This window comes from Plodia interpunctella, chromosome 25, assembly GCF_027563975.2.
Source record: "Plodia interpunctella isolate USDA-ARS_2022_Savannah chromosome 25, ilPloInte3.2, whole genome shotgun sequence".
NCBI classification, from domain to species: Eukaryota; Metazoa; Arthropoda; class Insecta; order Lepidoptera; family Pyralidae; genus Plodia; species Plodia interpunctella.
In genome coordinates this window covers 2,776,224-3,029,553 of record NC_071318.1, presented here as the reverse complement: position 1 = coordinate 3,029,553, position 253,330 = coordinate 2,776,224, and the positions used below count along the sequence as shown (strand labels likewise).

General features: G+C 34.9%; 8 protein-coding genes and 3 long non-coding RNA genes across 21 annotated transcripts; 7 read left to right on the top strand and 4 right to left on the bottom strand.

Annotated features, from left to right (window-relative positions):
* Positions 1 to 37,184: 37,184 nt before the first annotated feature.
* Positions 37,185 to 85,600, top strand: tup (tailup). 2 transcript variants are annotated; one of them, XM_053764140.2, is made up of 9 exons: positions 37,185 to 37,698; positions 71,559 to 71,748; positions 76,038 to 76,168; positions 77,431 to 77,498; positions 77,960 to 78,062; positions 81,705 to 81,822; positions 82,694 to 82,856; positions 83,328 to 83,528; positions 84,099 to 85,600. In XM_053764140.2, exons 1-9 carry the CDS (start codon positions 37,593 to 37,595, stop codon positions 84,207 to 84,209), a joined length of 1,191 nt encoding a protein of 396 aa, XP_053620115.1. In that variant the 5' UTR covers positions 37,185 to 37,592; the 3' UTR covers positions 84,210 to 85,600. The 2 variants fall into 2 exon arrangements, with proteins under 2 accessions (XP_053620115.1, XP_053620114.1); XM_053764139.2 differs by having other exon boundaries at positions 82,694 to 82,859.
* Positions 85,601 to 86,130: 530 nt separating this feature from the next.
* Positions 86,131 to 104,710, top strand: LOC128680774 (endoplasmic reticulum metallopeptidase 1-like). 6 transcript variants are annotated; one of them, XM_053764173.2, is made up of 20 exons: positions 86,131 to 86,332; positions 90,294 to 90,365; positions 90,845 to 90,898; positions 92,039 to 92,155; positions 92,652 to 92,832; positions 93,328 to 93,489; positions 93,718 to 93,845; positions 94,132 to 94,230; positions 95,378 to 95,522; positions 96,368 to 96,519; positions 96,923 to 97,067; positions 97,674 to 97,794; positions 98,266 to 98,368; positions 99,048 to 99,240; positions 99,532 to 99,713; positions 100,538 to 100,632; positions 101,221 to 101,484; positions 102,037 to 102,152; positions 103,071 to 103,252; positions 103,581 to 104,710. In XM_053764173.2, the coding sequence occupies exons 1-20, from the start codon at positions 86,279 to 86,281 to the stop codon at positions 103,746 to 103,748; spliced, it is 2,733 nt and encodes a 910-aa protein (XP_053620148.1). In that variant the 5' UTR covers positions 86,131 to 86,278; the 3' UTR covers positions 103,749 to 104,710. The 6 variants fall into 6 exon arrangements, with proteins under 6 accessions (XP_053620148.1, XP_053620150.1, XP_053620149.1 ...); XM_053764174.2 differs by lacking the exon at positions 86,131 to 86,332 and adding an exon at positions 88,801 to 88,970; XM_053764175.2 differs by lacking the exon at positions 90,845 to 90,898.
* Positions 104,711 to 105,410: 700 nt separating this feature from the next.
* On the top strand, positions 105,411 to 112,135 carry Mon1 (Monensin sensitivity 1). Its single transcript, XM_053764380.1, has 7 exons — positions 105,411 to 105,783; positions 106,518 to 106,675; positions 107,114 to 107,314; positions 107,709 to 107,869; positions 108,499 to 108,757; positions 109,064 to 109,538; positions 109,962 to 112,135. The coding sequence occupies exons 1-7, from the start codon at positions 105,505 to 105,507 to the stop codon at positions 110,100 to 110,102; spliced, it is 1,674 nt and encodes a 557-aa protein (XP_053620355.1). The 5' UTR covers positions 105,411 to 105,504; the 3' UTR covers positions 110,103 to 112,135.
* A 338-nt stretch (positions 112,136 to 112,473) lies between these two features.
* Prp38 (pre-mRNA processing factor 38) lies at positions 112,474 to 113,798 on the bottom strand. Its single transcript, XM_053764382.2, has 2 exons — positions 113,104 to 113,798; positions 112,474 to 112,731 (listed from the first exon to the last, which is right to left on the bottom strand). The coding sequence occupies exons 1-2, from the start codon at positions 113,763 to 113,765 to the stop codon at positions 112,500 to 112,502; spliced, it is 894 nt and encodes a 297-aa protein (XP_053620357.1). The 5' UTR covers positions 113,766 to 113,798; the 3' UTR covers positions 112,474 to 112,499.
* Positions 113,799 to 113,942: 144 nt separating this feature from the next.
* On the top strand, positions 113,943 to 138,580 carry glu (gluon). Of its 2 annotated transcripts, XM_053764376.2 has the most exons (24): positions 113,943 to 114,725; positions 115,004 to 115,195; positions 119,812 to 119,988; positions 127,005 to 127,109; positions 127,618 to 127,805; positions 128,062 to 128,202; positions 128,569 to 128,737; positions 129,055 to 129,167; positions 129,394 to 129,606; positions 129,933 to 130,055; positions 130,457 to 130,574; positions 130,995 to 131,197; positions 131,783 to 131,967; positions 132,206 to 132,332; positions 132,662 to 132,803; positions 133,232 to 133,360; positions 134,043 to 134,200; positions 134,508 to 134,646; positions 135,119 to 135,298; positions 135,792 to 135,974; positions 136,375 to 136,504; positions 136,895 to 137,012; positions 137,527 to 137,710; positions 137,993 to 138,580. In XM_053764376.2, the coding sequence occupies exons 1-24, from the start codon at positions 114,426 to 114,428 to the stop codon at positions 138,149 to 138,151; spliced, it is 3,876 nt and encodes a 1,291-aa protein (XP_053620351.1). In that variant the 5' UTR covers positions 113,943 to 114,425; the 3' UTR covers positions 138,152 to 138,580. The 2 variants fall into 2 exon arrangements, with proteins under 2 accessions (XP_053620351.1, XP_053620352.1); XM_053764377.2 differs by lacking the exons at positions 113,943 to 114,725; positions 115,004 to 115,195 and adding an exon at positions 119,211 to 119,293.
* Positions 115,190 to 118,021, bottom strand: LOC128680902 (uncharacterized). The gene is made up of 3 exons (XR_010370242.1): positions 117,878 to 118,021; positions 116,441 to 117,533; positions 115,190 to 116,158 (listed from the first exon to the last, which is right to left on the bottom strand). It is a non-coding gene; the product is annotated as an uncharacterized LOC128680902 (long non-coding RNA).
* Positions 138,581 to 139,537: 957 nt separating the features above from the next.
* Positions 139,538 to 145,666, bottom strand: LOC128680898 (uncharacterized). Its single transcript, XM_053764378.1, has 5 exons — positions 145,531 to 145,666; positions 143,212 to 144,641; positions 142,905 to 143,109; positions 142,243 to 142,418; positions 139,538 to 140,520 (listed from the first exon to the last, which is right to left on the bottom strand). Exons 1-5 carry the CDS (start codon positions 145,664 to 145,666, stop codon positions 139,654 to 139,656), a joined length of 2,814 nt encoding a protein of 937 aa, XP_053620353.1. The 3' UTR covers positions 139,538 to 139,653.
* Positions 145,145 to 147,132, top strand: LOC128680904 (uncharacterized). Its single transcript, XR_008405911.1, has 3 exons — positions 145,145 to 145,241; positions 146,251 to 146,410; positions 147,020 to 147,132. It is a non-coding gene; the product is annotated as an uncharacterized LOC128680904 (long non-coding RNA).
* Positions 147,133 to 147,474: 342 nt separating this feature from the next.
* Positions 147,475 to 154,806, bottom strand: Gint3 (GDI interacting protein 3). The gene is made up of 9 exons (XM_053764381.2): positions 154,665 to 154,806; positions 154,146 to 154,478; positions 153,616 to 153,749; positions 152,594 to 152,735; positions 152,139 to 152,233; positions 151,603 to 151,756; positions 150,754 to 150,911; positions 149,757 to 149,886; positions 147,475 to 149,310 (listed from the first exon to the last, which is right to left on the bottom strand). Exons 2-9 carry the CDS (start codon positions 154,395 to 154,397, stop codon positions 149,035 to 149,037), a joined length of 1,341 nt encoding a protein of 446 aa, XP_053620356.1. The 5' UTR covers positions 154,398 to 154,478; positions 154,665 to 154,806; the 3' UTR covers positions 147,475 to 149,034.
* On the top strand, positions 152,939 to 153,784 carry LOC128680903 (uncharacterized). The gene is made up of 2 exons (XR_008405910.1): positions 152,939 to 153,171; positions 153,590 to 153,784. It is a non-coding gene; the product is annotated as an uncharacterized LOC128680903 (long non-coding RNA).
* A 4,213-nt stretch (positions 154,807 to 159,019) lies between the features above and the next one.
* LOC128680776 (uncharacterized) lies at positions 159,020 to 234,763 on the top strand. Of its 4 annotated transcripts, none has more exons than XM_053764181.2 (11): positions 159,020 to 159,144; positions 192,881 to 192,948; positions 202,730 to 203,379; positions 206,036 to 206,193; positions 207,092 to 207,235; positions 208,232 to 208,421; positions 215,766 to 215,889; positions 228,354 to 228,465; positions 229,451 to 229,553; positions 232,246 to 232,432; positions 233,083 to 233,970. In XM_053764181.2, exons 2-11 carry the CDS (start codon positions 192,891 to 192,893, stop codon positions 233,823 to 233,825), a joined length of 2,469 nt encoding a protein of 822 aa, XP_053620156.1. In that variant the 5' UTR covers positions 159,020 to 159,144; positions 192,881 to 192,890; the 3' UTR covers positions 233,826 to 233,970. The 4 variants fall into 4 exon arrangements, with proteins under 4 accessions (XP_053620156.1, XP_053620154.1, XP_053620157.1 ...); XM_053764179.2 differs by lacking the exon at positions 159,020 to 159,144 and adding an exon at positions 165,222 to 165,606 and having other exon boundaries at positions 233,083 to 234,763; XM_053764182.2 differs by lacking the exon at positions 159,020 to 159,144 and adding an exon at positions 170,132 to 170,171.
* Positions 234,764 to 253,330: the final 18,567 nt, after the last annotated feature.

Below are 253,330 nucleotides of genomic sequence, written 5' to 3'. Positions count from 1 at the left end.
ACAAGGAATCCCGTGGTCTCACCAGTCCAGTGGTCCGATTGGTAGGACCGCGCCACATGTCATTAGCACTCAAAGAAAGAAGTTATTAGCTAAAAATAAATCTTGGTCTTTGTCTATATTAAATATTTTTTAGAAATGAATACCTAATTAACATTTTTCTAATCAGGCAGGTACTGAGGCAACTAGTGTAGTGAGTACCAATATTGTGTGCAAGTTTCCCCTAACCCAGGCGTCTTTAGCACGTCGACACGCGTCGATAAGATATCATATCTATACTATAACCATATCTAACACGTGTCTAACGCGTGCCTGTGTTCGTCTGTCATTAAACAATTAAGTTCGTGGAGTGCTTTCAATGTGAAATACGATTTTACGAAATGTGTCATTTGTATGAAATCTGTGCGGTAGAATAGAATATGGTACAGATACTAACTACTGTATACATCGACGAAGTGTACCTACACGTTGTGCCATGAATAGGGAGAAGTGGAGAAATATCACAAAAGCCGCAACAAGCATAACGGATGATCCATAACCAGGACCACTCCGTCAGGATTTTACGACTGAGAAGAAGACTACTGTATAAAGTACCTATATAAAGTTACTGTTAATTTTTTCAAAGATAAATATAATGGCCGCGTAGTTGCTAAAATTAATTATCAAATTAAATATTCGTTTTCCAAAGAATGACTCTCTTACATTAGGCAGAAGTAGATAAATTATGCAGAAAATGATCAGAAGTTACGAAATCAAAAGCGCAACAATATAATTAGCCGTGATCAAAGATAGGCAGAATGATTTTATTACTGAATCATCTAATTATGTAGATGTTATCGCCACATATGGCGTGGACTGTCAAGATCGGGGGTAGATATCACGCCTGAATTTGTAGACCCTTGGAGAGCAAAAAAAAAATACTGAGTGAATTTGAGTACGAATCTTTTTTGGAAAAGAATGTGGTGTGTTTGATGTTGACTGCATTACTTATTTTGCTAGTTCTTAAATATTTTACTAATGATACAATACAATTACCAATTATTGTACTTTGAGATATTTTACCGAAAACCAGCCAAATACCCTATTGTAACTTAATTAATCGCGGAAATTCAACTCCAATTTTTTGTATTTAAAGTTTAGTTGTGTATATTTAAAGATGATTTTTTTTCTTTTGAAGATGGATTACCCGCGAAAATATTGATATTTCACACTACCTATGTTGTATTCAAGTTTTGAAAATGTTCAATGTTATTTGGTTCAACTCTGGTGTTCAGAAGTGTTCAAAAAATCAACATTTCATACATCACACTCACTTGACTCCCAATTTATGTGGTACTTAACTATAAATGCAAGTAGTTTGGCGCATTAAAAATAATAATGATGAAATAATATTTACTTAAAAAAATTTACGTGTAAAAGTGCCCGTGTAGGTCTAGGTCAAAGACTATTTACGTCTACTACGTTATATATTAACCTCAAATTCTGGTTTTTAAACAATGTTTTTATTATGTTCCATGCCATTCCATCTGACTTATAAAAAAGCATGACACATAGTTTGACTCTGTAATGTAAGGCCCCACAGTCCGGTAATAAACGCTAGTTAGTGAGGGCCGGCGGTCGCGCCGCGCCTCCCGGTAATCTGGATATAATTGCTGTGACGTCAACACCAGGTGCCATCCCTGATAGTGGACACACGGTCGGGAAGAATGTATTAAGTATTTACGTATTTAGTCAATAGTCTGCTAGAAATTATTTTATATTAGTATGTAAATAAATGAATTGTTATTAAAAATTGGCTGCATTGGCTCACAAGCAATAATTAATGTTGTTGCAATACCTTACAGGTCGACACGACGAAGTAGAAGTTATAATGCGAAGTTGATATTACTGTTAGGTACTCGTATACTAGCGTAAAGGGTCAAATATGAGTGGGTGAAAATATTAAGTACTTTAAGATACGGATAATACCTTGTATGGACAAAAAGTACACGCTTGAAGTCAAGATTGATTGATAGGTATACGGTAAGGCCAATGGTGTCACGATGAATACCGAAGATCGTGCCAAGCAAAAGAAAAATTAGGAAAGCGAACCCTTTTCCCTTAGGAAAAACCGCGAATGAACCGTGAGCTGTCTTATGAGAGAGAACAGCGCAATTTAAGAGTTGTTTTTTATGCGAGCTCAAAATTTGTAGTAAGCCGTGTGTCACATTTATTAGGGGTAGACGATGATCATGCGAGTAGCTACAGGGTGACCCGATACCCGACACCGCCAGCCGAATGTCGTCTGTCTGTTTGTGCAGATGATAGTCCGTAAACACGACGCAGGCACTGCAAATATTGGCGTTTTAGGTTACATAAATATAATCCGCATGTAATTTAACTAGGTTTCAAATTTAAATTCTGGTCCAAAGAAATTGTCGACTTACTAATGATGAAAATAATATCAAAATCCGTTGATATATTCAAGTTACAAACTCGTATATGGTACCCTTTCGATTTGTAGGGATTGATTTTTTCTGCTTCGATGCTGATACTTTTCTTAGGTAGGGTATGTTATTGTCTACTTACAGTTTTATCAGATTTCATTCCAGTTATTTAAAGGCATTTGACAAAACATTTAAGACTTAATTCTGTGATAGTTATAGCTTGCCAGTATTCGCTGGAACAACACAACTTTATGCGTTACTCCTTCATCAGTTTTCACCAAGAGGAAACACCTACACCCGAATACCAATAGAAAATTGTTTCATTCGGAAGATCAGCCTTCGGAATTGTTAAGTAGTAAGTATTCCACGAATAATCATGAAACATACATATTAAAAAAAAAAACACATTCTGTATAAACCAAAAAAGGCGCCCTGCAAACAAATCAATGGTCCATCTGGTAATTACTGGGGGTGTGGGTGCGTCCGTGCGTCCAGTGCTCGTAAACCACGTGACTAGCTCATTGACTTGCGTTTTGGAGTAATGAACCTTTGATCAACGTGTCACGGTCTTTGTGGCGTGTCGTGTGCTAGTACTTTCTAGGGTTTCGAAGATATTCAATCATTCGTATGCTCCAATGAACAAGAGTCTTTTGAATGTAAATACTAAATACTTACTTATTTTCCTTTGGCTCGGAGAACCAAAAGTGGATCTTGGCAACGAATTAGCGCCATAGTTTTCTGTTCTGTGCTATGGTTTGCCAGTTCACACAGCCCCCAATTGACGCTTATCTGAATCACAGAATTTCTCCAGCCTTATATTTTTTCGCAGTAGGTTGATTAAACGCCACGATTCTCTTTCATTATCTCCAAATGACCTAGCCAGCGCAGTCGCTGTGACTTTCTCACCACCTCCTCTGTTTCTTAGTTCTTCCGGTCTCTCCGGCTACCGTCAGTTACTACTAGGGCCCAGAATTTTCCGCAAGATTTTCCGCTTCGCTACCAAAAGTTGGTTCTCTTTAAGTGTGAGCGACCAGGCCTCACAGCCATAATGACAATATAGGCCTTATGACTATTTTATAAATAAGCGGCTTTGTTTTTCTACTAGAGCTTACTCGTAGTTCTGATTTTGCTTCTTTTGATTTCATTGTGATTAAAACATCTCAAGCGACCGAGATCTCCTCAGCAGGAACTCTGCCACATCGCAAAAGAGTGCATAAGACGCTTCTCTGGTGGATTCACAACCCCACCAACACCTGACACATGATCTAAGCCTGACACGCTGAGAATGTGACTGGATACAAGTCCCTGAGTGCCCCTATTTTTACACTATCTGTGTAACACTCGGTCTATGTGTCTACATTTGGCCTTACAATTATAAACAATGTTGAGTCTAGTGCTCCAGGTCTACTGGTAAGAAATAATACTAAGTAGACCGTTCGACGAATTATATAATTTACTATCTTACAATATCTTATCTACTACAAGTTTATTTGTTAGACAAATTAAAAAAACCCCGACTTTTAATATTCATTTCGCTAGAACTTTTGAACGACTGAACCGATTTTGATCAAACATTTCTAAGAACCACCATATAAAAATTAGCTATCAAATAAAAAAACCGCATTCAAATCGGTTCACTCGTTGATGAGCTACGGTGCCACGTACACAGACAGACAAACTCACTAGCGGAGAAAACTTATAACACCCCTCTTTTTGCGTCGGGGGTTAAAAAAATTTAATGCTAAAACTATGGTGGCCGCGCGCTACTTAGCTGGCGAACTTAGCTACTCACGTGTTATATAACTTACATTAAGCGCGAAATATGTTCACTTAGCATGCGTCTCTATGACGTCTTGAGAAATGTTAGGGCAAAGTTTGCTGAAAAATTTTCCAAAGAAAATATTGCAAATAATAGGCACTTAGTTTGACAAATTGAAAGAATTTCCACAAGGAAAATATCTAATTACAACCTAATATGTTCTAAATTTGACAATATGGATATGAAATTACTGAAAAATAAATGATTTATTATTATTATTGTTATTAGTGATAAGTCTGTTCTAACGGTCATTTGTAGGTAACACTGAGTAAAAATATGGGAGTGAATAGTTGAATAGTTAGTACCTAAACATCATAAATTGTCAAGAAAGTCGTTGTGTTTTTTTCATTCCACTTAAAAACCACCTCCCTCAGCCATGAGAAATACGATTGCAAAGATGGAGTACAACTCTATCTATGTAGGATCATGAGATCATCTTCCTTACAATTTCCCATCATTTGGGGTCGGCGCAATGTCTTTTCTCTCCATAAAGTTCTATTTGCTGTCATACATACGTCCACTCCTAACTCCTTCATATCCTCCCTCACATCCTATCTCCTCTCCCTGTCATCTGAGCGTATAATCGGTTCTTTAATCATTAGATATTTTAAACAAAACCTGAATCCGATATAGATTAAAAAATGTAAGGAAAATGCTAGTAATAGACAGTAAAATATGATTGCACATAGGAATACAGACTAAAAGTAATATTTTTACGACAATCGTGTATTCGGCGGCGAGCAGCATGCGGCGCCGATCCCAGCCAAGGGGAAGCCATCATCGTCAATCAGAAACTACATAAATATGCTTTTACTCTCCTCCCTCGCACGCGGGTAAGTAGGTACCTAAGTACCCCGCGTCGAGGGACATGTGTCCGCATGAAATTTTTAGACTACGAGATTAGAGAGAAAATATTTTTCATTTCGGCTCGGTGTGTGATTTGAATTAATTTCACTGATGAAAGTGTTTTATTTCGAAATCCGTGTCAAATCATTCTGCATTGTGAGATATAATATAAATAAAAATCATAATTTGATGATAAAAAGTTCCTGTGAAGGTCTGAATATAGGTACAATACAATACAAAAATTGTTTCATGTCGGCTTGATATATCCTTGACGACATCAAGCCACTTTACAAAAATAACTCAGATTTGACTTGGAGACTGTTATACTCTCGACAATCATCAAAATAGCCCTCGCAATCAGCTAATTGACACCCAATCCTCAGACAAAACATTGTTAATTAATATTAGTGTACCTCGAGGCGGCAACTTTATCATTTTATACAGAAAGGGTTGGATTGGACTAAAAACGACCCTTCCTGTTTAATTCCGATTATTTTATTTTACAACAATATCTTTGAACATTATACATAAACAATTTTAGAAATTGTAAGCTAAGTATCTAATATATTTATATGTAAAATACAAAGATATTGATTTCTATATAAAATTAAATTTGATTGATTGATTTGATTTTGATTTCTAAATAATATTATAAAAAGAAAACCCTCCTGTCACGCCCGGTAGTTTTCGAGTTTATCGCGTTCATTCGAACGCGATAAACTCGAAAACTACGTAGTAGGATATCCTACTAATATTATAAATGTGAAAGTTTGTGAATGTGTGTATGTTTGATACTTTTTCACGCAAAATCTTCGAGAACCGTTTCTCGGTGCACCATCAAGTGCTTCACAATAATTCATTGTCATCCAAACTAAACGTGTGTACAAAATTTCAGCTCATTCGGTTGAAGATATCTGTTTCAAAATTGAGTTACAAGATTCCACCTGAACATGATATACCTACCTACATGCATACATTGCAACTTAAAGAAAAGTTTTTTAAAAGTCTTCTGTACTTTGTGTATAAAAAAGTAATAAATTGTTTATTACTCGTAACTCAATCAAGCGAAGTATAGAACAATAAATAACCCTCCATCTAGGTCAGAGATCAAACTGACCCCAATACGTTATGGTGACATGATCGATTGTTTTTTTAATAATGAGGATGGATCTAATATAGTAATGCACGTCAGCTGTCATTACTATACCTGTCAGGTATAGAGGGGTCAGGAATTTGGTCATAGTTATAGATAGATACACCTAATGCGTGCGTATATAATTATATATATATTTCAAACTAAATTAGGTTTTATGTACATGATAGTCGATGGTACTGAACAACTTTTCGTATGGAAGCAACTTTGAAATCGCGAAAAAACAATTTTGCTGATCCATAAATTTTCTACAAGTTAGGTATTTCATTTTGTATAGAACAGCTGATTTTTTTATCGCGATTTTGGAGTTACATCTTTACTGAAAGTTGTTCAGAATCATGGACTGAGCATGTAGACAATATTGCCAATGTATTAAAATCCACCCTAAGTGTATGTATATGTATGTACCACATTTTATTCAATAAAAATATTCATTTATGTACCTATATCAAAAATAATGACTTACAACAGGTTTACTTAAACGCGTAATTAAGGTAATATTAGTAGTATTTTATTGAAAATGTATTTGCTTATTGACCGAGAGAGGTTTGCTTAATAAATTTAAAGTTTTTAAAAAATACACTAAGCCTTAGTTAACTGACTGTACTACGACTGTAGTATAACTATAAACAGAACCAATCTTCTTTTTGGTCAAGTTGACCATTCTAATTGCAATTCATTTATTTTGTGTCATTGTCTTATAATGTGTTTGCAAGTGTGTACCAACTTAACGAACAAAAGTAGTAGGAGAAACTTTATATTATGGTTACAATGAATGTTTCCAGCAAAATTTTGTAATTTTCAATATCATGCATAATCACGACGACCCCTATTCTCAAACCAATCGACATTGTCTCGCAATAATGTCGAATGCACTCGACAATGTGTGTAGCGTGGCGGAATGTCGCGGGAGTAATTTGTGATGACAGCTCCTCGATTGGTATTGCCAGTATTTTGTATTAAGTTTTATTTATAATCTGTGGTATTGTGAGTCCACGAGCGTGGGAGATTGGTAGATTCTTCAGTCTCAGTAATTACTATGATTGCCATTTTGATTTTGTGTCTCGCTCGTTCCCGTCATTGTAGAAAATAATTGTATTTATTTTTTCTAAATTAGTGATTATATACCTACTTATACTTTTAAAACCGTTAGTGGTTAAGCTGACCAAATGTCTCGATTATAAATCACAAGATAGCTAACTACAGAGGCTTTTTGTCCGTTCCATCTTATGCAATAATTTTAGAACTATTTGCCATGTGAGACAAAAAATAAGATGTTTTTAAACTGCAAGACTAATTCCGCTAAAAGTACTCATTTGCGGTAAGTGATTGTCATATTAGAATGGCAGTCACATGGTTATCAATGCTTCTCTGGGCATCTATTGCCACCAGCCCAGGGGTCGCCAGTCAAGCGTGAGCGGTCTTATTGATTGCTGCGACTTTGCGACTTCGAGAAGATATATGAATTTATTTCTATTTAGTAACCAGTTGCACAATTTTTTTTTGAAGTAACTGTGATGAAAATAAATAAATTTGTCTTCATCACAGTTTGTAGGTTTGCAAGCCAGTGATGTGTAGGGGGGTTAATAAAGTTTTAAATTGAGCAGCGGCCTTGTTAGAACGAATTAATTTTATAGAGCGGTGAGATTTTTTTTGTTTGTCAGTAGTCTAAAGACTATTACTTAATAGTCTTATTTATATATCTACAAATACTTATTTGTATGTAAAATGTTATTTTTTACTTGATCGACTTAAAGATGGTTTGTATTAATATCATTTATTTTTATTTGTATGTAGTTTATCTTCGCATATTATGTTGTCGCCTTTTTGAGAAATTACTACGTAATTAAAAAAAAATACGTGAAATAGTGCCTGTGAAGGTCTAATTTGCTTCGTGACGAACACGCAATCAAAAAGCCTATGTTAGGCTTTATCCGGACGCAAGGCAATCCAAATTATGTTGCAAACCAGCTATAGATGGGTATCTATAGCTGGTCGGGCCAATGGGGGCCCATTGCACTTATTGAAGAAGCTTTTTTCCATTTAGACATTTTTGAATATATAAATAAATAGATAAAATTTTTTTCGCGATGGCTTCTTTTTTGCGTTAATTGACAAATCCATCAATATTTTTATTCATCACCCACCATCGAACGGGGGTGGGCAGTCAAGCGTGAGTCGCGCAATCTGGTGACCTCGATGGGGCAACACTTAGCGGGACAGATGATTGTTTTTTTTGGTATATTGTTTTTTTGGTCTCTCTCTCATTCCGCATGTTCCCGCTTTCGTTCGGAGCTGTGGCGCCGTTGAAGATTCGGCTGAGATTTTACAACCGACCGCCTGAGTGACGTCAACTCCTCCCTCCTTGTGAATGCTATTATTACTTATAAGCTGTCTAGGCTAAGTGTGTCTGGTTACCTTGTACGACATCCACGGGAGGATATGGAGTGGTCGTATTCTCGGGCCACTTATTGCTAAAGTTTTACAGAAATAATTGTAACAGTTTCGATCTGTTTTCAACTAGGTATAAAACATGTTTATTGTATGCAACAATGTAGGTAGTGCTTTACGAAGTACGTTTATACACCCAAATAAGTGTTACATAATCCTTATCCTTACATATTAGGTATGAAACAAAGTTCTCTACTCTGTATATCTTGTTTGCGATAAACTCAAAAACTACTGAACGGATTTTCACGCGGTTTTCACTAATAGATAGAGTGGTTCCTGAGTAACGTTTATAATTTCATATTATTTTTAATATAATTTAAAAATATATTTTTACCCGAGCGAAGCAGGGACGGGCCTGATGAAACGACGAAAGAATGTAGAAATACTATATGAAGTATGATAACACCCAAATTAGTGTTACATAATTAATTATGTAACAGATTTATGTGTTACACTTATGAATGTATTTTTGAGTCTCTGGTTGGGACATTCTCGGTCAATACGTGTGTCGTAGTTATTGCTTCCCGTTTTTGCGAAGCCAATAATATGATGCCTTACGCTAATAGCCATAGATAGATATGATTACCACCTCATTACACTCAAATACAGCATATCAATAAACGTCGCGTGCGTCCGCCAGATGGCGTATTGCCGACAACTGTTGCGATCCGCGATTAGATGCGTGGCTCGTTACCTGATGGTGATTGGGGAATATTTTTATGTTTTTCAATTATTGATTGTGTTTAATTAGCTTTTGGAGGTATTGCGATACTCGGGCAGCCTCATATGAAGCTATGGGGTCGCCTACTTTTGGGAAGACATGATTATATTTGTTCACGTTGTCACATGCCATCGACACGCAAATAAGTAGATTGATACTATGACAATAGAGTTTGAACATCAAGAATCTGATATTTCGATAATGAACAACAGAACAAAATTAATTTTGGAAAGTTCCGATTTTAGTGGCCGCGTCTTTATTTAATGAATGTTTGCATTCTATTTGATATTGCCAGAATAAATTGGATAAATCAAGATAGGTGCCTAAACTTACACATAATTTACTGAATAGTTAGATATGTACCTACATGGCTTTGTAACTTTTGATTTTAGAATCCTGGCATTAGGATGTAATGGTAATAGGAGACATTGCAACTACGGCGCCAGTTGCGCGCTACAATTCCCAAATTGACAACCGTTGCGGCGGCCTAATACATTTTCGTATTATGTCGATGATTTATTCACTCATTCCGAATTCACATAATCAGTTATATCTACAATCCGCCCACGTAAGCCAGTGCCGAACCCAGCATCAAACGCTCCCTCTGGCTGCCGTACTTACCGCTATACTATAGGTACCTCAACGCCATGCTTTTAATCCTCTTAATGGAATAGGGGTGCAGCATAGAGAAACCATGGAGCTGATAAAAGTACAAGAAATAATAACTAACAACTCGCTTTTGTCCGCGTACATTATGCACCAAAACTTTCCATTCAAAAATATACATAATTTTCTTAAATTGACACATTTGAATAATTTTGGACGTCAATAAGTACTGTGTATTACTTACATGTTGTAAATAGAGGAAATATTTTATTTAATTGTAGAAAATAGCATGACATAAGTCCAATATTTCGGGTATACCTAAGTACAAGACAGTTCACGGCGAACTAACAGACACTGCGGACGACTTTTTATAATTCCTATGTAATTATGAATTTACCTATAAGTTTCAAAAATGACGTTTGGTTATCAGATCTCAAGTTGGGTGCAGTCGATGCCATTTTTTGTAATAGAAAGCACCTCTACAGATTTCGCTGCGCCTGCCAAGTGCGTCCCTTGTTTTCGTTTCGGAGCTTAGACAAGATTCTCAACGGCACGATACAGCCAGGGAGAGTGATTTTTTTTTTAACTTTTTTGTCACCCGCTCGGAAAATATTATTATTTTTCAAAATTCTTCTTAAGAACACAAATTACGTCACCATCGTACGCCATTTTGTAACTTTTGTTCTGTCTGAGTCGATGTTATTGATTTGTGCAGGATTTGGGTTTTTTCTTGGTGATATTTTTCTAGAATAACAAATGAATAATGAATTAGGAAAACAAGCCACTTCCGCTAATTTTGTTGATGTTTTAGAGGTACTTAACTATTTTAAAAAATAAGTAACTATTAAAACCGCAATAAAATTATTATTATTAATAGTACTCAGGTTTTTGCTATAAGTAAATAGGTTTACGTTGTGTTTTGGAATATACTTTATCATAGAAATGAAACCGCTGAAAATCGTTAGAATATTTATTTTAATTTATTTGGTTGTTTAAAAAACTACTGGCGTTAAAGTATCTTCTTGGAACGTCCGTTATTTGCAATTCGATCAGGCGCTGCAGTCAAATCCATTATTGTGTTATCCTTGTGACAGTCCTTTCGCACTTTGGTTATATTACGCTCACTCCTATGCTTTACCCGCAATGATTTCTAGCATAATTCATATGCTTTCCTTCTAATACGAAGAGCAAGTGGTCTTCCAACTCCACTTAAATCTATAGATATTTTGTAAAAAAATCTTTCTCTGTATTAACAGCGGCGTAAGTTCGTTTTCTTTCCTGTAACCGCTTGCAAATGTGGTGCCTCTCCACAAACCATGGCTCAATTACTGTCATGCCCTGTGTCCTACCACCTGCACACCGCGGGACCTGTATGACGTCACAGATAATACCGTATCCATGGCGTCGTATTGGTCCAGTCAAATTTAGTCGAGTCGACACGCTAAGAAGAAGACTGCCTAACTCAATTCGATGATACATAGCAGAAATGTTAGCGAGTATATAACCGGGATGACGTGAGTGAGGATGATAGAGAGCATGAAACTTTAGTCCCAAAGTGCAGCTGAAATCACGTAAAAATTTAGTTTACTATTTGTAGTAAAATCTCCGCAGCAATTTATTGATATTTTCTACTATCAAATTCATTATGACACATTCGACCTCCAGTACCTTTGCCAATAGAATGGTAATACCTCCGAAACTGGAGTGTTTGACACTTCTCTCCGGAAGCAATATCGTGGAGCTTCGGCTCATATCCGCCAGGGGCGCCAGAGAGCGCCGCTTTGCATATTATGACGTTCCAATGTTTGTTTTGCCATCTGGCTACGGTTTCGACTCCGTTTGATGAATTGAATGATGGAGTAGTAGAGGTGGTCGAGTTTCCGTGTATAGAAAAATTTTGGCAAAATGCAACATTCCATCTTTGCTATAGTCCAGTGCATGCTTAACTATGCAATAAATAGATACTCAATAATTAAAATTATTGAAATAAAATGACTAAATCTATCTAGCGAAACTTGTCCTTTGAGTCTCGCTACTCTTGGTAAATTATTATGGTTATTATGAATATACAGATATTATAAATGCGAAATATGCGATACACTTTCACGGTTTTTATTTATTTAAATTATTTATTCAGTACAATCTACAATATTCAACAACATGATAAAACCGCACCACAAAAACCTCGCAGGGTTTATCCGGGCATCGGCGAGTCGCTGTTATTATATTTAGGCAGGTAAAGAGTTTTCAACTTATTCTTAAATGTTTTACTATTCAGTATGTACAGAGTCTGTAGTTCGACAGGTAGGTTATTTAACAACTTTGGTATTAAGTAATTATTAGTTCTTGTTCCATACAGGTTATTGCATCTAGGTAGAATATATTTGTTCAAATAAGACACTGCTCTCAAATAAGTTGGTCTTACATTTTCTTTTATACAATCGGTTAAACCGCTGGACCGATTTTGCTAAAATTTGGTCTTGATATACTTATGACCTAAGGTCAAACATAAACTACCGCGAGCGAAACTGCGGCCAACAACTAGTAAATAAACCTATCATCTACTTCACCCATATCAGACCATCTGCACGCCAGTTCCCGCTCCCACAGATGAAAGCGGCGCCAGTTCCGTCCACTTGAGATGCGCATGCGCAAGATCCGTATATTTTTAGCTACTGGTTGCCGGCGCCTTTGACTGCATTAAGTGGCTTTACTATGTTTAGTGTGGGAGATAGCAAGCGAGTAATGGAAGGTGTACCGCAATAAAATCGAAGATATTGTACGGTCACAGATCACTCATTTAGGATTCCAATAAGAGGAGTATATAATAAAAACTAGTTAGACAATTAAAAAACTAGTTAGCAAAATCGGTGCAGAGTTTTAATCGTGAAAGCGTGTCAGACAAACTTTCGCATTTGTAATATAAGTATGTATGGAAGTAAGTATACTTTTTACACATGATGGGTCGAGGATGTAAAATAAATTGTCAGTAATAACTTTGTCAAGATTGCCCAGGGCAGAGATGGTTGGCGTGGACGGAGGAAGGGTTATACTCCCAGCTGTGGGTCACGGTGGGCTTATTATACTGAAATGCTCTTAGCGTCCGCCTCATGTGTGGTTGTCGGTTCCACACTATTCGCGAACAGTTAGCCAAACTATGGCGAATTCGGTATACATTGCAGATATTTTATTGCGGTAAATAAATCACTTACAAATTACACAATGCGTCGTCATCTGTAATATGCGGGTTCAACCAATTATATATTGTTAATAGGTGCCTTAATTAAAACTACATACAAATAAAATTCAAATTGCATACTTACTTTGCGGTCATAAATAAATTAAATTTTTCAACACCTCATAAGAATCTCATCATGCATTTCATATGAAATCGGAAAGGTTAATATTGTTAAGCTGTTCGTTTGCTAGTCTCCATCCCCATATGGGGAATAAACGCGTTAATATGTAATGTATGTAAAATACCCTATGTATTATTCATGATTATATTCTAGCGTGTACCAAATTTCATAACAATCCGTCCAGTAGATTTTGCGTGAAAGAGTAACGAACATACATACACACATATATACTCACAAAATTTCGCATTTATAATATTAGTACGATTATTACAACATAGGAACAACATTAAAATTCAAAAAACATTAAAATTCAAAGCTCGTTCTACCATAAAAGCATAAAAGCTGCGTCACTGAAAGTAGGGCAATCTGACCATAAAACCAAAGATAGACTCCACTAATTTCGAAAAATTAGATATAATTTTTAAGAAACTGCTTATTAACTTCCGAAAATACTGCCACGGTATTATAAACATTATTACATTACAGAAATGACCGGATTGCCTTATCACAAAATGTGTATCATCATGTAAGAGTAGAAATATTATGACGCGGCCTCTTTCCCATAAAAAGGGATATGGAAAAAAATGCTATTTATCAAATCATCTACGTGTGTAAGGCTGTTATTACACAGAAAGGTTCCGTAGGGCGGCCACGCCTATTTCTTTAATGTCGGCATCGCGACTTCTGATTGGCTGAGAAGGCGACGCGTGCGCAGCGAAGGAATGACAGTATAAAATCATTTTTTGTGATTTATTCCACTTAACACTGTTGTGATTTGATCGGAGTTAGAATTTTATTATTATACGATATATTATTTTGCTATTCTGTTTTAGCGTTCGGTACCAAAAGCAATCGCAGACTCTCTCTGCACCTAAGGGAAGGCAAGTGTATAATAGAAATTTAAATAAAAAAACCTCCTTTTTCGGGCGTCTTTCGAAAATAAATTTTCATGAAATGCGATAGGTGCTACTGCAACACCTCATGAGTCCTGTAGGACCTCGCTACCCGTATACCAATATTCACCAATATTCGTCCAGAAGGTTTTGCTTCATATATTGACAATCATCCAAACTTTATTTTTTAAAATATTACCTTAATAGTAAGTAGACAGCATTCCTAAGTTATAAACTAATTTCATATCCAAAACTTTTTATAACAATTATAAAGGTTTTTGGATTCATTTCGTAGGTGTCAAAGGGAACACACCAGCTATACACGGCGATATAAATATGCGTACTCAGGTTATAACAGGCAATAATATCTCCCAGATTTACGGTAAGTAGATCCATCGACACCGGCCATTACGGCCACTTCTCGCTAATGCCGATCAAGGACGTTCAACTCTGAGCTTGAAATAAATAGCGTGTTATTTCAGATTTTTATAGCATAGTGGGCATATGAGTATGTGGGTTGCCTGATGGTAAGCAAACACCGCAGACCATGGATACAATCGCCGATGCGTTGCTGACTTTTTGAGAAAGCGATACTCTTCTTTTGAAAGCCCCAATGTCGAAATTATTAGGTAACACCGCTGAGGGAAGTTTATTCCATAGTTTAGTACAGTGGAGGAAGAGTCACGTGAGAAATAGTTGAGCGACAACATTTAAAATGATAATTGTCATATATTAAAGCGAAAATAATAGTTTTGGTTTGTGACGTGAGTGTCCTTACAAAAGCGAAATAAGCTAAAAAAAAAGATTTTAACGAAGGTCATGCCTGGGTTAAAGTTTATATAATGGAAAATCTCTTGTTAGAATTGTATTCTATTTTTCGATAAGAGTTTATTCATTTCTTATATAGTGCTTTGTTTCATCTAGCAGTAATACGGTTGGTACAACTTTTGAATAGCAATAAGTACATAGTTCCGTTGTGTCTTCAAGAAAGTTTAAGTCAAAGAGAAAGACAAAAATACTTGTGGTAATAATTATGCAACTAAGGCTCCCAATCTTTTCTATCTGTCCATGTCATAATAGACATAATTTATCTATTATATCATAAACAAAGTTTTAAAAGTAGCCGCCGAAATCAAACGATAACGATTCTTATCATTTCAATAAATTTTTTAACACCACTATTTCAAATATACCGACTAACAACATCCACAGCGCAATTATAATTCTTATTAAAATTAAAATAAAGAACGTATTTTCTCAAATAGCCCTCGATAAAGAAATTTCGGTTTGTAATCATTATAAAAGCTTTTTATCAAATGTCAAATCTGACGTTTCGTTGGCAACCATTGTGGCGACTCAGCGGCCAATGGCGGCTCTCGCTTTGATATTAGAATTTTTTATTTTTCTGATCTGGCTCCTATTGTTTTCGGCCAGTATCTTTATTATCTATTTTTACCGTGTTTTAAAATACGAACAATAGTGAAATCCCAAGTCATTGGTGGATTCTTTGTTTTTCTCGTGGCAACTTCTCGTTATATGCAAATGCGTGTTTTGTTCGCTGTCATGCTATGATTTATTCTTATTTTTAGCTCAAGGAAATGTTAAAGTGTAAGGTTTTACAAGATTTTACGACAATTTGCGTAGTTTTGTCGAGTTGTCTGGTTATACCCATGGATTATATTTTGTACAAGAAAAACTATGTTTACCTGCAATACTTAGTTTCATATAGGTACATCAATGTATTTACAAATTTCTTTTTAAAATGCAGCTAATTTCATCATTTATAACATATTGATTAGTCATTATGACGAAATTTTTCATTGCTTAAATTAATTCCTGTCCACACAGGAGACCAACTGATATTAATTTATAGTAACCAATTGATTTGCTGTTGACTGTACCCAGTCAACAGCAAGTCATGTTGCCCTGCGTGAACTTCTATGGCGCGGTAATAGCGGCGAGTTTGCAATGGATTTGGGTAGGTTGATGTGATGTTGAAGTAACTAAGTATAGATCGATATTTATTACAATTTAGAAGATTCCCCTTATTGTTAAAAATATTAAAACTCATTTTAGATAAAATATTATATACGTTATGGAACCATCTTGGTTTTAAAATATTTGACATTGAAATAATGTTCGTTTAGTTACGGGAAGAACATGACATTCAAAAACTAAAACTACAATATTTCATTCCACATCTCCATAAATTACGTTCAATTTTCGCCCCGAAAAAGCTTTTAGGTCGCCCCAAAAAATTGCCCGTCAAAATATTGCCGGGCATCAAAAACGATGATTCTCCGTTTTAAAACGCCTTCCGATCTTTTGACACAAAATAAATAAAGAATAGATATGACACACTTGTTTTTAGAGTTCCGTATACAAGGGTAAAGTGGAGCCGTATTAAATTAGTAAGTAAAAATACTTTATTGTAACAAAACAAGATACAATTTTGAAAAAGACAACCGGAATGATTTAAAATTGTACCTATATATGATATTGCTAGAGCAATCTCATTCAAAGATATAAATATGGTATATGGTGGTACTACTGAGAATTATTATATACTAGCCGCGCCCCGGGGCTTCGACGCTCACTGGGGAACTTCGGGATAAAAATACCCTATGTGTTATTCTAGGTGATATTCTACCCGTGTACCAATGTACTTTCATAACAATCGGTCCAATAAATTTTGCTTAAAAGTGTAATAAACATACATACATACACACACTTCCTTACAAACTTTCGCATTTATATTATTAGTAGGATTATTATTAATATGCCTCTGCTGTCTGTCGCTCCATCAAGAGGGCTCCATCTCTCGAATGACAAATAGGTAGACACTTTAAATTTTCATATAATTTTCAAAGAGTTTTATTATTTAAAATATTTCGTTAACCCTGTGGGGTTTTGACATTCAATTGGATTTTTAAACTACACGTAAAAGGAAGCCTAAAAATATTTACTGTCAATATCACTTACCTATACTTAATTAGTAGTGTAGAAGAGTAGATTCTTCTGAACGCTCTATATTGTATGCTGTTAGCTCACAATCACAATGATCGAAATTTGGGGGCATTTTCTGTAATGGCTAATTCTGTCATTAGACGGACGAACAGACAGATTGTGTTAAAAGCTTTACTGTCGATGTATGACGTGCTATGTAATCCACGAAAAAAGGAGGTTCTCAAATTATAGTTTTTTAATGTAAGATACGTCGAGGAGATTTTTTTATAATAACATCGAAGTACAGAGCTATATGACAACAACAGGAAAAGGATGGCCAAGGACAGAGATGGTTGGCGTGGACGGACGGAGGCCTACATCCAGCGGTGGGTCACGGAGGGCTGCAGATGACGATGATGATAGTAACTACTGGTGCACATTATACGGTAGCTACATTACAGACAAATCACAGCATATTTGGATGATAATTAGAGTAGGTATCCTGAGAAATCTACAGCAGCAAAACATTTGGGATCTCAAACTGACCGATAAGGTAAACGGACTTTGTAAATTAATAAATCTTGGAACTTTCTTTGGTAAGTCGAAAATTCATGTCATTTTTTAATATTATAAATATGGAAGTTGCATATTGAACGAGTGTTAGTTATCGGATTTTATGGATAACTCTGGTAAACCTAACACCCTGCTGGTGTGAAGGGTAGTAAGTCATTGTATAAACGTTATAACATAATAATATCAGTATCAATAAAATTCATAGCCAACTTTTTTCTTATTATTTTTAAAATATTCATCCAGTTATGATGCCCGTAAGAATGTGTTACATCCTGTAGATTATCTATGGTTACTATCAAAATAGAATCACATCTAAGACAACAACCCGTAAGACATAGTGAAAACTGACTGAACAGAACAATTAAAATGAGATACATTCTTTTATAATTTTTCGATTTCTTTTATAATTTTACTAGCCGGCCGTCCCGACTTCGCTCGTTTTAAACATAATAAATTATACAACTAAACCTCCCTCAGGAATCACACTCACATATCTATTGGTGAAAACCGCATGAAAATCCGTGCAGTCGTTTTTGAGTTTATCGCGAACAGATAGACAGACGCGGCAGAGGACTTTGTTTTATAATACTTATGTAAGGATTTGTAATACCACATCGAAAATAATTTAAAACATTATTAAGAAACAGCTCGCAATCCGCTGAGTTGCTGTGTCGAATCGCGGACGGGGCGCGACGTGGGAACGTCCCCGTGGCGCACGCGACACGTGTCCGGGACGTGCTCGTGAAGCGAGGTAATGAACTCGTCCGACTTACATCATTTTCATCAACTCTGTGGGAATATGCCGGGATTCGACACGGGTGGAGTTGCTGTAACTATAACCATGTCGAAACACCTACAAATGCTTAATTACCGTATATAAGGGTTCCATTTTAACCTTTTAAGATGTGTTCATGATTGCGGGCCCAAAAACATGAGATCTTAATAATGGCTGGTTTACACGTATTACGTTCTTAAGTTGACAATAGGTACGTAATTCTTAACTTGATGATTTTACACGCATTGGGATAACTTAAGGTGATACATAACTGCACACTAGCGCCACCATTGATAAAATAATGAGCGCCACCATCACATTTTTACCAATTTCTTTTGTTTATTAGCGAACTCTAAAAAATCCTCTTTCCAAATTATTGTACACTAAATAAAGGAATTTATTGCAAAGTATTATAGTTTTCCATTATACAATGTAGTCACACAAGATTTTTTGATTTTCGCAAATAAACAAAAGAAATTTTTAAAAATATGATGGTGGTACATAGGGTCTGAACCTTAGGCTGATTGCTGAATAGAAAGACGCTGGATGCATTGCTGCTTTCAATCGGTCATTGTGGAAGTCTTTGGGAAAGGCATATGTCCAGCAGTGGACTTCTTGTGGCTGAGTTGATAATGAGCCCGTAAGCTGCAACCCAGGGCCAGAGGATCAGGGGGCGCTGAAATCGTACATTCGCATGCAATATTGATCTTAATCTAGCATCATCATCCACGCATATGTAACTAAATAAATGAAAAAAATATTGGAATCCCTCATTTAAGGCCGCATCATGGTGAATAGCCTAGAGCGGTTAGAATTCTTGCCAAGTCGCTGCAGACTCAATACTTCATTTAGTTAACAACTTATTACAAGAAGTCCAAATTTGTATTTAATCTCTGCAATCCATAATTACAAATGCACCCACAAATTATGTTTGCAATTGCATGTCCCCACGGTCGCCTGTCTGTCCGTCCGCATGTTTGCTTACTGTAAGCCACAATAAGCTGTATCGATGGAGATAATAACTTGTAATAGTATTAAATGTGCTAAGTTGGATTATGGCTGCAAGCAAATAATACATATTTATAGGTTATTTATAAGAATAACAGAGCAAAATTCTCAACCGACACGGTATTTTCATTTCGTATTTGAGAAAAGTAAAATAGGACTAGGTAGCTTTTCTAAATTGTTTAAAAACCATATTTTTTATGACGGACATGAAACCTCTTCTTTTAAAAATTTAAAATTTGGAAAACACATCGACACAGGTCCGCTTTTTTAATAATACTGATTGGTACAATGCACTAACTTAGAACAAATTATGCTAAATTCTTCAAGGCCAGTTCTAAAACTCAGTTCTATTTTTAAATTACCTTCCCGACTGAATATGGGTGGTCTTTCGCACCTTCCATCCGCTTTTCAGACCAAACATACACTATATTTTCTGAATATGAGAGATGAATAATATTTTTTGCTTGTTTTTAACCATTGGGCCTTATACGTGGTCAGTTCCATAAGCTCCCGTAGTAAGTAAATAACCTAAGAATTCATCACAACTTAGCATGTAGGTTACGAAACAACTTCAACGTAATTAAGGCTCTTTGACCTCATGGATCTTTACGTTAATTATTTACGTTTTTTGTATGCTGCCAGATCTTCAGGTTAGACTATGAAGGATTTGGCAAGATAGGTAGTTAATGTACTTACTCAAGACTTAACTTTCAAATTCACTGACCATTACGTTGACCTTAAGTTGCGCATAATAGCCCATTGTCTTCTAATAGTTAAGAGTGTTTGCGTGTTCAGCTAAAACTACCGGGCATTGTGGGTAATTTAGATCTCACGGGTCATATCCTGTGTAAGGACATGTCAGAGGAGGTTGTAAGGAAGCCATTGTTTCATTTTTTAAAGAAAACGCTTTCTTGTTTTCGCTCCGGACGCAAAAAAATGTAAATACCGTGGCCGTTTAAAATGTGACGATTTAAAAATGCTAAAAATGGACCATATAACTTAGTATAAGTAGGTTTTAGGTTCAGAGTAAGTTCGTGTTGTAATGTATGGCTTAATCTACTGTAGTTGCATACTATATATACCCTAAGATTGCCAGGTGGCCTTAGGGATAAGGGAAGGGCGCAAAAGAGATATGGCGATATAACAAGGGTGGTGTCCTGCGGGGATAAGACTGTCACTGCTCAATACATGTTTTTGGAAGAAGGAAAGAGAGGTCTCATACTAGAAAAAACAATATGATGAAGGCTTTTGTTAGCTCGAATCTATTCCAGAAATTCAGGAAGATCATCCAATCTATGTTCCAGAACTATATCCACGGTAGAGACCGCACCACGATAGATGTCCCGCGATGTGTGGAATAATAATAGTTCTGCCATGTAGTTGTGGTTACTTGAGTTAACGTCTGTCGCTGCGTTTAGTCAGCAGAGTAAGCTGGTTTGCCGCGGACTCTAATAACGCGTTTATAGGTCAAATTCAAAATCCTTTATTCAACTTAGTACACACTAAGAGTACATAGTCTACAAGTAAAACACAGGAAGAAGCAGCGTAAAAAATTTCACCGAAACCTTTTGTTAAAATATTACATCAAAATACGATGACAGTATTACTACTGGAAATATACAAATATTCGAAATAAAACATTTTGAATTTTGAAAATGAAAAACAAAACAATGGCGTCCATTTGGGCACACGCGCTTTCCACGCGGCCGCCACGTGACAAGATGGCCGACTTTTGACAGCCATTAAAATGTTTTGTGTTGATTAGATTAACGGTTATTCCTTCGGAAGTCACTGGGCGCGGTCGGAAATTAATATCGCGTTTTTTCTCGACCAATTTGACATACAATATTGCTTGCTAATGTTTCCGTTTTGCGGTTGGTTCGTATAAAAATTAGACATATTGTTATGTTAAATTGTTTGCGTTTCGCTAAGTGCTGGCAATGGTGGAATAAATCTTTTTATTGACGGTTTATTATTTATGTATTTTTATAACACATGTTGTTTAAAGATATAAATATGAAGATACAAATATAAGATTTTAAGTGTAAGATTTTATTCGTGATTGTGAAGCATGTACGTAATCGTATTGGCAACTAGTTAATACTTTCTTGTGGAAATGTCCGGCAATAATACAATTGCATTTTTCGAAATACTTTATTTAGTTAAATTTTACCCGAGTAAAAGTTGTCTAAATATTTATAAAAATGTATATTCTTCCATCTACCACAACAATCACAAGAATAAATATGATTTTCGTAACAGATTATTTAAAAAATAGAAATATTTATTTCCACTTACAAATTAGATTAGATTGTACCTACACGTCAGTATAGTGTATTGACACAAAAAATACAACAATTCACACGAAAAACAAATCAGAGAAATGGGAATGAACAATGAGGAAGCGACCTGCGATGCACCCTTGCGGCACCCCGCATTACCGCGACTTTAATCAAAAAACACTGGGTGTGAAAACCAAACACTAGGGCGGCCAGCTTTCCCATACCGATAATGATGCAACAGCACAATTTTAACAAAAAACACACATTTTGTATGCACTTCGTTAGTGCCGGCCCTAGGAAGGGCTTTAGAACAGGGCGAGTTAACATGATGCCCTCACACGTAAAGTTTTTATTTTTCCCAATATTTCAACATAAGTTTACTTAAAGGTATCATTGAAATGATTGAATGATTGAAATATATATATGTTACAAGACATTCAACAATATACTGTTTAATTTTCCCATAATTCTAATTCACCCATATTAAATTTACACAGAATTTTACATATCTTTTCAGTTGATAAAAATCGTTAAGCTCAGAGAAAGTAAAGTGAATGATAACAACTAATAGATTTACATATAAGTTTCAACCCAAATCAAGCTTCACAATGTATGCACTTAGGCGCCCCTTGAAGTCCGTCGCCCCGTCAGTGATCATTTCGCCATAGGGCCAGCCCCACACATGCGCAGTTCGATGACAATCTCGGAACCAGGAATTACGTGCGCAGTAATTATGGTTAGGGAAACTTTGATTTCATTTTATTGATGTGACTTTTGTGATTAGATTTATTTGTTTTTAGTTGGGGTGGACAGATGGAAATCATAATAATTGTATGTTCGCTGTGATTTTAATTTTGACCAGCTGCATTTGTTGCTTTTAACGTTATTTTTATGTGTCACACACATAGATGGTGCCGGTTGATGAGAAGATGAGTTTGCGCCGGACTGTTTGGAGAGAAACTGGATAAATACTGGATGTAAACCCATCTATGGTCGCACTAGTCAAAGTTCTTCCATTCCTACATTCCTTAAAAAATCTAATCACACTTCTTAATTTATCAGAAGTTCTGAAATCAAATTTAAAATTAAACTGTTTGGTTTTCGAACGAATGTTTCGATTTTTAACATAATTACGGGTTGAATTTGAATTGATTCGTTGTTTAAAATTGTTCTTCTATTTCCGTTGGCTATAGCACTGCGGCACATCATTATTAATTTAGTAAAGTGTTGGAAGATGGTGAATGCAACAAAGCGATCAATGGGCCGTGCTAAGCTACCGCGCATATGTCCATCGTGGAGCCCGGGCCGTATGCCGCGCTCAACGCTATTTTATACTTTGATGTAATAGGTAGGTAGTACAAATTATAATGTATTAATATTTGTGATGTTATTTTACGTCTTTCCTAATTGATTTAATTATTTTTGATTTAGTGAAATCAATTTGGAAAATCGCAGTAAAAATAGAAAAATGTTTTTAAACATGTAAAATTATAAAATAAATTACATCCGAGTCATTTAAATCTCAAGTTTTGCGGTGTTACCACCCCGAATACAACAAGAAACGCATGTAGATGAAGGAGAGAGACAGTATACGTGCAAGTAATAATTTAAAATAACAATAAAACATATCAAGTTCACATGGTCGCGGTAACGTGCGTGGCGCTCCCCTATTGGTAGAGGGATGACTGACACGTCAAAGAGAATGTTTTCCAAGTATGAATATTAATTATTGAATAACCCACTCACTTCATTATTATATTACGATATTTTAATATTATAATTCGCCAATATGGCCCTTTGTTGTGCACTTCGCTATACACTTATTATTACAATATTGTGTAATTCGAATATTAATATTTAAACATTGGTTCTCTTATAAAACAATTTAAACAAAATATTTGCATCGCATATTTTTTACAGTATATTTTATTAAGGATAAAGAAGGGAACTTTGATATATTGTATCTTAAAAAGCCTGCTGTAATTATTATATAATATGTAATGGCAACAATATAATTTACAAGATAAATAAAAAAAAAGAAATAATTTTTTTTTTACATAAAGGTCTTTTTTAAATGTGCATTTTGCATCAGTGCAAATAAAAGACTTTATCAAATTATAATAAATAAATAAGTAAGCACAGATGAAGGCAGGCACATAAAATAAAAAAAAAAACTGGTTCTTAGAGTTTTAATTTTTATCCACCATTTCACGCGGTTTAGGTTTAGAACCTGTATTATCTTAGGTATTATATTTTACCCATAAATCAACAAAAAAGAAAAACAAAACATGACTAATAAAAAACATATTTTACGTTTCCATTAAACTTTACCCATACTTTATTTGGCGTTACTGGTTTGGCTACGAGAATTTACATAACCTTATTTCTAATCAAATTCGTGTTAAACTTTCCTTAGATAGATTCATGAATCTTTTGTATTTAAATATAATTGACGTCAATCAAATTAAAGATAAGAGCATCAAAATGTTCCCAAACGCCATCTGAACTGAATTTATGAATGAATATAAATTATCGTAAAAAATGCATTCTCATCGCATATGCGTCGTTGGTAAAAAGCGGAGTTTTGCATCAAATTTTATTGATATTAATGGTGGTTTGACAGTCATCGTTTTTTTAAACCAGGTCAATAAAGCATGGTTCGGAGGGGAGCATTTGTAATGATTTTTAATCAAATTACTATGTAACAATATATGTAGTGCACAGCTCAGGTACGTAGAGTTTATGAGTCTTTTTTTCTCTCGTGGGATTCAAGTTCGCGTGTTCGCGTGTGATGCCGCGAAGCCCGGGGTTAGCATCAAAATTAGGCCTGAAATTTTGAATATTGTTATTTTACAACTGATCGCTTGCCTGACGTTAACCCTCCTTGAGAGTGCTCTTGTTGCCGAGTTGCGAAAATAGAATGTTTAGATTAACAGCGGGCTTATTGATGGAATTGATAACTACTCTAAAATGGAGACAGGTAGCCCATAGCCAATGAGAAGAATCTCTAGTTATTGCCTCCTTTCCTTTGATTGTCTTTTACAATCTGAGCGGGAAGAGAAGCAGCAGGCCCATTCTATGTTTTTCTAGAAAACACGGCAACAAATATAAATATGATAGAAATTATCAAACTTTCTCGAATGTGTAGTAAACCTTTGGACAACCCATTTTAGGATAAAACCTCAAAAACTCAGTCTAAAAGTAAAAACCTCTTGAGTAAATCAGTCTAATAATAAAACGGACGGACATACAGACGGACATTCCTTGCTGGCGGCCGACGTCGGGCGCCTCGTTATCGCGGATATAAATTTCGTTGGCTTGAGGACACGGGGACACGGGGCCTGAGGGACAGGCGGTGACCAATACTGGTTGGTCAGTGAGGTGAAAAAATATAGCCGTGACATAGACTAACAAGAAATTTAAAATAAAGAATATAATTTTTGCCACAAGCTTTTGTCGTCAGAGATCTTGTTGCATTCAACGCGTAAATAAATCATGTCCGTGTAGTAACGTAATGTACCGTTGAGGGGTTCCCTAGTTGGTCATCGATCCTGACACCATCCAGACCATGCTATAATACTGTATTGTCATGGAAACTGAAGCGACGTGGATAATCTCAAATTATGAATTATATGAATGAAGTGAAATTTAACTTAAAAGATTTCATTAAAAACGTCAGGATAAGTGTAAATTAAAAAAAATAGACTCGTTTCCGTTCGTATGCGTTCGGACGGAATCGTGCTCGTAGCCGATACGGTTTTTGTTATGTGAAGAATTGTTATTCAAATAAATATTTCTTTAATATACATTTATTATTTTCTCTATCATGCTTGTTTTTAAGTATTTTCTGTCCTTCATATCGAGTGAGTCATTGCTAACTGATGTCATTAACGTTTAAGTAAACACATATGATGGTGACTATGCTTAGTCGTAGTCGATAGTTATGCAAATCTGGAAGTAAACACATATCTGCGTTATTGTACAGCTATTCTTTTGGAACCCTAACATTGCGCGAGGTCCGATACGCACTTGACCAGTTATTGTGTTGACCAGAAACGCATCTAATGAAGTAAATTATATGCGTCGTTGTTTTAAACAATATCGCATATTTTTATGATCTTGTAAGATGATCAAGAGACTCAACTAGCTATAACAGATACTTACTCCCAGATATTTTCCCCATACAACCATCAAATAAAATTTATTTTAATATTTGACAACAGTTTTATCTGAGACATAAAAGTCGAAAATATAGACCGTAGTTCTCGACGACCAAAGGAGTCCTGTTCGGACGCAAATAACTCAAAAAGGACTTAATTACAACGGATTAAAGTTTAAAATCGAATGGAAGGTGACGTATCTATTTGATAAGGGCGAGCGCACACGGGCCTTTGATAGATGATAATGGCCGGTGCACACGATAATAAGCTGGAACGTTTTGTAAACATGCTGATATCGAGAGTGCTTTTTGTTTGGTACTTATCTGTACCGACTGCGTACTCATCGGTAATATACATGTTACTGGGAGTATGTTTAGCTTTTTATAGACATGATCTCGTGAAAACATTTATTTTTCCCTACAAACTGTATAATAACATTTCTATTTCTAAATTAAATATAGGATTTTGAAGTAATCTAAGAAATTAATTACCATAAAATCGTAGATAGTTTTAATTAATTTGAAGCTTCAATGCTTCTAATTTCTATTTAATAATGTCATGTGAAAATTAAGAAATAAGGATTATGAATAGAAAATCTAATACAGTAAAATCTTAATTTGATTTCAGAACATAATTTCTTGCTTTTTTCTTTTTCTAAATGGCCAGATGTTTTCGTCTCAAATATCAATTTATCATTACGATACTAGTTCACTCCATAAAAATAAATTATTAAATCAAATTGATGTTTAATATATTAACTAAGAACGATTTTTGATCCGAAATTGTGTCATACAAATATGACACAATTTCGGTGTGGAGAGCTGGAGAGTGTCATAGGCTTGTCACGGACGGAGCCTTTATTTTATTGAAAATAATTCCTATACGTCAAAAAGATTCACATATAATTAAAGGGGTAATTTCACGAGCGTTTCGAACTCCGCCGTGGGCTCTCATTAGTGTTCATTAAATTGTACCATAAACAGTAATCAATTTAATTATTCTATTTCATAAATAAGTAAAGTACTGGTACAATGTTAATTTTATAAATGTTTAATTTAAAAAAAATTATTCCTTATCAAAAAAAATATTGGACACGAATGAAACGCTACACGCCGCTTTCAAACGCTCGTGAAATCCACCCTTAATAGGTTCTTGTTTACAAGTAAGTTACTCCGGTTATTCCCCAATCGTCGGGTGATGTAAAAGCATCGCAATAGGTGAATTACTTATCGCTAAAACTACCGGGAAAATTATCTGCAAAGCAAACAAACCCGGTTAGTCCACCATATGTGATATGATACGTTAATGTAGTGCTTTTAAGCTTTCGAGTGGCTTTGTGTTATCTGTGGGCTGTGGACAAATAACGCGCGCTTTAACGGTATGGAGAGATAAGTTGATTGAACTGAATTATTGTCCATCATAAAACATATGATTGGATTACCATAATTTTCCGTATGGATCACTTCGTCCATTATTGCTGTTAATAGCATGAAAATCTGTCGAAAATAGCGTGAAAAGTTGTTCTTGACACTTTCTTGACACAGATGTAGCGGCAAAATAGAATAATAAAATTAAATTGACAACACTCAACACACTAAGCAGCACACAGCAAAAGCACAGCTAAATCTTCAATTTTTACGCGAGCGCTTCGGGGCGTAACAGCTCCGAATGTAATCGGAACACGCGAGAATGAGAGGGACACGTATTGGTTTTACCAAGTATAAATCCTACGCCAGCTCCACATATCGTCGGACAGTTCGCCAACCTGAACTGATTCGGTATACATTGCTGGTTTTTCATTGCGTCAAATAAAAGCATTCATACTGACTACGCAATGTTCGGCTTGTGTCCGAGTTCGGCGACAGTGTGAAGCTGGCATTAGTATTCGCATAAATTCATAGCGCGAGTTTATATCAAGCTTTTAACGCATGAATATTGCGTAGTTCGTATGAATGTTTTTATTTAACGCAATGAACAACCAGCAATGTATGGCGAATCTGCCATGTTCGGCGAACGGGTCCGTGATAGTGTGGCACATAATGAATAGATTACTTCACGATTACTTATTATAGTCTAAACAGTTCACTGTGCATTTGTGTGTCTGTTGGGAGATATCTCGATCACTCGAGACTCGGACCCGCATGAAACAAACACGCCTCTGTTTCAAACATGTATTCACAGTGTGGGAAATTGGGAATTTTGTTTAAGCTGTGCGATAAATCAAAATAAGCTATATGGTGGTCGAGTGGTTAAGAACACCAGCAATTCATACTTCCACACCAATCCCATCCCACTAAAGGCGAAAGTTTGTGAGTATGTTTGTTACTTCTTCACGCTTACACGGCTGGGTCAATTTTTATAAAATTGAGATATCTGATAAACCTTGGATTGGTGTGATATGGTGTACACATAGTTTTATTTTCGGGATAAAAATCCCGAAAATACGCGATTCTCTTAGAATTTTGCCAAACAGACTGATAGTTTAAGGCGCTTTATTAAGGAGAAGGTGCTACAAGCGCATAAAAACAAATACATATAAAAAAAAATACGCAGGTGACACCGCGGCGTACAGCTAGTGTTATACAAGCATATATACCTGTTCCCAATAGCAACAAAGTGACCGTCGGCACAAAAAATGCAGGCTTTCAACACAGACACGGAGCCGCCTTGAAATCTGAAAGGACCTTTCACAGATCCAATGTTTCTTCACAATATCCAGTATTGCGTAATAATCCTCGTATAAAGGATCATAAACTATACTTACGTAAGTGCGGCGAGTGCGATCCGCATAAGAATTCAAAACGCGTAAGGTCCTAAAAGGAGCAGTCTCCAAGAAGAGCGACGAATCGTGATGTTATAGGATTAATTCTGATTCGGAATGCTCGGGGTGCGCACTGTACCTACGGAATACTGACGGTAAAACCATATCTTCTCGATTGTGTATTGTATCTTTATTTTTAAAAGTTCCACAATGAACTTACGTAATTATTAATTTACCAGCTAATTAAAAAATATATATAATGATAGACTATAAATAGATATTAATTAAAGTTTTATGATTAAAAACGCTAGCAGGAATGTGTACAGTGCGTAAAAAAGTCATGGAGCTGATGAAGCAGACAACCCAGCAGCATTACGTCTCTCGCTTGTCCGAGTTGACACATCATGTTGACAGCTCGGAGGTGGGTACTTGACAACGTGTAATCAGGATGTTTGATGGAAACGCGCTTTTTTTATAATTGTACCAAGCGCTTGCTAATTACGTGCTTTTTTTAACCGGCTTATGTATTTGTCTCATGCATAAGAAAATCACAAATTGGTGGAGCTGATGGTGAATACGATTAATGGCTTATAGCAGTGGTTATATGCTTTTATGCGAATATTAGAAGATGCATAGACAATCTAATTTGAAAAATTGTTTTTTGTTTAAAAGGTTAATTGCATAATTACCAGGTCAAGATCAGATCATGTGATCCCGGAGAAATTGTGGGTACTCCTCGAATTTTACAAGTACACTAAAAGTGATCTGGAAATATGTTATAGAGACTTGAGTAATTGCTTTCGAAAAGCAGAATTTAGTGAGGGTTGTAGCTAATAATAATGAGGAGGAATGATCTAAGCGCAGTTGCAATTTGTTGTCATCATATAATCATATCTAAACACAGAAAAGGATGATATAAAATAAGAACGCTTTACAAAAAAGTTAAACTGACTTCGATATTTCTAACACTCAAAACCGTAAATTAAATTCAATAAACGAATTGAGTATTATATAAATAATGAGAAAAATAAGTAAAGTTTGAATTAATAAATTTTAGTATTCTATAAAAGGTATTGCTCGCTTAACTTTTATAATCTAACCCCATATATATTGAAAAATAAAGCATACTTCGTCAAGCTGATTCAACCTCCTTACATAAAGTAAAGGTATACCTAGAGCAAGCATGATGTTCAGTTCAATAACATTGATTTCAACCATCAACAGATTTTTACAACAGCAACATCCACCCCTATAGTCTTTATCTGAAAATTCCCCAAAGGCCGCTCGAGTCTGGGCCATAATAAAACAAAAAGGGCCGACGCACTCTGTGGTTGATGGGATTACGTTGATCCGAGCCGTGGCGCGTTGCAGCAAAAAATGTTAGTTAGCCTTTTAAATCCCAAACAGTATTCAGTTACTAACAATATTATATTACGCTTCATGCCACTGACTTAGTGCATTATTTACACGGATATAGAAATGTTGGTGCGTCCCTGGAGCGACAAAAAGTAGTGTTTTTCTCAGCCATAAAGCTTCGGAGCCCAGGGTTTTCTACCACCTTGGATTTGAGAGTATTTTTCTGTACTCTGAAGATATGATAAAAATTTGCCGGAGTATCTATTTTTATTACTTTGTGCCACTGGATGAACCAGGCCAAACATTTCAAAGTACTTAGGTACAATGGTTTTTACTTACGTTTGCCAATATCATTTCCCTTTCTATAATTAAAAATACTTAGACTTATAATTTATCTTGATTTGACGGTGTCTGTAATGTTGGTAGGTATTCATCTCTTCAGCTTCACTTCAAAACAGAGCGACAACTAAAATAAAGGTTGATACTACAGAAGAAAGTGAAATCCATTCCATGTTCAAAACTATTTATTATCAAATAGCTGAGCTCCGCGGCTTCGCTCGCGTTGGAATTTCGGGATAAATAGCACCGTATATGTTATTCCAGGTTATATTCTATCCATATAGCAAATTTTATAACAATACGTCCAGTAAATTTTGCATGTAAGTGTAACAAATTTAAATACACACATCACAAACATCCACGCATCCTCACAAACTTTCGCATTTATAATATTACTAGGACAAATATTTTCGCTACTTTTATAGAATATTTAACCATAATTGAACCCAAATTTTCGAAGCTCTCTCAATCTTTTAAAAATCCCTAAAATAGAGATGAAAGATTATATTTTTTCACTATCACGGATACAAAATGACACACGGGCGCCAACCAATGTGTTAAACGCGCTCTATATTTTGACAAAGGAGGTTTTGATATAAGCCCTTTTTTCTTTTTTCTAAAGTGACAAAGCTCTTCTTTGTCGGCTTTCTGTAACGCGTAATGTTTCGAGAAAAAATGTGGATGCGCTTTTGTAGAAATGGGATTTGTATGAGCCGCGGTAGTTGTCCTGATGTCGGGTGAATGAGATCTTTATTTCATCTAACATGGAAAAAAAAACTCACTTTTTTTCTCTGATTAAGGCATGATTATTATAATACCTATTATAGATAGACAAGATAAGGAAATGTTCCTTGCCAATGCTTTTCTTTTCAATTGATTCTAATTAAATACAGTTAATTATAAATTTAATAAGAATTTAAAAAAGCAAAACGTGAAAAAAAAAGAATAAGCCAAAACTATTTAAGTTACTGAATTGTAAGATATATTTTATTTATTTTCCATACAATAAAGTTTTATTTTATATTAAAATTAAATGAATTAAATGAACTGTACATATCATGTATTCTACTTAATTCTAAATTTTAATCAATAGCTAATTTTGTGTCAATAAAAAAATTGGTATCAATTCTACAATTCTATTTATTCAAGAACTAATAAGGAAATAGTTGGTAATGAAGTCTGTACTGATAACAGTAGATAGAAAAATATTACTCCAATCGGCAAGTGCATTGTACATATTAGTAACACTTCATAAACACATATTCCTTTAAAAGGGTAGAAAATGAAACTAATTACCACTCAATATGATTGCGTTCCCTTTGTTCCTACTAGCTTACACTCTACGCCTACGAATAAACTTACGAAAGTAATTTTAAGCACTTAAGGGCAATTTTTATTCAAAAACTCCTGAGGTTGCGGATAAATATAAATAATTTATTCACAAACACACACAACAACAAACACCTTATATGCTGTAATATTATGTTGTAACAATAACTTTATATGCTTTCCATCAGTTTGGGTATATGATCATTCATGCCAGCTAGCATACTCCGTTAGTCCAATAAGTTGTAGCTACTGTTAGTTATACGGTCAACAGAATCGAAAAACAAATCAAATCTGTTACTGCCCACAATAGTATAGTATACTTTGATTGATGATGACATGTGTATCAACTGTGGTAAATGCTATATGGCATGTGCAGATTCTGGATACCAGGCTATAGAATTCGACCCTAAAATACACATCCCGCACATAACAGACGACTGCACTGGATGTACATTATGTTTGTCTGTCCTATCATCGATTGTATTTCCATGGTGCCAAAGCAGATACCCCACGTAGTCAAAAGAGGGCTTCGTTATAACGTGCTGCCTGTATCCCCATTAGACCAGGTGTTCTGAATAAAATAAAATGTCTAAAAAGCAATATAAAAATATATTAACATACAAATATATTATTGTTCAGTTAAAAAAATAGCTTTTTGTATTAAATATAATGTCGGCTACACGCTATCGCCGACTTCACACAGAAGCCGAAGCGAATGATTGAACATTGCGTAAGTAGTATGTATATAAAAGGCAAACTCACATAAAAAGCAACTTAGTGTATAATAATAATTGCCTTTTATGTGAGTAAATTTATGTTCAAGTGGTCAAAACAATTATTTCTACCCTCCTTACTAGTGAGCACTGTATGACGGCCGGGCAGCAATCCTCGTCCGAAGGCGTTTTCAACATGTAGTATAAGCAACATAGTCTACTCACATAAAAGGCAACTTACTGTGAATATGTTTTCTTATAGGATCACTCACTCACTACGATGCAATACTTGTAAATGTTTGTTTTCGTTTGGGGATTGTTTTCTTTCAAAATTATTAATTAATGTGAGTAAGAATAAGTTACTACACCAAGGTCTCACTGTAATCTTTTATTTTTGAATAAATGTTTTTTTTTAAATGTATAGTCGGCATAACATATTTAAAAGGGAGCGTATTTTTTGGTGCCAAAAGGAACCTACCGACGTCTCAGTTAGTCGCTCTAATTTCGTTAGCCCCTGCTCATACAATTAACATGCACTGGGCAACTTCTGGCTATGTCTAGTTCTACTTGGAGTCGTGACTTGTATGGAGATCTGTTTCGGCGTGGAAAGTTGAAAATAACCACTACTCACGTTCGAGTTATTTATAGGAGTGACAAATATGGACTTGTTTAATGGTCAGTTTTCAAAAAATATGTCGCAACGTCACTGGTCGTAACAAAAATCTGCTGCATGTGTCCGATAATGTTGTATATAGTGTAAACTTTTTTTATTAAATAGATAATATACCTATATTAATAAGATTAAATTAAACTTATTATTAATAATAGTTACTACTAGATAATTTTAACTAGTTTCTTTTTTATCTAATGAAATAAAAATTATTAGAGTTAAAATTTTCATAAGTATATTTTATAATATATTCACACTTTGTTATTAATAAAAAAGATAAAGCATATTTAAGCTACCTATAGGTAGTATGTTTTGTCTCGTTCTGTCAATGCCAATTTTATAAAGTGCCATATTGACCAAAATATTGTACGAGTATGGCATATCTATTTTTATGAATTTGGAGAAATGGTGAAAGAAATTTTTTTTTTTCCTGATGGTGAAATAATTTTTGAAATCGGTTCCGTTGTTTCGGAGATTACCCGCCTCAAACAAACTCACACAGTCACAAACTCACAAAGGCTAATGGTATACTTAGATTAGTTTAAAATCATTGTGGCCAGTAACATAACAGCTTCGCTGATTTCATTCTATTTTCAAAATATTTACAGTTATTAAGAAAAAATATGACCGTGACGATAAGAAAGGGGGTTTATTCTATGAGAAAAGAATCTCCTTTCCGAAGATGAGTCACCGCCGCCCACCCCCACTGTCCGAAATTAATTAGCCGCAATCAATATACGTCACTTCCGGCGGCCAGCGTCCGGCGCACCCCGCTTCCGTTTCCGCTCGCAAAACTGACGATTAATTTTTCTTTTGGGCGGAAAATTTGTGGACTGTCGTGCTGTCTAGGTGAGAAATATATAACTTGCATCGACTTTCCAAACGAGTCAGGGATAAATTAAGAAATTATATTAAACTAGCTGTTGCCCGCAGTTTAACCGGCCTTTGTTTAACCCTGGGTCATTAACTATATCTATTTTAAATTACATCAAAATCGGCCCAGCCGGCGTGACAGACGGACTGTCGCATTTATAATATTAGTTTGGATTAATGAGTATAAAATACGATAATGTTAAAGATTGATAATCGCGTCTCAATAATTTTTCAATTGTAGAGGTTTTTACTAATAAAAAGTGTATTACTATTAAAATAATATTGAGATAGGAATATAAGTATATACAGAATTGTGGAGCCTTAATAATTTACTTCCTGTAGAAATTTCGAGACAAATTGTAGTCATGTATTTATATATATATATATATTTTACTATTTTTACTATATAATTATATATTTCACTTATGTTAATTAAGGAAACAGTCTATTTTTTTGTTTTGTTTACTTATAATCTAGTCACGACAAACTATATTCAATTCTATTCAAAATTTCATTAAAGTCGACCAATAGTCACGCTAATATATATTTTTATTTTATTTCAGTTCGTTGAGGCGAATTTCACCTGCGCTCTGGAAGTACTCATAGACTAAGCTATACCTAAGTGTTTTCCTGACATCAATAAGAACATGAAGGAAGAAAGAAAGAAAAATTATATCTGCCTTTATATATATTAAATGCTTAATTTTCTCGCATCTCATAAACTTGCGTTTCATTCTCCTCAATAGGATTTAAAATAAAGTGATTTTAGTAATATGCATTCTTCCTGTGTATCTATTAATATCCTCTCATATTAAAATAGACCACTTAACGAAGCTATTTCCATTGGGCGACCGTGGCGCCACGCACTGCGGCGTATCTGTAATCGTGTCAATTTTATAGGGCCCCTGGACCAATAGAGGCCCAAAGTCCTGGGCCTCTATTGGTCCAGTAAAGTAAAGTAATTAAAAGTAATACAAGTTTTGTACAATTTCGTTCAAAATATTTAGAAAAAAAATACAACAGTAACAGTACAATAAATAAATGTACAACACTCAACGACCCACACTAAGCTTGTAACGCAAGTCCGATGTCACAAACTCAGCAATGGACATAGCACACTCAGAACCGCATATAAATATTTGTGATAATAATTGCAAATTTTAGCCCACGCTGGGAATCGAACTCATGATTTTCCGGACGGGCGTGGTAACCACTACGCCATGCACGGATGTTGTGAAGAAGGAAAAATAGTTGGCGGGAGTGGGATTTGGGACCTGCGTCTATATTTATATATTACTACTCTTGTTCTACTTTTGTTTGATGAAAAGTAACAATTTGCATGGTATAATTAAGTAGATAAGTACATATTCAGGCTATTTCAACTAGTTTATTTTCTAGACCGACCCCAATCAATCGTTTTTGTTATTTTATGTTTGTAAGCCTCACTTGGGGCCCCAACACATTTTGGTACAGGGCTCGTGGTACGCTGCGCCACCGCCACGCACGTGGTTCCATTTTTTGTGGTCGTAAAAACTGGAGACCAATTAACTGGCAGTTTAAAATGTCACTTTAAGGGGTAGGAAGGACATATTTTTTACTAGTACTTACCTAGGTATAAAAAATACCTACATTTGACCTGTCTCGCCTAGGCTTGTCACGTGGTACAGGTAGCTAGATATGTCAAATTTGGTAAATGTCTTTTCTACTAATATTATAAATATGAGAAAATCTGTCTATCTTTATGTCTGTCTGTCACAATTTCGCGGCTAATCAGCTGGGCCGATTTTGGTAAAGATTTAGGTATATATACACTGACCAGAGGTCAAACATAGAGCCCATGCTCAAAACTCCCATCGATTTCTGCGATTGATTAGAAAAAAGTTCTTTTGTTTAATAATAAACTCTTTTTTAAAACATATTATGTTTTTAAAAAGAATTTAATATATTCCAAATCCAAAAAGAAACCTACTTGAGTAATAAGTCAATTGTAGAAAAAATAAATATAATTATAATAAAAATAATTAGGTTTAGGAATTATTTGCTAACTACTTATCTACCTACCCACTTACATAAAAGGTGCAAATAAAAGTCCTACTTATCACCACCAGCTATCCTTTAAAATCATTAACGCCCTTTTTAATAATAAGGGAGAATGCAGAAAACATCTTGATCAACATCTACCAAGATAAGTTTATCTATGGATGTTTTTTCCTGTTTTATCTGCGACACTAATGACGCTGGCGCGAACATTTGGCGCCAAAAGTTTTTGTCGCCTAGCACCTCACACGTCGACGGTTTTTAGCAAAATTAATGACCCCCTAACTCATTTTTACGGGCGTAAAATTTAGGTTTAATTAGTTAATGACTAACAAAACTATGTGAGAAATATGAAATAAATTCCGATACACCGATGAAGAACATAAAACAAAATCTTCTTCAACTCATAACGAATTTTCCGTGCAAACCATGTCAAGTTCACGTCAAATAAATCGATTTCTTATTTTACTTACCTACCTATTAATTTACAAAACATCTTTGTCTCAAACACACTTATTTTAAATATATTTTTACTATTAGCCCTGCCAATGCATGTCACAAAATTTTACAAAAACAAGAAAAAAAATTTAGGGTCCCTTAATATACTGATATTTTTTGGTTTTAAAAATCATGTTGGGAACACAAATATTTTTAACAATAAAAATTTGATTGAAACAATTTGTCAAAATATGACATATTGATTACTACGTTATAGAGCCAAACAACCGCACAAAGATTAACAAAAATCAAATGGCAATGAATAATAAACCGAAACCGAAAGATTAACATGACCAGATTAAAAATAAAGGCAGAAAAAACAGCTCATGGACCAAAAACCATAAATCATGCTCATTATGTTCGAACCGGATTATTTTTTACCGAAGAAAATGTTCAAAAAAGCATCAAAAGGCTATAGGGGGTCGCCATTTTGAGAGGGTTCCGTCCATTAGGGCGGGAAAATGGGAAGCTGTTAGCCAATAGCGAGGCCTGTTTTAAAAAGGCGTTTTGAATGCAACCAATCAGAGGAGAGGCCGGTCCACTCATGCGCTTTTGCGTCGATCCATAGAATTATAGCTATAATACGGCAGTGTGGGCTTGGCCGCTGACGCGAGAACACGCATGTGTCACGCGATAGACATTTTTTTGTACAAAACATGTCGAAGTGCCTAAGGACAGAATTTAGTGGAATCTTTTTAATAGTCTAAATGAAACTTATGGTGTATTATTTTTGTGATAAACCTATAGTGTTACTGAAACATACTCTTTATAAGTGTTTCCATAGGTAATGTCAGTTGAATGTAGCTAACCTGTGGACATTGTGATAAATCAATATTTAGTAGCTACATTTTATTTAATATTATTTACATTTTATGTAATAAAAATAATATTTCAAGCCTAATGAAAAAAATACGTTTTTTACCTTTTGAGAAAATTTCAAGTAGATAGACAGTTTAGTAACTACGTTATAAGGTGATCATCTGTGAAGAAATACATCAGTGATGGTGATGGCTAGTGGCGGTGGTGGTGGGCTGGTGCAGTCCCCACCCGACATGATGCATCACCACAACATCATGGATACTTCGTCACACGTGGAAATGATGCCCAGTAAGTAAAAAAAATCAAATTGGATAACGCTGTCGAAGGGTTAACATTAGATAATTACTTTAGAGTAGGTAAGCAGTGAAATTAAAATCTTATATTTAATTATTTTCAAAAATTAGGTACACAGTATAATGTTTTTTATTCTATATAAGTTATACCAGACATGGTGTAACCATCGTGACAATATATTTGATATTTTGGTTGCAATATAGTGTAATGCAATAGCAGTCAGACTGATTATATAATTATAATAAACGCTAACTATAATTATAACGTAGGTACTCGCTCTTTCCATAAAAATAAATGAAGAAGTTGTTACGCATAATACGCACATTCGACTTTATCAACAAATAATGCATGTACAGTTTTATTTACTTACACAGCATATATATAGTTATTATTATCATCTACTAAGGGACATGAAGACTTAACAGCTGATAGGCAACAATAGCATTCCCAAAGGGTTGACATCAGGCGGTCGGCCGATTGTAAAATCATATCCAAGTCTTCAAAATTTAATGATATTTTTTTTACGCTACTTAAGCTTAACCTGGGCGTCACAGCTCCGAATTAATATAATGTATAGGTATAGGTACTTAGATACCTAATATTTAATTATATAATATTTAAGCATTAATTACTTTTAATTATATGTAAGTAAAGTAGGAGATAAAAAATACCCTATGTGTTAGCCCAAGATATAACCTACCTCAATAACTACCGAATTTCCCAAAAATTTGCCGTCTGAGCCTGAAGAAGTAACAAACATACTCACAAACTTACCTACGCCTTTATATTATAACTTAGTGGGATGGGATGAAATTCGTGGAGTTACATTCAGTTACCAAGGAATAAATCCAATAGTATTCCTTCAACTAATCACATCGTTGAAAAGCCAATAAATAGCAAAGGAAAGGGGAGTTGATTGATTTATAATGGGGGTCCCGGCGACCCATGGGCATTATTTTTGCTAACGCAAGCGAGACCCACCATTAGAGGGTTACGACGGAGATTTATACGCTTCTAAAAGGCTGGAGTAATTTGCGTTGTATTATTGTGTTCTTCAAACTTACTTCACATTAATAGTTTTTATAAAGAAAAAAAATGCTATATAACGTTGCAGCAATTTTCCTAGACACTTTTTCTCTGAGGGACAAATTGCCGGGATTGACATTTTTATAAATATAACAAATATTATATCTAGATACATATTTTTTGTTATTTTATTTATTTCCATATTTAAATTTTTCATTTTAGAGATGAATTAAAAAAATAATAGGTAACTAAAAATTATTATTTTTTATTAAATTATTATTCGTTTTTTATTGTTTTAAAAGGCTTCTGGGATTTAAAAATAAATTATAATGCTCCAAATATATAATTAATTATGTATTTAATTTGCAAAGAGATTTTTTTTAATCCAACTCAAATTCTAGTTCGTCTGAAATCCGACTTGTCCTTATTTTTCATATTCATAAATATAATATTCATAAGTTTATATGGGGGATTTACTAAGTTCTACTAGTTTTTATTTATATATTATATTATTTATATAGTATTATAAAACGTAAATTGTATATGCCATTGTTGTTCTATTTTCTATAATTATTTATATTACTCAAAAATGAAAATAAATATTTAATTCGGAATAAATAATTCTGAGTTAGAAAAGGAAATCGAAAAATTTGATACAATGGTGTCCTGAGACAACTCTAGCCGTTGATTTATGCGAGTTACGAATCCAACTAATATTATACATGCGAAATTTTGTGAAGATGTATGTGTGTATGTATGTTTGTTACTCTTTTACTTACCGCTTCTTTTTTTCTTATTCTAATTTCTTACTGGAGAAATAGTTTGGTAATTAATCTTGATTACCTTGAGATCATTTTTAACAAAATTCTATATAATTTACTTTAATAGTATAGATATTACTTTTGTGACTGTTAGTGCCTTTAAAATAATGATTAGAGTATTGTTAGTGTAAGCGTAGCATTCAGTGTCTCATTGTTGGCACATTTTGTGTAACCATTATAATATAGTGACATGTGGTAAGCGGTGTTACGAGCACTTTTATAAGTTAATATAAGATTTATCATAGTACTACTGTGTTTTTGATTGCTTACCCCAATAAACAGAAAGAAGAAGAAGATATTCATCGATTCGGATCAAATAATAAAAAAATTGATTGAGTAGTTTCAATACATGACTCGCCCTCTATAAACTTACACTTCCTTTATGAATATTTGTGAAGATTTATTATCTCTCAGTTCAAACCAGTCATTTTCTGTAAAAGCTTAACAGACTTCTTCACAAATCCTAAGACTTAATATCAAAAACAAACGGGCAATATTTAGCAGTAAGTTGCCACTTTCATTTACCGACCATTTAGCGTGGCTGGGGTATATTTTATTGCGAGATTTGCAGGCAACGCCGGCGGGCGCACTAAGTGGACAAGTAAATAATGTACTGCACAGATCTCTGCACATTTCTTGAGTTTGCGCAGGATGTCGATTCTGCTAACACTAAAGAATAATCGTGTCTCAATAGTGCTTAATAGTTGCCCATGTTTACAGTGACGAAAACAACTAAAGTTTTGAAAAAATATTGAGATACTGAATTAGCCCCAAAGTAAGTGGACAAAACCCAGGTCAATCTGAAAAATATCTAGTTCGGTCATGTCTCATCAAAATTTTCTAAGGCCTTATGTCGCTCTCTTCAGACTTATTCATTTTCCATTTTGTCCTGAATGGGGTTCGAACCTCGGACCTCCAGTGGGGCAGTCTACAAGCCACTGGGCTACAGACCTGCATACGCATAGCTTAAACTGCAATTACTACTATATAGTTTATAGGTGTAGAAAACTGAGAGGTATGCAAGTTGCTTGGCGAGCGCATTGGGGAGAGAGAGGATGTCCAATTTCTGAAGGGAACGAGAAAAACTGAATTTGTTTGCGTGTGTAGACGCGAACAAACTTGTAAAGTAGGAAATACCATTCGTAATTTATCGTCCAGTCAATAATCTAAATGATTTTTTGGGATGGAACTGTTAATAACTGAGTTTAGCATTTGTCCTCATCACCTCAGCCATAAACCGAACGTGGGTAGATGAAGATAATTTACATCCCGTTGTAAACAGTTGTAATGCCCGGTCATAGAGGTGCCGACCGCACCATTCTCCATTGTATGCCTGTATGCGATATCTACATGCTTTTCGACCGACATTTTGTGGCAACATAAAAAAAGTTTCAAAATTTTCCTTTGGTTTCTTGTAAAGTACTTACTTACTCGTAAAAAAAAATCGGTCAGGTGCGAGTTGAATTCTATCTCAGATATATATATATATATTGTTGTGGTTTTCAAATTTATTCTTCAAAATGTGCCCCGCGTTGTGTCTGTCTGTATGAACGCGATGAACTCAAAAATTTCCGGTCAGATGTTTTTTTGTACGATTTTCACCATTTTCATCAGATTCCTCAAGACGATTTAGGTGTATAGTTTATCATGGTCTACCCGAGAGAACGAGAGGAGTCGCTAGTTTTTAATAAATAAAAAAAATGGTTCCGTCACAAAAACCAATGGACACCGTACAGAATTAGCCGCTAGGTGTGAGCTACCGAATCGACCGCCATAAAGCGACGGTGGTCTAGCCAGGTACCAGGTATTGGTATTTGTCTGCGGTATTTATTGCTCCGCCAGTTAGGACACGTACGCGAGCCGATAATCCTTTCCGGATTTTAGGGGAACGAGGGAAAATGGTCATTTTTTTCTTCAAATCGGACAGACTGTATAGTGATGATTTTATGGGAATAATAAGATTGAGGTAGCACAAAGTTACCTTGTGTTATGCAGTACTAACAATAATAATATAACATACTCAGTTTATAGATACAATACAAATTTGTATCAATCTGTTAATTTGCGTGTTTGCGGTTACATCCGGGGCTGCGACGTCGCGAAACCCGAGGTCAGTTTTAAACATATGTGATTTCACAACCGTCTGCCTGTCTGAAACCAACAATCAATTGGAAAGGCTATTGTGGCCTAGCCTAACAAGGCTATGTATCCCTTAGTCGCCTAGTACGACATCCATGGGGGGAGATTATGGACCCACACACAATATTTAATTTAACATTCATAAATAAAGATACCAAATCCATGTAAATCTTAAAAAAAAATTACTATGAAGAAGAAAGGATATAGACCACTAGCTGCGCCCCGGGGCCTTGTTCCCGTGGGAATTTCAGAATAAAAAGTACCCAATGTGTTATTCCAGGTTATATTCTACTCTACCACAATAATCCGTCCGATTTTGCGTGAAAGAGTAACATACAGACACACATAGTACATCCTCACAAAATGTCGCATTGATAATATTAGTAGGATCAGTATAGGATGATAGGATCTATTCTGACTTCACTTTGGATCTCAACCAATCATATATTTTTGTAGACTTGTTTAAATCTGCAAAAGATTAGTTACTTTCAAAGCATGTCGTGTCACCAAGGTGTGTGTGTGTGTGTCACTTGGTGACATAAACACAGAATGGACTGTGTGTATGTCTGTATGCCAAATGATTCTCACTTCGATAACCCCAATCTCACGGAAGTCAACTTGGAATATAAATATTTGCGTGATAAACTTTGATTTGGTCGCGAGTGTGGGCGGAGTGATACCTGTTTTAACCGAAACGGTAGGCGTCTGCTGCATACTGAAAATGATTAAGCTATTTGGCCACATCGATCATAATATCCTATTTTTTGTTTGGGAATAGAGATAAGAGGAATATATTCTCTATCTATATGAGATATCATCGTCGCTTGTTCCCAGTTTTATTGACGGCTGTGATGTTTCGAAGCCCGTGGTCCGCGGATAGTCCGCGCCTGTATCATTGGACTATATTAATTAGAATAATTTTTCATCAATAAGTATATATAAAACTCAACTAGACAGACAACGTACAGCCGAAACTACTGGGCGTAGGAAGCTGAAATTTATATATTCTGAAGTATGTAGGTTCCTAGGAAAGTGTAGGGGAGCACTAAGAAGAGATTTCCTGAAATTCTCACGGAAAACGGATTTTTACTCACATACGAAGTTGTGGGTTGTTACAATTATTTTTTGGATCCTAGCAATGAAGAATTAACATTGGAACTCCTATATTTTATGAAATCGCCAGTTATCGCAGACAAAGTATCAGAATTGTTTGAACACGTGAAATGAGACGCATAATATCAATGTTCACTCATATTTTACATCCAATAATCAAACGAACAAACAAATTAACTTAACGACCCATTAAAACAAATTTCTCCTAAATATTTACCCGCTTCAGTTCATCTTCAGAACATGTGTTTAGGCGATAACCACTATCAAACACACACACGGTAGTAAAATATAAAGCTGATGCAAATACTTTTATCTATGTACATTTTGTACTTGAATTAAATGGGGTTCAATCGAGTTTCAGCTTTAAAGTTTACTAGATTAGATCGTGTTTCGGATTTACATATGAATAAGTTTTATTTGTATGCAAATAACATAGATTAGGAATTAGGGTAGGGGTTAGACATGCTGGTTTCTGATAGCCCATGGTTTGTGCCGTTTATTTATGTACTAACTTTACATCTGTCAAATGTTTACTTCTGTTGAATATGTGCCAAGTTCTCCTAGAACATATGCGTATCTTCAAAAAGTTTTTGAAATTATTTACACAGTGATATATTTAATATCTATTCATATTTTCGAGTGTGTTATTGCTAACACCTAGTGTCAGATTTTATCCGTGTCGCCTAAAGGCATATGCCATGACTTTTACGACCGCCTACTGATGTAAACGTGACAAGAAATCGCATACAAACTAGTGAACTTAAACTGTTTCCTTCACCGGAAACAAGTGGTGGTATATGAAAAGTACTATAGCTTTTCCGTATGTAAAAGTACCTAACAAACATTTTTCGTATCATCATTCATATAATCATCTAATCAGTCGAATTATTTTCACATCCCAGCCAACATTCGAATAGGCACATTAAGAAGAAAATTACTTCTTCACGCTCTATATATATTCAACAAATCTTTTAATTTTGCATGGCACAAAGAAATAGGAACACGTTTCCAGTGGGAACATGACGCGAGTGAAGCCGCTAGTTTTATAAACACCAATGTCAATGCCACATACTAGAACCTCTATCCGACCTGCCTTGTACATTAATTCTATTGCATTTGGCATAAAATACTCGTATACTCCCAACTACCTGCTTACTTAGTGTGAAGCATTTCTAATTAACACAGTAATTAAAACCGAACACTGACGTTAATATGACCGGTGAGAAATGCCAGACGCATGTGAACATAGCAGCGAGAGAAGACAGGTGAAATCATTATAGAGACGTCAATATTACAGAGTGGTACACGACGTTTATCCTTTGTTCAATTGCCTTAATTATGTTCGTTAAGTTTAAGTATGTCAGAAACGTTATCGTTTGAAAGTATGTAATATGTTTTTTACGAGGTTGGTCAAAATTAGTTTTGACTGAAACAGTCAAAAGAAGAGGTGAAAGACGCCAAGTTTGCTGAGAAGAAAATCTTAACAAATATTATTTTCACCCTAACAAGTACCTATATATGATTGTGATTGATTTCCTAGCAGTCAGTAGTATTTTTTACCAAGGGTCAAAAGTACTTTGAAGCACAAATTTACAGTCGAAACCACTATTGGCTAAAGATTTAGAGTCAAAACTATTTTTGGCCAACCTCTTCAGTCGAAAGTAGTTTTGACCATGGACTTAGTAGGCGTCTTGGCGCAAAATGTCCTTTTCTCACAATGTCCTTTTCTCAAAATATCCTTGTGTGTTTTTGATGATAATTTAGATAAGCAACTGATTAAAACTGTTTTTTTTATTAAAAGAATATTTATAAGGACGTTGTCGACAAACGGCGTAAAGGAATACATATAACAATCTTCTTATCTTTTACTAGCTGCGGCCTGGGCTTCGCTCCCGTAGGAATTTCGGGATAAAAAGTACCTTACGTGTTATTCTAGATTATATTCTACCTTTGTACCAAATTACATAACAATCGGTCCAGTGGATTTTTCGTGAAAGAGTAACATATACATCCTCACAAACTTTCGCATTTATAATATTTGTAGGATAAGAACATTATGCAATCTATAACATTCATTGAGTTTAACATTAAGCTTCATATTTATATAAACCTTTTAAACATTTTATCATTAGAATATCTAAACAGATTTGATGCACTTCGAAACTACTTTGGATAATGCTGTAGTTTACATTTAGTTTGAATATTGTTGGCTTTAGATATTTTAGCGCTTTAGATATTTTTTCTTAATGTTAAGACATAAGGCCACGTTTGGACGGACGCGTTTCCAACGCGCGTTAAAAATGCGTAGGAGTATTACGTATGAGCATTCGTGTGTCTGTTCACACGACAATGCCTTTTATCGTGTCTATGTAACGCGTATTAGCGCATTGAGCGATAGTTTAATGTCGAATGTTAAAATTGCAGACGTTATAGGGAGCTTTTGCGCCCGTGCAAACGAGGTATATGACTAGATATTTATGTATCATGTTTCCACCTCCGTCTAGATTTAATATATTACTTAATGTTTATTAATTACTAGCTTTTGCCCGCGGCTTCGCCCGCATGAGTTATTCTGCCAACGCGGAACACAAATTTTCACCTCACCTGGGGGTTTATTAAAAGAAATCTACCCTATGTTTCAACGGGTGCCTTTAAGTATATTTATATCAAATTTCATCACAATCGGTCCAGCGGTTAAGCCGTGAAAGTGGAACAGACAGACAGACTTTGGCATTTATCATATTAGTATGTTTATAAAATTATAGCCAGAGAACTTACAAATGGTTGAAAATTATAAAATCATGAACAATAATATCAATAAAACGCAGATAATATGACTGGTGGTGGTGTAATGGTTAGACGCCCGCCTGTGGATCGAAATATCCCAGGTTCGAATCCTACTTGATGAGTTGAATGAGTTGATGAGGGAATGAGTTTGTATACCAATCTGACTCATGTATAGTAGTTTTCATCGACCACCACTTGCTTCCGGTGAAGGAAACATCATGAGGAAATCTGCGCACTGGTTGATTCTTATTAACTTGTTTGTGAAATGGAGAAGGCAATGGCAAACCACTCCATTAATAATGCCACAAAAGTTGTTGTATGTGTTTCATTCCACGTAATGACCACGACCCTAAGCCATGAGGAATACGACTATGAAGAGATGACTATTATGACAAATCAAAGACTTGATGTCTTATCAATACGTATTTTATGGTAAAGTTAAAATCGATTTACATTTTAGATAAGTATCTACTTTTATCATAACTATTTAGATGTAAGTGCTGAGTGTGGCCCTCAAAATATGATAATGTAATATTATAAAATAGTAGCTGTTGCCCGCGGCTTCACCCGAGTAAATTTCCCACGGGAACAGTTATTTTTTCGGTATGAAAGGAATGTCCTTCTCCGTACTTTAAATTACATGTATGCAAAATTTTGTTGTAAAAAAGATTGGTTTAGTAGATAGAGCGAGAATAGGTAACAAACTTACTTTCGCATTTATAATATTGGTTAGGATTTGTTTTTATTTATTTATTTCGTAGTAATTTCACAGGTAGATGAATTAATCTCGCATTTTTACTAATTATGATTTAAAACCCAGTTTTGATATCGCTGAATTGTATGACAGTCAACTACCTAGTTACCTAGTTACTCTGCAAATCTATGTACCTACCTATTCAATATTTAATTTAAAAACCTACTAATATTATAAAATTTTGTGAGGAATATGTGTACGTTTGTTACTCTTGCATACAAAATCTGCTGGACGATTTGTTATGAAATTTGGTACACGGATAAAATGTAGCCTAGAATGACAAACAGGGTACTTTTTATCCCGAAATTCCCACGGGAGCGGAGTCCCGGGGCGCAGCTGGTAATATATAATAAATTGAATAGAATTTGTTTCATACCTATTTACACCTATCTACAAATAAAATTAGTATCTATTTATCTAAACAACTGATCTCAAAATATTGCTTCGAATTTGTTAGGTACTTTAAGTAAAACACACTACACATTTGTTAGAATTATGTATAAGCATTCAGTTTTGACATAGATACTCGGTATTTATGTAAAGCTAATGCTGTAAAATGTAGATTTTGATTCTCAGAAATATATAACTATAAGAAACACGTTTGCTATAACCAAACTCGATAGCAAAGGTCATCTGAAGCAATAGGCACCTACTAATTTCCATTATTATTTTAAATCGTATTTCTGACATGGACCAACACTGTTTGAGTTTTTTAGGCATTTTTTCTCAGCATTGAATTTTATGAATACAATTCAATGTTTACTGTACCTAATATGAACCTAAATGTAAATGAAGGACGTAAAACCTTAATTTTCCGGCCCTAAACCTTTAATTACGAGGTATTTCCTTAGGATCGGCGCCCGCGCCGCGGAAGGAGATCGCCAGATAACCTCAAAGGCGCCGACTGACCGTGTAGCAGATTACGCATCGGATTTATCCAGATTTATCATGATCGAAACTGGATCGAACTGGATTATTTTCGATGTGTGTTTCCGGATTTTTGTTTAATTATAAAAAAATGTTACCCGGGAGAAATATTTTTTTTATTTTTTTCATTATATAGAACTTTTTTCGATTATTATAGGAGCCTACTTGTTAATTAAGACAGATACACTATGAAATAAATAAGTAAACATCAAAATTGATTGCGCTTTTAGACAATCAGTCACCTGCCACATCAAAAAAAAAATTGCCTAATTACTTAGGATGCAATGTGTTCTTCTGTGTTTAAAGCCATGATATCTTAATTAGCACCCATAATTATCGTAAACATTACTAAAAACGATCACTAAGAATCAATTATTTTATAATCGGAAACATAAAATTTTCCTCTGTGAACGTATAGAACGATTTATAGACCTTGTGTGTTTCATTCCACGTGGAATACGATTTTGAAGAGATAAACCTCAAAGTACAATCTACGAGTACATGCAAGTAACCTGTTGACCTTTCTTTTAAAATATATTTCTTTCTTCAGTAAATTGAGTTTAATGTTCTAACGTAGGTACTTGTATTGAAACTTTTTTTGACCTGAGAAATCAAATCGGAGTCGACCGGTTTAAAAATCCTTCTTATCGGGCGCGTAAATTCTGTCAATTACAGCTCTGGACGGCGGGAATTTTGCCTCGAAAAAAAAAAGAAAATAAAGAAAAAATCCTTCCTTGGCCCGCCTCGCTGCCACTGGCGCCGGGCAGAGATAAGACAGTTTTTTTTATTGCTTTTGTTTTTTTCTCCATGGACGTTATAGGAGTTTTGTGGGGGACAGTGGATGACACTGATTACGGGTATAATAATAGCGGTCAACCCGTTCTATATTTTGCTTAGTTTTTTTTATAGCCGATTTATTTCCTACCTACAGTAAATAAATAAATAAATAAATAAATATATTAGGACAAATTACACAGATTGAGCTAGCCCCAAAGTAAGTTCTAGACTTGTGTTATGGGATACTAACTCAACGATACTATATTTTATAATATATACATATATAGATAAACATCCAAGACCCGGGCCAATCAGAAAAAGATCATTTTCCATCATGACCCGACCGGGGATCGAACCCGGGACCTCTCGGTTCAGAGGCAAGCACTTTACCACTGCGCCACTGAGGTCGTCTACAGTAAGCACGTTACCTACAGTAAGCAAGGCACATTTGATTTATGATAGTAAAATCGCCTTCTGAATGCATATTTTTATGATCAATTTTGACACAACATTGTTTCACATTTTCATAACTATTTGAAACCTTTAAATTAAAAAAAAATATAGTAAATTTAATATCGCTATTGTTTATTTATGTATTTGAAGCGGTGGCGGTGTAATGGTTAAAACGCCCGCCTGTGTATCGAAAGGTCCTCCCAGGTTCGAAGCCTTCTCGTGCCACATGAGTTTATATTACTTTGTATACCAATCTGACTCATGTATAGTAGTTTTCATCGGCTACCACGTGCTTCCGGTGAAGGAAAACATCGTGACAAAACCTGGACACTGGTTGATTATTGTAACTTGTGTGTTAAATGGAGCAGGCAGAATAGCAAACCACTCCATGCCACTCATTGCCAAGAAATTTGTTCTGTGTGTTTCATTTCACATAATGACGACGACCCTCAGCCATGAGGAAATACGACTTTTGAAGTATATTTATTAAGTACCTATGTAAATAGTAGATAGATACATATAATTAGATCCTATAAGTACCAAATAGTATAAGAGTGTATAGAAAAAGCACATAAATTTACTCAAATTTTTTGAACAGCAACCATCTAAATGACCAACACTCAAAATATTTTCAAACTGCACCCGACAGATTCGCCACAAGCGACGCCATTTGACAGCTGTCAAATTAGATTGACGTCTCTGTCCGTGCCATTTTTTGCCCGCCTTTTTCGGCCACTGACAATGCTTTTTTTTAATATAAAATGTGTGTTTTGAGGTGACGAATCGTCGAAATATTTGTATTATCTTTGTTAAGTTGTGATAAGCGTGGCGCCTACATTCCATAGGCTAAAGATGACTGTATCGTTTCGCGTGTTTTTTTATTATTTAAAATCTACCACGATATTTTATATGTATATATTTAAATTGTTCATTGGCGGCCAAAAGTTAGTTACACATACTTTGCACAGAGCATATTTTGTAACAAGACGACGACATTTTATATTTCTTCTATAAAAGTTTATTTAAATACAGTCGTTCAGTTTAAATAAGTATGCAATTATTTAATTATGAATTTGAAGAACTTCCATAATGTATATATTTTTAAATCCTAGAATAAATAATAATTGAGGCAATATCTTGAACTTTCAAAGAAACCACTTGGTAGATACTAAGTATGAAGAAGCGCGTTGAAGTCTTATATAAAGATAGGTTTTATATAACCAAAAATAGTTTTAAAACTTATATAACTGTAGGAAAGTTGTCCAATCAATAAGTACCCTAAAGGCCGCATGCGTGCACCGTGCTGCATACTCATTTGGTGTGCAGAACACGAGGCAGATTATTCACTTGAAGATATGGACGTGTTTCATTTTGTAAAATATAATTATGTTATTATTAACCTGCATTGCAATAATTGAAATACCAGAATTTTTGATAATTTTAAAATACCAACACTATGTTTTCTATGATCGTGGCAAACGTAGGTATTGCTTACTTTTTATGTGAGGTTTGTATCAACACAAATAAAAACCAGCAAACCAGCGATTCCTCACAATAATGGTCGATAGCGTATATAGCTGCTGATATAATAAATCAAAAGGAGTAGGTGCAGGTTTCAAAACGATGTTTCACTTGAGAAGCAAGGGAAGTCACCTTACACCCAGCATCGCGCACACATGTAGCCTTTTTTGTCCTTAGGCCCTTAAAATGAGTGTAAATTTTAAAACAATGGAAAGTGAATGTTGTCATCCGAAATTTGACTATTCCTTTGAATTTATGGTTTTTGTCCAAAGTTCTCATAGGTTTTAAGTAGTAAGAAATAGGGGTGATTTTTACTTAATTTTGAGGAAAAAAATTAGGCGCCGGCTTGATCTGTCGCCAAGGCAGTCTCGTCGACGATATCCGGTGAACAGAAAAAAAAATGTTTTTGTTTTTTTTTCGGACCCGTGGGTCAGTGACCATGGCGTTAAAATATTGTCGCCTGTAATTTATTTAAATGATTTATAGTGAACTTGTTGACGGCTGAAGGTTTTTGTGGTTCGGAAGTCGAGAGTGGGTTGCGATGGTTGGTTTGGGAGTAAGTAGCTAACAATATGTATTCGGTACGGGGATTGCAATCCCTTGAGGGAAAATTTTAATTTTTTAATCTGCATGAATGTCCAACTAGAAGAGGACGACATACGTAGGCAAGTAAAAATTGTACAAAAATTGCGATAGCTAGATTAGCTAGTGAATAGATTTCGATAAAAATTCATATATAATTATGACCCTATTTTGAGTACCAGCAGAAGTTATATAATGGCGCTTTTGGTTCCTACCCTAGATTATTACATCTCCATATCCAGTACCGTGCCTGTCGTAAGAGGCGATTAAGGAACACAGAAGAAGAGAAACGATAGCATTCAGAATTATTTTAGACCACAGCGTAATCTTCGAATTTTAATTATTTATTTATTATAAATAAATTAAAATTATATAAATAATTATATATTATTATTATAAATAAATAATTAAAATTCGAAGATTCCGCTGTGGTCTAAAATAATTCTGAATGCTGTCGTTATGCCTGCCTATTATTCAATAGACAAGCAGTCTTTGTAGCTGTTGCTTCTATATCGGCAGCGTTGAAAGTTCTATAGTCTCACTTTATGAAGTCACTTCACTTATATCAATTAGGTATATTTTTTCGGGTATCGAGGCTTTACAGCCGCGAATGTATCGAATGTAACGCTCAGATGAGAGAGAGTAAAAAAGTAACACAATGAGGCTCCACGACGCAAACTAGAAGCCGTCGTTCATAACCATCGACTGGGTCAAAGGCCAGCTCCATTCATTCTTAAGCGCGGCGTCTGTCGGTCCTTTAGAACTGTGTTGTCATCGCTTTGTCGCTTCCAACAAGAGAACACAACGAATATTTTTTTTAAATCTGACCAGATTTTGCCATTAAACTGAGCGGTAAAGTGGTTGTGTAATAACTACAGTGCTCCTGTGGGAGTTTCTGGATATTCGTTTGTGTAAAAATTACCTAATTTTGATTTAAATATTTCACCTTCGCTTGACGAGACACAAAAGAAGTTTCATTGTTATAAATTCTAAAGCAGTCGTAAGTTTCGCATCATATATAGAACGTCAAAGAGTAGATCATTGAGAGATCAAGAAAACATAATATATACACGGATTTGTTTTGAGTGTTGACAGATATAAGATTGTCAAAACTTCTAATTTATAAATAATAATAAATAAATGAAAAAATAAAATGTAACTGTAATATTGTGACTGATTAATATAGTACCGCGGAGTGGGGAGCGCCGGCCCTCACTGGCAGCGCAGCCGTGCGACCGTGCGGAGCGGAGGTTCCCCGTCTCTGACATTTAAATCTGAATTATGTGGTATTATTTCATAATCCCTTATCCTTAGTAATAAGTAACTTGGTGGGACACCACAGTAACTATTTCTATTAGTGCAGTCTGCAAATCAGTAAGTAAATATGGAGCAAAGGGTTCCACATAACATTTAATTTCTATTCATAACAATTAATTTATCATTTACCCCGTGAAAATAATTGAAAAAGAAAAACAAGTAGGTACAACACTACTTTTATATAATTTGATGGTAAATAGTGATTTTGTAATATTAACTGTGATCTTAATTGATCTTGATTATATCAATCACCTGAGCTGCGTGGAATATGAAATCTCATATTCAATCGAAATGCTATGGCATCGGAAATCATTACAATATTGAACTGACTCGTAAAATGACTGACTGAATGAGGTTTTAGTTGTGCCTGCAAAGTTTTACCCAAAAGCCACATGAAAAATGAAAGAAGCAAAACCACGAATATATTTTCAGCGATGTGTAATGAAAACCCGTGAGAAAGTCTGTCCGTCCGCCAGTCACGTGCCGTCGTCGTGTGAAGGCATTTGTGAGAATAAACATAAATATATAAATATTGTTCTAATATCGGATTAATGGAGTTTTGTTTGGACACGGTGGATTGCCGCGACGATAGTGCTTTCACAATATGTAGAGATTGATGCGACATCGCTCTGCTTGTTCTATAGGGCTGTCACTTTATTTTTTAACACTTGTATAGTCAACAGTACATTTGGCAATGTCATTCCCGCCAGGCCCTGGCACAAGGGGCAAACCCAAGAAGTGCTGGCTTGATGTAATTAAGGATGATATGCGTGTCAATGGTCTGACAATTAAGGATGCCGACGACCGTACCAGGTGGAGACGACAAAGTAAGAAAGCGGAGCACAGGCTTCGACGCTCAACAGCTGCGGAATAAACCCGAAAAACTCTCAGATAAGAGAGAGTCAACGGCACATCAACCTACCCACCTTACCCTAGTAATTTAAAGGCTAGGTATTGCAATACAGATTGGGGGCTTAAAAACACTATGAATCCATCTCAGCTTTGGTCTTCCTCTATTCCTTCCCTTTACTTCCACTTTGAAAGCCCTTGTAGGGACGTGATTCTCATCCCTTTTAAAAATGAAACTGTATATTGTTTGTAATCCTTTGTAGTTTTTGACACGAATAACTTTGGCTTTTTTAATGTGTTATCAAGTATCGTCAAACGCACACATAATATTGGGCTGCCCAACTTTCCTTCCACCCGTCAAACGAGTCTCCACTTGGTCATAAATGAATTTAAATAAACTCAAAAGCACGCGACCAGTCGCAATGAATTTAAATGAGCTTTGTTTTTTAAATGTTTAGTGTTCTGTATAATATAGAACGAAACTGGCTGTATGTCAACCAAGAACGTGTACCTATTAAGAACAACTTCTTAAATCAAATATATACTAAGCTAGTACTATATATACCTAAAGGGCTTTTTTCGTTGTGTAATATAAAATATATAAATGCTTTTCACACGATAATCAAATGTCACTTCAGTTGATCAATTTCCAATTTATTAAATAACATTAGTATTTATTTGTTCTCATTAATGTATAATTAAAACAATTTTTGACACTAACCTTTGTGACGTCACTTGTGGCCACTCTCATACAAACCCCATATATATTTTTTGTTTTAGATACATGGTAAAATGTATTTGATCTGGAAGACGTTATTGTATACAAAGAAAAACTAATCAAAAATGTTTCTAAGTTAAATTCTGGTATAAAAAGAAGTCAGATCTTTTTGCTAACATTATATTTATACATAATTACATCTATGTAACTAGCGACTCGTTACAGAGTATGTAATTCTAATAAAAAATAACTTTTATATAGGTACGACAGTGACGACCGCATTGAAATCTGTGGCATGGTTTAGAAGTCTCGACAAGGGCGAAGAGAAACATTAATTTGTACACGTTTATAGAAAAAAAAGTTAAAGCGCGCGGGTTAAAGTTAACGTCAAAGCTGACTTGTGAAATCCACTCTTAAATAATAATGCAACTAGAAAACAATTGTCTCCTGTGAATACAGGTCGATCATTTCAAAATCTTATCTCCGACCCTTACTCGGACCCAGGGCTCAGACGCTAAACAGCTGAGGTAAAAACCGGGTAAACGGTCAGACGAAAGAGAATCTTATTCTCCGGAGTTCGATGAAGATTTTACTTACGATGTTGATCTTACTCAATACATTGTGTTAATGTCGTTTCACACCACTCCCAGCAACTTAGCACGCGTCTAGACGTGTTGTGGTAGCACTAGCCAACTAGCATGGGCATAAAACGATAAAACCTTTATTCAAATCAGTAATTTTTTGTGCCCCTGTGCCCACAACCAGAACGTACGGTAGCCGGGACATGTCAGAATTATAGTTTTAATAAGTATTTTGTTTTTTATGAAATGCTCCGGGTCTTCGGTATACACCGCTTTGAAGTTTTATATATATATTTTAAAATATATTTGAGTGTTATAAGGTCGCGTTTATAATGAATAATTATCAGATTTTTTTTATCTAGATCTTCTTCCTATACCCCGTTATTCATAATAAAGTTAAAATATGTTAAAGCAACAATATGTTTGTGGAAGTTAGACTGAAGCCTGTACTCCCAAGAACTTTCTGATCCAAAGTAAATGTATATATATAAAAGGGATAACAATCCCTTTCATCGGTAGCCAAACCTCTCCTTGCAGACTTTAAGGTATAACTATACGTTGAGTTCAAGAAAGAGAGGTCGGGCTACCGATGAGAGAGATAGCAATACACGTACATTTTGAAGCAAGTTCAAAAATTATGGGTGTACTGACTCCAGTCTTACAAAGCTTCATGGTCGCGGCCGTAAGCCGTGTCCAGAATAAGCCGACGTGTGACTGACTGCTACTGGACTGCCTCGCTGACATATCATGCTACTGGCTAACCAGGTACTTAATGCCAGCCCCTTTGGCAAACAGGGAGTCGATGTTGCAGTTTTGCAGTTAAACTGCGGATACTAGATAACCAGGTCCTTAATGAATTAATGAATGTTTAACAACAAATAACAAGGATTTAAAATTCCAGCCAGAACGCTCAGTTTTTTTTTATTACATGTCACTTTAAACTGTGGCACTGATATATCGTGCTTCTGGATAAAATTGGTTGTGATGTCAGCCTCCTTTGACAAACAAGGACTCGACAAGAAAATACACTCGATAAAAATAAAAACTCTTACAAAAGTTTTTGAAAATAATAATGAGATGAAAAATTCTGAAATCGAGCGGGAATTGAATCTTACAAATGCTGACCAGAGGTTTGTCTTAACACCTTTAAATTTATTTAATTACCGTTTCATTTTAATTGTAACCCACTTTGATAAAGACGCTACATGCAATGATTGAATAAAGAATGACCGTGTGTTAATAGACTTAAACATACGTATATACACTATACATCAAGAAAATATTTCACTATAGTTTCAGTATAATCTAGACAATAAAATCAATTAAAATTCAAGGTATATTAAAGTTTATTTGGACAATAGTAGTGTTATTGTGTCTACAATGAATTCAAATTATATAAACTCGTGTGATAGGTATGTAGTATACAATATATATATATATATAGTAATAATAGTTGTTGAGATTATATGTTTATACGTCCTGCCTCCCCCCTCCCCCACGACGCTGTTCGCGTTTTTCTCCATAAAAAGTAAGTAATTCACTATACTATTGAAAGATCTAGTCTGTCTTATGTTTTTTTTTAATAAATAACTATGTTACTTTTTTGTACAAAAATACAATAATCTTGTTCATAAATCTTATATTTTTACTTGAGTTAATAATTTTTCTCCGCCCACACTCTGCCACGTTGTTTAGCAAAATCCAAAGATTACTCATCATTTTTTCTCATCACGCTTTCGTAATCCGTTTGACAGCTGATATTTTACCTTATTCGAGATCCAAGATGGCGCTCGATGCGTGATATAGACGTCAAATCAGTACAGAAAAGGCGTTTATCTTGATCTCAGCCGGTGGGGCCACGAAACCAGCTACATTTTTTAAGACGCTCTTACTGACTGTAGGGACCCTATTAACGGGACTGTTCCATAGTGATCGCTACATTGACACGCTACATTTTATTGTTGGCACAGATCTTATGGTATTCAATGTGATTTTTGAGCTTTGAGCGATGATTGAGCGATTAAAAAAACTATGGCCGTAAAGTAGTAAATCGTTGAGGAGTTCCCACGTCTTTGGCTATTCCTGGGTGCACCATCTGGTCATGTCATCATAGTCTTTATTATCCACAAGTCTTTATTAATGAGCTAGCCTTAGGTAGTTTTAAAACGGCATCTGTCGAATCCTTACCGTAAACTTGTGATTACAAATATCCAAATACCTTACAGTAAACTTGTTATTACTGCCATCCTTCCGTTCGATAGCCTCTGATTTCGTGGCCCCAATCCGGTAGCATTCTTAGCTCTAATCACAGATGGATTGATAAAATATTTAAATGACTGTACACTTTTATTTTACAAGTTGGTTCTCACGCGCCTCTCGCCAAGGATGTTTAAAGTTCAACCCTTCAAGTAGGTATATATGTATTGTATGTGTCAAAATGTTCTATCACTTTATCTAAAAGTCGTACACGGTCGTTTTTTCATTTTAAGAAGCTGAAAAGAGTCCGTTCATAGGTATTTCCTAAAATTAGTACTATATAATATAGAACTTATTTTTTAATGTCTTAGTGCTACACTAACAATGTTTTTATATCTGTGTACACTAAGCGGGAAATTAGCTAGAACTTGTTTGCTTGAAATCTAAGTACCTATTCTCGTTGGCAGATTTAGACATGGATTCTTATCTAAAATCTTTATGGTAGTTAGTCTTTAAAATACAACATTTTGGGCTGGTTTTAAAATCAAAAGTGAAAAGACCTGGCACCATCACTATCTTCTTATTAAAAAATAAACATCGCGCATTTCGAAAATTAAAAATCCACTTTTATCTCACAAAACCGAATCCCACTCTTACGGATCGCTTTGACGCGCACCGCCAAAGATTGTGGTTTGTACACAAAAACCCGTCTTTTTTGTTTAATAATAAAAAATCACGTTTTTTGGACGTTCGGTGGCTAAGTGGCTGGTTTCCTGGCGTAAGGAATTGGGTTATTGAGCATATGATTAGCGGGAACACTTTCGGATACAGATACCAAACATACAAGGAAATCCGTATAAATAAGTTTTATCTTAGTGTAATGATGCAGAACAAAATTTATATGATTAAGTACCGGAAAACAGTCGTGTTTCTGATTTCATAACAATCGTTTTATGAGGCCGCATATTATTATTTTTTGAACGCCATAAAATAGAAGCAAAAGAGAAAATTTGTCTTTGTCGCTCGAGAACCGCCGTCTGTAGCTAATGTAATACCATGGATTTAATAAGTACTTCACGGAGTACCTACTAATTCCCTAACCCTCGATCCGTAAGCATACATAAAATAGTTCTGCCTCGACGTCAACATCGAAAGTCGATTATTACTACCCAAGGGCGTCGAAATTGCAAAAGAAAAATTTTGAAGCTAATCCTGCACCCGACGCCCATGTGGTTGCAATCGCTTTTTCGATTGCAAACGATTGCACCATGATGATGAAATTATAAGAAAGGGAAAAGGGGGAAATTGTTGTCTTTGACTATTTTTTCTGCAGAGGAACGTCTTTTCCCCAAAAGTTAATAAGACATCCAAGGACGTCGTAAGCAGAGTGAATACATAATTAACTATTACCACGTCGGCGCCACGAACGACCAATTTCCCAACCTGTTAACAGTCCACAAACAGCCATACCCCGACTCCACAATACCTATTTTCAAAGTGATATTTGTATTTTCATATTTGTCCAAACTATTACCCTTCAGAGCCCTTTGGGCACACCGCAGTAGTACCTGCTAATTTTAACCATCCTTTTCAAATAAAGGTAAAATCAACAAGTCTCCCCGCACGGGTCAGAATCGCGTGCGTGTTTAAGAAAAATCTCTTTTGAAAACATATTTTTTTTAATTTATCGATATGGCATTCTCAACCTTGAGGACAGTGTAAAGTTGAGTTAATATGTTTGGACACTTATTAGAGTTCAGATTTCAATATTTAATTCTTCAACGTTCAGTTCGAGCGTTAATTTTATATACCTTGTTGTCAGCGGAGAGGAAAAATATGTGGGTCAAACGGCAGTTCCATTCAAATCGCCAAAATCGCATTGTTCAAATATTTGGAAAGGGTATGTTACCTTTACTATTATAGAACTATATGTATTCTATAGAATTTGCCAATAAAAAATAAACAAGTTTGATATTTAGATACTCTTATTAAAAAATATACATAATGTAAGTTATAAAAAGTTACGTGTATTTAAATTTAAACCGGTATTGATTTTCATACCCAAATGTAAGTACAATATATATCGGTGTATTTTTAATTGTCCCACTGCTGGGCACAGACCTTCCATTTTGTCTTCAATTATTCTACAATTTACCGCCAACTGCCAACCGCTCTGAAACTTTTCTAGACCGTCCCGACTCCCGCCATTTTGTTTGTACTGACGCCTGCGCCCTTCGCGAACCCTTGTGGTGATACGTACCCAGCTCATCTATCCGATAGATAGATAGATAAATTGTTTATTAAACTGTTACAGACACAAAATAACAGAATAAAAAGAACAGTAGATCCTTGAAAGCACAATACGAACATTCGTGTACTGCAGTAGTTAAATTGGTCATAACACAACAATACTTCTTGCAAATCTGCTGGCGTGCGGCAAACATGTTGAACCCAGCCACTTTAGACCTGTTATCTTGACGCCCACGTTTCTAATCCAGACACGGTACGTAACGTAGTATAATTTTTTAATCACAATAAACTAATCCCATATCATAAGAAACTGATCACTATGTATTTAAACTGGTGTAGTCGAATTGCCATCACCATCATCATCGAGAAAATGTATGGATTAGTGTGCCATATTCACTTTAAATAAATAAATATATTAGGTCAAATTACACAGATTGAGGTAGCGCCAAAGTAAGTTCTAGACTTGTGTTATGGGATACTAATTCAACGATACTATATTTTATAATATATACATATATAGATATACATCCAAGACCCGGGCCAATCATAAAAAGATCATTTTCCATCATGACGGGATCAAACCCGGGACCTCTCGGTTCAGAGGCAAGCACTTTATCACTGCGCCACCGAGGTCGTCATTGAAAGTATCGAAGTTTATATGTGGCAAAAAATTAGGTATCGAAATAACAATGAGTAGTGTTATCGGCTCATACAAAACACAATATGGCTGAAACACCACAGATTATATAACATGTCCGAATTCCGAATCGAAGCTTCTCTTGAATTAGATTAGTTGAACCGGTCTATTAGTGATTTAGCAAAGAGCGACCGCGTCGGTGTAATGTCATACAACTGGCAACTACCACGCAGCCTCCAGCGAGATAGCGGCGTCTTTGACGCTTTGTTGATCCGAACACTGCGCGTAGGGCTGACACGAATCTGTTTTCAATTTGGTTTCATTTACTTCATGTTATACTTTTTATCTCTTGTGTAATAACTACTAAACGAAAAAAAAAACTTAAATAAATATAATGTTTTACCTGAAAATAAAACAGTTATTATATGCGTAACCTTATTCGAAACCTATAGAGTGAGATAGCATTACTTCCGATGACGTCATCAGCCCCCAATATGCTCCTTCTACCCCCTCCGCCCCACTACCGGCGGCTCTAATGAGAGTGGAGGGGATCTTTGCTTGCTGCCAGCGCAGTGTTGGCTCGTCACATTGCATCTCACTTGAGTCCTGTGAAATTAATGAGGCCAGCAGGCAGAAATAGAAATATAGGTTTCGAATAAGGTTACGCATATAATAACTGTTTTATTTTCAGGTAAAACATTATATTATATGCTTTGAACCGTTATTCGAAACCTATAGAGTGAGATGTGTTTGTTATCGCCTGGTGGCAAGCAATATTTTGATATTATTATAAGGATGCCAATGTGTGAAATGAAAAATAAGGGTTACATAATCACAATTGTGTTATTATTAATGTAACTAATCAATTTAGTTGACATTTTCATAATTTGAACAATTAATTGTAAAAATACAAAAAGAAAAATAAATAAATCCATAAGCTTGTGGGAAATAGGTCGATTCATAGTGTATCAAACGTGTGTGCAAGGTTGTTATAATCATTTTGCTGAGAACGAATTTCAGCAGAATAATATCTAGCAAAAGTGTTAGCAGAACGCCAGTTTCCTTTTGCCATAACTTCATCGATAGAGCATTGCTGCAGCCAGTTGAGAGATGCGGCAGCGCTGCGCGTGCTGCCCGCGCTGGCGGCGACGCCGGCCGCCCGCAGCAGCGAGCGCACCCAGCCGCCCAGCACGGTGCGGGATGCGGGTCGCACTTTACCACACGCCGATATGAACAATTCCGACAAATTGTTATTTTTTCTGCGTTGTGCCGAAACCTCTATTAACTGTTTTATCCAAAATACGGGACATATTGATTTGTCATGACCCTCAAAAAATTTCCATGATGATTGTCTATGGAGATAGCTGTCCGTCTTGGAACCAAATCTTGGGTGCAAGAGTATATGGTCCTTCCTATCTTCGTAGTGATCTATATCGATGTGAAGAAGTGTTAGGTCGTGCACTCGGCGGCTAGAGGCGAGAAGTAAAATAAGTGCTGTGCGTCTCGAAACTTCGTACAAAGTAAGTTCTGTTGGCTTGTTTCCTAACAACCATTCGACTACCAACCTAGGGTCCCATACAAAAGGTTTCTTGAAAGAAGACCTTGCATTAGCTATGGATATAGCTTTAAGCATGCGCTTCACTACGGGATTATCGGTAAGTGAAGTTGCGTCTGGATTAGTTAATGTCGCTATAGTCGACTTATATACTAAAATAGTCTTATAAGAAAGGCCTTGTTGAAGATGGAGGTAAGCTAGGTATCTGGCTAACTGGGATCCAGTAGGATTCAAGTGATCAATACTTTTAGAAAGACACCAAACTTGCCATTTAGACCACACTGAAGAATAAACTCGTTTTGTGGATGGCCTCCAACTAGAGTCTAGTAACTCCTTTTCTTCCTTTGACCAATTTATCAATAAATGGTCCCACCCTTCACTAACCATACTTCGAGACACATTTGATCTACCTGTGCTGGTGGCATTTGGGTCTGTACATCCAACAACTTCTCCCTCAGTTGGGTTAACGTCCAAGGAGCTGCTATTGCTCTCCTCTTCAGGTCTGGGCGCCAAAACACTTTGTGCCAGCGAGGGACTACCAGGAGGAAAATGCCCTTCGCCTGATTGAGGTGCGCAAGAACTCGCGGCACCAAGTGTGGTGGTGGGAAAATCCAAGCTCTGTGATAGTACCAAAGCCTGCTGAAGGCATCGTGGTATTCGGCTTTCATGTCCTTGCAATCTCGTGACACGTAACGTGGGACGACGTGAGCGTTCTTGGACGCAAAAAGATCGATCTGTGGTATTCCAAAACGACGGAAAATTTGCCGACAGGCTTTTATCGATAAGGTCCACTCTGCATGGCCTTTCTGGCGAGATAGCGAGTCTGCCTCCTCGTTGTATGGGCCCGGTATGTAGTTTGGTATCACATGAATATCGTTCTGGTCTAAGAGCTGAAAAAGTAACTCCGTCATCTGAAAAAGGGCCTTTGAACGTAATCCACCTTCTTTCCTTATGTAACTCACTACACTCTTGTTGTCGGATTGAACCAACACCGACGTCCCTCTTAGACGAGCCTGGAACTTTAGAATGGATTGAATAATAGCCCACATCTCCTTGAGATTGCTGTGCCAAGCTCTCTGACTGAGCTGCCAACGGCCGCCGCTCATTCGAGTGCCGTCTAGCACGGCACCCCAGCCTTTGCCTGATGCATCTGTAGTTATGAAATGTGTTACAGGCTCTGGGTGTATGGACGTGCTTGCCGAAAGCATTGTCGACCACCATCTTAGCTCCACCAAAGGCGATGGGCCAAGAGCGTATTTTGTGTATGGCTGGTCTTTCGGGAGAAGAGAACAGGCCATTTGAATTGGTCGGCACCGAAGTCGACCTCTTGGAATGATAAATGACGCGAAGTTTAGCATTCCTAGCAAACTCTGAGCTTCTTTTAAACTCCATTCTTTCGTTTTCAGAATACGATGTAGCTTCATACTCACTTTGCGCTGCTTTTCGAGAGGTAGTAGCTTCATGTTCGCTTGAAGATTCCACTGGACTCCTAAATACTCTATTATTTGAGTCGGAGCCAAAATGGATTTTTCGAAATTGATATTCCAACCCAAAGACGATAGAGTCTGAACGGCTTCCGCAGCCTGATCTATCAGAATCTGTTTGTTCTGATTGACTATAAGGTAGTCGTCCAGGTATACGATTACTCTCAGGCCTTTGCTTCGTAGCAGTTGTGCTACCCAGTTGGAGACAGTCGCAAATATCATTGGAGCTGACGAAAGACCGAAGGGCAGACTCGTTAGTTGTAAGAGTTCTGGATTGTTCGAATGTTCGGGCTTGTACAGTACTCTCAGAAACGGCTGATGAGATCGAGCCACAGGTATATGAAAATAGCGGTCGGGCGCATTATGTCCAATTCTCAAAATGTCCAGGGGCCTCAAAATGTCCAATTATCACAATGTCCAAGTCTCAAATTGTCCAATTAGCAATTGGTCCAATTCGCATGTTGTCCAAATCTCAAATTGTCCAATTAGCATTTGGTCCAATTCGCACATTGACCAATTCAAATATCAGTCAATATAATTTAATTTTTTACTTTTTTACTATAGATATTTTATTACAAGTAGTAATATGTGTACAAAAATGGCTTGTTACAAACCGCTTGGAGATAAAGGCTTTTTTTCTCCTTTGCCTGTGTTGAGATAGGTTTCTGTTTCGTTTATTTTTTCCTTTTGTGATATGTTTTTATAAACAGTAACATTGTGAATTACCTACGATAGTATTTATATTAATAAATACTTATTTTAATTATTATGATTACTACTATTTTAAATAAATTTACTGTAGCTAAATGCCGTCTAATTTTCTATAACTAAACGCAGGCATTTTTATATTTTATTTGAGGGTATTTATAAAAATCGCTGACAGAAAAATGCAAGTTAGGGTAGGCACTTAATTAATTATCTTAAAGTCACGTTTGTAGAACACGTAATACTTTACATATAGTTAAACAAGGAAATAGATTATTATTGTTTGTTTATTTTAAAATACTTAGGTACCTACTTAGAAGTGCCTAGTGTGGATATGTTTAAAGCAAGTAACAATGAACCAAGAGTTTGAATTTATTGAAAATCAGAAGGGAAAGTTGAGTTTGATTCGCAATGATGGCCACCGGTATAATCTGAATTGGACAAATACTAATAATACGACATTGTGGCGGTGCATTAATCGTAAAATATGTTCTGCTTCAATTACACTGGATCAAGACAAAAAAGTGATTTTACGTGAATCGTGCCATGTTTGTGTACCAAGCAAAACTTCAAATCAAGTTTTGAAGGGAAAAGCAGACTTGAAAAGGGCAGTTTGTGAAAATTTAGGTCAGTTACGAAAAATAGTTGAAGAAAATGAATCATTGACGAAGGCTAGAACACAGCAAACTGAAGATGATGATTATACAGTACCTCAATTTCAATCAATAAAAGATACATTTTATAGGGCCCGACGAAGATATTTAAATATTGATTCACTTAGTCATAGCGATACAAGCACTGTCACTATCCCAGAGGCTTTGGCAAGAGATTTCTTAATTTGTGAAGATGGGGAACAAGAGAAGATTTTTATTTTTGCTACAAAAACGGCCCGAAAATTTGTAAAAAGACATAGGTCATTCTATGCTGATGGTACGTTTAGAGTATGTCCTAAGCCGTTTTACCAAATGTATGTTATGCATATTGATTGTAATTCAAACAGCAAGTCGACGAACATTGTCCCTGTAATATTTTCACTACTACCAAATAAAAAAGAAAAGACTTATAGGCGATTATTTACCCTCATAAAACAAAAATTTAACATCGAAATAACAAAGTTCAAGTGCGATTATGAAATCGCTCAAATCAATGCAATTTCGTCCGTTTTCCCATCAGTTTCAATCAGTGGATGTTATCATCATTATAATGAGGCAATTTGGCGATTTAAAAAAAAAAAACAATTTGTCAAAACTAGAAATGGACGAAATATTTCAAGAATGGTTGCGATAATCCCCTTAATACCTGCGAATCTGATTCCTGCTGCATGGAGATATATTTTAGATAAATATTCGACTTGCGAAGAAATGAAGCAGTTTCGTATATATTTTGAGAAACAGTGGTATCCGCAATTACCACCAACCGTTCTCAGCTGTGCAAATCAGAGACATCGCACCACAAATGCTCTTGAAGGTTGGCACCGGCGCATCAACGGACGTATTTTGAAAAATCCGAATTTATATCATTTTCTTTTTAAGCTGTTAAAAGAAGCCAAGTATTGTGATAATCGCCTTCAGGATTCTTTATTCAAAACGGAAAGAAATAGAAGAAAATTAAGAGACATTACATTTGATAAAAAGTACAAAAAATATTTAATCGAACTGCAAGAAGGTAAACTTAGTCTTAAAAGTTTTTTTACAAAGATTATATTTCTTCGTCTTACGCTGTTTAAGCATTGATGTTAAAATTATGCACCCACCTACGTTAAAAGTATCACAGTACGTAATATTTGATGATGATGATTGATGTGATGATAATTTTTGTTCCTATTTAATAGCGATATTATTATTATTTCTAGATAAGTCGGCCTAACTTATGTTGATTTCAATTGTATAAAAAACTTAAATACTTATTTACATTATATATATAATATGTAAGTTTGTATGTAAATACTTATTTACATTATATATATATAATATATATGCAAGTATGTATATATACATACAAATTAAAACACTACCTACATTACTGTATTATATTATTTTTCTATGCATTTTATTGAACTTAATACCGATTATGATGAACCAGAACCAGCGTCAAATTGTTTATACAGATGTGTATTTTTTCTAATAAAAGTGTTGATTATAAATTATTTATTCTTTTCACTCTCCAGTTTGGTGTTTATCGCCCTTATATATAATATTATTGACCTGTCCAGGTCCACAGTGCCTTGGAAGTCGCAAGGGATCGCAATGCCTGGAAAACCATTATCTCAGATAAAGTGATCCGTGGAGGAGGTCACGACCCTCAGCACTGAGGAGAGCGAAGCATGGAGGGATATAATATTGACCACCTCCTAATTTCCTGGACCAATCGCGAATTGGACTAATTGCGAACTGGACCAAATGCGAACTGGACCACATGCGAACTGGACCAAATGCGAACTGGACCAATTGCGAACTGGACAATTGGACATTACGCGAATTGGACATAATGCGCCCAACCGGAAAATAGGCCTGTTTCAGGTCGATTTTTATGGCCCAGTCTCCCCTTTGAAGGAAATCTGGTACCTTCTGAACGTTGATTAATCTGAATTTGAAGTCTGTCAGATGTTGATTTAGGTTCTTCAAATTGAATATCGGGCGATCGCTGGAATCCGACTTCTTTACTAAAAACATTGGACAAACAAAACTCGGAGACGGCGGTGCTAGTATTAGAATTTTTTGGTTTTTTAAATCTGTAATTTGTTTTGTCATTGAGTGACTTGTGGGTGTTAAGTATTTCCCTAGCTGATCGGGCTTGAGGAGCCCGGGTTTTTGATAAAATGGGAGTCTGTAGCCGGAAATTGTTTTCATTACGTGATGAGGTGCTCCTAATTTTTTCCAAATATTTAAATAACTTATTAAACAACCGCCGTAAAACGAGTCTTGTTTGTTGTCATTTACGAAAGGACTTGTTATTGGTTTTGAGGGTAGAACGGCCCGATTTTTTATTTTCCTGTTTTGACTGCGTTCTCGTGTTGTCATTACGATTAACCGCGAATCTACTGTGATTCTTATTACCAGAAGATGGCCCAGGAGAGGTGTAACGCTCATCCTCCTTTTTAAAGTGTGCTGACCTCCGCGGTCGCTTGTTTTGGGCCTGCACGTTATTTCTCAGGGACATAATTGGCTCATCCGCTGGGCGTTTTCTAATGAGAAATAATTTATTTGTACCGCCAGCTTTTGTTAAAAATGCACTCATAACGTCTGGGTTAAATAAACAACTGTTTGTAGGAGGGATTTTTCGTAAATCTTCCTTAATGTATCGGTCTTTAATACCTGATAATATGCTATCTCGTCGTTTTTGGATAGTATCTGCTCGTCTTCCGCAAACGAGTTGAAGAATATCCTCAGATAGCTTTATGTAATCAGACTTACTGGAAAAAACTTCATTAAGTTTCTCGAAAAGGGAATCCGGAGTAAGAGTACAGTCTGGTTTGTGAGACCAATCCACTATTTGCTGTAAATTACTTTTGAAAACTTCATTCTGCTGAATAACAGCATGAGTTAAAGCACCAAATGAGCGGTCAAGTGACTTGAGCCAAGATGAGTTCGGATCATAAAATCGTAATTCAGTATTTACATCTAAATCGTAAAAACCAGGTGTGGCAAGATATTTCTTCTCGGTTTCGATATACCGCACTCGGTCCCATTCATTTGTGTCGAAATGATGTAAATTAGATAAAGTGGAAAGTCTAGCTTGAGATGTGTTGACAACTGTGGCTTCTTTAAGATTAGTCTTAAGGCTACAGTCCAGTGATCCTATTTTTTTAGGTTTATTAACTAACGGCTCATTTAAAGTTACCAATCTTTTTAAATTTTGTGAAGGGTGCAGAGAAAGTATGTCGGAATCATACTCGCAATTCAGTTCTTGCCTATTCAAGTATTTTAAAATGTCACCGACCTGATTGGATAAAGAATCCAATTTGTTATCATCCCTGGACCGTACTCTCGACCGTCGTTGACGCGAAGACCGCTTTCTATGCCGCCGGGGACGCTCGGAGCTCGAAGACGACGATGAAGAAGAAGACGACGATGCGGAGCTGCTGCTGCTGGAACTACGCGCTCGCCTTGTGCGGCGCTTGAGTGCGGGCCTAGTAGCCTGCTGAGGAGACTTGACGGAGCGCCGCCTCCGCGGGCGGTGTCGCTCGACGGGTCTAGAAACCCGTTCGCCAGTGTTTCCGGCGAGGACCGGGCTATTTTCACGAACATCAAGCTCCTCGGGCAATGAATCACGCACAGGAGATTCTCCCATGGTGTATTCCATGCCAAGAGTAGTTCTTCCGCAGAACGCTCAAAAAATATTCCCTTCTGCAGAGAAAATGCACTGCCTTTTTTTTTTTTTTCGAACAATAACTTTGTTTAAATGGGGGTGTGCACTTGACGAAAGTCAATGCCAATGTGACGAGCCAACACTGCGCTGGCAGCAAGCAAAGATCCCCTCCACTCTCATTAGAGCCGCCGGTAGTGGGGCGGAGGGGGTAGAAGGAGCATATTGGGGGCTGATGACGTCATCGGAAGTAATGCTATCTCACTCTATAGGTTTCGAATAACGGTTCAAAGCATATAATATTAAGTTTTCTGTTTACTATTTACTAAAAATATGAATTTCAGGACATTTGCAATTTGGGTTTGTCCAGCATTGACAAACCCTTGAATTGAAAAAGAAATGAACATGAATCGAATTATTTATTATTTAATTTAGAGTTAAATATTATTAAAAAATAACACTAATATTAAAAAAAATTAAGATGAATGTCAGAATTGCTGGCGAGAAAATTATGTCATGTTATTTTTTTTTGAACATAAACAAAAATTAAAACTCTTAGCCAAATGAGATAGAACATTACCATACAACCTGTCCGGTCCATTTCACATAAAGCGGTAGATTGACGTAACATATATTATGTTCTGTCCCGCTTATTCTTGTGTAAGGTACGTGTTGTATTCACTTACAAGTTTTTCGTTCTCTACAAGCGACACGAATTTTGTCTTCTCACGGACTCTGTCAATGTTTCTGAATAACTGTCATCTCTCAACTACAGTAGGCCTTACCATGCCCTTACCCAATAGACATCTTATAAATACTTATCAAATTATTTATTTGTCCTCGTGCGTGCCAACCCTACAGGACGACATGGCACGGCGGCGCTGCCTCATTATTGACACAATAAATTCTAACTCACGCATTTTAAAGCCACACACACACTCAACATCACGCGTGGTTCTGTTAACATTGACACACATACATATAGCTGATTCTATCAATACATGTAGTCTCGTTTATTCGTAGTAGGTATTTTGTGGTCGTCTATCATACTGCGAATGTTTAAGTTTTATTTTTTTAACTAATGCACCACACACCGTAAACAGCAAAAACAATGTACCTAATGTAATAGAACATGTTAAAAGTAAAAAAATATTTTTTTATGATTGTATAATTGGTCGTTTCCACATCTACCTACTTAGTTTATAATATATTTTTTGTTAATATTTAAACAATAGGTAGGTACGTATATCTCTTTCCAAAGCGACATTGGACCATCTCGTTGGAAAGCATACGAGATATTTTCAAGATTTTTTGTTCTCTTATGAGGTGGAAAATGGTAATATTTTGTATTATTAAAGTTTAAACATTTAGTGTTTTGTACAACGCTAGACAATATTGATTCATTTAATTTACATTTATTCCACAAATTTGAGAATGAATGACTTTTTCCTCCGTTTCCTTTTATAATTCGAATAAAAATGTAAGTCGTAAGAATACCGAGATATTTTTGAAATTTTAATTACATGTGTTTTAAAATCGCCAAATAAAAGGAAACTAAAGTAATCCGTCACACTGGGTGGCCTTAATTAATTACTCGGCGCTAAACAATAAAGTTTTTGCGCTGATTTTCGCGGAAATACTTATAACATTTTATTGCAAAAGTTCTCAGATTGTGAGTGCATTCGTCGTGCATTGTTGCATTCACAGTTACAAAAATTTGCATTCATTTGATACGCCACGAAACTCGGATGAGATATATTTTTTAATCTCGGAATTCGTAATGCGGCTTTTCTATTGGTTAGCGATTCGTCACTTCCGGTAACTCAATTTTCAATTAATGTACACTGTACAGCCATTTTTAACCGACTTCAAAAAATAGGAGGTTCTCAATTCGTCATGATATTTTGTTTATTTTTCTTTTTTTACTTTGTGTTATTTGATCATATTTACTCTATAACTCTTGGAAAAGTAACATTGTTCTTAATATACTTAGGCCATAAGCCAGCAACGTAATTTGATGACCAATTTCCACTCAGACAGGCAATACTGTTGCTATGTATCAATTAGTGTTTACATATACAAATACTATGTTTCGATACAACACAATCATGCTTCAGATTGTATGATAGTCACGAAATATTGTGAAACTTATTCGTTGTTGCTGCGATTTCGTTGGTAGGTTGATTTATTTGAGGTTTTAAGTAATAAAATTACTTTTAAAAAAAGAGTTTATAATTTATTGATTAGTAAAAACACAATAAAATATACCTACACCTAAACCATCCTCGGGAATCACGCTATCTATTATTGAAAACCGCGTGAAAATCGGTGCAGTATTTGAGTTCACATTTTCAGAACAGACAGACAGTAAACAGACGCGACAAAGGATTTGCTTATACATACTTATACTTACTTGTAGACGAATCCGCCCGGATATAATGACTATAAAATGATAAGTCATTTCGATACGCGTATGCGCACCAGACTTTGAGATTACTAGATATGACTCATGTTGTAAGGTCGTAGACCTTCATTTGTTTATTTATTTTTAACATATATATAATATAATTATCAAAGGACATCTGCTTATCCTTAAACGATTGAAAAAAGCCAAATAATTAATTTAAATGCGAAAACGAAAGAGCCGACTCTATCGTGCCACAGAATTTATAATTAACACACAATTTATAGTGTACCCGAGACTTCGTCAGCGTAGAATAGTCGCTTCTGGCAGGGGTCTTTAACTACATTCTTACCAAATTCATCAAAATCGGTCCAGCAGTTTAGCCGTGAAAACGGAACAAACAGACACTTTCACATATATATACATCTATTACATAAATAAATAAGTATACCTAGGTATACCTATCTGTTTATCTCTCCGCTCTCGATAAAGTGGACTTGCCCAAATGGGGGCTAAGTTGCTGAGATCTTTGTTTTTTATTTTGATTATCTGTCCGGGCAGGGTTGTCAATTTTTATGACTTCCTATTGTAATCGTGCGGAGTAATGTGAAATTAAATTCAGAAATTTGAAACTCAAAATCAAACTCATTTTTGGTCGCTGTGCTCGTATAGGTAGTAAATAAAACTGTTTACAATAATAGGACGGCACTATTACTTTCTCGAAGAAATTTCTATCTAAAGTGGTAACTTTGTACTCAGTTTCCTATTTGTACGTTTTATATTTACACGTTACGAGTACATTGTTAGGTATATTGTATAAATAAATAAATATTATTATTTATGCTTAAATATGTGTCGACAATATGTTAATTAACCAATACCAGTAAACAGTTTTTTATACACAACAATACCTATAGTGGCCATTCAGGAAATTTCCGTAACATTAATTATTATGCGTTTAAATAACTAACAATACACACAGTGCGTAACCTCCGCAGTACCCACATAGAGGGTTTAATCGAATTCCATACATAAAGTTATTAAAAAATCTTACAATCTGAATACACATAGAACTGCACAGTACGAGTAACAGAGATAGTGTTTGCAACAAGGATGGATATAAACCTCTCAGCACCGCTACAACAGGGCGCGGCGTTAGACCACGCCCACCGAAATATTATCGATTTCGGAACAATAATTTATTCATAATTTCTTTATTATTGCCAGCCATAGATCTTTTTGTAAACACAGGGAATTAATTTGAATATCGAATTTACCTAAAAAAACCTGACAAAGATTTTTTATTTGTAGTACTGTATTTCACGGCGGGGATCCTTGGATCTGGAACTTGCAAACATAAATTAATTATAATAAGATTAATTATTATATGTATGTTTATGTTATATACATTTATTATGGTATGAAACATTTAATTAAAAACATGTATAACAAAATTAATTCAAAAAAATATTCATCTTCAGAAAAGTTGCATCAAGTTTACATATACCTAACAGGTTAGCTAATTAGTTATTTAGATACCTTATGTAAATATTATTTTAAACTGATTTATTCCGATATCATTCTTAATGTTCTTCAAATTCATAGTTCATTCAGAGCTAATTCAAAAGAAGCAATAAAAGGTACGCCAACGGTTTACGGTAAGCCATTATAATCACAACATAAAAATCCATGCAATTTGACATGTGGTCGACACTACAAATACAAACATTGTTCCAGCAATAGAGCTATATTTTTTTTACATTTACTTTTTTAGTGTGGTTAAGCACTAAAAAGGTTAAAACATAGGTACTCTAAGCTAAAATATGTTTTCACTATCGCATTTTTAATTTTAGAAATTAACAGAAAGAGACAAAACATATTTCAGCTTAGAGTAGGTACCTACGTTTTAACTTTTTTATTAATAAGTAGCTATCATATATTTTCTTTTTTCAGAAAAACTCCGGCTATCTCTGTGCGTGGGGTGCGGCGGCCAGATCCACGACCAGTACATCCTGAGGGTGGCCCCGGACCTGGAGTGGCACGCCGCCTGCCTCAAGTGCCAGGAGTGCCGCCAGTTCCTCGACGAGTCCTGCACCTGCTTCGTCAGGGACGGCAAGACGTACTGCAAGAGAGATTATACTAGGTAAACAATTTATATGGGAAGATATGATCGTATGGAAAATGTCTAATACTCATTACCTAGTTATTGTACAGAAATAGCTTACCATATTTCAGGTAGGTTAGTTCAGTGTAAACTCAACACCGATATTAGCTTATTTAAAAAATATTTTTCTGGTACTTACCTAAATTATGATCCTAAAAATGGCGATTCAGCTAGGCTAACATGATAATAAGTTACGGATATGTTTAAAATTAACACAGACTAATTTCGAACCGATTGCAATTCGCTTCAAAGCAAAAACGAAAGGCAAACAGTCAAACACGTCATTTTATAACCTAAGCCCTATATGAAACGAAATTCATAACTAACGTCAATCACCATCGCGAACGGCGCCACTTTTTATACACACAGACCAAAGATGAATTCACTAAAATAACTTGCATCTGTTTACCTTTTCACCCTTCCATCTCTCGCCGCCAAAATATAGAATTACGGATCGACAAACAACATTACGTCGACTATAACCTCAATAGAAGATAAATATAACTTCTATTCCTTAGCTTTAAGCACGATATTCGAGTAAATTTCCCGTAAAATTCGATTTCCAAACTTAGATATTGTCTTTGTCGCTCTACTCTGATGTTCCGTAGAGAAAACAAACTGAGTTTGACTGAGCATTATGTATTTCGGCGCCAAAACAAACTGTCACTTTGACAGCGCGGCGGGCGGCGGGAACACGATATGTCTATGGTATGTTTGTTCCCGTTTACGCAGCCCGGATAAGCGGGTTTTCGATTACATTTTTTGTAATGTATGATTTTAAATGTTCTGCTCTGTGTCAATATTGTCGGTTTCTTTATATACCTATTGAGAAATGCCGATAGAAGACATATTTTTTTGAGAATTTTTCATATATTTCCTCAAAAAACATGTTACATTTTACTTACTAATACTTATATGATAATTCTTAAATTAAGTACCTAGTAGTTAGTTACTCTACTAAAAGTTGCAATACAATTATTTAACGTAAGTAGGTACAATATAAAATTTTTAATTTTTCTTATCTATAACCCAAAATGTCGGCCGGAGGGAAAGTCTTGGTTACGCTACATTCCGGAGTGGGCCGGGATAGCAAGTGCAACAGAACTATTTCGCGTCGCCAGAAATTGAGACGAGTAGGTATGCAAGATTGACAGCCAACCTTCGCTAGTCAGTTGGTGAGGTAGGTACCATAAGAAAGAGAACCCAAAATAAAGGGTTACTAAGATAACTTACCTCTATCGAAATAAAATCACCTTTATCTAACCCTTTGTAAGCGGATACGGGCGGAAGCGCGTGTTTACGTGGTATCGAGTGACGATTTTATATAAACATCCGAATAACTGCTTTTCATTTTTATTTTAGAAAACTACATTCCTCTTTTTCATACTGGCGATGATGAATGCTGCAAGATAGCGTGTCAGAAATACCTGTCTAATGCATTTAATTTATGCGTATTTTTATGTATAAGGCCAATTAGCTAATTTTATTTGATTTTCGAACACTTTTGGTCTAGCTAGGCCACAGACAAAGTTTATTTTCAATCTTTTATTTTTTCCTCTTCGATAATTACCACAGATAATATAGCGATTACGCATAGAAAACAATCACGTGATATATATTTGATCTTTTGTGTTACCTAGTATTTATTTAGAGTGGGTTGCACCGTCAACTTTGACGTTAGCTTTAACCTGCGCAGAAAAACGCAAACTGGCATATTTTGCCTAAACGTCAGAGGCGCACAATGAAGTCAAAGTCGAAGTCGAAGTCATTAGTTCGAAAATCCAATAAAATAGGCTATTTATTTCAAATTCGAATTCAGTCTAATCCAAGCCGAAATGCGTACAATCACAATCACTTCACAAGTCGCCAAAGAGGAAGTCCATGCAGAAGAAATTGAAATATATATTTACCTGATATTTCATCCCTTATTATCTAATAAGTGCATCATCAACATTAACCAACACTTACGAAACACTTCACACTTATTACGAAGTTTAGGTATTGCGTGAATAAGAAAAAATCGAAATATTTGAATTACAGGTATAAAAGATTTGTATTTTTGTTTGTAATGGATAAAGTTAAAAATTGATTTTGATGAAATTTGACACCGATATAGACGAAACCTTTTAGAGTGACATAGGCAACTTTTTATTATGTTTTTACCCGAGCGAAGCCTTGACGTCTGTCAAGGCTTCGCTCGGGTCTAGTTCTATAATATCAGAATGTTACAAAATACCTATATACATTCCTACTATGTTCATAGGTAGGTATTTATGTAATAACCTGTACAATTATTACGGGTGGCAGCCCTACCCAAGATACCCCCAGTAGCCAGTGCTAGCAGTATAACGCGAGACTTATGTCGGTATCGGGTGTCGCTAATTGCAGATGTTCACAGGTTCGATGCCAGATTTACCCGCTGCTAGTGGTCGTTTGTTTTGCTTGGCTTTTTAGTAATTAGCAGTGTAAAAATAGAAAGGCCAAAGATCCGTCAATATTCTGACAGGTTTGTGAATTTTAAATATCGAATGGAGATGGCAATAAACCATTGCTTTAAAAATGCTAAGAGTCTTTAAAAAAAGTCCTGTCTATCTGTATGAACGCGATAAACTCTAAAACTACGGACTACGGACGGATTTTTGTACGGGTTTCACAAATAGATAGTGAGATTCCTGAGGAAGGTTTAGGTGTATTATTCATTATGGTGTTTTACCCGAGCGAAGCCAGGATGGGCCGTCTGACACCAGTGTTAGTTGCGAACAACAACACATTTAATGAACATATAAACTTCTCCTTTTCTGGAAGTGGGATAAAAAGTATAGAACACAATCGAAAATAACGCACTTTCGATCGGAAAACTCGACAGTAAAACGCTGCACGAGCCCCACCCTAGTTTTCCATAACCCTACCACTGCATACCTATCTATAGTCTATGCATACCTATAGTCTATGCTTTTAGCGATATTGCTAGGGGGCGCTTCATTCGCTAAGTGCCGGTCAATAACCGGGGCTCAAAATGTGCTTAGAGGTTTGTCGTGAACACCCCCGTTTTCGCCGGGTGCGGAAGGAGGGTGTTATGTTTTTTTTTTGAGAATTTCGAGATGTTTATTAGTTTTTTGAGTGGTGTGGCTCATAAAGTAAAAACTGAATTGAAATGATCACTTTGAATAGTTTTATGCACAATCATGCGGGCTTCACACTCAGATGTGCTCCGTGCTCCGTGTCTAAACGCGAATACATGCACATTGCGTAGTTTGTATGACTGCTTTTACCGCAATGAGAACCAGCAATGTATGCCGAACACACTTACCTAAGTAGTTCGACGAATTAGTCCGAGGCAGTATGGTTTTTTACTCTGATTATTCACGAATCATTAATCGAATACCTAAGTAACTCTAATAAGACATAGGTAATACTCCACTAATCCGATTTTATTGTGAAGGATTTGTTGAAACTTATTATTTTAAATCAATATTTCTGTTTAAAACAAAGGCCAAGGCCTCATTCGTTTAATTTTGCATAGAATTTCATATCAGCATTGCACATTGTAAACTGATAAGCAGATTGTAATCATATATGAAACAAACAAATAACTCAGACGCGTATCATATCACAAAATCTCATATAGAAAGTCACAGTTACATATGGATTATATTATAAGGGTGAGTTGCACCAGTTTGACTTTGACTTCATTGTGCGCCTCTGACGTTTAGGCAAAATATGCCAGTTTGCGTTTTTCTGCGCAGGTTAAAGCTAACGTCAAAGTTGACGGTGCAACCCACTCTAAATAAATACTAGGTAACACAAAAGATCAAATATATATCACGTGATTGTTTTCTATGCGTAATCGCTATATTATCTGTGGTAATTATCGAAGAGGAAAAAAAATATGCATCGCGCCCTAGAACAAGACCACTCCATTTCCTCTCATAAAAGTCGACAAAGGTTTGCGTCTAGAGGGATGCGAGGGATACAAACCCAATACAGCTGGAGCTTTTTAGACAACTGGAGCTTTCCCAATGAGTGTTTGTGTCAGGCGGGCGGCCAATCATGAAATCAGAATCTACAAAATTTCAAGGGAATTTTAAAGCGGGTCCTGAAAGACAGGGCGTCTCTGACGCGAATGATGGACGCACAACAAAATAGAAAGGAACTACATAATAAAAAATATGAAATTAGGTACTTTAAAATTGATCCAATTATATTTGCCGGTGTGGTGTTGAATTTTGATACGAAAATAACATATAAAAATATCTTATTGTTCTCAGGTTATTCGGCACTAAATGTGACAAATGTGGCGCGTCCTTCAGCAAAAACGACTTCGTGATGAGAGCCAAGACGAAAATCTACCACATCGACTGTTTTCGGTGTTGTGCCTGCGCAAGACAACTCATACCAGGTATTTTTTCACAAAAATCTATATAAAATCAATCCCCCTTTGAATCAACATTAAATGGGGAGAAAAATGAAAATTCATTTGATTTTTTTAGAACCAAGAAACCGGGAAAATAGACCGATCGTTCCGGAGGGGATAAATGCATACCTATATACCTATTCGAAATTCAAATCCCTAACCATACAGGCCATAGATGCCTGTTAAGTCATTGATTTTTTGTTTTTAAAAGGTAGCATTCAACTAGTGTTTAAGCACTGCATAGGGAAGTCTAAATGTCAATAAAATGAAAAGCTATAAATAAAATTATTATTATTTTGTACTGTCTGGTCTGTACAAAATATTTACTCTGGTATTTCCGGACAGGCGCGGATACAGCCCACCTGTGCATTTTCCATACAACAACAGACAACAAAGGAAATGTTCTTGCCACATACACTAATTACTGTTTTCTAAACGTTAAAATGATTAATTGATTTTATTTTCGTACAGGAAATTTATTTTACTTGGATCTTTGATTATAGTAAATGTTTAAAGTACCATTCGATCTGGTAAATAGCTACAGAATTGACTACGCATTTGTGCGTGAAGTTATGAATTTCTTCTTTTCTAGTGCTATTTTATACCTAAATTTTAGGTACATTTTATTTCCTTTTTTGGTAAAATTTTTAGATCGATGACTTTTGCTTATTTGTTTTTTAATTGTTGCATTCTCTGCAAATTGATGGGTGTGTGCAAATTATAAAAACAAGAATACTAATCATCAATCATCGATCTGAGCAACAAACACTTGATAAAACTTGGCTTTTCGTGTAATGACCGTAATCAATTACAATAGATAAGATTTCGCATACGATGCAACAAAAAGTTATGGTATAAGTGCTGCAATCCTGGTTCGTTTATTTTTCTGAAAATTTTAAAATTTCTGTACAACTTCAGAAATAAGTATCTTGAAAATTGACATCTTTATAGACAATACTCGCTTTAACAGTACGTACACTACCAACACCGTAAGCTACATACCGCTACAAATTCATCGCTATTACCGCGGCATAAAGATCGATGCAGAGTAACTCCTTTTGCGGTCGACTATACTACAGTATAGCCAAATTTTGACATAAGTATGTAATTTTTAAGTTTAAACTGCTCTCCATAAAAGCAACTAATACTTCTTATTAATAAGGTCTATGGTTTAGGTAAATTCTTATCAAACGACCGTATACTTAACTATCAATTTTGATTACTAAAGGTTAAAATTTCTTTCTCAGGTGATGAATTTGCGTTGAGAGAAGGCGGAGCGTTATACTGTAGAGAAGATCACGATGTTTTAGAAAAGGTAAATTGTTTTTATTCTTACATTTTTTTATTAGCTTCGACTTTCACGGAATCTTTTTAATTTTATCTGCATAAACCATCATCACAATTATTATTGTTAAATTAACGAACGAAACTGGCCGCCACGTTTCTTTGTTTAAATATAATTATTTTATTGGACAAATCGAGTTAGTGAATAAGACAATTATAATAGCAACTTGATTTTCATACAAACTTCCACCAACCCCAATAATATTGTCATTGAGGGGTTGATTTTAGAAAAAAGTAGCATAGCGTTTGTACAGAGATCTTTAATTACATGTAAATACGTATACCAAATTTCGTCAAAATCCGTCCGCAGATTTTTTGCCGTGAAAGCGGACTGAACAGAGACACTTTCGTATTTACAATATTAGTACTTAAAGATAATATTATTAATATAATACTCTTATTAGAATAAATAAAAGTTGTTATTGTTTCCAGACCGCGAATACAAGTGGGAGCAGCGGGAACGCCGAGAGCAATAACAACACAACACTAAGCAATAACAACTCGCATCATCCACATGAACTTGGTTCTATGTCTGGTAAGTTCTTCTTTATTTATTTATGTACACAACATAACAATGTAATGAATTATACAGGATATGGCTAAAAAGGAAGTAACAGAGCGGTTAACATCAAACAGGGAGAAGTGGAGGAGACTGACATGCTGTACCGACCACACATAAAGGGGGATAAGGGTAGGCTGATGATGTTGATGACAACATAACAATGGAAATATAAAACTTACAAATAGGAAACTAAGTATAAAGGTACTACTTACTTCTTTCTATAGAAACTCCTTCCAGTAGATCCACGAAATAAAAATGAAAAAAAGGTTCTTTTTACTATTCTTCTTACAATTACTTATTATCACCTCTACCCTTACGGGATATTATTACAGACCCGAGAATTGCGAAACTCAAAAACCAATTTTAGCTTTAGATATGTAATTGAGATTAATTATCGTATGAATATAGGATCCAGTTTATAGCCCTTTTCCTTGATTGACTTTTACAATTTAAGCGAGAGGAGAAGCACATTATATGTTTCTTTTTGGCTCTTGGCGCATATGGTTTAATTGCTTTTTCGTAAGTGAAAATTGATGTGACTATTCCGGAACTTACATCGGATGAGAATTTTGGGACAAAAAGTATCCTGTGTGAGGTATATTATTCCAGAAATTAAACTGCACGAAGGACGATAGTACGCATCGTGCTACTAAATCATTTATTCTGCCCCTAGGTATAATTTCAACAAAATCTGCTCAATGGCCGTCAGCAATTGCCAAACCACGTAAAGACTGTGCTCGCCGCTCGCTCGTATGTCTCGAGTGTCCAAACACCCGGATGGCAGTTTGTGATGAAGTCAACGAAGTGGCTCGGTTTTGGCAAGAAAATATTTAGTGTCCAATAGAGCGTTCGTAGATCCATCGACACGCAAATACAAATTTAAAACGATGATGATCTCAACTATATTATAAATGCGAAAGTGTGTTTGTTACTGGACCGATATTAAATTTGGTATACGGGTAGAAAATAACCTGGGATAACAGATAGGGTACCTTTTATCCCGAAATTCCCACGGGAGCGAAAATTATAACCTGACTGTTGCCAAGGCTATGAGGACTTATTAATTAAAATGATATTTATTTACTTGAGCATATAGTTACATATAAGTACTATGAATTTATATTAACAAAATATATACATTATCCGCTTCGGACCTTTCCCGTTTTCAGTATATTATCAACATAAGGACTAGTACACATTGATATTTTAAAGTAGAGATCGATTAGATCTACCCTCAACTTAAAACTTGTGCAAAATATTAAATACTGGTCCCGGCTTCGCTCGGGTAAAAACATAATAAATTATATCCCTAAATTTTCCTAAGGAATCCAATAGATATCTATCTATTGGCGAAAACCGCAGCGAACAGACAGTCAGACGCGGTAGAGGACTTTGTTTCATAATATGTAGGATAATCTTAAAAGTGTAACAAATCCCGAGTGATCCTGTTATGAAATTTATTGTTTCTTTAAAATGTTTTTTTTTTCAAGAGACATAAGATTACATGACTTAGCTTTCGACTGTATTTATCTATAGGTACCAACTTATACACTAAACTTCTAAATATCGTATATTTTAATGATACAAGCTGGATGTAGCAAGCACGCGTGTACAAGAGTTTTTTTGTTTACCGTACCTACGCATCTACTAATTTTATCTCAAAAAATTCACGCAGTGAAGTCGATATGGCCTTTAATATAAAGGTGGTTAATCACATTCCAAAAAAAGTACACTTTTTTGAAAGTGTTAAGCCGTAGACAGAGAAATATAGTCATGGTTAGAAAAATGTGACACAAAAATATGTACTTAATATGGACATACAACATACAATGTGAACTCGCGCTAAAGTAGGTCGCGGCAAAATCAAACGCCGCCGCGCTTTGTCGGCGAACATCAAAGTTATCGCGCGATTGCATCGCCTCTGATATGATAATGATAACTAATTACTAGTGTACAGATTAAAAAAAAAAACTCATAATTTCGTCGACCGAGCCGTGATTGCGGATTACACGGAACAAATTTGCAATTTTAGCCTGTGATGTGATTTAGATATTTTGGTACATTTTTTTTATAATGTATGTAATAATTGTGGATGTCATGATTTCATGTGACATGAAACACATAATTTTCTTGTATTTAATATAAAAATGTACCTATGTCGTGGCTTTTTTCATCTCCCTAGCTTCATGTATATATAATCTGTGCTTATTGATGTAATGTATGTACGAGGTATAAACCTCGTACATACATTACATCAACTATAATACAAATTTCCTCACAATGAGTCTCTCATTTGTCATAAATTATTTTGAATCTTCCAACGACAATTTGTCTTAAAAGTCTTGTCAGATGACTTTAGGCAACTTGTATACAATCTAACACCGGTATTAGCAATAACAAACTCGACAGAAGTGAGAGTGGTACTCAACTACCTATTACTATTGTTACCTTGGATTTCGTAAATCTCGATTTACTTACTTAATATAATAGTACCTACCTGTACGACCATTTTGACTCTCACGTAATTTCGAAACCAAAGAAACTGGTCAAGTTCGAGTAGAAATTTCTGTAAAATTAGCTTACTTATTTTATTAATGCACTTTACACGGTTTTCTGAATTTTTTTAAAATGATGAAATTAGATGACTTTCAATAACTACAGGTAGAGGAGGTCAACGGAAAAATAAGTTTTGTAAACTTAAAACATAGTAAGTATATCCAAATAATTTGGATTTGACTGTAATCAAATTAACTTATTACGGAGAGGCATACACAGACAGACAGATAATGACATTAGGGTAAAGATTCTGATTTAACCTTTTGAGGTAAGTACCGAACCCGTGATTAAATGCATTCAGATAATAATATCCGATTAATTAAAAATACCTACAAGCTAAATTTTATTCTAAATTCCATTGAAACCTGAAACTCTATGAAGATCACAAATGCACAAGGTGTTAATCGGGCCAGTAATTTGTCAAATGAGTCTTTGTTGACCAATTTGATATTTACAAAGGCAACCCTGGATCAGTGAGGTGTGAAACGGCCACCGGTCTAATCTGAGATAAGCATTGGTGTTAAGCTTGTGTTTGATATTCGGAGGGTGCTGGACAGGAGATATTATCTCCGGTTATTACGGTCCCGTATTTTGAGGAATGAAGAAGACAAACAATTTTTAATCTAATTGCAAACTGCTTAACTACACATTTGTCTTATAGACTAATATATTGCAGTCAAATTTTATATAATATAGGTACTATAAATTGAAACAAAAGTTAAAGTTGAAATAAAATAACTCAGCAAAACTAAATTCGTTGCCAATCAAATCTGTCGCTCCCGAGTTCAGTCCGACCAATTCATATCGAAAAGAAGTTTACGTGACGATAATGACGTTAGTCATTCAAGTGTCAACGTCAAGTGAGAAAAAAACTACAGAGATGCCAGGCCATAATAGTACCCCGAAAGTCGGGAAAACCGAGATACAACCGTTGAATACCAGTAGAAAAAAATAATGTCTTAAGAACTAAATTGATAAATATTATTTTTTCTTTTCCTACGTATAGATTTCACGTGTGTATTAAGAGTAAAACCTGATTATTTTTGAAATTCATTGCAGATTCGGGAAGTGAGTCCGGCTCGCATAAAAGTGGACGTGCGCGTACTACGGCAGCAGCTGACGGAAAACCAACCAGAGTTCGCACCGTCCTCAATGAGAAGCAACTCCATACGCTTAGGTAGGCAATCAGTTCACCTGCCTAGCAATGATTTACAAACATTCCTTTTTTATAATCAAATGGCGGTGCTCGAAAGTTTTAGACTAGTAATCTAACACCAATCAAAAACTACAATAATATATATAAAATGCTTAATCTAGTTAGGCTATGAATTGTAATAAATTTCAAAAAATGTGATGGCAGCATTTCCAGGTACCTAGAGCTAGTGACAAAAGAGCAACCTCATGTATGTATGTGTACATATGATCATTTTTAGCTCTATCTTAGTACACAATTCTTAGTATGAAGTAATAAATTATAATTATATATCAAGCATATACTTAACCAGGCACAGAAGATGAAGTAGCAATTATTAAGATTCTGAAAAAAAAGCGGAATAAATAATAAAGGCTGTAAAAAGACCTTTTTTTAGATTTTATGTCGATGAAGTCTGCTTTTTAATTCGATTTGTCTCATTACCGGCTTATAAAACAACCATTGGTTACTTTAACAAGTTTACCAGTTTTACGGCATTTTTATGACTGAGCCATTATGTCAATTTGAAACATATACGTAGTAAAAACGGTGGGTTTTTATAACATTTATTTCCCACATCAGAGTCATCATCATACTTATTAAAACGTAACAAAAAATATAAATGGACACTTTTACTTAGGTACTCCTGCAATGAAGCCTCAATAAGTTTTTTTTATTCTCTTTTAATAAGTATTTACGTATTCTTTGTTCGACTTAACAAACATTTATCAATTTTTAAATAATCTTTGTATCTACTCTTTAGCGGCAATCAAATTTGTTTATTCGACTAAACGAAACTAAAGAGTCTATAATGAAATAAAGTATTTTCTTAAAATATGGTATTGACCATTTTCAGAACATGTTACGCAGCAAATCCTCGGCCAGATGCGCTGATGAAGGAACAGCTTGTAGAGATGACCGGCCTCAGTCCCAGGGTTATCAGGGTTTGGTTCCAGAACAAACGGTGCAAAGACAAGAAGAAAACCATGCAATTGAAGATGCAGATGCAGCAGGAGAAGGTGGTAATTAACATTTGATGAGTATAATAGGTTTAAGTATTATAACGTAGCTACACCACGCGTAGTAATACGGCAACCGTGAGTAATATGGTTTTTATAGAACGTGCTCAGTTGTTCTAATTATTTATGTTAAAAAACTTCGAGTCTTCTGCATTTTAAAAGATGTGTACTCGTATCGTCATTTTCTAATTTGGAGTCGTCAAAGGATTCAATCATAGATAAATCACTTATCTACCGGTATATTCACACTCGTCCCTAATATTTAATAGATTTACTTAAATATATTATCACACTGCCCAGACATGGGACCTAGCCTAATATATTTTTGCCTCCGTTAGCACAAGTATATTATCTAAAATTTTAACGAAATCTTTAGTCGTTTTAAAAACGCGAGTACATATCTAAATAATGATTAGTGATAGAATCGGATTTAGCCGGCACCGCGATCCTAACTCGGGGATATGGTTTCAGGAAGGCCGACGCATGGGCTACATGTCGATGGGCGTGCCGCTAGTGGCGGGCTCGCCCGTGCGGCACGAGGCGGCCGGCTCGCTGGCGCTGGAGGTGACGGCCTACCAGCCGCCCTGGAAGGCGCTCTCCGACTTCGCGCTGCACGCCGACCTCGACCGCGCGCCGCACCACAGCGCTGCCTTCCAGCAGCTCGTTAATCAGGTCACTTGTACTGTCATTATTTCACCGACTATTACTTTTATAGAGATTTAACCGATTACGGTTAAACCTCTATAAAAGTAACGATGTTATGCTGTTGGTTTTCTTAAATAATAATAATATAAATACTTACATAGTTACTGTAACGTGTCTGTGATAACTGGTAATTGAAAATAACTTTTTCGTTTTGTCACGATTTACTTATATTAATAGACTGTAAGTTTTACAAAAATCAGTAATAATAATACCTTTGGATAATAAAATTAACAGTGGGTACTCATATCATATGAGTACCCAGAATAATTAATAGCAGAATCATTTCTGCTTAACATTCTCGACAGTTTTAACTACCGTTCCTCATCGTGCCTTCATTGTGTCCGTCAAAAAAATTGGACAAATGTTTGACGTTCGATTACTCAAATCCCAAAATTCTAGCGGAAACAGCTACAAAGCGAAGCTATAAGTTAATTCTCAAACAATAGAGAATCTATTCTGCTGTATAGTCTTAACTTAAACCAATCCTCGAGATGACGTAATGTTATCTGTTATTAAATGTAACAATATGAATTGCAGATGCACGGCTACGACGTGCCGTCGCTGCCGCCGCCGCGCGCGCCGCACGGCGCCGAGGACAACTACGTCACCTACCTCGAGAGCGACGACAGTCTCCCGCCGTCGCCCTAGTGTCGTCTCTCCTAAAGTATCCACGAAGTGGAACGAAAGACTTATCTGTGGCAACCACGATACACAGTGCGAGTAGAATTCACGTATCAGTCGCTTAAGGTTTTTTACGAATCTTGTCCATACTGTACTTACTTACAAGTTAATTAATAAGCTTGATGCCAAGATAAACTTTGCGTAGGAGTAGTGAATATTCCTATGAAAAGTTTGTACTTGCACATAATACACTTAAAAAGCAAATTACATTAAATTATGACCATTATCACCAAGAAATAGATTTACAGTCTAACTATAAAGATTAGAAAACAGATTTTTAATTGCCATTGCAATATAAAATGGAAAATTGGTTTATAAATACCCGGTGTTGCCAACTAAGAAGAGACAGCGCCCTCATTAATTTTCTTCTCTTTGTAAAAAGGCTGTAAAAAATAGTAATTGATTACCAACCTATTTTAATGATAAATTACATCAAATTCATGAAAATATTTTGCACTGAATAAATTGTTATTCGATTCGATATCTGAAAAAGAAATTGTATCTACCGTAAAATTAGGCAATTTTTGACGTTTGGGAGTGTGCAAATATTTTTTAAGATATGTTTTTACTGGACATGATTTATATGTAGTTACCTAGTTCAAAATGCACAAAATTACAGCGAAAATTTGCGCATATTTTAAATATTTCAGTTCAAACATTAATTCGTTATTGTTGTATTTTTTTTACATGGACATAATAAATACCAATATTATGTGCTTGATGTTTACCATTAGTTTTATTTATATTATATACTTTATTTAGTTTCAAATACCTTGGGGTATAATTATTTCAATATATTATAATGAAGATCTGTTAGTGTTAGTAATGTATATAGAATTCTATGTAAATATATTGTATAAAATGAATATAATAATTAAGTACAGCATATTATTTAGCTTCTAAGGAAATAATAGAATACTAAGGCCTTCACTGTGAAAGATGTGTACATTTAACACAATCAATTACACATTTTTGTTTATAACATGTATATAGTTAGACGTATATCCAACCACGATAGGTCATTATTTCAAGATCTTTTATTTGAATCTTATTCGCAATGTCTACGAAATGTCAAAATCTGAAGTTTCAAAGTCTTCATTGTATACCTTTAGTAAGTATTGCCTCTGTTATTTAATTTCAATCTGTATTGCAAATTAAATTAATTACCAACTAGGTACCTACTTATTTCGTGACATTACTGTGCAGACTTTGAAAATACTGTATTAACTTTTCTATGTAAAAAGAGTGATGTATGTGCTAATCTTTTTAGAGATTACCAGATGTTAATTTATTCAGTAGTTAATTACACTATACACTGTACTTAGCTTGTGCGCATAAAATTAATAAAATTATTGAGTACCTACATAAACCGAATTTTATTTCGTCTGACGAATGAAAGACGATAATGTTCATTAACCCTACTAAGGAATAGCCGCGACCTGTCCACCCATCAAGTACCAAGTACGTCCAGTAATTACTGGACGTAAACCCAATATCTGTCGTATAAAGAAGGCCAAATTATTTTTAATAAGTTAGCTATTTCAAAATAAAACCTCTATGTGTTTTTGTACTCTTGTAGTGAAATGCCGTTTTTAAAGTTTCGAAAATATCCAATGAGAATTTTTCTTGGAAATTTGCGAGAATTCACAAGGGAGGAAATTTCTTAGTGGCATATTTGTTTGCACAACTTTCATGCTTTCTCAACATTAAAAGATTTGAGAGCATAGTAATATTTTGGTTTCGGATAATTTATAAGATTAAAATAAACTGCAGTATATAAGTGGAATTTTCTTATATGTTTATGGCAACACTATTGATAAGAAAAGTCACATGTAGTAAATGTCATTGTCACATTACAAATTAATGACATTAGACATTGATAGAAGAGACGATAATATCAACAAAATGATAACAACTGGAGTTCAAAAAAGACTTCTGAAATAGGTAGTAATTCTTACTTAACTTTTTAAATTTTGATATAAATACAAGTCAATGTGGTCTTAATGTTTTATTATCTACTATTTTAAATAATCAACATGAAGGATGCAGTTGAATTACAGGTTTTACGACCAAAAAAAGATGTGCCTCAGGTAAGTACTTTTAATATCAGTGAATAGCATTGAAATTCTGATAATAAACCTGATAAACCTTTACAAGGAATAAATCTAGACTAACCGCTAACATTCCATGTGAGATAATCAGTACTTACCTTAAAATTTATCTTTATATAACACTTGTTAACTTTGGTTCAATATAGCAGTCTGCAAAACATAACATACTTGTGATTGTTAGATAAGGACAACTTAAATCAATGTATGATGTTAATATAATATTATTATGCCCTAATTTTAAATTAAAACCATAAATTTATGTGATAATTATTTTTTTTTTAAAGATCAAATTCCTCTTCATACATACCTTAAATTTTATATATTTCAATTCTCCCCTGTATACCCCTATAAATAATTGAGACTATAAATAGTTATAAAATAAAAACAAATACTAATTTTTGAGAATTCTTTCATATTATTTTTGAAAAACTTCATGTTCTTCTTTTAGTCATTATCATGTTTATTTCATAGATATCCCTCATAGTTATTCATAGAATATGTACAATACCAAAAAAGAAGTGATATCATGTTATTAGTCAATTCAGTACCTATTTGGTTTATATCAGCTAATAATTCCTGTTATCTCCTATGAAATTTTCAGGCTAAATCAATTGCCAGTATTTGTCTTGATTTACCTGTAATATATACATAAATATTGCTCCAATAGTTAGCTGTAACAATTGGGTTACAAAGTTGTTTATACACTAGACTCTTCATACCATCACATCATATTCTAAATAATATTTATCAAAGCTACAAACTACTAGCATTTCATGACAACCACTGAAATGCTGAAACTCATATACACAGTGTTGGTCTCACCTTGTCAGATGAGATATTTGATGAAGTGTGTTTTAACACAGTACACATAAAATACATGGCCAAAAAGTAAAACAAACATTATTATGATTGTGATCTAATAGAAAAAATAGATATAAAATAAGATGGACCAAACCAAAGATCGAACTGACCAGTTTAATCCGGCAGCACTTATTCACATATAATATACTGAAGGTCTGCTTCATGAATTATTGATATTTTGTAGGAAATTCCCTGTGTTGTGCATCATATTTACCACATTTTCCTATCAAAGTTGTAAAAAGTAATAGATAGTTTAATTTATTATTCTACGATACGGCAATGGCATTACAACCTTCCTGTAAATTATTTTTTATGAATTTATTGCACCAATGAAGATATTCTGATAAATATTTACATTCATCCGCAGACTTTGTACTTGTTATTTAATATGTTAAAAGATTCATTTCAGAGATATTTTTTAGACAAATCAATTTCTGTTTATGATAAGTATATGTTTGCAAAACATTGAATCTTACATAAAAATGCTTAGTATTACAGAGCGCGGCCGCAGCGGTCGAAACACTCTGAGAACCACCTGTTAAGTAAAGTTAAGCCAGTTAAGTTTTTTAATAAATAAAATATGGTCAAGTCATTGGGTACTACAACGGCGATGTCATGTTACATCGTATCTAGTTACTTTGTGCATTAAAATTCTCAGTCCATCAACTTCCGATCCTTGAATTCTATTTTCAAAATTTACTTTTCGCCCTTGATTAGACTATACTTAATAATAAAGCAGTGGTGGTGTAATAGTTAAGACGCCCGCCTGTGGTTCGAAAGTTCTCAGGTTCGTATCCTACTCGTGCCACATGAGTTTGTATAGTAATCTGACTCATATACAGTAGTTTTCATCGACCACCACTTGCTTCCGGTGAAGAAAAACATCGTGAGGAAACCTGCACACTGGTTGACAGTTTATTGCCTAGTGTGTATGCGACTACCTGCCACTAGATGGCGGTAAATAGTCGTAGAAGTCATGTCAGATGTCTTTAGGCGACTTGAATAAAATCTGTCACCAGTGTTAGCAATAAAAACCCTAGATATGGTATTATTACGTATGGTATTATGGTATTATACGACTATTCATGATTTTGAATAAGCGCCATAACATATTTGTCAATTAACTGGAATTAATTAAAAGTTTATTTTTAATCTTCGCTTAATTCAGCTGACTTCTAGTATAATTCCAGTTTCAGATTAAGATAGCAAGTATAAAAAGCACCGCGACGCGTCGCTAACCATAGTAACGTCAGCAACAAAAATATATCAACAAAATTGTATTGCAATCTCGTCCTTGTTGTATTGAATTTAGAAACTATTTTATTGTTTAATTTTGGGCGCTGTCTGTACAACGATTATATGTGCAATAAACCTGTCTTAATATATCTGATAGTAACAAATAAAGGGATTTTCCTCAGTTATTATTCTACATGTGTATTGCTCGCTTTTTTTTAAATGCAGATTTTATTTTTTTATTCCATTTTATTATTAAATATACCATAGTTCATTTTATTTCATGTGTTAAACGTGTGTAAATTAAAAGTGAAGATGCAGTGAAACATTTTATTCAAAAAAAGTTGAAGGTTTATAAAGTTTGAGAAAAACAAAATTCTGGGAAGAACTAAAAAGACATTTTTAACAGATACAATACAGACATTATTTACTTAATTTTAATTGCATTATAAATTAATAAATTGTAGCTATGGATGACAAAGAGGGATTGAAAGAAAGAAAGAAAAAAAATATTACAACCCAGGTAGTGAAAAACAGCCAGCAAAAAGTTGAGCCTTAGTATTGGTAGAAATAAATCAAGTCATTATCATTGTTTCGTCATTGTTTCGTTGTAATGTAAGAAGTCTGTAGAATAAGAGTTATAGAACCAAACCACACACCGAGGGTTCCGCTCAAACTTCTTACATTAGGTATGTTTGCATTAAACATTATGCACGCATCTACACTATCACCAATGCAGTTACAATAAACTACCTAGCACATTTTATTCACCATTCAAACAATCATTTACATATAGATGCAATAATGAAATAAATACTTACATATACGAATAAATAAATTAGTAATAAATAAATTTATTTATATATAACAATCAGTCGTTTCTTATTTAAAAAATAATGTGGTTTTTCAAAGATAATTTGGAATTGGAAATGGAAAAAATATGACCTTTATCGGAAATTAATTTGTACCTAGGTAATAATATTTTACTTTAGAAAATCCAGTTGGGCAGTTTGTATTTAAAGCATATAGGTACATTATAAAGTAGTAAGAAAATATATGATTTGTCTACACAAAAGTTGTGTTGGAACAAATAATAATATAATTCCTCACTGAAACATCACACGAGATATTCTTTATCTGATAATATTAACAAATAAGCAAATCAGTAGATATCGGATCAGTAGATATTTAAGATCATTGTGATAATTCATGGACTGTAACCATGCAGCTGGATCATTATACGAACATTTAAGTTGGTTGGAGAGTCCATTTCAAAAAATAATAAAATTATATCTAAAAATAAACCCAACTATCGTATAAAACTAAAATTTTGATACAACTTTTATTAAGAAGGAATGGAATTGTTAAGGTAGCTGGCGAACAAACATAGGTTTTTTCGCTAAGATGGAGCGTTTGGACGAGTCGAAAATAATTCAAAATAATATTTTTTACACTGGTGTTCCTAAAAATATAAGGGCCTTCGATGGGCCTTCGAATAGTCATCAAAATACAATTTTTTATCTACCTTATTGTTCTCGTCAATTGAAATATTCGCTTTTTTATTTTTATATTAAACAAGTATGATACCAATCGGGAGATTTTAATGATGATAAAATGTATTCAATGTTCAATCTAAAATCACAGTAATTATTGAGTGTCTTTGTGCACTACTACTACCCGCCCAGGTTAATGAAAAACCCCTGATTTTAAACATATTTCTTAGTTTGTTTTCTTGAATATGACTAACATTTAATTTATTAAAACTCACAACACTTTCAATTTTACGACGATGCAATCTTTTTTTATTTCTACATATAAACCGGCATCTATCTCCCTTTCCTTCCAGGATGGCGAACGAGTCTATACCGGGGTTATCACGTACCAGTTCAAAGACAAGGAAGAAAAACCCTGGCAGCGGGTTATTCTCTATTTACTTTCACTCACACATACATACACTATCATAACATGCCATAAAATATCTTAACACTTTACAAATAAAAATTAATACTTTGACTGTTATATTTAAAAAATGTAATTGATAACAAATTACAAATAAACATTGTAATATTATTTTATTATACTATTTTTTTCATAGATTTGTATACCTACCTATTAATTTTGTATGGATAACAATGTTGCTGATGAAGAAAAATGCAGTTAAAATGTTAATTTTTCATCTGAACTAAATCATTTCACAATTGACACCTTTCTAATTCTCAGCTAACATCATGTCTCTCATTTGTGTTTCAATTTGATATTTTTTTCGTTATTTGACTACGTCTTTTACTATTCTGGAGGAACTTCAATTGTTCTAAAATATCATGATACCATAGAAATATTTAAATACAGTTCAATATTTTTTAAATACAGTTTTTTTTATTTTTTTAATACTTTTAGGTTGTTTACGGAATCACAAGAAAGGGGACACATTTATATGAACCCGTAAAATCAGTGAGTAATGGGTTATGACTGCAAAATTCGGAAATATGTTGATTTTTGTGTTGTCTGGGAATTTTCATAAATTGCAGAAATATATTATTTATAATATTAAATAATAATTATGCTTTTTTGGTGTATACATTTTGAAACTAAATATTGTGTTTGTATTTATCAGATTGCACTTATGTATTTTTATTATTTTATTATGTTACACTGATCTGACTAAATTAGGAAATGATTTAGAAAAGTCATGCACTAGGAAATAAACCATTAATTTGGAATAAATATATCATACATACAGATATATGGTCACTATAGATAACAAATTCTATCTTATCGCATTGCTAACTCGAGTAATTACATACATATGTTTAAGGATAGTTTATATAAGAACATCATTTTAAAGAATTTTAAACGTGGAAGTCAGTATTATTAAGAAAAAAATGTAAAATAAACATACCAAAATAAAACTGTTTGTTACATTTATTAACCACAAAATAATACATTCATGACATTTTTTTTCTTATGTGCTACTATCATTTTATAGATATTATATAAACATTGTTTCAGTTAATTTATTGACAACCTCTGTTCATACTAATTCTCATTAACTTTTTATAAATCACTGTTTTGTTTTTTTAAACATATATGCTATGACAAGGTGGTGGCCTGTGCCATTTAAATGCTTATGTCTGTTTTGGTTTGATTTTTTATTTTTATTTATTTTATTGATAATATAGGTACTTACTTACCCTCTATTTGATTTAAATTGAGAATATTTGAATGTCGTTTTAACTTTTTTCTGTCCGCTGTTTGCAAAGTTCTTGTTTAAAATTAGTTTCTAAGTCTGCTCAAATAGTTTATATAAGTTAGGTACAAAGCGGTAAGTAATTAATTATAATAAATAAAAAACAATTATAAAATCTCTCAAAAAGATAAATATTTTTAATGAATATCTGCTTGTTGCTAAAAAATGAATGTTGCTTAAACTACTTTTTCAAATAAATACTTTGGACTTTTTGTCATTATCATAAAACTCAAAATAGCTTGACACGCAGGATATACAAACTACAGAATCGATTCTCTATTAGAAGACTCTTAGACAATTAATCCCTGTGCTGTTTATAAAACTATTGAATGTCATCCCTATAGGTGCCCAGCACTCTTATAATATTGGTGTTGGGAACATACCTACTGCTGGGATACCTGACACAGCTGGTGGAAGATGACATGCCTAGTGTCATCAACGACGCTGATATTGCCAGAGAAGTAAGTTTTATTTAAGTATAATACGTTGATAAAGTGGCATGACATGATAAAAATCGCTCTTAAAGATAATACTACCAATTGTATGTACTAAGTTATATTTTTTCTTAAGTTATATGTCATACGTCGTGTGTGACGTCACTATGTTATGTTCATTTTAAGTTGAATGAATTTCAGTTTATGATTTCAGTATATCGGTCAACAATGAAAAAAAAACATATCCTTGATTTCTTTTAATTGCTCTTTGTTTTCGTTGATGATTAGAACATAATTAACATGGGTTTATTTGACGATTTATTTCTATAGCCTAAAGGTCATCATGCCGGCCAGACTGTTACACTGGAAGTTCGTGGTTCGATACCCGGTCAGGTCAAGATGGAAATATTTTTCAGGTTTACCTGGGTCTCATCTATATATGTATATGTTACAAAATCATTGAGTAAAACTAATATCCCATGACACAAGTCTCGAACTTACTTCGGTATTTTTTTTACATCAGGACTCAACGACCTTCAGCGAGGAAGCGGCATGGAAATATCTGAATCAGATCCTGGGCGACCAGCCGAGGGTCGCCGGGACAGAGTACCACCTTCACAAGACCCAGGACATGAAGAACATTGTGGACAATATAGCCGCAAGCGCACGGCAAACTGTGAGGACCGACTGGCAGCTTGTTACTGGTATACACAAGAACTATGTATAAAAAAATACAGCACCTTTACTTTTAGATTACTGTAAAACAATATTTTATAAATGAAAGAAATTAATAAAAATTGTAAGGTGGCGCTAGTGTGCGAGGACCTTGACTTGAAATTTTGCATAAATGATTTCCAAATTATCGTAATACCGTTTATTTTTGAAATATCAACAATCTCGAACTAAATAGCTGAGCTGGCATCATAAAAAGTTTGTTCTACGAGACTTGATAATACTTTCATGCGAAAATATATCTTTATCAATTATTTTTATACTTAAGACTGGATTTTATACGTTTTTTACTGAAATTCTTAGTCCAATAATCCATTAGGATATATCGTACTTGATCGAAAGCAAATACGATTACCATAGCGATATCAAGAATTTTTCAGTACTTAAAAACTTTAAATGACATTGTGGTTTTTATATACATTCTACATTGATTTTTTAACTTGTTTTATTGTATTGATTTTTTTTAGGTTCTTTCTGGATGAACATTGCATTCCCCTTCGTGAATTACTACCAGAATCTATCAAATGTGGTGGCGGTGCTGGAAGGAGAAAGCGGTTTCCATAGCAACGGCACTATAGGATCGTCCATACTCGTCAACTGCCATTACGATTCTGTGCCGTTTGCGCTAGGTAATAAGGTTTATTTTATTTTCTTAGTAAATTCCTTGCATGTATAAAACGTCGGTTCGGTTCAGGAAAGGTATATATATATAGTATTAGTTGTGCCACGGGGCTGCGCTCCCGTGGGAATTTCAGTATATTTTGTTTGTGATATGTGGCGAGTAAATCTACTAAGGTAAATTGGAATAATAATATTTTTAATTAGGAAAATGAATATTAGAAAAAGAAACATTTCAGGTGCGTCTGACAACGTGGTATTTTGCGCGGCGATGGCGGAGACTCTCAGCAAACTGTCGAGAAGGACTCAGAAGTTCAAACACAACATCATATTCTTGTTCAACGGCGCTGAGGAGAACCCCTTACAGGTAATTCTTTATTTTTATCTCTTTATTTTTATATATCATCATCTTACTACTACCGTTACAGTTAGAGACTATTGCGATTGTGCAGCTTAAATATTACACCCTGTAAAATATCCTTACATATTATAAAATAAAGTCCCTTGCCGCGTCTGTCTGTCTGTTCCTAAAAAAGGTTTTTTACCCGCACGAAGCCGGGAGGGGCCGTAATAATATACCATCTTAATGACCATACCAATAAAAATTACTATACTATTTATATGTAACAAACAAAGATTTTTTTCCTTCTCAGGCCAGCCATGGTTTCATCTCCCACCCGTGGTTCAGCGGCGTGTCGGTGGTTGTGAACTTAGACGCTGCGGGGATGAACGGGAAACCGGCTGTTTTCCAGGTTAGCTCACTTTATCCTTACATATTATAAAACAAATCCTCTAAGGCGTCTGTTCGAGATAAACTCAAAAACTACTGCGCACGGATTTTCATGCGGTTTTCTACGGCGTCTGTCTGCCTGTTCGAGATAAACTCAAAAACTACTGCGCACGGATTTTCATGCGGTTTTCACCAATTCTCTTCCCGGAGACGGAGGGCTTCATGCTGGCCATTCAAGATCAGGTCATTGAGACCAGAAATTACCAAAAATACATAATAAAAAACTTAGTATCTGATATCTGTAGAAGATGTAATAGCATATCATACACCAAAACCTTGCTCTACAATGTAACTTTATCGAATCAATACAGCCCTACTATAAATATATAAGTACCTCAAACAGTACTAGAAAATAATACGAACAAACTATATTTTGACAGAGCCATCCTTACCGACCGAACAATACATTACAACAGACCTGATATAACGCTTATAAATAAATCTGATAAAACTGCGTTTCTCATAGACATCGCCGTACCAAACACACATAACCTGCAAAATACCATAGCTGAAAAACTTTCCAAATATATCGAACTAAAAGATGAATTTACTAGAATCTGGCATCTCAAAAGAGTAACAATAATTCCAATAGTCCTCTCATCTACTGGCGTTATCCCAGAGCAACTACATCAATCACTAAGAACATCTAAATCTAGCACCACGTACCTACAACCTATTACAAAATGCTGTCATATTAAACACCTGTCGCCTAGTTAGAAAATTCTTGCAAACAGACACTCATTCTTCCATAAACACATTTGTCACACAGTCCCATCCCTCAGCAATCACACCGTCTGCCTAATACTCACCTCGATAATACACTCCCCTATCAAGTCATGCAAAATTCTAGCTCCAGCAGATTAAGTGATTCAAATTAACGATATTGATTCCCTTACTGATATCCACTTGGCCCGTGCTATCAGTATACCGGTTTATCGGAAACCGAGAAAAAAAATAATAATAGTACATTATTATTTTTCTATTCAAAAGCTATTTTGGTTTTGTTTTTAACAGTGGGACAGCAAAAAACTTACGTTTAAAAAAATATTTTAGCCTGTACATAGAATCATCGACTTTATTGTTATGGTAGTAAGGTCCGATTTCGTTAGGTGACAGACCCGCGAGCGCTATCAGCGTACAAGCGCCGCGTCAGCCGTCCCAACGCGCAATCGTTCGGAGAATTCCTATTCACTTCCGGCATCATACCGTCCGATACTGACTTCAGAATATGGAGGTACTTCGGCCGTCTAAATGGTAAATGGTTTTTTGTGTCAATAGCTTTTTTCTGTTTCTGAAAATCAGCGTTTTCTCCTACTTATTGTTGGGGAGAAGCGGTGGTGGTGTAATGGTAAGCCTGTGGATCGAAAGGTCCCAGGTTCGAATTCTACTCGGGCCAACATGAGTTTGTATACCAATCTGTAATCATGTACTGATGACAGTAGTTTTTATCGACCACCACTTGCTTCCGGTGATGGAAAAAAAACATCGTGAGGAAACCTGCACACTGGTTGATTATCAAATTGTGTGTGAAATGGAGAAGGCAATGGCAAACCACTCATGTAATGCCAAGAAAGTTGTTGTGTGTGTTTCATTCCACATAATGACCACGACCCTCAGCCATGAGGAATACGACTATGAAGAAGATTGTTGAGGATAACTGAAGCTGAGACACTCCTTGGTCACCTTATAATTACAAATTATATCTCGTACACAAAAATATTTCTTAATACAATATCCGCTCAGAATGAAAATACATAGTTTGACAACTGGAAAGTGATATTGTTCTCGTTCCGTTATTTTTTTTTACAATCTATACATATAATAAAACTGTAAGCTATGTCTGTACATAGTGAATATAAAAAATAATAATTATGGGAGTTATGGGACTCATGGAAGCCAAACATTGTTTTTAAGAATTTTTGTCTGTCTGTATGTTTGTTGAAAGTAATGGATGTAATTTGATGTGGTTTTCACAGTTGTATAGCGGATGGTCTAACTGCTTGAAATAGTAACAAACATACACACACACACACACATATATCCTCACAAAGTTTCGCATTTATAATATTAGTAGGGTTGTTATTTTATATTCTTTCCAGGCATAGACATAGCATTCTCCAAGTTCGGCCACGTGTATCACACGCGGTTCGATCACCCGGACCTCATCCAAACCGGTGTGATCCAGAACGCTGGCAGCATGGTCATAGGGCTCGTCAGCGAGTTGGCTGACAATGAGGACATGGCCAATAAGGTTTCCTTTGTTTTCATAGTTTGTTTCCTTTATTCAGGTCAAAACAAACAGCTTTATATTATTTGTAACATTAGCTGATGCCCGCGACTTGGTTCGCGTGGCCGAACAATTTTTGGTAAGGAATCAAAATTATTAGAGAGATTAAAATTTCTTTATATACTATATTGGGGGTCTTTACAAACAAACTTACTTTGGCGTTTATAATATTAGTTAGGATAATAGTTTAGCAGTAGTTGGGCAGTATCTGGGAACATTCTGGAAAATATGGTTTCATTTCAAACAGTCCGGCGTAAACCCATCTCCTAGTTGGGTTTTGCTCCCGACCGTTTGAGAAGAAACTGGGAGTAAGCCCATTTATGAATGTAATGTTTTATTTTTTAATAAACCTTATGTTTTATTACAGGTCACTCCAGAATCGTCAGTTTACTTCGATTACCTGAACACGTTCATGATCTGGTATCCGCTAAGAGCCGCGTACGCGGTCGACGTGTTAGTCGCCCTGTTTGGTTTGGTCAGCGTGGCTTACTTCGTCTGGCTCGTTGGACTGAGTAAGTAATCACTTAAAAGTCGATATCCTTTTATTTTAAAAGGAAATTTAGGGTGATTTGTCACCTGGTTTGGTCAGCCCGGCTTACTATGTCTGACTAGGTATATATTTACTTAAAAGTCCTTTTATTTTTAATGATTTATATGGTGTTATTGGTCGGTCGTTAGGTTTGGTCAGCGTGGCTTACTAAGTCTGGCTTATTGGTACGAGCAAGTACTTACTTTTAAGTTAAATTTAATTCTTCAGCTTACTCTATCGGATCATTCAAAACACCTTATGCCAATCGATATATAGATCTGCTCCTAGTTCTATGGTAGATGGTTGAGCGTCGAACTTGCCTCACAATTACTGTAGCCCCGGGGCTTCGCTCCCGTGGGAATATTCTACCCGTGGGAATATTCTATTCCAGGTTATATTCTACCCGTGTAAAAAATTTCATAACAATCCGTCCAGGAGATTTTGCTTGAAAGAGTAACAAACATACACACATACATACGCACATACATCCTCGCAAACTTTTGCATATTTATAATATTATTAGGATTAAGAAACGGGTGGTCAATAAAAAGTTTTGTTTATTTTTTTTATTCATTGATTGGTTTATCAGGATGGTCGACAGTCAGTGAGTTGCTTCTCACAGCGTCGAGCCGCGGCGCTGCATTGATTGCGGGTGCAATAATCACCTTTATATTTTTATCTATTATGATCGCCACTACTATACAAATGAGGTAATATGCAATTTTTTTTACTAAATTTTTGAGGTATGAATGAATGTAATGTAACTTTTTTTTCTAAATTTATATTACTACCTACCTACCTATTTCACCATTGCTGATAAAGTATCAGGTAGCCTAAATGTAACATATCGCACAAATTGTGTTTCACAAGTGTTGGATACGGCCAATCATATCATGTAGATTTATCTATAAGTTAGGTTACGCGTTATATGCAATATGGTATCTCTATATTACTCTATGTTTCGTGTACTTTTATTTTTCTTCACTTAACACATATGTATACCTTAATTTTTGGTTTAAATTGTTGCCTTTAAAATACTTGTGACTGGAAATCACTTTCTGGGACAAATCCGTCTTTGCACGCGTCTTTTTTTTTCACCTCTTTCTTATATTCATTGTTCAATAAAGTGTTTACAAACAAACAAAAGCTTGTGGCGAAAAAAATATTGTGTTCTTGTTCAGATATCTAACTCAACCGTGGTTGGTGGTGCCCGTGTTCTGGATGCCGTATGTGATAACTGCTGTCTGTGTATCGCATCTGTACGACCGATGGCGTGTTAAGAGGGTAAGATTATTTAGTTGAGTGATTTCTCTTGATTTTTTCCGAGTTTAACTATAACAGTAGACCGAGAAAGTTGTATACCCCGTCATATTCAGTTTTAATCATATAAGAAAGAGATGTGCGTATTAGAAATACATGAGAAGGAGCGAGACAGAGCGCTGACATCTTTGGTCCATCGTCACGGATTGGGCCGCAGTGATGTATGGAAATCTTCTATCTTTTATGGTTACACTCGTCCTTGGTCTGTATAGTTTTGACTATAAATGTATTTAAAAACTAAATTTTTTCAACAACTTATAAGTATTTGTAAAAAAAACACATACATATATAATTTCCACATACACAAATACAGAAAAAGGTAAACATAGGAAGCATCAATTAGTGAACAATTCACATCACATTTGGCGTGTAATAACACACCTACCTTAAAATAGAACCACTCATCGTCCTTCTTGAATGCCGTTTCTCTTAGGTCATTAGCTTGCTGCCCATCATTAGCCCATTGCCTATTCGAAATGGTTAAACCGCCATTATCTGTAGCCTGACATATTGAAATACTCAGCGTTTTCCCTTGGTCGGCTCTTACGCCATCCATAGGTTCTAATGAAAAACGACGGGGAGTCCCCAAATAGTACGATAAATAGATATTATATTCGGGTGTAATTATTCATAATTATTTCAGACTGGCCTCAACCGCTGCATCCGCACACTACAAGCTATGGCGGCGACTCGTTTTCTCCTGTCTGTCTGTCTGTTGATAATGTCGTGCGTGCCCAAGTTGACGCCAGTGAGATATGGGGTCACTGTCCCGCTTTTTATTATGAGTCTGACAGCTTGTGTCACTTTGACAGTTGTCAGATATTGGAAACTGGCTGGTGAGATATTTTTTATTTTATAATACGAACACGCGTATTGCATTATTCAGTCGTATCGTCCCTGATGATCGTGATAGGTAATTAATTGAAATGTAATGACTTTCTTGACAATATTAATGGAGAGATTTGTCATTACATTCTCAGATGGATATATTCTCTGGACCAAATACCAACCGGAGCGGTTATTTAAACCTCTGTCCCTCAAACGACAAATCGACATTTCTTTTTTTTTTTGTTACTGTTATCTCCAGGACCGAAGGATTAATATCAAAACTACATTTTGTATTGCAGCATGGCAACATTTAATCCTAGAAATCGTTCTATCTCTACCCGTTGTGATGTTTGTACTAACAACAGTGCTACGTCTGAACGCAGTATTGTTGCCAGTGATGGGGCGAAGTGCCATAGACAACCCGGATAATATTGTGGCTGTGGTTAATTTGGCTTTCGCTATACTTCTGTGCAGTACTGTGGTATGTAGTTTATTCATTGTTAGGTTGAACTAGCGGCCGGTCCCGGCCTCGCTCGGATAACTACTCTAAACTTAGTCGAAATCTTCCTCAGGAATCGCTATTGGTGAAAACCGTACAAAAAGTACAGGAGGACTTATTTTTGTAATAAGTAAGGAGGACATGTGCCCCCGCCACGTCTGTCTGTCAGTCTGTACGTTCTTCTTCTTTTTATAGTTTTACCCGATCGAAGCCGGGACGGTGCCGCTAGTTTTATAAAATTTAAGATAATATTTTCTCATGGAAACACTGTTTCTGGGATGAAAAGTTCCTTCTAACTATATAGGGCGTTACAAAATCCATACTAAAGTTATAAATGTGAAAGTCTGTCTATCTGTTCCGCTTTCACGGCTAAACCAGTGGACCGATTTTGTTTTGATACGAATAGTTAGAGATCCCCGTGTAAGCGTAGTAAGTAAGTAGGCTATTTATTTTTCAAAAATCATCTCCCAAATGACTATAATGACGGGTGAAAATTTACGCGGGTGAATCCGCCGGAAAAAGCTAGTACGATACTGCACCTTAGGTATCTACCAAATTTATGCGGTTTCAGGTTACACACACACCTTAAACTAGCATTTGACCGCGGCTTCACCCGCGTGACTTTCCCACGGGAGCAGTTATTTTCCCATAGGGAAATAGGTATATCATAGGTATGAAAGGTACCCTATGTACTTCTCCATACTTCAAACTGCATGTATGCAAAATTTCAAAGAGATTGATTGATAAACAAATTAACTTTCGCTTTTATAATATTAGTTAGGATGACCTGTCCAATTTTGTTACAGTCGGGAATCGAACTGCTGTTCTCACGGAGACGCATGTGGATCTCAATTGGTTTGGTGTCGGTTGCATGCATCGTCTTAATGTTCATTCCATTTAGGTAAGTTTTATTTTTATTATTTTATGTAAATAAGTTAAGAATGATAATCTATATATAATCTACGGTATTATTGAAAAGTACAATACAAATCCCTTTATTCCATACTTTGCTTCGGTAAAACCTTAATTGAAAAAGGTAACCTATGTTACTCCTGCAGGTTTCATCAATATCTGTGCCAAATTTCATCAATATCGGCCCAGTAGTTTATAGATATATATATATATATAAACTACTACTACTATATATAATAAAATGAAGAAAAACTTTAAATTATTATTAAGAATGGCTGTTGTTTGTTTGTTTGTTTGTTTGTTTGTTTGTTTGTTTGTTTGTTTGTTTGTTTGTTTGTTTGTTTGTTTGTTTGTTTGTTTGTTTGTTTGTTTGTTTGTTTGTTTGTTTGTTTGTTTGTTTGTTTGTTTGTTTCTTTGTTTGTTTGTTTCTTTGTTTGTTTGTTTGTATAATATAATATAATCTCCGAAACTGCCGAACTAATTTCAAACTCCCACGGGAGCGAAGCCTCGGGCAACATCTAGTACTTAATAAATAAAACAAAATAACGAAATAAATAAATAAATATTTCATTTCCAGTCCCTACAACGAAGATGTCCCCTCAACCCAACGCCATTACTGGTTCCACACAGAGATCAAGTCCTACGACATCAACAGACAGATAACCGAACGAACCACAGGCTTATTAGTTACCAAACACGACCCCTATTCCACAGAGCGGGTGTTACCCTACTTGAAAGACAGAGGGTACAATTTCAACTCGCGGACTGATTTCAGCGAAGATTGTGAAAAATTTGTGTATTGTAATCTGCCGCTGTACAGAACATCCTTCGGAAGATATTTGTAAGTTTTTTTTTTTTCAAAAACCAAAATCAGGTTTGCGTGGAAGAAATTAGAGGAGACTTGTAATTGCCCAGCAGTGTAATCGACGATGCACGCATGTGGGATATAAACATATATATTTTTTTAATATAACTTTTAAATGTGTTGCGCACACACGCATGCGTAGTATCGTACTATATATGTGTGATTTGTCCATATAAAATGTATATTTATTATCATAGTTTTATTTATTATATATTTTTAACTGGCTTTTTCCCGCGGCTATCGTTATTTATTCTGCGAAAGCGGATCACAAACTTTCACCCCCCATTATAGTCAATTGGGGGTTGATCTTTGAAAAAAAAATATCACCCTATGTTTGAACGGGAGCCTTTAACTATATGTATACCAAATTTCATCAAAATCGGTCCAGCGGTTTAGCCGTGAACGCTTTCACGGCTGACAACGTTTTCAACAGACTGACAGACAGACGGACAGACTTTCGCATTTATAATATTGTATGGATTATAGATTCAGATTATATTCTAAGCAAAGAAACGTGTCTGATTCCAGAAAACACGGTCTATTCGTGTACACGAATGGCCCCGCGGAGTTCTCCCCCCCCGCCGGCCTCACCTCCGCGCGCTCCTGTCAGGGGGAACTCTGCACGTACGTCTTCACTATCACACGTGAGTTATGGTTTTTGTGTCTTCTTTGGCCTTTAGCCTATTGCGCATTGTCTTCCAATATTGTCTAAACACGATCAAATTTATTAGTAGTAGTATTTTCTCGTTCTATGAGTTTCTTTTTTTTGTTTATTATTTTCTTTTTTTATATATTTTTTTCTATGAGCTGTCACATTGTGCATTAATTAAATAAATAAATAAATATATTAGGACAAATCACACAGATTGAGCTAGCCCCAAAGAAAGTTCGAGACTTGTGTTATGGGATACTAACTCAACGGTATTTTATAACAAATACATATATAGATAGACATCCAAAACCCGGGCCAATCAGAAAAAGATCATTTTCCATCATGACCCGATCGGGGATCGAACCCAGGACCTCTCGGTTCAAAGGTAAGCACTTTACCACTGCGCTACCGATGTCGTCGAGTGTTGCAATGCCTCTAGTGACAATACTGTAATACTTTCATAATTAACACGTTAATAACGTAGTGGCAGAGATAACGAATTATTCGGATAAAACAACATGTTAAAATGTATAATTTATTATGTTTTTACCCGAGCAAAGCCGGAACGACTCGCTTGTTGAACATATATGTCTACACTGTCAAGGAAGTGAAGAAAGCGGATATTTTATCGACTTTTTTTTGCCATTGCAATACCAAATACAATGGTCAAGATTGGCGGATATTCACACAATGTTGCCAGCCAACAGGAGACAGCGCCCTCATTTAAGCCACGAATGCACTGGGAAACATATTTTGACGCGCAACATATCATACTGTCTAGCGCATTATTATTGACTCGAGTGAGATACCACATAGTCGATCTCACTTATGCAAATTGTAATGAAAAGGAAAGAAAAATACTTTATTTTCATTTTTTTTCTTGTCAGTAAGTATACATTTTTATTTTTAGCTGCACCACATAACCTACTGACGTTCTGGCCGCGAGAGGGCGCAAACCTCACATCGTGGTCGTTAACCCCCGCCCCGCAGCCCTCCTTCACCCAGCTGGGGCGGCCCGTGTACGTCATAGTGCACTCTATAGCCACGTACAGTGATACTGTGCAACCGCTTGTTATCACTGCTAACTTTATTGTGAGTACTTTTTTATAGTGTAGAATAGGATAGTAGATAGGGTTGCCATTAAATCAAATCAGATACTTTTTCCCGAACTCCACCCGAATATCCATGCTCATATTATCTGTCTGTCTGTAACGCTTTCACGGATAAACTGCTTGAGCGATTGGGATAAAAGGTACCCTATGTCCTTCTCCGTACTTCAAACTAAATATATGCAAAATGCAAAATTTCAAGAAGATTGTTTGAGTAGATAAAGCGGGAAGAGTTAACAAACAAACTTACTTTCGCATTTATAATATTAGTTATGATTAGGATGAATCGTTTAAACCCGAGTAATCCCCAGGTCCCGCTGTCGCTGCAGTCGTCGCCGGTGGTGGACGTGTCCCACCACGCGCACCTGATCCACCACCCGGAGTCCTTCACCTCGCACTACACGGCGCTGATTAACGCGATGCCTAAATACTTCAACTTCGCGCATTTCCTCACATTTAGGAATAATTACGTGTTTTAATATGGCAACATTGGCTTGTCAGTATCTGTGGTGTTTGAAAATCTAATATTTAATTATTGTGAATTCCTTCTCCTTTAGGAATAATTACATGTTTTTCTATGGCAACATTGACTTGCCAGAGAACTTGTCCCGTGTAGTAAGTTTCATTTAGTAGGTAATTTTTCTACAGTGTTTTTTTTTATCAATTTTTATGGACTTATGTTTTTCATTATTTAGATAATTTGACATAAAGCCTGGCATCATTGCTCCGTCGACCTCGATTGTGTGATTGTGACGTCAGTTGACAGATTTATGATATTCCGAGATACGTCGACGCACGTCAATGTCAAAACCTATGTAAAGCAACAGAATGACACTGCATCGACGCAACGGAGCACGATGGAGTAATGGGGCCGAGCCCTTACTAACTATAATTTGTATATGACAAATTTCACTTGTCAGAGACGATTGTGTTTACAACATAGACAGCCTCCATACAGAAAATCAGGGGATTACTGTGAGTAAGCTTTTCATGATAAAAAGACATAGATTAAAAAATATTTTTTTTTTACTATTTTATTTTACTAACATTTAAGGCCCAGTGATTGACGACATTAGTTATTATTGTGGTTTAATTTATTTGATTACGTCAAAAATTTACAAAATTATACCTACTCGTTTTATTAGGTGCGAATTTATTAATTTTTTAAATTATGAAATAAGATAAAACGAATTGTTGATTTTATTAATTGGGTGAAACTATCCTAAATATAGGACAACGTTTTCAAATGAAAACGTTGTCCTATATTTCATGGTTACGTGTTTCGTTTGTAATTTATAATATAGATATGTATAAATGGCGCCTAATACAGTGCCATTTGTGAGTTTACTAAAGTTTAGTGTCACTAGTAAGTTGTTATACTTTGAAATGTGTTCCCCGTTATATTTTTTATTTGTAAAATAAACAATATTTCTCAAAAATACAATTTATTTTTCATTTTATTGTTACACAATATGGAAATGGGTATACAATGGGAAATACGATTTTTAGGTACATAAAGCTGTTTGTGTTTCCTATTGAGTAATATTTTTTAAATCAAATGAAATCATTTTTATTTGCTTAAATAGGGTAGGTAATACAATATCCACATAATGGTTTAGAACAAGCCTATTTAGCCGTTGTCAACAGTATGCAAATGTTAATAATGGCATATTTAAAAAGCTATAAAATGACATCAGATTAAATTAAGATAAAATGTCAATCTACATGTATGTTAATTAATGTCATTGCAATCCAAAAAATCTTTGATTGTGGATAAACATTTATCAAGAAGCCATTTATTTAATTGTCTTTTAAAATGATTTAATGGCAATTCGCGTATGAATTTTGGAATCTTGTTGAATATTTTTATTTTTCAGTATTTACATGAAAATAGAAGATAGAATATATTCGTAATAAACAATGTAACCCTTAGGAGAATGTAAGCTTGATAATTTAATTTAGGGGAGGCGAAAATGGCCAAGACTGATTTTGTCAAAATAGAGAATCGTTTTTGATTCCGCTGCGAAATAAGAATGACAGTAAGTGAATTGGAGCTTTTTTATTGCTTGCAACATTTATTCTCAGGTACCAACATAAAAAAATAATGTCGTCCTGACAGATTGACATTGACAGCTATCTTTGTGTGATGACAGTTCACTCCAAAACTAAGATTTTAGAAAAGAAATGAGAGATCAGTTTTTCTAAAAATTGTTTTTTATTTGTTTATAAATTGAAATGGCTTCTACATCTAAAGATGGAGTACCAGAATCAAATAACCTAAAGCCCAACACTCCGGACGATTTAGGGCCTGGGGCGTGCCCTGAAAGCGTTTTGAATCCTACAGACTCTTTTGAGGAGTTCGCATCAGAAATGAGTTCAAGTCTTCTAGAGAGAAACAATTCTTTGACCACTAAGAGCAGCACAATAAGTGAAATTCAAAGTGAGATTTGTGAAAAATCGAAAGAAAGTGAAGTGAAAGATTCAAAGTCATGTGATGATATGCAGAACAAAAATGTAAGTGTTTGTTTTTATCACAATTTGATAATGGATATCTATGTTTCTAAAGAACTCTGAGGTTGGTACTCTACATGAGATTTCATTTATACCTTAAAATATGTTCTGGTTAACACAGAAGTTAGCTTTTATCAAGTTGCCTAAAGGCATCTGACTCGATTAAATTACTATCATGTGGTAAATAGTAATCATCAAGTGTGCAAAATTAAAAAAAAAATCATGTCAATGAAAAAATCCCATGGGAGCGTAGCCCCGGGCGCAGCTAGTAAGTAAAATATATGAATAGTATTGTTAAGTCTTGAACATCATCCTATTGTCTTACTCATCTGCAATGGGAAGTCTGAAGAAGGACTGTCACATTTAGAATGTCAACCGAAGTGTCTCTAGTCCTCAAATTTACTTTGAGGCTGACTAAATATTTGTTATTTCTTATTATTATAACCTTGGTGGCGCAATGGTAAAGTGCCTCTGAACGAGAGAAGGAGAGGTGTCGGGGATCCCCAGTGGGGTCATGATGGAAAATGACCTTTTTATTGGATGTTTATCTATATATATACATATATATATACATACATACATGTATTCGTTATAAAATATAGTATCATTTAGTTAGTATCCCATAACACAAGTTTCATATTTACTTATTTACTTTGGGGCTAACTTGATCTGTGTGAATTGTCGTAATATATTTATTTATTTTATTTATTTCTCCTCATAAATCTCTCCCTTTCCAGGAGTCCATTACAGCATCAGCCAGCACATCAAATTTGGAAGAACAGAATGGCAATGACTCTGATGACGAGCGCGACGAGTACTTACAGTCACCAGAGCTGGTGAACAAGGAGAAACATGTGTTTATACTGAGCTCTGCCGGGAAACCTATATATTCAAGGTAATTGATAAGTTAATTGTGCCATGTTATCTATTATTATGACAATTATAATGACATTAAATCTTGGCATAACATTTGAAATACTTGAATATCTGTATTTAAAAATAATAATAATAAAAATTATTTTAAAAATTCTTAGATATAGGATTTTTCAAATGCAGGTTAGAAAAAAGGAAATCAATATGAAACTAACATCAAACCACAGTGTACACTTTAGTGAAAATAGATTTTTGATAACTACATTTTTTGTCATAGCAATACCATCAATGTTTAAGATTGCTTGACAGACTGTATATATTACTCTCCCTCTCTCTCTCTCTCATCTGAGAGTGTTCCTTCTTTAGTTAATTACTCTCTCTGTACTTTTTGTGGTTACTTCCACTGTGAAATTCAAACGTCAGTTTCCCAAGTGTTTGTAATTACTTCTGCAATTCCCAGATACGGTAATGAAGACAAATTAGCTGGTCTGTGTGGCGTCATTCAAGCTTTGGTCAGCGTGGTGGAGGAGCAGAATCAGGATATACTCCGGTCGCTGACTACGAAAGATTGCAAGGCTGTGTTCCTGGTGAAAGGCCCGCTGATTCTTGTTGCGGTGTCTAAGTCTAACGAGAGTGAGACGCAGCTGGTACTGCAGTTGACGTAAGTTTTTACTATTTTACATTGACAGAAAAAAACAAAACATACTTTGACTTAGAGGATGCTTTTTCTTTTTTATGAATAAAAGGATGGTTCGCAGAACGTTTCCACTGCTGCGGCTGCGCGGTCCTTACAATCAGTAAATTTTCTTGAGGAAAGAATCATTTCCAAAATCAATCATTCATAAAATTTACATTACTACAGTACAGAGTAATTAATGTTAAGTCATATATAGTAAAACTCATTCTTGTCTTTGTTAAAATTTGAAACATTGTAATGATAGCGCGACCTCAGCGGTCGAAACGCTCTGTGAACCACCCAAAACAGTTAGTTAATTAAATTTTTGGTGAAGTATTGAATTAAAATTACTTAAATGTTTATCAAAATATTATTCCAGCTACGCTTTCAACCAAATAGTGTCAGTGCTTACCCTGACTCAACTGAACAGGATTTTTGAGCAGAGAAGAAACTATGACCTACGGAGATTGCTGTCTGGAGCGGAGAGACTCATAGACCATCTACTTGTGTTTACTGAGAAGGAACCCGCTTTCCTGCTCGGTGAGTAGAATCTCTGTCCCTTTTTTCGATTTCTCGTTTGTATTAGAGGCTGTGATGCCGCAGATTAAAACAAAAAAACTAAAATTTCAAAATTTTGCTGTGATTTTACAAAGGTCAACCCTTCTTAGGTAGGTATAATAATAATTTCGGTTGTCTCGCTCAAACTGTCCCTCTTCCTGCTCCATAAAGTACCTGAATGAGATCAATGACGGTGATTCAGACTCGAAGTGAAGAAGAATAAAATTTCACACATTTGAATTTGGTTTTATTATCGGCTGTAACGTCCCGATTCGTCTCGTCAACATAATTTATTTGAGACTGCAATCCATAAATAGATATTTCTCAGAGCGTTTCGATCGCTGCGACCAGCAGCTGTTATTACGATCCGTCAATTTCTTGAGGAAGGAATCATCTACAAAATCAATCATTCATAAAATTTACATTACCCCAGTACACATTAATTATTTTAAAGTCAGATAGAAAAACTAATTCAAGTCTTTGTTAAAATTTGAAAAATTGTAATGACAGTGCGGTAATTTTATTATTGTAATAATAAAAGCAGCGGTCGAAACGCTATGAGAAACACCTAAATAAATACATGCAATTTGTTTAATTTCTATTAATTTCAGGCGCCGTCAGATGTCTACCACTGCCAGAGAAAGCACGTGAAAACATAACGAATGCAATAATATCTTCGTGTAACAAAATAAGGGATTTAGTTTTCGCAATAATGATCGCTGGCAATCAGCTGATCACACTGGTCAGGATGAAGAAGTACACCCTACACCCGTCCGACATACATTTGCTGTTCAATCTGGTCCGGTGTACGGAGAGTTTCAAAACTGCGGAGAGCTGGACGCCTATTTGTTTGCCGAAATTCGATGCCACGTGAGTAACTGGCGGCCCGCCCCGGCTTCGCTCTGTTAAAATATAATAGAATAGCTTTCTCCTAAGCATTCGCCCGTGTGTATTTTCACCCTCCTTTATAGTCTAACAGGGGGTTGATTTTTGAAAAAAGTAGCCTATGTTAAAATTGGGGTCTTTAACTACATGCATACGAAATTTCATCAATATTGTACCAGCGGTGAAAGCGAAACAGACAGACTTTCGCATTTATAATGCTTACTAATGTAAGATAAACGCCTCGCTCGAAACGCATCGATTTACAATCTTGATATAATTGATTGTTCCCAGGGGATTCCTCCACGGCCACGTGTCCTACATATCCGAAGATTGTCAAGCGTGTCTCTTACTCCTCACGGTCCAACGAGACGCGTTCTTCCCTCTCTCGCAAGCCAAGCACAACATAGCCGAGAAACTGAGAAGGAACAACTGTCTCACCGCAATTAACGACGCACTGAACCGAAACGTAGAATTACCAACCACAAATCCACTGAAACACATAGGAATACCAGAAATAAGACACTTTATGTATAAATCTAAAACAACAGCACAACTCTTTACTTCGGACCCCATATGTTTAGACCGATTACAAGATTACAGAATAAGGTATAAGGATTATGGTGATATTGAGGTGAAAAGGCCGGAGAAACTGTCGGATATAGACTATGTGCAGAATTATAGGAGTTTTTGTAGCCAAATGCATTGCACTTCGACGCCAGCCAAGTTGATATTCAGGTCGAATTCAATGGACACTGTTTTGGCGTGGGTAAGTTTAAAATAAAATTTTCATATCAGCTGTCAAAGCTGTTCTTGTGATTTAGGATATGGAGTGGTCCTATCCTAGGGCGGACGTCTTATGGTTTACTTTACCAGAACTTGACATATTACAAATTATTTTTTTTGAAAAAAAAAACGTATGATTACTACTTGGTAATTATTAGAAATATTTAATTTTTATCTATACTATTATTATAAAAAAGGTAAGCGTGAGTTTGTATGTTTGAGGTGGGTAATCCCTGAGACAAAAATTCTTTCACCATTAGAAAGGTATAATATACAAGATTGCTATAGGCTATATTTTATCTCAAAATTCCCACAGGAGCGAAGCCCTGGGCAACATCTAGTCATAAATAAGTGGGGCTTCTCATTTATCGACAGAGTACTCAGTATCGTAATACATATTTTTCAGGTGACCTCAGGCTTTGAACTATATGTAACTTTCGACCCCCTTATGGAAAAGGACCAAGCGATCCGAGCGGTGGACCGAATACTGCAGTGGATCAGGAAAGAAGAGCACAGGATCTTCATTATGAACGCCCCGACCTTCTAGCTAAACTTCTCCGTGATACACGGAGCTATCAGATCGTCTATAATGAGGGACCTACTTTAGGACAAATATCGTATATGGATCAGGAAGGAAGAGACACAGAATCTTCATTGTAAACTTCTACTTAATTACAAGTGTCTCATTGAGTTGTCCCATAGTGGGACAATTGAGTCGGTTTCATCCCAGTCCCATGGGACAAGTCCCAGTCACATGGCACTAATTTACCAAAAGACCCAAAAGTCCCATTGCCGACATCGATCACATATGGATCAGGCAACATTGCTTGTACAGTCGACAGCAGATCAAATATTACCGCGATATAAATAGTACTAGACTTGTGGTCGACTGTACCAGAAATCAATCGAATAATTGGAATAGTGAAGGAAAATGTGTGTGCCAACACTTTTGGCAATGAAACAGTTCCTATGTGATAGCCATTTTATAGAAAGATCTAGACTGGAATCTTTCATAAACATCTTGATGAAATTTGTAAAAATTGTTTAGTTAGAACAAAAACTAATTTATTAAACTAGAAACTATCTACTTGTTTAGTGTAGCTAGCTAGTACTTTATTATGAGATAAATGTTCAAAATTATATTTAACTAGTTAAATATTAAATAATGCGAAAGTTAATGTCCCCTTTTTCTCATTCTTGGTCTACTCAACGACTCTTGAATGAATGAAATGAAAACTCATGAAATTTTGCAAAAATATAGTTACTGTATGGCTATTAAAAGAATTGTTCCCCTGATAAAGTCACGCGAACGCGGTATCGAAAGAATTCATGGTACACGCTTGCATATAGCAGATTATAAACCAGATTAGATAAGGCCGTAACTACGTTACGTGGTTATCGTAGGAAAGAAAATCATAGTAGAAGATTTCTCTCCTCTTCTCCTAATCCAATCCAATTTTAGTCAGCTTACATGCATAAGAAGTGAAAAAAAAAATGTTTTTGACCTATTAACCCTTACGAGATGCCAATGCATTTGTTTAGGTACTCGAAAATTGGCACACAATCTTTACATATATTTTTATTCAAATATACACTTTAAAAATCAATATTGCACATTACAATTTTTTTATGTAATTTCTGATGTATAAAATGACTGATTTGTAATGTGACAAGATTTTGAATTTTAAGGTTAATATATTATCATTTCAAAGATCTAAGTACCCATCAAGATTGTTAACTTTTATGATATTTTATATTACCTGAACAAACATGGTATATATAGGATATTTAATGCAATGACATCGTTTCTGATGCTAGGGGCAATTTTTTATGTTTAATACGTTTGTGTCATCATCTCAGTCTTTTTCTGCAATTATAAAACATTATATATACAACAAATATATATTGTATTACTACACACATGTAGTACCGCCCGCCAAAAATATTTATTTACTGTTTTTTGCCAAACAACTTGTTGTTCGAGTGTTAAGTTCACTGTTTACAATATAAATATGAACTTTTACTGTTATGAACGACAAAATATTATGTTTTTAGTAGCAGAATTATATACATATTTTATATATCTTGATCACACTAAGACGATACAAGGCCATTGGTCGAGCTGCCGGTAAATGTGACTAGGTAGTTACGCCATTATTTATTAAAATAAAATATACTTTAAGCTAAAATGTGTTTGACACTATCGCTGTTTATAATATTTGAAATTTACAGAAAGAGACAAAACATACTTTAGCTTAAAGTATACTTCAACTTTTTTATGTAAAATGTTTGGGGTAAGTCTGTAAAAATATATAAGTCTGTGCCTGTGAATATAGCTTGTTGAAAGCTTCAAATAACCATGAATTATACAATTTCATCACGATCTTACGGCGTAAACAGAGTCTCATCTAGATATTATACTCGCTCAGTTAGTTCAGTATTTTGTTGTGTAAATAAATTGTAATTACTGTTTGTAATTTTGAAATGAAATATTCCATGTAAAGAGAATGTAATTATTATATTTTTATTAACTGTTGTTCTGATAGCAATAATAAAAAAATATTTATCAATTTAATTTAATTTTACTATTTTTATTGTATTGTATTTACTTTCAAGATTTTGAAGATTCTGCTATGATTTTAAAACCGGCCGCCTGCCCGCCGCCAATCCTTGGGAATGCTATTGTTTCCTATGGTTGCTAAGGCTAGGCTACTCCATATAATATAAGATATGGAGTGATATTCTAGGGCAGAACCACATTTTACAATCTCTTATTGCTTTAAAAATACAAGTGAACTAGAAATGTACTAGATCACATGAGACAAAAATATTTGTTTAGGAACATTCCCTTCTCTTTTTAATTATATTGAGAAAGGTAGCTAGGTAGGTCGAAAAGGATTTGAACAAAAACTATCCAATAAGTCTAAAGTGTTTAATCTTAACCTTAATATCTGCCTCTTTCTCTTCTTCTGTCAATCTCAGGCTCCCTTCTCTCTCTAACTCTTCTTTCTTTCTCCCTTTCCCTGTCCCTCAGCTCTCGTTCCCGGTCCCTCTGCTCCCTGGCTCGGTCCCTCTCTTTTCCTCTCTCTCTTTCGCGTTCCCGTCTACGTTCTCTATCTCTACTCCTTGATCGTTCTCGCTTGCGGTCTTTGTCTCGACGGTCACGTTCTCTTGATCTGAAAATATTTTTCCATCATTTTTAGTTATTACTTTCTAAATTAGATAATTGTAACTAATTTTAATTTCCACTACTGTAAATTGAATATGCACTATCCAATTTACAGTAGTGGAAACACATTCCGTAGATTTGTAAAAATAACTTTTAATAGTTACCCAAATAAGCCTACACTGCTAAGATAATTTGGAATATTGCTACTATATTTTTTGACAATATTCAATATTATAAATGTATATGAAAGTCTATCGCACTTTCACAGCTAAACTGCTATGCTTACTTTGATGAAATTTAGAATGAAGTTGATGACCAAGGGTCATACATAGGATAATGCAGACAGAGCTGTGGGAAACAGTATAAAAATTTGTAGTACCGGTCTCTCCTTCTATCCCTGTCTCGTTTCTCCTTGTCTCTCCTGTTTTCTTTGGCATCTGGGTCAGCATTATCTTCATCTGACGGCATATCTTCATCTAAATCATCGTCCAAAGCAGACACTTTAGGCTCCAATTCATTATTTTCTTCCAACACATAACGTTTTTGGATTCTTGGTAGAATTACATCGCATAGTCTTTCCTCTCTTAACAATTCATCAATAAACTCATCCATGTGCACTATTTCGTACTGGCCCTCACGATTCTGTTTCCTAAGTTTACGGTTGTCATTGTATAATGGTTCAAGATATTTGTAACAGTCTACAGAAGAACCTGTGAGTCTCATGTAAAAAGCACCCAAAGCACGAACGTATTTGAATTCCTCATTCTTTATGAACTCGACCACAATATCTTTTTCCGGTTGAATTTGTAACATTTTCAAAACCAAACATAAAAAGGGTGTTGGATATATGAAGCCACCGTGCACACCACCAATGTAGCGCAATTCCATAGCCTTGTCCACAAGTAATTCTGCTGTTAATGCGAAGCATTCTTCCTTCCAATATTTAGAATCGTAAATCCTCGATCTTATGATTTTTTCAATTAAATATTGTGGATTTGTACCGCGAATTGATTTCGCGTCTTTTACCGTGCGGTTCGCCATTTTTGTTTTGACAGTTGAGTTGTTGACGCTTGAAGTTTTTAATTTGACATATTTATTTTTTAATAATGTCACGGCAGGAACTTCTCTGTTCTCGTCGAAACCGAGACTTTTAGGACCGAAACCAAATAAGTCCAGAACTATGCTTATATTTTTTTGGCAGAAACCTGAACGTTGTGTATTGTTAAATGGACGATAACGATATCTAGAATCAAATGCGGATTTATAAGTCAAAATGTTGAATTAGTAGGTGAAATATGGCTTTACTAAGTACTTATTAGTAAGCCATGTTTCTGAGATCTAGAAACTTCAATATTTGTATGGCAGACCCTTTATATATGAGAATTCTTGGTTTGCGAAAAGTTAGCAAAAGAGATAATTTTTTGACAAGTGACAACGGAAAAATTTCTAGTTGTTTTCTAGGCCAACAGTCGCTGCTCTAAATAATTAAAAAATAACTTAAACTGACTGCGTCAACGACAACTGTCACTATCACTTCAAAAGCTATAAAACTACAACAAACCGCGGTTTTGATTTGGAAACGGTTTGTTTATAATAATTTATTTTGCCATTATCCTGATTTATTTATCCTGACCCTGAACAACATAAGTGTTCTAAACGTTGTGCATCGTTTTTTATATTCACATATCTGCAAGTAAAAATATGCAGAAAACAAAAAAGAAGAGAGGAGACGAAGAGCCGATGGAAGTGGAGGAGGGCCCTGCACCATCACAAAACGGGGGATCTCAAAAATCTGATGAAAACAACGCAATGAACGGTGACATTGATCATATTTCTGACGACGACGAAGGTGGAGTGCGTATTGGAGATATTTATATACCACCAGCGCCTAAGCCAGCGCTAACATTCGATGCTACTGGTCCCAGGCTTCTCATTACTCACATTGTTAATGAGAATTTTAAAAGTTACGCAGGCGTGCAGACTTTGGGGCCTTTCCATAAGGTATGTAATTAGAACAAAATGGTAAGACTTATATTTTTGACATGAATATTTTACATATTTAAAATTATCTTATGTACTAGCTTCTTGTTTGAGCTAACTAGCATATTTATAATTCATATTCTACATTACTAAGGTTCTGCTCATTATGTCAAGTAATACACACAACAACTTCTTGGGCCTAAGCTCAATTTTAGAACAATTTCTAGTTATTTAAATATTTTTTAGATTTCTATCTAACACATTGTATTGTTTCTAGTAATGCTCTTATATCTTTGCAGAGTTTCACAGCCATAATTGGCCCCAACGGCAGTGGCAAGAGTAATGTTATCGACTCCATGCTGTTTGTGTTTGGCTATCGAGCCACAAAGATCCGTTCCAAGAAGATTTCTGTGTTAATTCACTCCTCGAGCAAGTTCCCTCACATCAATAGTGCCAGTGTTGCAGTACATTTCTGTCAGATTATAGATGGGGTGAGTTCCCTGTTTTTACAAGCTTTTTTCTTTTTTAAAATAATAAATCATTAATTATTCTCTCCACTTACTAATAATTTACAAAATTTGTTTAGGGTAGGTACAAAACTTACATAAATGCGGAGAGAACTGGTGTCTGAGATAGGTAGGTAAGACCTCCTGTATTACAGGTCACCAGGCTCACTCCTCGCCATGATCGAAAATGCACAAGTACACAATGACACCAGTAGTAGAATAATAAAGAGAGGAAAACGAAATAGAAAGATATGAGTAGTTAAAATTAAATGATAAACCGTAGTGGGTGGATGTATGTGTAAGTGTTTTGTTTGTGTGTGGGGAAGCTGTGATATAATTGTGATAATTGTGAGGTAATGGGGTTATGAAGGGAGGGTTGTGAAATAATTTGTATAAGATGTTCAGTAGAATCGTAGTCAAGAGATAGTAACCACTTAATTATTCAGTTTCACTTGTCCTGATGTTCTGTAATCAAATCTTGCAAGTTAAATTTACCAACTCCAGCTTGTCCAGCATTGAAATTTTCTAGTCACAGTTCCCATTATGCATTATTATGATAAGCATGACCTGATGAGAGCTAAAGCCCGAAATAAAAACACAAAAAATGTTTTTTTTTTTAAATCCTCAAATTATATAAGCAACAAATTTCAATGCACCACTATTCAGGCACAGTGCGTACATTATCGCAGCTTCCATAAAACATGACTTCCAAATCCCGATACACAACATCACATTCCATCACACATTTGTTTCTGTACGTTCTCCAATTACTAGCGCACACTGGACCACTTGTGTCATCTGGGCAATAGCAGAAAAAATTTGTATAAAAATGTGCTGGAATGGCAACATTGTCATCATAGTCTGGATCAAAGGGACTCTCTCCACTTTTGAATTCCGGGCTATCTTCCCCATTGTATATATGTTGACACAGTCCATTGGAGATAGTTACTGCAAAGGTATATGGACATATCAATATACTGTTTTTAAGACACAGAAACAGTAGACACCAAGATAAAGCGAAGCGTTTTATGCCAGCTTCACACTATCATGCATGAACATTGTGTAGTTTGTATGAGTGCTTTTATGCTTTTATTTACTGCAATTTATGCCGAATCTGTCAGTAAGTTCGATGGAGTCGGAATTAGACGAGATGTAAATATCGTGAGGGTGATTTACTTCAAAAACGATCTATTTCAGCATTCATGTGTAAATCAATAATTTTAAACTTACACATCAGCAATAAAATTACTCTCTTCATGGTCGATGGTTGAAATATTTATATTTCTCTTTTAATCTTTCATCAAATAATTTTATCGCCACATCCTATTTACACAAATTCATTTCCAGTACTCATTTTTCGATAAGTAATGTTTTATCGGTAATAAGTACAAAAATCCTATTAATATGGACATGCTAACATGTAGAATTATACATGCATAATATGCATGTAATGTACCATACGGTGGTAAAATCAATTACGTTTACAACACAGAAACTGTTATAACTCTGCTAAGCCATGTATACCTTACCAGTTATGTGATATTCTAAATTTATTAATTCTTTGGCCAAAAATATAATAAAATACATCAATTTGCTTACATCATACTTGTCATATGTATAAAAAACATTTGAACAATGTGTAAAGGGCACATTTATTGAGAAATAAATAATATATATGGATATACATATTAGTTGCAGGTGGTCTAAACTGAGGTCAGTATAGACGGCACTATGTGGACACAGGATCATAAACTGTGCTGGTACTGTGCAGGATATTAATTGTTGTTTGTCCAGGGTATTGTGCTTCCCGTTGGCCTAGGGTATCCTACAGGAAGAACGAACCCTGGTAAATTTGGTCTATAGCCAGGGTGTCCTACAGGAATTATGAAACTTGGGATATTTGGTCTATAGCCAGGGTATCCTACAGGAATGACGAAGCCTGGAGTATCTGGACGGTAGCCTGGGTATCCAGCAGGTATAACATACCCTGTAGCTGTTGGCGTGGAGTCAGGGTATCCGTTGTTTGGCCAGGGTACAGCGTTTCCTGAAGTGGTTGGTTTTACGGGGATGACGAAGGCCGGGGTAACAGGTCTGTAGCCGGGGTGTCCAACGGGTATGACGAATCCTGTGGCCGTTGGCGTAGTATCAGGGTATACGTCAGTATTAGGCCAGGATCTTGTGGCGGCCGGCGTGTCAGGGTTTCCATTTGACCAGGGTATAGAGCTTCTTGATTCAGTTGCCGTGGCTACAGGAGATGAGGGCACATCGAGTTGCGTAGGAGTCGGCGCTTCCGCTTGCTTTGATAGACCGAACAACCCGAAAACTGAATGAAATGACAATTATTTGTGTAACCTATTTTTTTTTAGAAGCTTTTATTTAATTTGCAAAGTATGTCCGTATTTCTATTCGGGTGGAATCTTGCTACTCAATTTTGAAACCGATAGAACATAAATTATTAATATCCATCCTTCGTTATAGCATAATTTGCCATCTTTATCTAGCCTGTGAATGTTGTGTCCCACTGCTGGGCAAAGGCCTCCCCCATTTTTTTAAGTTAGAAATCACCCGTTAAGACATCAATTTCGTAAAAAGTTTCTGCGAATTTAATTTGATGTAAATGAGTATTTATTTTATTTATTACTCGTATGATATTTTAAGTCTACTTACGTGATATAATTATTAACTTCATAGTTAACGTATTTTATACATATATAAAATACGTAGTTATAGTATAATCTTCTTCAATGTAGGTAATCCAGGACTCACTATGTGTTTCAATGGTTACAATAATTTATAACTTTGGAGTGTGTGTCAAAACACCGTTGTAAATCAAATAAGTGTATCAGTAATGGTTGTAAACCCTTAACGAAATTAAAAATATATATTTAAACAAGTTGCGCTCCGGGGCTTCGCTTCCATTTGGATTTCGGAATAAAAAGTATCCTTCAGATTTAAAATTCTTTTTTCAACTTAGGATGATAAAAATTTACTTAAAACTAAGACTACTGCCGACTTCCAAAGCGCAGGTGAAGAAGAAGCGGCGCAACAAACTTCACTGCAGCCTTTTCTTCAACTGGATCTTACAAGTATATATAACAACTATGTGGACGAATGTAATGTCATAATTAAAATAACAAAAAACTTGCCGATCATGGTTGCCGATACAATAAGTTATTCATTCGGCATGTGTCTTTCGGCTGTAGCGTGTAGCCGGCATTTAATTTTTCGTGATTTATCAACATTTGTACCACTCACATATACATGAAAACTTTTGCATTTATAATATTATTTATTATAAGTTATATTAGTGGGATGTGATGTACATATTCAGGTCGTCACGGTCGCTCGAAATATGTTACTCATAAACATTTATTTCATTTGAACATATTCGTCACATCTGAAATACAATTAAAATAATAATTGTATTCGTGTCACATGAGCTTGTACTCCAATTCGGTTGCACTCGGGGCAGTGACGCCAGCTTAAAAAATAATTATACAATTTTGAAGATTCCAATTTTGCAACCAGCCGCCTGTCTAACGTCACCTCCTTGGGAATGCTAATGTTGCCTAAACAAAGGCTGTGTCCCTTAGTTGCCTAACATTCAATTCACGAGAAAATACGAAGTGTTCTATTCTATTATATAGCCATACAATAAAATAAGTTTTATCAAAATTCGTCAGTTTTATCAAAATTCGTCCAGTCGGAACTACCTAATTCCGAAGTTTAACGTGTACAAACAAACAGATATATAATACAGACTGGTTAACAGCTTTTTAATGTATTAATTAAAATAGGTTTACATGTTTTTATACTACGCTGGCCGCCTAGAATCTAAAAAGAAATTAGTGAAAATGTGCGTTCCAGATTCAAATATTTTTCTTTTGTTGACAATTGATTTCTATATTAGGATGAATTCAGAGCTATGTAATGTTATTTTATATTTTAAATAATAATTAGTCTCGCTTACAAATACCAACGTCGCTGTTTTATTTTACACAATCACAAGCAATCCAGCAAGAATAACTTAAATACACACCAATATTTACTGCATGGGCTCGCAGAGGATTTATTCAAGTATTGGTATTATACAACAGACTGAAATTTATTTTCCAAAATTTTATTCCATTACTATTTCTACATATAGCTTTAAATTTTTACAAACATTAATAAGTAAATGTACAGACACATTTATATTGTTTTTAACCCCCGACGCAAAAAGAGGGTGTTATAAGTTTAACTTCTGTGTCGTCGTAGCTCCCAAACGGATGAACCGATTTTCGTTTTTTTTTTGTGTCGTAGATAATTTTATCCCGAGTGTTCTTAACCATGTTTCATGAAAATCCATTTAGTCGTTCAAAAGTTGTAGCGAAATGAATATTGTAAGTCGGGGGCTTTTTAATTTGTCTAACAAATAAACTTGTATTATATATATTGTCTTGGATGTTTGTCTATATATGTATTTGTTATAAAATTTAGTATCGTTGAGTTAGTATCCCATAACACAAGTCTCAAACTTACTTTGGGGCGAACTCATTCTGTGTGATTTGTCCTAATACATTTATTTATTTATTATTTATTGAGAACTTTCATCTATCCAGGAGGGCGAGGAGTTCACAGTGGTCCCCAACAGCGAGATAGTGGTGACCCGCACCGCATTCAAGGACAACTCGTCCTGCTACACGCTGAACAACCGCCGGGTGCAGTTCAAGGAGGTGGCCAGGATGTTGAGGTCGCACGGCATTGACCTGGATCACAATAGATTCCTTATTTTGCAGGTAATGCTTGTTTTAGGGCTTCCGTACAAAATAAAAAACGGATCCCTTATAGGATCACTTGTGTGTTTGTCTGTCCGTCCGTCTGTCTGTAGCTAATTTGCTCCGAGTCTACCACCACCATCACAATCTATTACCCTGTTACAAATGACAACATCTTATCAACAATAAATAGTCAGTAATATTTAAAAAAGATAAAATACTATATTGCACATATGAGTTACATACGAGTAGTATACATAAGTACAAAATTTATCACACATCTATACAATTATTATAAAGAGGTAAGTCTTTGTGAGTTTGTATGTTTGAAGCGGGTAATCTCCGAAACTACTGAACCGATTTCAAAAATTCTTTCACCATTAGAAAGGTAGGTACATTATCCAAGATTGCTATAGGCTATATTTTATCTCAAACATCCCACGGGAGCGAAGCCCCGGGCAACATCTAGTAACTTATATGATGATTTAGATAAAGTGCGCAAGATGTGGCCTTACCGCTGTTAAGGATTTTTTCCAGGCAACCTTTTGGGACGTAATATTAGTAAGGGCTGTGTTGATGTCGATAAGATTGACTCTTCGTTGTGGGGATTATTTTAAATAATAATTACGTACGATCTCAATGACTGTTTATTTGCAACTAAAATATCATCGACTCTCAAGTGGACTGTATAACATAAGTATAGTAATAGATTGACGATTCTAACTTGGACATTCCGCCCACCAAGAACCCTAGTTCTTTAATTAACAATATGTATCAAGCAACTAACTCACTCGGTAGCCTACAGATGCCTACCTCTCAATACAACTCATATCAAACATAAACCTATAGAAACTTAACAAAACAAAAAATCTGAACAAACCCAATGAATTTAAAAGAAACAAAATGTGGTCGATAAACAAGTAATTGCCGCCCACCGTCACTATATCTAACTTAAGAGCAACAATGATTCACATACATGACCCAATAATTGCAAAACAATTCAACCGTAATAACAAAAACTTCAAAATATGATAACAAGCAAAATTACAAAATATAATTTATTTAGTTATGACACAAAGTTTACTCACTGGACGTTTAAGTACACCTGATTTACATTTAACAGAAACAACTCGTGTAATCAGATCAGGTCCTGGATGTTTATCTATAATTTTACCTAAAATCCATTTAGCAGGAGGAATGTTGTCTTCCTTTAACAATACAATGTCTCCAATCTCAAACTCAGTACAATTTTTATTCCATTTATGTCTTACATTAAGATTAACCAGATATTCCTTGTACCATCTATTCCAAAAATCAGATACAATTTTTTGCGTTAAGCGCCATCTGTCTAAACCAGTAATATTATGTTTTGTGTAGTCGTCATCCGCTATATTTAATAATGGTTCACCTACCAAAAAGTGACCTGGTGTCAAGGGTAGAGGATCGTTTGGGTCGTCACTTAATAAAGATATTGGACGCGAATTTAGACATGCTTCCACTTGCGCCAGGACAGTAACCATCTCCTCATATGTAAGCGTACAATTCCCGACTACTTTATGCAGATGGGTCTTTGTGCTGCGCACAGAGGATTCCCATAAACCTCCGAAATTCGGGGCATGGGGAGGGATATAATGCCACGTCGTCCGAAACAACGTAAGCTGAGCAGCTATCTCTTCAGGCACTCGTGACTTAGCCCTGTCAAACATTTCTCGCATTTTTCTATCAGCACCAACGAAATTAGTGCCATTGTCACTATATAAATCCTGACAATGGCCTCTGCGAGCTGTAAAACGCCTAAAGGCTGCGATAAAGCCCTTTGACGTCAAATCTGTAACTGCCTCTAAATGCACAGCTCGGGTTACCATGCACACAAATAAACAGATGTACCCCTTGTAGGCCTTTGCACCGCGACCTGGTGAAAATCTAATATTTATTGGACCGCAATAGTCTACTCCAGCCGATTTGAATGGTTTACTCGGTTTTACTCTCGCCTTCGGTAACAAACCCATCAAGGGAGTACTATTTCTGTTCGAGTACCTCACACAAATGACACATTCTCTAAATACTTTCTTAACTCGCTCCTTTCCTCGTAAAATCCAATACTTAGTTCTAAGATAATTAAGCATGAGTTGTGGCCCACCATGTTTAGTGTTATGATGAGCATCCAAAATTAAAAGCATAGTAAAATGATTTTTACCAGGCATAATTATTGGATGTCGTATATCATAACATGCTTCCGACTGAGTTATACGTCCAGAAACTCTAAGTACTCCTTTTTGGTCCAAAAAAGGGCAAAGAGTGCGGAGCTTACTCCTTTTAGGCACATAACCTGAAGTCTTCAACTGCTTTATCTCTTTCTCAAATTCTAATTCCTGTACCAGTTTAATGCATACTAATAGTGTCATATTCATTTCCTCAACAGTTATAAATTTCGAAATTTTATCTCTCACATTTTTTGATATTTTAAAATTCATTACTCTTCGACAATAAGACACTACTTTCAACAATCTCATTAACGACGAAAATCTTGACCAAATACATTCGTTTTTATCAGAATTAGATAAAGCAATAAAAGACCTTACTCTCTCTTCTTCATGTGTATCTTCGACTATCGTGCCAAACTCTATTTGATTACTTGTCAACCATTTTGGTCCCCTTAACCAGAGTGGGTGATCTATCAACTCCTTGGGTGACAACCCTCTCGAAGCGCAGTCTGCAGGGTTCGACTCTGTAGGCACGTGGCTCCACTGCCCAACGTCCATTATATTCAAAATAGTGGACACCCGGTTACTTACAAAAGTTGTCCAACGCGATGATCCTCCTTTGAGCCAAGCCAAAACGATGGTGGAGTCCGTCCACCCATGCAAGTCTTCCTTAGGTATACTCATTACCTGTGAAACCTCTAAAATAAGTTTAGCTGCTAAAGCTGCTGCCGCCAACTCCAGTCTCGGGATCGAGATCTCCTTTTGAACAGGAGCTACTTTCGTCTTCCCTGTCACAAGGTGTACATATATTGTTTCCTTTGCCTCGTCAACGACTCGCATATATACAACGGCAGCAAAGGCTGATCTCGATGCGTCTGAGAAGACGTGCAATTCCGTTTTGGTTCCTCGTGTTACATTCAACCATCTCGGTAATGCATAATGTTTTAAATCATTTAAACTACTTCTGTAAGCAACCCACTGTTTAAGTAGTTCTTCTGTCAAACTATCATCCCACTGCAGACCTGATTGCCACAAACGCTGAATAAATATTTTTGCAACAACCACCACTGGTGCGATCCAACCTAATGGGTCGTATAACTTTGCTACATCAGAAAGTACTTGCCTTTTCGTGACAGGTTCCTTACACTCAGGTAAATTCACTACATACTCGAAATTATCAGTCTCTCTACTCCAACTCACTCCAAGAATTTTAATCGATTTATTTAACTTAATGGCATCTGATGTCTCATATTCACTCAATCTGTCCATTTTCTGTAGCAAACTCTCACTATTACTGTTCCACTTCTGAAGTTCAAACCCTCCTAGTTTCAATAATTTTTTCATCTCATCATATATTCTCAACGCTTCAGCTTCATCTTCTGCACCACTAATAAGAACATCCATATAGTAGTCCTGCTTAGTTACTCTAGCTGCTATTGGATACTTATCTTGCTCTAATTCTGCTAATCTTTGCAAAGATTTTACTGCTAAGTACGGCGCACAGGCTGTCCCGAAAGTTAGTCTGAGCAATTTGTAATCTTGTATAGGCTCTGATCCGTCAGCTGCGAATCTCCAAACCATTCGCTGGAATTCAGTATCCTCCTCGGCGACACAAACCATCCTATACATTTTCACAATGTCCGCGATGATACATACCTTGTGGTTTCTCCATCTTATCAAAATATGTCTAAGATCCTGCTGCAACTTTGGCCCGATGAGCAGATCATCGTTTAATGCCACATTGTTTGTACCCTTACTCGAAGCATCAAAAACCACTCGTACTTTTGTAGTCTCCTTATCCTCTCGAACCACAGCATGGTGTGGTAGATAAACCGCCTTGTTATTTTCTCGCTCGTTCTCTGTAATTAGTCTCATGTGATTCATACACAAATACTCACTCATCACTTTGTTGTATTCTTGTCTCAATTGTGGATTTTTGTGTAATTTTCTCTCTAAAATCTCTAACCTCTTTACGCATATATCTCTAGAATTGCCATATTGACATTTAGGATCATTTGAAGAAAATGGCAATTTTACTACAACTCTCCCTTCTTCATCTCTTATCGTTGTAGCATTAAAAATCTCCTCGCATAATTTATCCTCCCTTGTCATCTCCTTTTGTAGCATGTTAGGTTCATCTTCCATTTCCCAAAACCTTTTTAGCAATTCATCCTCTCCAACCTGTATGTGTAAGCTATTAATATCCACATGTACCTGCTGCTCAGTTTCACGTAACGCCCTTCCCGATAAAACCCAGCCAAAGATAGTATTCTGGGCTATAATACCATCAGGATTTTTTAACATTCCATCTAACAGTGACTCTGCATACACTTCTGCTCCTAAAAGGATATCGATTTTACCTGGAATGGTATATGTAGGATCTGCTAAAGGCAGACTATCAATCTCTGACCACACTGGTTTGCTAACTTTGCATGCTGGAAGCAATGAAGTAAGTGAAGGTAAAACGTACGCATTGACATATATAGTTTGATGGCTATGACGTGATTCAAGGCGCAGTGAAACCGAATGTTTAATATTTGTACGACTATCTCCTAACCCTGACACCCAACCACTTACAGATTTACGTTTAAGACCAAGTAATTGAGCCGTAGCCTCTGTCAAGAAGGATGCCTGAGACCCTTGATCAAGTAAAGCTCGTATAACATATTTGCAACCATTAGTTGACAATACCTTAACTCTAGCCGTTGCCAGAAGCACCCTGTCTGGCTGAAGACCTCCTCTGGAAAACGCTACTGTAATTTGTGGGTCACCTCGTAATGAATTCGCTCCCTCTTGGCCACTGGATGACGCCGTCGCTGTAGCGCCGCTCGCTGGTACTATTGCCGCATCCAGATGGGTTCCTCGCTCCTCCTTCTCAAAATGTAACATCGTGTGGTGTTTCCTTCCACATTTTCTACAATTAGATTGCCGACATTTTATCACTGTGTGCGTAGGTGATAAGCAATTGAAACACAGGCGACCATTCTGTACAAAATCCTGTCGTGCTCTTGGCGACATTATTTCGAATTGTTTGCAGTGATAAATGTAATGATTTTCATTGCATTTTGCACATTCAATCTCCTTACTTTTCTGTTTGCTTGCAATAGCAGTATGGAAAGTCTTTGCCTTGGCCGCAGGTTTAGTTGGTGAAGGGCGTGTGCACGTGGTATCGATCATCTCGAGTGCCCTGAATCTAGACTCCAAAAAATCTCTTAGTTGTTCCCAACTAGGCAACTCATCACCAATAATATTTAGATGCTGTTCCCATAGTTTCACAGACTCCGAATCCAGTTTAGAAATCACTAAAAATATTATTATTGTGTCCCATGATGTGATGTTGATGCCCATATTTTGCAATGATTTCAAACAAGATGAGGTATTATCCACCAACTGCTTGATTGCTAAGGAGGATTCAGAATTAATTTTCCTAGGCGCGAACAAATTCTTCATAACCGCATTACAGTTATATCTCTTATTGTTGTATCGTCGTACCAATTGTTTCCAAGCCTCCTCATAATTTGCATCGGTTGTTGAAAAGTTACGCAACAAATCTCTTGCCTCTCCAGATAAATTTCCTTTTAAATAGTGTAATTTTTGTACGTGCGTAATATTCTTGTTGTTATGTATAAGGGATAAGAAAATATCATAAAATGTTTGCCAATCTTGGTACGCTCCAGAGAAAGTAGGTAAAATCAGACGCGGCAGTTTGATTGCGTCATTACTGTTACTGCGCTCGCCAGCCACCGTTGACGTGGAAGTCGACGGTAGGAACGACTCTAAAGCTTCCCGCAACGTGGTTTTGTATTGAACATACAAATCTTCATATTCGTTATAAACGCCGTTTGTAAAATATGCCTCGTTTCTATCTTTTGATGCATTTAATATCACTTGCTTATGTCCTTCCTTAAAATCCATAAATTTTTGATCTAACATCTCTAATCTGGTTTCTACATACGATTTCTTAATCCTTTCTTTAGGAGATTTTCTATAATTCTTCTCAGCTCGTTGCAAATTACTTAAATACTCCATTTGAATAGCTACAAGCGCCTCCATTGTATAGGTATAATAAAAACTCACTCCCTCGATATAATACCCACAACGACTTCGTAGGCAATCCAGGTATCCTAAGTTAATCTCCTTAATAACTCATAGAACAATGTACGAAATTACTCAGTTTTTGTAAAGTCTCGAAGCTCAACTCACTCACTCACTATAACGTCCACAAAATCTCGTACCGAAAGTCAGGAAATCAATTAAAACACCAAAGTTTTTATCACTCCAATTGAATAAAATAACACGTCATTTAATTTGCTTTGAAACTGCACCGCGTAGCACTACTCGTAGGCCTTCGTAGGCTGCTCGACCGGTTTCTTATCTTTCGTAGGCTCGTCGCAAGTCCGATGCTCGTCCACTGATCCGGTTCGATTAAGGACCATATGTTGATGTCGATAAGATTGACTCTTCGTTGTGGGGATTATTTTAAATAATAATTACGTACGATCTCAATGACTGTTTATTTGCAACTAAAATATCATCGACTCTCAAGTGGACTGTATAACATAAGTATTGCTAGGTACATCTTAATAGATTGACGATTCTAACTTGGACAGGCTGTTTATATTAAAGTATCTGATAGTCTATATGTGACATATCGAACAGATGGCGTTAAAAATGTATTTCACAAGTGTTTGGATACGGATAATTGGCCAATCACATCAGACTGACTTTATCTATAACAGTTAGTTTTCTGTCAGTTTACAATATAATATCAGAAAGTGATGTAATAGAACCTGATGGTCCTATGAATAGTTATTAAACGTGATATGGTTTCAGGGCGAGGTGGAGCAGATAGCGATGATGAAGCCCAAAGCGCAGACTGAACACGAGTCAGGCATGCTCGAATATCTGGAGGACATCATCGGCACGTCTAGATATAAGGTAAATCTATATATACAAAACAAGACACTGAATGACTGACTGACATATCAAAGCACAGCCCAAACCGCTGGGTTTTCAGACACAGAAACTTCTAATTTAGCACGTAGGCTAAAAAATCCTTCAGTGCACCCTAGACCACATCCTTATGTGGTCTAGAAAGGATTTTTCAAAATTCATCCTCTAAGGGGGCAAAAAGGGGTTTCAAAGTTTGTATGGGGAAACCAGATTAGTTAAAGTGTCTAAATATTTCATTGAAGGGAATATTAGCAGCATAGAATAGATGCAATTAATTTTAATTTGACTTGTCATTTATTTTATTTTATTTATAACTCGCATATGAATTGAAATCTGATATAAATGATTATTATTATTATTATATATTTATCTTGTTTCTAAGTCTCCTAAGCACTTTCTTGGGGAATTTTACTGTTTACGCGGGTTTGTATTATAAAATTATTACTGTTTACGCGGGCAAAAGCTAGTTTTAAAATTAAATAAACAAAATCAGGAACCAATAGAGAAGCTGTCAGTCAAAGTGGAGGAATACACAGAGATGCGAAAGGAGAAGTTAAATAGAGTGCGCCTGGTGGAACAAGAGAAGCAGAAGCTGGAGCAGCCAATGAGAGAAGCGGTGGAACAGATGAACCTGACCAACACTATGCTGCGGACTAGGAATATGCTGCTGCAGAAGTATATGTAAGTAAACTCAGTTTTTTCCTACAGGTCTTAACGTAAACAATTTTACAATGTCTCAGTATACATTAAAATGGACTAAATAGTAACCACAATTGTTAAATGTTTTACTTTAGAATAGGTTTGAGTTGTTACAATAAGTACTGTGAAGATTGTTTACAGAAAACTCGTAAGAAAAAAAGTAGTGTATTTTTCATCTTCTTTTTCGAATGTGTTAATCGAACCGGTAACCGGTAATTTAAAATAATTGTAATTTCAGACACGAAACAAACAAAATAATCGACAACAAGGAAAAGGAAATGGACGAATTGAAACAGAACTTGAACGCAATAGACGAAAAGTTGAACAAGATCAAAGATGAGTTGCATGAGAAAACTACTGTACTCAAAAATGGCACACAGTAAGTTCTGTCATACTTTAACATATTTTTAGATGATTTCCTCTCTCATTATTGGCTGTGACGCCCCGAAGCCATAGGTCTTATTCACCTGCGCTTTGGAAGTCGGCAGTAGACTCAGTTTTAAGTAACATTTTGACGTCAATTAGTGATGTATATCATTTTAAATAAAGAATTTTGACTTTGAAATATTAGTGGTGATACTAATATTTCAAAGAAATTATATTAGAAAATATGTATATTATTATTTTGGGACTAACTCGATCTGTGTGGTTACTCTTTTTTTTAACTTATTTCGTCCCACTGCTGGGCAAAGGAATGATGAAGGAATGGGATTTTTATTTTATGTATATAAAATAATCTCTCCAGAAAATATGACGACCTTCAAAAACAGAAGGACGAGATATCGGAGAAGTTGCAGCAGTATAAGAAGCAAACAGTCTCAGTAGTAGCGGACACCACTCAGGGGAATAAGAAGAAGAAGAATTTGCAGCAATTGCTGGCGCAGGAGAAGGGGAAACTTGTTGACTTAGAGCTGGTATGCTATATAACTTTGTTATATAAAAAATTTGGAATCATCTAAGTATTGGTCCCAAATGGATTATTTCGGCATTTCTTCTCAATGTGGTTCCGAAACGCTAGTAGTTTGAGAATAAATATTAAATATAAAATTCCTATGTACGTCCAATTTCTAAAAAATGTTTTGGTTTTGAAAAAAATGATTTCTTATAAAATATTTTTTTCAGAACGGTTTTCGAGAAATACTTCAATTTCAAAATGTATCTAGTCATAATTAGCTTTTCATCGTCTTCTTTTTATAAAAAATCTAATTTTCAACCACATCTTTCTTTTTAGGTGCCCGATAAAAACAAGCGAGAAATCGAAGAGTGTGAGAAACTGCTAGAGAAACACGAGAAGAACAAGAAACAAGCTGAAGAAGAGCTAGAAACTGTCATGGCGGGTGTTAGGTAAGAAATGTTAATTGTATCGTTATTATCGAATGTGAATAAATATCGAGAAGAATATTTCGGCCGTTAATATCGCCTCAAACTCGTCTGATATTGGTTGCGAGATAGCACCACTTAAATTTTAATTTAATTTATAGTACTAGGTAGTACTATGTAATTTAAAATTTGACGTAAAAAAGTGTTTGCAAAGGTCTAAGTTCTGAATTGTTTTTTTTAACATTTTTAGGTCCAAAACCCAAGGTCTGCAAGAGACCAAAGACAGACTACAAGCCAAACTAATTGACTTGAAGAAGATAGTGGACGAGGCGAATAAGCAGTACAAGTTGGCGGAATCAGAACTGAAAATATACTTGAGCACAGAACAGAAGGAGAGTGAGAAGTTAGAAAAGATAAAGGAGGCGTATGAGAAGGCGCAGAGTGATTTGGAAGATAAGAAAGCGTGAGTTGATTTTTGTTTATGTACATAAACATAAATTTTTCGAACATAGATTTTACACTATTAAAATATTTTCAACTACAATCACAGCTGATGACCATAAATGATGTAAGTTTACTTATTTTTTTAATATATATTTTTTAATTTTACAATGGCTGAACAAGCTCTATATTTGTTAAACATTTACTATTATGTGTACCCTCTTCAAAATTAAATATTAATTTATTCACTATTTCATTTTGACTTTTCACTTCCTGGGGTTTAAAGTGTGTTTTAACTTTTTTTTATGAATAACTGGTTAAGTAAATATTATTATTGTTTATGTTCAGGTTACAAGAAGAGTTATCAACCACGGTGCCTTTAAAAGAGAAACAGTTGCAAGAGATCCAGACCAAACTGCAGACTTTGAAGAAAGAGGAGGCCACGGTGTCGAGTGAAGCCAGATCGTTGAGGTATGTTTCGACATCATTACAAAATCATCAACATCAAATTTAGTTTCATTTGGCTGGCAACACTAGGCGTTTATCATCCAATATCGAACATGTAATTTTGGAAAGCTTCTAATTTATTAGTGACAGAAATTCAGTTTATATAAACATTTTTTAGATGCGAAAAGTTTTTAATAAAATAATTTGACGAAAATGTTCGAAATTTGTCATCTTAATATATTTATAATATTTCGAAATTGTGCTTGATTTTACATGGAAACAAATTCATTGTATATTTTCCGTGGTAGATGAAAATTAAAAATATTCATTATATACATTGTAAATTAGAATAAGTTAAACGTTTCACTGTTGTTTATTACCCAAAATAGATTTTAAATAGAAATGTTTTATAATAATTCTAACAGAGCTCAGTTAGAAGAATCGAGACAAGCAATGAGCGCGAACAAATCCAGAGGCAGAGTTCTAGACGCGCTCATGAAGGAGAAACAGCGAGGCAACTTGCCCGGAGTGTTTGGAAGATTGGTGAGTCTATTTTATGATCTAATTGAAAATAATAACGTGAAATGACAGCAGCTACTCATTCACTCGCGTGATCGACTTGGTCTAGCTAGGGATCCGAGCTCACTTTTCTTTGGCGGATGGGTAAACCTAGCCTTCCATTCCAGCAGTATTTAATGTACATCTTATTAGTATCATTATACTAAAACTCTGTAGTTACAGATTTATATATTACTTATGTACAGTCAACAACACATCAACCTACCCGAATTCATTGCAAACTCGCCACTATTACCGCGCCATAGGTTCTAGCAGGGTAACTTGATGTGTTGTTGACTGTACTATATTATTTAATTTTCTTGGTCCAAACATTTATATTTTACTGACATTAAATGCCAGCAATAAATCTTAAATTGAACGACTCGATTCTAAATCTTCCTCCAGGGAGACCTCGGTGGTATAGACGCGAAATACGACGTCGCAATATCCACCTGTTGTGGCCCTTTGGACAACATAGTGTGTGACACTGTGGAGACCGCCCAGGCTTGTGTGGAGTTCCTCAAGCGTCACGACATAGGACGAGCCACTTTCATAGCGCTCGACAAGCAGCAGCATCTGAAGCAATATTACGAGAGGAATGTTACGTAGTAAGTACTTTAAATGATATGCTGTGTGACGCAGTGGACATTAGCCAGGCTTTGTGGAGTTCCACAGCGTTTATTTTTGTAATGTCTCCTTATAACCGACTCCTTCCTATACCTCTATTTTCGTATTAATCTTTTGAATTTAAACTTAATGAAGTAGATATTCTAAGTACCTCTATTTCTATATTTAACATAATGAAGAAACGATTTTCGTATACCAATATGGTTAGACATGTAGAAATCTATAAATACATATAACATCTATATATGTTTACAAAATAAATATATGATTCATTAAATTCGTATTCACCTTTATCCAACAAGACAATATATAGATATATATGTAACTAATATTATAAATGCGAAAGTCTGTCTGTCTGTTTATTTATCTAATTCGCTTTTACGGCTAAACCGCGAGACCAATTTTGATGAAATTTGGTATGCATGTAGTTAAAGACCCCTGTTCAAACAGGCACATTTTTTTGTTCAATAATCAATCCCCTTATTACTATAAGGGGCGGTGAAAGTTTGTATGAAAATCGTGTCTGTTCCGCATACGCTAGTTAACAATATAAATAACATTTTCAGTCCAGAAAACGCGCCTCGTCTATTCGACCTGGTCAAACTAAAAGATTTACGAGTCCAACCGGCGTTCTACTTCGCATTGCGCGACACACTAGTCGCGAACGATCTAGAACAAGCGACGCGGATATCGTACGGAACCACCAGATATAGGGTGGTCACTCTCAAGGGCGACGTCATTGAGATTGCCGGTAAGTTTTATCCTACTAATATTATAAATGCGAAAGTTTGTGAAGAGGATGTATGTGTTTATGTTTGTTACTCTTTTATGAAAAATCTCCTGAACGGATTGTTATGAAATTTGGTACACGGGTAGAATAGAACCTGGAATTACACATAGGGTACTTTTTATCTTGAAATTCCTACGAGGGCGAACCTCCGGGGCGCAGCTAGCCTATACTACACATGAATGTGGTCCCGACCCCGCAGGCACGATGTCGGGCGGCGGCCGCAGCGCCGCGCGCGGGCGCCTGTGCAGCGCCGGCGCCGGCGGCGGCGGCCGGGACCCCGCGCTGCTGCAGGACAAGGAAAACAAACTTAACAGCTTGGAGATGAGGTACTAAAATTATCGTCTTGAAGAACAGATGCTTATTTTACGGTTATTACATTAAATATAATTTATTTATTTATTTATAGCCAGAGTCAAAGTTGAAGCAGAAATTGGATGACCAGATACAATTTGACAAATGTTTCACGTCAAATTTTAAATTACACAATATTTATCGAAAAAGTTTCGAATTACTGGCATTTCGGTAACAAAAGTTGTGTGACAATACGCGGGACCGAAGCAGACGCGTGGGCTAAGCGGTTCCGGAAAAAGCAACTAAAAATTTGAAGAAATGCTTTGTATTTGAATAATATATATTGAGCATGTATTAATTTCAGGCTAACGGAGCTTCGCAATGAACAAGTCAACTTAGAAGATTCGGTGGTGTCACTACAGAGGAGCACTCGCGAAGGAAAGACTACATTACATAAGCTAAATGTGGAACTCAACAGCCTGACTGAACAACTGCCTGTTTTAAAGGTACTAGTATATTAATGTATTTCAAACTTTTTTAAAGGGTTAAAGCCCTTTTGGAAAGCCCTAAATCAAATCAAATATATTTAATTTAGTACACAGTATAATAATAACTTTTGAAAATTAAACAAAAAAATAAGCGATATTCCAAATATGTAGTCGTCAAGAGACGATATTGAATTAATCCCATTCCTGATTTATGAGACATACAGTCTTTGATGATGTTGAAATTAATCTGTGTAGCAGTGGTTCGTGATTCGAAATACTACTAGTTTGGAAATAGTAAAAATTGTTTGTAGCTTTGGTAAATATTGTTTAATTTAGAATATGACGTGAAAAGTGCCAGAAAGTGACATAACACACATTAGCTTTACTTTTAACCATTAAATAAATCGAAAAAAAAAATAACGAAATTACTTTTTGCATTTCCATAGAACCAAATAAAGCATCAAGAAGTCAAGGCCTCGTCGAGCAAAGTGGACTCGAAACATAAAGCGAAGTTGGAAGCCGCTTTGAAAATAGCGGAGGAAAAACTGGACAACGCTAAACACGACGCTGGCGAGGTAATCATAATGGTTTAGTCGATATATGCTTTTTCAATTTTATCATTTTCAATTTTAAGGAGCTGACAACCAACATTCTGTAATGAATAGGCACTTAAGAAGTCGATGTACAAACGTATCAATATGAAATAAACAAATTCGCGTTTTATTTGGCGCAAATCCACGATCATATAGGTATAAAGAACTTATAATAAGAAATTTACATTTCACTTAAAATGATATAAATATAGTAAGGCTTCATTAAAACATATTGATAAAACACAAATTAATTATATGGTACTGGTTTTTTTTTTAAATACATTTATGCGTATGCTTGTTCTTAGTTCATTAACTTGTAGTACAGCTGTGCTCATATGTTTTTAAAAAAATATTTTTTCCGATATTCTACGATTCCGACCGAATGCTTAAACTATTATTTTAATAAATCTAACTTTTGTACATAAATATCATAAAATCTAACATACAATATAACTAAAGCCCAAAAAATATACACACAATCTTAGAATTAAATACATACTTTAATCCCTAGAACTGAATATGGAAAAAAGACTGCATTCGGTCGGAATCGAAGAATATCAGAAAAAATATTTTTTAAAAAGATATGATAAGATTGTGTATTTTTACTCAAAATACCTAAATAAACGTAGTTCAGTTGGCATTCGATATGATGTTTTTATTTTAGGTAGAAAAAGAGGTTCACGGCGTGGACGCACAAATATCTGCGGTGGCGGGCGGCAAAGTCAAGGATTTACAGAAAAACGTCGATGAGCTGACCAAAAAAATCGATAAAGTCTCCACTGAGATCACAAAGTTGCGCGTCGCTATTAACACCAGCATAAGGTAGAATTTGCTGTGCCATGTTTTGTTTTCATTTCTAGTGTTAATTATAGAGGTCTTTCCCGATGTTTGTCTGTAATCAAGTCTGAAACAAATTTTAAAGGTTTATTTTTAGGCTTCGAGACGTCATGACCGTGAATGACACCACGGGAAGATGAGAGAGATAATTTATTATAAAAATACGAAATTAAATTATAACGAAATAAATGATGAACAGATGTGACTGCCTTTTTGGCCAAAAAGCAATATGTGAATTAATAGTGCTTATTGCGGATTTTGAATTTAATTTTTAAAATTAAACTAATTTCAGGAACGCGAAGAAGTCCAAAGACAAGATAAACCTAATGGAAGCTGATTTGTCGGAGACGGAGAAGAATTTGGAGAATCTGAACAATCAGAAGAAACAGCTCACTCTTGACACTGCGCAGCTGCAGAAGAAATTTGATGAGGTATTTAGAATTCATGTTGTTTCCTAACAAAATAGTGAGAATTTCGTATCTCACTATACTGACTGCTTCTTGATGTATCAAGAAGCAGTCGTAGATAAAAACAATTTACAGTAAAATAAATATGCTTGCTTTTATTGTCGTCATTATTAAATTCAACACGTGAAAAATATCATGACCGTGCAGTTAACCGTTGTGAAAATTCGCTCGTCAGGAGCCGATCCTGTAGTGCACACATAATAATGTATTGTCATCTAAAAATACAACGTAAAACCAATCAATCCTGGACCGATTTTGATGAATGTATGCATGACTCAAATTTTTTTATTCAAATTGATTTCAAAAATCAATCTCCGAATGACTACTATAGGGGGGGGTGAAAGTTTGTATGAAATTAATGTCTGAGCCGCTTTCGCGGAGAAAATCACGCGGGCGAAGCCGCGGGCACAATTTATAATAATATCTTTGTTTGCAGCTAGAGGAGCAAATAAACGAAGGTATTGGTGAGTTCTCGGAACTAAAGCAGGAGATAGCGAAACTGCAGAGCAAGGAGAATAAGATCAAGAGTGAGCGGTTGGAGGCCAACAACGCCGTGGACAAGATGAGCAAGACCATACTGGACTGTCGGAGCAAGGCGCCCATGTGGGACAAGGAGGTGAGATTTCATATAAGCTCATTTTATCCATACCATTAGGCTGGAAATCTGCACACTACTTCGGCTTTTTTCGAAATTATGCTATATTAGATAAAGGATTTTATTAGAATTATTATTTTTATTTGCACTCACATAGCATTCTCTGTACGAGCTAATGATTCACTGTTAAATAATCCTTTACTTAATGTGTATGCAATAAAGTTTAAACAAATGACTGTTTTAATCTTATAATAATTATTTGAACGTTAACTTACGTTTTTATTTTTATGCACAGTATCGCTTTGTACTTTATAAAGCGCCATTGCCTATCAGATTTTTTGACAAAGTACGGATATCTTAAGATCTAGGGTTGATTCACCTCAATACTTAATTTCACTAACTGTTTAAAATTGGCCTTACCGTTTTAGCGTGCAGAAGTAACAAACATACTCATAAACTTTCGCCTGGGATTAATGATTAAAAGAAATACCTTAAAAATGAGAAATAATTTCAGCTGAAGACCCTGAAGCTAGAAGATCCAGGTTTAGACGGTATACCCGGCATAGAGCGGCCGTCGCCGCTAGACAAACACACAGCAGAAGAGTTAGAGGAGTCTTCGGTAGAAGAGCTGCGGAACAGACTGGCGGCGCAGAAGACGCGGCTGGGAGATGCCAAACCCAACATACAGGCTATACAGGTCAGTCGGCTGTGCTGCCGCCGAAATTATGAGCTGGCTGATAGGCAACAATAGTATTCTTAAAGAGTGTTGAGTGTGTCACTTCAAAATTTTTAATTTTTTACTCCGTCTTAAAAATCTGAAACCAGTTTTAAAGTAGAATGCCACTTAATAATAATGACTTCGCCGTAGTTCAATAAAGATAAGAAAATATCCAGATATATTTATAAATATTATGTTGTCACAGAAATTCAAATCCCCTGTGTTTTTAGTCAATAAAGTTTATTATTTACCTTTATCTAAATAAATAACCACAATAAAAAATATGCATGCTTTTGACATAATATATATTTTTTAAATTTAAAAAATGGTTTCCAGCAAAAATAGGCTTTTTAAAAACGTTTTTGTACCTTTTTACCAGGACTATAAAACGAAAGAGGAGTTATATATAAAGCGCGCAGCAGAACTAGACGAGATCACCACAAAGAGGAACGAGATGCGGGCGCTCTACGACCAGCTGAGGAAGAAGCGCACCACTGACTTCTTGTGCGGTTAGTATTCTAACTAATATTATAAATGCGAACGTAAGTTTGTTACCTCTTCACGCTCTACTCGTATCTACTCAATCTTCTTGAAATTTTGCATACAATATAGTTTGAAGTATGGAGAAGGACATAGGGTACCTTTCATCCCGGAATAATACTGTACCCGTGAGAAATTCACGCGGCCGAAGCGCGAGCAAAAGCTAGTTATCATATAAATATAAAATGTAAATATATTTTGGCACCTAAATACCGTCCGTGAAATTGAGATAAGCCTTTTTGTAGGTATTTCTGCTCCAATTCAAATTTCTTTATTCCATATAGGTATTTGTTTAGGGAATTGTTATTTTTTTAAATGAAAATCTATGAACTTCACGTATCGTTCATGTTTTCTGTCAGGTTTCAACACGATAACGAGTAAACTGAAGGAGATGTACCAAATGATCACTTTGGGAGGCGACGCCGAATTAGAATTAGTCGATTCGTTAGATCCTTTCACAGAGGGCATCATATTTAGGTAAGGATTTATTACATACTATGTTTTTCTATGATTTCCTGATTATGTTGTCCATTGCTACATACATACACTATCGCCAAACAATTGGTCACTTCCCAACTAGTCAAATAACGTAGTCCTAATGTCAAAAACTCATGTCATGTGCTATGACGTCACGATTTTTAGAGTCAAAATGCTATCCTACTGTGACGAAAACAAAATAATAGTGAATTACGTAATTTAAATAATTATATTTTTAATAAAATTTGTTTAGTCAATTTGATATTTATGGTAAACGTTGTATACCTGTCAACGGTGTTTACATTAGAACTTAATTTTATGTGTTTCGTGTCCAATATTTTATGTAAATACTGTTGGCGTAACTTAATAAATAAATAAATAAATATAGAACTGACCAATTAAAGTGAAATTTAATTATTGTGTTTGTTTATTTAAATAAATTTATCTAATTTTTTTTTACCATTCATAATGAGAAGTGGAAAACTTAATTTTCATAAACGATATTCCGTCGTAGCGTCCGTCCCCCGAACAAATCGTGGAAGAACATATCTAACTTGTCCGGAGGCGAGAAGACTCTATCGTCTCTAGCGCTCGTGTTCGCGCTACATTACTACAAGCCCACGCCGCTCTACGTCATGGACGAGATCGACGCGGCTCTAGATTTCAAGAACGTCTCTATTGTGGCTAATTATATTAAGGTGCGTATCAATGTTTTTTTCCACAGGGAGTTTTTATCGTAATGGGGACAACGGGTAGTAATTTGAGTTATTTCATTAAATTCTCGTTGTCCCCTTTAACGGGGATTGCGTATGGGGACAAGGGGAAGTAAATTTAATTAAAATTAATTATTATTTCTTTAAATATTTAATTAAATTTGATTTTATTAAAATGTGTCTCAAATACATTGCATTTGTTAAATGTTAAATCAAAAATCAACATTTATTTATTTGCTTTAAATAAATAGCAATTTTATTCAACAGGAGCGCACGCGAAACGCGCAGTTCATAATAATATCCCTGCGATACAACATGTTTGAAGTCTCCAACAGACTGGTCGGCATCTACAAGACAGAGGACTGCACAAAGTCTGTTACCATAGAGAATAAAGTGCCTGAACACGTCAATGATGTCGCTGGTTAATATGGTGTTTAGGGTTCTGTAGTTCAAGAGGTAAAAACCCTTATGGGATAACTTCGTTGTCCGTCTGTTTATCAAAATCCTATTTTTCAGGAGGTTGAAATGTATATTAAAAGCTCTGATCTAAGATTAGACGATCACAGTTGTGAAATGGAAACTCGTTTTGCATGAGTAGGGCGGCCTTCCACTATTTTGATCAAATTGTTGGAAAAATCTCACATCACACGTACTAACCAGATATAGTAAATATATAGTAAAACTCGACCAAACGGCCAAATTGGGTAATTTGGCCAAAGAAACTTTACAGTGGAACACCACCGTTAGGTAAATTTTCTGTAATTAAGTGAACTATTTTTGTACTTCGTTGAATGATTAGAAGTGTTAAGGTTCTGTGATAAGGATGTATTTTAAACAATAAAATATTACAGAAATTTTTGTTATTTAGCTTAAGACAAAATCCTTAGATTAGACGTGGAATCTTCACACAGCAGACAAATTAAAAATATATATTTTTGGCTATTAAAAACCCTATAGAAGCACATCATATACATATAGCACACATACATATAAGCTAACTACAGTTTTAATTTATGTAAAAGAAACACCGTACTACCATTATTCTGTCTGTTAGGTACGGTTATTTTTCTTTTTCGTTAATCTGTGGTCTGATAAGATGATTTTTGTTGAAAAAAAGGAAGAAGTGAGCCTACATAGTGACTCATATCAAATGAACTCTCAGAAGGTCATTGCACGATATTAATTAATACGATAAATGATGAGCATATAAAGATAATACGTTTCAATGTTTTCCTTAGTTGTCTACGTCTTTACATCAAGATTTTCATAGAGTTCTAGCACGAAGTGTTCGTAGGAATCTTCGTGAGGTAGTGCGACCCCAGATTTAAGTAGTTTACTTTATCCTTCAGATTTAAGCAGTTACTTTATCCTTCAGATTTAAGCAGTTACTTTATCCTTCAGATTTAAGCAGTTACTTTATCCTTCAGATTTAAGCAGTTACTTTATCCTTCAGATTTAAGCAGTTACTTTGTCCTTCTTGACGTAACCAGCATCTTTGATTTAAATTCTCATTACACTGAGAGTTTGTTGGATTTTTGTTGTTGATCTGTGATATTTAGTCGCTAAATAGAATTTGTCGGTCCTTATGTATACCTTTTTCTTCGTATGTATGTAGGATAATTTAATAACGTTCTTTTCTGAAATAATTGTCACGATTTGGTTGACCCATGAGAAGAATCTGCCCGGTCTGTGGGTCCCTTGCCATCCCCTGTCCATCTGTCTGTCTGTCCCTGCCGATCTTTTCGAAAAGATGGCATATACTGTTTTTCGATTACTCAAAATATAGGGTTTGTACAAAAGAGAAACAACAAATATTTAAATAGAATTTATTTATATTTACATATACAACCGGTGTAAAAAATGTTAACAAGTTGTAAATAAAATATACATTTTGCCCTGTATTTGCTTTTGTTTTACAACTACATATCTCAATAACAGTCTAACGAATTAACTTCTTCATTGCACTCGTAACCAAGAAAATCATCTAACAGCGCCGACAGACTCCGCACGCCTTTCTTCCACTGCTTTTTGTGATCTAGCAAAGCTTTAAAATCTTTGCTTTTCACGTAAACCACAAACAAACTAGGAGTCGCAAACTTCTGCAATCTTATTTTCGGTTTTATTCTTGATTCCGAAGCATCCATGCTCATATGGCGTTCGTATATGTTTGAAAGTAAATTGACATCGTCAGACTTTAATATTCCATCAATTATACCTTCAGCTTTTTCTGAAGTAGAAGGCGTGATATCCATAGCCTCATCATCATCTTCAACAATTTGGTATGTAATTTCTTCAATTCTTAAATCGTTTTCCATCACTTTAAAACATTCCGACAAGTTGTAATTGTCTAAAATCTCTAAAAATTCCAATGATATGTTTAATGTTAACTCCATTATATCAACCTCGGTTTCTTCATTCAATAATTTGACTAGAACAGACAAGCAGCCTATTGCGGACAGTTCGTCTAAAACCTTCATCAGTCTTCTTTGGATTTCTGTCGGGTTTAAATGGACTATTTTGCGAGATTCTTTCGAAAACGTCACAGGTGGGAAGGTACCGTCCAACATGCCTTGGTCTGTGAGCAACGTTTTTATGACGTGTCGCCAGAATCTGAGCGCACTGATCTGGACTTCCCAATGGAAGTCGTTCAAAGCAGCCGATACCATATGTTCGTAAAGGCATCGTTTGGCGCACGGTAACATTTTCACGTGTTGGTAAATTTCACAGAGAACGGTACAGGCCTCTTTCCGCACCATTCCATCTGGATTCATGCATAGAGTTGACAGAAGTAGTTCCTGGAAGAAAGAAAAATTTGCAAAAATCATGAGTACATACAACCTGTGAGCAAACAATTACATTGATAAAAAAATTAATTGCATTCATAAAGACGAAAGGACGAAATGAAATCCTAAGTCTAAATTGGTGGACTTTTTTTATCATTATTTTTAGTGCAAGCTATCATTATTTTTAGTGCAAGCAAAAACATGTAATATGTTAAAAATATATCTATTGTACACTAGAATCTGTATGTTTGTTCGCGCATCACGCATAAACTACTGGATGGAATTGGATGCGGTTTTCACAGTAGTCGGATAGTCTTAATTTCAATCTGATATAGGTTTCATCGAGATACGTTGCTAGAACCCGAGATATTGACAAAAAAAAATGAGCGGACGCACGAAACAAACGCAGATGTAATATAATATTAGTTTTATTTCAGTCATTATTACTTCTGTCAACAGTCTAAATATAAGCTATCATATCAAAGATTATGATATAGGGCTTGTGTCTGATAACAAGATGTTTAAACAAAAACAAAAGTGTTGATAAAATATTTCATAAGAATTTCATCGTAGTATAAGTCTCCCTATCTCTCATCTGACGGCTTTCCTGGTTTCTTACTCATTCATAGAGCGTCGATGCCATGGGCCCGCTATCCTACTTTTCTCTATCGTCACGCATTCAGATGATGACATCAAGCCAACACTTCTTGGGTTTGACCTTTCTTCCAGGGGCAGGCGGAAGGGACATAGACGCGGGCGAAGCCGCGAGCACAAGTATGACTATAATATTCAAGTTATTCCAAATTCGAATGTAATTATTCTATAATGTGTATTTAATGATAACATAGTCGTTAGATTGTTATTTATTATCTCTGTTTAGACTAAGCGTTGTTATTTTAGCTATCACCAAGTATAATTTAAGGCTGGTGCACACCGATTGCGTAACAACGTAACTGTTATTTAATTTTCTATGTTTTCTATGTGCGTGTATCATTAGGTAGAATCTTGCAACTCAATTTTGAAGCAACTTTTAGTTTTGATGATCAGTTGCAAAATCACTGCCGAATTCAACCAATGAATTCAAGGCGTATGTTTATGTAAACGGCTCCGAATGCAATAGGAATTCTCGAAGATGAGAAAGATAAGAAAATAAAAGAAGAACGATCTTTATTCTATTACAAAAACCTTGTAACTACCACTGATGTAAATGTACTTTTGCTTACTAGCTAGTTTGTAGATATTGGAGAAGTACAATCAATACATATAATGCAAAATATGAGGTGAAAATCTAATTTTATATGTCAATCGACAGGTATTAAACGCGCACATACCTTTTTTATTTCCCATACGTTTCGGACCTTGTTATGTAAAAAAGGTATGTGCGCGTTTAATACCTGTCGGTTAATATATAATTATGCAGAGCGAAAGTTTAATAGTAGTTATGAAAATCAAATTTCTGATTAAGTTATATTTGATTCAGACTTTTTTTTATAATGTACGGATGTATTTGTGTCACTAGTTCCGAGCTAATGGGCACTGTATAATTGTATACATATTATAAAACAAAGTTCTCCGTCGAGTCTGTCTGTTCGCGATAAACTCAAAAAGTACTGAACGGTTTTCACCAATAGATAGTGTGGTTCCTGAGGAAGATTTAATTGTATAATTTTTTATGTTTATACCTGAGCGAAGCCGGGACAGGCCGCTAATATAACTATAAAATGTACAACTCACGAGTATATTAGGGTATTCAGCCTTGAGCTGTTCCCACACGCAGGACACCCGGGCGGCGGCGCCGAGGCACTTGAGGGCGGAGGCCTGCACGTACGACTCCCGGTCGTTTAACGCAATACCCGCCGCCACGTTGATTAGTTTCTCCGCTATGATTTGCTTTTGAAAAGGCGGGAATTCTGTAAAACAAACATTTAATTAGCACTAGCTGCGCCCCGGGGATTCGCTCCCGAATTTCGGGATAAAAAGTCCTATGTACTAAATTATATAACAATCCGCCCAGTAGATTTTGCGTGAAAGAATAATAAACATATACATATATTTTTACAAACTTACGCATACTTGAAAATATAAAATACCAAAATTACCATTGTAGTATTTACAGGCTTTTATCATTATTAAAATAATCTCCCTCGTGTGGGAGACAAGCAACCACCTGACACTCGCACACTACCTTACCTTACACTCGCTTAAATAATACAATATTTTTTTGGAAATTTTAAGAATAGCATTTTTAGGCTTATTTTGCAATTTTAGGCACATTATTAGACAGGGATGAAAGGGATGCAGATAAACAAAAGAAAGAAAAGTAGTGAAGAGCATGCGACAGTTTTGATGCTTTTATAAAAGGAAGAGGGCCCAATGCATCTCCCTGGGGTACTCACTAATAAAAGATATGTCCGTGCAAACAAAAAGCAATTCCAAAGCTGAATCCCTCACTTCCCAATCCTCATCGTTCATCTTGAGGTGTATCAGGGATCCTATCTCGTGCACTGCAGACCCTGGAGTGGACTCCAGCAGAAGTGATAGGTTCGGTGTTAGGAACTTCTTCACAGAGAATGCCAGGACGGTTAGAGAAACTATAACAAACTAATTGATAGATTGCAGTTATGAAATGTGTAACACATACATGAAAGTTAAGTTAGAAGAGTTCATATCACAATAGAGACACAAAATTTGGCAAAGACCAACCTTAGATGGTAAGTCGGGCTTTTTCAGTATTCCATGCACCAGACTATACAAGTTTAGCACCTCCAAACTCTCGTTCCATGTGATATTATAATGTTTCACCAGCGACAGCATGATCTCCATCATGTGGCTGTACAAATTGATTTTCTGTACCTTTGAACAATTTACTTCGTCTACACTGATCTCTTCTTCATTGTAGCTTCTCAGTATAAAGAATAAACATTGAAACAGTAGTGTTGCCATCTCATCTGTTATACGAGTTTTAATACGATTCAGCATTTTCATGCTGTGAGTCAATGTTTGCATCACACTATCTGTCTCAAAGATGACATCTCTCAAATTATATCCCGCACGCATTGTATGCTCCACATGAGCATTATTCATCATTGTTGTCACATTCTTAACAACTATTTCGTCCTCCATTATTTCTGTATATTTCTTATTCCTTGTTACCCAAATCAATAGAGGCATCACAGTTATGAACATCATCTGGCTCTGCATTTCTATATTTTTGTTATTATACTTCAAAAAAGGCATCTGTTTCTGCCATATGGTATCCCAAATGATGCAGCAAGCTGACCCGTAGTCTATCACCAACTTGGGATTTCGTCTCAGTGTCAAAAACTTTAATGTGCTATAATAAAAAGCCAGCAGTCCAAGAAAATCCTCTTTCGAGTACATAACTCCTGGTTCCAAAGGCTTCCATTGAAATATGTTAGCCAATGTTGCCCAAAAGGACACTTTGGTGCACAAGATCACTATTTCTTCTGACCGTAATTTGTTCAGACAGATCCCTATTTTGTGAGTAAGGAAGCGTTCATTCAACAGACAATTCATAAGTTTATTGGATGTGTGTACGCGATCTTTCTCGGTAAATATTGCTAAAAGCATATGGCACATAGGCTCAATCTTCTTGCACACTTCAGTTTCATACTCATCGCTTATTATAGCTTGATTAATAAGCCCAAATTCCTCAATAGGTGCCAGAATAAAGTTTAAAGCTGCGTTCAAATTGTTCAAGTCGCCAATATCATTGAGTGACCACATGAATTTGGAAACAAACTTGTAAACATGACGAACTATGAAAAAGATATTTTTATTGACCAACATGAGAACATCTTTCCATATTCCTGTTTTTAATATCCATTCCAATCCGGAGCCATGATCTATAAGCAAGATAGCCAATTCTAAGTATGCCACTATTAAACTCTTATTCATATCTGTAGAGTGAATATTTTTGAAGCATTTATTGATGTAATCAGAGCTTTGGTCAAAAACCTTCACAAAATAGAGTTCTTTGGTGCAGACTTGTCCTAAAATTTTGGTGAAGAATATTCTCACAGAAATGTGGTAGTTTTCAGAGCGAATCAGACAATGTGAGAGCATGTCAGTCATGTAACCCACCACTGGCGGCAAGAAGATTTGAGCCACTTCTGTTAAAAGAAATAAAAAGTATCTTTGTTAATAGTATAATTTTTTATTTTAATAGTTATTTTTTAAGTGGGGCTAGCACTGGAGAAACTTGATGATTTTCCATACTGATGTTGTTATGATGTGGTATGATTTGATTCTCACAAATATTCATAATAGCTTAACAATAGAATAAATAAACAAATGCATAATAAATTAATAAATAACAACAATAATACATTAACCATTGAATAAATAGAAAGGCAAGCCTAATAAAATAAGTATAACAGAAGATAAGATTCAGAGAACATCCATAATAATACTAATAATTATACAATAATCATTTAAGATAACAATAATGCACTGATAAAACTTATTTTGAGGGCATGTTATCAATAGAAGTCATTTTTTAACAAATAACCCATTATAAACAGAAGGTCAAGAAGTTATCAGTAGAGATCAGGTATATAGTAAAAATATGTACAACAAAACCAAAGAGAATGGACAGTGTCAGAGAAAGTATGAATAGTGTTAAGTGAAAAGACTAGTGTCAGATCTAAATGGAACAGGAGTTGAGTGGAGTTTGTATAGTGTGGTTGGGATTGGGTTTAGAATATAGAAAAGTCTGAAAAAGTTACTTAAATTAATAGATAAATTTGTGCAAAAAGTCGTTAGGTTTGTTAGTTCCACAGTGACCTAAACAAAGCAAGATCCAGACAAGAAGTTCACCCAAATCAAAAAATGCTGAAGTTTTTAGATTCATTTGTTCATTTTCGCTTTGGCAATATTTTTTAAAAGTAAAGCTAAATATTGGCATTAGACTATTTCAAATAACTATGATGTACCTAAATCTTTATCTATTATCAAATGTTTTTAAAAACTTAGTAACAACTTTATAGGTTAAGAATTTACCTGGGTCATCCATATCCTTAAGTTTTTCAAGATAGGCATCGGCATAATAGTTATTCATGACATATTTAGAAGTCTCCAATTTTTCATAGAATAACTTAATTTTATTGATAATTTCACAAGATTTTTGTAGATCCATTGTTGCTTTTTAAATAAATATTTCACAGTAAGTAGATGGGTAAACCAATAAATATAATGTTCTAGTGAGATGTTAACATTTCAAAGTTTCCACTTAGGTATATAAAACCTGCACTGCAATGAAATAATACACGACCACCGAAATACCAGTATCGAGTTCCATTTTCTGTGTGATTTCTGGTGAAGGTATAGAATAATAAATATGCCATATAAAAGGTGACAAAAATATAGTTTAATTTGGATACCAAAAACCAAAGATATGTCACTTAATCACTTTGTTAAACATAAAAATTGGAAACTTTAATCCAACAACTTTCAACTTTGCAACAACTCTGCACAAGTTTTGTTTAGACTTTTTGACGTAACGGAAGTTTGACGTTAAAGTGACATAAATAGTGTTGTTGGTTTTAATTATCTTTAAGTAGGTAATAGGGAGTATTACTGTATTGTACAGCACTGTATGTTAGGTACTTACACAAAAGCTTTGCCGCCTTTTGCTATGTCGATTAAAACGTTTATTTTAGAGTACTTTATTAATCCTTTCATTATGTAAGCATTTGTTTGTGAAAATATACAACAATGTAGCATATTCGGGTGCCGAAATTTTGGGAAAATCGTTTTCCATAAGTAAAAAATCTTCGAACACTATGGGATACGCCTCACGCTGTAAAATTTTCGAGCCAGTAAACGGTCGAAAATAAGCTCGGAACACTTGAAGACTTATTAAAATATGGACTTCATACAGGTAAGATCATCAGTCAAAATCAAGTTTATATAAGTTTGATCACAGTTGACCAAATAATGTAGAACCTAAATAGTGTTATTGTTTTCAGAATAATCCACTAAATCCTTCCTTTTTCCTTTAAACTCACACCACGATTGCGTAGAAGGTATATTTTGTCGTAAATCCGCAACAATATTGAAAATTTGCGCTTTTTGCCTCCATTGCCAATATTTGTGTACCTTAGTTGTATCAGTAGTGCCATTTGCGCTGTGCTTTGCGTAATATTATTTTTTACCAGACTGCAAAGGAAGGGTGTTGTTTATTTTTCGAGCATATTGTATGTATGTAATATTCTTTATTACGTTATAGGTACCTCTAAAACCGCTGAACGGATTTACATAATTAAGGTATCGTTACATTCGTCTTAGCTGCCCAAGTGTTCGTATCCGTTCGTTCCATAGGTGACGTAAAATAAAGGGTTTTTTGTATTTTTTTTTTTATTTTTGCGTGCAATGAAACTAGTGAATATAAGAATGAAAATTATCAGTAGTTCTATCATGAAACTGTACCGAACCCACAGATATATGAACATTACTTTGAAATGTTCTTATATCTGTGACCGAACCCTAGGTTTTGGGGCGTCATAGCTCCGAATGTAACAAGGAACATGCGATGAGAGAGAAAACCGTGGATCTGTGTGTATTTAAAATAGAGTGCGTCGATACACGGTCGGCTGCGAAACTCCAGGTAGGTACCTAATAATTTTTAATTTTATTTACTAGGAATAATAAGCTCCGATGTGTGATGCAACAAGAGACCATAGCGTAGGTTAACTGATAGGCAAAAACAGCACTCCCAAGGAGGGATGGCGGCCGGATGTATTACAATTATTTTTAAGATGACCCCAGGTTAATCTGAGAAACAGTTGCGCCCCGGGGCTTCGCTCCCGCGGGAATTTCGGGTCAAAAAGTACCCTATGTCTTATTTCAAGTTATATTCTACCCGTGTGCCAAATATAACAATCGGTCCAATAGATTTTACGTGTAAGTAACAAACAAATAATTAGCAGGATAGAGAATGAAAAATCTATTTTTTTCTACAAAAAGAATATATTTTGCAATTATAAATATTACAGCGGGTAGTTTCAAGTTTCAACATGCTATATTTATTTATTCAATAGACATATACATAGGTGATACAACAGCATTTATATAACTATTTGCGATAAAACAAAACCAACTTTATTATATAGATTTGCAACTTGACTAAGGCCGATACCACTCATCATATTCTTTGGCCCATAAAATTGCTATCTCTTTCGAAATGATATGCAACATGAAAGAGATATCAGTAATATTGGGACAAAGAATTTGATGTGAACTGTCAAATTTATCGGATTATTTAACTACCAATGCAAAAGGCCCCGATAACCTTTTTCTAGCACATTGAGGTGGTGACATCATTATGACTTAAAAATAAAGTTTGAATTCGTTTGTCATAATTAAGGGTATCGAATATTTCTACCGCACCGCTCCGACTTGACAAGATGGCATTAATTGAAAAGTGAGCTTTAAAGCCTCCACAGTAGACATATTTTCCATTGACAAGAAGAGAGCTGGTAGCGAATAGTCCGCTTATTTGTTGTCAATGTAAATTATGCCTACAGACGACGTATTATAGTTCACTTTTCAATGCACGTCGTCTTGCCGGCAAGACGACGTGCGTTGAAAAGTGAGCTATAATGTGCGGTGCGGTAGAAGTAAGACATTTATCCACAGTTTAGTAAGTTCTCTCCAATATTTGACTTGAACGAACGAGACAAAACATTTCTAGGACGATAAGTCTAATAATGACGTCGCCATAAATAGCGGTGTGATTTTATCGACAGAGTGAATCTTATTTGTTCTCATACAGATGCGTGGGATTATCTAAATTCTATGATTATGATAACACAGTTAATTCATTCATATAGGTACAACAAATTTTTATTTTGGGTTTGATAGAAACTCTAATTGGGCGAAACTAGATTGTCAAATGTTTTATCATTAGTTTCAATTTGACAGTTGTCAAAAATTAATGACAAAAAATCATATGACTAGCTTTCTACCATCAAACTATCAGTCTGGCAGAAGAAAAAAATTATGGAAAAAATTAATCGAACAACATGCAATATAATTATTATTATTCTAAATGTGGAAGGATAACATTCATGGAATTTAAAACATTGTGAGAAAATATACATATAAATGCAATACGCAACGTTTAAAAATATAACCTCTCAAGGACCACAATCACAATTTGTTGCCTTATAACACCAACAAATGGGCAAGGCGATTCTTCTCAAAGCAATAAATAGACTCTGAAACGCTTCTCCGACAATTCCTTCGTCTACGAACGTTTCGTCGACAGAATGTTTCGACATCGGGCGTTTGTACGACAGAACCCTTCATCTACGAAGGATTTGCCGACAGAATGTCTCCTCTATTCTGTCGTTCAAATGCCCGATGTCGAAACATTCGTAGACGAAGCAATTGTCGGAGAACCGTTTTAGACTGCAATAAATAAGTCTCACATCGACATATTATGTCAATATTCAAATCAATTTAATGTGTCGTAGTTTGAAAATACAAAGTTTAATTATTCAATTACACTTCTTGGACTAAAAGCATTATTTCTGGCTTCAAGTATACGTTACAACTTGGGCTTCTCTGTATTTGTTCTGCGACCGAGGTGTGCCAACCGAAAGTGAGCACTGTGGCCGGTACCAATCGGAGGTCTATAAGGGTCTTATTCGCATCTTCGTCGATGTTTAGTTTTTGTCCTAAAGGAGTGCAAAGGTTAAAGGGTAGTCCGCCATGTTCTAGGTTTTCTTGAACGAACTCGTGAATTTCGTTGTACCGCTCGTATACTGAGAATGTGCCCTGGAAAACAAGTTACTTTTTTACAAAAAAAAAACATTTTTGCTACAAGCTTTGTGCCGATCCTGTGTAAATACATTATGATAAGCATGACTTGATGATGCCTGGATTGTCATGCTTATTATCATAATGCATTGTCATTTAAACTTATGTATACAAAATTTCCCCGATAAGTACAAAAAGGTGTTTCAGTTAATTTGCAATTTTCGTCACCAGTGTTGGAGCCAATTGGTAAATTATTTTTGTGCACGTGTGAGTTTATAAATAAAAAATCATTCATTCTATCATTCATACAGTATCGTTCCCTTCTTTGGGGGATACTTTTGATTGGCAGAGAAACAGAATGCTTTATGTCATAAAGTCCTATTGTTAACCTTTTAAGTTGTGCAATAAAATTTGATTAAAAAAAATAGTTGCTCAGTAAGTATTCGATAAAATCGTAACAATACCTGCAGCAGTATCCCGTCCGGGAACCGAACCCGGATGATCGCAAACTTGTACTTCCTCATCTCCCGCAGCTCGTCCTTCTCTCTCATCGCTTTAGTCCGCAGCATCTGACTCCTCTCCATAGCTTCCGCTCTGGAGTTGTACCAAGTGTACCAACATCATTTTAAGAATAGATTAGATAAACTATATACGATTGAAAATTAAATTTTTATTGATAAATAATAATTAGGTTGACTATGTAAGTATATATATTAAACAGATATTTTAAATAGTAATTTTTTAACTGATTGATCTATGAATTTAAATTGAATTGAGTCCGTAATTTACAATTTACTTATAAACATTTATTTTGAGTGCGACCTCCTCTCATCTATTCATGTTGCTGTGCCCGCCGGGGTCCATAAATATGTGCTTTTTTATATAGTTTATAACACCATGTCAACTTTATGGTATGCAATAAAAATATTGAGTATTATTGTAATTATCTAATCATATATTAAAAAAAGAATTATCTAATTCTATATCTAAAGTTTGTGAGAATGTGTCTATGTATGTTTGTTACTATTTCACACAAAATATAGTGGGCGGATTATTATGAAATTTGGTACACGGGTAGAATATAACCTGAAATAATATACACATAGGGCACTTTTTATCCAGAAATTCCCACAGCGGGTGTAGCTAGTATTTTATATTTTATAATTATAGGCATAGGCACAAGACCGAGAAGGATAAAACCACTTTGACATTGTCTAAAAGTGACCAAAAATGACTAAAAAAGGCGGGGATAATTGTTTCATTATTTTCTGACCGAAAGTGACTAATTGGAAACATTTAGACAGTGTCCAATAGTGACCAAAGATGTCCAAAAAGGCGGGCATTATTTGACATTTCTTTGTCTTTGTGGCTTTTTTATTTTAATATTTATTTTCTGTACATTTAAATTTTAGAACAATATTGTAGTTCTTTACGAAAGAAAGCAGTATTGGTTATAATCACCTTAATTGTTGCTCTCTCTTCAGTTCCTCTGGTGTCAAAGCGTAGAATGTGTCCGGAAGTTGCATCTTGGCGGCCGCTTGGGACGGAAGTAACACTTGCACGTTCCTGTCTAGTTCCAGTTGTATCGGCTCCGCGGAGCGTAGGGCTTCGATCAACGTCTTGAATGCAAAACACAATTATATTATTCAGTGAAATATATATGAGTCGGCACCAAAGTTCGACACATGTGTTATGGGATAGTTCTATTTATTTCTTATCGATAGTGTTATTGCTTACACTGGTGTTAGATTGTGTTCAAGTCGCCTAAAGGCATCTGGCATGTCTTTTACGATTACTTTCTCAAGATGTTTCCCTTCACCAGAAGCAAGAAAAAAAGTGCTATACATGAGTCAGATTGATATACAAAATTCATGTAGCACGAGTAGGATTCGAACCTGGAACCTTTAGACAGCCTTAACCATTCCATTGGACCGAGATCGCTTCGACTGTAGAAACCAAGGAAATAATTTGTAATACTACTCTATTGGACTGATGTAAGGACTCGTATAAATCACCAGCGACGCTACTGGCTCGTAGTGCAGTAGTCGTATTTCCCCACGGCTGAGGGTCGTGGTCTGTGAATGAATGAAACATACACGACAACTTTCTTGGCACTATTAATGAAGTGATTTGCCATTGCCTTCTCCATTTCACACACAAGTTAATAATTAATGTGCTGTGCAGGTTTCCTCACGATGTTTTCCTTCACCGGAGTAGAATAGGGAAAAAATATTCCCCACGGCACTACCAGTCAAGACACACTCTTGGACTACCAACTGCGGTGGGTCTGAAAGGAGAAATGGGACTCACAGTCAAGCTCTCGACGGAAGGCACGTTCTCCCTGCGGAACACCAGATAGTCTTCCTCAGTCCCGTCGGCGTTGGCCACCTTCTGCTGCGTGAACCCCGCCGCCTGCAGCAGTTCAAGAGAACCCTCTATGGGCTGGACGCGTTCAGAAAACGCCCTGTTATATAAATAAATATATTTGGACAAATCACACATATTGAGTTAGCCCCAAAGTAAATTTGAGACTTGTGTTATGGGATACTAACTCAAGGATATCATATTTTATAATATCGTAGTAATATTATAAATGCGAAAGTTTCTGACGATAGTTTCACGCAAAATCTACTGGATTGATTGTTATGAAATTTGGTGCACGGGTAGAATATAACCTGGATTAACACATAGGATACTTTTTACTCCTAATTTCACATGTAGAAGCCTCGCGGCGCAGCTAGTACTTAGATAAACATCCAAGATTCAGTCAATCTGTAAAATATAATTTTTCATCTTGACCTTGACCTTTTACGCTCACTCATTGGTGTTATAAATGACATTGCCACCTGTTGGACATCCGAATTTTCTGATATTTCTCTTCTTCTGGATAAGTGATAATATTCTCCAAATACTTGCACAGTGTCTCCACACACGTGTCAATCTGCAAAAGTAAATATATCACATTAGACATTAAATACACTTGCAAAACGGTGGTGGTTCAGTGGTTAAGACCGCCTGTGATCGAAGGTCCCAGGTTCGAATCCTACTCGTGCCATATGATTTTGTATACCAATCTGACTCATGTTCAGTAATTTTCATAGACCACAACTTGCTTCCGGTGAAGGAAAACATCGTGAGGAAACCTGCACTCTAGTCGATAATTATGAAAACTACTATACATGAGTCAGATTGGTATACAAACTCAAGTGGCATGAGTATGATGCGATGCTGGGACCTTTCGGTCTTATCCATTACACCACCATCACTTCAACTTGTGATGATTATGTAGTGATATATCTACCTTGTCCCTGTTGATGTTGCAGGAGTGTATGATGAGGCAGGCGGTGAGGCCCCGCTCGTGCTCCAGCTGCTCGTACAGGAACGCCTTGATGTTCGCCTTCCACTCATCGCGAGGCAACACGTCGTTGCTTATCATCGGACATCTGACACGTACATAAACGATTATTAATTAGAAATAAACAAGATTTCTATTGAAACTATTTATTTGAACTGCACAGTAAAAGAAACGAAAACAACACATTGCATTCTGTTTACACGGACCGACCGGATAAGGAAAAACCGGCAAAAATAAACTAAAGTCATAACCCAATGCAGGCAACTGATAATGCTAAAAGAATTAGTGAGCTGCAGCAAGGCAAAAAGGCCATAATTCAGTGAACTTTCTGCACATCAGTACAAAAACACTGATTTTCAGTTATTGCCGTAAATGTAGTTATAAAAAAATAAAATTGTGTACTTAAACATTTTAAGAAATACAAGTATTACAAGAAAAACAAAAAAGGAAAATATTAAGACAGTTTGCAAATCAGAAGACAAACAAAAGCAACCACTCATCTCTCGAAGGGAAATCCAGTAAAGGTAATGTTTAACATATTAAAATTTACTTCCAACAGTTATATTAAGACAGAGAAAGAGATGTTTAAAAGGAGCTTCGAGCTAAGAAAACTGTGTAAATTTTAATAAAGGGAAAAATAGATATAATGTATGACTAATTTTTATTGTCGAATACAAAGGAACCAGTCAACTGCAGATATCACATGTAAACTAAAAAAAAAATATCTTTAAATAAAAAGAGTTTTAGTAAGACTCAATTTTTTCTTAGGAATATTTATTTGTATTATGTAAAGAATGTTAAATACAATTTTCTTTTTATAATTTTACAGCTACATATATACTTTTTAGGATATTATTTTTGTGGTCAATAAAATTTTACTTTAAATTAATATCCAAAGAGTACTGTGATGATAATTTTCATGGACTCCTCCTGTTATTGCAGGCACCAATTCAAGAAATTAGGATTACCTGAAGAAGATTCCGGAAGCAGCAAAATTTTTGGCCACCACGGGCTGTTCTCGTTTCAATGAGTCTTCACTGCTTGTGGTCGTAGAAGGAGATGATTGTACCTTCTCATTTTCTAGTTCTTTCTTCACTTGTGCCTGAAATATTTAGTAATAAAACAACAATATTTAAAGGTTGTCTGCATGGGTACCACACTCTCATTTATTTCTGCCACAAAACAGAAGTGCTTGCATATTCATATTGTTTATTCGCCAAGTGAGTGTTATAATGATCTTAAAAGTAATTACAATTAATTAGTGTTTATAATTTAGCCACCTTTTACAGTTATTGCGAATTGTTGAGTTGCATAGTGAAATTACAGGGTAATGTGGCAAAAGATTCTGAAGTGAGTCCTGCATGAGTCCAGTGTAAAGAGATCCTATAGAGTAAAGAAGCAAGCTGCAGGTGTCAAGAGGCTGAGGCGAGCACTTAACATGGGGTTGCATGCCTGCTTGATAGTTTAAAAATTATTATAATGTAATAGTAGATTTCACCTGAATAGCTGCCAATGATGTGTTAAATGCAGGATTCTCTCGCTTCTGTTGTAACCTAGCCAATGCTGCATCTGCTGCAACCTTTGCCTCTTCCGAAAGCCCAGCTCGTTTCACAACGGGCACCAATCTTTGCGAGGTATTCGAACTTGAGCTACTCAGTGTGTCCTCGCTCAATTTATGTCCTGGTCCTGCTAATTTGAACTTTGCATCTACTTTCTTCTTCTGAAAGAACTTTTTGATTTTGTCTGCCATTTTATATTCTTGGTGTATGCTCTTTAGGTAGCTTTAGTTTTGATACACTTTCCTTTAACTGTTCTATAGTTGCTGAAGTAGCTGAAGGGAAGATAATGTAAGATAAATGTTATCAGGTGTGTTTTGATAGGGAAAAAAAATTGTAAACTGGTAATGACTCACAAAAATTCAATACAGTACAACAATCTATTGTGTATTTCACTAGAGTATTTCTTTTTGTATATTGGATGATTTTTTGTCTCAAATAACTATTGAAAAAAAGCTTACCTGGTTTCATAAACCGTTCCGATATGCGTTTCCCGTACACACGCCAAGATACAAATATCAACAACAACGTGATCAATAATATTAAGGAGAACGTCTTCAAGAGTAGTATCTGGAACTCATTGAAATAGAAAACCTCGATAAAATCGTCGTACAACGATAATTCCGAAAAATTCACAAACGTTTTGCCAAAATTCTCGATCGGCAAAGATGATACGCACGATCCAACGAAATCCCTGGCGAAAGCGAAAGTATCTCCGATTTGAAGATACAAAGCCTCGTATAGGGTAGTGTTAAATACCGCGTTTTCGAATAAAGACATTACACATGGAATTTTATTAGTTTTATAAGCGAATTGTAGAAAATAACAGCCAGATCATGCTGAATGAAACAATTAATTTTTAACATGTCAATATATTATTGTCCTGTCATATGCGTCAATTTTATCTGACACTGACATTACAAAATTTTTTAAACAAAGAAACCGTTTTACATAATGGATCGATTACTCACTACCTTCACCTATTTTTGGAGTATTGAGACTGGAGACCGCCAACCCATAGGCTGTTTATAAGCTGGTAAGTATTTAATTCGTTTCAACTGTTAATTGTGAAATCAGAAAGTAAAACTCTTCATTTGTTTTAAGCTTTTCATTGTCTTTATTCATACGAGTCAACGATTTTAATTGAAGTCGTCGCTTATCTATAAGATCAATTAAAATTACAGCCTTGAAAAATAAAACGTTGCATGTTCTGCGTTCTAGCAAAATTATTCTTTGCAGAAAATTTATTTATTGATTACGTAGAAGCTTTCTTGATTAATAAAGACACGATAGCAGGCATGACTCAAATGCGTGAATCGTTGTTAGGTACCTATAACTGCTGTAGCTGTGCTATACTGCGTAATAGAAAATCAATCCTATGTTGAGAGAGAGAGGAATGTATTTCTCTTTTCGTCGAAGAATTCCCTCGTCGGGAGCCGATCCTGGAGGCACCGTCAGCTCAAGCATATCATAATACTTAGTGCATAAATTTCTTATCCAAAGGTGTATTCCAAATTTCTAATCATTTAGACCTTAAAAAGTGAGACAAGTTGGAAAACGCACCCTGGGCTCCGTCCGTATGTGGCGGAGGATGAAACCGGAATAAGCTTAGATGAGAGACAGAGAGAAGTTTAGTCTGATTGACGATAACACTTGGCTGGTTTTATTGATTTACACAAGTGCGTATAAATAAAAAATAAATAAATAATAAATAAATAACAATAATAAAATAAAATAAATAATAAATAACAATAATAAAATAAAATAAATAATAAATAACAATAATAAAATAAAAGTTTTAGGCAGATGAGTTCTGTATTAAATTAGATAAATCAGCGATAAGGCTGCGTGTCGCGTCTCGTTATTTCTATCTCAAAAACAAAAGCACAGCACGCCGAGAGTACAAAGATAACTATCGGCGAACTTAGATGCGGACGCGCATTAACGCGTACCTACATCGCGTAGTTTCTATGAGAGCCTATTTACCGCAAGTAAAAACAGCAATGTCATAACGGCAAAATTTGGCGAACTGTTTCCTGATATTGAATATCCGGCATAACAATTTATGTCCAAAGTCATCAACGTAAAAAAAAACAATTGCATAAAATGTATTTAAATATTCAAACACAATAGGTATGTAATAAAATGTCACTTAATATGACCAGTTTGATTAATTATATTATTAGTTCTATTTAAAGGTGAGAAAAGACATGTGGCGAGGACCGTGCGAAGTGGAGAAGAAAAATAATTAGGAAAGCTGAGTTTGCATATCAGGAAAAAACCGGCGAAGGTGTGGTGGTGTAATGGTTAAGATGCCCGCCTGTGTGGCACCCGCGAAAGGTCTCAGGTTCGTGCCATATGAGTTTGTATACCAATCGGACTCATATATAGTAGTTTTCATAGATCACCACTTGCTTCCGGTGAAGGAAAACATCGTGAGGGAACCTGCAAACTAGTGGACAGTTTAGTTCACTAGTGTGTATGCGACTACCTGCCACTAGATGGCGGTAAACAGTCGTAAAAGTCATGTCAGATGCCCTTAAGCGACTTGAATAAAATATGACACCAGTGTTTGCAATAACACACTCGATAAGGAAAAAACCGAAGAAACTTTCAGATGAGAGAAAGATTTTAAATTCATTTACAGTAATCAGTAATCACTTTAGCACTTCTATACGTCGTTACCTCTGTAGCCTCAATGTTTTACGTCGAAAACGTAACGATTTCCTTAATTTTTTCTTTCTTGTTCCCCTTGTGACACTAATTGCTGGTAGTTTCGAACGTCCACTTAATTTAAAGGGAATTCCATTAACAAAGGCTTCTCCGAGACTAGCATTAGCTCAATGGTTCACTCGGAATTAAGTACTTTACCGGCCTTATAGAGTGCACAATTAGTTCATTAATTTCATGCCAAAAAAGTACAGAGAACGGAGTAATGTTGGTGGGAAATTCGTTACTTGTCCTTACATATTATAAAACAAAGTTCTCTTCCGCGTCTGTCTGTATGTCTTTCAGTTTGTCATAAACTCAAAAACTTAGCAGTAGGCACGGCACGGAATTTCATGAGGTTTTCACCAATAGATAACGTGATTCGAGAAACCCAAGCGAAGCCGAATAATAGAATATTGCATAGGCAACGTTATCTAATTAAAAATAATGCAAAAAATCATCTCATCAAAGTTTTATTTTTGCAATTAGAAGTATACCTTGAACATTATAGTTACTTATTTCGGGTACAAAATGTTTCAAACAACGCAACAAACAATTTCCGCGACGAGTGAAATTGAATAAAAGATAAAATAAAATAAAATCACTGAATGTTTTTACACAATTTCACATACATTCCCTAGCTTCAAGTGGATAACCATAAAGTTGAGTCTGTTGAGATTAAACTTAATAGTTTCGTTCTCGTTGGTAAAGCTGCGAGTAGAACGTCAAAAGTAATAAACTTTTCTATTCGTGTTAACTACATAATTTGACTAATTTTCAACAGTATTGTACAGTATTGACTTGACTACAAGTCAGATACTTTTTTTAAATATCAAAAACCTAAAATACCTAAGTATATGTAACTCGAATGACGGTAAATGTGACGTGACGATTTTTTGTAGTCAAAATGTATTCTTAATAAACCCACTTTAATAATATAAGAATAATTTTATTATAGAATAACTTTTCCATAGATTGGGTTAGTAATGATAATAAAAAAAATATTACGTAGGTAACTAATAAAACTGATCAAGTGTTTGGTTATTTAAATAGGAACCTTTTTCTACCCAGTCTATAACTTCTGTGGTACCTACCTCTACTTATTAGTTTTCAAAGCGAACGCCAAAAGGGAATACCTATTACTGCACATTTATCCCGCCAGAGTACAGCACTGTATGTTAGGTACACAAAAGCTTTGCCGCCTTTTGCTATGTCGATTAAAACGTTTATTTTAGAGTATATTATTAATCCTTTATTAATCCTTTCATTATGTAAGCATTCGTTTGTGAAAATGTACAACAATGTAGCATATTCGGGTGCCGAAATATTGGGAAGCATCGTTTTCCATAAGATAAAAAAACTTCGAAAACTGTGGAATACGCCTCACGCTGTATAGTAAACGGTCGAAAAGAAGCTCAGAACACGTCACACGTGAAGACTTATTAAAATATGGACTTCATACAGGTAAGATCTTCAGTCAAAATCAAGTTTATATCAGTGTATGACCACAGTTGACCAAATAATGCAGAACATAAGCTAAAATAGTGTTATTATTTTCAGCACCACGATTGCGTAGAAGGTATTTTTGGACGTAAATCTACAACAATATTGAAAATTGGCGCTTTTTGCCTCCATTGGCAATGTTTGTGTACCGTAGTTGTACTAGTAGCGCCATCTGCGCTGAGCTTTGCTTAATATGCCCTATTCGTTAACAAAGCTAATCAAAGGCAAAATTCTTCAAAATTTTTAAAAATATATATTTCGAATTTAGAATGATATGCGTAATATACATGCGTATTAAGCATGCGTAAGTAAATTTTTGACGTAAATTTGTGACGTATGCATGCATATTACGCATATATTATCACAGGTTTTCAGTCAAAACCTGTGCTCAAAACTGACTCCTACCGATTTCGAAAACGCAGATAAGTAAGTTGTGAGCTGACAATCAATGTGAGCAAATTTCACGATGATGATCAAACCATTTCCATCATTCACGAATCTCTTTCATATAACAGATTAATGTGTGTTTCTTACAGAGGCGATTAGATATGTATGATGTAGGATAGAGATAATATAAGACAGTTATACAACAAACTGTTAAACGTGTGACTGTGTGTGTGAATTTTTTTCAATTTGTAATGGTAAAATAAACATTTATTGCATCATTTGTGTTAAACAGAAAGTATATTTTAAATGGAAGCATAGGAAATTAGGAAGTATTCACCATTTGTAAGTACATTTTTATAGTGTATAGATAGTAATGTTACTAAAGTAAGGAAATATCTTTTTTCTAGCTATTTAAGTCCCACTGCTGGGCAAAAGCCTTCCCTACCATTTGCATTTCTGTTCTTGGTGTTCTCATGCCATGTTCTCTCGCCAATGTGAAGAATCTCCAGTTTATGTAGCCATTTTTTATAATCTGCGCGGGAGGTGATGTTGATAGGTATTCAATGTTTTTATCAGTGGTTTTATTTTCTCCCAAACTATGAAGAACGTACCACCTTATGGAGTATATGTAGAAATTTATGTTAAACTAGCTTTTTGGCCGCGGCTTCGCCCGTATAAATTTTTCCGGAATGAAAGGTACCCTATGTCCTTCTCCATACTTCAAACTAAGTGAAGTCAGTCTATATGCAAATTTTCAAGAAGATTGGTTTAGTAGATTAAGAGGTAACAAGCAAACAAAATTACTTTCGCATTTATAATAGTAGTTAGGATATAAATAACTCTACCTCATTATTTTGTAAATGGATCTACACTTAATGTTTTCTGGTGAAATTATAGTGGGAAACAAGCCTTAACGTCTAAATTAACTGGCTGATTAACTCGACGAGTTGGTAAACACTCGGGAGGTTTGAAAGCAAAGTGCTCATTTCCTCGCGATGCTCAAATAACTCGGCGAGGGTGTTTTGTAAACGGTGTGTTAACTCGGCACGTGGTTTTAGTTAAGATGTTCAATGTTCGGTTTAGCTTACAACCAGTGGCGTCACTAGCCTGAAGGAGAAAAGCTCATTTATGTTTGGGGCCCTCAATTTAATGCCAGCTCCACACTGTCGCCCAACTCAGACACATGCCGACGAGATTTTGTGAAGATTGCGTATTTAGTATTTTTATTTACCACAATTAAAAACCAGCAATGTATATTTATATATACATAACTTTAGCTAATTAGTTAAAATTTGGTAAAGGTTACCTGGGTTCTCTGGCGTGGCTTTTGAAGTACCTATATAAAAAATCTATAGACCATAAGTGCAATAACTTTTAAAAAATTTGAAATTTTGACTTTCCATTCAGATGATTGGTCAATATTAGTTATAGAGAAAAAATTATAAAATCTTTTATCATAGATTTTTTGGATAATAATAAAAAACTCTTTTAATTTGCGCGTTAGGAGAAGCAGTTGCCACTCCTTATGATACCTATCTTTGGCACCCAGACACCAAACCAAGAGTGACTGACCCCAAAAATAGGAATTAGCCCTAGGTATACACACAGGAGCCCTTTGCACCACCGCTGGCGCCCCGTAGTCATTTGCCTAATGGCCACCCTTTGGTTACGCCACGGGCCCATTAAACACGGAAATAACCTAAAATATATAGTACTTAATAAACTGAAGGTTGTATTCGCTAAACTCTGGAACTATTTATGGAATTACGAGTAAATGGTAAGAGAAAATTCGTATACATATATATAAACCTATTCTCTCTCTCATCTTCGTGTGTTCCCGGTTGCTGTCCCTTAGTTGCCTCGTTTTGGCCCAAGCATGGTGCAGTATCCTCATAAGATATGTAATTGATTTATGACATTATTACGTACGTTTTGTACATTTAGCTTTTTATTTATATATATATTTTGTGTGACAATTTTCAATAATTTTATTGGAAATACATATTTTATTTTATTTATTTATTCAAATTTTGACATTTTTAATAATGATGTAAATTCGTCCTCCTAATTTTTAATATATATATAAGACCTATATTTGTTAATTGACGTCCTTGGAGAAAAGGCTGCGGTAAAGTTTGTTGCGCCGCTTCTTCTTCACTTGCGCTTTGGAAGCCGGCAGTAGACTTAGTTTAAGTTTTTTTTTTGACGTCAATAAGTGATGTATATCATCCTAAATTGAATAAAGAATTTTGAATTTGAATTTGAATTTGACACAGAAGGATATGGAGTGGTCCTATGGGGTGCTGCAATTGACATCAATTATAATAAAACTACATATAATAATTGAATTACCGAAAATAAAATTAATATGTCGAGGCAGCCAAAATTTCAAAAGTCAATGTAACTTCCTCATTTACACCGTTTCGTAGTCATAAACACAGTGCCTATCTGAAAAAAATCAAAGGCACGCAGGAAGCGTAAGCCGGGATCCTGATATGTTGTCCTTATATGCTTTCCCTTTGAAACCAGTCATTGCATATTTAAATAATATGTCTATTCGTATAGGACATATTTACAGAAGTCGATGTGGGTATATATCTATGTGTGTATTCTATTGAAACTGCCGATTACGCACCCTCCTCAGATACGGAACAACCTCGGAGATGGGCAATAATAATGTTCCTGCACGATACGGGGCCCTGCGACCTGCGTGCTGATTAGAAAATAGCGTGGGAAGTAGCAAAACATAGTACGAGGAAAATGTACCTACCGTGTACCTCTTGTAGTGCCGTCGCCGAATTGAAGTTTGGAGGTCAGCATACGGAAACCCTCGCGGCTCTGGGCCGTTATTTTCAGTTGGTTGTATCTAAGTGCGATTCAATCCTTTATTATTTTTACTATGTACCTACCTACTTATAAAGATCTAGATAAGTTATTATCATCATACTAGCGGCCCGTCCCGGCTTCGCTCGGGTAAAAACCTAATAAATTATACTCCTAAACCTTTCTCAGGAATCACTCTATCTATTGGTGAAAACCGCATGAAAATTCGTGCAGTAGTTTTTGCGTTGAGAGACAGACGTGGTAGAAGACTGTTTTAAAAAATGTAAGATAGCACTAGCGCTTGGCCCAGGAACTACCGCACGACGATGCCGATTTAGGGTAAAATTTGTATTCAAATTAATTTTATTTCTTTATATTTTAGTTTTAATTTTATTTGTTAAAGTTACCTACATTGTCTTTGTTTAGGCAAAGTTTAGGTGATTTTAATTTAGTTTTTATTTCAATTAACTACCTTCTTGTTTTGTATGTATTTTTAATGTGTTTTCGTACTACATGAAATAAATGAAAATGTACCTAATTAAACAGAGAGAAATAGTAGAGTGGGTTGCACTATCAACTGTAACGATAACTTTAACTTACACAGAAAAACGAAAAGTACCCCAACGCCATTTTATCTAAACGCGGCAGCGCGCCAAATATTTCGGTGTAACTCACGCTTATATTTTGATTTCTGATTTAGGTACCTAGTTAAAATTCTGTTAAAGTCAAGATCAATGATCAATGATGATGCGTAATGGAAGTTTTCTATGAATGTCAAACAACCCTTTAGCAATTTTTCTATTGACAGCGTTGCACAATAGGCTAAACAGTGGCTCCTATGATGAGAACTTCAATCAAGATTAGGATCAACATGGATCATGAAACATGCAATTAATTTGGCAGATCTAATTCCTATGTTCTCTGATGACAAGATACAGCAATCCATCTGCTAATTGCTTCTCTAGTACAAGCTTTTATATAACATGCAATGTATGTAAGTACGTATGTATGTTCAGCTGAAAATTTATACTTAAGTCTATTTTGAAGCAGGTGTCTTCAACCGATGGCTGCGTGTCCTAGAGAATAGGAACACTCATATCGTTCCGTCATGTCATGCGAGGCGACTAAGGGACATAAAGCCTTAACAGCGAATAGGAAACATGAGCATTCCCAAAATGAGTTGACGTCAGGCGGGCGGTCGGTTGTAAAATCATAACCAAATCTACCAAATTTAATAAGCTAACCCTGGGGTTTGCGGCGTCCCAGCTCCGAATGTAACCGAGAATACGCGAAGATGAAAGAAAGTGTCTTCAACCGATTGAGCTGAAATTTTATACACACGTTTACTTTGGATGTCAGATCTAATTCCTATGTTTTAATGACCTGATGGTGCACCCAGTAACGGTGTCGAAGAGGAAACTCCTCAACACTTTATTGCATGGACATGAATTTTTTGCACGCATTGAATGCAATAAGATCTCTTTGACAACAATAAAGGCTTGTGTCAAAATTGGATTTGGAAAATGGATTTAGTAAGTACTTTTTACAGTATGTACTAATTCCATGTTAGAGAAATTCTCTATCTCTCTGTATCTTTGGTTACTCTCGTCTATCGTCTATATAGTTTTCTTAGTCTTTGGTATCTCGGGCCGATGTCCATTCTGTACCTACTTATTGTGATTTGGAACATCACGTGTTGAAATGTCATTCGTCAAAAATGACGCGTACCTACACCTACATAACTCGCAAATGAATGAGGTTGATTGCCCATTTAGGAACCTTTTGTATTGGTCTTAAATTACACTTTTCTGAATTTTAGCACCGATTATTTCGTAAAATTAATTAAATAAATAAAAATATATATTAGGACAAATCACACAGATTGAGCTAGCCCCAAAGTAAATTCGAGACTTGTGTTGTGGGATACTAACTCAACGATATTATATTTTATACACTACTATAAACATTCAAGACCCGGGCCAATTAGAAACAGATCATTTTGCCTCATGTCCCGACTGGGGATCGAACCCGAGACCTCTCAGTTCAGAGGCAAGCACGGATAACATCGTGACATACTTAGAAGACATACTTACATTTTTGCTCTGTATAATAAAACATTGGCTATGAACATGTGCAGTATGTAATTCCGAACTAAAATTGACCACTCGATATCCTCTCGTGTATGCCGTACTAGGCGACTAAGGGATATATAGCACAACAAAGCATAGGAACACAAGACATTCCACATTTTAAAAACTTGCCCAATTTTCGCGAAAACACGTCACGACTACGTCGTGGCATGCCATAGTCACCGGATCGAACTCCACGAAAATTTAATTTCCTCCAATCAACACTAAAAGAAGAAAATACCAAGACCCAAAATAAACACAAAGGTACATACAATAATACAGAATTTAAAAACAATAAAGAGAACCTAAATGAAACTCTTCTCTTTTTAACCATTATCTTCATCATCCAATACACTCAATAAGTATATATTGCAATATATACATAATTATATACCTCTTACTCTGATGGGACGCTGCATACTTTGTATCAAATATATAATTGTAAATTGCCCAAAATTTTAACTAGTAGCCCTATAAAAAAATATGTACCCACTACACCACTAGCTTCGGAAATAGCACAAACTAAATCACGGAATTATGATTTATGTGCCGACCTTACTAGTACAGTCAGCAGCAGCTAATGGGTAGGTAGGCGGTGCGTTGTCTCAGTGCTCAATAAAATTATTGAAACATAAGTCTATATTCAGACAGAATTATCTAGAGATGTCAATTGTAACACTACCGATTTTTTTACGTAAAGATTTTTTTGTTTTTATTATTTTTTATGTTCTCAACAGACATAAGTATGCAATAACCATAGTGTGAGTTTTTTTGCTTCAAACTGGTATTTATACTCAGGAGAATTTAACTGAAAAATTGTGGTATAAAAAACTGAATAATATTATCACGCCTATCACCCATGGAGCTAGGCTGAGGTATAACTAATAATTTCATACAAGCGGTACTTATAGTCGGCACAACAGCTAAACATGTAACTTTCTTGCATGGCATTTATTTCTGGATTTGGTGGTAATGTAATATCTAGTTTCTCATCGAAATGAAGTATTAAACATTTGCTGCATAGCAGAAAGGTATAGGAGGAAAAAACTATTTAAGTATTAATAATTGTATACCTCCCTAACCTAATTCAATGTTAATTATTTTCAGCCAGTGCTGTGAAAATAGATTCTATTTACATTTTTACCTTGTCATGTGTGGTCATGTTTTTTGACAACTATTTAGAGTAAGGCGTTATCAACTCTAGATGATGTCTCTTGCGTCACAAAGTATACAAATGACACCAGATATATGCCACGTACTAACATACAGAATCCTATAGCATACAATCCTCTTAAATTATTAAACAGAATTTGAAGACAGGATTGCTTGAGTTCAGTCGCGTACTGATGCCGCGTGGGTTCAGATCCTCTATACCCGTTAAGATTACAACCGTTTATAGACTAATTTTCCAATAAAAATAAATAATATGACCAAGGCACGGTCAAAATAGTGACCACATATGACCGCGCCGTCTTCCCGTGCACCAGTGACGTGACGCGCGAACAGATCCTATTTTTGAATATACCCGCGAACCTTCACTCTTACAACCATAAAGCAAATGGGTTTTTTGACGACGACGGTCATCGAATATTCGGCCAGTATTTTTTAAACCTAAAAGTTTCTTAAGTGGTTTATTCAAGAAGTTTAATTGAGATACAATATTTGAAGGTGGATACTTTCGTGATGAGAAAGATGAAAATTTTCAAGAAGAAACTCCGTTTTTCTATAGCCTCTAGCTACGTTTAAATTTAACGCGTTTTAGTTAATACTTTGTGACAGTTTATTTCGTAAAGTTATAAAAATCTCACATATCAGCAGCGACCAAATCGTTACTTGTATCGGATTGAAAACGGTAAGTTATTTTTTATTTTGATTTATCACATGTTATGAATTAATCATTGTTACTCCGTGTATATTTTCCTGAACACATAGATATGTAAATACATAAGTATAAAACATTATCAATCCAAAGACAATATCAGTCAGTCAATACTCAAGATATAATATTATCTATAACAGCTCATTGAAAGAGCTAATTCCTGTGATAGGTGATGGTAACCGGTACGTAAGTCTTACGTAGGAGGCCCCTATTTGTGTGCAAGGTACCATAGATTAGATAAATATAAATGATACGGAAGCCCTGACATGTGACATTATTGACGACCTCTGGTAGCATAATGGAATGGTCATCATGTCAATCTGCTACACTAGACAAGAAGTCCCAAGTTCGATCCCCGTTCAGGTCAAGATGGAAAATGATTTTTTATCAGATTGACTTGGGCTTGGATGTTTATCTTTATGTAATCCTTACATATTATAATACGAGTCCTCTGCCGTCTGTTCGCGATAAACTCGGAAACTACTGTACGCATTTTCATGCGGTTTTGCAAACACATTTTCACTTTGAAGAGGATGCTGAGCTACGTATTTTAGCTCACCGTCATTCAAAATTATATATTTCATCTTATTTTATATTTTAAAAAAAGGATTGCATAATTTGAAAGTTCCCGTCAAATACTACTCCTATCGTACTTGTTTATTAATTCAAGATTTAAACGTACTGAATAAAACAAATAAAAAAAAAACAAATTCAGTTTAAACAATATCTGCATTCCGTGTTCAAATCTATAGACAATGAAAACAAAGTACTTAGACGTCGGTGAGAAGAGTGACCGACCAGCACCATCACAACATATTTCTGTGAGTCACGTGAACCGGCAGGATCCGGAACACACGTGATTTCTTTATGGACCATAGATAAATCACGCCATAGTCACACATAATAAGGAAAATATATTCTTTTTCATATGTTAATAATTACGATATTTATAATAGTTGTAGAAACAGATCTATATTACAATTATGAGATAATGATATACTCGGTCGCCAATGTGAAAACTTGATTTCTTCTGAATAAAAGTAATAATTAAGAGAGAATAAAGAAAGTGTTGAATATTTAAAAAAAATGTGTGATGCAAATACTATCGAAAATCACAAAGTAAAGCAAGCAAAGTTTTTCTGTCGAAAACAAATGCCAAAATTAGACGCATATTTAGGTGTTTGAAAATCAAAATGATTCCAACCTGCAAAATAAAATAGGTAGGTACAGTCCATGAAATTGTTTGAATGGAGGCCTTAGTTACAGAAAATATGTTTTATTAATATTATAAATGCGGAAATCTCTGTCCAAATTTGGTACGCAAGACCCTCGTTCAAACATAGGCTTTTTTTTCAAAAATCGACCCCCAAATGTCTATAATAAGATGAAAGTTTGTATGAAAATCATATCTGTTCCGCTTAAGGAGTATGTTTCAGATATTCATGCGGGCGAACCCGCGGGCAAAATCTAGATGGTAATAAAATAAAGTTGTTGAAATATACAATAATCATGTCCTATGCCAAAATTTCGCTCAGTGTATTCTTAGCACCACGTGAGTTGCTCCTTACTTCCTTTACTCGTACTCCATTCAACTCTGCATACCAATCTCATTCAATAAATTACAAGGTTGAACTTTATTGCTATTGTGATAAGACGGATTTACCTGCAGATTGTTGGATACAATTTTATTAGTTTAGTGTGAAGCAGGCATGTATTTCGATAAGAAATTTCGGATCTGGATAGTTAATAAAACTCAAATATTTATTGTAATTTATAGTTTTTCCGCTCGCTCGTTTATGACTAGTGTTTATGGCAGAAAATAAGTATTTAATAAAATCTTGCATGCTTTCTTGCTGTCTCATTTAGACATTGCTGAGCCATCTGAAATTATTCGAAACTTCCTTCGATTAAATTTAGATCACAGATTACAATCAAAATTAAACTGATCTTAAAAATAAATTAAGTTCAAAAATACAAATCGGATAGCCCATCAAGGGTTGCCCTGCGGCAACGTGCGCAAATGACTGGAATCATTGTCAATTTGTACTCCAGTACTGAGCCTGACGGAAAAAGCTTCATCCCTTTGGGCACGGGATACCTCGATGATTTGATTAATGTACTTAAAAAGTTTATTAATTAACCTAGCAATTCCACCCCGAAAGGCTCAAAAATGTAGTTATTTTATTATACTAGCGTCCCATCGCGGTTTTGCTCCTGAGATTTTGTATGTACAAACATTCGGGAATATATTGAATGAAAGAATTCTGCCTCAAAATCTGTTGCGTGGTTTAAAAGAAGAAAGCTTAGAAACAGACACAAGAGGCGCAGGGCGACTTTGGTTTACACTATGTAGTGATAAACAACATTATTAGCGCCTTTTGCGGATAAATATTTCGGATATCCTGTAGTTACGGTTACATCCCTAGTCTGTAGGTAGATCGCAATAAAGCAATTGGCCAGCAGTGATTGGACGACAATGCCAGTAGGTGTCTCTGTAGGCATTGAATTGGTAATGGCTGATGATGTCGTATTTAGGGCCCTGCCTAAGCCAAGGATGGGGGAAAAGGTCCTCTATGAGTAACCAGTGTAATTTCGCCATCGAGTTATTGACTAGAGAATTCTAATCAACAAATACTACAATCAATTTTCTTTAATCGTTTGAATAATAATGATCTCTTTCTCTCTTCTTCGTGTATCATCGATTGCATCTGGGGCTGTGACACTGCGAATTCCAGAGACAGCGTAAAAATGTGGTTTTGCAACCGGCCGCCTGCCGGAATGCTTTTGTTGCCAACGCTAATAGTCCTTTACTCGCGTCATACGACTACCACGGGAGGACATAAAGTGGTCTTATCCTAGGGCGGACCCACATGCTGCATGACATGTTTCAGACAATGAAAAAATCTACCATAATATTACACTTCTGTTCAGCCATTGTTCTCGTGTATCAGCGGTTAATTGGCGCGGTCACAAAACTCGCCGTAAACTGTAATTACCGTGGCCAATCCGAGCAGAGATGCGCAGGATTCGACACGCTTTAAGGGGAAGCTCTATTAGTTTATCCTTACTAATATTATAAATGCGAAAGTGAGTTTGTTTGTTACCTCTTCATGGTCTATTTACTCAACCAATCTTCTTGAAATTTTGCATATATGAAGTGTGGAGAAGGATAAGGTACCTTTCATCTCGGAAAAAATAACGTGTTTTTTAAACACATTATGACCTCTTTTCGGTTAAAAGTTTGATTATTCAGATCTTACATAGAAATCCGAACTTGAATTATAACACATTACTTAGCCTTTACAAAATGAGTCGCTTATGGCTTGTGTACCTAAATTGATTAGAAAATTGTGTTTTTGAGATATTTCGTCATTATAAAGAAGCTGTAGAAAAAGTACATACATTTTTTTCGAAGAAAATATTAAATTTCTTTCCAAAAACAATTAAAAATTTAAGTACACAGCATTATATTAGTGAGCCAAAATACTCAAACTGTACATGTGATGATATATTAAAGTAATATATTAAGGTGATATTAAAATTTGTAAGTAATTACTTAAAGAACAAAGAATATAGAGAAAATGTGTTGAGGTTGACAATGCTTACATTTTGCCAGTTGAATTTTACCTTCATTTAAATATTTGTACCTAGTCGAGTAATACTTATTTCAGTTAGTGTACGAAACAATTTCATTAGGCAAAACAGGGCAATAAGAAATTCGAAATATACGAAGTAAAACGCCTTAGATTAAGAAATAAAATGGCGTTTTCTGTCAAAATAATGACCTTAAAGACGCAAATTTAGGCTCTGAAGGGCGCGCCCTTGCCGACGACCGTCGAAATAAGGGACAAGAACGAGAAGTTTGAATCGAGGAACTTTTGTCTGTATCGTGCGGATGGTATCTAACTTGTACAAAAGTTCGAATGAATAGACCATAAGACATGTAGGTAATTTGACGAATTAAGAGATTAGGTCAATCGTTAATTAATTTTGCTCATTCTTTGTCTTTTTAGAATTACAAAAATTAAGATATTTTGAGAATAAAATGTCACTTTTTGTTATGAACAAAATCGCAATGCCTATTCCTAACAAGCTGTTTTACTTATTCGATTCAGATATATTTTTTCTGGATGTCAACAATTAGTAATTTACAATTTAACAATTTATATTTTTTTACGACGGAGATGTCCGAATGACAACTGTTTCATGGAAAAGTATCTACCTAAGTATCGTACCTAATTATTAAAATTTAGCAATTAAAGTGAAAGTGCCAATAAATTATTGTACTTTTCATTTAGGTACTTATATAGTTTTATATGTTATTTTATTTTGATGGTGCGAATAACCCGATACGGAGCATGAGATCCGGTACCTAAGCAGCACACTTATCCTGGTAAGCCGTTGTGTACAATCTTCTCCTTAACTAAAATATAATTAAGAATATATTTTAAAGGTAAATATACTCACGTACTCCCAACATAGCACGTGCATTTGTATACCTTTATTAGTGTTGGATATTTGCTGAAACAATAATTTAGGTAAGTTTGTCATTTACTTGTATCTTACAACGTTACTAATTTTACAAGTACACAGATCGAATTAATTATATCTTTAATCTATTATTTAACATTTTACGTTTTTAGTTTTATCAAGCATTTTTGATGTACCTAACAAGTTTACAAGCATCATTTTATTTATCTTTCTATTATTCCTTTTTTTACATTTTTTCCTAAGTCATATGTTTAATCCTATTGTTTGCTGTTGTTTGTTTTTGTTTGTTTCTGTTTCCGTACATATTAACTTGTTTATTTTGCCACCATACCTACTTTTGTACTTGGTTCTAGCTGAAAATCAGCGCCTTGGCTTGATACCTTGGCACCATGCTGAGCTGGTCGCCATTTCGGCTTACATATTTTATTCGATATATATTTGTTACTCTTTTGTATGTTTGGATTTTATGTGTTTGCCGAATAAATGATTTCTTTCTTTCTTTCTTTCTTTCTTTCTTTCTTTCTTTCTTTCTTTCTTTCTTTCTTTCTTTCTTTCTTTCTTTCTTTCTTTCTTTCTTTCTTTCTTTCTTTCTTTCTTTCTTTCTTTCTTTCTTTCTTTCTTTCTTTCTTTCTTTCTTTCTTTCTTTCTTTCTTTCTTTCTTTCTTTCTTTCTTTCTTTCTTTCTTTCTATCTTGTTCCATTATGAAATTATGAACCGAGAACGTTAGACGAGTTTAAACACGTTTAACGTTCTTGGTTCATAAATTATTATACTTATTTAAGGAGATATATACTACTGACGATGCTGGGTTGGTCTATCTAGTTCTATCTTTCAATTTGTCTGCCCGACGAATATAAACCTATGGTATAGTTATATTTCATGGCAAATCATTATTCATAAAAATCCTTTGATTATAAATATCAAATTAAACTTCGAACGATAAAACTAAATTTTTCAGCAACTAAGTATTTTGTATGTTGATTTTTTATTCAATTCTTCTATTATATTTCAATCATAACATAGCGCAGACGAGGCAAAATGTTTTTTTATTTAAAATCCGTGATTTACCGAGTCCGTGTTCGAGCGAATTCATCAGTTTTGAGCGTGTCAACCGGTTGAAAGTTTACATCGACAAAAATGATATTTTCAGTGCACATTTTTTATTTTTACTTTTTAAATACTGGCATAGCTTTCAATTAAATCTTTTTTTAAATTCAAAGTTTAAGGATTTGCATTGCCAGCAATAACAAGTAAAAAAAAAAAAATTTGCTTTTCAATTATCGAATTCATATTATGAGTTTCATTTTCAAGACATTTAATTTTATAAAGGATTTGTATATTCGATTTCGATTTTAAGAATGAAATCTTTTTAATTTGTCTGAATTTTTAAAAATATACTAATTTCTTGTTGGACCAATGCTTGAATTAAAAAGGAATTTTAGGAATATAGTTCAAACAAAGAATTATCGCATAGATACCTATCGTAGTTGAGAAAGTCTATTGCAAAATTGATGTAGAAATTCGAGTTATTTCGTAAGATTTGTCCACGTCTGGGAAGGTGGGTTGTACTTAGTTGTATAAATCAATGACAATGAACTTTGTGATTTACTAGACAAATTCAAACTCATAAGAGGTCTTTGAGATGTATTGATTTACAATTACCAACTCACCTTCACGATAAAGTCACCATCAAGCGTTAATTGGATTTAATATATTTTTTTAATCTAGCAAAAAATGCAAGTACCTAAGGTTATAGCTTTTTGGGAAATAACCATCCTACCTACTACTAATATTATAAACGCGAAGATTTGTGAGGATGTATGTGTGTATGTTTCTTACTCTTTCACGTGAAATCTACTGGACAGATTGTTGTGAAGTTTGGTACACGGATAGAATATAACCTGGAATAACTCATAGGGTATTTTTTATCCCGAAATTCAAACGAAAAGAAAAAAAAAATGACGTGAAAAAGTGCTTGTGAAAGTCTGATTTAGTCTGATTTCTGAATAAATTTTATTTTATATAATAAGAAGACTTTGTCTATTTAGTTTACAAGTACTAGCGTGTTTGCGTTTTGAAAGTCATGTTAATAAAAAGTTTAACCGTCCTGGTGTTATATTCGGAACTATACAAACATCAATCTCCTGACAATTTATTTACCTAATGGTCGATACATACTCAAATTATATAGTATTAGAGGTCTGTCCCGGCTTCGCTCGAGTAAGACCATGATAAAAAATAGCCTATGTTACTCCTGAAGGTTTCGTCTATATCTGTGTCAAATTTCATGAAAATCGTCCCAGTAGTTTTTGAGTTTATTCATTACAAATAAAAATACAAATCTTTATTCTTTATAATATTAGTATGGATTGTATTATGTGTATCCAAGCATCATTTCCGTTATCATTTTGATTTTCAGCAACCTAATATATATAGTAACAAACAGACACCGCTATCAAGTCTCTAGAGGTTAATCCTATACAATATCCGAATATCGCTCGTATTATCCACAGCACTCCCAGTAGACACGGCTATACAAAATTTATTTTGCCATTCTATAAGCCTTATTGTTTTAGATTAGGGTTGTAATTCGTTTGGTGAACAGTCAAATTGATATTTGTTCTGCCTTTCAGATTAAGGTCAGAATTAATATGGACGAAATTATCACAATTGTACGGAATTCGATTGACACTGTACATTATTCATGGATATCAAAATGATTGTTCATTGTTTACCTATATATTTTTTAATATCTGTAATAATTAAATAACTGCGATTGTTTTACCTTTCCAACGTTCTATTAGGTAAGTAGCTCTCTAATTTTATGTTAAAATATACATGTTTATATATTAATGCCTAATACAATGTTATACTAATGAAACATTTAATTAATTTCTGTTGACCACTGTACTAATAAACAATTTTGTTTATTAGTACAGTACGGTATATACTTTGTAAGAATAAACCTTAATTTGAAGATTCTTCTATGATTTTACTACCGGTCGCCTGCCTGACCAACCCTCCTTGGTAGAGCTATTGTAACTGCACCACAAAATCATCGAAGATAATATAATTCTTTCCTCACCGTCACACCAGTGTGACAGAGCGGAGTGAAGGTTAGTCGGGCGTGGACAGATTGTATCCATGCAATTAACCTGTTGCATGATAAGTATTTATTAGTGTAATGTTTTCAAACGGATATCGAGATGACATCACGAGGGGTTTTCCTGTCTCCGTCTCGGTGTCAATCGACTGTGATAAAAAATGATCGTTACCCGCGGTAATGACGTCATTAAGAAATATCAATTTATGGTCACGAGTAAAACATTTGTGACAAAGCATGTATGCTTCAATTAAATTTTTGTCACGCATTGAATGTGATAAGATCTCTCTGACAATAATAAAAGCTTGCATCAAAAACTTTATATTTGTAAAAAACTATAAGCAAATATTTGTATTTCAGATTGTAGGTATTTGCTTGCGATTCTGTATTTTTTGTAATTGTTTATATGTTTTATTTTAGTTTCATTTAATTTGTAGCTTTATGAGAGATTACTGCGTAAATTTTGTCGTAAATTATTTGAATTTATGTTAGGATTTACACTATAATGGTGTTGCTAAGTCATCAAGCCCAAACTAAAAACCAAAAACGGGTTATGAGAAAACATTACTCATTATTTCAAGGGAAATTTGAACCGTATAAGTTTAAATTAATGCATGTTCCATAACATTATGCAAATTTTGCTTGTTTATTTCTTTGGCCAAGATTCGAGGAAGGAAACTGCTAATATTGTATAATTTAAACGTAAAATAATCTAAAACGAACCATTTATGGTCATAAATGGGAAATCCACGACTTGGGTGCGCTGCACGCTGTTTCATGGGAAAAGTTTATGACGTCAATTGTATTATTACTAATATCTAACTACTTAATATTATAAATGCGAAAGTAGGTTTGTTTGTTTGTTACCTCTTTACGCTCTATCTCAACGAATCTTCTTGAAATTTTGTATACATGTAGAAATTTTGTATACATGTACTATGGATAATGACATAGGGTACATTTCATCCTGGACAATAACTTTTCCCATGGGAAATGCTTATGCTTACAAAAGCTAGTTTATAAAAATCAAAATCCGAATATTTTTGCCTTGACTCCTTTTAATTTAGTTGAATTAAACGCGAATATAAATAAAAAATACGTCCCAACCATTTAACCAACTATAAAAAGCCAGTAAAGTGCTTAATTCATTAATTAAAAATGCAAGTTCTCAAGTTTAGCAATAAGGATCAAACCGCATACCTACTTTATATTCCGGTTAAGTGCCGGCGCCAGTAACTTACGAAACTTAAGTCGTAAGATGTGTGGTGGTGGAATTTAAAACCGGTTTCACACTCGGGAAAATATATTATGTTCAAGTTAAAACTAGAATTTCGCTTACATGCCTTTAGTTATTGTGGAGTATGGTTCCGCCCTGGAATAGGACCACTCCATGCCCTAATGTAGATGTCGTACGAAGCGACTAAGGGACACAGACTAGACAACGGATTGGCAATAGAATTCCCAAGGAGGGTTAACGACAGGCAATTTTAAACTTACTTTACGCTGATCCTGGGCTTCGCGGCGTCAAAGCCCCGAACGCATCCGGGAACATAATCGATATATAAAAATAAATTTTAAATTTTATAAGCTTTTATTTTCACATTTAAAACCACCATGCTCATAGAAGCGATCTTTTAGAACTCAAAGGTCACAAAAATTATTTATTGGTCCTAAACGACATGATCTGATTTAGTTTTTATTGTTTGTTCTGAATTTAAGTCTTTTGCTTTTTTTTTAAAGACACAAGATGTTGAAATTGAGGGTTTAGTTTATATTTTGTAGGTAACATACCTTCATAATGTAGTTATTAAAGTTTAATTTTTCTCTTATTGACGTAATAGCACCACCCATTTTTGCCGTTTTCTGACTTTGGCGCCAATGTTTGACGTGGATTTATTTTATTCCAATAAAGTTTAAATAAATAGAATAGTAATTAACTGAACAGATTATGACACGTTCTCCACAATGGAATCATACAATTAGTCGTCGTCAGAGCATCGCTCAGCTAATTTCCGCCCGCAGCCGACTTCGTCTGTGGAATCCGACTCGAATAGACAATTGGAGATGTTAATTTGTTTGTTTATATACTAAGTTAAAGTTGAAATCGTGTCGAAGATGAAGAATGACAGAGAGAATACTTGTATATAAATATGTTCTGGTCACTTAGTCCAAATTGTTCATAAAGGGCAAATTGAAAATAAAATATATCTTACTTAAATACAGGAAAACAAGTAACATTTTTGAATAAATAAACATCCGGCGCATGCTTCTATTTCTAGAGATTTCACGACACGTTATCTTGAAGAGTACTTATTTTATTTGCTAATTTCCATGAGTGAAGGACTGGCATGCTATCTTTATTGTTACATTTTATCACGGAGACACGTCTTCGTATATTAACCCATTTTATGACGAAAACCAATGACTGAAACATGCTGTTGTTTTTTGTACAAAAAGTAGCCACTTGCTTGGTGCCTAATTTTTTCGCAAATGTTTAATTGCAAATCACTTTTACTACTTGCAATTTTTCAAATGAAATGGTTTTAGAGAAATTTAGAGATTTTTTTTCATGCCAATAAAAATGACAAATTTTTGTTTGTGTTAGAATCATCCCTTACTTAGTTACTTAATTGTTTCCGATTTTCACACCGCTTTTTCGGTAATTTTGAAGATTACCAAATTAGAAATACAAATAATTGCATTCATTTTTAGAGAAACATAATAACCCTACTGACTCATTATTTTATTCTTTATGCCAATTAATCCTTGATATAGCCTACTTACTTACTTACTTGAGGACTAAATTTCGTTTAAATCAGCCTATTATGCGATTGAGCTCATAAACCTTTATGATACATTTTTTAAATTGGTAAAGGTTTGAGTATGTAAGTACGATTTTTATGAAACAATTCCATTTTGGGTTATTGAACTTGTGAATATAACGACATCCTTGTGTATAGTACTTATAATACTGACTTACACAAAATCCAAAAACAATAAATGAAACCGATTACGATCCTCATAAAATTATGCTTTAAGAAGCGACGGTCGCAAATAAAGGACATCTTTATGACAAATCCTAATACATTAGGATTTTATTATTTCCCCCTATTTTACCGTTGTATGTTTTGCATAACTAAATGTTTTTGTTTTCTTTATAAATTAGTATAATTTTAAAAAGAATCACAGGGGTTTAAAAGGCTAAAATGATATTTGATAAATCAATTAATTTAAGCCACCTGACAAATAAGTAGTTAGATAATAAGATTAGGCATTGGGTAGGTTATGCATTCTTCTAATAAGTAACAAATGAAGTTAGTGTCTTCAGTATTTACCTAGTACTGAGTACTAAATAAGATAATTTTAATTTTGGCTAGCAGTGCGACACTATGGGCTAACAAAAAAAAAGATTAATAAATAGAGAATTTTATATATACTATAAACACAATAAAGTGACACCATGGCAAGACATGGCGTGGCATGACAAGATCAGATAGTTGTATGTATTTACAATTACTTTTTTACCGTTCAGGTAGAATTACAAAGATCTGATTCTTTGAAGCTAGTTGTTTGGGGTCAGTAACAAGGAAATATTGTCAGAGCAGCCATTTTCCTGTTCTTACTAGCTTGTGAATTTCATCGAGGATTCACCAGTGTTAACATAAAGAAAGTAAATGTTATAAGGATATCGTATAAATGTATATTGAAATTCTTGTAACAGTTCAGACCGACAATAATCGAACAAAAAATTAAAAATAACCCGCGTCCGGTGATCTAAATTGCAAACTGTCAAAAGTCATTTTTATGTGACAGTTGAGCAGTCAGATATTCCTTCACCGGGCCAGAAATTCTTGTCAATCTGTAAGTAACCTACTAAAATGAATGGATTTTGAAAGGGCCCCGTCACGATAATTAAAAAAAAGAATTTTATTTTTCGAACGTCTATATACGTGCTTCTCTTCCCGATCATGAAGCTATAGGTGTACTCCCAAAAACTTTTTGATGCAAGGTACGAGTACATAGGTGTATTGACCTCTCTTTCTGTAGTAGTACTGGCTCCAGTCTTACGAGTTTTACCTATAGTTTCATGTTTCTAATGGACTCCCGCCATTTATTTTAAAATTGTCTACTGTGCTGATATTACTGCTAAAAATATATATCATAGAGCTTAAGCATCTTGTGTTATGTTTTCGAAATCAGAAAAATTTAAACTGCACTCGATACATTGCAAGTTAATCCAAAACTTGTTTTTTTTTATCAGTGAAAGTTGGTTTAAATAGAATGACGTATTATGAAATTAAATATTAGGTAACATCGTATTTTGTAATCGTAATTTGAAATATCAATTTTTAGTTAAAACCTATAAACCGATACTTATTGTATCCGATTTCTTAAATCCTAAATATATTGAAAATTATATATAGTATATAATTTAAAAAAATGTCAATTACACTTTTACAAAAAATAAAACAGAAGTGAAAAATTTATTTCCTATATTTATTTTTATGGAATAATAGTAATTTAACTTTGGCCATAATCTTTTTTTTGTTTAGATTATCCATATGGAAAGGCAAAGGATTGAAGCCCATACAGACATTTGACCATATTCTAAGCCCGTAACCAAAACAAACAACGAACTGACTGCAACATGCACGCGCGGCGCGCCAAATTCCTCCTCGCGTATGCCACAAGGTCTTTGTGTCGAAACAAGCCTCGGCCGCGGATTTGCTCGAATTAAGATGTATTTATAATAAAAAAAATATATTCAATGTACATACGATGTAATTACAATGAAATTAAAATAAAGAAAAACAAGATAATGAAAACAAATATTTTTTTTGGTCTTTTCAACTATTGCTAATATTATATAATGTTTATAATGTAACACTTCCATTAACATGAACACAGACAACCACTGTGGTGTTCGATTATAATAAAGTACCACTTAATAGAATAAACACATTGAATTGAATTATACTTATCAGCAGTGAACTAAATCTAAGATAAGAAACAATACGTTGAACATCTAAGGATGACTATTAAAAACGGTTTTTTTTTTCAAATTATTATTTACTTTGTGTGGTGACTTTAGTGTTTGTAGCGTTCGCGGTCCGGGAAAAAGTGTCTAACGATATCCATCCATTCTTCCGATATTCTCAAATAGCTAAAATTGCTGTTATTAATAAAATTCTTAAAATTGCATTTTCACAAACAAATACTTTCAGACGGTACATTTTATATATTGTTATGCTTAGATGCGTTCCTATCAACTAGCAGGTGAGACAACCATGCTATGGTCATTTACCACGCAAACCACACGCAGAGTTCGCGGCCGCGCCATTTTAAAAGAACGCCGCGGTATTCGATTTGAAATTTTAAAAAGTTTCATTTTAAAAACAAAACATTATCTACGACTGTGGCTGGAATACCACTGGCTGGTTGTGATTTTTGCAGTGCAGTGTTGCAAGTTTTGTGAATATTCATTAGTTATTTTTGTAGTTCAAGGTAAGTAATATATTAGCGTACGAGCGTTTATAACAGCACTAAGTTTTGTTAAGATATTTTGGTTAATGTAGGTACACAACTTTAAATTGAATAGACACACTCAAATTAATTAAAAATTAATTATTTGAGAAAATAAATAAATATTTAATTAGTACGGAATGCAAAAAGATATTGATTTTTGCAGTAATTTTATATTTCAATAAAAGAGAGATACATTTTAAATTCTTTCTTTTGAAAGAACATGACAATCCCATATACTTACCAGTGAACTAATAGTTTAGACGTTTACGAGAACGAATAGGTTTTAATTTTGTATGTTAATGAGCATTATCTCCTACATTAAGTTATCCGTTTTTCTAATGTCTATCAATGTATTTTTAACATCAATTGTTAAATAAAGTTAACAAAACATTATCGGTACATACATCGATTTACAGAAAGTCCCTTTTTCAAAATTATCTATGATCGAGATCAATACAGGTTTGTGCCTCATTCGAAATTTAAAATGGAGTCATTAAAAGAAAATATCAGTCTGATATTATTTTTAGGTCAATTTTTAGTAGCATTATTTAAATGAATCTTATTTAAGTTTTAATATTATCAAACGCAAAGTTGCATATTCCTGCACAATGCCGTTAAGTTTAATAACTTAGCATTTGCAAGGTGATTCACCGATGTCTAGTCTACCGGGAATCGAACGATGCGTGAATTGTTAAATCTAGGCATGCCAAGAGGAGAATTTCTATATAACTTTCATTATATCGTGTGGCATTTGTTTTGTTTAACATTGATTAAATATATCAATATAGATGATGATAAAAACTTGATACTGTTTTTATTTAATTACTAGCTTTTGCCCGCGGCTTCGCCAGCGTAATTTTTTCACGAAAACCGTTATTTTTTTGGGATGAAAGGTACCCTATGTTCTTTTCCATGTTTTAAACATTCTACATGAGGCAAAAATATATTTTTTGTACGTATATTTATTTGTAATGCGATAACTTTCGAACCGTTGGTCCGATTTTGATGAAATTTGAAAGGTATGCCAATACAATTTTTAAGTTCGTGAGACATCAAAATCGGTTTAGTCGTTTTTGAAATAGTCACACTTTTATAACAAATATTGTGTTCGCGAGGTCTAGTTACTAGCTTTTGCCCGCGGCTTCGCCAGCGTAAATTTTTCACGGGAACAGTTATTTTTCGGGATGAAATGATGGTACCCTATGTTCTTTTCCATGCTTCAAACTATTACTACGCAAAATTTCAAGAAGGTTGCTTGAGTAGATAGACCGTGACGAGGTAACAAACTTACTTTCGCATTTATAATATTAGTTAGGACAGTGGGATTGTTTTTGTATTGTTTGGCGTACTTAGGACTCCTAGATAAAAGAAAAATATGGTAGGACTCCATACCCTCTCGAGGACATCATACGATGCCACTATGTGGCATAACCTCGACAGCAGATATTTTTATTCAGATGCAACTATGTTTGACGGCAGACATTTGACCACATCATTCCAAAAAAATATGACGTCAGACAGGCAGCCGATTGTCAGATCACAGCCAAACCTTCAAAACCATAAAGTTTATTTTTCACGCCGACCCCTAGCTTAGGGGCGTCACAGCCACGAATGCAACATGCACATGCACATCTTTCATCGAAAGAGGTATGTGTTGCTGACCATACGTCGAAATATAAATCCAAGAGCCTCAGTAATAAACCAGATAGTTTCCTCACACAGTTCTCCTTGACCCGTACACTTATCTAAAACGCACTTGCACGTGTTTGTACAAGTTTGTGAGTTTACCAAGTTATGACTAAAACCTGAATATATACAACATGATGTGTGTATATGCAATTATGCATGCAAAATTCTTACAGATGCATGAAATTTGACCAATTAGAGTACTTTTTGAAACATACTAATACTAGGTAACAACTTTCTCGATTAAATTCTCATTTAAATGAAAAAAAAAAGAACTAGATCAAAATCGGTTATCGGACATACAGATGCACAGACACATTAAACATATAACTACCCTCCTGTCGTCGGGGGTTAAAAAGATAATTATTTAGTATTCAGTGCAATTCTTTGTTAATAATTACCTAAAGAGCTTAGGCCACCCCTGGTGTTGCAAGCGTTCTTAGTCTGCGGTGACCACTTACCATCAGGTGGGCCGCAAGCCTCTTTGCCTGCTTGGTAGTATAAAAGTGTAATTAATTATTATCTTTATTAAGCGGCAGTGGTGTAGTGGTTAAGCATGTGGATCAAAAGGTCCCAGGTTCGAATCCTACTCGTGCCACATGAGTTTCTATACCAATTTGACTCATGTATAGTAGTTTTCATCGACCACCACTTGCTTCCGGTGAAGGTAAACATCGTGAGGAAACCAGCACACTGGTTTATTATTAACTTGTGTGTGAAATGGAGAAGGCAATGGCAAACCACTCAAATACTAATGCCAAGGAAGTTGTTGTGTGTGTTTAATTCTCAATGACCATGAATGAGGAATACGACTATGAAGAATATTCATTAATTTTTTCGTGTGATTATCATTTTTCATTTTATTTTAAAAGTTGTAAGAAAATTTTAAGAGGAGACTACCTGAAGTAGTCGACAAATGACTAGATACATTTAATGTTTGTAATTTCTTCTGATAAGTCGACAAGTAATGTCATTATTTATCGGAAATCAAGACAAGTGTAAAATCAACCTCTGTGCTGTTGTGAGGTGGGTGTCTGTCTGTCCGTCGCATCGTAACGAATTATACACAATTATAAAATTTTATTCATTTATTAAATCTATTGAACTAACTGTCATTGATAGTAGAAAGTAAAAGTTGTAAACAGTAAATAAATCAACAATGGAATTAGTAGGTACTCCGTAAGTACCTAACTAACTAATTCGATGAAATCAACATAATAACGATAGAGTTGGCTATAAATCGACCTTTATTGAAAATTAGCTTTTGCCCGAGACATATATTCGCACGCGTATATTTTTAACGGGAGAGGTATTTTTCCGGGATGAAAGGTACCATATGTCCTTCTCAAAAATTCAAGAAGATTGTTTGAGTAGATAGAGAGTGAAGAGGTAACAAACAAATTATAGGTTAGGATAATATTAGTTAGGATAACGATTCAAGAAACATCAGGCGGAACAAACAAATGAAACAACGTTTTCTATTCTCTATTACTGTTACCATAAACAAAAACAATGATACACATATATAATACATAGATATAAAATTTTACGGACTAGTCACATACCTAATCAAGCGGTAGGTAGTAATTGCAATTAATTTTATGAATTTAGCTCACGTGACTTATAGATCCTGAATTCCTGGCGTACCCAGGGTCCTAGTTGAGCGACAAAACCAACAAGGCTACACGACGTGGCGCAAACTTGCGGCTTACGGCCTATGTCGTCGTCGACGCTGTTATCACTTATTCACTTGTATATGCACATAGTCGAATCGCGTAGTGGCATTTTCCATCGCCCATTTAGGACGTCGGCTTACATCCTGAATGTACGTGTTTGCCCAAACGGATCCATACGACGTTGACCTTGTACTATGAGATATTAAATGTTACACATACATTTTGATTGATTCCACCTTATTGTAAACAAGTCTAAATGATCTCGTTGTTTAGATCTCGGTTGATCGTTGATCAAGAAATATTTTTTTTATAAAAATGTCATGTTCGCGACATGCTTTTATTTATTGTCGTCAGATAAACTTGTGGCATTTAATGTTTGACAAAAAACCCATGTCCGTGTTGTAAACCGTTGAGAAGTTCCTAAGGGGGGAAGGTGTGATGTAGTCCTATTCCAGGGCGGGAGGCCGCAATAAGAATGCGATTTTATTTTTACACAACCTGCCTAGAAAAGTTACTTTTATTTTATTATAAAATATGACAAATACTTTTGCTCTCTGTTTTAGTGTGGAACTCTTACGCTCATATTATGTCGATTTCTTAGTAATTTTCCCAATCAAATAGTTATTTTTTAAGTTTTCTTAAAACTGATTTTACTAGAGCATTTCTTAAGTAGGTACATTTAATTACAGCAATAAAAACTATAACAACATCCTTGTTGTGTTAATTTAGAAGCCGAAATAAATCATTTTACGAAACGAGTCATAATAAAAACAACTTAGGGTGGCTTGTACCAGTCAACTTTGACGTTAACTTTAACCTGCGCAGAAAAGCAGCCAGTGCAGCAAGGCGGGAGTGGCATAGCCAGATTTGTGAGTGGTTCTCAGAGCGTTTCGAACGTTGGGGTCGCGCTGTCATTACAATTTTTCAAATTTTAACAAAGATAACAATTACTTTTACTGTCTGACTTTAAAATTATTAATCTGTACTGTGATAATGTCAATTTTATGAATCATTTTGGATTGAATGATTCCTTCCCCAAGAAAATTCACGGATCGTAATGACAGCGCGCCGCAGCCGTCGAAAGAGAACCATCTTGTTCCCTACGTAATTTGTCTGTCTACGTAAGCCGCATCCGGAGTAAGTGAATATAGAAGAAAAAGAATCAGTTAGTAGAATGTAAAAATATTTTTTTCTTTGTCTATTTTTTTTATAAATCACGCAATCATATCTGAACTGATGTGTGAAGTTTGCAATTAATATTACACGCTGCCGTATTCAACCCGTTAGTGATCACCGGGCTGGCGCATATTGCGTTTTTTTTAAATTTTTTCCCCACGCATCTGTGCTCGGCCCAGTGGGCACAGTTATTTTGATGCGGGTGAACTATCCGCATAGTAAATAAGCACATAAATCGTATAGAAGTCAAGCTTTGTGAGCGCGTCGCTGCTGTTGAATTGATGTGAAAGAAGTTATTAATTAAGTAGCGGCTTTGCTCGGGTGCTTTACACAATGGATTACCTTAAAACTTTGGTGTAGTCTACTTATCTTGGTCTAGACCTAAGTTTGGTTGATATCACACGCAGTACATGTATTCTTTCATCTCCGCGTGTTTACTATCAAACGTATTTATCATTTTGTAAAATAAATAAAGTCATTGCGAGGCTATATCAATTATATTTTACTTAAACTTTATTGCTTAAAAATACGATCAAGAAATTTATTAATAAAATGTAAAGAACGCACAAAGCTTTATCTCCATACTTTAAACATTTTGATAATTAGGCGAATGCGGAGATTTTAATGCAGCAAAAAATGGAGCTGGTCTTGCCATTTTATTTTTACTAAAATTGTTCTTCATAGTCGTGGTCATTTCTGTGGTTATTTCTGTGGAATGAAATACACACAACAACATTCTTGTAGTGACAAGAAAGTTGTTGTGTGTATTAATGGAGTGATTTGCCATTGCCTTCTCTATTTCACACACAAGTTGATAATCAACCAGTGTGCAGGTTTTCTCACAAAGTTTTTCTTCAATATAATTTATATAATGTTTATAGTATTACACGGAGGTCCAGTCATTGGTTTTTATTATTTTTTTAAAATGTTTCACAAATATTTTATCGGATTGAAAAGTGAACTTAATTTAACTAGATTTTCCTGTAGATTTACTTGTGTGAAGGGTAGGCTAGCTGTGACAGGATATGTAGATAAATCGTAAAGTAACAAAAAAACACTTACTTATTTTTGCATCTATTATAGTTTGGGATTTCTATTACAAATTGATTCTTCATCATTCATTTGCATTTTTTTAACATATTCATTCATCGATATTCTTCCTCTTCTGCCTTAAATTACACAAAAAATGTTCACGGGTTTATTTAAAATCATCTGTCTCTCTGTTTACGTTAATTAGACTAGGCTTTAGCACGTCCATGGTTTTCACAATTACAGATTCGCGCTGTTTTGACATTTCGCATTATTTTATTTTGGGGTTCCTCAGGTTAACGAACAGCTCCAACATTGAGTAGTGATTTAGTACACTCTTAAATTAATTTAAAAAAAAAATTGGAATAAAATTGGTTCATATATTTAGGAGCTTCGGTACCAACAAACAAACAGACAGATACACAAACACGGCATAGGACGATGTTTTATAATATGTATGAGGATTACTCGAATTTCATGATAGTCTGCGACTCACTTGTACGGGACCATTTTCAATTTTACGATTTGTAATTTTCATTCAAATGTCATTTTATGACTATGACAGGTGTCGCTAAAGTTTTGTTGTGGTAAATGTGAAAATGATAAAGCTGCACATAATATTGAAGGAAAATTGTAAGCCATTGACCTTGTGTTTTGTTAAGCCGATAGGATATATACAATATTTAAGAAGAAAATAACTTTATTTTAAAGTCGTACATACTAACCTCACATCATCATTCATTAAATTGTTTTTAGTGGAATAATTGTCGACCTCCGTGGCGCAGTGGTAAAATGCTTGCCTCTGAACTCGGTTCAGAGGCAGGTCCCAGGTTCGATCCCGTCCCGTCATCCCGTCCCGTCATCATTTTCCATCGTGACCCGTCGGGTCACGATGGAAAATGATTTTTTCTGATTGGCCGGGTCTTGGATGTTTATATATGTATATGTGTATTTGTTATAAAATATCGTTGAGTTAGTATCCCATAACACACGTCTCGAACTTGCTTTGGGGCAGGTTCAATTTGTGTGATTTGTCCTAATATATATTTATAATAAAGTGTAAATAAATAGTCAAAAAAATGTAAACACTTAGCTTGATCCGGAGGAGTAAACGTAATAAATTTCGGACGCTCCTTAATAGATAGTTCTCAGAGCGTTTCCACAGCTGCTGCGGCTGTCAATTTTCTTGGGGAAGGTATCATTTCCGAAATCATTCATAAAATTGATATTACTGCAGTATAGATTAATTATTTCAAAGTCCGACAGTAAAACTAATTCTTGTCTTTGTTAAAATTTGAAAAATTGTAATGACAGCGCGGCCGCTGCGTCCGAAACGCTCTGACTTTGAGAACTACCAAGCGCTTTGTCTCTCTTTCGATTCCCTACTCTTGTGCCCAAGGAATGTTTGATATCGTTAAGGATGAAGGTCATTGGTGTAACAACTGGGGATACGAAAAAGTAAAAAAGCGGATAATGAATTATAAACATAAACCTTCCACAGAAATCACTATATCTATTGGTGAAAACCGTATAAAAATCTAACTTCGTTTTTGTGTTTATCGCATTCATACAGACAGACGCACCAGGGGACTTCTTCTTTAATATATAGGGAAAATGATTTTCAAAATTATGTTATTAATTTTATTTGTACACAGAAATCAGAATTACCACTCACAATTCTTTATTTACAGTCTCATTCCTCAAGGCCGAGGGTCGTTATCATTAAGTGGAATGAAACACACACAACGACTTTCTTGGCAATATTAATGGAGTGTTTTGTGTCTTCTCTATTTCACACAGAATATGATAAATTATTGAGAGCATGTTTCCTCAACATATTTTCCTTAAACGTAAGTAAGTTTTGGCCGATGAAATAATATATTAAACATGATATACTAGTCAGATTGGTATAGCTTTCGGGCGTCATAACCAATGGACCATCACCGCTTTTTAAGATTGTAGCATTTTTAATACATCTGTGGATTGTAGAGAAAATAAAGAATTTTTAAATTATGATTTGATTTTCGCTTCCATTCACAGTTAAACATAATTACGAATAAAAATAAAATAATGTAATTACCTACTTAAACAATCACCTTTCTTAGCATTGGTCCATCAATTCTTCAACGACCTTGTCTACACAAGGGCATCAAAAACAAACAAAAAAGAGAAGCCTTCACGGAAAGTCGTTTAATTCGTACCATTACCTGCCATTCTTATCGGGACAATGACGTAGAAATGGATTGTACAGATGCAGTCGCTGAAAATGTAATGTGTAATGCAAGGCCCAAGTTGATAGGGCTCAGAAACGTCGGAGAGTGGACGGGATTCAAAACACTCGAGTAATTATTCAGATACTCTGGCATGATATGGCTTTGGATAAAATTCAAGTAAAGCAAGTGACAGCTAACATTCAGTCATAAATGAAGATAAATGTATTGCACTCATTCGTTTGAATTCGCGTAAATTTTCTAACTTCTATTCAATAAGTTCGGCACAGACACATATTCGATTGCACCATATTCAAAGTCATATTTATTGATGTTATAGGAAGTAGGTACAATTTTTATACGCTCTCGGCCAGGTTATTTATTTATTTATTTAATAAACTTTACCTATTGTTCCAAGTAGAAAAACATATTTATAAACAAAAAGCGAACTTAAACAGTCGAGCGCGGAGAATCGAGAATCAATATATAAACAATTTTTATGTGGTTAATTAATACTAAAAGCATTCTCTCCCAGCTAACCATTAGGACAAACAGAAAAATCAAGAAGGTTATTTGTCGACTCATGGAATTAATTTTGCAGGAAATGATGGGCGAGGGTTTGCTTTTACAGTAAAAAGGGCTTGAAGGTTTTACTTAATGTATTGGTCTTGGAAATTTCTGTTACAACACTAACATTACAATACTTGCACAGAATTAAGTATTTCCAACACTTTGGCTCACTCAAATGTAAAATATCTCTTCTAGATTTCTATATAGTAGAGATATTTTATATTTTAGAAAGTGAAAGTACGCAGCGACACTTCTGTGTTTATTTTATTTTGAGATAATGATTCATTAAATTTCACGGCTCATCGCGCATCCTGGCTCAATGTCGAGTCCCTACAAGGCTAAGATCATGGTTCTTGATTCCCCCTTTACTTTGTAACCAATTAAAAAAAGGCTAAATTTATATTTTGCTTCATCACTCATATCACTTTATATACTTATCGGCCGTTACAGCTATTTATCGGCCGTTTGGGAAATCGTTGAGAGAGGCCTATTTAGATGATGATTTCGATATGAATGTTTACATATTTCATGCGAATAGACTTTGATGAACTTTGTTACACAAATATCACGTATTATTGGAAACACACTGGGAGTATATTTACATATTTCCAAAATGCTCTTGTAATACATACCTACATTGTGTGAATAAAAAAATATTTGTATAAGCTTATCATTTAGCTTGATCATTAAACTTGTCAGAGACCTTTAGGCGACTTTATTAAAATCTAACACCAGCATTAGCAGTAATACCTAATTGTGTAGTCTATGTTACAAGTAGTCATTGTGCAAGCTCAGTAACTTTTAGGTTAATTTTACAGTTTCCAACGTCCTTTAAATTAACAGAAATTCGCGAAACCCGGGAATAAAATAACAAACTGTAGTGGCTTTCGAGTTGTGTTTTTAAGGGCGGTTATTAATTAAAACAAGCTAATTGTGTAAATTGGTTTAGTAGTCGCGAGTACTTGTACAGTGACGGTGTTATTATTATACAAGCTTTTAATTAGTTGGTTTAAAGCCTTTTTCCCCCTTTCTGACCCGTGGATCACCGAACTGGTTCACCTAGGTGTTCTACGAGTAACTTTTTGTACCCTTGATTCATCTAGGTGTTCTATGGTTAACTTAATTTACTGTCCATACTTGTTTGGGAGAAAGGCAAATGACAAATAGACTGTTAGTGAATTTTCGTTCTGCGCAGATTGTTAGAGTCAATTAAGGGAAAGGGGGAAAGCCGTTGTCCTTTATTTTATAAAATAAATTAAAAATGGCACTTTTTGTAGTCGATGCCCACAATATGGCTTAGGATTCATTTGATATACAATAACGTGGATGTAATCATTTTCAAAAACTAATAAATAAAGGAATTCCTATTATTAGGTCCTTACATATAAAATTGGCGTTTGGTATAGGAGAAACAAAAAGTCGAATATTTTTTAATATAATATATTTATTTAATCAAAGTAAGAACCATTATTGTCTATGCACTTTTGCTATCTCATAGGTAGTTCATTGATCCCTTTACTAAAAAACCATTCGGACGGGAATCAATAAAATCTTTGAAGGCGGTTTGAACTGCCCTATCGGAGTTGATTTTTTTCCCTTGGAAGAAGTTATCCAAATTTTGAAAAAAGTGGTAATCTGTTGGAGCAGAGAATCCGCTTTTCAACACAGGTAGTGGTTTAATTTAAAAACCCTTCATTGTTGTGCGGTTAAGTAATGTAACGCAGCAGTCGTCACGCGTTTGCCGGTTTGCTTCACTCAATTCGTGAGGTACCCACCTTTCAAGTTTCTTAATCTTCCCAATTTGCTTCAAGTGAATTAAAATAGGTTTATCACTAACACCGAAGCCTGAAGCTAACTCGGACGTGGTTTGCGATGGATCCGCTTCCACAATAGCCTTCAATTCTTTATTATCAACTAGGGTCTCCGGCCGTCCACGGGGCTTCTTCTGCAGGTCAAAATTTCCAGAACGAAAACGTTGGAACCAAAAACGTAATGTGTTTTCTTTTGCGACCCGACTGCCATACACATCATTAACCCTTCATTAACACATCATTAACCCTTGTAAATATTCGCGATATTTCAAGTTTTCCATTCCAAACTGAGTGACGCAAACAAAAAAATCAGAAAAAAAAACAAATGAATGACGGTTAACGAAATAAAAATACATGTGTAAATAGCTGTATAAATTTTAATTTGGAATTCCTAACCAAAGAGGAGAAATTTGTGATTAAAGTGACCAGTACAACAAAACGCCAATTTCATATGTAAGGACCTAACATTTTTACCATATATGATACTATCGACCCGCCCCGGCTTCGCTCGGGTGCAATATTATGCATATAAGTGTATAATATAATATAATAAACATTTCTCTTGAATCACTCTATTTAAAAACCTACATCAAAATCCATTGTGTAGTTTCAAAGATCTAAGCATACACAGGGACGTGTATAAAGACTTGATACTGTGTCTGTACACACAGATGCAAACTCTTAGACCGAGTGAGGAACACTATGCCGTGTCACAAACATAGTTGTGGGAACAAAGGCAGATTGAAGTGACGGTCATGTCTGCCGCATGCACAGATGACAGTTTGACTATACATAGCGGTGGTGGTGTAATGGTTAAGACGCCCGCCTGTGGATCGAAAGGTCTCAGGTTCGTATCCTACTCGTGCCATATGACTTTGTATACCAATCTGACTCATATATAGTAGTTTTCATAGACCACCACTGGCTTCCGGTGAAGGAAAACATCGTGAGGAAACCTGCACACTGGTTGGTTACCTGCCGCCACTTGATGGCGGTAAGCAGTCGTAAAAGACATGACAGATGCCTTTAGGCGACACTCGATATGATATGATGACTACTTGGATTCCTACCGACGGAGGCAGGAAAATAAGAAGAGATATGGGGACAAGGAACAGCAAGAGAGCACCGAGGACAGGAATGCGTGGAAGGATTTGTGGGAGGATTTTGCCCAACACTCAATCAGATAGTAAAAATAACTGTGTCTAGGTAAAATCAGGCTGTTGTTAAAATGTTATTTAATATGTGTCCTTGAATCTCTAATCCTGGCGTGCTGTGACTCCACGAAACGATAGAGAATGACATGTAATAGCTATTAAAATAGCTGTTACAAGTTATGTTTATTATCTCCAAGGTTAGAGAAAGATTTCACGACAAATGGAATACATTAAAACATAATTTATGTATAATTAATTACACGAATCGTGAGTAAATTAGAGTCTTAATCACGTCTTTTCGACCTTTGAAAAATAGAAGAAAATAATTAATTTATATTCAATCTAAAATAGCTACAACGTGTCTACAATTTCGCAAATTCCAAATTAAATTTGAAATAAGAATTGGAAATTCGTGTTTCAAATTCAAATTGGAATATTATTTCGGCAAATTAGTTAATAATATTATAACTTTTTACTTATTTTACCATCTATCTGTCTGTGTATCTGTAACGGAATCTTGCACCAAATCAAGAAAAACTTGAGGAAACCTTCACGACTGGAAGCACATTGGATGATAGTTTAGTCACTAGTGTGTATGCATGACAAGGCATGACTACCTATCGCCAACTAGTGGCTACTTGCCAGTGGTTGTGTAGTAGTAAAAGTCATATCTTTCGTTCGCAGATTTTATTGAAGTCGTCTAAACGACTTCAATAAAATCTGATACCAGTGTTAGCCACACTCGATATGAATGAATATATATCGTTTGTGGTAAAACTATTTTTATACTCTTTTAATATTAAATACAAAGAAAGTATGTGGTTATACACAGGAGTTAAAAATATGACTAGCTAGTGCTTATGGAAAGTGGTGTAGCTAAGCGTGGGCGTTGTGTGTCCTGGCCTCGGCTTCGTACATTAAGGGGTGTCACGAGTTTTCTACACATCGAATGCTACCAATTCGCGAAGCATTCATTTTACTATACGCACTGTATGGCCATTAGACTTCAATTGCATAAAATTTTTCAAATGTAATCAAAATTTTCCCTCTGGCATTATATTTGTTTAATGAGGTTTAGATATCGTGTATCGCTTTTTGGTAAATCAAAAATGAATTTCGGCGAGAATTAATCACCTGGTCCATAACATATATAAATATATACGTTATGCAAGAGAAATAGTATATTGTGTAGACCTTAGGAAAGAAAAAAAAGGGCACCCTTGACGCGTTTTGCCCGCGTCTAAAGTAGTCCACGTTACGCCACTGCATAAAGAAATAGTCTGCCTTTGAAATAAACCAAAGCAAAGTATACCGCGGTCGGAAGTTATTTCTCGGGAATTCTTTGTTATACCTGACATTAAAACATTATCTTTATTATGCCTTGACGGCGCGCGGCGGTCGCGGCGTGAACACGTTAAAACATCAAGAAAATATTTCTTAAAATAGCTTAACAGATACTTAAGTATATGGCAGCTTGGCTTGGCCTGCTATAATGGAGGTTAAGCGACTTTCTCTGTGGTCGGATACGGGATTGGTCACTAAAAAGTCTTATTATATAAACATTTCGACAGATAAGCAACAGCATCATTCCAAAAGAGGGTTGACGCCAGGCAGGTAAAACCACCGCTGAATCTACAAAACCAGTTGTCTAGGACGGGACCATACGCCGAAATTTTTTTTAGGAACCATTCATTGTGATTTTTTATATTTAAGGTCATTACATATAGCATAATACGAACTCTATTCACACATATATGACATAGTACAGTCAACAGCACATCAACCTATCCAAATTCATGGCAAACTCACCGCTATTATCGCGCCATAGAGGGTCATGTAGGGGACTGGATATGCTGTTGACTGTACGTACATAATTATATCATCATTGTGGAACTGCCCAATCTCCAATGTCATTGATGAGTGATCGTCATTGACACACTTACGGTTCATGTACTGTCGGCACGGCTAACGTCACACTCAGATGTCGAAGCGAATGCATAAACATTGCGTGATTTGCACGACAGCTTTTATTACCGCAATAAAAACCAGCAATGTATACCGAATTCGGCAAAGTTCAGCGAACTGTATTAGCGCTAATGTATAGCCATTATGACGTATTTGTACGACTGCATTAACCTACAATTTACTTAGATTATATGTAACCATGACCCATTGGCCACTTATTAACACACTAGTGAACTAAACTGTCCACCAGTGTGTAGGTTTCCTCACGATGTTTTCCTTCAACGGAAGCAAGTGGTGGTCTATGAAAACTACTATATATGAGTCAGATTGGTACACAAACTAATATGGCACGAGTAGGATACGAACCTGAGACCTTTCGATCCACAGGCGGGCGTCTTAACCATTACACCACCACTGCTTCATTATAATTCATTAAAATTGTTATTCCATGGGGAAATGGTAAAATAAAATGGATAACATTATGTTAAGGAGAATTTCCTTAAGTCTACCTTTCTGATCTCATCCATAGGTACCTATTCAAAGAGTATTTATCTAACAACCTTTTTTATTTTTAGTTTTCCTTATTACGACATCGCCATTAAGAAAAACGTAGTATTAAGATAGATAAAGCTTTTTTCTCCGCATCTCCGCATGTGGCGTTCGTGGCTATGAGGTCACGAAGCCCAGGTAAAAACTTTGAAATAATTACTCTGGTAAAACCGCCCAGTGTATCTAGTATACGTAATGAACACACCTTATGATAACTTGTCATAATTTAGGCTTTTAACAGTATTGTCTTCACTAATATAAATTGGTCTGTCTATGTAATATATCTGTGTGTTTGTTTCAGATTGGCCACAATGCGCGGACGATATATCGCACACGTCGTGAGGACGACGATGTTAGTTTTATTTATCAGTAAGTATAATTTCTTATACTATATGTAGATTTTATAATTTATCAAAAGATGTCGGTTGTTTATTCATAGTAACACAACCTTGCGTTTATTAAAAAGTATTACATAGTTACTTTTTTAAAGTAAAATATATACTACAATAATAAAAATATTTACAACATAATCACTATAAATTAAAACTAAAATAATAAATACTAAATTAATTTAAATAAAAAAATGACACTAAATCGCCGTGGTCGTGCGGTAAAGTTCCCAGAATGCTGGCGACATTTCCTCTTTGTATGGCCAAACTCAAACGTTGGCCAAAATAGTCACCAGCCCTTGGGTCCCCGGAGACATCGACCAGGCGTGCGGAAATTTCTTTGTAAAGGGTTTTTGTAACCACACCCCAAGGACCCAGGGTTTCTACAGCAAAAGGCGTCTATATATAGTATACAAAAAAACATAGTCTTTTTATATTATCAAGTCGGCAATAGTCATGGAGCCTACCTGATGGGGAGTGGTCACCACAACACCAGGGGTGTCACACGCATTTCAGATCTAGCATACTAGTATCGCTTTAAATGTTAATGTACGTAATATTAAGACCTGGAGACTCTTCTCATAAGTGATACGCTAGCATACTATCTATCAACTCAATAACAATTTTACCAACAAATCCGCCACCCGGTACAGCTTAAATTATAAATTTATATTTAAAAAATGGTAAGCCTTTCTGGCATAATAGGGACCAACACTGTTTGAATGAGTTTCTTTCGGCATTTTTTCGGAATAAATGATTTGATTTTGATAGCAAAGTGTGGTGATCTAGATTCGAGATAGAACTCTTGGACGCTGTCTCCACGAGAGAGAGAACTGCGTCAATATTATCGTCGTCATACATATTTCTAAACACTTTCTATGGCGCCTGTATCCACGATTATATCGCCACGATTTTCTCGCTCGGGGAGACATCGCCTTGGTGTATGGGGCTTTATCCATTACAGAATTCTCTCTCCCTCTCTCTCTCATCTGAGAGTTTTCCTGCTTACTTCCTCAGCCATTCCCTAAAAGAATGTGATGCTGTAATTATAAAGTTATTCATTATATATTTCAGTTATTCTCTACTGCCCAATGTATACTATTATTCTAAAGAGATAAGCGTTTGTGAGTTTGAGGCGGGTAATCTTCGAAACTACTGAACCGATTTCAAAAATTCTTAAACCATTAGGAAGGTACGTTATCCAATTGCTATAGGCTATATTTTGTCTCAAAATTCCCACGAAAGCAAAGCCCAGGGTAATATCTAGCATTAAATAATATTAAATGTTATTGTATTTTATTGGTGTTTGTGGAAAATACATTATATTTTTCATTTCATTCTTTATCATTCTTTACAAAACAGTAAACAAAAATATCCATACTTAGCAATGTTTTGATATTTTTAAATAATCTATGCACTTTGTGTGTAGATATCATGCAATAATATGCTATAAAAATTTGTATATGGTGTATAATGGCTTTTTAATGGTTATATTCTATGTTTCACCCTATTGCGGCTGATAAACACACTTAAAATGAACACTCCGAATTAGGCCCAGGGTGGATTACATCAGCCTAATTTTGTAATCCACAAGGGGTGAACCGAGGGTCGCCACATATTAAAAGTAATGCTTATTCTCACCTTGAGAGTAAACTGTTCATAAAGTAAATTGTTTTAAAAACGATAGGGATGTAAATAATGAAAAAAAAATCTCTAAATTTTCACATGACAACCTTGGAAACAAGATGTCGATGGCCAGATATATTCGGTTTTATTTTGTTAGTTTCAGTTTTAAATGTGCAGAAATACTGATTACAATTTTCTTCGTGAAGCCTATAACCAAAAATCCGCATTCTCTCAGTTTCTTTCGGAGCTGTGACGCCACGGAGTCCGTTGTCAGTGTAAAAATAACCTTGAAATTTTGTGTTTTCTGACTTTAAACCAATATAATTCCCAAGGAATTATATTGTTGTATATCAGCTGCCTAGGCTGTGTGTCGCTTATAGAAGCGACAACAATATCATTCCCAAGGAGGTTTAAAGTCAGAAAACACAAAATTTCAAGGTTATTTTTACACTGACAACGGATTCCGTGGCGTCACAGCTCCGAAAGAAACTGAGAGAATGCGGATTTTTGGTTATAGGCTTCACGAAGAAAACGTCTATGTGTGACTATTCACACGTAGAACAATAAAAACAAAGTGTCATTTTCTCGTAAGTGTTATACTTAAAATTTAATCCTATTAATATTATAAATGCGAAAGTTTGTGAGGATGTATCTGTGCATGTATATTTGTTACTCTTTCACGCAAAATTTACTGGACGGATTGTTATGAAATTTGGTACACGGTGGTAGAATATAACCTGGAATAACATATTGCCTTTTATTGGGTGCCTTTTATTCCGAAATTCCCACGGGAGCGAAGCCCCGGGGCGCAGCTAGTAAAATATAATTTTACAATATCTTAATTGCCAACCCTATGCTCGCTCCATAAGACATAAATTATTTAATTCCCATGCGCACCTCAGCTGCCAGATAACCCGGCGTCCTAACTGATTCACTCAACACTGCATGAAGCGATGCGACGCTGTGCTGTGATTGATTACGGCGACAATATAAATCATAAAAATATATCCATACATTTGAAGTACTTTACTATGGGCTATAAGTATAACAAATTGAATATTTCGTTAAATTCTGTTTACCATACCTATATACATCTAGAATAGGATCCATTCCAAAACCGTGGATTTCGACCTAGTTCACGACGGGACATATAAAGCTTTACGCAGCTGACAAGCAAAACAACAGCATTCCCAAGGTTGTCGTCAGAAGCAGCCGGTCATAAAAATACAAACCTTAAAAATTTAAGAAGAGAAAAAATTTTGGTGCATTTTTTTTTCAGTCTTATATTAATACATCTAGAACGTGATATATGTTAGATTTAACCTGTGGTAAAGTGTCCAGTAATAGTGTTTTAAGGCGAGACATTAGCAAGCGACACATAAAGTTCCTTTTCGGGCGTTCAGTATTTTGTGTTTTTGTTGGCTGGCCTTGTTAGACTACTGGGGTAATGTTTTTAGCGGTTTTCTTTTAATTATGATTAAATATCAAAAAATAAGCGGTTATTCTTTCAGATAATTGTATTCTTTATTTTATTTTTTTATTTTTTTTTACTATTACCGCTTAAATTACGGTAATTTTCGCCGACAAAGGAAAAAATAACTTGTCTTGACAATTTTATTTGTAGTTTGATTTAATGAGTTTAGCATTTTATCTTTAGTACGTCTAACTTATGGTTCACACTTGACGTTTAAAGACAGTTTTCCGAAAATCGTGATTAGGCCTCGCCTTAACAGGCACTGTGCCCTGTGATGGTGTATCTCGATCGGACAGATATTGAATTCCCACGAAATGACCGCCTCTTCTTGATACTAGTATATGTGACAAATATTATTTTTTTTTGTCCGTACATGATACTAATATTATAAAGAGACAAGATGTGTATTTTTGTTTTTTGTTTCTTTGTTTGTAATGAATAAACTGAAACAACTTTTGAGTCATGTTAAATGGATTTATTATACATAATAAATATTAACGAGATTTTGATAATTTTGAGCCATTATTGATGAAATTTGGCAAAGAAACAGACGAAACCTTCACGAGTACCATAGGCTATATTTTTATTATGGTTTCATACGAGCGAAACAAAACAGGCCGCTAGATTGGAACAACTTTAATGTACAAAAATAAATAATTGATATGTTAAAATTAAAATAATAAATGCAGTGTAATATACTGTGGCAAAAGAATCAAATCAAGTATAGGGATACTAATTTAGTTTTTGTAATATAATGGCCCTTCTCTCATTGCAGCGCCCGTCAGGGCTCTTAATTGGTTGTAATTCTTTGAAAATACCTGTATTTTACATTAAGGACGCAACAAATGATTTGATGTGATACCACAAAGTAGGTAACGTGCGTGTGACACCCCTGGTTGTGGTCCCTACAACCATTAATCATCTTGGAGATCCATTGACGGAGCTTTTTACACTTTGTCTAGGTGGACTGCATGTCTATTGGCTTGGTAGTGTAAAATATATATATATAGAAGTAAATAATACTTTTAACAATGAAAGAAATAGAAAAAATTGACAATGCAAAAGGAAATGTCATTTTAGATATTAAATCATATAAACAACAACATTATATTGATGAGATCCATGATCATATTCTTGAATGTCATCAATAATGATGAAGTCGATTCAATTTTCCTAGACATAGAATGTCATTCACGGGCAAAGAAAAATTATTATGTGTTCTCCAGGACATTTGACTATAATAACTTATCACAGATTAGCTATATTATTATTATATATAAAGAAATGTAATTAAGTCGTAATTTAGCTGTCTTTTTATCATGAAAATTATCTTATTTGTATTGATTGCACAAAAATACAATATAGTTATAGCTAAAAGCATTATTTGAAAGTATTCTAGGTTATATTCTACTGGTTTGGCACAGGTTGTCTTCGTTTATTAAATTTTATCAAAATCCGTTCAGCAGATTTTGCGAGATTGAGTAGGTAATAAAAATTGTGACACAAATAGTTTTTCGCCACTCACTAAAATGATTTAGATGATAAATATATTTTACGTCATAAATATAATATTATGTTCCCATGTATACGTATGTATACGTATGATTAACGATATACCTAGTTTCCGTGCTATGAAAGAAGTTTCGCGGTAAAATGGGGAACTATCAATAAAAGTTCGGCCACGTTGTTGTAGCCAGTAACTGTGGCGACGCATCTGCTCATATTCTAGTTTAAATTTTTCCTCAGGCGGATTCGTGGGCAAAATATAGTGGGTAAATAAATTATAGTGATGAGGCCATAATGATTTAAATAATAATAAAAACTTAAGTATTTAAGTGCCATTTTTTACTTTAACTTTGACTACTTGGAATTCGCAGCATCATAGTTTTTTTCAATAATTAAATTTCTCAAAAATTGACCTAATAAATTGAGCACCGTCCTGCATTAAAATTTCAATAAAAACAAAAGCAAACATTTTAATGAAGATAACATCTTAAGTTGGTATTGGTTTCTAAAATTTTTTTAAATTTATTGAAATTTTGATGAAGCATATTGCAGATATATATTTCTGTTTACTCAATTGAATAAATAGAATAAAATTTGGTATAATAATCCTTTATGAAAAATAATACCTGTTTATTAAGAAAAAATATGTAATGCTTTGTAATTTTTAATTAGTTCAAAAAATTCATGACATATATTTTGAAATTTTTTTCTTTACTGTCTAGCTCTTGGATCATAATTATCTAAGTGCCATTTTTTATAGTCTTATTTTAATAATTATAAAAGATGGCCCCGTGAGTGCCAGAAGGGGTAGAGGTAGGGGAACACCGCGAAAGAGGGTGGCAGCGAGATTCAACCTATAGAGATTCTTGGAAGAATGAAGGCTTTTGCAGTGAGCACACGACACTAGACTAGAAAAAATAATAAAGGAAATAATAATAAATGAAATAAATAAAAATATATTATTAAATATTAGGACAAATCACACAGATTGAGTGAGCCCCAAAGTAAGTTCGAGACTTGTGTTATGGGATACTAACTCAACGATACTATATTTTATAACATATACATATATAGATAAACATCCAAGACCCGGGTCAATCAGAAATAGATCATTTTCCATCATGACCCGACCGGGGATCGAATCCGAGACCTCGGTTCAGTGGCAAGAACTTTACCACTGCACCACCGAGGTCGTCATATATAAATGTATATTAAACATATATTTTGAATGACAATTTTTATTCAGTCTCTTAGCCACGAGCTCGTTTCCTTCCGAACGCACACGAAAGGAAATGAGTCTGCTCGCTACAGAAGTAAATTTTGACAATTACAACCAGCCTTTCTATACCAAATAGTAGAATAACCAGTTAAATTAACTAGTAATAACGTTGAGTTTATGAATAATGTTATTTAATTCATCATCCGATGACCTTGACATCGTTGATAGACATCATTTTGTAATACATTGCGAAAGTAGGTATGACATTCGAGCGCGAATTGTTCATTCATTCATTCATATCTACGTGTACATTCATTGCAACTTCAACTTAAAAACTTGAAAATAGAGATCTATCATCAAGACATGTTGGTCGTGGTACACGTCTAGATGAATGTTACGATTAGTTGGTCTACTGGCTAGTCTTGATTGGTGGACTAGACTCGCGCGACTGTTGCGCGATTGAATTCGATAAGCAGTCGCATTCTTATGACGGCTGCGAACTTTGTTGTTGACCAGGTAAGACCAAGAATACAATGCTAATAAGCTTCTTAGTCTTATTCTTCACTAGCGTCCCGCCCTGGCTTTGAAGAGGTGCAATATTATTCATGTTATACACATATTAACCTTCCTCTTGAATCACTCTATCTATTAAGAAAAATCCATGAAATTTCATTACGTAATTTTAAAAATCTATGCATACATAAATTTCGTCTTATTCAGAGCTGGTTTGAATAGCTATTTAATAATAATTAAGCATCAGGAGTAGGTAGATATATGGATTAACGCCTAGTATTGTCGCTGCGCGCTGCGGTCCCGCCGATGCATCTCTATGCGTCCCGCTTTCATCTGAACACACATTTTCCAAACATAGCTAAGAACACTCTCGATTAGGTACATCCTCTTTCAAATAAAATGAAGTAGATCAAAATCAGTTCAGCCGTTTGGCTTCCATGATGCCATAGACAGACAGATACACAGACACGTTAAACTTATACCTCCTTCTAACGTCGGGAAATAAAAAGCAATTCTACACTTAACAAAGTCAGGTAATTTTGTTTATAGATTTCAAGTTATATGTATATATGTTTCATATACATATGTATGTATGTACTTTGGTGTTTAAATATATTTGATTATGTTAACACATCAATCCGGTGTTTAAAATAATGACGACAATACTCAATACCTTTTGCTCGGAACCTTACCAATATATAATATTATATATAGTTATACTTATATATTGATTTTTTTCCGTAGGCAGTTTCGCTCGTGTTAATATTCCACGGGACGAGACTACTCAGCCTACCATCACTTATGTATACTATGTATTTATTTAAACTCTATAGCACAACTTGGACTAACTTTCCGAAGTTAAGATTAAAATTAAAGTTAAGACTGGTTTTGGATGAAGCGTGAGGAGGTAACAAATAAACTTACTTTCGCATTTATAATATTAGTTGGGAACTTGAGATAGTTAGGATTCTCCAACTGGTCGTCTGGCATCTCTCAGAAAAGACCAATCATTTTATTTTTATTGAATAAGGTAAATTTAAAAGGTATATTATGTGAGATTGCTACATTTTACCTCAAAATTCCCACGGGAGCGAAGCCCCGGACATCGAATAGTATCCTATAAACAATTATATTATAAGCAGCATTTCTAATAAAAATAGTAGGTACCTACATCCAAACAAAAGATAAAAATAGATAATTAAAAAATAATAAACCAAAGACAAGTTTAAAAAAGTCTAACATACTCTATAATACAGTTAAGTTACATTACAATAGGCATAATTACAACCGACACTGACACATTTTTATTTTAGTGACTTAACAAAAAACAAAAACACACATTTTAGCACTCTAAAATGATTGAGTAGTATCTTAGCGAAAAAAAGCTGTTTTTGTTCGACATTTACCTTAAATATTGCGTTTATAGTGATGACTTATTGACAAAAGTTGTTACAACATTTTGGTTTTCTACTATGGTTGAGTTTATTTGTATAATTTTTTAATATGGACTTTCCAACTAGCTTTATATCTTCATACAATGCAGTAGCGTTGTTTCAGTGTATATTATTATAACGATTCATTTATTCATTACATTATATATAAATATTCATTAAATTTTTCTGACTTGGTCATCTTGTCCCTTGCCTTTTTAAATTTTGGAAGCTATCTGCAAATAAATTTTAATTATGTTTGTTTTGGTTTTTACAAGCTTTTTTTTAAAATTGTATATATAAACCTGTTTTTTGATAGCATCTCAAGATTTAACTAAATAAATTAAGATAATTGACGCAAAAAGACTTGATAGCAACGTAACCATATTTTTTTTGTCCCATTAAAATATCAATTTAATACTTAAACATCTTGAATGGTAGGTGTTATTAAGTCAGTCGGTCAACGATATCAATTTACTCTGATATGATAGGATTTAATTGTTAGGATTCCGTAACCAATTTATAATGAGTTTTTTTTAATGAAACACAGGAAATTCAATGTGTATATCCAAAGATTTAAATATTACTAGCCTTTACTCGCGGCTTCGCCCGCGTGGTTTCCCACGGGAACACTTATTTTTTCAGGATGAAAGTATGAAAGATATCCAAACTAGATAGATATATAGAGCGATAGAGATGGAGCGTGAAAAGGTAAACAAACTTACTTTCGCATCTATAATATTAGTTAGGATGTATAACGGCAAATCTTTAGGGGATAACCCCCTTAAATCTCCTCACAAATGTTGCCTTATAACTATTGAAGATAAATATAATTAAATTGTATTTTCATAATAAGTGTAAATGGAATATGGAAATATGGTGTGCAATCTGTGAAACATAATAAGAAAAAAGATAAAATGAGTGCTTCTAAATTTAAATGGGTTCTTCGAAAGTCATCTGCCGCGTCTTTCGATAAATTCAAAACGGATTTTCGTGCGGTTTACTATTAGATACAAAGGTTGTATAATTTATTAGGTTTTCATCTGAGGGAAACCGGGACGGTCCTCTAGTGATTATTAAATTATTCGGCAGTTATGGTTCATATTTATACAGAACCCTTTGTGCGCGAGTCCAAAACACGCTTGGCTGTTTTTTATGATCAGAAAATCTCATCAGAACATCATCAAACGATAACGGTGTAATTAACTAATTAGTTTTATTTCAAGTTCAAGGTTTTAGACAAAAAATGCAATCAACGTACAGCCATACGGATCTATTTTTTTATTGCTAATTCACTATAATATACACGTGATGTTACTATTTACTTATTACTTCCTATATACTTAAATGATGTTATTATTTACTATGTAATCAACTTCACTAACGTAATAATGTCGAAGAGTTTTTTGTTCGACCTAATCATGGAAACTACGTGTCTTATTGGGGAAATAATTTTGATTTAATGTATAGTATGATAGCTATATTTTTGTGAATACATCGTAGAATAGAAATAGAACAGAAGATATGAAACGCATCTATGTAATACTCAAAAGGATAGTTCTAATATAGTCTACTTACTAGATAATAAACATCGTGAAGATGGTCACACGATACCTTATAAGATCGATGCGTGGTCAATTTAATGGCTACTTAATTCAGGTCAATGCTAATTTGAGGAAAGCCCATCACATGACTCATCGAGGTCAACGACATCATCAATGATATCTCATAATAATATGATAAAATATTTGATCACGGGTTAATTAATATAGAAACGAGTCCTCCTCCTGTTTTATCGATTGTGTTAATTTCCAACACTGATTCAGATCATATTCTAGTCGCTTAAAGGTTGACGTGGCTTTTACGACTACCTAGGTAGGTACTCACGAAATGAGTGATAAACTATAATGACAAACAACGTTTGCTTAGAGATTTACAAATGCAATGACATTGTTTATATATATCTTTTAATTACTGTTTTTTTTTATTACAGCTATTCCAGTAATTAACTCGAAAGCAGAAACAACGACAGTGGTTGATACAACAACAGTATTTGAACAACATACAACAACAGAAACAGAATTAACAACAATTGTCGATAACTCAATACAAAATAATAGACATTCAAGAAGCAATACCAGAAATATAGATGATGTATCTATGATGGATGTGGATACTGACGACCCACCAGAAGTACACAATGTTAAGTTCAATGAAGCAACAGCACTTAAGCCACCAGAAAGCGCATCAAGAGTGATAATGCCAGCGATTTACAAAAATATAACCAATCTTTTGACTAATGAAGTTAGTAATAAAAGTTCTGTGGACAGAGTTGAAGTTACAGCGTCAAAGGATACAAAGCCTGTCAAAAAAGGTCACCTAAGGGCTCATGTGCAGTATGATGAAGTGACAGGAGAAATTGTCGATGGTGAACATCCTTGCCATAGAGAATGCAGAGAAGGAGAGGAACCAATGATTTGCTATTATCATTTCAACTTGGAATGGTATCAAACTATGAGCAAGGCGTGCTACGATTGTCCGTTCAATGTCACAGACTGTTTTAGACCAGATTGCATACCAGCTGACGGTATGAACAGGGCGTTAAACGTTGTCAATAGAAAAATGCCTGGACCACAAATTGAGGTACGTATTTTCGAAAATTTTATTGTTTTTGTTACATTACAGAAATCTGAAATAAAATTTATGTATTTTTCTCTGTAATGGTTAATTTGGGGTTGTGTTACCGCGAAGCCTGGAGTCCACGTAAAAATAAAACCTTTACATTTTGATATATCTCATAATATTTTAAATATGCGAGAGGATAATTATTTCTCTTTGACTCTTTGAAACTGAAATGTTTTATATAATTTTATTTGTGAAATTGCCATGCCATTCTCCGTTTCTGTAAATAACATATTAATATCCGAATAAATATTTGATTATTGGGTTTTATTGAAATGTTTATTGAAATACTGATTAATTTATTTTCATAGTTCAAATTTTTTTATTCCACTTTTGATGATATATTTACGTCAATTATCGTGAGCCAGGCCAAATCACTGCGCTCCGAAACTTCGATCCCGTGGGAATTTCAGCATAAAAAGTATCCTATGTGTTATTCCAGATTATATTCTATCTGTATACCAAATTTCATAACAATCCGTGAAGTAGATTTTGCATGAAAGAGTAACAAAAATACACACATACATCCTCACAAACTTTCGCAATTACAATATTAGCAGGATAGGAAGTAGGATTATGTAGTATTACTCGGAAGACTTTATATTGATTGTTTGTTTGAAATAACTTTATTGTAAGATTAAAAAAAAGGAAACACAAGAAACAAAAAAAAAAACAGTAGCAAGTGTAAGTACCTACGAGTATTATCTGAAAACTGAAATCGTTTATTCCGGTACTAAACTTTCAATGCATAAGTCTATTATCACAAAATAACAAACATTACGAAAAAGCCGCAAGAAGCATTTCAAAATATTGGTCTATCGAACCAGAAGAGTTCATTTTAACGAAGTTTTAACCAGAATAATTTATTTTCATATCAATACTATAACGTAAGAATATTTTTTGTACAAACATGATCTACCTCAACATTTTGTCATTTTATAACAGTGATGTTTGTGTACAGAAAGATAAACAGAAGCCGTCGAGATACTCAAATCGTGCCTTGAATTAGCTCGTCGAGATTTTAAGGCAGATTCTCCCTTAAAGGACCTCGACGATAAAGGGTCGGATAAGACGTCACAGCTCCCTGAAATTTGCAAAATTATGATTTTGCTTTAAGTTTATAGGGCTTGTCTTGTTAAAATAGAACGGTAAAATATGTATTGTGCATATTTGAAATAAAAAAAAAAAAAACAAAATTCTTTAGATGACTTAGGATGATATATAAGTAACCTTTATTGACGTCAAAAATTTAATTAAAGCTAAGTCTACCGCTGACTTCCAAAGCGCAGGTGAAGAAGAAGCGGCGCAACAAACTTCATCGCAGCATTTTCTACAAAAACGTCAATCAACCAATGCGGGTCTCATAATTGATGTGGTTTGAATGAAGACTTAGTCAATATCTTTTATCCTAAGTGTTTTTTACTTTTTATATGAAATGTGTATAATTAGCTGGTGGGCAGGCAAAGTCTCGGCCAGCAGCTCGTGGTAACGAAATTAGGTTATAAATATTTAAATAATCCTTGCAAGATGTTTAATACGCAAAACGAAGACGACAGGGATTGAAGGAGATTATATATTATAGAGAAATAACTAATTCTTAAATTTTTAAAAATCAAATTCAACGATATTTAGTACTAGTTTTTATCAATATCCTTAGCCTTGAGAAGGTCCACTTTCGATAGTAAAACTAACAATTTTTCTTCTGTACTAGTTATGTAATGAAAGTTTATTTACAAATTCTCTAGGGTGCCTACTTTATTTATTTCGACAACAACATCATTTAAATTCCAGTTTACATGTAGGTACAAATGTACTTACATGTAAACTGGAATTTAAATGATGTTGAAAGTAAATACTTTCATAAACAAATCATTGCGTTATTACATAATGACAAAATTGTAATATAATTTAATTGTAATATAAAGCGTTTGACATATAATATGGGCTTTAATAAACTCCTCACAGATCACATAAACGTGATAATTACGTCGTCACACAGATTATATTTTGACGGCCTATTTTTGGGACGAAAACAAGGGCGCAAACATGGCTTATTTCCTCTCTTATTATTGTCATTTTGCTTACAATTAAAAATAAGTTCGTTACTGGATGATGAATACAATGATAATTTTTAAAAGCATGAATTCCTATTTTCTGAAATTAATTGTCATACGACCTTTGAAATGTTAATATGATAATAAATGTTTATGAAAATCTATTAAAACAAGCTTAAAAGACTCCCTGTACTTAGTTTTTTAGACAAATGAAAAACCCCCGACTTTCAAGATTCATTTCGCTACAACTTTTGAACGGGTGAACCGATTTTGATCAAAGATATCTAAGAACAATCACATACAAATTAACTATTAAATTTAAAAAACTGCATCCAAATCGGTTCACCCGTTGATGAGCTACGGTACACAGACAGACAGACACACTTAGCGGTCAAACTTATAACACCCCTCTTTTTGCGACGGGGGCTAATAAAGGAACCTGTTTTTATAACTTATCTGTTAAATATTGTACAAAATCCTTTAAGTAAATAAAGAATTTACTCATTTTTGTTCCGCGGTCATTGGCGAATGAAATTCTTCAATTTCCCCTTTTTCTATTTCAGGTGTGCCAACACGACCGCGTGATAGTCGACGTGGAGAACGACCTAATGACTGAAGGCACGACGGTACACTGGCACGGACAGCACCAGAGAGGCACGCCCTACATGGACGGGACTCCTTACGTCACGCAGTGCCCCATACTGCCCGAGACTACCTTCAGGTTAGCTCTGTCATCTGAAGGTGGCAAAGCCACCGATTTTGTGGTCTGTTGTCTTTCGATTCTGTCTTTGTTCGTTTCGTACCACTAAATTTTTTTCCACTAATAAATTTCTTCCTTCATCCCAAACTATATGCTTCCTTCGTCCCGGTCTGAACATTTTATAATATTTTACAATATATAAATATTGCTTCGTCTCATTTTGTATTACACGTTAGGCAATGAGCCCAATTTTTTAAAGTAATTTTCTTTATAAATAAATACTTTTTCGTACATTCAGAAAAGAGGTAATTTTGCCACAGTAGGTACCCTATAATTACTCTGTCTCTCTTACCCCTCAAACGGGAACATGTCAAGGCAAGCACTGTTGTTTGACGGCAGAATATAGAGGTGCAGATGCAAATGACCTTTGCACCAAAGTCTATATAAGGTTGGTAAAAAATCATAATTTTCTAGCACTCTCTCTTATCTCTTTTCATTAGCTGTTGAGCCCCGGTCGACATCCATACGAGTACATGTAATAAAATAAAAGTTAGCCATGTCTGTCTGTATATTAAAAAAACTATAATAATAAATCTTGATGGGACTAATAGACGCCTAAATATTTTATTTTTTAGATTTTTTTGTCTTCCTGTCTTTCTATCTGTATGTTTGTTCGCGCACCACGCAAGAACTACTGGATGGAGTTTAATGCGGTGTTCACAGTTATATAGCGGATGAGCTAACTTAAATCTGGTATTAGGTTTCATCGTGATACGTGGCTTAGAATCCGAGATATTGCTAATAATAAGTTACGCGGGTGAAGTCGCGGACAAAAGCTAGTTATATTATAATGAAGAGGGTATAATGTGTTCCGGGGAGTAAACATTAATGCTTTAATTTGTGAAATTTATAATTCTAGATACCAGTTCAACGCTACGCACGCTGGCACCCATTTCTGGCACAGCCACTCTGGCATGCAGCGAGCGGACGGCGCCGCGGGAGCTTTCATCGTCAGGAAACCTAAGTCGCAAGACCCGCACGGAGCACTATATGATTACGACAGGTGCATTTTCTGCTCATTTTGGCAACAATCTTCATTGTTATCGACTGTGCTATTGCGAATTTAGAATTTATTCAAGCCGCCTGACATGATTCTTGACCTTGCGAATGTCTTGTGGCAACCTGCTGCGACATTGCAACTGAGCACAACTCAGCAATGAGGCATGGCATCCAAGATGAGCCTCATCTTATTGACTGCTAAATCCAACCAACATGAGTTCTAAAGTGGGATTTGAAACAATCTATTATTTTTCTAAAGTAGGATTTGAAACAATATAAGAGATTGTTTCAATATGAAACTAGTTAGTACAAAATAAAGACTTCGAATGCAAAAGTATACGCATTTTAAGTGCACTTAAGCTCAAGTAGACGTACAAACTAATAGATTGACTTCTGAACTACGAAGTTCGGACACGGCCCGACGTGAGCCAGAGTCTATAAAAGGTTTTGTGGGAAGAATATTAAGTGGGCTGGGTTTCTCCACGCCGTATATTGGACATGTTCGATTCTGTGCTAATCTCACACTGCTGATAGTAAGACAACTTATAATTCCATTACTTACATCCATTACTTAGTAGTACTTCGGTGATAGTTACTCATAATTCCTTTACTCAAATACTTTGTTGATTTTGATGAAAAGAAAGGACTACGATAGGACAAAAGCTAGAATAATTCAAACGGTCTACCGTTTTGATGATGAGTTAATATATATTTTTTTGTAAATTGACATCAAATTATGTGAGCGAGTGGTTGACTAAGTTTGATTGACACAAATACAGAAATGGGAATAATACATCCAGAACCAGATATTGATCTGATCGCATGTGCATTTATTTTCCTACCACGGACCTCCAGAAAGGTCGTGGTGACCTCAACTCCACGGATGTCGTCAAAATTATGCCCAGGTTTTTGAAGGTCATAAAACTTTTCGTCAGAAATAAATTCTCTGAAAATAGTCAGTGATTAACCTTTTGAAATTAATGTGGAGTTTCTTCCATAGGTCCGAGCATTATATGTTGGTAACGGACTGGATCCACGAGCTATCAGTCAGCATGTTCGTGGACCACCACCACTCCAAGGGTGACAACAAGCCGCCAACTCTGCTCATCAACGGACTGGGAAGATTCAAGATTTTCGATAAGAGCAACAAGCTGTTTTATATGAAGGCTGCTAGCTTTGTTGTTGAACAGGTAAAACAATCGACCGCTGCGGCCGCGCTGTCATTACGATCCGTAAATTTTCTTGAGGAAGGAATCATTTCTAAAATCACAAAGAATAATTCATAAATTTGACATTATCACAGATTAATTATTTTAAAGTCAGATACTTAATTAAACTAATTTTTGGCTGTGTTAAAATTTGAAAAACTGTAATGACAGCGCGGTCGAAACGCTCAGAGAAACAACCATAAGTTCAAGGGCATAGATAGGTTGAAGTATTTAATGATTTCATTAAAAAGTACATTAAAGTATAGCCTAGTAATTTCCCAGTTATATAGTGGAAATTCCACAGACTTATATTTAGGAAATTCTTTTCATAGGCGATTGCCTAGCAATTTAACACTAATGACTTTCACAGTCACAGTAACTAAATGGTCTTGAGTTTAGAAAATCTTGCTATTTTATGTGATAAAGACGTGATACTATATGGGTATTTTTTCCCAGTTTGCTACAAAAAAATCAGGCGGCGCACATTTATAAGTTGAATTTCGAAAATTGCTCCACTGACATTAGGAGTTCTAACACTAATACCATTTCCACTCAAATAACAAAGAACAACTGGTCAATAAAACAACATTAAATGATAAACTAAATTTTGATACCTTTGCGGTATTTCATTACAAAGAGGTAATCAAGAGTAACAGAATAATGTACAGAGGCAAAGATGCTCTTGACCTCTTTGAGTCTCGGAATTCAGATAGATAAGTCAAAATTTATACAATTACAACATCTAAAACGGTTCTAGATTTAGTTTACGTAAACAAATCCTTTCTTATAAATGTTATCAATTATTTTAATTATTGGGTAGTTTGTAAAAAGTACTTTTCTTTTAAAATGTGAATTTAAATTAGTAGTGTGGCTAGTGCATACTGGATGCCTAATCACACGGGTTTACACACGTGTGATTATCGACGGAAATGTGTAGTTTCGACCTTAGACCATTTTCAAAACCAATGTCACCTAATTAAATTTACTAAATCTGTCTATAAAGAGAAGAAAAAAAAATCAAAGCGCTGTGTCCTTTTGGCAACAAGGGACACAGCGCTTTGATTTTGAAACTTTTGTTCATCAACCATTCTTGACCATTCTGATTGGTATTTTCAATAGCAAAAATAAAAAATTCTTTTTTCTACTCTTGAATAAACTTCCATTATAATGCGTTGAACTATGTAGGATAGAATCATAGAGTTATTAACCTCAAGTATAGAATGTTGATTTCAAATTCTCGATTCAAAATTATCGATCTAACCAGGCGAGCGCTTTCTAAATCTATGGATCTAACAACATATTAAGATGGCAGAAATTACATTTGAAGTTGTAACACGAATCCTAGCGTTCTGTTTTGCTTCTAATGCACATTTTGAACTCAAGTCGGAAAATGAGTAAAAGTTATGCTTGCTTACACTGCTTATGTACAGACGTACTGAGAGATAGACATTTTAGGTACGTAATAAAGATCATCCAAAAATTTTTGGGATCTAATTAACAATGAAATAAATCTTTAGCACCGAATTTATATAGATCTATAAATTTATGTATGTGTAGATAGACAGAAAAAAATTTATTTATTTATGTTTGTCCATATATTAATTATGAGCTGAATAGGTTTCGTGACATTTTTAACTTTTAACGATATATATTTAAGCAAAAAATGCTTCGGTGTGTCAGTCAAAATTCTCAAATCTAGATATTGCCTGGAGCTTCGCTCTCATGGGAATTTTTATATAAAATATAGCCTATAGCAATCAAGGATAATGTACCTTTCTAATGGTGAAAGGATTTTTAAATTCGGTTCGGTAGTTTCAGAGTTTACCGGACTTTCAAATACAAACTCACGAAGTTACAAACTTATACTATATATTATCTTATTATTTTATAGTACTTACTTTATAGTATATTAAATAGATATATTCGTTGTATCTATTTAAATTATTTGTCATTTTACTAACATGTCTTAGTCAAAGTTGACTGTAGCGCGATCTTAATACATCGCGTCTAGTTATGCTCGTCTACATGGTCTTTATTAAACTCATCCTTTGGGTTATTCACTATGAGACCGCACAGGGACTGATCATAAGTGTGGTCAGATGGTTAAACTCGACAAAATTTGCGACTGAAAAAAATCGAATCGAATCGAAAAAAATTACGATCATGCGAGTATATTTTTCTCATTCGATCCAAATTATATTTCTCTGATCTCCAGTTGCTCCCGGTCACATTTGGAACTGTGAATTAAAATTTTGATGATTCGACTGTGATTTTAACCTGACTGACGTCGACCCTCTTTGGAAATGTCATCGTTGTGTATCAGCAGCCAAGGCTGCATTTTTTCCTTCCTGTAGTCGCCTCGAACGACATCCACGGGAGGATAAGAGGTCCTATTTTAAGGCGGAACCACACGCCACATTGTCATGTAGTCTCATAGCGAATAAACCTTCGTACTCGTATATCCCCTTCAGAATGTCTTTGTTCTTAGTTAGACTTCGTATACTCTGTTGTTTGTTGTGTCTCGTTGTTGTAACTTTTAATTGGTTTAACTTACTACTTTAATGAGACTAGTAATGTGCCGCGGCTTCCGTGATGTGGGAATTTAGAGATGAAAAGTATAGTTTATTACATTATTATTTGATTGCAGTTATATACTGCAATTAAATAAATTAAATTTCATCATTTATTATTATACTTATTTCGCGGCTGTGACGCCCCGAAGTATTTAAGAAAATATATTTTTGTTTTGAAGATACGGCTGACGCTTATCAGCTGTGAAGACTAAGGGTATAATACCCTTAGTCGCCTTGTACGACATGGAGTATGGAGTGGGGAATAACTATAGTCTAGGGCGCACACACAACTTTTCTTGGATCACTTTGACTTGACACATATATTTGAAAATATTCCACATGCAACGTTCTAAACTCATAAACATAAAAATATTTCATATTTCCAGCAATAAAATGCATTTGTTAGTTTTATGTCCTTTTATATATCTTTTATGAGTACACAGCCAAACAAGGGTTCTTAAGGCAAGCATCCATCGCTGCGCTCCGATAAGCTACGCTATGCATATTTCCTAAATTCCTACAATTTATACTATCTACACTATCATAATAAAGAGGAAGTGTTTGTAGTATCTGTAGGGGGATCATAATCGGAACTACTTTTACTCAACCCATTTTCAAATGTCTTCAGGAGGAAGCTACATTATTATTTATTTATTATTTGGAAATCAAACGGATATCTAATTATAATGCTACAGAAAATACACGTAACCATTGATTATACTGAGTGACACAGTTACTTAAATCGGGATATTCCCAAATGTTGAGGAATTACCGAAATGTCAATGTTTGCTCCTTGAAGAGTGGCATTATTTTCCGAAATTCCTAATTTTAAAAAATGGAAAAGTCACAAGCAATAGTTTGTTTGAAAATATAGAGCGCAGCACTGTTTTTCCACCCTAGATTAGTACAACTTCATCCATATCTTACCGTGGATATCGTACGGGACGACTAAGGGACACATAGTTGTAAATTCACAAATTGAATCACGCTGAATTTTCAAAATTTTTAAGTTATATTTTCGTTGACCTAGGGCTTTGCGGGATCACAGCTCTCAAATAACGAGCAAAATGCGTAGATCAGAGTGAGAAAGAGAGAGCGCAGCTCTGTAACAGTATCCTAAGGCTTATTAAAACAAACGCTTGGTTATTAGCTGCATCGCTGTTACAGGGGAACAAAGAAGTCCTTCTTTGTTCAATTTTATACCATTTTTATTTTCATAAAGCGCTTTTTTCCCCTGGCATGATAAATCACTCCGTCTTTTCTAGATTTCACAAAAAAAATTATTACGAACGCATATTACGTGTAACCTTTTTAAATTATGGTTCTCAATCTTAACTAAGTGTGGAATTTATTGGTAGCATTGTACGTATTTCATAATAAAATGATTTTACGAAGATTGTAATTTATTTCTCTTGTAGAATTAAATTAATAACAATAGCGTAGGTAATCATTACCTTATTACTATTTTGTGTATTTTAAATATGGAACTGAAATTATTATAGGATAGTTAATAATTATAGTAGATACTAAATCTACGCCTTTAACCATTTAGAAATAAGGTCAGTCAAGTTTAAGTATGATTTATAGTAGTTTGTGAGTTTGTATAGTAGAAATTAGGTATTCATATTTTCATGACGAGTTTTGAAGATGGCATAATAGAAATATAGAAGACAAACGAGGGAAAAAGGATAGAAGGATTTAAATGGACGAGAGAAAAAAGGACAAAGTATAAAGTTTTTTCGGATTACGTAGTCGGAGCTTCTATTCTCCTTTTCTTTCTTATTCTATCGTATTTCCGGTCGGCCGGCTTTGTGTGTGACGTCCCGAAACCCGAATTCAGATTGATTCGTCGATTTTTCCACCGGAGTCATCCGTTACCCTCGTTGAGAAAATTGTTTTATTTATATTTTGTATCTTATATTCATTAGATGTGAGAATAAAGTGATGTGATCATGTTGGAACTCTTTAAGTTATATTTAAGCAAGTAAAGGTAAATAGGCGTCATATTCTTTAATTATTTATGCCTTGTTTTGATTGTAATCTGTTTGTGTATAAACTAAATAAATAAATACATTTAAATAAAAAATTTACCGTTCACATTTCTGTAGTGTACGTACATGCTTTGAACGCCTTGTGTTGTGGAATAGCAAATACTCTTGTACATATTTTACAAAGGTGCCGGGAAACGTAGGCGCTGAATAAAAAAATAAAATCGCACGGGCCACGAAAATTACATGTGTTCCAAGTAGTACAACTGAGTAGTCTTACAAGTTGAACTACAATGAATAAGTCAAAAAAGCATTATCGCCATAAGCGAAATCTTTTCGCATTTAACGTATGACAAAAACAGATGATAAAATGTCCTCTCCGATAGCCAATGGGTGCACCATCAGGTTATGCGTATCATAATGATTCATCGTCATGAAAACGGAAGCGATGTTATACTTTCCTTTGCGTGTTTAAGTGGCAAATCTTTATACTTTAAACTTTCGCATAGAAAATTTTAGTGGGATATAGTATATGCAACATACGAGCAGACGATTACTGCAGATTAATGTGGAAATTGAATAGAAACAGATCACTACTTCTGCGTAAGAACGAACACACATGGTTAAATTCAAAGGAGAACGTAGTTTGAATTTTTTAAACTTTTTAAAAACTGTTCGCAATGAGCCATTACAATGTTTATTTCAATTTTATGAAACCGAATAATACTCTAGAAACAATTTTTAATTTATCAGTTTGAAATTGCGCGCGGAAACGCAAGCCGCCATGCATTTCGACTCGTGACGTCACAGCGTTAGTAATTTCATTTTCATACGCATTACTGACACACATACTCACTCGTTCAGTATAGATTACTAACGGAATAACGTCAGCTGGAACCCAATAAGGCGCAGAGCGACATAAAAATTTTGACATAAAAATACATGATTTTTAAAATGGAAATATACTATCGAATCAACATTTATTTTTTATGAATAGATATCGACTTTTCCCGTTTACGTATTTACGAAATCTATCATAAATATGCATTTTATATGTTTTTTTACATGTTCGAAAATAGTCTATTCAAACACACCAGTATTTTTATTCTGAAAGAAAAATAATGATATCATTCTAAAGTGTAAGGCGCCCTAAATAAATAACAATTATTAGCAATACAAAGAAATCTAAAAATTTTTATTTAAAAAAGGAATGATAAAAAAATGTTGCTTTCTATGTTCGTTCTAATTAAGCATCTTTAAAACAGTTTTTGAATTTCGAACTCCGAGACTGCATGGAACGTTTTTTTTTTCTTCTTTATATTTTCGTATCTCGTGGCCACCTCGTTAGGCGATGTTACCATTTTGTGGGTCGCCTCAACTACGTGAGAATATATAAATAAAGCTGCCACTGACACACGGCAGAATGTCGTATCTGACATTTCTTCGAACCTGAGTTCTGGTACACATTCAAAATCGTATTTCTTTGTTGATTTCGATTATATCTACAACTAATCTTATATAACTTTTTTCCCTTATGACAGCAGTAATACAGTTATTCAGTTATTCCTTGTGACAGTAGTGCAGTACTGTGTGCACGGGTGTGTTTGTTTGGCCAACAGGAAATGTCGGCATGAAATACTTATATTTAGTCGTCTTCCCAACAAATAGGGAGTATTACTGCACATTTATCCCGCAAGAGTACAGCACTATATGTTAGGTACACAAAAGCTTTGCCGCCTTTTGCTATGTCGATTAAAACGTTTATTTTAGAGTACCTACTTTATAAATCCTTTCATTATGTAAGCATTCGTTTGTGAAAATGTATAACAATGTAGCATATTCGGGTGCCGAAATATTGGGAACAATCGTTTTTCATAAGATAAAATACTTCGAAAACTATGGGATACGCCTCACGCTGTAAAATTTTCGAGCCTGTAAAGGGTTGAAACAAAGGAACACTTCACACGTAAAAACTTATTAAAATATGGACTTCATACAGGTAAGATCTTCAGTCAAAATCAAGTTTATATCAGTTTATGACCACAGTTGACCAAATAATGCAGAACATAACCTAAAATAGTATTATTATTTTCAGGATAATCCACTAAATCTTTCCTTTTTCCTTTTAACTCGCACCACGATTGCGTAGAAGGTATTTTTGGTCGTAAATCTGCAACAATATTGAAAATTGGAGCTTTTTGCCTTCATTGGCAATGTTTGTTTGTGTACCTTAGTTGTACCAGTAGCGCCATCTGCGCTGAGCTTTGTGTAATATCCATATTGCTAATGGTTTGTCGGAACTTACCTTTGTTTTGCGTGCTGTGTTGTAACGTCAGATCTTTAATTCAGTGTGTAAACATTTTATACGATATCTGGTATAAATTTAACATGATATTTAACAAATGTTATATTTAACCTATGCAAAGACATTCTAAAATCGTAACATAATTCCAACTCAAGATATTTTTTTTTAATTTAAAGATTTTTTAAAATCTTAGTTATGACAATATGATTTATTATTTAAAACTTCACAAGTTGATTATAACTATGTACCTCTGTGTTATTATACTCCCTAGAACATCGTTTTCGGAATACTATTATTGTCAATCAGCTGGCAAGACTATAATTATTAAGGTATGCCTTATTCGCCTCTTACGACATCTACGGGTGGAGATAGTGGTGGTCTTCAGATTCTAGGCATCTTATGGCGGGAATCACAACTCTCCAATCACAACATAAATAGCTAGTTTCGCCTTTGTTCCCAGGGGTATAAGTATCGTTTTCGCGTGATCAACGCGGAGTTCCTCAACTGCCCCATAGAGATGTCAGTTGACGGCCACAACATCACAGTCATAGCGTCCGATGGCTACGACCTGGAGCCGATCACTGGTAAGTGAACCTTATTACTAGTTAACTAAGGACGAGATCAGCGTGCCAGTGTTTTGTATGGTTAGTCACAGAAAATTTTTTAATAACTTAATAAATAAGATCACGGCTGTAAGATGTTATTATTTCAAGATATTAAAAAAATAATTTTAAAGGAGTTATCATATGGATTTAAAAATGTTAAAAAAGAAACCCTTTACCCTGAAAAATTACAAAAGTCGACATACAATCGTATTTTTTGCTTTCAAAATAATTTTCTTTTTTAAAATGTGTAAATGTCTAAAACATTTTTTCAATGGTCTGCCCGTCTGGCTTTCATTCAGACTGAACATAGTTTGCGAGCTGCGAACAAACTGTTTTAGTCTGTGGTATCATTGCGTTTGAATTCAGAAATTGTTTTAATGAAATCCATTTTCATATTAAATTATGAAGTTAAATGCTGGCAACTTTTATGTAAATATTTTGCAATGTGAAAAGTCGTGTTGATGGAAATTTGAATTATTTTCGTCATAATTAATATTGAAGATATTTTCACAAATTATTACTGGCATATGAAATTTGTTTTCATTTATGACATTTTAGAGTACTGTTGGAATCTGGAACTGTGAACATGAATTTGGGTCAGATATAACAAGAGAGAGAGGGACTTTAGGTATAATAAGAAAATACGACTTGTTTTTTTGTTTAGTTTAATTTGTCTATCCATCACTATGCTTGTCATGACCACAGATTACATAATACCCCAGTATCATGACTTTAATCCCCATTAACAAGGGTTATTGTTTTGACAGCTCTTCCTAAATTATCCCATTCTCATTAATAAAAGTTGTATACACTACACAGCATGAAAATACCTTTCTTTCAGACATTCAAAATTAATTAAGTAAATAATGAACTAAAGATATATTTTTTACTAACCTACGAAGGTCGTGCCCAAACCATTCCCGTTTTAATCATGCACTCAAGCGCAAGAATCACGTAAATTCTGAATTTAAATACCGGCACAATCCACTCTCCAGTTTCATGTTTCATTTGCATTGACGTAACTTAATTTTCGGGTGTAGAACTATTTTAATAAAATTGCAAATTTTCTCAGTGGCCAGTAGTAGCTCGGATGCGTTCTCATTTTAAACTCCACAAAATGGTAATTATTTTTTAGTTCTTTAGTAGCTTTTCTTCTTTTTCATAGATTGTTTTTTTAATCCTAATCCTAACTAATAGTAATCCTAAATAAGTTTGTTTGTTACCTCTTCACGCTCTATCTACTCAACCAATCTTCTTAAAATTTTGCATACATGTAGTTTGAAGTATGGAGAAGGCCATAGGTTACCTTTCATCTCGGAAAATTAACGCGGGCGAAGCCTCGGGCATCAGCTAGTAAGTAAATAAAATTATTTATTCTCAGACAGATTTATAATTCTAGTTTTTTTTAATCTATGATACTAAGAGATAAATTTAATTCTCTTATTGTAATGGAGGCGAAAAAGTAGGAAAACGGACCCTGGGAAGGACGAACGGACTCAACGGCTGCGGAAGGAACCGGCAAAACGCTCAGATGAGAAAGAGGTTCTTAATGTAATTAAGTAGGTAGTAAAAATTAATTTATGTTGTTTTCTTACTTTTGATATTTTCCAAAGACTCATGGACAACACGATGTTATTGATGTCATTTTACTATTTATTTTTTCAATTATTTTCTTGTTAATGCTCGATTTGATTCGTAAAATTTTAAGCATTACTTAATCCATGTTTCTTACTAAAATACATTACCTAAATTACATATTATGTCTAGGACAATACATCGACTCGACTTTCATTTTTGGAGAACTTACTAGATATGCTACAATCCTATTTGGTATTCTTGAGTAGAAAAAAAGTTGTGAACCAAGTTGATCGGTTTTGATTGATTATTTTTACGCTAACCGGGTATCGAGGCGTCACATCCAATTATAATAAAAAGAGAGAACCAAGTTACGATATAGCCGAAAAAGTCATCGTAAAGAATTTTGAATTTGAGAAGCTAAATTGGCAATGGGCTGACCACGTCGAAGGACCACGTAGAAAAACAAATAACCGCCTCAGTAGAAGTGTTCCCGAGTGGAGACCGCGCCCGGGTAACCGAAGCATCGGTCACATACTGGCGTTGTTGGCGCGATGATCTGCGAAAGACTGTAATGCTGGCTAAACACTATCGTCGAACAGTTTACCAAACTTCTCTTATTGTAACGCTTCCTTATACATTGCTGGTTTTTCATTGCGGCAAATAAAAGTTCACGCATACGCGTTGGCGTGTGTCTGAGTTCGGCGACAGCGTGGAGCTGGCATGAATTACGACTGGATGCGTAAAACCCAAAACCGTAAAACCCAGCAGTGGACTGCAATTGGCCGGTGATAAGTACCAAGTTGGTCAGCCGTACCTACTAGAAATCGTCTATTTCCATTGACGTCTTCGCCAACACTGACAGACCCACATTCCCATTTTATTGCTGCACTAGTTTCAATTAACTGTTTTTGCTTCGTTAGCCACACTTTTCCATTTTCGCATTGCAACAATGTAAATTTCGTTTTCGTACTCAAGCCTGTGGTACACAAAAAAAAAGAGTTTAAATTGCTTTTTTAATTGTATGAACTGTGCTAATAGTAGTCGCATTAGCACCTACGACGTGATGGTATTTTTTAAAATAAAAATGTATTCGGTACCTAATGTTTTACAAACAAAATTCCTAAATAAAATTGTAAAAAAATATGACTAAAAATTAGACTTACTTATCGTTCAAAAATTAGATAAAATGAAACTAAATAATCCGTATAATATATAATACGAAATAAAATATAGTAAATATATATAAATACATATTAAAAGTAAAAAGTAAATAAATAAATATATATTAGGACAAATCACACAAATTGAGCAAGCCCCAAAGTAAGTTCGAGACTTGTGTTATGGGATATTAACTCAACGATACTGTATTTTATAACAAATACATATATAGATAAACATCCAAGACCATATATAGAAGTATAAATATTATAATATGAAAGTCTATCGGATTTCACAGCTAAACCACTACTGATGCTGATCAAAATGATAATAGTGTACCGCGGGCACTTTCAAAATGTGAACCAGTTCAATAAATTTATTAGCCAATAAAAGAAATATGCATCCATATGCAAGAAAACACATACATATGTATAAATTATGTTGAACATACAAGAGAGCAAGGAAAGAGGACAATTTATTATAACCAAACATCAGTGTAGGCACTCCTTAACCGCAATGAATGTAATTGCTACACTCCTTTATTTTGCCGGTTTATGCGACATAAACTCTTTTATCAAAAACCGTGCACAGCACACGGTATTTTTAAATTAACTCGATGTTGAGGTTTAGTCTAGGAGAGTTCCGAGAATCTTAAATGAAAAAATAAATCGTGTTACATGTAAGAAGCATAAACACAACATTGGTTTAGCAGATTAATAAATGAACTTACTTTCGCATTTATATTTTGGCATTGACAGTGATAGACTTCCAAAGCATGACCTGATGGCCTGCATTGGTGGTGCATTTACCTATATCGAGCTTTGCGTAATATTAATTCTATAGCGTGCAGGCTCCGACCCTGGATATCAATACATCCCTGTGCACCTCGTTAAAATTCCTAATTTTGATTTCATGTTAACATTATAATCGTAGCGTATAAAATATAAAATACAATAGTAACGTTAGTTGGTTAAGAGCATACGTGTACGCATGCACGTCACACATAAAAGAAATCACAAGTTTTTTCCATACATTTTCAGTTTTATTAGGTTAGACGAAGGTATTGCTGTTCATATGGAATCTCTCACATGATTGTTTTTTCGGTTGCTATTCGGCGTCGGGGCCCAGGGTCCGCTTTCCTACTTTTTCTTCTACATTCCGCGCAATCTTCAACATAGACCATTCCATGATAAAAATCAATGAACCTTCGATGAAATAGAGTTCGGATCCACCGTCCAATCCAAAGTTAAAAAATATTTCTTTTATCTGAACTTTAGTTAAAAGTTGGACGCAAAGTTTCTACTGTTTGAAAGTAAGTAGAATGGAGTCTTGATTGCGGTCTGGTTTACTTGGAACCCTTTTCTGTTATTAAGAAATTCTATCTTATTGAACGTAGCTTACTTACCAAATGAACTGATAATACGTTAATTATGTTTCTTTGTATATATAATTTTTAAAATAGATTTACACGCAGCTTCACCCGCGTGAATTTCTCGCTTTCAGCATTATAATACATAGTACACTTTTTTCTGTGCCGTGAAAGCGTATCAGATAGATAACAGATAGACTTTCGCGTCGACGACTAAGATGATTAATGATGAAATAAAAAAATATATTTCCAAAAATATACATAAAAATTTAGTAAGTCTCTTAGACTATCAGTATAATCCTGCTAGAATATATTGCGTACTTTATCTCTCGAGATGAAATCTTGCGTAAAGCACACTTCTATAGAGATTTATGACCAAAACGGCATTTTAAAGTCGTGAGACAACGAAATATTACGTCGCAGGGAAATTTCATTTTGACAAAATAAATAACTACTTTAGCTGTTTCAGGATAATAAAATATTGGGTATTTAGATAATGGGAAACATAACATTAAAAACTGAACAAAAATATGTGTATGTACCCATAAAATCAACACAAACACTGGCAGTAAAGATGTTCCTAATTCAAAATTTAAAAACATCTTGAGTTTGTTTATATTTTTTCAGTAGAACAATATTTTTTAGATTAATACCTAGGATAGGTAGTTGCAATGTTCCCAATTCAAATTTCAAAACATCTTGAGCTTGTTTATATTTTTCAGTATCTACAATTATTTTTTATTCGATTCTATAATAGGATAGTTGCCATCAAGGCGAATCAGACACTTTTTTCATTTGTCAAAAACAAAAAAAATATATATGGGGCTTGTATGTCAGTAGGACGAAGTGACGTCAATACTAAATTTAACTATTAATAACATTTATCAAATTATCGTGTTTTTTATGTGAATTTATTTATACATTTTATTTTATACCCAGCCTACTACCCTATTGCAATGGTAATATACCTATGTGCCATTTTGTCATGATTTATACTATACTAGCTACGCCCCGGGACTTGGCTCCCGATGGAATTTCGTGATAAAAAATACCCTATGTGTCCATTCCACCCGCGTACCAAATTTTATAACAATCCGTTAGTAGGATTAACGTTTTAAATTTATATCGGTTCAAATGATATAAGGAACCTTTTAGTTGTTCAACGATATTACCTAGATAGTTTATTATTAGTAGATAAAGGTACATATAATATGACATTGTAAATTTTCCACACTAGGCGAAGCAATATTTTAACAACACTGTCATGTAGGCAAGTATTAAACTACATTGTAACTTTTGTTTCACTTTTTATGTTACTTACCTAACTTAACATTTTATATTTTATGTTTATGATGTCAAGGTCTGAATATGTCTAAACCGGTTTTCATTAAAATTTTATCATTTTTTAAAAAGATTTCTTAACAAAAACTAATAATATAATTGTATAGAGTGTAACCAAATTAGATAGAAAATTTCGATATTTATATTAGGCTAATCTCGTACAAAGTAGCAGATTGGTCCGGGCACGTCATGAGAGACAAAATCTGTCATCGCTCTGTCTCATGTATTTTTAATACGCGTATACATATCTTTCTTGTATGAGCGAAATTGATGATATGACAGTTTCTATAGCTCTGTCTACGATTTGAACTTACTGATTTGACCGGAAGATCTCAACCCTTTTTTAAAAGTGAATTTGCTTTAAACCTTGGAAAAAATTTAATGAAATTATAATTTCGATTACGTGAGAATCGGGCCCCTTTATTTTTTCGATATCAGTCGAAAATGCATTCATAAATTACACCGCTAAATTGAAATTGTTGGGAAACGAACAGAAAGACAAACGTACCGCTATGAACTAATTCATTAGTCTAGATCTACGCTGATTCTAGTCTCACAGCGAAAATGTAATGTTCTGTGAGTGATAAATCGTATTTTATCCCGAAATTCAGTTGCAAGAGTCATTAATTTATGATGCTGGCTGAAATATTTTTATTCTGAAAAAATGAATAAAATAATCTAAAAAAAAAAGAATAAAATCAAATTCTAGATGATGAAGTTTTGTGGAGAAGAATTGTTAAAGGGATGTAATTTTAACGAAATTAATGTTATGGAATTATGCGGGTAAATGTTTTCATGTCGCTGAATTTGTCGTCAATCTTATATATATTTTCGTTTCAATTTTTTTTTATGTATTTACCATTGCATGGCCTACATAATAATGTCATAGATTTCAGCATAGAGAACAATTACTTATGCAGTTAGATTATCTATGATTTACTCTCGTATTCTCATTTATTTTTATTTATTTATTTAGGCACACAATATTGTTTGGGTATGCCCAAAAATAATTAAAATTTTACAATCTATAACATCGATATAGATTGTAATAGTCAGTATTAAATTTAACACTTTGCTTCTCTCATGATATATCTTCTCTATGGCGATAAAAAAATAAGCAATACAAAATATATATGGTCCGAAATTCACGCTAACGAATTCTTGGACCGAGTAAATTAACATAGACTGACGACACAACGGTAATCAAGAGCCGACAGACGTGTGTGCCTACATTGGGGCTACATCTCAGAGGGAAATCACCTGTCATTTGCATCGTTACTTCCCCGGGTAAGGGATTAACCCTAATTAACTTGTTCCTAGAAGAGTCCGTAAATTAGATTTTTTTTTTACTTTTAGTTTTTATTCAAAATTAAAAAAAAAAGAAATGAGCCCGCTTATTCGGCATTGTCGTCGTCGGTAGAGTTCCCAGAAGGTCGACGACCAAAATAGTCACCAGCCCATAATTATTATTATTATTCGATCGAATTAAGTATACTATACTTTACTTTTCACTTCAATCGCAAGGAAATTTATAATATTAATATTTATTAGCGTTCAAAATTATATAATATTCATAGACAGAAGCGCTTGATTGTCTCGGCCAATTAAGCAACTGGCCACTTATAAACTAATTAGATGAAATTTAACTTTTTTGGATTTTACAATTTTGGATTCATCAGTGTTTAAACTTTGAACTTAATCCCTTTCTGTGTTAGTGATAATAAATCAAGATTCTCAAAATCAAAAATGGAATATCTGTCCCAAGAAGCCTTCCTCGAGTACCGCATATTAAAGTGAATACAAAAATTGAATCCGTTATGCAAATACAGAAATATAATACACTTCCACACATCAAACGGGATCTGTGCCTCGCTTTATATTCTCGGCGATAGGAAAACGAAAATATTGTGCTTTACCCGGCGTCCTGGGTGAGCGATTAAATGCTGCGCTACGCAATGCGACGCTACGCGTGTTGTGTGTGTGCGCCTGCATGTGTTGAACATAAGTGCAAATAAATTAAAAAGAAATGGCTAACGAAAAGCCCAGTGACTTCTAAATATAGTGTTTATGGTTAACTGATCCATATCCTAATTCATAATTTATTTTCATTTCAAACGAATACCACTGTATTTTCAACATGTTTACCGTTTAAAATGGAATTGAAACAAATACCCTTGATTGTTGTTGAATGATCGACTGCGTCGCGTCGCACTGCCTTGCCACGTTTGTCACATACTTGGGACACTAAAGAGTTTTCTAAACTGACACTTTATTTAGATAGCAAAAATATCAGTTGAATTTATTCAATCGCATGGGAGTTTCTAAGAATACGTCCAAGTGTTGAGGCTAGGGAAATATAAGTAGGATTTTTCGAACATAAATCTGACGACATGTGATTTTTCACGAATTTAAAGATTTCTTTCTTTTTTTTTAATTTAAAGATTGAAACTTCATATTGGAACGGAAAGTTTTTTTTTACTAAAATGTCATTTTTGACACAAAGTTTTTATTGTGGCCAGAGAGATCTTATTGCATTCAATAAGTCAGGTCATGCTTATTGTGATAATACATTATCATTCAAACTAAATGTGTGTTACACAATTTCAGCTCAATCGGTTGAAGATATCTGCTTCAAAATTGAATTACAAGATTCCACCCGAACGATATAATGCAAGTTAAATTTAAAAGCTAGCAATCGATATAAAACCCTGATTAATTCTAGAAATAATATTTGAGTTTTGATTTGTGGTCCCGCCCTGGAATAGGACCACTTCCTATCGTCGCGTGGATGTCGTACAAGGGTACTAAGAGAAACATTGCCTAAGCAGCTAATAGGAAATAATAATATTCCCATAGGAACACCTATCGTCAGGCAGGCGGCCGGTCTTAAAATCACAGCCGCAAATTGATGTTTGTTTTAAAAGACAAATATCAGTTTGCGGCTGTGATTATTATTATTTGACTATTTCTATTAAAAACTGATAACTTTGAACATCTCGGAGTAATTTATTAAACATTTTTTCTCCCTCATATAAAAGCCGTTTTTTACCATCATTAAGCATAAAATTCAACCTGAAATTACATTATACTAATTTCTTATTCTAGCACACAGACTTAATAACCCTAAGTAATAACCTCAAGTTTCACCATAGATAAATGGACAAAATAATCGATAAATATCGATTAATAATTGATAAATGATTCGTTTTATACTACTGGACACAGGGTTTAAAAATTACACAATGGTTTCAAGCAGATTAAGTATCAATTTTTCATGAAAATTCGTTTCCTCATCGTTATCTCCGCTTGAATAAGACTAAATAGCCACATCACTAACTGCCTAAGCTTCCAAATAAACTGCGCCCTCAAAAACTGGAGCCAAACAGTTTGCCAAACTTTAGCGGATTCGGTATACATTGCTGGTTTTTCATTGCGGTAAATAAAAGCATTTATACTAACTACGCAATGCTCACGAATTCGCGTCGGCATGTGTCTGAGTTCGGCGACAGTGTCGAGCTGACATTAAGATTGAATCTGACGTCGACTTAACATTGCATGAATGGGGGGAATTCACGCTGATTCAGCGTTTCCTTAATCTCCTAACATTGTGGCCTTAATTGACAAAGATATACTGCGGTGGGAAAGAGAGGGTAGTTCTGTCTCTTTCTGTTGCATATATACCTACAATACAGTTTGTATAGTGGGCCTGTCTCCTCTGTTGCATAAGGAAACAGTATTGTTTTATTCATTACCTGTGGCCCCTCCCGGCTTCTGTAGGCTCGCTTCGTAAAATCATAATAAATTGTACAACTAAAACTTCCTTAGGAATCACACTATTTGTTGGTGAAAACCATACGAAAATGCGTACGGTAGTTTTTAAGTTTATCGCGTTTATACGCGACAGACGCGACAGACGCGACAAGGACTTCTTTTTATAATATTTAAGGAGTAAATATGGTTGACTCTCATTAATGAATTGAATCATACAAGTTGTATAAGGAGATAATAATTTGATTTTGTACAAATAGACACCTATATCACAAAAGTAGGCCACGAGAATAACGTTGTAAGAAGGGTTATTGATTTTAAATTTAATGTGAAAATAAATAGGGGCAGGCCGAAGAAGAGTTGGATTGAGTGCGTTAAGCAGGATATGGCTAAGAAAAAAATACCAGATCGCTTAACTAGGAATTAGGATCAATTTAAGTGACATTCAAATACTTAACGTGTTTCAATATTAATAAACTAATTCAGTGCTTGCACTATGTTCTGGTTTGAAGGGTGAGAAAGGCAGTGTATTTACCCTGGGTGTTGCAGGCTTTGAGAGGCTGTAGTGACCACTTACCATCAGGCCTGTTTACCTGCATTGTAGTACGAATTAAAATAATGTTATTTTGAATAATAATTCGCAAGATTTTCGATGTTAACATCCACTCGAAACCTCCCAATTCGACCCTGCACCAATTAATTTGAATCAGTTTAATTGGTGTAATAAAAAGTTGTTGACACAGAAAGGTCTCGTCGACTGTGTTCCTCCTGATACGGTTTATCCGTAAAGCTATTAACGGGATTTCGCTTTATCTGGGATGACCTCATTCCAGTATTATTTGTATAAACATTAAGAGAAATGAAGAATATAGTACGTTAATTTTATTACAAGCTGATGAGCACGCGGACTGGAGGCTAAAAGTATGAAAGCAGATCCTGAGAAAGGAACCAGAAGAACGCTCAGATGAGAAAGAGTTAATTACAAGCTTTTATTTTTACCTGAAACGATGTTTGTGAAATCTTGCCAGTTAAATTTCACCTACTGCCGCTTATCTATTTTTTCATCAAATTAGACTTCAACATACTCAACTAAGTCTACTGTCAACTTCCAAAGAATGAGATCATATACAAGTTTGTATATAGTAAGAATGATAATATCGTGGTTCTGGCAACTGATTTCACCCTAGAATTAGGACTAGGTACTCCAAATATCGTGGATATTATACGAAGCGACTACGGAATACGTAGCCTTGGTGATAGGCAACAGTAGCATTTCCAAAGTGGGTTGACGTCAGGCATGCAGCCGGTTGAAAAATCATAGCCAAATCTTCAAAATTGATAGGATTATTAACGTTAACATTATTAATGTTAAACATAATTCAAAAGTAGTAGTACCAAAAGGAATAAAAGATCTATGGAGTAACGACATTCAAACTTTTAAAAACTTTTCGTTTCCCGGGGTCTCGTCCGATTTCGGGATCTAGATTTGAAAGAGATTCTTGAAAAGGACTTATTAAAAGTTATGAAAAAGTTTAGATAAACATTTTTTTCATAATTCATTGTTATCGAGGGCACTGAACTTACTCTCTGATGTTTAAATAATTATTTCTCTTATTTTACTTCAAAGGCCATAGTATCGACCGTCGAAAGTTTTCGAAGTGAGACGCATCCAACCAATCATATTGCGGTGTGGTTGTCGTTGCGTCATAATAGCACACTGTGATTGGTTAACTGTGTCTCACTGCGTATCGACTTGATAGTGAGAAATAGCAAAGTCGCACTACGCACACAGCTTCCAAACGATTGTCGGTATTTCTTCATTCTGTTCGGCTTCCAGTAAAATTGTTTTTTTTTCCTAATAAATGAAATTGAGTATGTAGTTGACGACCTCCTCGGGGGCTAGCTCAACCTGTGTGATTTGTCCTAATATATTTATTTATTTATTTTAAATTTAATCAAAGTTATAACCGATAACCATTGGCATCAATCAGAATACAGAAAATTCCGTAACATCTACTACGAGTATTCATTGCAAATGAAGTCTAGTTAATAAAATATACCTATGTCAACATTTCTTACATTGAGCGTTGAAAGTTATAATCCAACCCTATTTTATATACGGGACCTTCCTCTAGCAGTGCCGGTTTTACCACAACAATCGACATGGGCAAAATTTCTACGGCGCCCCTTATTTGTGGTTATAAAATTTATGGTTGATCATTTTAACTGAGCCGCTGTATACTCTGCACCGTATTCAGCATATTTAAATAAATATCGTGTTATATCAACATAATCATTTAAAATGTCTCCTTGTAAATAAGGAGCCTACCTTGTAAGGGTAATAATTTTAGAACCTCCATTTTCCCTTTTACACAAATTATGTTATATCCCTTTCTTACAGACAATCTTAAATCTCATTTGTATACATCATTAAAGTATTATTATATCTTACACTTAGTTGCAATCCCACATAACAATAGACCATGAGATAAATAGATCATCTGTTTTTTATAACACAAATTATATAGTAATTCTAGAGTTGTGGGACCTCGTAAATTTACAAATCCATGGCGCCCCTTTGTGTCATACGCCCAGAGCGTCGCCCTATGCTACCGCCGACACTCTTCTCTAATACCTTCACAAAAACTGTTTATCCTTTCGACCTTTTGGAATTGAACTCTACCGTTTTTGCCGCCAATTGAATGGGAAAAAACTTACTGTTTTCGTATGAACAATATAATCTGTATGAGTAGTGCGTGCGACTTTACTATTTACATCTCAGCATGTAGTCGAATTGAAGTGAGGCGCAGCGCACCAATTACAGTGCGTCATTGTGACGCAACGACAGCTACAACTTAATGTGATTGGTTCGCTGCGTCTCGCTGCGAATCGACTCGATAGTGAGAAATGAAATGCAAGCCCGCACTTCGCCCTCTGACACTTGTTCGGTTGGAGAAGATGATAGATGTAAATCCTTAGAAAAAGGTGATTTAATTTGTATTCGAAATCTGTATTCATATTTATTTGTCTACATGGGAGTTATGCAAATGCATATAGTGCTCTTCTTTGTCCCCACGAAGTTTTCCATCACATGAGTCAGATCGTTATATCAGAGGCTGGTTCGAATGCTGCCACATCAGTCTAAGGTCATGCAAGACGGCATTAGGTGACTTGAATTAAACCTAACAACAAGATATACGAAAGAAATTAAATATTAGTGTTGTTGTAGCTACATCGTTGGTGACTTATGCGGGCGAGCGGTACGACTTCATTCTGGATGCCAACAGTGAGATCGACAATTACTGGATACGCTTCAGAGGCCTCATGGACTGTGACGAGAGGTAGATATATATAAAACTAGCGGCCCATCCCGACTTCGCTCGGTTGATGTCGTTCGAGTTGACTAAGGAACACATAGTCTAGGCAGCTGTAGACTAGTTGCGCGCCGGGGCTTCGCCGGAATTTCGGGATAAAAAGTAGCCTATGTGTCATTCCAGGTTATCTTCTACCCGCGTACCAAATTTTATAACAATCCGTCCAGTACATTTTGCGTGAAAGAGTAACAAACACAAACACCTATATACACAGTTACATTCTCACAAACTTTCGCATTTATAATTTTTGTGGGATAGGATTGTTATACAATAAACTATTAAATAATATTTCTTGCCAGGGAACTTATATCTGACAATATAAGTCAAATTATGGAATTACATTATTTGTGTTTAAATAATATTTAGTTATATTTATTTAAAGTTTAAGATCAATCGGGAACAATGAAAGACAAAATATATTTGCAAAATTACATACAAAGCCATAAAAGATATTGCAAACTGAATTATGCTTACCAAAGCTCCAAAATATTAAGTTTATCCCCTTTGTGAAGGCATAAGCTTGTTTATTCTAAGAAGCTTCATCGTACTTAGTTAAGTACAAAGTCTTAAAAGCGGTTTGTGAGTATGAACGTGATTTTATAACCAAATCTAAAAACTTACCACATATAAATACAAGGGAAAATTTTAATACATTTAAAATCTTAACTTTATTTATTTTTTGTAGTTACATATAATAATTCTGTAACTGTGTCTGCTTACGAGATATTAAAAGAATAATAATCATGGGAGATCTTTATGAGACTGATAAAAGCCAAAAGAGTTTATTTTTTGTCTGTCTGTCTGTCTGTTTTTCTGTCTCTGTCTCAATCTGGAAATATTAATGTTTGTATATTTTTGCCTAGAATTAAATCTTAGGCGACACAGAAAGAGAATACAAAAGAGAGAAAGAGAGAGAGATCAAAGTACCTAACAAAATCTTGTATGCAAACAGGTTCACAAAAGCGAAACAAGTCGCTGTGTTACACTACGAAGGAGCTATGGAAACAGAGCCGGAAGGGGACCCGACTTGGGAGGAACTCCACAATGAAGGATTAGTGAGTAGTTTGTAGTGTTTTGTACTATTGTTTAACGGTGGTGATCTAGTGGTTATGACCAGTGTGAACCGAAAGGTCCCAGGCTCTGACGCTCGTCCTTAGACAGATGTCAGTATAATTCTGAGTCTCACATAGACTCAGAATATTGTACTGACGTCTGTCTAAGTCAGCAGTAATAATTTTTAATTTTGGTTTACTCCAAAGAATGAAACGCGCACGTAAGTACCTTTCCGAGCGAAACGTCCGAAGTATAAGGGTACGTGCGCGTTTAAAAGCGATAGTTTAAAATGTGTTATTCTGAAGTAGTCTTTAAAGGGATGCATGAATAATTCAATAAGGTCTGTATTCCTTTGCGAATTCGGGCCACTACTGAACTAACATAATAATGAAACATAATTGACTTTTACACGATAATGTACTTGGTTAAACCAACTGTTTGTCTAACTCCTATAACCTGAGTTAACCTTTTGTTGGCGGCGCCTTTGAAACTAATTCGGTGCTAATCCAACCTGACCAGTTATTACATTTGGTTCATTTGCATTCTATTCTATTTACTTAAGAGGGGGTCGCACCATTCAACTTTGGCGTTAACTTTAGCGTGCGCAGAAAAACGCAAAGTACGCCATTTTGTCTTAACGTCAACGGCGTGCAGGTCAAAGTCAACTATTGCAACTCATCCAAAGCATAGATATTTTTGTGGATTTATTTCTTTATTTAAAAAAAAGACTAATTTTAAGGTTCGATAACAAAATCGATAATGCGATTAAAAACTTCTATGTGTGACAAAAGAAATGTAGAAATTAATAAATTTAATTATCTTATAACAACATTTTATATATTTATAATTTAAATAAATAAATAAATAAATAAATAAATAAATAATAAATAAATATATTAGGACAAATCACACAGATTGAGCTAGCCCCAAAGTAAGTTCGAGACTTGTGTTATGGGATAACTAACTAAACGATACTATATTTTATAACAAATACATATATAGATAAACATCCAAGACCCGGGCCAATCAGAAAAAGATCATTTTCCATCATGAACCGACCGGGGATCGAACCCGGGACCTCTCGGTTCAGTGGCTAGAACCTTACCACTGCGCCACCGAGGTCGTCAATGATTTATTTACGAAAATCACAGCCAGAGTTTGGAAATTCTTTATGGGCACACAATTTATTTATTAATTTATTTAAAACAGAAAATACACTATTCGTTGCGGCAAATAACATTCCCTAAATTTACTGGGGAATGATTTCCATTCTCTTTCTCGATAACGCTTCCTAAAAACGGGCAATTAAAAAAATATTAAAAGTCTAAAAGCCGATTACCACGCAATATAATAATAGAGGCACATTCTAATCATATCAGAGCTGCATTTAGCCTTGGCAGAATTCCAGCGGGTGGTATAACATATTATGTATTGCTAAATATAATACTTCATTCATAATCTTAACCCGTTTGTGGAATTGATTTGTTATTATATGAATTTATGGATTAGGATCTTGTCTAAAGTGGCTAAAGTATCCATTATTTCATGTAGCATAATCTGGTGTTTTAAATTTCGTAGATTAAAAAAAAATCTACAAAAATGTAACTGAAACCATACGGGATAAATATATTTTCCTTGTCATCATGTCTTGTGCATCACGGGGCAAAAATAACTGAAAGTTAGGAAACAAGCGAGCCTCCGTCAATTTATTTTCGAGTTATCAAACTAAACAGCTGTTGCCAGAATACATAAACCCAGTTTTATACCGGCCGGACATAAGGTGCGACTCCATTGTTATTTTGTTGGAAGTGGGAAATTTTATTACCTACTTGTCTTTAGCGACTCCATTGTTTTCTTATTCTACGCACAAGTGGGAAATTTGTTTTATTAAATATCCATTGTTTACAAGCGCTTCTCCAGGTTGCCATAAAAGCATGGATGTATTGGATGATAAATCGAGATCCAAAAAACAGCTGAATATTTTTGTACGAAAACTATTGGAGCTTGTATATCGAAACAGCTGTCACAGAAAGCTATATAAAATGATTAGTACTAAGAACTACGGGAGTACCTACTAATTCCATCAAAAATTGTTCTTTTTTTACATTTAATGGTGTACAGATTTGTTTGTTATCTGTACACGCCATAGTGTTTAACCTTAAGCCCCCGGCAAAAATTGCTTCAAAGATTCAAATAGAAAAGAATGTCAATACCCAATCCCCGGGTTTTTTTGTTGATCTACGGCAGCCATGGAACTACCCACTTAATATTTTCAGCTCCACTATCTACCAAGTAATTTTCTTCACCATAAAAATATATTGGCTGGTGTGTAGTGCGTAGACGTCTTACAGAAGTCCCTGTAGGGTCGTAAAAATATCGTTGGCCTATATCAAGGCATGATAAGCCGGTTTGGCTGTTATGTCCTCCCGATAATGTCGTAAATGTATGCATGTCAATATGTTTATGTTAGGCACATGTAAAGGTTATACGCTTATCTCATTGGAAATCTATCGTGCTATTTAATGTATAACAAAGACTATACATTCAAAACATTAAAATGTTATTTGCATTGGTAGATAGTAAATGTATTGCGATCTTACTTGTAGACATATTTGAGTTAATTTATTTTATGTAAAATGTAATTTTAAATATAATTATGTTAATTTGTCATTAATTTTAATATTATTGTTACAGCAACTAAATGCCCTGAACAAGGGTGAAGAAGAAGACGAAACGATAAGCGTGGCTGAGATGCGGTCGCTGGCAGGTCCAGACGATAGTTTGAAGGAAGTGGCCGACTACCAGTTCTATATTGCCTATGATTTCTACGCGAAAAACAACTCCCACTACCACCGCTCTCCGTATTATGGGTTTTATCAAGGTGATTGTTAAAACGATTGCTTTTGTCGACTACATTCGCGTGAATTTCGGTTTTATTCTGTCTTATACGCGGATCATAAAAAATAATGTTTCTTAGTGCTCTTTACGCTATACACAATATAGTTCAAGGTTTCGTTTCAGATCTGCGTTTATACAATTGTATCAATCATTCAGTCAGCGTCCGAATCCTTTAATTGTTAGTCTATTTATAACATAATATTTTGAATTTTGAGATCATATATAGCCTACAGCAATCTTGGATAATGTACCTTTATAATGGTGAATGAATTTTTGAAATCGATTCGGTAGTTTCGGAGATTACCCGCCTCAAACATACAAACTAACAAACGCTTACCTCTTTATAATAATAGACTAAATGTGAACCAGTTAACTTAGACGCTAACTTTAACCTGCGCAGAAAAACGCAAACTACGTCATTTGGTCTAAACGGCGGCGTGTAGGTTAAGGTCAACGTCAAAGTTGACTGGCATAACTCACCCTAAGAAAAGGTGGAGACAACAAAGCAAAACACACAGTGGGATGCGTGTCACTAAAAATAGTGAGGTCAAAATTGTCCTATAATAGTCAATTGTAGTGATGTATAAAGGACATAAAGGCTAGTCACATTCATAAATTATTTATTTTTTACAGTACCACACAAAAATAGCCGTCTTTATACGCCGCAACTGAATCATATAAGTATGAAGATGCCTTCAAGTCCCCTGCTGCTAACCAGGCCATCACCTGACAACTTCTGCAATTCTTCCAGTATAGCTCCGTCATGTGAAGAAGGCTACTGCGAATGTTCCCACGTCTTATCTGTCAAACTCAACTCTGTTGTTGAACTGATCATTTTAGATGAAGGTGTTACTTTTGATGCTAATCATCCGTTCCATTTACACGGTCATAGCTTTAGAGTAGTCGGTTTAAGGAGACTGGCAAATGAAACGACCATAGAGGAAGTCAAAGCCTTCGATGAAGCTGGACTCTTGAAAAGAAATCTAAAGAATCCACCTATTAAAGATACAGTTACCGTCCCAGACGGTGGGTATACGGTGCTAAGATTTAAAGCGGACAATCCAGGATATTGGCTGTTCCATTGTCACATAGAATTTCATGTGGAAGTCGGCATGGCGTTAGTTTTTAAAGTTGGCGATCATAAAGATATGGTGCCTGTACCTAGAGATTTCCCAACGTGTGGCAGTTACATCCCAGATAATATGCTAGAGCATGCAACAGAAAAACCTAAGGAAGAGAGTAATTTTATATCAATAACTCATTGGTGGCCTGTTGTTGTAATGAATTCAACGTCATCTGCTAACAGTTCCAATTCATTAGTCAGTTTAGTTTTAATATGTGGTTTTTGGTTAGTAAAAATTTGTATAGCAACGTAATTTTTTTTATCCAATGTATAATATTAATTCTGGAGATTCAGAAACATTGTCAGTACTTATATTGTGATTTTTATTTGTGTGATTTGATGTTAGATCTACGATTCAGTAATTTATTTATTGGACAGTACTTACCTTTATTATGCAGTAGGTGTCTGGTGCAATGATTAACATATACTTACAATAAAACTGTAACTGAACTATGTCTGTACATAGGAGATATAATAAATAAATGTGACCTTTAAAAACCATGGAATGTTTATGTGAATAATTGATTTCATTCTTAATATTTCTTGGTACATTCGTAATAATGTCAGCAAATCAACATTTAGCTACGACCACATCAGTCTTTGTAATCCCTGTAAGGATTCGTAACATAGCGATATGTTACGTTATGGTCGTTGAATGAAAGGAAATTATTTAAACAACTTTTCACAGGAATAAAAAATTATATTCTGTATAATAAGCAAGGCGAGTGGAGTTTTCATTTTGAACTTCAACGCTTTTCTCCACCGACCAATCACAAGGTAGAATAGTGTCGCGTTGTTCACAATGAACACACGACGAATTTAATGTTAGCGTAAACAGAGAAAACTATAGACATCGTTCTTCTTCTATTTTGGAAAATAAACGCGATTAAAAAAATACAGATCAGAGCGTTAATGTCTTTTATTTACTGTACTTTTATCTCATGTGGCCACACTAACTCTTCATGTTTATAGTTTTCTATATCTTTAAATGTAAGTGATAGTTAAGTAAATGCTTTTGGAAAACTAAAAGAAATTATCTTATCTGTGATGAATGTATACTGCTTGCCAAATGTTGAACATTTCGTATTTATTTCACGAACTATGTCGCTGGTGATATGTGATATTATATAGTTAAGTTAATGTTAGTGTAACTATTTTATATTCAAACTAAGTATAATTATGCATACGAAATTCTTAGTTTTATTTCACCTTTAACAAAATATTTTTGTTTTAGTTCCCGGTAATTTAGGGATAAAAAACCAGGCAATAACACCATTTCCAAAGATGGTTGACGTCAGTCGAATTCAAAATTAAAAGGTGCGTATTTTGATCGGACCATTATCTTCGGCGCGTCACAGCAAAAATGTAACCAGTTAGTATAAGCGAAAGGGATGGTTTTGTTAGAGCACCATAATATATTTGAATTATAAAAATTTTGAATGAAAATCGCTATAAGAAAGAAAGAAGAAGTACCTAAAACATATGATTTTAAATTAACTTGTCAATTTACCGTGGCAAGGATTTGTAAAGATGGCTGCGTTCATTGGTTTTTTAAGGTAAAAATGTTAAAGAATTGTTGCCATAACGGTACAGCCAAGCATTCCAAGTTAAACAGTGACTTTATTTTTGATAGCGGCGAGTTTGTGAACAAGCTGGGTAGGTCGATATTCCGATGGCTGTACTGTATCGGTATTTTGTTCCCTGTACATTCAAAGTTCGAGGTGTATTCGAAACAAAGTTTCGGGTCCAAAACTTTCCCCTGACGCATCGATCATTGAATTTTAACAGATATGGAAATTTATTACCGAACTCAGCAAATTGCTTATTTCTCCTAAACTTGTGACTCTTTTGTTAACTTTTTTATGAAGATATTTTATAAAGAATATTATAATTAAATCACAGAATTTGGAGTAAGGTAAAAAGTGATTGCTATTTAATTACATGAGAACGCTTACGTCAATTTCCCACTGAGATGGTATTACAAAGTAACAAATAATATCTTCGATGAAAAACACACGTGATTTTCTTTAGTCCTAACCATATTAGCTAACTATATTTGAGTCAAAACTATTTATAATAAATTATTATAAAGCGTAGAGGTACATACATCTTCGAAGTATTATTGTAGATAATGATTACACACTATCGGCGCGTACACATAAACATTGCATTTGGCAAAAGCAATGTTTATATGTACGCGTCGGTAATGGCAAACCACTCCATTAATAATGCCAAGAAAGTTGTTGTGTGTGTTTCATTCCACGTAATGACCACGACCCTCAGCCATGAGGAATACGACTATGAAGAGTGTGCCGAATCCGCCAAGTTCAGTGAACTGGTGAGCGATAGTGTGGAGCCTTACTCCTATGACGCTTAAGTACCTATTATATCAATTCTATATTCTTATAATTCCAATATCTATGTATAAACAGTCTTCGATTCGACGAATCTGTATTTTGCGATTTACTTTCCTATGTACAAAGAGAAGTTTGTTACCAAAAAGGAAAAGCATTTGAATGGGAACAAAAGATTTCTCTTCTTCGTGAAATAGGCATTTAAAATGAGAGTTCTAAACCTACTGAAATATTTGAATTAGGGCCAGATCCAGGCTTATCGTTTTCTGGATATTCTGAAGCCAGGAACGGAATCAGTTTTGTCCGAACTGAAATTGGCTAGAACTATTAGCGGGCAAATGGGATTTTTTTATATTCATTAATGAATGTCATTTTTTTCGTTGTCCAAAGTGGCAACGTCTCTTGCCCACTAATCATCATTGTCATCATAGCGAGTGTGTTATTGCTAATACTGGTTTCAAATTTTATTCAAGTCGCCTTAAGGTATCTGACAGGACTTTTACGACTACCTACCTTGCCACTATGTGGCAAGTAATCGGATACACTAGTACACTAAACTGTCCACCAATGCGCAGGTTTCCTCACGACGTTTTCGACGACGAAAACTGCTAATGAGTAGGATTCAAATCTGGGTTCTTTCGATCACAGGCGGAAGGTCTCAACCACTGGGCCATCACCACTTCCCACCAATGAAGCATATTACCATATGAGTATTATCATCTGATTGGAGGCTTTCGAAATGTGGTGTTGGAGACGAATGAAGAAAATAAACTGCATAGAAAAGAAGACATTTGTCTTCTTTTCAGAAGTATTAGACCTAGTAAAGGAAAATATAACGTTATTAGAGTTGAGGCGACATAATAATCTAATTAAAAACATAATAGAAGGTAAAATAGAAGCGAAAAGAAGAAAAGGAAAGCCAAGAAGAGCTTATATGGACCAAATAAAGGAGACAGCAAGATTGATGTCGTACAGGAAGGTCAAAACAATGGCTGAGGATAGAAAGAGATGGAAAGAACTCCACAGACAAGAACGACGTTCTTAAATGATAATGATGATTATCATCTCGTCTTTTGTTTTTATATTATTATGAAAGTAAATGTTTTTTAAACTAGATCCAGTTAACTCGAATTATATATTTTAACCTAGACCAAATTCCCCCAATACACGACCTAGACTAGCCATTATATCCTCACTTGGTTACGTCTCTATAATGTCGCATCGCAGTGACGAGTACCAAAACAGTACCTAAAGAACCGAGACAATCGAAAATCAAATTATCATTCTGAGCCACTGCTTTCGATATAATATAATCGACGGTCTTAGAAATACTAGGCAGAGATTCAATGTATTTTTTTACACGTAATACTTGCTGCAAACCGCGGTGTTACTTGCGTAATTGTTTAAAAAAATACTACGTTTATATATTAGCGCCACCCACTTTATAAAGCGCCATTGACTCTCAGACTTTTTGACTAAATTTTACGATAATCGCGTACTTTCGGGATAAAAAGTACCTTATGTGTTAATTCAAGGTGTCAGCTAATTCAATACCAAATTTCGTATAAATCGGCCCAGCCCAGAAGTAACAAACATATTTACAAACTTTCGCCTTGTAATTTTAGTGGGAGTGGGATAAAGAAAGGAACATTTGGGTCGCAACAAAGAAGCCTGTCCTATCCTTGTACAGTGAACAGTAAATCAGCCTACCCAAATTCATTGGTAATTCGCTTCTATTACCACAGCATAAATATCATCGTAGGATATCTTGATCTTTGTTCAACTTCATTCTTTCTGCGATTATTTCGATTGATTGACATAGACACAAGCTTCATAAATTTTTGCTACTAACAGTTTTCATTTTATCAAAAACAACAGCGGCCCATGAAGAATTAATGCCAACATTATGCTGTACTTACCATCCATTAAACGCCTTCATCACGGGTCCCATAAAGAAACGTCCCAACGGTCCTCCTCAATTAAGATAGCGCCAAAGAGGAGTCTAAATCAAGTTGCAAAAAGAAAGGTTACACTAATAAATTTTGGGGAGGGATGGATGGATGTGCTTTTCGGGTAAATGTGAGAAAAATAGGCAGTGTTGCCACTTATCTCTGATCTTTGTTTGCGTATATTACGGTCTTAGGCTGACTGTCACACCGTGATAATTACATAAGAAATGTTGAACCCCGAACCACTTGGTGAAATTTAATTTGGATCGCAGGTTTCTGGTAGCTGAAAGATTTTGACAAATTTATATTAAGGGATCAATAAACAGTTGTTTATTACAATTATGACTAGAGGTCTGCCCCGGATTCGCCCCGTAAAACCATAATAAAAACACGGTATGGTACACCTGAAGATTTCATCTGTCTCTGTGTCATATTTTATCAAGATCTGTCCAGAAGTTTTTGAGTTTATTCATATTTATATTAATATGGAAGTATTGATAATATGACAACTTTCCTTAACTACCGTAAATAAAATTTATGTTGACTACTAGGATCAAAGTTATCAACTTATTTCGCGAATAAAAAGTTGACATAATTATAACAATTGACTAACTAATCTCAGATCATTTAACATCGGTTATTCAAAGTGTGTACTTTGTAGTGGTAAGAGTGTGTTGCAATTTTGATGTTGATTTTGACCTGCGCGCCGCTGACTTTTAGACATAATAGTGTACTTTGCGTTTTTCTTCGCAGGTTAACATCAAAGTTGATTGATGTGACTCACCCCAGATACACTATAGCATTCGTAAGTAGGCGAAAATAAGAGAGTTTAATACTTGTGCTGGTGTAAATGCGGCAGTGTCTCTCGCGTACCGTTCGCTCGTAAGTACGTATTAGCTTTGATGGAATCGAACAGTATTGATTTTTGAGTTTTCTCTTGATGCTGGAGTTTTTAATATGATAAAATTATGTTGACATCGAAAATATTACGTTACGTATTCATGAAATATTTGTATATTACTAAAAATACCTTCTAACGTTTTCATGGCACGTGAGAATGTTCTTCAAAATGTTTCTAAGATGTTTCTTTGCTTTTGTATGTATTTATGTAGGTAATGTTATACAAGGTTACCGGTATCTAACGCATAACCTCCCACAGGCGAATAAGGTACATAGGGGCTAACATTTTTCGTTCTACGACGTAATACATACAAAAAACTCCCTTTTTTTAGTTTTAATGTCGTTTCTATAAAACGTTAACTCTATGTTCGATTCTGCTACACATAACGCTACTGTACTGTCTCGTATTGCTTGGCTATTACATAGAGTTAAGATCACAAATTAGATTTTTTTAATAGGAAAAAAAAACTACGAACTACGAAAAGTCGTAGAATTAAAGTTGCTTGTTTTGAAGTACCCAAGTAGTCTTAAGGAGGTTTTGATACCAGTAACCCTGTATAATAAGAATAAAAACGTTGTGATTTATGAAAATGTATTAGACATTTTAAAAGCCGAAAGTATTAATCAAACATACACACGACTAGGTATATATATACCAATATCTTTTTCTTTTTGGTCGATCTATAGCCACTACAAAATTGAAATTAGTCTTTAGCACATCTCAATGACATATAACCAGCTATTGCCTGCCCTCGCGTGAGTTTCCCATTTATTTCTGGGAAGAAAGGTATCTATGTTTCTATTTTCTTCGTAAGTACATTATTTATGTATGCAAAATTTCAAGCAGAAGTGTGATGAGGTAAAATAAGTAAACTAACTTAGGTACTTTCCCGTTCATAATATTAATTAGGATTGAGTAGAATTTCGGATTAAGCGATTTTGTTTCAAAAAACATTTTCAATTATAAATTTAATTAATCTAAGTATTACCTGGTAAATTTTATATTAATAAAGTAAGGAAATGAGGTAGTCGAGGAAAATATTTAATTATTTTTATTAATCTAAACAAGAGGAGGAAAAATATTTTTTAGTATCAAAATAAATGTTTAATGGCAGGCTTTAATAAAATAAATGGCATGTTTCAGGAAAGGGAAGACGAAAATAGACTAAAAAATCATCTTAGGAAAAAAATACCAGTAAATTATGGTTAAATGTGTATGATTCTGTAATCAATTCCAAATTTGAAATAATCTTCCTTCATTGCGCAATGACCCATCTTATCAAAATAGTAAATTGTAGGTACACAAGTATATATAATATTCTTGGAACCAAAATCTTTATCTATGATTCACGCACACTGTCCGCCATTTTGTATTTGTGAATAATAAAAAAATAAACATTTTATTTTTATAAAGCATACATCGTCGGTTAGAATGACATAGCTGAGGTCATTGCCATCATGATTCCCTTTGAGCGAACCGAGGGAAAAGTTTGTAACATTATTATGAGAAAGTTGAGATTAACATAATATTTCCGACGACATTTTCGACGTAATTGCTGAACTAAATTAGATAGAATAATAATATTAGATATTTTTTTAAAAATATCAAAGAATGATATTCTCTGGAATATATAGTCTGGAAGATAAAGTGTGAGAACAATAAAAGTTATTAGTTTCAAATGAAAAAGTATTTCATATCTCGCAACTGCAACCTTCAATTAAGTCTAATAAAAACAATTACAGCTTTCCTCGGTTTCCTGATACGTACTTCCATCAGTCACGAAATCTAGCGAAAAGTATTTTGCAAAAATGACATTTTTAACACAAACTTTTATTGTTGTCAGAATAATGTGTGACAAAAAAATCTTGTTCGTGCAGTAAACCGTTGAAGAGTACTCGTCTGGAGCCGTGCATGAATGGTGCATCAGGTCATGCTTATCATAATAATGCATTGTCATCCAAACTAAACGTGAGTACAAAATTTCAGTACAATCGGTTGAAGATATCTGCTTCAAACTTGAATTGCATGATTCCATCCGGGACATAGTGAAAGGACATACTTATAAGAACTTGTAAAAAATTGATGTTTTTTGTTTTTCGACAGAAACATCCCCTCGAACTATTCCGAATCAGTACTTAGGAGCATTCGACTGAGTCACAAAGAGACTACGTGATCCTTATTGTACCTACTGGTTCCCTAGGGAAGGTCATCTTTTGTTCAATTCTATTGTGCGAAGGAAGGCGTCATGAAAACCCTACGAAAAATATATTTTATCGTGCAGATGTTGAGGGATTTTTTTCTTGGTTGTTTTTCAATTACATTGTAATCAGGTGTGAGGTGTTTAAACCTTTATGTGGTATACAGGTAATATTATAAGGGGGCGTGTAGCTCCCGCTCTAAAATATGTTTGGACCACTTCATATCCTCTTGTGGATGGATGTTGTGTGTGATGGCGACTAACTTATATAATCGTAAAAGCGTAATAGCTGACAGTTATCATCAGCGTTCTCATAGAGGGTTGTCAGGAAGGCGCGGTCGTAAAGGTAATCAATACTTCGGCAGAGATTGGTGATTAATGTATACTTTGTTATATTAATATAAAATACAATATAACTGTTTTTAATTCTATTTTTTTTTAATTATGCCTCACATAAAGAAAAAGAGTAGAGGATTGTAGGCTCTAACATAACGGTAAATCCGTTATGTTGACATGAAATATATTAAATATGTTTTAGCACAAACATGACTAGTTATATATATATTAAAGTCCTGTAAATAATTTTAATATAACTTTGTTACCTAGATACCTTTGTAAAAAAGCGTTTGCAAATATTAAAACAATGTTCATTTTTGCATGATGTTTATATTTAATATTTTACAAGTTCTCTAATAGAAAAATACAAACTTGATTTGAATTCAGGAAATTAAATCACAGTAAATTCCAGGAATTTCTCACCGCCAATTAGGCACAACAAAATGGCGTACAATTTCAAATTTCGAATCCTTTTGTTCGTGTTAGAAGTTTATAATTACGGCATCAAATATGACTTCGCTTTACATTTGTGATTTTTAATATGTGTTCAACTGAATTAAATATTTAAATAAATTGCCTGATCCTAAATAAACAGTCGATTGAAGCGAAAATATTCGGACATGGCGGGTGTCGGTAAATGGTGCCTATGTAGTAGAATAGTAAATAGGTATTAGCATGTTCTAACACAATTGCTAGTTTCCAAAGGTTCAAAAACTTCGGGAGTCTTGTTGTGTTGTAGTGTTTTATTTTTTCACCCCGGGGCTTCGCTTCTGTGGGAATTTAAAGATAAAAAGTGATCCTTTGTGTTTTACTCCAGGTTATATTCTACCGGTGTGCCAAATTTCATAACAACCCAATCTGTAGATTTTGCGTGAAAGAGTAATAAACTTACACACGTACATCCTCACAAACTTACGCATTTATAATATTAGTAAGATTTCAGAAATGTATTCAGATATTTTACATACCTACCCGTACAAATATAAACTTCCATATATTGTTGACCAAGACTAAAAAATATATCCATATTCTTTTCATTCACACTGTCTAAACGTAACAACGTTTAGTACAGTCTACTTATTTGAAGTTCATCAGCAAAGGCTTGTATTCCACGGTAACAGAGGCGAATTTTCAACAAATTCGATAAGTGTCATGTTCAATGGAACATGACACTTATCGAATTGACAGTACGCTTAGAATAGCACTGCGACACCAACTTTTGAATATTTTATCGAACTGTCTGCCTTATGTTTTATTTGCGGTATTGGGCGAGGACAGTGTGGCCGCGCTTCCGGAATTTATCACATTCTTTGAGATTTGTTTTTGATTGAAAACAAAAATAAATTAATATAAAGTACGGAATGATATCGTAATGATTTATTAAATATTTCGATGTACATTTTGGGTAAGATAACCATAGATAATTGTAACATTTAGACACTGGGTTTCAATAGTTCTAATTTTGAAAATGGAACGTAGGTTGGTTTTCTCGTTGACAATTATTTTACAATAGTTTAATTTCGCTGTATTTCAAAAATATAATTTCTATTTTCAAAAGTGCGGCTAGTAACGGCTAGATGCGATATCATTTGCCAAATCTTTTCTCGCATTTTTTCTGCAAGATTATGGCAAGATTACACAGCATTGTGTCCCAATTTTTTCCAACATAATAATTTTAACAAGATGGAACCGTCTAGAAAATTTTTCAAAAAGAAAATTGCACAAGTTTTCGCGCTCTTCAAATTTTTAGTTCGACTTCGAGTTTTATTCATAGACACTAACTAAAGTGTCCGTGCCGTCCTTAGGAGTCTCCGGCACAATGCTTTTGCTCGAATTGTGAAGGGGAAAAGTTCTTCATCTTTTGTGAGACGGTGCTACCTTGTTATTGTAGTGCGCGGATTTATACTGCTATATGTATAGGTTGACAAAAAAATGCTCTATCTGTGCTAGGCATTGAGTGTATATTATACTTATCTAATAAGTCTATGAGTACTATTATTAGTACTTACCTAATACTTTATCGTACTTTATTTCCCACGAGCGCAGTCATTTTTCCGGGATGAAAGGTACCCTATGTCCTTCTCCGTACTTCAAACTATATGTACCTACTTATGCAAAATTTCAAGAAGATTGGTTGAGTAGATGATAGAGCATGAAGAGGTAACAAACAAACAAACTTACTTTTGTATTTACAATATTAGTTAGGATTAGTTACATATTACACATAATACAAAATAAATATCCCTACTATTCATACAAAAATAAAGCATACTTAAAGCTAAACTATGTCTTGTCTCGTTCTGTCAATGACGAATTGTGTAAAGAGCGATAGTGACAAAACATAAAACTTTTGGGAAATGTAATAGTTTTTCTATTTCATTTTCTTTATAAAACACCGTAATTTTTGCCTATTTCTGTTTGGTTCCAACCGGCGGGTTTGACCGGCAGAGAACGCCTCACGGCACTAAGTCCATCTATTGGTAACTTTTATGTCGTGCAATAAATTTTAATTATATAAATAAAATCAATGGTTTTATTGAGATTCCTTCTTCAGCAATTTTTATACACACCTATAATTAATCAATACTTAGTTAAAGTAATTTAGAATGCAACAGAGCGCCCCATTTTAATAAGCAGTGTCAAAGGTTCTTTTGATTTAAATGAAATGAAAAAAAAATGTTTTTATTAATAAAAAAATGATTGATGGCACCTATTGGAAACTCGAGTTGTTTTTATTTAATAATTTGTCATTTTTGCTTGACATTTGGGTAATTTATCTTATAGATATAAAAGATATGTCGATTGCTTTTAGGCGACTCGTATATAGTTCGACACGAGTATTTAATTTGCAATTCACACACTCGAAAAGAAGAAGAATATTTTTATTTTTGTGAAATTAATTTACATTGTTCTATTTTTCTAGATACAAAATTATCAAAATGTCTACCTAGACATTTTGATATATGTGTCTAGGGCGGCCAGAGCTCGTGTCGTATAGGGAGGTGAAATCGATGGCTGAGGACAGAATATGACGGAAAATTAATTGATGATTATAATATTATGAATTGCGAAAGTTTGTGAGGATGTATGAGTGTATGTTTGTTACTATTTTATGCGAAATCTACTGGACGGATTGTTATGAAATTTAACTTTTTATCCCGAAATTCCCACGCGAGCAAAGCCCCGGCGCGCAGCTAGTGTAGTTATATAGGATATAGCAACTATGAGCATAGGGTTGCAAAAATTCCTAAAATAGCTTAAGGCTTGCATTCACCCTCACCTCGTTTCAGGAATCACCTTCACTGCGCTCGACCCGGTTCCTTTCAAAACGGCCCAATATTTACTCTGCGTCGGTACAAAAAAAAGGACAAAAATCTTCCTGTCCCATTTTCACACGTTGTAAAAGTAAACACACAAGATAATCATCCTTAGCGATGGTACAAAATTGTGTAGAAGGAAATAGTGTATAAACTATTTTAAAATGTAAGGTTGCACTAGTCACTTTGACATTAACTTTAACCTGCGCAGAAAAACGTACAGTACCATGAGACTTGTATCACAGTAAAATCTAAAAAATAGACGTCTTTGAAGAAAACGCTGCGTTTGTTGCGCCGCTTCTCTTTTGCAGCTTTGGAAGGCGGCACTAAACTTAGTTTAAGGCAAATATTTGACGTTAATAGGTGACGTGTATCACACTAAGTTGGATAAAGCATAGATTTAGAAAGGGGAGCGAGAAAGAATATTGAGTTTGAATATTAAATTGTGTAAGTTGAAACTACAAAGCGGCTTCGATTGTCCTCTTGTTCTTTGTGACACGGATACCGCAACCCAATATACCATTCCCCAAAAATACCGACGCGCTCAGATAGAAACAATTTTGCGTACCTTTATATGTATGTATATATGTAGAGGTCGGAAGTTTGGTCGACGGTCTGACGCGTTCAAACACAAAAAGGTGCATTCAAAATGATAGGTTTTAGACGTGAATTTCGTCATCACAACCATAGGATATTAAGTTTATAAATGTATTTAGTCAAAATTTATTTACTAAGACAGTATAAAGGACTACGTAATGCTAAAAGCATTCTCAGCCTGTCTTACCAAAACCTTCACCTTCGGGAAAATCTACAAGATATAATTAAGTAGGCTGAAGTTTTTAATAAAAAATCAGTCAATTAAAATTCTATAATATAAATATGAATCTTTGTAAAACACAAAATCTCGAAAAATGGTAATATAAAAACTCCAAAAATGAATCAGCCTCCTCGCAATACTCGCACATTAAATAATATATGAATATACTTATGCTATCATAATGGATCTAAAAGGTTAATCTGTTTTTAGATCATTATGTTTTTACATCCATTACGAAAAAGATTTCAAATTAATCTGCCTTGAAAAACATTCGTAATGTATTCGATGAAATTGACATCTTTGAGAACATCTAAATAAAATGTGAGGTAATTAAAAAGCTAAGTTGAACAACCTTCTTAGAAGCTTAAACGTATTCGTATGAATGGTAGGGTCGAATAGAAAATTTCAGTTCTATTGAGCGTATATTAATTACGTATTACAATTTAGGGGGCTTACCATCATTTTGATGGGGATTTTGAACTCATAACTTAGTGTTTAGTAGTGTTCGCCGACCCTATAGACATAAAAACTAGTGCCATATGAGTTTGTATATTAATCTGACTCATGTATAGGTAGTAATTTTCATAGACTACCACATGCTTCCGGTGAAGGGAAATATCGTGAGGAAACTTGCACACTGGTTGACAGTTTAAGTTCTCTACTTAGTGTGTATGCAATTACTTGCCACTGGACTTGGTTGGTAGTCGTAAAAGTCATATCAATTGCTTTCAGGTGACTTGAATAAAATTTTACACCAGTCTCTCTCTCTCGCTCATTCCCAGCCGTTGAGCGTCGGAGTCAGGGCCCGCGTTACTAATTTTTCGTCTCCACTTCGGTTGTCGTAGCATTGACACGCATATCATGCCTGACGACATCAAGCCAACATTTCTTGGGTTGGTTTGTATGTTGGGTGAGTAGGCACACTTTTTTCGGCACTCGGCAGTTGCCGGACAGCTAAACCTGCTACTTACTATATTTTTATCTTATATTCTTTTTAATTTAATGAAATGTACGCTCAAAGTCATGTCGATTTAAGCAGACCCTAGGTATGTTCCTCTCTTTTAGGTACCGACAGCATAATAGTAGATATAATATGTATGACATATTAAGTAGTTTGCCCCTTCTGCCAGGGTCAAGCGGGAGCGGACATTAGGCGACTTAAATGAAAGAAGACACCTGTGTTAGCAAAACGAAGACTTAGATAAATGTGACAGTTCATCAGAGTTCGAAGATTCATCATATGTTTCAACATAGGTCAACTTGAATCAATTTCCTAGATTTACGACCAGACTTAGGCTCCATAACTTAGATTAATCTAGGCATTGTGACGTCATGAGATAACAGTCATTACGCTGAGTTACAGGCTTTAATGGCTAACAGTAACTGCTGGACGGATATAGACTATTGTTGTAAGATAATCTAATGGTGCTACATGTACCACTAGCTTGTGCTCGCGACTTCGCCAGCGTGATTTTATCTACGGAAGCAGATAATAATGATTTTCATGCAAACTTTAATCCCCTATTGTCGTCATTTGGAGGTTGAGTTTTGAAAAAAGCCTACATTTGAAAGGGGATCTCTTATTACCATTAAAATCCGTGAAATTCATTAAAATCCGTGAAAGCGGAACACACAGACAGACAGACTTTTGCATTTATAATAATAGTATTTAATAATTTATAAGGATTGAAAATATGGAATATAGAATAGTATGGATTTCAGATGGGGCTTACGTTAACGGCAAAAGCAGGCAGTATATTACGTACGTAACTTCAACTATTTTATATTCGCTGATGTTCTCACATGTGGCTTACGTAGCCGATCTTATTGCTGAACGTTATCACGCAAAAAATAAACCTGTTTTAACTCAATAATTAAACGGTGTGCTCACACACGTACACTATCAAAATACGCGTATTTACTCGTGACGTGTGTTTCACCGTTAATATTGATATGAGCACAGCATCGCAGCATTCCGTCGCGTAAGTAGGTCAATTGGTTTTTTCAATATTCATTTCGCTATAACTTTTGATCCAAATCGGTTCACCCGTTGATGAGCTACGGTGCCACGTACACAGACAGACAGACACACTTAGCGGTCAAACTTATAACACCCTCTTTTTGCGTCGGAGGTTAAAAATGCTAAGTGCTAACTTTTACTACTCATAGATTAGACCAAAAGGATCCATAAAATAATTGGTTTAGTATTCTTTTCACAATCATCATGTCATTTAAGCGAGGCTCTTGTCGGTGGAGTTTCATTCTCTTTCCAAAGCCAACTCCTTCAATTCTTTATACGACACGACACCCACGTTTTCTTCTATTTGGCAGGTGTAGTCGTCTCCTGGTCTTCCTGCGCCCCTTCTTCCTTCCACCTTTTCTTCTATAATAATCTGAAGAAGGCATCGTGTCGTATCAAGTATCCTAACATTTTCCCCTATTCTTTTATGGGTCCTATAATAACCACTATAAATTAACATATCAATATAAATTATAACAAAGTTCGAAGCTCACAAGGTGATATTTTGTACGTAAATGGATTTATTTCTGGAAACGTTCACTTGAACAATTCATTATACAACTTTGTGCTAATAACCAGTTCGTGCGAACCGAATTTCATGCAACTCAAACTTTGCCAAGTGATAGTAAAGTTCACAGATATTATACTGACATAGACAACGAATAGTGAATATAATTATGTGACGTACCACGGGTGAAAGCGGTTGTGGGTGATTTACACGAGCGTTTGATCGCGGCGTGTAGTGTTTCATTAGTGTCCGACATTTTTTTTTGAATAAATAATCATATTTTTTCGATTAAACATTTATAAAATTAACATTCTACCAGTACTTTACTTATTTATAAAACAGGATGGTTAAACTGTTTACTGGTGTAGTATAATTTAATAAACACTAATGAGAGCCCGCGGCGGAGTTCACAACGCTCGTGAGATTCACTTTGTGACTTTCGTGACTTTCACAATTGTTATAGAATGTTTATTAAATCCCAAGCATATTTTCATAGAATTTCAAGAAGTGTGAGACCACATTCACTTGTTTTATTTATGGTGTGAATAGTTTAGTAGCAGATTATAGAAGTATGCATAACGACACATATTTTTACACTAGTCAATTTTTATGCTAGAATTGCGTGCGTATGTTATATAAATGTTATCGCGTGAAAACGTTATGACATAATTTAAGCCTATTTCATCCTTTCTACTAATATAATAAATGCGAAAAATTGCGAGGATGTATGTATGTTTGTTATTCTATTACGCAAAATCTACTGGATGTAGTATGTAGAAATTTGGTACACGGGTATAATATATAACCTACCCATAGGTTTTTTATACCGGAATGGATACAAACAAACGATACCAAGAATCGTATAAAAATATTTGCAGTCTATTAGTATAGCTAGTCGATGTAGAAATCTGTCGACAATGTTTGCCAGTCAACAGAAGTTTGATGCCTTTACTATCACATGTGTACTTTGACTATATTGAAATTGTTTTTAACCTCTGCAGTAGTCTAGAGATATAAATTGCGAATAATTGTCTTTATGTCTGTTTGTGTTTGTCCGTTCAATCTAAAGTATGTGCGTGTGGTCTGAGGGAGTATCTATTTCTTAGGAATAGTGAAATCAATAATAATCTTTTTATAAATAAATAAATATATGAGGACAAATCACACAGATTGACCTAGCCCCAAAGTAAGTTCGAGACTTGTGTTATGGGATACTAATTCAACGATACTACTATATTTTATAACAAATACATATAATAGATAAACGTCCAAGACCCGGATCAATCAGAAAAAGATCATTTTCCATCGTGACCCGACCGGGGATCGAATCCACCTCTTGGTTCAGTGGCAAGAACTTTACCACTGCGCCACCGAGGTCGTCAAGTTTTTGTATTCAAGGTGCGGATGAAATGTATTTTTTGATATATTTTATTTACTTTGGGAATGGAATTTTATTTGGTGAATGGGACTTGAGGTGCAGAAAGGCCGAGGAAGAGTTATTTCAACTGGAAGAGAAGGCAGGTGGCGTCATGTCGTATCAAGTTTGAGAAAGAGATTAGAGAAGAGATAATTAAAGCAAAAAAAGAGAGTTCTGGCGAATACCTTTTAAGTATGGTGCGATATAAGTATTTAATAGTATATAGCATACCTTTTAAATATGTTTTTTATATCATTAATTAAACGGAGTATAGGTGGAAGAAGAGAATCGATTACTAAACATTTTAACCTTAATGCTCTGTGTGGTCAACAGGCATTATTCTTGACAGTTTTTTCAGTCCAGTCATCGATGCGACTAAGTAATTGAAAAATTCCGAGCCCTACACGGATGGTTGAAAGGGCCCAGTTATACTCGTATGTATACTAGGTACGGTCAGCAAATGGAATACCGTCACTAAGGTGATTGCTATCTTACGTGGCGTTTTTGCTGTCTGTGGATTCTTGCGTTCGTTTTAATGTAGCGAATTGGAAGTTTGATTGTTTGACATTTAATTTATGTGGCCAGTATTCGAGAGTTAAAAAAAGAATAATTGACGACATTATAAGCGTTTAAATTCCGAATAAAAAAAATTGAATTTGATACCTACATACTTTAAAGGCAATTTGACCTAAATTATATAACAGCGAGGCAAATCAGATTTTTTTTTCTAAATGACTAAAAACGTGCAAGGTAAACGTTTGAAAAACAAAAACTAAAGGGAATTTATAACAATTTATGGAGCACAATTATTATTTTCAACCGTACCTACCCATGTTCACAGCCATCTTCCAGAAAAAACTGCTTCTTAAATCACACGTTATCTAAAGAATAAATCTTCGAAACGTGCTATTCTGATATGAAACCATATTCTCCCGGAGGTAATTATGGGGAATGACAAACGTGTGACCCTCGGGCCAAATTTATCGGATTTTTACTACGTTCCCACTCTATAAAAGTTGACCTTATTTAACTTACAGGGCTGAAAGGCCTGGACCCTTGTAATTTCGTTGCGACGGGTCTGCTTGGAACTGTTAAGGGCTACAACAGACAGTTACAGGTTTTTAAATATTAAATAAGGCCGCCATACATTCAAACGTGGCCCTTGAATTTCGCAACTCTTGGCTCTGTCTATATAGGGGGTTATCTTTTCAGAGGGAAGAGAAGGTAGGCGACATCATGTCGTATCAAGTTTGAGAAAGACATTAGAGAAGAGATAATTAAAGCAAAAAAGAGAGTTCTGGCGAATACCTTTTAAGTATGGTGTGACGTAAGTATTTAATAGTATGCCCGACGGGATAAGACAGAGAGTTGTCTTATCCCGTTTTACCTGTTTCTTTCGCAGCCGTCGAGCGTTGGAGCCCAGGGTCCGTTTTCCTACTTTTCCATCTTCACTTCGCGCGGTCGTTGATCCTTAGTTGTCATATGAGGGGGATGATTTGTATAATCCCACTATTGACCAGAGTGGTGTAAATTTATAACATAATTTTGAACAATAAGTAGGTACTAATATTGACGACCTCGGTGGCGCAGTGATGCTTATTGCTTGCCTCTGAACCGAGAGGTCTCGGGTTCGATCCCCGGTCGGGTCATGATGGAAAATGATCTTTTTCTGATTAGCCCGGGTCTTGGATGTTTATCTATATATGTATTTGTTATAAAATATAGTATCGTCGAGTTAGTATCTCATAACACAAGTCTCTGTGACTGTTTGAATTGTCCTAAGATATTTATGTATTTATTTAATATTTTCATTACTAGTTCGTCACTAATTTTAAAAACAAAAGATGTAATGGACAACATTATTCGTCGCGTCATAGACTTGAAATCAATTTAACAACATTTTAACGTATAGCCGAAGCGAAGCCCCTATTTGTTGCAAATTAATATTTTTAAATGAAAAGGTTCTTACACCGCAGGTAACTTTCTGCTTATATACTTTTTACGTAAAACATCATTGGTTTTCTATATTCCTTTATATTTTTACACTGTACTTATGATATTACGAAAAATTAAATGATTTATCATTATATTATAATTGTTAAGCATGAATTCTCACGTGTACAAAAACCTTAAACTGCAAAAGCCTACGTTCCACTGGCTCGCCGGCGCGGAAATGAGGTCTATAGCTGAGGAAACTAAGGATCGCAACCCTTAACATAAATTCGTAACAAGTCTGACAGAATTAACGGAAACTATTTGCCTGACTTGCAAACAGGGTCTCATCAAATTAATACGAGACTTGAAATAAATCAACGAAAATGGTGAAATCAGAGTTATATCATTGATATCTAATGAGAATAAAGGACTTTTTAATGACTAGATGTTGCTCGGTGCTTTGCTATCATGGAAATTTTGAGATAAAATATGGCCTATCAAGCAATCTTGGATAATGTACCTTTCTAATGGTGAAATAATTTTTGAAATCGGTACAGTAGTTTCGGAGATTCCCACCTCAAACATACAAACGCACAAACGCTTACTTCTTTATAATAATAGTATAGTAATCGTACTAGATATTGCCCGGGGCTTCGCTCCCGTGGGAATTTTGATATAAAATATAGCCTATAACAATCTTGGATAATGTACCTTTCTAATGGTGAAAGAATTTTTGAAATCGGTACAGTAGTTTCGGAGATTACCTGCCTTAAACATACAAACTCACAAACTCACAAACTCACAAACGCTTACCTCTTTGTAATAATAAGATAGATAGATGGCGAGATAACTATTTTTCCAGAACATTTTTTGGATAGCACTAGAACAAAGATCCCACTAAATAACAATCTCAAAACTTCCGGACACAAAATTAGTGGGATTTACCCGGCCCTAGCTGAGCTATAAATGCAAAAAGGCAGCGCGACACTATAAAACGTACGTACTCCTAAGTACTACCCGGCCGAATAAAAATCTCGACCTATGAAGTCACCACGTCTTTTGTTAAGCCGGTTATACACTATAGGCTTACAGTGTGCCGAAATTTGGCGGTGTTGTCATACTTACATTGCTGGTTTTGTGGTAAAAGAAAAGATGACATAGAAGTTGCACAATTGAAAATTCGCGTCGGCAACTGCTTGAGTGTGCTGATATTATGTAGTCTGCATAGATGATATATTTAAAAACTGGAGTTGGAGTGATGGTATAATAATATACGGCAGAGCATGGCGAAGTGCGCGTTTGCATTTCGATTCGATGTGTGACGCAGCGAACCAATGACATTACAGTGTGGTTGTCGTTACGTCACAATGGCGCAATGTGATTGGTTCGCTGTGTGTCATTTCGAATAGATTAGATGGTGAGAAGTGAAATGCTAAACCGCACTTCGCCCACTGAATTGCGAAACACAGTACACAGGAACATGTCACATGAGGATCACGACCCAATGAGGATACAATGCAAGCAGTTTTAGCGTATGTATTTATACACCTAGCCTATATTGTCACCGTAATCTTTCAAACGCGCACAGCGTCGTATCGCGCAGAATAGCGTTCCGTCACTCAATGCGGACGCAGAGTTAGTTCGCCCTGTTAAAAATGAGCGTGTCGCCGCGGAATCCTACCATCCGGGCATGCGGGTGACCCTACACGAAGTATTTGTATCCATCCCACAGGACTTTAGCTTTGCAACTTTGGGATAAATAATCATTAAAGTTTCTCGTACGTTAATGGTTGTGGAGTATCTTATCGGGGGCAACCGTGAAACGGCCGAAATTAATTTTATCCAAACATATATATTAATATTATAAATGTGAAAGTTTATCAGTATGTTTGTCTGCTGTTACGTTTTGCAGCAAACCGACTGGACCGTTTTTGTTGAAATCTAGAATACACATTTATTAAATGTCCGTTTAGTTCGTTAGTTGGTTCGTCCAATAGTACCGCGGAC

Bases quoted from the DNA above. Each gene is read 5' to 3' on its own strand.
- Prp38 (XM_053764382.2), bottom strand. From the start codon at position 113,765: ATGGCGAACCGCACGGTAAAAGACGCGAAATCAATTCGCGGTACAAAT. The intron at 112,732-113,103 runs GTACTACAAATT...AAATATTTTCAG, and splicing joins AGGGATAGAAGGAGAGACCG to ATCAAGAGAACGTGACCGTC.
- LOC128680776 (XM_053764179.2), top strand. From the start codon at position 192,891: ATGCGCGGACGATATATCGCACACGTCGTGAGGACGACGATGTTAGTT. The intron at 207,236-208,231 runs GTGCATTTTCTG...TTTCTTCCATAG, and splicing joins GCACTATATGATTACGACAG to GTCCGAGCATTATATGTTGG. The intron at 232,433-233,082 runs GTGATTGTTAAA...TATTTTTTACAG, and splicing joins GTATTATGGGTTTTATCAAG to TACCACACAAAAATAGCCGT.
- Mon1 (XM_053764380.1), top strand. From the start codon at position 105,505: ATGGCTTCTACATCTAAAGATGGAGTACCAGAATCAAATAACCTAAAG. The intron at 106,676-107,113 runs GTAATTGATAAG...TGCAATTCCCAG, and splicing joins GGGAAACCTATATATTCAAG to ATACGGTAATGAAGACAAAT. The intron at 107,870-108,498 runs GTGAGTAGAATC...TATTAATTTCAG, and splicing joins GGAACCCGCTTTCCTGCTCG to GCGCCGTCAGATGTCTACCA.
- LOC128680898 (XM_053764378.1), bottom strand. From the start codon at position 145,666: ATGGATCTACAAAAATCTTGTGAAATTATCAATAAAATTAAGTTATTC. The intron at 144,642-145,530 runs GTAAATTCTTAA...TTCTTTTAACAG, and splicing joins TAAGGATATGGATGACCCAG to AAGTGGCTCAAATCTTCTTG. The intron at 142,419-142,904 runs GTGAGTACCCCA...TTTGTTTTACAG, and splicing joins CACGGACATATCTTTTATTA to AATTCCCGCCTTTTCAAAAG.
- glu (XM_053764376.2), top strand. From the start codon at position 114,426: ATGCAGAAAACAAAAAAGAAGAGAGGAGACGAAGAGCCGATGGAAGTG. The intron at 127,806-128,061 runs GTAAGTAAACTC...TTGTAATTTCAG, and splicing joins ATGCTGCTGCAGAAGTATAT to ACACGAAACAAACAAAATAA. The intron at 132,333-132,661 runs GTACTAAAATTA...TATTAATTTCAG, and splicing joins CTTAACAGCTTGGAGATGAG to GCTAACGGAGCTTCGCAATG.
- Gint3 (XM_053764381.2), bottom strand. From the start codon at position 154,397: ATGGCAGACAAAATCAAAAAGTTCTTTCAGAAGAAGAAAGTAGATGCA. The intron at 149,887-150,753 runs GTGATTATAACC...GTACAACTCCAG, and splicing joins AAGAGAGAGCAACAATTAAG to AGCGGAAGCTATGGAGAGGA. The intron at 149,311-149,756 runs GTATTGTTACGA...CTTGTTTTCCAG, and splicing joins CGGACGGGATACTGCTGCAG to GGCACATTCTCAGTATACGA.
- LOC128680774 (XM_053764173.2), top strand. From the start codon at position 86,279: ATGAAGGATGCAGTTGAATTACAGGTTTTACGACCAAAAAAAGATGTG. The intron at 90,899-92,038 runs GTGAGTAATGGG...TCATCCCTATAG, and splicing joins TATATGAACCCGTAAAATCA to GTGCCCAGCACTCTTATAAT. The intron at 95,523-96,367 runs GTAAATGGTTTT...TATTCTTTCCAG, and splicing joins GTACTTCGGCCGTCTAAATG to GCATAGACATAGCATTCTCC.
- tup (XM_053764139.2), top strand. From the start codon at position 37,593: ATGGTGATGGCTAGTGGCGGTGGTGGTGGGCTGGTGCAGTCCCCACCC. The intron at 76,169-77,430 runs GTATTTTTTCAC...TTTCTTTCTCAG, and splicing joins CGCAAGACAACTCATACCAG to GTGATGAATTTGCGTTGAGA. The intron at 82,860-83,327 runs GTAATTAACATT...ATATGGTTTCAG, and splicing joins AGATGCAGCAGGAGAAGGTG to GAAGGCCGACGCATGGGCTA.